Genomic DNA, 288,358 nt, shown 5'->3' with positions numbered 1-288,358 from the left:
AGTCAAAAATATCACATGTGCACAGGCAACACATATGTGCGTGTACACATACACACACATGCAACAAGAAACCGTGTAGGAGAGCCCATAGAAAAAGAGGAAAAGAAACAGACCAAAGACATAGGATATAGAGTTACTGGAACATGGAAAAAGCATATTTAATACTCGTTACACAAATAAAAGGGCTAAAAACAAATAAAGAACAAGAGACTTGAAACAACCGAGATTTGGGAGAAAAAAAGCTTCTAGAAATAAAAAAAAACAGAATATTTTAAATCAAAGGTGAATAAACAAAGTCTAACAGCAAATTGGACACACGGGTGAGAACTGATGAACTGGAAATTTCATACGAGGAAATTAGGCAGAAGACAGTCCGGACAGTCAAAGAGGATGAAAAGGTGAAGGAGAGAACAAGTATCATGACAGATAAAGAAGGTAAGGCGTTCATCTAATTAAAGTTCCAGAAGTAAAGAGAATGGAACAGAGGCAACAGGAGAACAAAAGACAGAATCACAGAGAGGCACTAAAGGAGACAGTGGCTATGAACTGATCTGTCACGATGAAGGGCATAAATGCACAGATTTGAGATGTCTAACAAATCGCAAGCACATTGAAAAAGAATATTGTATTTGTATTAGGGCTCTCCAAAGAAAGAGAACTAGGAAATTATTGACAAAATTATGCATACATAGAGATTTATTATAAGGAAATGACCAATGTGATCGTGGGTGTTGACAAATCCCAAGATCTACAGGTGAGTCAGCGAGCTGGAGACCCAGGAGAGCTGATGGCATAGGTCTCATCCAGAGGCCAGCAGGCTCGAGATCCAGGAAGAGCCAATGTTTGGGTTCCAGCAGGAAAGCAAGAAGCAGCTGACGTCCCAGTTCGAAGGCAGGCAGATGGGTGGCACTCCCCCTTCTTCGGGGGAGGATCACTCTTCGTGTTTTATGCAGGCCTTCAACTGATTGGATAAAGCCCACCCACATCAGGGAGGGCAATCTGCTTTATGCAGTCTATCGATTTCAACGTGAATCTCCTCTGAAAACATCCTCACAGAAATACCTCAAATAACGTTTGACCAAATATCTGGGCACCCCACAGCCCAGTCAAGTTGACACGCGAAGTTAACCGTCACAAATACCACGTGCAGCATTTCTTCAACACCTCTGACCGGAGGCTCCTTCTCTGAGAGATGTGCTGCTGTAAGAGACGGCACGCTGAGCTCTGAGAGCCTGGCACGCTAATCCCCTCGTGAGAGGAAGGTACTGCCCACAGTCAAGACACATCTTCACAGTGACAGAGCCGACCAGCACAGTCCCCACCCTCCGGACCACACAGACCACTGGTCTTCAAGAGCACATCCGTTCTAGCACGTGGTCAGGCCACAGCAGAGCTTCTAAAACTAGAAAGGGCACAGAAATCACCTGGAGCTCTTGTTAAGGCACAGATCATGGCTCGGTAGGTCTGGGGTGGGGCCTGAGGTTCAGCATTTCTCGTAAAGTCCCAGGAGCTGCTGGTGCTGCTGGTCCGCAGACCACACTTTTGGCAGTGAGGTGATCTCCAGGGACAGAAAAAAAAAAAAAAAAAAAAGACACACTTTTTCTCTTACTTCCCCTTCCTTTATGATTAGGGCTTCACCTACATCAGACCCCCTCCTTCCCAACTCCAGCCCCATGACTTAGCCTTAGTAACAAGATTCCGTGTGGGGCGTCTGGGCGGCTCAGTGGCTGGAGCGTCCAGCTTCAGATCAGGTCATGATCTCACAGTCTGTGAGTTCAAGCCCACTTTGCATGCTCTGTCTCCCTCTCTCTCTGCCCCCCTCTCTCCCGGTCTCTCCCCTGCCTGCACCCTCTCAAGAAGAAATAAAAATAAACATTTCTTAAAAATACCAAGATTCGGGTCAAGAAATTGGCTCACCCATAAGGATACTCAACTGGAAGGCACACTGAGATATTACAGTCCATCACGCCCAGTCAATGTTCGGGAAATGTCTGTTGTTCGTCTCACGTCCCCCTAGCCCTCAAGCGCTTAGCTCTGAACAGCTTGGATTTGTTGGCCGCTGCTGTTTATGTGGCATCTTCCAGGTTTAATGGACACATTTCCCCCCCAGTACCATCAGCCTTCAAAGACAAGGACAACAATACGACCAGCAGCGATAATAAAATAGACATACTTGGGACACCTGGGTAGCTCAGTCGGTTAAGCGTCTGACTCTTGATTTCGGCTCAGGTCATGATCTCATGGTTTGTGAGATCGAGCCCCGTGCTGTCAGCATGGAGCCTGCTTGGGATTCTCTCTCTCTCTCTCTCTCTCTCTCTCTCTCTCTTTCTCTTTCTGTCTCTCAAACCAAACTAAAGTAAAATTAAATTAAATTAAATTAAATTAAATTAAATTAAATCAAATTAAATTATACTGCAGAACGGTTTTGTAACACATAAGTGTACCTACTTTCACCCCTCCACCTGACACACATCCTTAATGGATCAGCTCAGGCTTTACCTGCTCTGAAAACTCTTCTCCAAGGTGACGAGCACAGTGTTTATCAGACTTTGATGGTTTGCTTATTTATAGATCCTATTTCCCACTATCAACTCCTAGAAGGTAGAAACTGTGTCTCAGGCACCTCCAGGTTTGTGCTGCTCGGAACATCATCTAGAATGAATGAGCGGATTGACTTACTCCATATCTCCACTTACTTTATTCAGGCCTTCAACTGATTGGATAAAGCCCACCCACATCAGGGAGGGCAATCTGCTTACGCAGTCTATCTCCATTACGCAGTCCATATCTCCATTTTGCTGATAGGAAACCAAGGCTGAGAAGACAAGCAACCTGCCCAAGGTCACACTGGTTGCTGCCGAAACTCTGACTCTCCCCACTCTGCCATATCACCCCCCCCACACACACACACCCCACCACCACCACCACCACCACCACCAACAACAACAACTGCCTGCATCTTTAGGTCTCCCAAGAAAGGTTTTGCTGAATTTTCTCCTCAAATGAAGTGGTCTGACATGTCCTGCTCTGTAAGCGGTGGCTTGGTCACACACAGACATGTCCTGATCACCTGAGCTCCCTTGAGCCAGCCACTGGCAGACAAAGAACTGAATCTGAGTCCGAGTTCCCATATACCGCCAGTATTCACCTCGCACCCCCACCCATACTGGGGACCAGATTATGCACAGGTTACGATCCTAGGCGTAATTATAGTGCTTAGTCCGCACGATGACTATCCAGGGTCAAGGGTCAATTTTAGAACCGAATTCGCCTAAAGTGACTCTTCCTAGCTTTCAAGTGGTTTAACAGGAAAACACTGGAAAAAGTGTACTGAGTGGTATTTTTCCCTTCTTTGGCATTAAGAAATGTAAAATTCACTTCTCTAAAGAAGACATCCAGATGGCCAACAGGCACATGAAAAGATGCTCAACGTCGCTCCACATCAGGGAAATACAAATCAAAACCGCACTCAGATATCACCTCACGCCAGTCAGAGTGGCTAAAATGAACAAATCAGGAGACTATAGATGCTGGAGTGGATGTGGAGACACGGGAACCCTCTTGCACTGTTGGTGGGAATGCAAACTGGTACAGTCGCTCTGGAAAACAGTGTGGAGGTTCCTCAAAAAATTAAAAATAGATCTCCCCTCTGACCCAGCAATAGCACTGCTAGGAATTTACCCAAGGGATACAGGAGGGCTGATGCCTAGGGGCACTTGTACCCCAATGTTTATAGCAGCACTCTCAACAATAGCCAAATGATGGAAAGAGCCTAAATGTCCATCAACTGATGAATGGATAAAGAAATTGTGGTTTATATATACAATGGAATACTACTCGGCAATGAGAAAGAATGAAATCTGGCCTTTTGTAGCAACGTGGATGGAACTGGAGAGTGTTATGCTAAGTGAAATAAGTCATACAGAGAAAGACAGATACCATATGTTTTCACTCTTATGTGGACCCTGAGAAACTTAACAGAAGACCATCGGGGAGGGGAAGGGGAAAAAAAGTTAGAGAGGGAGGGAGCCAAACCATAAGAGATTCTTAAAAACTGAGAATAAACTGAGGGTTGATGGGGGCGGAGAGGGTGGGTGATGGGTATTGAGGAGGACACCTATTGGGATGAGCACTGGGTGTTGTATGGAAACCAATTTGACAATAAATTTCCTATTTAAAAAAAGAAATGTAAAATTCAAGATGGAATAAATTTAAATTAACTCATCAAAATGAAAGCTGTAAGAGAAGCCAGTTATATCCAATATTTCCTGCCAAAACATCCCTTTACTCTCTCCAAAGAGGCAGAACCAGGCTGTCCATTGATATTTAGCATTCAGGTGACACTTTACAAACCCAGCAGCCATTTTTAATGAATTACTGCACATAAAAGCCCAAAAAGAGAACTTATAGGACATAGCTCTATCCAACAAAATAAAGATATATAATAAATACACGTCTAATTAATAGAAATAGGAATTGGGCTGGTAAGATATTTTATGTTCTTCTTTACTGTTTAATTTTTGCCCAAAATGTGTATTTGTTTTATAAAATTTTTAAAAATCCAAGTAGATGGAGTTCTAGACATAGATTTATGATTGTTTCCAAGCGACGTGACTCAATCCAATCATTCAAAATTATCAGACATCCAATAACTAACCCTAAGAACTATGGATCTCCTCATCCATTACCAAGCTACTAGGAGATATGTGATTCAAACAGCATGTCCGAGACCAAATTCTGCCACAAATTAGAAATATTTATTAGTGAGTAGGCATAAAAAGAGCCATTCCAGGGGCGCCTGGGTGGCGCAGTCGGTTAAGCGTCCGACTTCAGCCAGGTCACGATCTCGCGGTCCATGAGTTCGAGCCCCGCGTCAGGCTCTGGGCTGACGGCTCAGAGCCTGGAGCCTGTTTCCGATTCTGTGTCTCCCTCTCTCTCTGCCCCTCCCCCATTCATGCTCTGTCTCTCTCTGTCCCAAAAATAGATAAACGTTGAAAAAAAAAAATTAAAAAAAAAAAAAGAGCCATTCCCGTAATCTCAGTGAATTACCAAGGCTCCTACCTTTCCATGAAACGTTAACTCAAACCAGATGTAACAGTATTCTAGCAGTAGAATTCAGCTACCATGTTTAGTGGGAGTGAGCTGAGTTGCTAGAACCCTTTGTTAATACTTGGACACAGGACAAATTGGTATATCTGGCCTAGACATCACTGCAAAGTTTATAATTTGCTAGTGTTGCCGGATTCCTAAACCCTATCCATGCAAAAGCAAGTGTCTTGAAACAGTTCTAACCAACTCATGTATCACGAATAGCACTCAAGTCTCCAATGAAAAACAGCTTCCCGTATTTATTAGGCTCATTAGGGAACCCTCTAGGACTGACCAGAGATAAACATCTCTAAAGCCGTATAGTAACCCCTCAATACTCCTAAAGAATATGTCCTGTTAGGATATTTCAGATTTCTCTAACAACCCCATAGAGGATTAAAAATGAAACACACATGCACACACAATCTATGCTGAAATGTTTAAAAGTAAACCTGAAAAGTAAAATATTCAAAAGTAAATTTTGCAGACAATATAACAGCTAGATAAAACAAAAGAATACAACTATGATAGACGGGTTTCATAAAGACGCACAAGAGTAAAATGATGGGGCCTCCGAGCTCCTTCCATAAAAATAGGCACGTTATTTTTAACCTTTGTTTGGTTCTTAATGACACACAAAAATCACAGCTTAGTCTCTTCATTTTTTTAATGTTTATTTTTGAGAGAGAGAGAGAGAGAGAGAGAGAGAGAGAGAGAGAGAGAGGGAGCAGGGGAGGTGCAAAGAGAGAGGGAGAGAGAATCCCAAGCAGGCTCTGCCCTGTCAGTGCAGAGCCCAACGCGGGGTTTGATCTCATGAATCGTGAGACCACGACTTGAGCCGAAATCAAGAGTCAGACGCTTAAGTGACCACCCAAGCGCCCCTAGTCTCTTCATTTTAAATCCGACAACATAAAGCCCAGAGAAGAGACGTGACTTGCTCAAGGCTGTCCTGAAAGCCAATGGTGGAGCCAGATGTAGCACCAATCTTTAGTCTTTCCATGGCTGCCACAGAGCTTCTGGGGGAAAAAAAGTCTTTTCCAAATATAAAACTAATCCATGACTTTTTGTAGAAAGTGCGTAAGAAAAAATAAAATCATGAAGCTTGAATGAAAGGTTGGCCATGATTTCTACACTCAGATACAGCCACTATCCATGCACCGCTTTCCAGATATTAACACAATATACATCCGTGCCTTGCAGTTTTAATTTACATGCCACCTTGTGCGTGGTTTTGTGGGCTGCTTTTATTTAATTTGCTTTTACGTTGGAAACGATCCCCCATGATATGTAATAGCCTTCGAAAATGTGATTTCTGTAATGATTACATGACAATTCGTCTTATTAGGTATCCATTCCTCTAGTGGTGGGCATCAATGTTATCTCTAAGGGTTTATCATCACTCTAACACGAACACCGCGCCCCTAGAACATAAGCATCATGAAGGTATGGAGTTTTATTGATCGCAGTACCCTCGGCCCCCAAAGAGTGTCCAGCTCACTAAGAATATCTGGACGGAATGGATGGATAGACGGACGGACACAGATGGACAGGTAGGAAAGGATGGGTGGGTATCGACGGATGATCGATATGGATGCATTTGTATGCATCCCTGATAACTCCTCAAACTCTTTTTAGTCTGCGCAGTAACACAGATATTCTGGTTAAGGCCGCCACATAAAAACACAGGGCATCAATTAATTTGAAGTGATTCGCTGTCCCATATTATGAAAAACCTGCCGTTCTTCATCTGACATTTACATGAACTTATTTACTGACCTAAAATTCAAATCTGACTTGGCATACCACATTTAGATTTGCTAAGTCTGATAAACGTAACCCTCACGGTACGGGCTGCCTACAGTACCCACCCTGATCCCTCAGCAAAAACTCAGTCCAGGTGTTGGAACCCAGTGGCCTATGGTAACCAAACAGTGAGGGCTATAAGCAGCCACTACCTTTCGAGCCCCTGATCTTTGTGAGTCAAGGCAAACGAGGAAAACAGTAGGAAGGAGAACTCTCAGCAGCGGCAAAGCACTGAGCAGGATCTTTCCAAAGACAGATCCCAGCACGTGAGTGTCCTGTCTACCCCCACCTCTCCTTTTCTGCCTCTGATGTGAGTCACTGCTGTGCCTCCCCACGGCTCCTGTCACAGCCTACAAGGAACTGCATGATCTGGCCCTGCCTGGACAGGCATTCTCAACCGTCTGCCTCTCCCGCCCCTCATTCTGTGTACCACAGCCACCCTGGGCTTTTTCCGATCCTCCCGTGGGCCAGGCCCCTTCCTACCACAGGAGCGTCACACGTGCTCTTGCTTCTGCCTGGAAAGCCCTCCCTTTCTCCTCCTCCTGTTACTCCGCTCGCTCTTACCCATTCTACATCTCAGCTCCAAAGTCACCTCCTCAAGAAGCTGCCCTGAACTCATTTTGCAGACTCGGTCACGTTCCTTTGTTTTCAGCTGTCAAAAGCACCGCGTGCCCTTCCTTCCCTGCCCTTCTCATACTGGACGCTTATTTTTTGTTTTTGTGATTGTTTGTCTAATATGTGTATCCGCTACAATCCAAGTTCTAGGAGGCCTAGGACACCAGGTCTCTTCTTGTAATCGGTCTGTTCGAACACCAGCAGGGTTTCTGCCAAAATGAAAACAACTGGACACTCAAAGATTTACTGAGTGGGAACCGAAGCCTCCAAACGTGTTAACACCTTACCCTTCCCAAAGAAGACAAACAGCCACTCCTGACTCGGGAGGCTGACTCACTCCAGATGGACAAAAGGAGGGAGATCAAAATCCAACTTCTTTGACTAAACGACTACAGGACTGCATACAATCCCCATATTACATATGTGACACGATGTACGACCACAAACAATTATATTGCTTGCGTGGTACGACGTGATATCTTCAGAGGCCTAGAGAGGTATCATTTAGGAAACGTAGGCAAATAAGGAGTGAAAATGAAGATCGCTCTCCTGTCATTCAAGCTTTCCTTCAGCTGAAAACTTCCAAACTTACAGGTCCCTGGGGATTTTCTCGCCTCCATGGGCCTCCACGGCCCCATTTTATCCTATTTCTTCTGTAGCGTATCCCCTGCACTGGTCCGCCTCCTCGATCAGGTCTAGGCCTCTTTTCTCCTCAATCTAAATGATTACGGAAATGTTCAAACACATGCAAAAACAAAGGACCAGCAGCACTCATCGTCCAGCTTCCGCAAATGTCAACACACGGCCAATTTTGTTTCATTTTGTACCCCACCCCACTTTCTTTCCCAACACCACTGGATTATTTTGCAGCAAACCTCAAAGATATCATTTCGTCTGTAAAAGTTTCAGTAAGTATTGCCAAAAAATAACGACTTCTCCAAATGTCTTTTTTTTTTTAATGTTTTTATTTATTTTTGAGACACAGACAGAAAGAGTGTGAACGGGGGAAGGGCAGAGAGAGAGGGAGACACAGAATCCGAGGCAGGCTCCAGGTTCCGAGCTGTCAGCACAGAGCCCGATGCGGGGCTCGAACTCACAGACTGTGAGATATGACCTGAGCTGAAGTCAGACGCTTAATCGACTGAGCCACCCAGGTGCCCAAAGACTTCTCCAAATGTCTTATAAAGTTTTATCAACAACTGGCCTGTTCAAATTAGGATGCACATAAAGGCTACGCACTAGTTGAACTGTTGTTGTCTCTTAAATCTCTAGGTTCGCTCTCCCTATTCTCCTTGCGTTTTATTTATTGAAGTAACAGGGTCGTTTGCCCTATAAAGTTCCCAATACGCTAGATTTTGTTCATTGTATCTATATAATTTCTGTTCTATAAACTGGCAGTTAGATCTAAAAACAGAATAAATGCTTGATTTTCCCCCTTTTATTTAGCTAGCTGTCAGAATAACCACATTACAGATTTCTCCAAAAGAAACAAATGAATTTAGTTTGCTGTTTTCAAGTTCATTACGAGTTCATGGATTTATACATATTTATGTGTTTTGATCCATTGTAGTCATTATATTTCCCGATGCTCAGACTGTCCTGTCTTTGGCCATGGGAGCATCTGTGCCCTTTTGATCTGACCCCAGTAGTCTTTCATGGTTTCCGTGCTGATTAGATAAGATGTTCTTGGCCCCTCTGGTACAGTTCCTTACCCAAATTTGGATCAGCTATTTCTCCAAGAATGCCTGGTCACTTGTACATCGTAGTTCACCTATGGTTTCAACTTCCCCATTCAGTGATCTGGAACAGTCCTGTTAAGGGGTCCAGAATAAGCCACTATGACATAAAAATTATTTTTAACTGAAGGCATTTGAGTTCCTAAAATGGCTTATCTGTCTAAACACCAGACTTCCTTTTTTAAAAATTTTTTTTTATATTTAAAAATCATTTTTTTAACATTTATTTATTTTGAGAGACAGAGACAGAGTGCGAGCAGGGGAGGGACAGAGAGAGAGGGAGTCACAGAATCTGAAGCAGGCTCCAGGCTCCAAGCTGTCAGCACAGAGCCCCATGCGGGGCTCGAACCGACAAGCAGTGAGATCATGACCTGAGCCGGAGTCGGACGCTTAACTGACTGAGCCACCCAGGCACCCCTAAACACTGAGCCTCCTAAAAGAAGTCAGCTGGCATAAACCTTGAGAACAACCACAATGCTCTGGAAGACAATTCAGCACCACACTCAGACACTGTCACAAAATTGTCCTATCTCCCATCCATTTCCAAAGGGACCATTTATGTTTCCAAAAATACAGATAACCATTTTATGTTTCAATGTTTAAATTGTTTTTCTACAAGTGCCCTTCTCCCCCTCCCCTTCGCCTCGTCAGATGGTACATAAACCCAGATTCTAAGTGCCCCTTGAGTCACGTTTCTTTGTAAACTCCCATATGTACCTAATGTGATTAAAATCTGTCCTTCCTCTTGCTAGTCTGTTAGTATGAGTTTAACTTGCAGGCCTCCAATGACAGAACCTAAGAGAGTAGAGGGAAAGTTTTTCCTCTCCAACATTGTTTTGATTTTCCTCCTGTTCTGCGGATCTACATATTTAGTAGATGACTAGACATTGACATCACTGCAGCCACTAGACACATTTCAAATTCAACGGGTCAGATATGAACTCATCCTCCTTCCCTCGCACCTTCTCTATTACGGCCTCTGTAGGTACTTGGGTTTCCGGGTTTGGAGTCAGGTCGGAGCAAGACTCTGTTAGAAATGTATGGATTCCGGGGCGCCTGGGTGGCGCAGTCGGTTAAGCGTCCGACTTCAGCCAGGTCACGATCTCGCGGTCTGTGAGTTCGAGCCCCGCGTCAGGCTCTGGGCCGATGGCTCAGAGCCTGGAGCCTGCTTCCGATTCTGTGTCTCCCTCTCTCTCTGCCCCTCCCCCGCTCATGCTCTGTCTCTCTCTGTCTCAAAAATAAATAAACGTAAAAAAAAAAAATTTTTTTAAAAGAAATGTATGGATTCCGGGGCGCCTGGGTGGCTCAGACTCTCAGCCAGCCACAGCCCCTAATTTGCATGAGGCTGTGAGAAAAAAGAAAAAATAGAAAAAAAGTCTTTGAAGAAGTCGGGCTGCCTGAGCAGGCCAGCGTAGAACAGGAAGAGAACAGTCCTTACAGCACGAAGCTGTGTCTGATGTTACTGCGACACCACGCTGGGCAAAGGAGGCCAAGGTACAAGAGCCAGGTCGGCTCTCCAAAGCCCCTCTGGAGAAGCTGGTGTACAAGGGAGAAAACACTGGAAGGTACAGGCAGGGACAGCAGCACCAGACGTCAACCTAGAGGCAGGAAAGGTACCAGGCACGGGAGGAGGGCCGAAGGCATAGGCGACGCGGCAGAAAGACGGCAACAGCCCCGACTGGAGAGACAAAGCAAAGGGGAGACTGAGGCTGGGGAGACAGGGGTTCCAGGAACGGCCTGGACACTCTGCCAGGCAATCAGACGGGGCCTCAGGGCGCTCGGGCTGGGGTGAACGTGAACTTGTCCCAGTCACGGCGGAGTCCTGGAACGGACCAGGCAAGAAAGAGGCCAAGCCAAACCCCGGCCTCAGCAGCCCCGCTCCCAGACCCCTCACCCCTTCAGGGACCAGCTCCTCCGGTTCTAGCTCCCCGCCGCCCCCCCACCCCCCCCCCCCGGGAACAGAGGGGCTTCTTCAGCTGACAGTCTCCCCTGGACCACTGACTGCCTCCAGCTGCTGTCTGTCCTTCGGTCTCCCTCCCCCGCTACTGCAGGGTACCCCCAGCATACCTTCACATTCCCCCCCAAACATAAAGTGCAAAACTTTGAGCCCACCCCCAAATATATGCATATTTATGTGCAAACCAAAAACGCCCTACCGAACCACGATTAGGCACATTTTAGAACACGCACGAAAGAGAAACTAAGAGAGAATGAGAAAAGCAAAGAGGTAGATGTGACGTTTTCTTTCGTTTGGCCCCATTAACTGTCCCACAGCTTCACCTGAAAACTCCCTGCAAGGTTACAGAAGGGAGTTTGGGGTCAGATGTGCAGCTACTGTCCTATTTAGACTGGACAGGATCTATGAACCCTGAAAGTGAGTCTTCATGATCTAAAAGGTAGCTGTGCTTAGGGATGAAGGTGGCGGGAAAGGGGTGAATTAAAGAAATCCGTCCAAGATGGCTTCTTTGACGGCAGAGACAGAAGATAAATAAATAAATCCGTTTCCTGGTCTCACCTCCACTAAATTCAGTCTATTCAATATACTCTTTGCCCACAGCCTCAACTAAATCTTTCTGGCTGGGCTCTCAATTTTTTACCTGGTCCTGGAATAAAACACAGAACTGGTGATTACATAATCATCCGGTGTTGCTTAGGTGGGTGTCTGTTCAAATCAAACATGGGTAGGGGCGCCCGGGTGGCTCAGTCAGTTAAGTGTCAGACTCGGGCTCAGGTCACGATCTCACGGCTCCTGAGTTCCAGCCCCGCGTCGGGCTCTGTGCTGACAGCTCGGAGCCTGGAGCCTGCTGCAGATTCTCTCTCTCTGTCTCTCTGTCTCTCTGTCTCTCTCTGGCCCTCCCCTGCTCATGCTCTGTCTCTGTCTCAAAAAGAAATAAACACAAAAAAATAAATAAATAAATACAAAGCAAACATGGGTATTAGTAGTACAAAAGCAAAGGACAGGGGTACTTGTCCTTGTGACAGGGACCCTCCTGCCTGGCAGTGGTCTCACTGGATCACCGCTGTCAAAAGGCAAAGATGGTTCTTGCAAGATCAAAACCCAACTGAGATGACCTCAGGTCCAGCTCTAAAATAGATCTGTAGGCATCGTTTAAGACTTAGGTTTGCTTTTCCTATTTTTCCCATCAAAGCAAATTAGTCTAAGAAAAAAAAAAAAATAGCATTCCAAGTGACCAGAGGTTAGAAAAACTGTCCTGCAACTGTTCTGAATTCTTTGTCACTCCCAATTTCTTTCACAACTGAGTACGGCTCATCAGGGAGGGTAATGGCATGGGGGCTGACAGCTTCAATGTCAAAACAGGATGTGTCCCCACCAAGGCCCCTGCTTTGCTGCAATCTACTGGAATTAATTGGTCTTGGGGTTTTTTTGTTGGTGGTGACGGTGGTTTTCTTCTTTTCTTTCTTTCTTTTTTACTTAGGAGCCTCAGATGGGCAGACGTGGAAACAGCTTCTCATTTGCATAGAGCCTGGCCCCCGGCAAGGGTGAGCTGAGGACAGCAGAGTTGCCTTCTTGGCAAAGGCAGGAAGTCAGCTGCAAGGAGCTACCACTTTTCAACCCTGGGTGGCTTTTCCTTTCCTCTCTGTCATTCACTTTGGAAGAAAACATACATTTAATTTCAAACAGAGCACAAGGACTTGGAAGGGGAGGGGACAGAAGGCAGCCAAATGCTCCAGGCTGGACCGCTAATTCCTGCCCCCACATTTTCCCCTACTTAATTAGAGATGCCGAGCCATCCAATTGAAAGGGGTTAGTGGTCCTCGGCCATGCCAGGGGATGGCTGGTGACGGCCACCGCGAGCGCCCCCTTTCCCTATAGTGGGGAGTTGACATCGAGGGGCGCGGCACCCTCTCCAGCCACGTGGGCAAGTCCAAACCAGAGTTTCTTGGTCATTCTGCCCAAGAAGAGCCTCCGTTTCAAGGACCACATCTGCATGAATGGGGGAGACGCCGTAGTGGAAGGAGCCAACAACGGGCAGAAATGGCTGCATCACTTCAAAGCAAGTTGGTTCCTTCTTACCGATTGCCAGATGCGCTTCAGTTCTCCCCAATTTTTTTCTCTTGATTTGAATCTCCTTCTCAGATGACTGCTGTCTGGTACCTGAGACTCCATACAGAATGTGCCCTGCTCTGGTATGGGCTGCAGAAAAGCAAGCAGGCACACGGCAAAGGAAGCTATGTTTCTTTTTTTTTTTTTTTTTTCCTATCACATACATAGACGTTGATTAGGCAAGCAGTAGAAACCAGTAGAAACCAGTTCATACCATCCTGTCCTGTGGACCTGAGAAAGTCCTGTAGGACCTTATACCACTGCCTTGCATAGAAGGTACTTTCCAGAGATATGACATTATGCAGAGGAGAATTCTGGGCTACCCGGCATCAGGTGACCAGAAATGCTCCAACCCCGTGGCTGAACGCAGGGGCTTTCGGTCCAGCCTCAGGGCCATCACCAAGGATATGCGTCCTTAACATTTCTGGGCTTTCAACCCCTGCTCATATAGGGAAACGTCCCTAGAATGAAAGGAAACTATATTTCTGTGGGTGGAACTGGTCAAGATTCACGTCATGTCTGCCAGATAAAATAATGATTTCTTCCCCCAACAGAAGCAGCAAAAATGCCCAAGAAAGTGTATCTATATGTTGGTTTGTTACAAGGTAAAAATAGCAGGAAACTGAATGCAGTAATGAGGTACATGGTAATATTTAGACGTGCACATAAATTTCACTTTTACAAGTGTTTCACATTTTTATAACAATCGTCAATTACTCGGTCTCCCGCCCCCCCCCCCCGCCCCATCAGAGAGCGACAGACCTTGTACACATGTAAGGATATGTTCCCAGACCTTTAGAGAGCTCCAAAGTATGGGATTAAATGTTTCAACAGCTTCCTGACTTCCTGGAGTCATGTGCCCACCAAGTCACAGTTCTAGAAATCTCCTCCCACAAGCGTCTTTTCAACATGCATTAATGTTTTCCCTCATACAAAATTGCTGTATTTCTAACAAAAAAGGAATATTTCATCACCTGAAAAGCTTCACGGGGCTAGCTAGTCCCCTCACGCCCTCACAAACTGTATAATCCTAGACATGGGTTGGACGGGGCACGTACTGTATCACAAAGCATGTAAAACTACACTGCCACAGAATTAAAATAACTACATATTAGAGACCTTTGGGGTTGATTTGGAGATCAACGCCAAATACTACTTCCTCTGAAGGGCCAAGAGTACACGCTCAGCTAGGAAGTAGATCAAATATATAATTCAGATATCCCGCAAAGGACTGGCATTTAGGACAAGGGTCTGCCTGACTTTCTTCTATGTGGTTATGTCTGAGGAAGGCATGGTATGGAAGGTGGAGAAATCTGAACTGATGGAATGTCTTCATCCAGCAGGGTTCCATTTCTATGGACGATGGAGATCTGCATTTCGTTAGTCTTTGCCGCTAAAATGACTTCCTCTTATGCAACTTATCTGATGGCCTTTAACATCACACCTTTTCACTGGGATTTTTACAGAAATTTTTAGAGAGCAGGGTAAATAAGGATAGGTTGTTCACAAAATCTTATATCAAAAGCCGTCAAATAAATGTTTTTAAGAAAATCTGCCCCAGCAGGGCGCCTGGGTGGCTCAGTCAGGCATTCGACTTCAGCTCAGGTCATGATCTCACAGTCTGTGAGTTCCAGCCCCACGTCGGGCTCTGTGCTGACAGCTCGGAGCCTGGAGCCTGTTTCGGATTCTGTGTCTCCCTCTCTCTGACCCTCCCCCGTTCATGCTCTGTCTCTGTCTCAAAAATAAATAAACATTTTAAAAAAATTTTTTTAATAAATAAATAAGATCTGCCCCGGGGTCTATGCCTTGGCTGAGATGAATTCTCTGATTGATAGGTAGACATATAAACCACTCCAAGTTAACCCAGAAAAACAATTCAATGTGTAACATTTAGAACCAAATAGATACATCCAAATATGCTGCATTTTAGCACTCTGACCTCAAGCAAATTACCGAACTATTTTTAACCTCATTTCCTAATATGTAGCATGGAGATAATACTTACTTCCTGGGTTTCTTATCAGTATTGTGTCTATAAAGTGTCTAGCAGTGTGACTTGAAACACTGGATAAGTAGGTAGGTAGGTAGGTAGATGGATGGATGGATAGATAGACAGACAGACAGATGGACAAACATTCAACTATTTTGGAGGAAAAGCTGAGTTTATTTCTCAGAAACTCTTCCGGGGGGAAGGGGGGCACCTGGGTGGCTCAGTCAGTTGGGTGTCCAACTTCAGCTCAGGTCATGATCTCACAGTTTGTGAGTTCGAGCCCCACATCGGGCTCTGTGCTGACAGCTCAGAACCTGGAGCCTGCTTCAGATTCTGTATCTCCCTCTCTCTCTGACCCTCCCTGGCTCACACTCTGTCTCTTTCTCTATCAAAAATAAATAAACATTTAAAAAGGAAGGAAGGAAGGAAGGAAGGAAGGAAGGAAGGAAGCAAGGAAAAGAAAGAAAGAAACAAACAAACTAACTAACTCTTTCTGGGGGCAAACCATCCAAACTACCCAAATAATAAACCAAATGGCTCTCAATGTTCCACATTACGAAGTATCACTACTCAAAATCTCTACTTCTTTTTAGGAACTCCGCTCGTAACTTTTCTTCAGTGTTCTTTCTTGATCATATCCTATCCTGTCCACGGCTGAGCTCTGTTTGGGCAAACAACACTTGGAGGAGTCAGCAGGGGGGCCTCAAGTGTACCTCTTTGCTGGGCGATTTTACAGCAGCACCAGGTATATTTATCCAACCTCACCTAGTCACTGTCTGTGAAAAAGACATTCTTTCTCTAATTCGTTGGAGCCGTGGTGGAGATAACTGGATCATTTTTGCACAGTTATTGGTTCCTTAAAATAAAAGAATATATTCACGTTCTGGCCTGGTTATCAAGGAACCCTCATAGCACTATACTGTTTGCCCCCAGTCTCCTCCCCTCCCCCAACCCTCCCTTACTTTTGTCCTTAAACCAAACACTCCCCATGTTTGCTTTCATTGGCCTCTGGGATAAGCATGGACAGGGAGGGAATAAGCAGGTGACCGTCTCCCACACCGCTCCTTCCCCAAACGCCCTTAGGGAAGCCTAGGTGACCCGTGGTCCCCAGGGCCCCTGCATCCCTGCTCACTGCACCGCTGCCCGGTTCTTTCCTCCTCTCCCTACTTCGGAACATCTGAGCTCCCCGGAGGCAGCTCTCCAGCAAGGTTCCCTTTCCAATCTTGACTTTAGATCTGGCTAAGCTCTGCTTGACCCGAGAGAGGTATCATCTCCAGCCTCCCTAAACGCGTCTCCGCGTTCCATGGGGACAGATGCACGGAATGGGAGACAGGGAAACCGAGGCACGGAGAGGGAGAAAGGCAGTCTCTGAGCTTGCTCCCAGGCTGGCATTTCTACTGTTGAACTCTAACCAGAACAGGCTTCTGGTAGCAACTTCCTCTCCTTAGATCGACCTCACAGCACGGCATGCCCTTCCTGCCCGTTTTAGAATGAGCAGGAAAGAATAAGAGCACCCTCCTCGGAACACCACCGCCCTGGCGCGGCCACGAGATCACAGGGAGAGAGGAGACACACGGCAGCCCGGTCCAACCGGCACGTCCCCTGCCTCCCCCTCCCCCCGCTGCCCTCGTCCCCGCCAGCGCCCCGTGGAACCCACCTGATGCCGCAGGCAGAGCGAGGACACGCCAGGCCGCCGCGTGGACCGCACGTGTGAACGGTGCCCGTGCCAGTGGACGCGGCAGTCACTTGGCCCCTAGAGTGCCCTCCGCAGAGGCAGCGCCCCGGCGCGAGAAACGCCGAGGGGCACCGACCGACGCCCTCGGCTGGCTCCGGCCTCCGGAAGAACCGCGCGCCGCGCAGAGGCCGGAGCGCCAAACGCCCTGAAAGCGACAAGCACGCGCGCGCAGGCGCACGGGAGCGCACGTGCGCGAGCGCAGGCGCCCGGGCTTCGCGCTCCCGGAAGGTCCGGTGCGTCCTCGCGCTGTTCAGGTCTTCAGCGTAGGGGCCCTGCACCCCGGTCTCGGACCCACAACGCTGCCCAGCAGGAAGCGAAGGGGATGGGGCCGGCGTGGGGACAGCCAGCTTCCGCTCGGCTTCCCGCCCAGGAGGCCGCGCCCCAGTATCTGGGCCCTCCCTCCGCCGCTGACTTCTACCACCCCTGGCATGGCCGCGGAGACCTACCTGATACACAGCCCCACCACTCTTCTGCACCCACGCTGCCGGTCCTCCCCTTCCTCCTCCGGTCCCAGGACTCGGGCCCCAGGGCCTTCTCTGTCCTCCCGCCTGCACCGGCACCAACTTCCAAAGCCTGCTCTAAATCCCTGAGCTTTACAGCCTGTCTGCCCGGTCCCGGCCTCGCAAGACTCGCCCACACCTGCAGCCGAGTTCTTTCTCGATCTCCTGTACCCGCCAACATCACCCCCACCGGCAGACGCTTCCCCCTCCGTTTAGACGCCGGCGTGGATTATTCCTAGACCCTAGCCTAGTCCAAGTTTGGGAGTGGTACGTTCTGCCCAACTGAAATATCAATTTTTGGTGGCATTTGCTCTTAGGAAGTTCTTACATATTCAGAAAAATCAGGAGTGTTTCCAAACTAGGTCCTCACTGGTACCCACTCCTGGGTCAACTGGAACATGTCCAGGAAATGGGAACCAACTGTAAGCTCCAAAATAAGTCTCCTGGAAGGGGGGCGGGGCTGGGGGGGACGAATTCCCTTAAATATATGTGCATGGTAGAGTAGCTGACATTTTTATAACCATTATAATATGAGATTGGTATGACATCTCACTTAGAGATGACAATGTTTACTGTCTGGGTAGTTCATTTAAAAATATATATTTATTTTGAGAGAGAGAGAGAGAGTGAGCCAGGGAGGGGCAGAAAGAGAGAGAGAGTGAGAGAACCCCAAGAAGGCTCCACACGGCCAGCATGGAGCCCAATGTGGGGCTCAAACCTGTGAACCTTGAGATCATGACCTGAGCCAAAACCAAGAGTCAGATGCTCAACCGACTGAGCTACCCAGGAGCCCCTGGGTTAGTTCATTGTGTTGCCCGCTGATATCAAAAGTTGAAGGAAAAGTGAAGAGGAACCATTCAAACACCAATAGATGGGCATGTCTTGAGGTAGATTGTGAATTTAGTTACTCTACACCCTTCTCCTGGCCATGATGGCTGGGCTTTCTCACGTGCAGGCAGAAAGGGTCTGCTGAGGTTGGCTTATTAAGACAGGACACTCAGAGACCACGTGGGCTCATGCTCCGCCCCTTGTCCAGCCACTCAGGTAGCCCATGGTCTCCATTTTGCATCTGGGAGAATCAGGGTGACCGGCAGGCACTACCGGGCTTCGAAACCTGCCCTGTGCACTTGGTTTCCATGCATAGTTTCAATATCTAGACACTGGGAATTCTTCTTCAAGTGCTCATGTCACTGGTTTAAAGAGAAAAGCAACCTGATTCAGTGAAAGTTATTTTTTTTATTTTTTTAATGTTCATTTATTTTTGAGAGAGAGAGAGAGAGAGAGAGAGCAAGCGTGAGTGGGGGAGGGGCAGAGAAGAGAGGGAGACAGAATACAAAGCAGGCTCCAGGCTCCCAGCTTTCAGCACAGAGCCCAATGCAGGGGCTCAAACTCACAAGCCATCAGAACATGACCTGAACATGACACTTAACCGACTGAGCCACCCAGGCGCCCCTGATTCACCGGAATTTAACGTCAACCCATCAGACCTGGGCTCACTGCATTTCTTGGACTGCATTTTTACCCACTGGTGTACACTCTGTGTTTACACAATCTCACCTGATCCTGTGGTTTGTGATAGTGTCTACCTTCTGTCACCTCTCAGTTCCCACGTGGTACAGTAACTACCCTTCTGAGGTCCTGGCCTGTGTACCTGAACCCTATTTCATGGCTGCACTTGGATCCTTCACAGATATTTCAATGGCAGTGTATCCTCACCTGAACATTAATTGGAACCCAACTCCCACCTACCCTCCACCTCCAATACGTTCCTCCCCCAGTGTTTGCCATTTCAGTACATGGTTTGTTTGTTTGTTTGTTTGTTTGTTTGTTTGTTTCAAGTAGGCTTCACAGCCAGCACGGAGCCCAACTCGGGGCTTGAACTCACAACCCTGAGATCAAGACCTGAGCTGAGATCAAGAGTCAGACACTTAACCGGCTGAGCCGCCCAGGTACCCCGGTAAATGGTGTTCTTAGTCTCTCATTGCTTGTGCCAGAAACCAGGGTGACATCTGCCATCTCAGACCCCTCCCTCCCTGACACTTCCTTCCCCATCTCCCCCCACCACCCCTGCCTGGTCCATGGCCAAGCCAGTGCAGTCAACCTTGAAAATGAACTGAGACTCCCTCCACTTCTCCTCCTCTCCACCACTCCATCCTGCTCCCTTACCAGGACTATGCAAGAGCCTGAGGGTTGGTCTCTCCAGCCCCCGTGTTCCTTCCCACTCCCTTCTCCCTGTACAGCAACTGAGCAAACTTTTTTTTATTATGGTAAAATATGCATTACATAAATTTTACCATTTTAACCATTTTTAAGTGTATAATTTAGTAGCGTAAATATAATGTGTGCAACCAACCCCACCGTCCATCCCCAGAGCTTTTTCATCTTTCCCAGCTGAAACTCTGTACCTATTAAATAATTACACGCATTCTCCCCCTCCCGTCCACCACCTTGCCCCTGGTGACCACCATTCTAATTTTCTGCCTACAAATTGGACTACTCTAGGGACTTCATAAAAGTGGAATCATACAGTGTTTATCTTTCTGTATCTGGCTTAGTTTATTTAGCATAATGTTTCTGAGGTCCATCCGTGTCATAGCCTGTGTCAGAATTCCCTTCCTTTTTAAGTCTGGATAATATTATTGCATATATATGCACCACATTTTGTTTATTCTTTCATTTAGTTTTCCACCCTTTGGCTGTTGAGAATAATGTTGCCAAGAACATGAGCGTACAACTATCTGGTTGAGTCCCTGCTTTCAGTTCTTCGGGGGATGTTCCCAGGAGTAGAACGGCCAGATCAAATGGCAATTCTGTGTTTCATTTCTTGAGGAACCATAACAAACTTTTGAAAACATTAGTCAGATGATGTGTTTCCTTAGAGTCCTTTGACGGCTTCCCATTGCACCTGATGAGCAAGTCAGTAGTTTTCCGGTTTTGCCTGATCTGCCCTGGCCTTATCCGGCCTCACCAGGTCCCTCAGCCCCTCCCATGCCCTGTTCCAGCCTCGCTGATCTTCTTCCCGTCACTCAGGGGCACAAAGCCCTTTCCTCCTGCCCACCCTCACGCAGACTTTCCCCATGCCTGAAATCTCCTTTCTTCTGCTCTTCCGTCCTCCTGCAGTTTCAACGTCACGTCCTCCGGAAACTCCTCACCGAGCTGGTCCTCTGCAGCCCACCGTCTAAACCTGAGATCAGGTGTCCTGATTCCTGAGTTCCCACTCTTATCCACAGCCTGGATCACGTGACGGAATGAATGAAGATCCCTGTTACATTATGGCTTTTTGTGATCGTTGTCATTTTCCTTATTATGTCATGCCATCCGTCTGTCACAGACTGAATATTGTGGCCCCACCAAAAGCCACTTGTTTCAGCCCTAATCCTCAATGGGATGGTCTTTGGAGGTGGGCCTTTGGGAGGTGATTAGATCATGAGGGCCAGGCCCTGGTCTGATGGGATTCGTGCCCTTATAAAAAAGAGACAGACAACAGAGAGCTTGAGCTCTGTCGCTCCTTCTCCCTACCTCCCTCCCTGCACTAAGGAAAGGTCGTGTGAGGACACAGCCAGAAGACAGCCATCTGTAAGCCCGGAAGAGGGCTCTCACCAGAAACCAACCATGCTGGCCCCTGATCTCAGACTCCCAGCCTCCAGAACTGTGAGAAAATAAACGTCTGTTGTTTAAGCCACCCAGGCTACAGGATTTTTTACGGCAACCAGGGCAGACTGAAATACCATCACCTCAAACCCATGATGGTACACACCCCAGTATAACTTGAGCTCACTACTTCACCTTCCGGGCTGCTGTCTTTCCATCTCCTGAGATCATTACCTGCTCACGTGCCCATTTCTGTCATCAAACATAAACCAGCCGGGGTACGAACCACATGGGATGTTTTTCTGCGTTTTTTTGAGCTCGCCTGTTGCTAACCCAACCCAGAGCCATAGCCTCAGCGGGCATGATTTGTAAGTTTGATGGAAATGATTCGGTGGCTTAGATACACCTCCAGAACTTTTATAGTTTACGAACGTTTCCTCTTTCCAAAAACAGTTTCAAATCCACTTGGTTCTTCAAGTGTTAGATAACCGTTAAACATTTAAATTGCTATCTAGCCATATTGCAATTAGAGCAAACATATGATGCACCAGTTATGCTAGGAAGTGATTTCAGTTAGCACATTTCTCTCTGTATCCGTGGATGTGTTATCAGCATTCAGACTGTGTACATAAGTTGTTTAAATGCCTCTATGTGTACAGACATAATGCTAATAATGACTACACTTTGTTGAGTTCTTATATCCTGTAGACCCATAGTATTGGGCTCTTACTCTATGCTAAGTGCTTTCTATATATGATATAATTTCATCTTCATGTAATCCTGAAATATAGGTTATTTTAATGGCAGGTTCATGGAAAGGAAAATGGACTCTCACAAAGACTGGGTAAGTCCCTAAGCACATCCAGCAGGTGAGTGGAGGCACCGGGATTTGAGCGCAAGACTGTCTGATTCCAAATTCGATGCCTTCACGTGTTTTCTGGGAGCAATAAATGAGAGTCAGCTTTATCTTCACTGAAATCCCGGGAAAGCCCATTTCTTTGTCTGAAGCATCCTCAGTGCAATGAAACACAACCATATCCTTTGAGTCAATCGGATTTCTCAAGTGGAGAGGGCTTTCCGAGGATGGATGTTACAGTGTAGGGAAAATATCAGGTCAAATAACAGTCAGGGCAGGCTAGGTCATGCCGCAATGAGAAACGACCTCAAAATCCCAATGGCCTGCAACAACAGACAATTTATTTCCAGCTGACAGCGTGTCCACTGGAGGTCAACTAAGGCTCAGCTCCACGTCTGGAACCAAAGCTGGAGGCAGCCTCTATCTTCTGTCTTCAGACAGAAGGAAAAGGGGGACAGTGAAAACCCACAATGACTTCGTTGGCCAAAGACACATGGCCAAGCCTGATCTCTTGCGCTGGGAATTATGATCCTTGCCCAGAAAGGAGCAGTTACTACTTTAACAATTTTGCAGTCTAACATAAAATTCTGCTTCACTGTGGAAGAAACAGATTATTTCAATCTGGCAAGAACATTTTTGTTCTTTATTCTAGAAATCCACAGCACTCTGCTCTTTTTGCCAGAACACTATGGTGATGACTTTTTCACTTGAGAAGGCAACACTTCGTCTAAGAATTTAGAATCCAGGGTATACCTATTTTAAGGTGTACGAAACAGAGGCCTTTTTAAATAAACCCAAGCACGTGAGTATACTAAAATTAATCTTCCAAAATTCAAACACAGACTTCCATATGTGTGTACATTATATTTTCTGAACAGCAGTCATTGGCTCAAAAATTAGAAATATTTTCACCACTACGTTTTGATCTTGTATCTTCACTACAGTTCTCGAATCGAGCGTTTGGAGTGTTTTGTTTTGTTTTTGATCTCTCACAGCTCTGGAGGGGGGAAATTCAAGATGAAGGTGCCAGTGGACCCCGTGTCTGGTGAGGGCCACTTCCTGGCTCACAGACAGCTGTCTTTTCGATGTAACCTCACATGACACAAGTTGAAAGGGAGCTCTCTGGGGTCTCCTATATAAGGGTGCCAATCTCGTTCACGAGGACTCTGCTTTCATGACTTTATCAGCTCCCAAAGGCCCCACTGATGCCCAGTGTCATGGCATTAGATTTCAACATATGAATGGGGGGGGCACAAATATTCAGCTATATAGTACTGTATGAGATGAACATTTGAATCGACAGACTGAATGAAACAGATTGCTTGCTCTCCCCACTCGGGGTGGGCCTCCTCCAATCCACTGTGAACCTGACTGCCTTCAAGCTGGGATGTAGATCTTCTCCTCCCTTAGGACTGACTCAGACTAGAATCACACCATCAGCTCTCCTGGGTCTCTGGTTGCCACCTCAGATCTGGAGACTTCTCAGCCTCCATAACTGACATGAGTCAATTCCTTATCATTTATTTTTATATAATATTCCTCATACATATATTATTTCTTATACCTAACATATATACTCCTTATAATTTATATGTATTCACATATGTGTACATATGTATATGCATATATCCTATTGGTTTTGCTTCGCCAGGGAACCTTGACTAATACAAACAGATTAGAAAATCTTCTTTCTATACAGATGGAAAACTGGTGTAAGGAGATGGGACTTTTCTTGAGTCACACCGCAGGCAAGTTTTCTGGACTCCAGGCTCTGAATTCCCAGCTTGGACCAAGCCAGAAGCAGGGCAGAAAGACTGAAAATTGGCCAGCAGCCTCTCCAACCCCCAGGCCATGGTGGCACAGACCAACGTGGGCTTCGTTGCCTGTGATTGCCTCCATAACTGGGCGCCAGGAAATCTCCCAGAGGCCCGCCTCGCCCACACCAAGTGCAGGGGAGAGGCTCTGTCTTCCATTTAGGCTGCGGCAAGCAGGAGGCATTGAGCTTTCAGATGGTTTGGCTCCTAGCTGGGGATTTTCAAGGACAAGGTCAGAGATTAGTCTGGTTGGCGCTCTCTGTGCCAGCCAAAATATTCTTAACTACAATTAAAACCAAAATGAAAAGTGCCAAATAAAACGTGCAGGCTCCAAACTTTCCATTCCTTAAACCTGATAACCTGTTTTAAGACCAAGGAATCAGACAAGGTCAAGAAAATTATTTCGTTCAGCTGAAAGTGACCCCACACAACTTTCTGCTTCACGGAGGGTGTCTAATCTAAGCAGAAGCACAGAGTAAAGCTCCTGGATTGTCCTTACCACGGCAGTTCTGCGTGAAGCTAGCCTGTGGTTAAACAGGCTTAGCATGACATACAAATGGCCAACCGGTACATGAAAAGATACCCAGCATCACTAGCCATCAGGAAAATGCAAATCAAAATCACTACGGTTGGTCGTACTTTTCAAATGTGACCAACGTACGTGTCACATAAACATTTCGGTCCACTTCCGTTTGTTTCTGAAAGCACTGTGTATTAACATATCTGCAAACGTATATGGATTTATTTAGATAAATTTGTCATTAAAAATACATAATAAGATATCACCTCATTTGTGTTAGGATGGCTTTTGTCAAAAACACGAGAGATAACAAACATTGGTGAGGATGTGGAGAAAAGGGAACCTTTCTGCACTGTTTCTGGAAATGTAAACTGGTGCAGCCACCATGGAAAATGGTATGGAGGTTCCTCAAAAATTTTTAAATGGAGCAATCTTATGATTGAGCAACCCCACGTCTGGGTATTTATGCAAAGGAAATGAAATCAGCATCTTGATGAGATATCTGCACCCCCGTGTTCACTAAGCATTTTTCACAATGGTCAAGGCATGGAAGCAACCACAGTGCCCACTGACAGAAGAGAGGATGAAGGAAATGTGACCCACACACACACACGCACACGCACGCACACACACACACAGGAAGATTATTCGGCCATAAAAAAGAAGGAAATCCTACCATTTACAACCACATAGATAAACCTGAAGACATGTGCTAATTGAGATAAGCCAGACACAGAAACACAAACACCGCATTATCTCACTTATATGTGGAATCCAAAAGAGTGAAACTCACAGCAGCACAAACAAAGCATGATGGCGGTTGCCAGGGGCTTGGGAAAGGAGGAAAGTGTTGGTCAGAGGATACAAAATTTCAGTTATGCTGAATGAGAAATTCTCAGGATCTAACTTACAGTATAGTGACGATGGTCAATAGTACCTTATTGTATACTTGAAATTTGCTAAGAGAGTAGATCTTAACTGTCTGACCACACACACACTCAAAAAAGATCAAGATTACTATGTGAGGTGATAGACATGTTAATAAGCTGGATTTGGGTAACAATATATACAGATATCAAAACATCGCGGGGCGCCTGGGTGGCTCAGTCGGTTGAGTGGCCGACTGTGGCTCAGGTCATGATCTCACAGCTCGTGAGTTCAAACCCCGCATCAGGCTCTGTGCTGACAGCTCAGAGCCTGGAGCCTGCTTTGGATTCTGTGTCTCCCTCTCTCTCTGCCCCTAACCCACTTGCATTCTGTCTGTCTCTCTCAAAAATTAAAAAAAAAAAAAAATAGGGGCACCAGGGTTGAGCATCCGACTTCGGCTCAGGTCATGATCTTACAGTTTGTGGGTTCGAGCCCCACATCAGGCTCAGTGCTGACAGCTTGGAGCCTGGAGCTTGCTTCGGATTCTGTGTCTCCCTCTCTTTCTGCCCCTCCCCTGCTCATGCTCTGTCTCTCTCTCTCTCTCTCTCAAAAATAAATAAATCTTAAAAAAATAAAAATTAAAAATTAAAAAAACGTTAGAAAACATAGCATGGTACATGTCGAATATATGCAATGTTTATTTGTCAATTCCACCTCAATAAAGCTGGGTGGGGAAAAACAAACAAACAAGCTTAGCATGAGTTGCCTGGCTTCGTGATTTACAATTTTGAAGGAATAACTCATCACCCCTGGCCCTGGGGGTCCTTATCGGTTAAAGGAATTGTGATAACATCCAACTCATCCAGTCACCGCAAAGATTAAATGAGGACCCATGTTTCCAGGTTTCCCCACCTCGGCGTTACAGATATTTAGGTCAGATAATCCTTTGTTGTGGGCGGTCCTGTGCATTTCAGGATATTTAGCAGCAACCCTGGACTTTACCTACTGGAGTAACACTCTCAGCAGCTGGGACGACCAAAAATGTCTCTGGACAATACCAAATGTTCCCTGGTGGGGAAGTGAGGAGGGCGCCCCTGGTTCAGAACCACTTTATCTTTGTAAAAACATAAAACGGGGCGCCTGGGTGGCGCAGTCGGTTAAGCATCCGACTTCAGCCAGGTCACGATCTCGCGGTCCGTGAGTTCGAGCCCCGCGTCAGGCTCCGGGCTGATGGCTCGGAGCCTGGAGCCTGTTTCCGATTCTGTGTCTCCCTCTCTCTCTGCCCCTCCCCCGTTCATGCTCTGTCTCTCTCTGTCCCAAAAAAAATAAATAAACATTGAAAAAAAAATTAAAAAAAAAAAACATAAAGCACTGCCCAATTGTCGATTACTATTGATATGCAATGATTTTAAACTAGCCACTTCCAAATTGTGACGGGTTATATTCCTATACACAGAAAAGCAGTAGCACCAAAAATGTAAAAGCCACTGAGATTCTCCATGGGCACGATCAAGGGTTGCTGTGTGGCAAGCTGAAGTCCTGGCTGTTCAACATTTCTTTCTTTCTTTCTTTCTTCTTTCTTTCTTTCTTTCACATATATTTATTTTTTTTGAGAGATACAGCACAAGCAGGAGGGGGCAGAGAGAGGGAGACACAGAATCCGAGATAGGCTCCAGGCTCTGTCAGCATAGCGTCTGATGCGGGGCTCGAACCCACGAACCGTGAGATCAAGCCCTGAGCCGAAGTCGGATGCTTAACCCAATGAGCCACCCAGGTGGCCCACGTTTGAAGTTTCTAACAAAGCTTGAGCACACGGCAGCTGGCAGGAGAGGACGCAGGCAGGTGGTCCCCAGGCACACAAGTGTTAGGGGAAAGCCCGCGACCAAGCACACGGGGGCTCCCTTCTGTCTTTGGCTGTGTAGCCCCCAGCCTGTGCCCTCTTCAGTCCTGACACCACCTTCCTCTTCACACACTCAGCATCTGTCTTTATCCATTTGGGGTGCTATAACCAACACCACAGACTGGGTGGTTGAAACAAGAGACACTTACTTCTCTCGGCTACGGAGGCTGGGTGTCCGAGAGCAGGGTGCGGGCGGATCCAGTGTGTGGCGAGAGCCCTCGTCCTGGTCTGCAGATGACCAGCGTGGCACTTTCCCCTCACGTGGCGGAGACCAGAGCCAGCCAACTTTCTTCTGACCGGGGCACTAATCCCACCAGGGGGCTCCACACTCATGACCCCAGCACCTCCCACAGCCCCCAACTCCAAATAGCATCCCACTGGGGTTAGGATTCCAACGTGTAAATCTGGGGGGAGAGGACACAAACCTTCAGCCCGTAACGGGCGTCTGACACGGCACCAGACACATGCCTGACACAGGGGAGGTGCTTAAGGAACCATAAACTTGCCTAAATTTGCAAGGCGGTAGTTCTCCGCCTCGCTGGCATACCGGAATTACCAGGACAGCTTAAAATATAAACTATATGCCGATACACGGGCCAACCAGCCCCCAAAGACTCTGGCGTTGGGGCGCGGTCTGGATATTTTAAGTGCCGCTGTTGATTCTAATATGTGCTCAGGATGAGAACCACTGGCCCAGGAAGAACAAAATAGATGCCCTTTGCTGCACGGGCGAGCCGAACCCACAGAGGATTCCCGTCTGGGTCCCTGCTCTCCACTTGCCCAGCGTTCAAGTGGTTCATTCCAACCAGCCCTGTCTCCTCTCCCGGGGGGTTGTCTCCTGGCCACCCTTTTCTCCTCTTCTGCTTTATAGTCTCCTGAATACATTTCTGTGTCTTTGTCTCCCTCTCAAGAATCAGAGGCCACTCAGCCTCACAATATATGCACTTCCTGGAGAAGTTCCAGACGCTTCGTGTAAAGATGACCTAAGAGAGGGAAAGGGAAGACCCACATGCCGGCAATGAGGCTGAGAAAGAGGGAGGCTCGACTCAGAGGCTCAGGAAGAGGTAAATTATCAACTAACCCACAAGTGTTTCACTCACTGTTAACAACCGCGTGTGTGACTCTTCTGGAGAACACAGCGTTGGGAATTTCACTCGTATCAGCAGAAGGGAATCTGGGCCTTCGAGGATTTTCTCACCTCCTTCAAAGCAAGCCACGAATCAGTTCTCTCCTCCACCTGTGTGCAGAGCTCTCTCGAACTGTCTGGGAGGTGGTAGATGGTGTACGGACAGAAAATAGAAAATCGTAGAAGGAAAAGCAGAAGAGAAGAAGTGGTTTAATTCCTAGCTTTGGTTCCGCCGTGATACAATGGGAAAGAGCTGGAGGAGCAAACACGCGGGCAAGTTGCCCGTCCTAGACCTTTGCTTAGCCCTGCACTTCCGGCAGCTACCACTTTGAGATCACGTGGTTGAGATCACGGCACGCAGGCTGGCTGGTGATCTCGAACGTGCTGGTTTTGTTTCTTTTCCTGTTGGTTTTTCATGCCATCCGGGAGCCCAGATAAAGGCCACTATCCGCCGTGATGCCCTTGAAGGGACAGGTGAAAGCGAAATTGAAATCTTCCTAGTTTCTTACACGCTCCTTTGGAGACAGGGAACAATTCCTACTTGTGCTCGGAATTTTTTTGAAAGCTCTCAGCGCATAGAAGTTTACGTGCTTGTGTGAGATGAACCACATGTTTTCCAACTTCCGATGATTTTATCATTGTTCAACATTGGGCGATAACCTAAACAGGTGCATTTGCTTATACCTTTCACGTACGTAGATGTAGGACCTGTTTTGCACGCGTCTATCTGAACTGGTGCATTCCAGAAAAAGCCAGTGGCAAAACAGACGTGATCTAATAACATTATGTCGAAGTCATTTCTCAGTTTCCGTTGGGGAAGGATTTTTGCATCCCTTGGTTTTAGCCAAGTATAAGAAAAGCAGGCATGTGTGAATGGGTCTGTAGAAGTTTTACCCAGCATGTAGACCTTTGTTTAACCCATTGGCAAGACAGCGATCAGACACCACATTCCTGGTGAAAAGCCTCTTTCACAGAGAGAGTGCATTCAAGAAGAAAATAAAACTTGAATTGCCATTTATAAAGCGGGCTTTGAAAGACAGATGGAGGGAGCAGATTCCACGGGAAAGGAAAGAGGGAAAGAAAGGGAAGGCAGTGATTTGCCAAAGCAAAGTTGGCTGCGGCTTAGAGTTCTTTCCAAAATGCCAGGAACCTTGGGAGGCAAACACTCCTCTCCTGGGCGGAGACCCAGGGCCAAATGACAGTTCAATGACTGGAAATGTACTTCTCCGAGGCATGGCCCTACTTGGAAAGCATTGAAAGAGTTTGCTAAAGGCCTTCTCTCCTTTAGCGAATCAATTGTGGAATCAGTAAGAAGCACATAAAAGTCCCAAGTAAGAGGGGCTCTTCACGTGGGCTCTGAACCTCTGGAAGGTTCACGAACGAGCTCCGGAGGTCTGGGAAAACCCCAAAATGTAGGCTCCAGTTAAGTTCAGGCGGCGATCAGAAGAAGAGTGCTAGGCCATGTTGGTCATATTTAGAAGACATTTTCCTATTATAACCATTGTTCCGTGGGGACATGTTATTCTTCACTGAGGCACACGCAGCTGACCACAAGTACCTGGTGACATATGCACCCTTTCTTGATGTTCTAAACTTCCCGATCACAGCTTGTTCATTGGGCCGGCGGCGGAGGGACAGAAGGAAGTTCGGGGAAGGGCTTGCGATGCTGTGTTTATGTTTCCGTCTTGATGACAACCACCGCTGAGTGTGCGCGTCTCCGGGCAGGTGCTGTATGAGGACCCTGTTCAAGAACTCGATGGCGACATACCTTCTTGCGACTGTTTTAATCGGACGATCCGATCATTTCCTTAGAAGCATTATACGTACTGTGTTCTATTGCTTTATATCTCACTTTAAACTGGTCATTAAGGGAGGCTGCATTTTAATTTAATTCTCTTTTTAATGTTTATTTATTTTGAGAGCGAGAAAGAGATAGAGCTCGAGTAGGGGGGTGGCAGAGAGAGAGGAAGAGAGACAATCCCAAGCAGGCTCTGCACTGCCAGCCCAGAGCCCGATGTGGGGCTCGAACCCACAAACTGTGAGATCATGACCCAGGCAGAAATCAAGAGTCAGATGCTCAACTGACTGAGCCACCCGGGTGCCTCTTAATTTAATTCTGAAAAACTATCTTTATTCAGAGTGCCGCTGCCATTTTTGTCTTTTAAGAAGTTTTTGTTGCCGTGAAAAACAAGATTATAATTATTTTCCTGATTGAGTTGGTGTAGTGTATTTTTGGTGATCAACATATTCATGGGGGCATTTGGGTGGCTCAGTCAGTTGAGTGTCTGACTCTTGTTTTCCACTCAGGTCGTGATCTCACAGTTCATGAGATCGAGACCTGCATCAGGCTTCATGCTGACAGCACAGAGTCTGCTTAGGATTCTCTCTCCCTCTCTCTCTCTCTCTCTCTCTCTCTCTGCCCTTCCCCTGCTCACACACTCTCTCCCTCTCTCTCAAAATAAATAAATACACATTTAAAAAACCACTCGTGGCTTTTCCTGGGCTCCTACTTCTCTTTCTGGGAGGCCTGCATGCAAGGTACTGCTTCTGTTCACTGTGCTATCCTTACACGGGGCTTTCTTCCCTTCTCCGGCAAATGTCAGCACTCTTCCTGGGTTTTCTGGAAGGATCTATGAGCCCAAAGATCACAAGGTAACTGGCAAAACGTATTTAATGGTTCCAAGAAGAGTGGCCTTTCAGGTGAGTCACCCTGAGGTCCCTGGCGTCATACCCTGAAGTCCTAGAACCCTTCCAGGTGTCTCTCTCGCTCTCTCCCCCTCCCTCCCCCTCTCTCTCTCTCTGCCCTCTCTCTGTCTCTGTCTCTCCTCTCTCTCTCCTTCTCTCTCTCTTCTTCTCCCTCTCCTCTGTCTCTGTCTCTCTGTATCTCTGTCTCTCTCTCATACACACACACACTCATGACTTTGGGACTTTGGTAAACATTCATGACATATGAAAAATCATGATACATACTCAGTGATCTTAACTCCAGAACAATAGGAAGAGTAATTTAGAAGGTCAAGATCAAATGTAAAGTGCTTGTGATTATGGATGATTTCTGTGTTCTTTGCTCTTTGTGTTTTACGTTTGCAATAACGCACATATTGGGGCACCTGGGTGGCTCAGACAGTTAAGCGTCCGACTTCAGCTCAGGTCCTGATTTCATGGTTCATGAGTTCGAGCCCCGCGTCAGGCTCTGTGCTGACAACTCGGAGCCTGGAGCCTGCTTCGGATTCTGTGTCCCCCTCTGTCTCTGCCCCTCCCCTGCTCGTGCTCTCTCTCTCTCTCTCAAATAAAAATAAACATTAAAATAAATAAATAAATAAATAAATAAATAAATAAAATAATAATTCACACATTCATTTTTGAAAGTTTTAAAACAATCCTTTTTATTTTAAAAACTATACACTAAAGCTTCTATGTATATGTGTATATTTGTAAGAAGAGGATTTATGGGGTTTTTAAGTTTACTTATTTATTTTGAGAGAGAGAGAGCGCATGTAGGGGAGAGGCAGAGAGAATCCCAAGAGGCTCCACACTGTCGCACGGTAAGCACAGAGCCCGAAGTGGGGCTGGAACTCATGAACCATGAGATCATGACCTGAGCCAGAATCAAGAGTCAGACGCTCTAACAACTGAGCCACCCAGGCGCCCCTCTTTTCTTTTTTGTGGTAAAATACAACATAAAATTGGCCATATTGACCATTTTTTCTTTTTTTTTTTCAACATATGAAATTTATTGTCAAATTGATTTCCATACAACACCCAGTGCTCATCCCAATAGGTGCCCTCCTCAAGGCCCATCACCCACCCTCCCCTCCCTCCCACCCCCCATCAACCCTCAGTTTGTTCTCAGTTTTGAAGAGTCTCTCATGCTTTGGCTCTCTTCCACTATAACCTCTTTTTTTTTTCCTTCCCCTCCCCCATGGGTTTCTGTTAAGTTTCTCAAGATCCACATAAGAGTGAAACCATATGGTATCTGTCTTTCTCTGTATGGCTTATCTCACTTAGCATCACACTCTCCAGTTCCATCCACGTTGCTACAAAAGGCCATATTTCATTCTTTCTCAATGCCACGTAGTACTCCATTGTGTATATAAACCACAATTTCTTTATCCATTCATCAGTTGATGGACATTTAGGCTCTTTCCATCATTTGGCTATTGTTGAAAGCGCTGCTATAAACATTGGGGTACAAGTGCCCCTATGCATCAGTACTCCTGTATCCCTTGGGTAAATTCCTAGCAGTGCTATTGCTGGGTCATAGGGTAGGTCTATTTTTAATTTTCTGAGGAACCTCCACACTGCTTTCCAGAGCGGCTGCACCAATTTGCATTCCCACCAACAGTGCAAGAGGGTTCCCATTTCTCCACATCCTCGCCAGCATCTATAGTCTCCTGATTTGTTCATTTTGGCCACTCTGACTGGCGTGAGGTGATATCCGAGTGTGGTTTTGATTTGTATTTCCCTGATGAGGAGTGACGTTGAACATCTTTTCATGTGCCTGTTGACCATCCGGATGTCTTCTTTAGAAGTGTCTATTCATGTTTTCTGCCCATTTCTTCACTGGGTTATTTGTTTTTCGGGTGTGGAGTTTGGTGAGCTCTTTATAGATTTTGGATACTAGCCCTTTGTCCGATATGTCATTTGCAAATATCTTTTCCCATTCCGTTGGTTGCCTTTTAGTTTTGTTGGTTGTTTCCTTTGCTGTGCAGAAGCTTTTTATCTTCATAAGGTCCCAGTAATTCATTTTTGCTTTTAATTCCCTTGCCTTTGGGGATGTCATATTGACCATTTTTAAGTGTACAGTTTAAAGGCATTAAGCACACACACTGCTGTGCAACGGCCACCACCATCTATCTCCAGGACTTTTTCATCTTCCTCAACCGAAACTCTCTACCAATTAACCACTAACTCCCCACTCCACCCTGCCCCCCGGCCCCTGGCGCCTACCCGTTCTACGTCCTGCCTCTGTCCTTCTGCATCTGGCTTATTTCACTGAGTGTGAGGTCCTCCCGATTCAGCCCTGCTGTAGCAGGTGTCAGAATCCCTGCCTTTTCTAGTTGGAACAATATTCCGTTGTGTAGACAGACCACATTTTGTGTCTCCTTCCATCCGCTGATGGACATGTCCGTTGTTCCCATCTTTCAGCTTTTCTGAATGATGCTGCTGTGAAATGGGTGTTCAAGTGATCTGTTTGAGTCTCTGCATTCAGTTCTTTAGGGTATATACCCAAAAGCAGAATTTTTACATAATTCTATGTTTCATTTTTTTAAAGAACCACCAAACTCTTTCCCACAGCAGCTTCGGCATTTTCCATTCCCGCCGGCAACACACAAGGGTTCCAATTTCTCCACGTCGTCACCCACTGTGTGTTGTTTTCTGTCTACGTATGTTATGGTATATATATCATGACCATCTGATGGGTGCAAAGTGGCACCAATGCTCCTTTAATTGCTGTGCAGAGTCGTGGAGTTAGCGATCCTGGCCTCAGATCCTCACCTGTCCTCCTGTGCAACCCAGAGCAAGTTTCTGTATCTCTAGGGGAAATTGTTTCCTCATTTGTAAAATAGCAAGATTAGATTATTTATATAGCAAATACACATCGTGTGCAAAACACTGGGCTAGGTCTTGACCAATGGGAGAGAAGCAGGGAAAAGGATGTAAGGATGAATGTGATAGAAGACCCCTGTTTTCAAGGGAGTTCACAGTCTGCTGAGGAAACTAGCCTGGAGTCGAGTGGGATGAGGAGGACGAGAGAGATCAAGGATGCACTGAGGTGGGCTTGCTACCCCAATTCCAAACTGGAGACTTCGTGTCACAGTGGCATTCGGAACATCAGCATGATGGGCGTTAATAAGCTTTGTCCAGATCAGGCCAGAGAACAAATAACCCTGCCCATCGTGTCTCCCACTCAGCACTCTGCATAATCCCTTCCCTCGACCCCATGTGCTATGTACCCAGTACCACAATCTGATTTGAGTTCTAGAAGAGAACAAATATAAAGAAATTTGGCTGTGGATGTTACGACAAGGTGTCAGAAACACATTAGATGACTCCCAAAAGATGGCTTTCTGAAGTCACTACAACAGTTCGAACAGGTTCAATCACCAGAAGGATTAAAGAAGTTCTTTTAACCCTTTGGAAGAGAAAAGATTGATAGGTTTATGGCACCTATCCCATAAAAATATCAGAATAGGAGTGCCTGTGTGGCTCAGTCAGTTAAGCGTGCGACTCTTGATTTTGGCTCAGGTCATGATCTCACAGTTCGTGAGTTTGAGCCCTGCGTCAGGCTCTGTGCTGACAGTACAGAGTCTACTTGGGATTCTCTCTCTCTCTCTCTCTCTCTCTCTGCCCCTCCCCTGCTCTCTCTCTCTCTCTCTCTCTCCCTCTTTCTCTCTGTCAAAATAAATAAAAACTTAAAAAAGAAGAATATCAGAGTCGATTTGAAGAAGTCATAATATCAGCTGGTTTAATTTACCTTTCTCCTTTCTCCATTATTTCAGAAGATGTCATTAGGAGAAACCTCTGACTGATTCCAAAAAAGGTCATTTCAGTCATAGTGCCACCTGCACCTTCTGTCACTCATGGAATTAATTCCTCTCTACAGGCTCTTCCTTCCTTCCTTTCTTCCCTCCTTTCCTTTTTCCTTTCCTTCTCATTAATGACTAGACTTAGATGTATTCATAAACATTACCCTATATATCCCTCACAACAATAAAATATAAGTATTATGGTAATTACTTTTACAATTTGAGAAACCGAGCCTCAGAAACAGTAAATAACTTGCCCAGAGTCAAACCACAGAGCCAAAATTCAAAACCAGGACTGAAAGACTCCAAGGTCCATGATCAGTCCATTTTATTAGTTTGTTTCTGTGTGTTTATTTTTCAGTGCTCATCAAAATAAGTATAGTTTTTTTTTTTTTTTTTTTCAACGTTTTTTATTTATTTTTGGGACAGAGCGAGACAGAGCATGAACGGGGGAGGGGCAGAGAGAGAGGGAGACACAGAATCAGAAACAGGCTCCAGGCCCTGGGCCATCAGCCCAGAGCCCGACGCGGGGCTCGAACCCACGGACCGTGAGATCGTGACCTGGCTGAAGTCGGACGCTTAACCGACTGCGCCACCCAGGCGCCCCAATAAGTATAGTTTTAATCCTCTTCTGTTTTTTTAATTCACTGTTGAATAATCCTAAAGTTTGTATTAAACCACAAAAGACCTCAAACAGCCAAAGCAATCTTGAGAAAAAGGAGCAAAACTGAAAGTATCACAATTCCCGATTTCAAGATATACTACAAAGCTGTACCAAACAAAACAGTATGGTACTGGCATAAAAATAGAAACATACATCAATGGAATAGAATAGAGAGCCCAGAAATAAACCCATGCTTATATGATTAATTAATTTATAACAAAGGAGGCAAGAATACACAACGCAGAAAAGACAGTCTCTTCAATAAATGGTGTTGGGAAAACTGGACAGCTACACGCTAGAGAATAAAATTGAACTCCTTTCTTACACCATACACAAAAATAAACTTAAAATAGCTTAAAGACCTACGTCCGAGACTTGAAACCATAAAACTCCTAAAAGAGAACATCGGTAGAAATCTCTTGGATATCATCATTAGCAACATAGCCATGTCTCCTCGGGCCAGAGAAACAAAAACAAAAACAAAAACTATTGAGACTACGTCAAACTAAAATGCTTTTGCACAGCAAAGGAAACCATAAACAAAACAAAAACCTACCAAATAGAAGAAGATATTTGTAAATAATATATCCTATAACGGGTTAACATACAAAATATAGAGAATTCATAAAACTCAACACCCAAAAAACAAATAATCTAATTAAAAATGAGCAGAGGATCTGAAGACATTTTTTCAAGAAGACATACAGATGGCCAACAGATACATGAAAAGATGCTCAACATCACTCATCGGTGAAATGCAAATCAAAAACACATTGAGATATCACATCTTACCTGTCAGAATAGCTTAAATCAAAACCACAAGAAACAACTGTGTTAGCAAGGATGTAGAGAAAGGGGAACCCTCTTGCACTGTTGGTGGGAATGCAAATTGGTACAACCACTGTGGAAAACATTATAGAAGTTTTTCAAAAAACTAAACACAGAAATACTGTATGATCCAGTAATTCTACTACTGGGCATTTGCCCAAATAAAACAGAGACACCCATTTGAAAAAATTTGTGTGCCCCTATGTTTATTACAGCATTATTTACAATTCCCAAAATATGAGAGCAGCCAAAATATGCACTGATAAGTGAATGGATGAAGAAGTGATATATATGTACACACACACACACACACACACACACACACACACACACACACAATGAATATTACTCAGCCATGAAAAAGAATGAAATCTTGCCATTTGCAATGACGGATTCTCCTATAGGGCATTATGCTAAGTGAAATAAGTCAGGCAGGAAAGACAAATATATGATTTCACTTATATGTGGAATCTAAAAAAACAAAACAAATGAACAAACAAAAACCAGAAACAGACCCATAGATACAGAGAGCAAACTGGTGGTTGCCAGAGGGGAGAGGGCTTGGGGCATGAGCCAAACAGGTGAAGGAGAGGAGGAAGTACACACTTCCAGTCACAAAAGAAGTAAGTCACAAAGATGAAGAGTAGAGCATAGAGAAGATAGTCAGTAATATTATAATAATGTTGTATGGTGACCGATGGTAACCATACTGACTGCAATGAACATACAATACGTATGGAACTGTCGAATCACTATGTTGAACACCTGAAACTAACATAACATTGTATGCCAACTATACTTCGATAACAAACAGGTTTGGGTTTTTTTTAAGTCATTGTTAAAAAAAAAAACAGTAAAGCCTTCTGGGGATTATTAAAAGTTCATTTTAAAGCCAATGTTAAGGAAGAAAAAACTTGCAAAATGTAAGTTGAGAAGAAAGCATATTTGTATAGCCCATAGCAAAAGATAGAACAGAGGAAAACAACTGAACAAGAATTAAATGTTAGTGTCTTCGATACTCTTTTTGATGTGTTACCAAAATTGATGTGTCCTTAAAAACCATAACAGGATTATCTAGGGGGAACCGGCAGGAAAAGAAGGAGGAGTCAGCAAAAGAAAATGCAAAGGAGAAAGGTATAGACATCTCAGCCGGTAGAAAACCTGGTAGGGAAGCAAAACAGAATTTCCATGTGAAGTTGAGCTTTCACCTAAGGCTTGCAATGTATTGTGAAGCCAGTCAGTGCAGGGTATTAGTTTCTCCAACAATATTCAGTTGTTCAGTTCAAGGACAAAGGAAGTAGATCATTAGATTCAACCGGCGTTGGAATTTTGCCAGGTGAGAGCAAAGGAGAGAGAATGAACTCTTAATATGTGTTTATGACCTGAACAAGAGTACTCCCTCTACAGCGTGACTTTTTTTTTTTTCTTTCAGGGGAAAGAAAGCCAAATAAATTGAGGTAAACACAAAGAGTAGAGGATATACCAGAGAGGAAGAAAATGTGTCGAGGGAGGTAATTTATCAGGGATCATCAGAAGAGGAATTCTTGTCCGATTTGTTGACCACTGAATCCCCAGCATCCGGAACATGTAAGGGACTCAATAAATACTTGTTGAAAGGCTTCCTCTCGTGGATATTGAGCACCTACTGTCAGGCACTGTGCTGGACACCGTGGGATGTGGGGAAATGCGGATCTCAGGTTATGGACTGGAGCTGCAGCAGGGTAATGAGAAAGCACATGGATGGAGGCAGCTTTGGAAAATCTCCCTTGGCCTCCAAGTCTTTGCCAGGACTGTTCATGTTTGTACATGACACATTCCCATTTTACCACAAAGCTGGAGCTCCATGCAATGGCCTGAGGCCACAGCCCCATGGAGGGATTGCCTGCTGGGAATAATATTTTTCCCCTTTACACAGATTGTCAGTGGCCTCCCACATGACTTCCTTCAGGCCCTTGATCTGTGAGGCTCCTGGGATTTTTCCACAGTGGAGTAAGTGACATCAATCACTACAAAGCCACAGCAGACAAATCATAGTGGTCGGGTGTAAACATGGAATGAGCATCTGTTTCAAGTCAAAACAGCACAGTGATGGTTGGCAGGAATGTGGCCGGCCACAGTCTGCTGGCAGAAAACTGAAACACAGCTCCGGAGACAGACAGGAGACCTCACGTCCTTCTGAACTTTCTGTCCACGTCTGAGCTTCCAAGAGATAAAGCTGTCAGCCAATCAGACTGTCCTTGAACCTCAAGGCCATCATGACACCCCTACCCAAAAAAGAAAGCAGGTGATGTGCCCTCAGAACTCCCCACTCTGCCAGTATGGCCTCCATCAAGGAGGAGCCATTTGGGGCCACTGCAAGGCACACCTGCCCCCAGGGCCAGTCTTGAGAAGGAGCAGGTGGTCCAATGAGAACACTGTTGGGGGGTCCTCCGGACACCCTCAATGAGTCTTCCCCACTGAAGAAGCCCTATACCCCTCCCTTCCCCCCAGAATGAGAAGCACACAGAAACTCCAGAACACGCTCCTGGCAACAGTAGTTACTTCCACGGAAATGGACTTAGGATGGAGGGGCCGCAGTGCAGTAAAAAGGGACTTTCATGTTCTTACTCTACAAATGTCTATTATGTGAATTGTTATCATGAATACACATTGCTGCTGCCATATTGATTTTTTTTAAGCCCTGGTCACCCTGGGAATCGTTGAGATGCTTCTCAAAGATTCTGTACCTATCACGCCAAACATAAAGCCACTATCCCCTGAGAATACACAGTCTTTGCTCAGTTTCCCCTCTCCGCAATACCCCTCCTCCGACCCGCCCCTCCTGCACAGCCAACCCCCAAACTTCTTCATGATTTTTCAGCCATTCCCTCCCTCGGCATCCATCCTCCAAATCATAACACATCTTGCACAAGCTCTCAGAAATGCGTGTTGTCTTGTATCTGCTAGCATCATTCTTTATGGAGGAAGGTGAGACAGAAACAAATGTAAACGAGGTATTGATGAATCTAGTTTGCCAAACCCTAGACCTCAGGATTTTGAAGTGCTTGTTTTCCTGCTTCAAAATCCCCATCCAGCTCCCTTTCACTCCACAGGCTTGTCTGAGAATACAATACCAACTCTCAATAAATGCATACTCTTTATTAATAAATGTGACAATTTTCCAGACTCCCTACCATCTCCCTTGCCCTGGTTGGGTTGGCCAACCCAGGAAGAGCCTGAAAATGGACTTTTTCCTCATCCTTGAGCCTAAAGATGCCAGCTTTCCTGGATTCCGATGTCTGCTACCCTACTTCTCTAGAGCCAAATACAAAAATCCCCCTGGACACCAAAAGGTTTTGAAAGAATTTGTTACCTCCTCTTTGCAAAGGCTCACTCCTAAAATTCAGGGAGGAGGGTCATGGGGGAGGATGCGTGTCACCCACAGAGTCCTGTCACCCCACTGCCTCTCAAGGCTTTCTCACCCATGTTGCAGCCATTGCCCCCATTAGACCTGAAAGCAACATCCCTGACAGCGTACCCAGTGCAAGTGGGAGTCAAATCTCAAGGATTTTCAGGTGGATCTATGGGCTTTGAGGAATCCATGAATACCCTAAATTCAGAATTTGGGGTTTCCAGGCATAGTTGGATTTTTCTGGGAAAATGAGCCATAACTTTAATTCAATTCTCAGAATTGTCTGTGTTACATTTGAGTTCTCCAAGAAGCAGACACTAAGAGCTCAGAGTGCAAAAAGTTTACTGGGGAATAACACCTTTGAAAGAAAATTAGCCAAGGAGCTGTCATACCATGATACAGACCTGATAAACCATCTCCCCACCAAATGGGAGCTCTAGAGAAGAGGTTTCCTACACCTAGGAAGGAAAAGGCAGGAAAATATCTTGCTACCACCCTAGAATAAGACAAAGCTTGAATAAATTTTAAAATCATAACTCGTGGGGGCTCCTGGGTGGCTCAGTTGGTTAAGCGTCCAACTTCGCTTCAGGTCATGATCTCACAGTTCATGAGTTTGAGCCCCGCATCAGGCTCTCTGCTGTCAGCATGAAGCCTGCTTCAGATCCTCTGTCTCCCCCTCTCTCTCTCTGTCCCTCACCTGCTCACACTCTGTCTCTCTCTCTCTCTCAAAAATAAACATTTAAAATTTTTTTTAAATAAAAATGAATAAATAAAATCATAACTCTTCCTGAACCCACTATGTCTCACGATGGGCAGGCTCTTGTGCCACTGACTTTCTAAGTCATTGCCAGGGCAGCCACCCTGAGGAACACGTGCTCTGGGCTACCACCACCTTACTCAGTCCTTGGCTGAGGTTTCGCCAGGAGGAAGGTGGCCTCAAGAACCACTGAGCTGGATCCTGAGGGAGCTAACAGAGACTTCCAGGAAACCACAGTTCTCATAGCTGGGGGCGAGTCCTTTCCTAAAGGGAGATCAAAAGATGGACCTCCATGTCTACCACAGTCCACCTCTTGGTCCTCACAGATCTCCTTCTCCATACACATTTCAGGATCAGCCCCTAAGTTTCCAGTGGGTTGCTCTTCCTAAGGACAAATTTACCTCCTAAGAAGAAGGTAAGTGGGAAGAAATCAGTTCCCATGAGTGCGGTTAGTCTCAGCACTACACCTGGTATTCATGGTCTCCTTCCTCCACCACCTACTCAATTCATCTTGCTCTCAGCTACCCCCTCTGCAAGCCTTGGGAGCTTACCTTGCATTATGACACAAATCTTCATTCCTGAAGATTTGAGTCCTTGGTAACCATTCCTTTCTCTGGCAGGGTTGCTGCCCTTGTCCAGTCAGCCACAAGGGGTACCCAGGTAGGTCACCTAAGGCTCACACATACTCTTCCCCTCCCCCACGGTATGACAACAACCTCACACTCTCCTGGTGGTCAGGGTCAACTATCTCTGCCAAGATGGTGACTCCTCTCCTTGCCTGCAAGTCTCCAGACACTAGTAGCCCAAAGTGCCCAGTCAGCAGCCATGGACTGTAATTTAGTGGGACCCTTGCTTATCTCTTGGTGAGAGCACACTCCTTTTGCAGACCTCAGAGTCATGGGGTCAGAAAACACAAAGTTTCTTAGTGGGTCACTGGGACTAATGCTAAGTGGGGCCACTCCTGCCTCTATGCTTAGCTCCCAGATCCATGCAGTTTTCCCAGTGGGCATGGAGAACTGTACACAGGCCTCTCGTTCAGTGCAGACATTACATCTTGGAAGATGATGCACCATCCTCACAGGGCACAGCCTCTGCGCTTCAGTGGCATCTAAGCATCCATCCCAACACTCTCCCAGGCTGACAGCCTCTGGGTGGTCTGGTATGTACACAGCCAGTGAGCCCAGGTCATGGAGCCACATCCATACCTCTTCTGATGAAAGTTGGCCGCTGACACAGTGTTACGCGGGATCCCTTGGCAGTGACTCAAACACTCTGTAAGGAGGTTCCACTCCCACCTAAGATATAGAAAGCTAGAAAACAATATTGCTGTCGCCCTGACAAGAGAAAGCTGAATACAATTTAAAAATGTAACTTTTCCTAAACCCATAGACAGATAAATTGTAGGGCAAAGAAGTAGCTTCAAATCCAAGGAAAGACGGTTGCCTCCAAAAGGGGATGGGTCCAAATATGGCTCACCTGTGGCAGAGCATAGGCGGAAGAGACGCCAGGCATCATACCATCAGGTGGAAAGAATTTCAGATTTTTAATGAAATGCTAAAACAAAATGAGTATGGACTACCATGGAGATATAGAATACCAGGTGTTACAGACCCAAAGAGTTTGCACCTACCCACAGTGTCCTCTATCTATCTCTATGTGGCATTCATAAGAAAGATTGGAGGCAGGAGAGGAGACTGGAGAAATTGTCCCCTTGGATTATAGACTTAGAGGAGAAAAGTAGCCATCTCTGTGAGAAAGGCAGAGTCTCTCTGAAACCTTCCTTCCTAAATAACAAAAATTCTTAAGCCACCTGGAGAGAGACAGAAGACCCTGGTGCAGGTACATAAGGAAAGCTGAAATCTGTGGGGAGAATAAAGACATTGAGGAAAAACTTTCCAGCACCTCAGGTCTAAGCACGAGAAAATTCCAGAGATATTTGAAACTCGTGATGCATTTAAGGTAATCATTGCCAAAACAAAACCCAAATCCATCTTAACTTCTAACTATATTCTGATTCTGATACCAATTCTAATGGGTGGGGGGGGGGAGGGTGGTGGAATTCAACACCAAACAATTCTCTGACACAAGCTGGGTGTACTACAATTCAATTCAATTCTGACACTGTCTACCTAGTGATAACCTCAGATCCCACGGGTTAAGGGCTAAGTCCTACAAGACTCCCACTGCTGCACGCACCAATTACAAGTCCAGGTTGTTACCTGTGCTTCTGGCTGACCAGCTATAGATTGGAGACTCAAAACGAACTGCCCTCCTCTCCACCCTGGGTTCCATTAATTTGCTAGACTGGCTCAAGGAACTCAGAGAAATAGTTTATTTACTGGATTACTGGTTTATTATAAAATGCAATTTCCTTGTTAATGTAAAGTCAGCTGTGGTTTGAAGGGGGCTTATTTCCCAGAAATAATAAAATATAGCAGAACTATAGATGCAAGAATACTCAGAAACCCCAAGCAAGATCAAAAATAAAATGAAACGAAATGAAATGAAATGAAATGAAATGAAATAAAATAAAATAAAATAAAATAAAATAAAATAAAATAAAATTTAAAAATCTATAGATAATACAAGCCAGAAACAATGGTATGGCATTCTTAAATGCGAAAAGAAAAAAAAACTGTCAACCAAGAATTCTATAGCCAGGGAAAATATATTTCACTTACCATACAACCTGGAAATTGCATTCCTCGTCATTTATTCCAGAGAAATAAAAAATTATGTCTACACATTCCCCTGAAGTATCATGTGTGAGCCTACGACACCCTGACTTTGCTTCTCCTCCTTGATTGTGTGAATAACCCTGACATCTTCTCTTTAACCTTTAGCTGCAGTGGTTGATCCCCCTCCCAACACCCCCTTACTAGTGTGATGAGTTAACAAGTTGGTGACCTTTACAAAGTGAGACATAGCTATTTAATTTCCTGCCAGACACAACCCCTCTTGACACAATGGGGAAAAAAATGTTATGTCTACACAAAAAAGTGTACACAAATGTTCATAGGAATAGCCATATACCTTAGGACCCTCAAATAATGGGATACTTGAAGCCCTGCAGGAACAAAGGGCAAACCCATTCCCGGAAAATGTGTCTGTTTCTATTATAACAAACTCTGGCCCTTCCATAATGGAAAGGGGACCAATGTAGCAAACGGGCCACTCAGTTGGTGTCCTCAAAGTATAATCCTACTCAAGAACTCAGCATTGGTTTCTGTTGCTGACAGGTTGAATATTAGGGAATTGTAATTGCTACATCAGCCTTGGTAAAAGGGAGTCCATAATTATGAGCCCATGAATAGCCTTCATCTCTCCCACCATGCACACCCTGTTCAAGTACCACCAGCACTGAGATTGACCAATGTCAAGTGGCCAAAGCACTAATGCCTCTTCTATGGTGGATGTTCCCTGGTGGGTGTTAACATGTGAGAAAACTATCTCCACACTTCATTCTACTTCTCCCCCAAACTTCCTTATCCCTGGTCTTCCAAAATCTCTCCTTCCAGGCTTCCGTGGCTGGCTAGCTAGTCATATCATTTTCCACGTTAAGTCAACAAATATTTTAATCTCAGAATGCTTCTCCTTCAGCACAAGGTAAGCAACCAGCTTCAACACCCAAAGTTCTGCCCACTGGGAGAATTTCCCTTCAATACTGTCTTTCAAGGCCACTTCTAACCAGCTGTATAATAGCTGCAGAGGCCACCTTTGGCTTGCATCACCTACTGAGATGATACGTCCATAAACCAAGCTCAAAGATTTTCCTCCTCTATTTTGCTACTAACTGCATGGGCTTCTGTCCAATCCTGTTAATCGACCCATGAGGTTTTCAACTTCTATTCCAGAAGGCCTTGTCTCTGTCAACATCCCGACTTCATCATCAAAACTGTCAAAATCTGTGATAGATCTGAGATTTTTACCCTTGAAATCCATCAAGTCAGCTTGACACAGCACAGATGCAAAAAAAAACTCCTGGGTCAGAAACAAATGAGAGTTTGTCACTGACAGCAACCACAGCTTTTAAAATAGCAGCATTTCCACTCCTTCCCCAAACCCTAGTTCTCACGAGGCTACAAATGACTACCAGGTAATGTATGTGTACGCATGGGGTTGCATTACAGGAAAAAACTCCTGAGCTTAAGGAACCTTTTATAAAAGGCGGTAAGATCACCTGACCCTCAGACCAGAGGGAGACACTAACTTTGTCACAATGGACAGTAAACAACCTGGCCTTTGCTCCAGAAGGAGAGCTATCCATCACCCAAGCCTGCTTACTCTACAAATATCCTTGGAAAGATCATCTTAAATAAGAGCTGTGAGTGCCTCTGTTCACAAGACACGTAGAAACATAAGAGACCTACACAGAATTGTCTCCCAACATAACCTGGCAATTCCAGTTTGGGGATTTATCCTATAGATATAATTGCACATGTGTGAAAAGATATATGTGCAGGGATATTCATTAAAGCACTGCTTGTAACAGCAAAAGATTACAAACAACATAAATGGCAACCAATAGAGAACTTATCAGAATAAGTGTGGTACATCCAAACAAGGGGATGAAATACTACACAATCACTAAAAAGAAAACCAGCTCTATTTGGATGTATGTGGAACAATCCATGATATATTAAGTAAAAATGAAACAAAACAAGATATAGAGAATGATGAACAGTAAACTATGTTTATATACAAAAATGCATTTTGTAGATATTTGCATAAACATCTCTGAAAAGATACATACAAAGCTAATAATTATAGTTATATCTAGGGCAAAAAGTTGAGAGACAGGGGTTGGAGTAAGGCTTATTTTACATGATAAGCTCTTTTGTACATTTAAAAATTTTAAACATATGCCTGTGTTAATTACTCAAAATGATTAAATATTTTGAATCTTTTGATGGCTCTTCATGTTGCTATGGATGGAACATTGGAATTAATGGCTTTTTGTTTAGGGCAACACCTTGATGGGCTATTTGGATTGAAAAAAGTAAAATCCCCTGATGGTGGCCTAGAAAGAAAATATGGCTCTGCATAATAAAGCAATATGAATTTGTTATCTTCCTAGTCAGAATTTTAAAGGTTTGTGGGGAGGTTAATGGGGGAGGGTTGGTAGAGCTCTTAAACCGAGAAAAAAATAGAGTTCATGGTTGTGCAATACAATAATAATGATATCTAAGTAGAAAGATTGCCATTGAGGATATCCCTGTGGCATATATAAGCTGTTTAGTATTAAGTCTTAAGCCATATCTTTTTCTGTGTTCTGCTAAAATCCATTCTATTATTCCCAAATATTAGCATTATAGTCTATTATATATAATTGTAGAAATAGTCCATTATTTATATACATGTAAATTCTGCCATATATATCAAATTGGTGTCGATGGTCCTTTGTTGAGTGAAAGAGAAAGAAACTTCTCTGGACCCTATTCTTGGGATATCAAATTTAACAAATCTATCATTGCTAAGAGTAGGACAACTTGATATTACAAGTCACCTGCTACAACACACTATGAACACATCATCACCTATTCATGCCAAAGATGTTTTACCTAGATCCAACCAGTATAAAAATTTTTTAACATTTATTTATTATTGAGAGACAGAGAGAGACAGAGCACGAGCAGGGGAGGGGCAGAGAGAGAGACACACACAGAATCCAAAGCAGGTTCCAGGCTCCGAGCCGTCAGCACAGAGCCCGACATGGGGCTTGAACTCATGAACTGTAAGATCATGACCTGAGCCAAAGTTGGACGCTTCACCGACTGAGCCACCCAGGCGCCCCCTGAATCTAACCAGTATACAAAAAATACTGGGGATAGAGAAAAAAGTTAAGCAACACCTCAAAGAATAATCAGACAGATCTCGAATTTAGAACATTCTATAAGACAACCGGTCTGGTATTTTCCAAAGGTTACTGTCATGAGGGAAAAAATAGTGGGGAGACTATTCTGGCATAAAAGAGACTAAAGAGACACAAAAAACACAATGTAATACATGACCTTTGATTGATCCTGGTTCAATATATATAAATATATTTGGGGGGGGAATGAGTGGAGATTTGAATATGGGCTGAATCTTAGAAGACATTGAAGAATTCTTCATTGTTTTGGATGACATCATGGTTTCACAATTATGTAGGACAATGTCAATAGGAGATGTATGTAAAGTAATCAGGAGCGAAGTGTCATGTATGTAGACATTCTATACATTTGTGGACAAAGCAGGTATGAAATTTGAAAAATTTCACAATAACTAGTTGGGGATAGAGATCAGGTCTGAGCAGAGATCCAGTTGCAAGAAGCTAACCACCACCTCAGGAATCTCAGTTTCCCCAAAACTCTTGGTGAACTCTTTGCCTTTCTTTTGAATATTTGTAAGGGGTGCCCCAAGGAGGAACTTCATTCAGTTCCTACTTTATTAAGCACCCACTGCATGTCAAGAACTCTGTTTACAGTGGTAATAAGAAAGCAGACAGCGGGCACTGAAGAAGTTTCCAGTTGGAACATGTGGGCTTTCGGCACACTCCGCGATGGCATTGCATTCACTCTTGGAGGCCAGCAGCCTGTTCCCCTGCCTCCTTTGCTGGGGAACCTGATTTGATTCGGGCAGCTTCCGCCAAGCCTCTAGAGATTTGTCATACTTGAAGTAAATCAATCGGGGTGATTTACTGGCCTAGAGACAGGCAAGCGAGACAAGTCTGGCTAATGTGATGCAAGAAAAAGTCTGTTGGGAGTCCCAGGTCAGCTTTTCCTCCTTAATAACAGAGGGGACAACGTAAGGGAAAGTCCCTTGTCCTGGACCCTTAGCTTCCTGCTTGGACTCTGTCATCTGAGCGCCCAATGCTTTGAGCTGTGGCCTCTGTCATTACCTGTGACAAGGGACATTGCCAACACACAAAAAAACGATGGCGTAGAAAGAAGGGACAGCCTGATCTTTCATGACTTCACTGGGGCAGGAACTGACCTTGGAATCCCCAACCTCCAGGCCACACCTCTTATTATAGGACAGTAACAAACCCATGGAACCCTTTTCATCAGGCAGTCTATTGTCTTCAGTTTATCAACTCTTAACCTTTGATGTAGCAATTCCACTTCCAGGAATTTATCTGAAGGGTCTGAGTAAACCTTTCCTTAAGGATTCATCTATAATTATAAACAGCACAGGGTTGTTCTTAAGCAGTAAAAATAAGTTTAAAACAAACTTAAATACCCATTAATAGAATGTGGGTTAAAGAAATTATGAAATAATTGTACAGAGCAATAGTAGTCAGCTGTTAAATATAATACTGTAAAGAGTATGTAATACCATGGAAAGATGTTGATGATACATCATTATGTAGAAAAAATTAGGTCACAAAACAGAGTGTGTATTATAGATCCCTTTGTGTAAAATATACGTGCATGCCCAGAGCCACAGAGAGGAAGAGACAAATAAAAAATATAAACCAAAGTCAGAATGGCAATTATCTATGGACCGTGGGACAATGGACTTCTTTTCTTACTTTTATTCCTTTGTATTTTCTAATTTTTAGACAGTGAGCATATGCTCTTTTCCTTACATATTTTCAGAGAACCTAGGATAATTTTGGACCTCAGCAAATATCCATTCACATAACATAAAGTTAATGGAGAGGGTTGCCACGGGACAGCATTCAGCCCTCTGCCTTTCAGATTATTCCTAATGCTTTGCTCACAAACTCTTAAACTCATCCTAAGCTTCAGTTCTCAAAAGAGAGTGACCATGCCACAGCCAGAGTTTTAGGTACTCTGTAATTTCCAGAAGTCTGGATCCTACTCCTCTCTACCCTCACCCATACCTGTCCCCTGCCCACTCCACCTACCCCTCACCTTAGGGAAGGGGTGTGTGTGTGTGTGTGTGTGTGTGTGTGTGTGGCAGTGGTGAGGATGTTGAGCTGTTGAGCTCCCAGAACAGAAAAGAAGTTACATAAAGAATACAGTCCCCAAAGGGCGCCTGGGTGGCGCAGTCGGTTAAGCGTCCGACTTCAGCCAGGTCACGATCTCGCGGTCCGTGAGTTCGAGCCCCGCGTCAGGCTCTGGGCCGATGGCTCGGAGCCTGGAGCCTGTTTCCGATTCTGTGTCTCCCTCTCTCTCTGCCCCTCCCCCGTTCATGCTTTGTCTCTCTCTGTCCCCAAAATAAATAAACGTTGAAAAAAAAATTAAAAAAGAATACAGTCCCCAAGCCAAGCCCAATTTAGTAAGTACCAAGAACCACGTCATTCTCCTTTCCCTTCCTTCTTTCCTTCATTCCAAGAGTGGTTATTTGACACCCATAATATGCCAGGGATTATGCTCACAACTGAGTATACTAAGATTAGTGAACTATCATCCCTGCTCCTAATTAGCCCATCATCTGGTAGCAAAGGAATTTACAAATAAATCATTAAAATTCAGGATATTTAATGCAAGAAGGAACTGGGGTACAAAGAATAATAAAAGCAAAAAAGGAAGCAGTGACTGATCATTTGGGTGCGACCAAATCAGAAACCTTTCACAGAGAAGGTGATGTGTGAACTGGGTCTAGAGTTGCAAAACAAGAAAAATCCTTTATGCAAGGAAGAACAGAGATGTGAGAGAGCCCATGGCACTGGGGAATCATAAGAGGCAGAAGACCATCCATATTCGCTACCTGTAGCAGGACATTTACACCTCCCACCCCCACTCTATAAACTTACTTTTAGGGATAATCATGAAGTTAAATGAATAATAATAAAGGCGAGTAGAAATGCAGAGCATGACATTCTCCTTATATTGAACTTTGTGAATATAATCATCCAGTTATAAAACAATCAGTAAGGGGCGCCTGGGTGGCGCAGTCAGTTAAGCGTCTTACTACGGTTCAGGTCACAATCTCACATCTTGTGGGTTTGAGTCCCGCGTCGGGCTCTGTGCTGTCAGCTCGGAGCCTGGAGCCTGCTTCGGATTCTGTGTCTCCCTCTCTCTGCCCCTCCCCTACTTGCACTCTGTCTCTCTCTGTCATTCAAAAATAAACATTAAAAAAATTTTTTTTAATAATCAGTAAATTGTAGTAAAATCAAAACCTTTGCAAAAGGTATGATGTAGGCAACTACTGGGTCATATCACTAACATTTAATCTCTTGACTCATCCTGTAGTTTTAAAAGAAATAATGAGCACTTAAAACAAAGTTTTCATGTGAAGGATATTACCAAATTCAGGAAAATGTTTCACACCTGAGCTAAAATTTGTTCTTGCAAAGCAAAAAATAATATACTGCTCACTTCACATGGTTTCACCAATTTAAATTTTAAACACTCATGAATAATTCCAGGTAGTCGCAGACAAAAGGGAAATAACGTGAGTTCTGTTTCTCTGCCCTTCCAATCGCTGGCCATCATTGTTCATTTGAATCTGTTTAAATATAGAAATATGTAGTGCCATCGTGGCTGGAGACAGTGACTGTGTCCAAAATGTGCCAGAATGGGGCTGGACTATTCCAAACTCAGTCGTGAAACAAAGGCAGGTGGCCAAGTGCACATGTGCTGGAAGCTGACTGTACAAGTGGGAGTTCTCTGGATTAACTTTCACGTGGAAAACGACATTTACGAACAAACAAGTAATAAAAATCTGCTGACTTGAAAGTTACAGGCTCAAAACCCAGCCATAACCACAGCACCGTTTAGAACTTTTACCAACAAAAGGTTTTTTTTCCCCTGGGAGGTCTATTTTATCACTGACATTGTTTAGAATGCCAGCCCCTGGTGATAAGTAGCAGACACAATCTGGGTGCCTTTCAGTATTGTTTTAAAAAGTGTCTGCAGACGACACACCTTTATTGCTTGTGCCCAGAGCCAGGGTTGATGTGTTTCCTTACAGCTGAAGGATGGCAGGAGAGGAGCCCAGGCACACGGGCCCCTCCAGCTATCGTGTGGGATTTGATGACAGGTGGACAGATCCAGGCCAAAAATAAAAAAGGAACTCTGAAAGAATTTGTGTTTGATTTGCCAAGAGGATGTGAAACTGAATAGGGAAGCCTGCTCTAAAATGCAGTTGGGAAGCCATGAAAGGAGAGCTCTCACACTGGCAGGTACCATTGTCTCAACATCCATGGCCAGCAGGAAGAAGGAAGAGCTCCGTGTGCCTCAGTGACAACAAACTGCCACCTTTGGCTCCCAGTGACAAGCTGTGATTTCAGACTCTCATTCTCCTGCAATACACTTACACTCGAAAGGACTGACCCCAATTTCCTCCTAGAACATAAAAAAGACACAGCCACCCTTCGTCTCTCCACATTTGTCTGTGGCTCGCCATAGCTGGCTTGTCCTGAATCGCAGTTCCTCGGCTATTCCTGAATAAACTCATCTTTGTCTCATGAAATGACTGTTTGTTTGATTTAAGGTTGACAAGATCAATCATCCTGACAGATAGAAAAGAGGATCCTTCCACCTCACTCTCTGTTCACTACATACAAGTTCAGCTAATGCTTCCCAGCCACACCAAGTCTCCAAAGCCTTTCCAAGCATCACCAGGACCTCTCCGGGTTATGACAACAGACAATGAACACAAGAGATCAACGCGTAACAACCCCCAGCTCACTGCACCCAGGATCCATCCACTCAGCACTTTCCTGTAACCTGGTACTTTGGCTACTTTGTCATTTTCTTTCACCATTTGGGATTTTTTCCCCTGCCCCCTTTTATAGGTAGTCTATGCCTCTGCTTGAAGGGACATGTGATTCCAGGAGCTGTTTCCGGGAACTGCTTTACATAGAAGCCCCCACACTTTATAAGGACAGATTTCAGAGAAAGGTAACGTTCCCAGCCCGGGGACTGCCTGACTTCAATGGTTTCTGGAGACTCTGGTGATATTAATACTACACACGTTAGTATGTTTGCCCCAACAAAGTGTTCCCATGACTACGATCTGTAGTGGCTCCCTCCTGGGGCTTCCTCCACTTTCATGAGACAAAGAGGAATCAAAGGAACTAGGAACCATGCCCTGCAACAGGGAAAAGTACAAGGTCACAGGTAACAGGGGTAGAACACTGAAATGTCACCTATGACAAGAGGTAAATGTATGGCTACTTTCCACCATGGCCACGATGAGGAGACTACCGAATATGGACCACTGAAAGAAAAGTCAACTCACGCTTTCTCTGCACTGGTCTCCATATCTGGGAAGAACTGTGTGCTTCCTTTTCTACCAAGGGCAGAATAAAGAGAGGTCATGATATAGTTAGAGAGGTTCCTAAGTCACAGATACACACTCATACTCACACCATTCTTTACCAGCTGTGTAGCGTTAGGCAGAAAACTTGATTTTTTTCATCCAAATTTCAACATCTGTTTTTAAGAAGATGAAATTAAATCACATGGGAAAACCTAATGCCTGGCATTCTGAATCTGTTCAGAATATAATAGCTAACTTCTACTAAAGTGAATTAAGTCATGTAGAATAATTCATTTTATGCATCAATAGATCATGAGAATTGATCAACATTTAAAAAAATCTTTTATTAAGAAAGGTTTTAGGGGGCACCTGGGTAGCTCAGTCAGTTAAGCGTCTCTCCGTTTCAGCTCAGGTCATGATCTCACACTTTCGTGAGTTTGGGCTCTGTGCTGACAGTCCTGAGCCTGCTTTGAGATTCTTTCTCTCTCTCCCTTTCTCTCTACTGCTCCCCCACTCATGCGTCTCTGTCTCTCTCAAAACAAATAAATAAACTGAAACAAAATTTTGTTAAAGAAAAGTTTTAGGAGAGGAAGATGGAGGTGGAGAAGGAAGACCCTAGGCTTGTCTTGTACCATGAACACAACTAGATAACCATCAAATCATCCTAAACACCTTACAAATCTATGTGTCGACTGACAGAACAGATTTCACAACTAAAGAGAGACAAGAGGCCACATTGAAGAAGGTGGAAAGTGCAGACACACAGCTTAGAGGAGAAACAGATCACAGCTGCTGTTGAAGGAAGGGAGATGAGGTCACAGAGAAGGGTAAGAAAGAGGAGCACACAAAGAAACGTTTCCCCAAAGCCATTGGCTTGGAAAATAAGAGGGGCTGAATTTCGTGGGTTCTTGCAATTAGTGGGGCTTAAAGCCTGGAGTTTTTGTTTTTTTTTTTTTTTTTCAACGTTTATTTATTTTTGGGACAGAGAGAGACAGAGCATGAACGGGGGAGGGGCAGAGAGAGAGGGAGACACAGAATCGGAAACAGGCTCCAGGCTCTGAGCCATCAGCCCAGAGCCTGACGCGGGGCTCGAACTCCCGGACCGCGAGATCGTGACCTGGCTGAAGTCGGAAGGCCTGGAGTTTTAAAGGTCAGTGGGCTTAGCTGGAATAGAGACTGGAGGACACGTGTTGCTCCTGGAGAGAAGGCAGGCAAACAACTTGAGGGAAGACAGTGTGGAAACAGTGATCTGAAGAATGGCTGGAACACACAGAGGAGAGATTATTCACTCATCTCAGAGTGCTTCCCTTAGAGACAGTGTTCACAGAGACACCTCTCAGGAGACAAAGTAGCTGGCTGGTGCCATTTCCCTCCTTCATCCCTCAGCATAATCACAGAGCCACCTGAAGAAAGTGGCTCAGAGTCGACACTGACTGCCTAACTTGCTTACATCAAGCTCTAGCTCTCTGCACTCTCGCATGGCTGTCCTTCTCAGTCAAGTTTGCCTCCGTCCCAATGCAGTGGGTTCCTCCCCAAGAAGACCAGCACAAAGCTCTGCCTACACCACATCCTCTGACCAGAGAGTTCTTCAGGGCCTCAGTTCCAGTGGAGGCATTGATAGGTCTCACTTCACAAGCAGACCAGAGCACATCTAGTTAAAACTCACCACATTCAGGCAAGGGACAAAACATTGCCCACAGCAGGCAAGGAGAGCCTCTGAAGAGGACTGAGCAGCCAAAACACAACAGCAGAGTACACGCAGCACAACTAGAGACACTCCCTGAAGGATCAGGCCCAGGACACTATCTAACCTCTTCTTCAAAAGGCCATTACTTTCAGGAGCGGGAGACATAACTGGCTTTTTTTTTTTTTTTTAAATTTTTCAACGTTTATTTTTGGGACAGAGAGAGACAGAGCATGAACGAGGGAGGGGCAGAGAGAGAGGGAGACACAGAATCGGAAACAGGCTCCAGGCTCTAAGCCATCAGCCCAGAGCCTGACGCGGGGCTTGAACTCACGGACCGCGAGATCGTGACCTGGCTGAAGTCGGACGCTTAACCGACTGCGCCACCCAGGCGCCCCAAATAACTGGCTTTTCTAACACAGAAGAGAAGGCAGAGACTTAGACAAAATGCAAAGATGGAGGAATTTATCCAAAATGAAAGAAGATAAATCCATGCTCAGCGATCTAAGCAAAACAGATATAAGTAACAGGCCCGATGGAGAATTTAAAGCAATGATCATTAGGATACCCACTGGCTTGAGAAAAGAATGGAAGACATCAGTGAGACTCTTACCACAGAGATAAAATTTTAAAAAGAATCCATCAGAGAAGAAGAATGCAATAAATGATATTGGAAACAGGTTTGAAGCAATGAACAGCAGGGTGGAAGAAGCAGAGAAACAAATCAGCGACCTAGAAGACAAAGTTATGGAAAAAAACGAAGCCGAACTAAAGAGAAAAAGACGAATTATGCAACACGAGAATAGACCCAGAGAACTCAGTGATTCCATCCGGCATAAAAACATTAGCATGATAGAAGTCCCAGGAGAAGAGAGAGAAAAGAGTGCAGAAAATTTATTTGAAGAAACTATAGCTGAAAACTTCCCTAAATTGGGGAAGGAAGCAGACATCCATATCCAGGAGGCACAGAAAACTCCCATCAAGATCAGCAGAAGCAGGCCAATATCAAGACATATTGTAGTTAAATTTGCAAACGATACAGATGAAGAAAAAAATCCTAAAAGCAGCAAGACAAAAGAAGTCTTTAATTTACAAGGGAAAATCCATAAAGCTAGCTGGAGATGTCTCAACAGAAACTTGGCAAACCAGAAGGGAGTGGTATGATATATTCAAAGTGCTGAGTGGGAAAAATCTGTAGGCAAGAATACTCAATCCAGCAAGGTTTCATTAATAATAAGAGGAGAGATAAAGAGTTTCCCAGACGAACATAAACTAAAGGAGTTTGTGACCACTAAACCAGTCTTGCAAGAAACATTAAAGGGGACTCTTTGAATACAAAGGAGAGAGCAAAGTGATGAAGACAAGAACAGATCAGAGAAAATGTCCAGAAGTAAAGGCAAAACAAGGGGAAAAAATGGTACTAAATACACATCTATCAATAATTACTTTGAATGTAAATGGACTGAACACTCCAATCAAAAAGCATAGGGTGTCAGAATGGATTAAAGAAAAAAACCAAGATTCATCTATATGCTGCCTACAGAAGATTCATTTTAGACCTCAAGATATCTGCCGATTGAAAGTAAGGGGATGGAGAAGCACTTATCATGCTAATGGAGGTCAAGAGAAAGCCAGGGTAGCAACACTTATATCACACAAACCAGACTTTAAAACAAAGAAGAGACAAAGAAGGGCACTATATCATAATAAAGGGGACAATCCAACAAGAAGATATAACAATTTTCAATATTTATGTACCCCACATGCAAGCACTCAAATACATAAAACAGTTAATAACAAACAGAAAGAAACTAATTGATAATAATACAATAATAGTAGGGAACTTCAACACTCCACTCACGTCAATGGACAGATCATCTAAACAGAAATATTTATTTCCTTATTTATAGGAAACAATGGCTTCGAATGACACACCAGACCAGCTGGACTTAACAGCAATATCGAGACCAGTTCATCCTAAAACAGCAGAATACACATTCTTTTCAAGTGTACATGGGACATTCTCCAGAACAGATCACATATTAGATCACAAATCAGGCTTCAACAAATACAAAAAGGTTAAAGTCATACCATGCACCTTTTCTGACCACAACGCAATGCCACTGTTGGTGGGAATGCAAACTGGTGCAGCCACTGTGGAAAACAGTATGGAGCTTCCTCAAAAAGTTAAAAATAGGATACCCTATGACCTAGTAATTGCGCTGCTAGGTATTTCCCCAAAAAATACAAAAATACTAATTCAAAGGGATACATGCACCCCAATGTTTATAGAAGCATTATTTGCAATAGCTAAATTATGGACGCAGCCCAAGTGTCCATTGGCTGATGAATGGATAAAGATGTGGTGTGGTGTGTGTGTGTGTGTGTGTGTGTGTGTGTGTGTGTAATGGAATATTACACAACCTTAAAGAATGAAATCTTGCCATCAGCAATGACATGGATGGAGCTAGAGAGTATGATGCTTAGTGAAATAAGTCAGTCCGAGAAAGATAAATATCATTATTTCACTCATGTGTGGAATTTAAGACACAAAACAAATGAGCAAAAAAGGAAAAAAATCAGAGACAGAGAGAGAGAAACAAAACAAGAAACAGACTCTTAACTACAGAGAACACACTGCTGGTTACCAGAGGGGAGGCGGGTGGGGGGATAGAAGAAATAGGGGGTGGGGATTAAGGAGGGCACTTGTGACGAGCACCAGGTGTTGTATGGAAATGTTGAATCATGGTATTGTATACCTGAAAGTAACATGACACTGTATGTTAACTAATCGGAATTTAAATTACAACTTTAAAAAAGAAGAAAAGTTTTAAACACTCATAAAAACAAAATAGTACAACGGATCTGCCCAGGTCCATTACTCAGTGTCAACAATTATTTCATGACTTACCTTGCTTCATCTACACTCTGTTCTCTTCGCTCTTCCAGGTTACTTTTGAAGCAAATGATCACAGACATCATATTATTTAATCCAGAAATATTTCGGTATATCTCTAAAAATATAATTCTTTATAAAACAATGGTAATGCCCTTATTATATCTTCAAGATTACTGATAATTCCTTTACATCACCAAAAACCCAACAGTATTAAAATTTTTAATTGTCTCAGAAACACCATGTGTTGGAGTTGTTTTTTGTTTTTTTTTTTTACAATTTGTTTGAATCAGTGTCCAAATAAGTTTCCCACATTGTGACTGAGGATTTTCTCCTAAGTCTCTCTGTAGATTCTATACACCCATTCTCACCCACATCTTTTATTTTCACTTGCAGTATTTTGTTGGGGAAATTAGATGGTTTGTCCTGTAGAGTTTCCCACAATCTGTATTTTGCAGATACATTCTCGTATGTTTCTAACTTATTCCTCTTTTGTTTGTATGTTTTGTAAATTGGTGGTTTAATTTTGGCAGGACTACTTTGTAGGAGTGGCTGACCAGCATTTTTTAAGTGATGTTTATGGAATGATTTTTTAGTGAGTTCCAGAAACAGAAAAGATTTATACAGATCAGAAAGATATAAACACAGTCCTGGTTGGATGTACAGTGATGACTAAGTAATACAACTTACTCTCATGGGTACATGTTAACAGACGAACTGATAACAAAGTAGACAAGAAGTTTAGAACTACGTCTAACTGTAGACAGCACATTTTTTAAAAGGCAATCATACCTTTAAGAGCAATGTCTATTTCCTAAATAAATTAAAGAAGTATAAGTTTACTTGCTGATCTTAATTATACTAAGGTATATTCACAAAGTTGTTTCTTAAAAGTTTTAGGGAGATGTGTGTCAAGAAGGGTAAGAAGGCTGTATGTGAAGTCAATCGCATCCAAAACAAATAGTGATGCTATCGCCTCAGTAGCTTTTCCACTGAAAAGCTATTGCAAGAATTTTCATGATCTCTTGGGCTCTGGCACCAGACCACGAACCCTCAGATTCCCAGTCTGGATGATCAAATTTCTTCATGGCCAAGGTGGTGCAAGATGTAACTGTGGCAGAAGGAAGGAAGAAAAGAAAGCAGGGAAGGAGGGAGGGAGAGAGGGAATAATCTGAATGTTGGTATCTCCCCAAAATTCATATACTGAAACCTCACTCCTGAAGGTGATGATGTGAGAAGATGGGCTTTGGCCTGATGGTACCATGAGGCAAAGCCTTCATGAATGGATTAGCAGCCTTTAAAAGAGGCCTCAGAGAGCTTCCTTGCCCCATCTACCATGCGAAGACACAGCAGGAAGATGGTGGTCTATGAACCGGAATGGAAGTTTCACCAGACATCATATTTGTCTGCGTCTTGATTTTGGACTTCCTGATCTCCAGAACTATGAGAAATAAATTTCTCCTGTTTATAAGCCACCCAGGATATGGTATTTTGTTATAGCAGCTTGAACTGTCTAGGACTAGAAGGAAAGAGGGAAGGAAGGAAGGAAGGGAGGAGGGGAGGAGGAGTGGGGGAGGGGGGAGGGGAGGGAGAGGGAGAATGGGGGAGAAGGGAGAGGGGGAGAGGGAGGGAAGGAGGAAGGAAGGAAGGAAAGAAGGGAGGAAGAAAGGATAGAAGGAAGGAAGGAAGGAAGGAAGGAAGGCAGGCAGGCATTTTAAACTGATCTATTCTCAGGGTGTTGAAATTGCCCTTTCCCTAGGGACACCCTTGGTAGCCACCTACATCCGGGATGTATTAATCAGTGTTCTCCGGAGAATAGAACCAATAGGATGCATAAATATAAAGAGATTTATTATAAGGAATTGGCTCACATAATTATGGAGGCTGGCAGGTCCAAATCTGCAGGGTGGGCAGGACCTAGGAGAGCCAATATGCCAGTTTAAGTCCAAAGGCTGTCTGCTGTAGACACAGGAAAAGTTGATCGCACAGAGATAGTCTGCTGGAAAATTCCCTCTTGCTTGGGGAAGGTCAGTCCTTTTGTTCTATTCAAGCTTTCAATTGATTGGATGAGGCCCACCCACATCATAGAGAGAAATCTGCTTTACTCAGAGTCCACCCACTTAAATGTTAATCACTTCCGCAAACACCTCACAGATACACCCAGCATAACGTTTGACGACGTATCTGGGCACCCGGTAGCCCAGTCAAGTTGTCATAAATTTAGCCAACACTCCAAAGAGCTGAGAAAGTTGCCCTGATTACCGCTTTTATAGCCCTATAGCCTCATTATCCCACACCCTATTGGAAGAGCCCCACGGAAGAAACGTGAGCACAGACTCATCTCTGGCCAGTCCTGAGACCGCTCTGCTCTACGGGCCTGGAACAGGGCCTTCCCGGTGCAAAGCCCTGAAAAAGAATTATTCCATAAACAGAGGCTCTGTGGCAGGCCTGAAGGCATTTCCTCTTCCCTCTACTCACTCAATCTCAGTTCATCTTCCTGGGAGTTTTGCATGTTACTTCTTTGTTTTTTGGCAAAATATGTAGAGAAATTTGTTACATTTTAGAAAAGCAAGCTTGACATCAGCCACCTGTTGATCTGAGCTTATGGGCACCCCCCCACACACACACAAACACATCACTGCTCCTGGCCTGGCCCACAAACCCATAGGGAAGCTGCATGAACAGTCCATTCACAGCCCTCTGGAGGACTGAACACCCCCAAAGACGCTCCCAATGAAAATCACCAAAAGGCCAGGCTGAACATTCAACAGGCGTTTCCAAATGCACGTCTGAGAGGTCTGGCAAGATCACACTTGTGTGCCGGGTTTCTGGTGTGACAGGTGCACAGGGCTTGGGGACAGGCTCGGGACATGCTCAGGTAGAGTCTGTCACAAGAACTGGCCCCTCCCCCTCCCCAGCTCAGGGCTCTCCAACCAAGGGCAGATCGTCAGAGTAAGAGGAAGGAGAGAGGAGCACGATACGTATAAAATAAGGCAACCGAACTTGCTTATCTTGACCTTGGCACCGTGTGGAGGGGGGTGGGGGGGAGCAGAATCTGCCTTTAGAAATTGTGACCAGAAACCAGACTTCAGTCACGGTTTGCGTCGGAATCGCAAGTGACCTGCGTGACTTGAAATGGCTCATTGTGATATTTATATTTAAAGTGGTCAAGGTTGACAGCACTCCCAGACAACTGGCAGGAGCAGATAGTCTCTAGAGAAACGCACTTCAACCCAGGCCTCAAAAAACTCCCACAGCTAAAGTAACCCAGGAGAATCAGCCGCTCTCAATAAAAGGATGATGGAACACACAAAAAAAGCAAAGCGGCACGTAGAAGGAAGCAAAAACGACAAGCAGCAGAATCAGACGTGCCAGTATGTCCGAGATACGACAATTATCTGACACGGAATACTTTTTGCAATTATGTTTGCCATCCTTACATAAACCGACGGAAGCTTGAAAGGAAAATCAAGGAACAAGAGACAGTAGGGAATGGCCACGCATATTTGAGCGGACGCAGATTCCATCAATGTAAGAACGCGTAATACTGAACGCTAACATTTCTGAGCGGTGAGGGAGCACCTTAGATACCATCAGAATCTGACTGTTGCAATGTGTGAAGAGGGTGAGTGTCCCGGAACAGAGGCCTGAAGAAGTGACAGGGACTCAGCACAGAGGCGAGCTAACTATGGTAACACCTTGGCCCCAAATGCGTAATGACCCGGACTTAACACAGGTTTACCTCTGTTTGTGACACTGATCAAAGCAAGTGCTGTTTGTTCACAACTACTCCACGGGGCAATTCAGGGACCCAGGATCCTTTCGTCTTGTGTTTCTACGGGGCTCTGGACCCTCCTTCTCCCTCGAACGCGGCCAGCAGCAGAGTGAGATGCTGTGTGTCTTCCAAGGTTCACCCAGAAGTGAGCATTTCACTTCTGTCGCTGTTCCACTGGCTCGACCTCACTATAATCACTTACTTCTCATTTTCCAGGTTTTTATCTTGGAATCGAGAGTAAATAAATGCTATTTTGGTATATATTGAAGTCATGAGCTTAGTTTGTACTAGACCCACCTATGTGACATTTAAATTTATAAAACCTTTTCTATTAAAACATCAGGGCTTTCTTTTCATCGAACCCTCACTGTATGGCGGGATATTGCTATCTTATACCATTTACCTATATTTTTACTAGACTTTCCACTTCTCTGGAAGGGAAACCAGTCTCTTTTTATTTTCCTTCTTCTTCTTTGTATTAGGTTTCTTCTAGTTTTGTAAATGATTGTATTGCCTACACAATATATAACATACTTATTACTCTCATAAGATTACAGTGGCCCACAAATGCTTAAAGACATTAAGCTGGATTTTTAAAGGGCGAAGGAGTAAATAAGGTTGAAAAACAAATTATTTGTGCTTTACAAGGCCTTTCGTATGCTCGTTTCATCAGCGAGTGCCAGACCAGCTATTAGAGGACTGATCCTCGCCTCTGCCCTGTTCCACTGTCACCTGGGGCATGTCACAATGCCACATCACCAGGAGCTTCATTTTTAGCTGTACATAGGGTACTGGATAGACGTGATAGCCGAGATTTCTCCCAACAGCCCAAGGGTTTTTTTCTGAATTCCACAGATGACTTCTTCAGAAGCTAAGAAAGATCACTTTAAAACCAATATTTTTTTTCTTTTTTTTGCTTTGGCCTCCTACCTAAAAGGAAGACAGCTGTGGAAAAATCACAAATATGTTATCTTTGTGTAAGTAATGAAATCAGCACATTTCTCCGTCCCTGTCCCATGAGGACGTGGAAAAAGCAAAGTCACATTCCAGTCACTAAAAGTCTCCAGGAGGAACCTGTCAGGAATCAGCCACTAATCATTTACCAGAGCAGCTAGCAGGTGCTACCCTCCACCCAGATTTCTGCATGGAGATATTGTGGGCTCCCCTTTCCTGGAAGTTACATGACAGAAGGAGTGAAATGCAGTGTGGCCTCCCTTATCAGGATAGAGTGATGATGGTGCGTTTGAACCCCATTTCCACTGTGGCTTGAGGCCATTAGCACAATTCTTACACAAGACCTTTGAACTGAGCTGCTATTTAAGGCTAACTTGTGCCACTAAGTCGACACTCAGGTTTATATCAACCAGTGCTTTTCAAAAAAGGGGTACGGGGAGCTCTCACTAATCTGTTATCGCATCAAGTATCCGGAAATCCAAATTAGCACAACTCTATTTCAACAAGAAGTCCTGACTTTAAGAAATGACGTGCTTCCCTAGGGTGTTTAGAACAATTCAATTCCAAGAGAAAAACTTTTGATCAGCACTCCATAGTTTTTAAGGATGTATCTCAAACGATCGGAGACTAGACGTTGACCATTACCTACAGTAAGGGCGAAGGAAAGTAATCTTGGTCAAGTCCCTTAAACATCCAGGAACTGCTAGACGTCTTACATATGTGCTAGGAATAAGTCTTAGTCCTGCAATCTAGATATGCATGAATCATCACGTTACTTTATGTCCTTAAATCAAAGTCAACTCCAAGTCACCGAAAGAGTGCAGAGTCCGACTGCGGATGCTTCCTCCCATTCAACACCTTCTTCAAAGTTAAAAAGAGCAACACAGAGCAAAATATTCATTTCCTGTTCACACCTACATGGCCCACTGGGATCTGGCAGCCTGTGGCTTCCATGCCAAGTGTAGGCAGACGAATCTGCAGCAAGATGGTATATTCGGTCGTAGGGCCCAGCCTCCATGGTGCACCACATGGCCATGCCTTTCAGGGTCTTCTCACCTTTCCTGACGTTGCCAAAGAGAGAAGAACAGGATCCCCCTATTCATGGGACCCACAGATCCCTGTCCCCTTCCCAGTCTGGGCACTACCCTTCTCTTAAGGGCAATAGCTTCTCTGTACTACCTATGGCATAATCTCCCTCAAGAAGCCAAGTTTCCAGAACTTAAATCCAGGAGGAAATCACATCCCATTATACACAACTCCTGACTTCCTCTCTGCATCACAAGACTGACCTTGCTGAAGCATGGGCTTCTGGGTAGCAGTTAATGATAAAACAGCAGGAAAGCGTGCTTTGGGGTGTGATACTTAGTTTCCTTTTCATTTCAGAGCTGTTCTGGCCCCAGGAGAGTACAGGTGAGTTGCCTTCGGGAAATGACAGGTCTGACGTTTCAGGTTAGCACATGCTGATAAGCATCTGATAGGTGTTGAGAAAGAGTGCTGCCTGGCAAACCTGGGCAGGACTTGGCCGGTAAAGCTGATCTTGAAATGACCTCACCATGTCTCTAGAATCTACTACTTGGTCCGTAAGTACAAATATTCCTCGCATACCTATTACGTGCCGGGCACTATGTCAAATGATACAGGAAGTAAGGTGCATGAGACACGGTCTCACCTTTGAGGAGTTCAGTCTTGTGGACAAAGACGGAAAAATCCACCATGCAGTTTGTGCACACGAAAGGAGGCATCAAGGGATGCAAAAGAAGGATAAGAGATAGATGCTGCCCTAGAGCATCCTGCCTGAAGAGGTGAGAGAGAATGAGAGCCATTATCGCCAAACCATGAGGACTAACCCCAATTGCAACAGGAATTCTGGAAAGGGAGGACATCTTAACGGTGTTCTTACTGCAGCATTGGGAGGACTCGAATTAAATTTTACATCGCTCTCTCTTCCTAGAAAAGCTTGAGAGCCTATTGTGAACAGGCCCTGTGCTAGGCTCTGGGAATACAAGCGCGAAGATGTTAAAATCTATGCCTTAACATGCTCTGCGAAGAGTGAAGGAGGAGGCCAACGAAACGGAGTTACCAGACAATGTGATAATGTAAGCAGCAAGAGTGAGGGGCCCCCAGAAGAACACAGACAGACATAGCTTTCTTAACATAAGGAAAGTCATTTTCGGCCCCTGGCCACTGTCAGGGCAGGACAGAACCTAATAATCACCTGATTGCACACTCGAGTTATCTTCAGGGGTTCCTGGGGGGCTCAGTTGGTCGGACATTTGACTCTTGATTTCAGTTCAGGTCACGATCTCATGCCCGAAGATGAAGGATGCACTGAACAAATAGGTGGACTATGACTTCTCTGTTCTCCCTCCTTTCTCCATCCAGCTTCCATGGGGATCACCCAAGGACATTCTGTAATGGTTGCCCTGGAAGGTGCAGTGCGGGTCCCATGGAGACAAACTATAGACACATAGATCTGGGTTTGGTGAGTCCCCAGGCGGGGTGACAGCATGCGCCCCACCTTTTCTTTTGGCTTTTACTGGGGCTGATTTGCAAGATAAATAGACTGCTAGCCAAGAAGGCTCTTTCTTTTCTTCTTCTTCTTTTTGTTTTGATAAGTTCCTTAACTAAATAGAACACAGGGACTTATGGTACCAGCCCAATTATTAAGAGCCACTTCAGTTTGAAAATGCAATTTATATGTTCGTTCATCCACAGTCTTGACAGATGAATGGACTGAGGCCCCTAGAAACTTGTCAGCAGAGGGAAGAAAGCCTGGTCTTTCAGGACACCTGGGACTCAGGTGCTCAACAAAAATGAAGGTACAGGAATTAGAGTCAGAAATACCCACACACGTGAAAGAGGACCCTACACCATCATCAAGGGAGTCCCCATCCACATAACAAGCCTCCTGCTCAAATGCGAAGGCCCTGAGCAAGTCCCCATGCGCAGAAACAGGTCTGCTCGGACTCCACCCTCCACGCACCCCTCATGGTGGCATCTTGCCAGAGTTCCTACAGCAGAAAATATTTTGCTGCCTCCAATGGTCCCACCACACCCCACCCAAGGGCACCGCATCCACACGTCTTCAAACAACATGGATGACCCCTCGTTGACAACTCTATTCCTGATTCTGAGTTGTACTTTGCCACCTGGGCCCTAGAGCAGCCCTGCTCCTGTCCTTGATTCACACAAAGGCAGCCTTTATATCTTTTACCTACTCTCTTTAGGGTTCAGACATCATCCCCGTGTCCTATCTTGGGAACAAGTGGTATATACCATTTTCTCCCCAGAAATCTGCACAAAATAATGTTTCCCATGAAAGGTTCTTCCTTCATGCATGTCAACCATTGCAAACGCATAGCAGGCAGGGGGACACTGGGCCGCTATTTTAGCACTCAGCCTAACTTCTACTCTCAGTGTATGCTCTAGTGGAACACAAAAGGATGTCCTCAGACACCCCCCCCAAAAATTCCCAGTTATATCCAGGGAAGCCTGGTCAGGGAGAGGAGACCCAGGTTCCATCTCAAGATTGTCTTGCTGGTTCCCTACACCTTTGCCATGTAGATGTAAGGTCCGGTCTATCATCCCTCTGCCTCAGGTTCCTATAAACTAGGTCTGGGGAGTCTCTTTCATAAACTGAATAGTTGCCAGGGAGTTTCGGACAATACTTGCAGCCGTCAGTCTACAGTGGGTGCAAATCTCAGTCCTCAAACTAAGATGTACTGAAAAAGGCTAACTTCTTGTTTCCGGTCTAACGTGTAAAGAAGTTAGAAATCATCGCTACCTTGCTCACAACAAGAAAACAAAAGCTGAGCGAACTAAAGATCAACACGTCTTGTTAGATCCATCAGAAAATTGAGGTCACAAAGCAAACAGCTGTCCCCAGAACCGGAGGGACAGACAGGCAAATACAAAAACTCACAGCTCATGCAGAGCAGAGGCCCAAAAGCAGAAGCCTGGGGCTGCAGCCAATATTTGTAGGAACACTTTAAGCTGTAATTGACTAGTTGCTAGAGGCTCAGTGTAGACAGGCTTGAGAATCAGACACAACTCTAATGGGACCCAGTCTTAGGAGTTTGCTCACACTTTTGTGAGTTTTACCTCCAAGAGTCCTGCCAGGTTCTCACTGTAGAGTTCAGAGCAAAAATCTCCTATTGCTTCCAAAAGGAGGAAGGGAAAACATTCTATTCTCATTAATGAGGCCTGCCCTTCAAGAGCAATTATTTACCAAAGTCTTACCAGTTGAGGCTTTACCAAAGCCCAGAGGGAGAGAAACATCCAACCCAGGCTCATGGAAAGACTGAGGCCTCAACGAAGGACTACAGGATGCTTGCTATCCCTCACACCTCGCCACCACATCAGTAGGGTTCCTGTATAATAACAGGAGAGTACAGCTTAAAAAAAAAAAAAAAGCAAACTTCATGTCCTATTTAAATGTCTTTAGGAAAATCCAAGACAGCGGGGGACATTAAAACAGGAATCTTAGAGGAAATTTTAGCCTCTGACACCACAGCTATAGTAAAGAGTAAACACAGCCAACTAGACCTAAAACTCACATCAAAGGCCTACCTACCTCAGCTCCTCTCACCTGATACATCATATCTGACTTCCAGTAAAAAATTACAAGGCATGATGTAAGGCAAAAAAACACAATCTGAAGCGACCAAGCAAGTATCATAACCAGACTCAGATATGGTAGTAATTTGGGGATTATGAGACTGAGAATTTTTTTTTAATGTTTATTTATTTTTGAGACAGAGGGAGACCGAGCATGAGTTGGGGAGGGGCAGAGAGAGAGGGAGACACAGAATCTGAAACAGGCTCCAGGCTCCAAGCTGTCAGCACAGAGCCCGACGCGGGGCTCGAACTCACAGACCATGAGATCATGACCTGAGCTGAACTCGGATGCTTAACCGACTGAGCCACCCAGGCACCCCTAGGGAGACTGAGAATTTAAAAGAACTATGATTCATATGCTAAGGGCTCTAACCAGAGATCCTCAGAGAAACTCCAAGAACACCAAACAGATATACCTGGATACACTGTTATTTGAAATTGGACTTGAATTTGTTGTAAATGCAGACTGCATACTTTAGGACAACCACTAAAAAAGGTTAAAAAAAAAAAGGTATAATTGATATGTTAAGAGAAGAGAAAAAAATCGTACAAAATGTTCAATTAAAACCAGAGAAGGCATTCAAAAAGATATATGCCTCCCGGGGCACCTGAGTGACTCAGTTAGTTAAGCATCTAACTTCGGCTCAGGTCATGATCTCACGGTTCATGGGCTCAAGCCCCACGCCGGGCTCTGTGTTGACAGCTCAGAGCCTGGAGCCTGCTTCGGATTCTGTGTCTCCCTCTCTGCCCCTCCTCCGCTCATATTCTGTCTCTCTCTCAGAAAATAAATAAATATTCTTAAAAATGTTTTAAAGATATATGCATCCCTATGTTCATTGCACCATTATCTGCGAGAGCCAAGGTATGGCAGCAATCTAAGTATCTACCAATAGATGCGTGTATAAATAAAATGTGATATGCGTGATGGAATACTACTTACCCATAAAAAGGAATGAAATCTTGCCATTTGTGACAACACAGATGGATCTGGAGGATATTATGCTAAGTGAAATAAGGCAGACAGAGAAAGACAAATACCATATGATTGCACATATATGCAGAATCTAAAAAACAAAATAAATGAACAAAACAAAACAGAAACAGACCATTAATACAGAAAACAAACTGGCGCTTGCCAAAGGGGACAAGGGTAGAGGGATAGGTGAAACAGGTCAAAGGGATTAAGAGGTAAAAACTTCCAGTTATAAAAAATATGACTGGGGGATACAAAGTGCAGCATACAGAATATAGTCAATAATATTATAATAATGCTGTATGGTGACAGGTGGTAGCTATACTTGTGGTGATCAATTCATAATGTATATAAATGTTGAATCACTATTTTGTACACCTGAAATAATATTGTATCTCAACTATACTTCAATTCAAAAAATAAAAAATAAAACAGACAAAACAGAAAAAGGGCAGAAGTGGGGAAAAAAGAAAAAAGAAAGAACCAAGGGTGATGAGGCATTGAATAGAAAACAGTTAAAAACATGGTCAATACTAAAGCAACTGTAATAATAACTTTACGTGTGAATGGTCTAAATATACCAATGAAAAGCCAGAGAGTGACAGAGTGAATAAAAAAAAAAATACCCACCCAATTACATGCTGTCTACAAGAAACCCACTTGAAATACAACAATACAGATACATAAAAAGTAAACAGATGGAGAAGAAATTGGAACCCTTCTATACTTCTGGTATAAATACAAAATAACGCAGCTGCTATGGAAAACAGTTGCCAGTTCCTAAAAACTTGAGCATAAATTACCAAATGATCCAGCAATCCCACCTCAAGGTTTATACCCAAAAGAATTGAAAGCAGGGACCCAAACAGATACCTGTATATCCATGTTCATAGCAGCATTTTTCCCAAGAGCCAAAAGGTAGAAACAACCCAGATGTTCATTAATGGATATATGGATAAACAAAATGTGGCATATTCATACAATGAAATATTATTCATCCTTAAAAGTGGAATGAAATTCTGATACATTACAACATGGATAAAACTTGAAAACGTTATAAGTAAAAAAAAAAAAAAAAGTCAGACAAAAGGACAAACATTGTACAATTCCATTTACATGTGGTACTCAGAATAGGCAAATTCATATAGACAGAAAGTAGGATAGAGGGCTACCAGCAGGGGGGGAAGTTATCATTAAATGGTCAGAGTTTCTGTTCCCAGGTTCTGGACATGAATAGGAGTGAAAGTTACACAATAATGCGAATGTACTTAATGCCATTGAATTATACATATAAAAACGGTTAAAATGGCAACATTTGTGTTGTATATTTTTTACCACAGTAAAAAAAAATTAAGAAAAGGAATACAAAAAGACATATCATGCTACCACTTATCAAAAAGAAAACTGGAGTAGCTATTTTATTTTCAGAATTGAGAGCAAGAAAAATTATCAGGGATAAAGAGGAGAATTATGTAATGATAAAAGGGTCAATTCTCCAAGAAGACATAACAGTTCTTAATGTGTATGTGTATGTGCCTAACGCAAAGCATCAAAATACATGAAGCAAAAACTGATAGAACTACAAAGTGACATAGAAAAATCCACTATTATAGATGGAGACTTTGACGCTCCTCTGTCAAGAAATGTTCAGATCCAACAGGCAGAAAATCAGTAAAGATACAGTTGACTGAAAATCACCATCAATCAACTTTATGTAATTGACATTCATAGAGTAACTTCATCCAACAACAGCAGGGTATGCATTCTTCTCAAGCTCACATGGAACATTCACCAAGAGACCATATTCTGGGTGAAGAAAATGTCAAAATATGCTCTCAGACCACAGTGGAATTATGCTAGAGATCAACAAAGATAACTGGAAAAACACAAAATACGTGGAGATTAAACAACACAGTCCAGAATAACACAAGTCAAAGAAGAAGACAAAAGAAAAATTTTTTAATGTTTTGAAGAAAATGAAAATACAACCCACAAAATTTGTATGCACAGTGAGAGCAGTGCCTACAAGGAAATTTTTAGTATGAATGCATACATATATACATATATATATGTATGCATTTATATATATATAAGTGATCTAAGCTTCTACTTAAGAAAACTAGAAAAGGTAGAGCAAACCAAATCCAAAAGTAAGCAGAGGAACAGAAATAATAAAAATTAGGGGATAAATCAGTGAAATTGGGAACAGAAAAACAAGAGATAAAATCATTCAGACCAAAAGGTAGTTCTTTGAAAAGATCAATAAAATTGGTAAACTCCTAGTCATGCTAATCAAGAAAAAAAGAGAGAAGACACAAATTACTAATATAGGAAATGAAAGAAAGAGTGGATATCATCACCAAAGATCCCATGGACATTAAAAAGATAATAAAGGAATATTATACACTACCATATACCCACAAATTTGATAACTTAGATGAAATGGACCAATTCCCTAAAAGACACAGTCTACCACAACTCACACAAGAAGAAATAGACAATCTGAATAGGCTTCTATTAAAAAATGATTCAATAATTAATAATCTTCCAAAACAGAAAGCACCAGGCCCAGATAGTTTCACTGGTGAATTTTACTACACTTTCAAGGAGCAAATCATACTCACTATCTACCATCTGTTCTAGAAAATAGGAGAAGAAACACTTCCTAACTATTCTATGAGATTCACCTAACACCAAAACCAGACAAAAACATTACAAGAAAATTACAGACCATTATCTCTCAAGAACATAGATGCAAAAATCTTCAACAAAATATTAGTAAATCGAATCCAACAGTGTGTGAAAAGAATTATATACCACAACATAACCCAAGTGAAATTTATTCCAGTTATGCAAGGCTGGTTCAACATTCAAAAATCAATTAATATATTCTGTCTCATCAATAGGCTAAAGATATTATAGATAGATAGATAGATAGATATAGATATTATATATATATATATATATATATATATTATAAATAGCTTTTATGCTTAATTACATAAATATAATAAAGGACTGTCACCACAGAGGAAAAAACCAACTGATCCTGTCCAGTAGAGTCAAGGAATGCATCATAGAGGAAGTGACAGTGTAACCAGGTCTTGAGAAATGAGTAGAATTTCTCCAGGGAAAGGTGGTTTAGGGAAAAGGGGCACTTGAGCAAAGATAGCATAGCAGGAAGGTAGTCAGGTATGGCTAGTGTGTGATGTGGACAGTGTGGAAAATCTCTGGAATCCTTTGTCTCTCATACCTAGCTACTCTGCCCACCTGCAAATCCCAGATTTCTCCAAGAGGCATTTCTTAACAACCTTTCCTACTCTGCATCCTGCCAGGGTCAAGCGCAATGACAAAATAATCTTTATAAACCCGACATTGCCTTGACATGTCAAAGCCAATTGACTCTAGCTCCATTTATGTAATGGTAAATATCACTGGTCTTTATTTGTCAAATAGCTGGAAATTTCAGTCACCTCCTCCTGCCCCTGTAGCTAGTTAATGGTTAGTTTCTAATTGCTGCCTCATGTTTTCTGGCAGGAGGTTCCGTATGACTCAGGGCTTTACTGAGTATGACATTCCAAGAGGTCACTGGAGAGACACTCCCCCTGAACGTGGCCCCGGGCACACACGCTGTCAGCACAAGCAGACAAGAGGAGAGATCCTCTCCCTTCTAAGTATTCAGGCAGCAATGAAATTTCTGAAAAAGAAAAGAAGGAACCGAGACACGTGTTGCTTATATGTATGGAAAGGGAAAAATAAAATCTGTTCACCCACTTTTATATGAGCAGATGCCATTTTTGAAGGTGGCTAGAAACCCCTCCACGGCTGCACAGAGAAGAACATTCCCATCTTTACAAATGTCTAAAAATGTGCATAGGCAGTTTGGTATTTGGCCATTAATGTTCCTAAGATAATACTATATATGATACGGTTAAGCAAGAGTTGTCATTTCAAAAAGAAGACACAACAGGGGCAAATGGGTGGCTCAGTCAGTTAAGCATCTGACTGCGGCTCAGGTCATGATCTCACAGCTTGTGAGTTCAAGCCCCGCATCGGGCTCTGTGCTGACAGCTCAGAGACTGGAGCCTGCTTCGGAGTCTGTGTCTCCCTCGCTCTCTCTGCCCCTCCCCCAGTCATACTCTGTCTCTCTTTCTCTCTCTCAAAAAATAAACATTAAAAAATTAAAAAAAAGGGGCGCCTGGGTGGCGCAGTCGGTTAAGCGTCCGACATCAGCCAGGTCACGATCTCGCGGTCCGTGAGTTCGAGCCCCGCGTCGGGCTCTGGGCTGATGGCTCGGAGCCTGGAGCCTGTTTCCGATTCTGTGTCTCCCTCTCTCTCTGCCCCTCCCCCGTTCATACTCTGTCTCTCTCTGTCCCAAAAATAAATAAAAAACGTTGAAAAAAAAATTTTTTTAAAAAAAATTAAAAAAAAAGAAGATATAAGATATTTTGAATGTTCATGTATATCTACACACAGAATTTAAATTTGTGTAAATATCATGTATATCATGGCACATCTTCAGTCAAATGGAAAAGCTTTACAGAATAAAAGCAATAAAAAGATATGGCTTTTGCATTATTACGATCTTATGTAGGTCCATGACCAGCTTACGAATGATAGCAATAACAACCGAACTTGATTAAGCAATTAGTGAATAACAGACTGTGCTTAGAGCTTCATGCATTTCTTCACAACAGCCCTACAACAGCAGTCGTGCTATTATCCCATTTTACAGATGAGGAACAGAGGTCTGCATTCGATCAACCACGAGGTGATAAAGTCAGGCCCCAAATTCTAGTCTGGATTTAAATCTTTATTTTAGCCACCCCCCTACTGTCTCCTTGAAATGGCTGCTTTACATCTATTCAGTCACTAACCAAGCCTTTATCAAGTATGCATACATGAACACTGTGCTAAACACAGTGGATAAAAATGTGTCTAAAACGCCAACTGCCCTCAGCAAACTGTTGGTCTAGTAGTCAGTATAATTTTTTACCTTGAACATTACTATGCAGAAAGCAGCTTTATTCATAAGAGGAAAAAAAAACAGGAAATAAATGTCCTTCAGTGTACAAATGGATAAAATAAACCATGGTGCACCCGTATCATGGAATACCATCCAGCAATAAAAAGGATACATAACATGCAACATCATGGACGGATCTCAAAGGAATTAGGCCAAGAGAAAAAAGTCAACCAAAAGCTTAAACACTGTGCAATTCCATTTACGTAACAATATTGAAATAACAAAATTACAGAGCTGGAGAACAGGAGAGTAGTTGCCTGGGGTTAGGAATGGGGGGTGGGGGAGGAGGGGCAGCATGAGGTGGCTATGTTGATGGAACTGATGGACATCAGTAAGTTATAAGAATCCACACACGTGATAATATTGCATAGAACGATTCACACACACACGAATGCATATAAAACAGGGGGAGTCTGGATAAGCTCTGCAGACCTATGTCAACACCCTGGTGGTGATACTGTACTGTAGTCATGTAGGATGCTACCATTAGGGGAAGCTGGGTGAGGAACACCACCTCACCACCAACCCCCCCCCCCCGCCCCCGGGTATTTTGTTCTGCAACTCCCTTGAATCTACAATGATTTCAAAATTTAACTAACGTGCAAGTATTTCTCCCTTTTTGGAGACTATTTAACTCCAGCAGTAGCTGCAACATCTCTGCCCTTGCCTTGAGGCCATTGCCCTAAGAAAGCAAAGATTTTGTGGGTCCTTGGCAGAATTCAAATTGAGATCATTATAGTCAATGGTTAAATCAGCCATTAACATGCAATGAAACTGCCAGCGGGTACGTGGCAATCCCATAGACAGAGATGTTTTTTTGTTTGTTTGTTTGTTAAACAGATCCACAACCCCATTTTGGACTTTTATACATTTTCTAAAGTATGATCTAAAACACATTATGACTCATACATACAAATAAGTAACAGGTCCCTCTATTCCTCTGTCCTTCTTTTTGAAGAATTATCCTCTTTGCTATCTATATACAAAACATGCCCCCCGAATCTGATTCAAAGGACAAAAATCCCACAAAATTAAGGTAGCATTTGGCTGACTATCTACTCTGAGTGACCAAAGGCTTTTCTTGGGTGGGCAGAAGTCTTGGCCCTCTTTTTTATCAAAATCTTCTAGTTCCCTAATAGCCTGTATTTTTATGCACCCCATTTTGTCAAATACAAGATGCCAGGAATTTTAAGAGACACCCTGATTTTGGAAATATTCAAGCATAAACGAGGTGTGTCTTAGCATCAGTGGAACACTGTGAATAGTCCACCCAAAGGCCTCCAAAATTCCATCCGTAGATCTCCACATGTAACCTCTGCGTTTATTTCAAGAACAGGACCCTTCCTTATGCCATAAAGAAAATGTTTCTATTTGTGGTGATGTAATCCCTCCGTTCAAACTACAAGGTCCAAATAGAGGCTTCCTTTCTGGAAGATAAGAACCTGTAAGGGAAGGGGAGAGTGTGGTTATTTGCACGGATGAGATGAGCTCATGTGAAACTGCCCGGCGACACCAGTGCCTGGGATCAGCCGTGTGTGAGTGAAGACCAGCTGACTGGAGGCCCATGATTCATCCACCACTGACTCCATCACAAGGGCAAGGATGCAGTTCCTGAGATAGATAATCAGCTACTTCCTGCCTGTGTGGGTCCGCAGGAAGGCTCGGCTGAGTCACACAACAATGACTGGGGTAGCTCTGCTGAGTCACAGGCCAGCCATGCAGAGAAGTCTTCTGGAGTAAGCACTGTGGTGCTTACGACTGAGAGGGGACCACTTCCACGAACAACGTGGGCCCTACCACCATGACAACAGAGAGGAGGAGGGTGTGGCATGACCACCAGCCCCTGACACCCAGTCCCCAAGGCCCACCTGGATGGTTAGTGGGACCAGGCAAGAAGCCACAGACTTCAGCCTCTAAGAGGAATTAATCCAGAGTCACCCAATCACAGATCTCCAAAGGTCCCAGACATCGGCCAGTCCGGGAATATGTACACTTGGATGAAAATAAAATCCTTGCTCCGCTAACCAGCAACGGATATCTAGCATCTTAACTATGAGTGTAGGCATCATGCCACATCAGCAGCCCTGTGTCTGCCACCAATAAAAACCATAACCTGGTCACATCCCATTATGGTTGTTGCAAATAGCTTGAAATAGCATTCACCTTTCATCTCTACTTAGAATTTATGATTCTTTTAGACTTGGCGCTCTCTCTTGGTATTGAATCCATTATTAAAGTAGCACCTACGTTCCTCTTCACAAATGTTTGGTATTTTGATAACTGTATTTCAGTAAACATTCTTATAGCTTGATGTATTATTTTTTACATGTAAGCATTATTGTGAGAAGGGATCCAGGGTTAACCTTAGACCACCGAAGAGGTCTGTGGGAGGAAAAAGCATAAAGACATCATAGAAGCTTGCTGGGGTTGCTGTGGGAAAGGACCACAGACTGGTGGCTTACACAACAGAACTTTGTCCCATCACCTGGAGACTGAAAGTCCAAGATCAAGGTTTTGGCTGGGTTGGTTCCTTCTGAGGCCTCTCTTCTTGGCCTATGGACAATGCATTTGTTCACATCACCTTCCTTCTATGTGGGTCCCTATGTCCAAATTTCTCCCCTCTCTCAGGACACCAGGCATGTTGAATTAGAGCCCACCCTAATCACCTCATTTTAACCTCATCACCTCTGCAGAGACCCTGTCTCCAACTAAGGTCATATGCTGGGGTCCTGGGGGTTAGGACTCCAACATAGGGTTTTTGGGGGGACACCATTCAACCCTTAAGAGACACATACTGTCATGCAATCTCCATGCTTTCTTCGCGAGGAGCCTCAGGCCCAGATCAGTGGAGAAACTGACAAAATTGCCAGCAGAACACAGACTCCCCAATGCCTCGTTCAGGACTTACAGTGCTCTGTAAACCAGAAAGGACTGCAGTTGTAGGTTCAATGGCGATCTCTCCCTGGCAGGCACTCTCAGAAGCGTGCAAGGTCCATCCGAATGCAAAACTTTTCATCTACTAGGCAGCCACCTCTTTGGCCTCAGAGAAGGAACAGGGGCCGCTGGTGATACAATTTCATTACTTTCCTCTGGAAGCTGCTTCCAGTCTCATCTTTAATTTTTGTAGCAGTTGGATCGCCTGTATCAGGCATATACAGTGGTGGGCAACGGGGCCCAGGGGGTCCACTTGCGGTCTCCAAGAAAATGCCTACAGCCTTGACGGCACTTACTTACTGCACAGAAGACATGTGAACACTGTAGGAAAATGGGAAATTTCACCATTTCTCTCTGAGAGACTCTCTGATAAATCTTGACCTCAGACCTAGTAACCAAATCTGAAATCCCGTCCGCCCCGCCATCTGACCCTGTTCTCAAGAGAGCTGAAATGGACTCTTTCCACCTAGCTGTGGATATGCACAAATCCAAGATATGGAACCGGTCCAATGGAAACCAGTCAAAGCAGAGAGCTGCTGGGGTCCACACAGACATATTTCAATACACCAGCTAGAATCCATAAATCTGATCGTCATTCAGGGTTTACTTAAGAAACCACCAGGGGCACCTGGGTGGCTCAGTTGGTTGAGCATCTGACTTTGGCTCAGGTCATGATCTCATGGTTCATGGGTTTGAGTCCTGGGTCAGGCTGTGCGCTGGCAGCTCAGACTCTGGAGACTGCTTCAGATTCTGTGTCTCCCTCTCTCTCTGCCCCTCCCCTGCACATGCGCTCACTCACGCTCTCTCTCTCTCTGTCAAAAATAAATGACATTTTAAAAGAAAGAAAGAAAGAAAGAAAGAAAGAAAGAAAGAAGAAAGAAAGAAAGAAAAGAAGGAAGGAAGAAAGGAAGAAAGAAAGAAAGAAAGAAACCAGCACACCCATGTCTCACTGAGGCATTCAGAACGATCATCTCCACTTGGCAGCTTGAAGTCAAGGCAGGGAACAGGGGATCTTATTGCCTGCAGGTCCTAAAGTGACATCTGGGACACTAATCATCTCTGAACAATGCCCCCATCAGCCTTTTACCAAAGCGTACCAGGCTGGTTACAGCCCCCACATTGCATGAACTTGGCACTTGGCATTTCTTCATCACATACTAAATACAAACACAGCAGTAATGAAGCATATAACAGCCAAGTCCCTCCCTGTCCTCCCTGCTAGAGGCTAGGGGCCACTGTGAGTCTTTCCTACCGCCATATTCTTGGTGCTAAGCACGGATTCCCACACGTGGCCAACACCGATCAATATTTGTTCAGCAAACAAATGCCTCCCCCACTTTCACACCCACCTCTCCGATAGCCTGTGCCCTTTTGTGGCACTCTCTGCCCTTCAGGGTGACCCAAGTTCATTTAAATTCAGCTTTAAAAATATGCCCAGAGTATGGGAGCAAAAAGGCCACTACAACCTGCCTCACAGACCCACCCATTGGACGGGGCCCTGTGGCGGTGTGGGGTGACCGGATCCCGGCTGCTCTACTGAACACTCCCTGTCTGTCAAGGGTCGAATGTAGACTGCCTCATTCATTCTGCACAGTGACTTTATTTGAAGGACTCACAGGCTAAGGGTTGAACATCTTAGGTGAGGTCACACGGCTGGAGGGTATTTGTGGCATAATAGGAAATACATTTGGTCTCTGTCCCCTATTCCCAGGGCAGAACTCCTAAAACCCTTGGAATTTCCTGAGTAATAGGAACGTCCTTTGTTTCTCACAAGGAGCCCCTTTGGACCTCACCTGAGTTTATGCCAATGAGGTCACACATTAGCATAAACCCACACACAGGTGGGGCCCCTAGATGGCCTCAGGATGGGGCTTTCAGGGTGGGGAGATTCCAGCCCTACCCCTGAGCCCTCCATAGGGCGCTGGGGGCTACAGAACAACAAGACCACCTTCTGGGTTGGTGATGGCGGAGAGGTGCGGGGAGAGGGGCACCGCCAGGAAGCAGGGGAGCTCCACACCCCGTCCCATAGGCCCTGCGCATCTCCTCCCTCTGACTCCTCCTGACCTGGAGTCCTTTATGATGAGCCCGTAACAGCACCTGAGTTCTGTGAGCCACTTCAGCCAATTACCAAACCAGGGGAGGCCGACTCCCCCCACAGTATCGCCAGAGGGTCAGAAGTACAGGTAACAAGCTGGTATCCTGCGCCTGGTGTCTGAAGGAGGGCGACAGTCGTGTGGGAATAAGCCCTTACCCCATGAGGTCTGCGCTAACCCCAGGCATATAGCGTCAGAAGTTAACTGAATCAGCAGACACCTAGGGGGTGTGAGACAAGAGGTTGTTGGCCGGGACAAAAGCCCACATGTGGGGTCAGATGTGTTCCGTTCAGTCGGTATCGAACCAGCACTGGAGCTCAGATACGGCTGATTCAAACAGTGCGTTCATCGGTGAGGCGCGCACCCTACGTGGAGGTGGCTTTGTGATTTGCAAAGACCGATTGGCTTCCCAGCCCCTCTCTAAGCACCGCGACCATGCCCTTCACCCTGCCATCCCACAGCCATGTCCACATTTGACTTCTTGCCCCTTGGCTCCCAAGCTCCTAGCAGGCTGCCTTCAGAGTCCCTCGGTGACCAGAGGACTTCCCCAGACTATCACACAGGCACCAGGAAATCAACGAAAAGATGACACTTTTTTTTGCAGTCTTCAGCCCTGTCTTATCTAGGTGCCACAGACAGTGCTGACATGTCGAGCCCCAAAACCAGACGCAGCAGCAATCACGACCAGACCCCCTGTTCCCTTGGCTGATCAGCAAGTGGCCAGAGAGTTCTCCCATTTCCTGAAAATCCCCGTGCCCCCTACTGTACCCGGGTAGATCCTCACTATAAAAAGCAGCTAAAGAAGAAGAAGAAGAAAGAAGAAGAAAGAAGAAAGAAGAAAGAAGAAGAAGAAAGAAGAAGCAGAAGAAGCAGAAGAAGCAGAAGAAGGAGGAGGAGGAGGAGGAGGAGGAGAAGAAGAAGAAGAAGAAGAAGAAGAAGAAGAAGAAGAAGAAGAAGAAGAAGAGAACAAATACAGAAAAGAGATTTTTCAACCACACAGCCTCCTTGGCTACCTTAGCAATTGCATCGCACGGGTGTCTCCAGGAGAATTTGTTTAAATTCTAAACACGTGCTCCCTTCGCACTGGAAACCAGGTTCCAGACGGTGGACGTGGCTGAATACTAATTACTTGTAGCCAAGGACACTCAAAGACCAATCCTTCCCTTTTTTCCTAATTTGAATCATCTGTTCCTAATGCTTCTTGCCCAACCCACTTCTCAGAAAACAAGCTAATAAACAGGCAAAACCGACAGTTGGGATGAAATTAATGAAATTAACAAGCTTTCTCTCCTTCCTTCGTTTACGTGACAAATATTTATTGGGTGCTTCCTCTCCCCAGGCAGTGGGCTAAGAGTGATGAGCAAACACAGGCACCGTGCCTGCCCCGGGTGCTGACTTCTAGCAAGAGAGCAGACATGAAGGAAATAATCACACCAATAAATGTAGAACTGCAACTTTGGGAGCCCCATGGGAGAGAGAGGTGCGGTCTAATGAGTGCATGTCACAGGGATTTGAGCTGGTCCTCAGGCTGGGAAGATGGCCCTGAGGACATGACAGCAGATGCATCAGGAGTTGGCCAGCAGGGGGAAGAGGGACACTTACGAGGCAGATGGAAACAGCAAGTGCAAGGGAAGTTCCAAGGGAAAGGATCATGGCCAGGTCAAGGGAGCTTCAGAAAGTCAGTATGACCGGAGGAGTAAGTGGTCTAAGATGAGGCCAAGGAGGCGGCCAAGGGCCAGGCCACCTGATGAACAGTGAGCTGTGCTGAGCAAGGTTGTCACCAAGCCCAAGAGCCACAGGAACCATGGAAGGACTTTGATCACTGGGATGACACAATCAAACTGTCACTTCAAAAATGTTACTTTCGTGGTGGCATCATAAGTAATATCAGCTGTACTGTACTTTTCATATGAAATAGGAAAAAGTAGGAATTGTTATCTCCTCTGGAGATGACAGTCCTGACACACAGAGAAGGAAAGCAACTTGCCTGGTCATAGCGTATGAAGGGCTAAACCATGGGACCCTTGTCCCATGTTCCCAAATCTCTAAACATCCATTCTTTTTTAAAAGTAGGTCAGGAGCACTTGGGTGGCTCAGTTGGCTGAGCATCCTACTCTAGATTTCGGCTTAGGTCATGATTCCAGCATCATGGACTTGAGCTCCATGTTGGGCTCTGCGATGAAGGTGCAGCTGGCTTGAGATTCTCTCTCTCCTTCTGCCCCTCCCCTATTCTCTCTCTCTCTTGCTCTCAAATAAAAAATAAAATAAAGTAGATTAAAAATCTGTCAATAGTCACATTCGGTGACCCTCTCAACTTATGCATCTGACATGCTGATTTCTGAAGTTGTGTGGGTGTAAAGGACTCAGCCAGTGGCCAGAAATACAAGCCACCTGATGTCGACTTCCAAGAGTGGTTAAGCTTTACTTCCTCTTCTCTCCACACACTGGATCTATTTCTCCACTCTAAGTCACCCCCAACTTCTTAAATGCAATGCCTCGCTCCTAGCACAGGCCATGTTCACTGAACTGCCAGGATGGCCTTGTCACCACAGATAAAACAGACCCGGAGTCTTGGAAATGAAAAGGAAATGTCATGTGTTATTCCCTAAGACAAGTCTAAATCGTTCTGGACCATCGAGTAATAAACAGTGAGAGAAAGACCCAGGGGCTCCAGTGAACAAGCACGAACAGTTAAATGCTTCATATGCTCAAGGAGATAAAATACAAGACTGAACAATTCAGCAGAGAAATGGAAATTATTTCTTTTAAAAAGAACCAGCAAACGTGGCAGTTCTTTAGGGTCCACTGGGACCTCTGCCTGTGTAGAGGCCGTGTAGCCTCTACCAAATACCCTCCAAGCAGGGGAACTACTTCTCCCCGTGTGGCCCACGGACCCCTCACACCGCACTGCCTGTTCCTGGGGATTTGCCCTTCCTCCTCACCAGAGCACCACCAGGTACTGGTCTCTGGAATTTCTGACTCTGCAGTCCACTGTTTATAGAATCCTAATGGTATTGAAACCCTCTCCTTTCTCCCCATTAATGGTTTTGGGGAACAGATTTCTTGTTCAGTCCCTTGTATTTCCACTCTTTCTCTTTCTCTCCAGCTACTTTTGGGGGGAGTGCTTTGCTGCACTCTCCCCCCTTTCTCTGTCCTCTCTCCATAAAAACAGCTGCTTACCCTCCATGGCCTCTCTCTCCCCCAGTTCACCTCTTCACGCCACTTACCTGCCAAGTTCTGTGGCCCAAGTTATGCACATTGTTGTGTCAATCCTCAGATCAGTTTCCTAGGTGTGTAAGATGGTTTGGTGCTGATCTAGCTGTATTTCAGGGACGGGAAAAGCCAAGGATTTCCATGCTGCTCTGCCATCTTGGCCCCCAAATTAAAAAGATCCAATGGAAGTTCTAGAACTGAAAATATGGTATCCAAAATTAAGAGTGCTATGGACAAGTTCAAGAGAAAATTAGAAAACTAAAATATACAGGGGGAAGATAAAGCATAATAATAAGGCACCGAGCAGCAAAAACATGGAAAGCACAACAGAGCAGCTAACAGCAATAGAGTACACGCTGAGAATGTCTAGGGTATGTGCTTATGAAAGTCTAGAAGGATAGAAGAGAATGAGGGGAAAGTGATATGAAAGAAATAATGGCTGAGCAATTTCCAAAAATGGTGAAGATCAAATCGCAAAGTCAGAAAACCCTAAGAATTCCAGCAGGATAAACAAACAAACAAAAGAAACCCACCCCCAGGCACATCATAATAAAACTATTGAAAGTCAAAGACAAAAGGGATATCTTGAACACAGCAAGAGGAAAAAAGGCATATTATCTTAAAAAGACCTAAAATAAAATGTCCACAGACTTCTCAACAGAAGACAACAGAATGGTACCTTTAAAGTGCTTAGGGAAAGCACGTATATACAAAGTCAGGAATAAAAAAGCAATAGCACTGCCAATCCTACATGTATTAAAAATATACTACAAATCGCTCCTTGGCCTTTTGGCTAAGATCAAGTGTAAAATACCCTATGAAGGTATTATAAACAACCCTATGAAAGGTTAGATGGATGGTCAGATTACCAGAGAAATAAAACTTACTCAAACTGTCACAATAAAGCAGAAAATATAGTCATGTTACTATGAAAGCAATTGAATCCATAACTTAACACCCCCCCAAAAAAAAGTCCTGGTCCGGATGAATTCACTGGGCATTCCAGTAAACACTCAAAACAGAAATAATATAACTCTTACACAAACTCTTTCCAAGAAGGAAAAAAAGCAATCTAAAATTTGTGGGGTCTTATTTATTTATTTATTTATTTAGAGACAGAGACAGAGACAGCATGAATAGGGGAGGGGCAGAGAGAGAGGGAGAGAGAGAAAGAATCCCAAGCAGGCTCCACACTGTCAGCGCACAGTCCAACACGGGGCTCGAACTCACCAAACTGAGATCATGACCTTAGCCGAAACCGAGAGTCGGACGCTTAACCGACTGAGCCACCAGGTGCCCCTCAAACTTGTTTTTTTGATGATGATCCCAAACCTCTTAAGAATATTACAAGAATGGAAACTTTCAGACCATTCTTACTCATGAACACAGACATAAAAGTGTAAACAAAAGAAGGGTAAACCAAATCGAACAATATAGAGAGAAATTAATACATTATAGCCAAGTTAGGCTCATCCCAGGAATGCTGGGTGTATGTAACATTCAAAAACCAGTCAGTCAGAATCATGTGACATCTCAATAAACACAGAAAAGGCATGAAACTCAACATACATTCGTCAATTAAAAACCTAAGAACAGAAGCTAACTCTTTGTTTTTATGTTTAAAAAGCGACTACAAAAAAACAGTATTGGTTAAACAACAAAAAAAAGTACACACTTTCCTTCTGACCTGAGGAATGATGAAAATTCCCACTGTCATCACTTCTAGTCAATGCTGTACCGGAGGGCCTAACAGCAGTAAATCAAGAAAAATGGAGAAAGGATAGAATTGGAAAGAAAGAAGGAAAACGGTCATCATTCTCTGAGTACGTAATTGGTTTATGTAAAATGCCAAAACAAAACAAAATTGCAGATGAGGTATTAAGAGCTAGTAAGTGGATTTAACAAGGTCTGGAGGTACATAGATAGGTTTTTAAAAAGCAATTATTATTTCTACGTAACCACAGTAAATAATTAGAAAATCAAATTTTGAATATACCTTTAACCTTTTATGTTTGATCTTTCTGAATGTGTCACCCAGTCCAAAAATAATAATAATAATGGTTTTGATTAAACAGTCCTTTGTTGTGGAAAGAGAAAATTTTCACAATAGTATCAAACGCACACACATCCTAGTCTGTACTATAAGAGCAGCCACTTGAGTTTAAAACTCTCCATACGACCTCCCCAAAACAAGATCATCAAGGAGTGAAAATAAACCACACATGCCTTCAGCATTACCAGAATCTGGAGGAACTCCAAGTTATGCAGAGAAATATGCACTTAATGGCAACAAAGATATCACTGGAGCTCTGCTGGGGCTTCAAGACCTTGGGGGTAAAGAGTGGGGAGGGGAGTCTTAAGAAAATCCTTGAAGAATAGGAGTCCTATAAACTGTGCAGTCACCCAGGGCTCTGTGCTCAGAAGGACCTGCCCTTGGTTTAAAGCTCTGTTGTCACCATCTTGAAATTCTCACAATTTTATCTTCCAACCGATGCCATCACGCATGGGAGTTCAGGGAGGTTCAAAGCGAGTGCACAGAAAGTGTGTTATGCCTGCAGCTGGGTAAGTGAGAGAAGAGCCCCCAGGAGACCATGCTTTGTTTGACCTTGAACTACTTTGACTGCACACAGAAGGCTGTGCATCGTAGAAAAGGGCAACGACCAAGGAGCTTGAACATCATCTTTCTTCCCTCCAGTCGCCACATATGCTAAAAATAATGACATAGAAGAAAGGGGAAAGACCAACAGCCCAGAGTGTCTTTTCTTCTCAGTCCTTCTTCCCTCATCAGTAACCCAAAGGGAGCAAGTGTTGGTAGAATGTGGGCATATCAAGAAGTGAAATAGGGGTGCCTGGCTGGCTCAGTTGGTTGGGTGTGGGACTCTTGATTTCAGCTCAGGTCATGATTTCACAGAGTCCCACATCCTGCCCCATGCTGATAGCATACAGCCTGCTTGGGATTCTCTCTCTCCCTCTCTCTCTACCCCTCCCCCCCTCAAAAATATATAAACTTTATTTTTTTTAAGTTTATTTATTTTGAGAGAGAGACAGTGCAAGTGGGGGAGGGGAAGAGAGAGAGAGAGACAATGAATCCCAAGTGGGGCTCAAACTGATGAAACCATGAGATCATGACCTGAGCTGCAACCAAGAGTCAGACACTTAATCGACTGAGCCCCCCAGGTGCCCCCCAAAAGAAATAAATTAAAAAAAATTAAGTTGCCATTCTGCAATATAAAGATGGACAACAGAATTTGTGCTGATAACTTACATTTAATTTTTCTTTATTTGGAATGACAGGAAGTAGCAAATAAAAAACACCATGACAAATCAAGAGGCAGCAAAAAGAAGATGCTTCATATTTTAGTACCTTTAATGACATTTTCCCCCTTTTTGAACAAAGGGTTTAGCATCTTCGTTTCACACATGGTTCCCAAATGCTATAGAAAGTCTTGAACAAATGTGTCAATACTGCCCGTGAGCATTCTCACTATGGAAAAAGGGAGACGACACAAATATGCAATGATGAAGACAGAGCCTGCTGTGTGTGTGTGAGATGCAGGCAGTCACAGAGGGTTTGGTTCAGTGCTCTTTGCTGCTGAAATTCTGGACAAATTTTGAACCAGAGGTCCCACATTTCATCTTGCACTGGACTCCACAGATTATGGAGACAGTCCTGGGTGATTTTCCTGGTTGGAACTGAAGCTACCAGTGGGAACTTATATGTCTAATAATATAAATACATATAATTTTAATATAAATTGAATATAATATATATTAATATATTAATATAAATATATTCAGATATATTCTACTTAATGTTAATTCTACTTAGTTTTATTTACACACACACACACACACACACACACACACACGTATATTTATCCTAGCTCTGGCCACTGAAAGAGCACTGGACAGCCCTCCATCCAGATCCAGGAACGAGAGTTCAGGGGAGACATGGCTGGTTCCAGTGCTGAAACAGGGAAGGCAGGGATGAGCATGGGCTCTTGGGCCAGAAAGTAAGGACATGCTCAAAGAGGGTAGGCATGCCAAAGGACATAGGAGTCACCTCGAAGATGTTCTCACTCCCAAAATCTGGGACAATTTGAGAAGAAAAGAGAGAAAGAAAAGAAGGAAGGAAGGAAGGAAGGAAGGAAGGAAGGAAGGAAGGAAGGAAGGAAGGGAGGGACACTAATGGATTATAATCCATTGACTATAATAGGAATCCATTCGTCCATACAACAAAAAGCAGAGAAACAAAGAAAGAAATGAGGGAGAAAGGAGGGCTCTTGCTGATGTCAAGTCAAATGCTGAATGATAAATGTGGAAGAAGTGGCAAAACTGGAAAATCACCTTTTTGCAATCATCCCAGCAAAGATGGGTTTGGGCAGGAACCATCAGCAGATGCTCACAGCAAGGGAGATGTTTCACAGGGTACAGGGTATCTCCTGGGCAGGGCTTCAGTGTTTTCCCCCAGACCTGCATGTTCACCTCGAGGGGAAAGAGGATATGTGTAGAGTGGAGAAACTGAACAATGCTTTGGGTGGGTGATCACAACCGTTACCAACGAGAGGCAGGTGGGCACCTCGTGAGTCCAGATGGAACACCCTGAGAGACACGTGTTACTTCCAACATATTGCAGCCAAGGGTGCATAACCTGAATCTGACCGTGAGGCAACATGAGACAATCCAACTTGAGAAACATCCAATGAGATAACTGGCCTGTAGCCTTCCACACGGTCGGCCTCATGGAAGCCCACGAGGGCCCATGGATCTGTACCACATCAAAGTAGACAAACACAGAATGACCACGAAATGCAGTCTGTGCTCCTGAACTAGGTCCTATACTGGAAGGATGCTATGAGGGCAACTGACGAAATTGGAAGGTGAACTGCTTTAGATGGAAGAATTAAATCAAGGCTAAGTTTTCTGTTTGAGAACTTCACTGTAGTTCTATAGGAGACTCTCTTTGTTCTTAGAAAATGCACATGTTAATATTAAAGGGTAAAGGGGACTGATTATGCAATCTACTCTCAAGTGATTTAGAAAATAAAAAATAAAAATACCTACAGACAGAATGAGAAAGAAAGAATAACAAATGAATGTGGCCAAGTTTCCAATGTCGAATCTGGATAGAGGGACTAAGGGATTTATTTCTCTGCACTCTCCTTGCAGGTCTTCTATAAGTTTAATATTATTTCAAATAACAAGTTAAAAGAACAAATACCTAAAACTATATGTGATGAAATATGTATGAGAACAGAAGAGCACCAAGCATCATGCTGAGAAAATATTAGAAACCTAAATAAGAGAAGGAATAAGCCATATTCATGGATTGAAAACCCCAATACTGTAAAGATGTCAATTTTCCCAAAGTTATCTATAGAGTCAATGCAGTCTAAATAAAAATCCCAGCAAATGTTTATGGCAATTGAAAAGCTTATTCTAGAATCAGATGGAAATCCAATGGGCCAAGTCTAGCCAAGATAACCTTAAAAACAGAATGAGATGATCTACTTTATCAGATACCAAATTTTATTTTAAAGCTACATTAAGGTGATATTGATGCAGGTTTAGACAAATCGGTAGAATATAATAGAGAATCTAGAAACGGGTCCTCTGGATTTATAACAAGATGGCCCTGGAAAGCAATGAGGAAAAGACAATCTTCCAGGAAGTGGTATTGAGTCAACTAGAGGTGGCAGGTCCAGGGGGGGAATGACGCCAGACTCCTAACTCTTACCATCCACAAAAATCAATTCCAGGAGCATCGCAGGTAAATGTAAAAGGCCAAATAATAAAACTTCTAGAAGATTACTGTGCCAGTTATTAAGTTCTTGTCTCTCAGCTCCAAATCCACTCTTCTGTTCTCTGCTTTGTGATTCGGGCTGGGACTTTCTACATTTCTCCTTTGCCAGTTGGTTTCCTGCTAGATTCTGTGGTTGGGGCTGCAAGAGGGAGACTGAGAGGTGGGAGAAACTGAGAAAATCCTTCCTCCTTCTGGCTCTGTGAGCTGTCCTGTGCGCATCTCTCCAGCTACAGCCCTTCACCCCCGGCAGCACCTGGTTCCGGCCTCCGGCTCAGCCCGTCTTATCACTCCCGCCCAGGAGCCCTCAGCATCAGCAGGACAGCACCGGCACCTGCCTCCTCGGCTGTGAAGGATCTCATCTCTGAGTTCAAGGTTCTGATAACACCCACTCTTGTCTCTGTTGCCCTAGTCTTAGAAGCTCCACCTGTTTTCCGAAGTGATTATCTCTGTGTCGCTGTAAGCTCCCTTTTTTTCCTTCAGCTCCCGATCCCCATGTAACCACTTCTTATTAAATTCTCTCTGTTGTACCCGGTGTGACTTCAGTTTCCTAACTCCCGTGATGGCTGATCCAATAAGATTCTTATGACCTCAGGGTAAGCAAAGGTTTCTTAAGTAGGACCCCAAAAGTGCTAAGCATAAAGGAAATGCTTGGTGAGTTGAACTGCATGGAAAATATCAAAAGATAGCATTTAAATAATTAAAAGGCAATTATGTATGCCTCAATAAAGCTGGTAAAGGGGGCAAAGACTTCAAAACGTACTTTGCAAATGGTGACAGACAAATGTCCAAAAAAATACACAAAAAGGCTTCCGACCTAACAATACTGTTTGAGTATAGCTTGGTTAGAGGTCATTACCATACGCATGAGGATAGCGGTGACTTCTGGAAGGTAAGGAGTGGGTGATAGTTGAAAAGGGGGCACACAGAGGACTTCTGGGTTCTGGCAATGTTCTACTTTTTACCTTGTTATATATATACGACTTTGCTCTTTGACAAACTATTGAGCCATACCTTATTTGCAGTGTACCTGTCTTTATATACGTTCTATTTCACAATAAAGAGGATTAAAACGTAGACAATACATACTTCTTAGGATCACTGTAAGGATTAAATGAGATAGAGTGTATAGAGAGCTTTGCAAAGTACCTGACAGGCAATAAGCGTTCAGTACATGCTGGTTGTTATTATCTGGTGTAGTAACACTGAGAGACAAAAGTAACTATGAACCCAGGACTAGGAGAAAACAAACCCTAATAAGAAGCAGTCGGAGGGCCTGGAAATGGTTTCTAATATATGCTAAAGGCTGTAGGTAAAAGTTGGAGGTGAATTTCAAGTGTATTTGCTACAGATGAATGACAAAAGACCAGGAATAAATTGCCTGCTTCATGACACTCTCCCAGTAATTACTAGAAACATGGATGGATGGATGGATGGATGGATGGATGGATGGATGGATAGGTAGATGAGTAGGTAGACAAATGGGTGCATGAATGGGTGGGTAGATAGGTGGGTAGGTGAATGAATGGGTAGGTGAGTAGATTGGTGGGTGGGTGGGTGGATGGATGGACGGACAGACTGAAGGATGGGTGGATAAATTGAAGCAAGAGTTGGTGTGATGCAAACCTTGCAGCTCCAAAGTGAAAAGACTTTCTCCATGCATTGCTCTTTGCCCAGAGCCTAACACAACCTCATATACAAGACTTTATTTCAGCCTTTGTGATTACAGGGATGTTGGTGACCACTTCTGCAGACCTTCTCATGGTCCTTCTTGGTTGTTTACTGGCCAGAGGAAGGGATTATATCAACCTGGATCTATAATACCTACCATCAAATCTTAATTTGATTTTACCTACAAATTAAGCGTCTGGCAGGGCTACCAATTCAGGCTGAAGGCCGAGTATTAGAGTAGTTTTTCCACCCAGACAGACCCCCCACAGGGAGGAGAGGCTAAACTGATGAACATCCAATGGATAGGGACTCAAGCATGACGAGGAGGCACCGGGCTAAAAGCATGTTTTCCTAAGACAGCCTAAAATGACAAACAGGCATCCGGAATAGAGACCACCAAAGCCACAATTTCTAGTCCGGTATTGTACGTAATTGTAGACTTCAAAGTTTTGTTCACTGCAGGGAAACATCACAATATGCACCAAGCAATCACTATGTCCCTTTCACTCAGGAAGCCTGTCTGGTTCTTAGAGCTGCACACAGAGTTACAGAGGCACGTACCACGGTCACACGGCAGAGGTCTTGGACGCTGCTTTATTTTTTCCTATTATAAAGCATAATAAATACGCTTGCCCGTAAATCTGAACATCTCCCCCTACTCCACCCCCCCCCCTCAGGCCCTCACGTAGTAACACAGTTAACTGTTGGATCTGTTTCCTTCCAGGCTTTTTTCTTTACATGCACACAGACACACATTTCTCTTTATAAAAATATGACATCAAAATATATATGGAGTATAAGAAGCGATCTATTTGGGCTTTGCCCCCAGTTCCTGAAACAGAGCTCCTAAAACCCGTGGGATTTCCTGAGTAACTGGAAGGCCTTGTTATGCATAAGGTACACCTTTTGATCACACCCAAGTTTCTGCCAGTGAGGTGACACAGGTAGGGCCCCCAGATAGCTTCAGGATGGGGCTGGACCCAAGTGATTAGAGAACTGGAACTTTCAGCTCCATCCACCAACCTCGGGGAAGGGGAGAGGGGCTGGAGGTCGAGCTCTAGAAAAACTCTTGCATGAGATGTGACGAGCTTCCAGGTTGGTGAGGGCGGTGCACCTCGCCCTGGGCCTCTCTTCCATTTGCCTGCTCCTGAGCTGTATCCTTTATAATAAACCAGTAAATGTACGTACAAGTGTCTTCCTGAGCTCTGTGGGCCACTCTAACAAATTCTCAAATCTGAGGAGGGGATCCTGGGAACCCCAGTATATAGCCAGTCAGCCAGCAGTACAGGTGACAGCCTGAGACTTGTAGCTGTCATCTGCTGTGGGGGTGGTCTTGTGGGACTGACTCTCCAGGGAGTGGGTGTCAGAATTGAATTGAATCACCGGCTACCCAGCGGGGGTTGGAGAATTGTTTGGTGCTGGGAAACACCCTGGAATATGTTGCTTCTTAACTTGCCTTTTCACTCAGTGTTTATCACAAAGAACTTTCAATGGGAGGACTTCACACTGCATTCTTTTCAATAGTTGAGTAGTTAAGCAGAGTCGAGCCAAACCCTCCAATCCCTCCACCATTTCAGTGTGTGTCCATCCCCTGGCCTATGTGTGCTTCTCTTTAGCTGTGCACACCTGCTAAGGCCTGCCTTTGACCTTCCGGAGCCATCTTGCCTGTAGACACCGAGAACTGGGAGCACCTGTGGGATTATGAGAGCCAGCTCCTTGCCTCCAGTTGGCACAATTCATTCTCCAGAGATCACCCAAAGGTGCTGGGGGTGGTCTGAAGTCACTCCCTGACTTGATTTCTTCCCCTTCCCTGCTCCCACCTTCTTTCTACATTCCTACCAACACTCCTGTAATAATAAATGATAGCAAGTCACATGCAGACAAGTCCGCACTGCAGGGTGCATTCAGGGATGATTCATTACGTACAATATTCCACGGTATTGGATGTGCCTTCATCTTCCTAATTAATCTCCTGTTACTGGACTTCCATATTATTTCTGAATTTCTCTATCCCAGACCATGCTGCACACACACTTGCACCCTGCTCCTACAACAGAGTCCTCCGTGGCCCCCCACTTGGCAACTCTGACCAGGTGCTTTGGTGGTCAACTCAGCTGTCTGGCCCCCTATGGTCACTGCTTAAAAATAAGAACGTAAACACTGCTGCAAGCAACCCACTACCTTTATTAGCAACCAGGAAGATAAATGAGTCAGTGTGCTTGTTTATCCCACCCCCCCCACCGAGTTAAGATCAAAGACCTCGGCCCACGCAGCTTCTCAAACCACTCTCCTCTCAGATTCCTAAGTAATCAATGGTTATTATCACACACCCTCCCCAGAGGCTGGTGTAGACGTATTTTCAGATCAATGACTCAGAAAGAGCCCTTTGAGAAATTACGGGGTCTTACATCTCAGTGTCTAACCTTTTCCCAACTCCTTGGATGGTCCCCAGAAAAAGATGAGCCCTGGGGCACCTGGGTGGCTCAGTCGGTTAAGCATCCGACTTCAGCTGAGGTCGTGATCTCACAGTTTGTAGGTTTGAGCCCTGCATCGGGTTCTGTGCTGACAGCTCAGAGCCTGGAACCTGCTTCGGATTCTGTGTCTCCCTCGCTTTCTGCCCCTCCCCCACTCACGCTCTGTCTCCCTCTCTCTCAAAAATAAATAAACATTAAAAAATTTAAAAAAATAAAAAAGATGAGCCCTTGCTGATGGAGAGACTTCACGTAGTGACGCGACTGTGAAATTTTCTGGGAATTTCTGGAAGGAAAAGACTCCAAGTGAGTTGACTATTTCTTTTTGAAACGAACAGCTAAGACATGTGGAAATCTGCTTGGAACTCTTGTTTTAGGAAACGTTTAAAAACAAGCCAAACTGTCTTACTCTCCAGGGAATCACCAGAGTAGAAACTTCCTCCACATCCGTCTCTCTTGGCACAGAACCTAACAGGCAGCAGTAACTTGGTTCCTTCCTTTTTCTCTCCTCGTGGGTGAATGTGATCTATCAACGTCTGAAAGGCCCCACTCTTCTCTGACTACGGATTTCTACTCACTGAATCATTCCAATGGGGTTGCAGGATGACAAATCTCCATCATACTAAATATGCCTGCCCGTAGCCACCCCGCCCCCATTCTTGAAACTCTCCAGGGCGATTGAGGAAGTCAGTCCACTTACAACAACACAGCCATCATGGGGGAAAAGGAGATGTAGCAGGTGCGTCTCCCGCTTGCATGACAGCCTGGCCGAGAGATGGAACAGGAAAGAACACTGCAGACACATTCCCATCACCCAACCCTGGGACCAGCTGGGGAGACACAGCATCTCCCTGGCGTGCTAGCGTTCGCATCCCAGCAAGGACAGGATCTCTCCTTTTTTTTTTTTTTTTTCCATCGGGGATGACAGACTTAAGACAGTTTGATTTACCTGCACCTCTTAATCTCCTATGCACACATCCCTTCCTGTCCTGGAAAAAAAAAAAGTCTTCAATCCCAGGCAATCCACTTCCTGGGGTTCTCGGGACGCTGGGCCAAACCATCCGCAAAGGGGAGAGTGATGTCTTCAAAAAGTCATCTCAGTCCTGATGCTAACAGCAAAAGACAAAGCAAGGGCTGAGGTCACAGACCCTAGAAACTTCGAGGTAGAAGGGAAGCCCGCAATCCGACTGTGAAGGAGCGGGATGTGGAATACAAGTTTTCAGAGTTTAAGTGGTTTACCCCAAGCCAGGTCATTAGTGGCAAATCAGAGACTGCAGCCTGCTTTCCTAATTCCTGGCCTGCGGCTCTTTCCACTAAGATTTGTTGCTAATGTTATTGGAAGCAGAAGGAACACGAGAAAGGAGAGTGAATGTCAAGGCCCCTCGGATCACCTGCCAGCACTTTATTATTATTACTATTACTAGTGTTATTGGTACACAATGCTGTTGTCACCTTTTTTTTTCACACTTGGCTAACTTCTTCCCCATGGCTTTAGCATCAGGCTCGCCCAAACTGCCCCCCTGGGTCGAGAGCCGAGAGCATCCCCAGAGTGATGTCATTCAAAACTCGGGACCTTCCCCCTGAAATCCGCACATCCAAACTGTCTCTGGCTCAGGGCAAAGCCTGCCGTCAGAACCACCGACCTGGCCGAGTCCTGCAGACTAAAGGAAACGACAGGAAACATTCCTCTTAAGTGCTCTCCTGTTTACGCCCTCTTAAAAGAAGACACCTGTTGAAAGAATCTTATCCATAAATATCATATGATTTCACACATATGTGGAATTTAAGAAACAAAACAGGTGAGCATAGGGGGAGGGAAGGAAAAATGAGATTAAAAGGAAAGAGGGAAACAAACTGTAAGAGACCCTTAAATACAGAGAACAAACTGAGGGCTGCTGGAGGGGAGGTGGGTGGGGGATGGGCTACATGGGGGATGGGCATTCAGGAGGGCACCTGTTGGGATGAGCACTGGGTGTCCTATGTAAGGGATGAATCACTGGGTTCTACTCAGGAAACCAATACTATGCTGTATGTTAACTAACTTGGATTTATTTTATTTTATTTTTTCATGTTTATTTTTGAGAGAAAGGGAGACAGAACACTAGCGAGGGGCAGAGAGAGAGAGAGAGAGAGAGGGAGACACAGAATCCGAAGCAGCTCCAGGCTCCGAGCTGTCAGCACAGAGCCCGACGTGGGGCTAGAACTCACCAACTGTGAGATCGTGACCTGAGCCGAAGTCGGACGCTTAACCGACTGAGCCCCCCAGGTGCCCCAACTAACTTAGATTTAAATAAAAATTTTAAAATGAAAAAAAAAAATCTTACCCAGACAAAATATATCTTGCATTTTTGCATTAAACTTGATTGATTTAAAAAAAAAGAGGTTGATTTAAATTTTATTTCATTCCCATGGGGGTTAGAAAAAATAGATGTAAACCCCTCCCCATGAGGGTGTAAGTGGGGCCCAAGAGAATGAACGGCCAAAAAAAGCCAGGTTAACAGAAAACAGCCATTTTCAATTGGCCGTACCAGCAAAACACAGAAGTAAAGACCCTAAACCTATTTCACTCAAGTGACACTGATCTGAGAGTGGCAAGTGGCCACAGAACGAGGAAACCCTCTCTCTGGGGCTCATCTTGGTCTCCAGTCAATGTGGTTTCTTCCAGGGCGTCACCAGAAGCTGCTGTCAAGAGAGCCAGAGGAGTGACAAAGCCGCACGACGCCGGTCTGGGCTCCGGGCTGCTGGGGCGAGGGGCGAGGGCCAGCTGGGCCTCCTGGTGCCCGGGGCCCCTCTCCCGGTGTCAGCCAGGGGCTGGACTGGGTGAGCCAGGGTCCCTTCCAGAAACTCCATTCTTCCACTCCTGCATAGGAAGAAGCACGCTGTGGATTGAGTGGCTTGAGTGGATCATCAGAAGTGGATACAGGGGAAAGTACATGAATTAACAGACCGTCTGTTCCTGGTCCCAGATGAAGCCTGCTACTAAAGGCCGCCTAAAGACAGTGCCCTTTCCCTTGTCCTGGTGGTGCACTGCTCTCCCCTCCCCCAGCACCAGGCCACGGTGGCATCCTTTCCTTCTCTACACCAGTGGCCAAGGTAGAAGGACGTGGGACTGAAGGACGGGGTGCTCTTTCTGAGCTCACGTCTCAGAACACACCCCAGCCCTGGCTGTTGGGTGACGACACACTGTCACCCTCACGTGGAGCACCTCTGTCTGCATTAGGCGACCACATCCTGCCACCCACGGACACCCGCGTCAGCACAGCTTGTCTGCAAACCTCACCAGGTCGCCGGTTCACCTCGAAGCTATTGCCCGACTGGTTGAGTTTTATGAAACCACTTTAGATTTCTAGAAGAGGAGGTAGCTTTTTTAAAATCTTGCAGTAAGCCGGCAAGCTTCAAGAGAAAGTACAGGGGCAGAAAACGAACACTCGAGACTTTTTACGATTTTACTGTGTTTTTTTTAAATTCAAGTTACTTAACACAGAGCGTAATAACGGTGTCAGGAGTAGAATTCAGCGATTCATCACTTGCAAATGACACCCAGTGCTCACCCCAGCAAGTGCCCTCCTGAATGCCCATCCCCCAGGTAGCCCATCCCCCCACCCACCTCCCCTCATCAACCCTCAGGTTGTTCTCTGGATTTTGAGTCTCTCATGATTTTCCAGATTTTACCATTTTTAATTACATAGGTAATAGATATAATTGTTCTCCTTGTAAAAGATCCAAATGTAGAAGTTTGTAGAGTAAAACGTAAAGGTCCTGCTTTACCATCTCCACCCACTTTACCCCCAAAACCAACTTAGCTCTGTTAACAGTTTGGTACCTATCCTTCTAAACACATAGGATTTTTTTCTATGAATTAGCATATAGTATTTGTAAATAGCATAGGTATAGGACATAAATGACACCATACTACACAATAATATGTGTTAGAGATCTTTTCAAATCTGTACACGTATGTTTATCCCATTACTTTTAATTGTTGCTGCTTCCCATCGTATGACTATATTACAGTGCTTTTTAATTTTTGTATTTGCTTTTGAGAGAGAGAGAGACAGAGTGTGAGTGGGGGAAGGGCAGAGAGAGAAGGAGACACAGAATCCGAAGCCGGCTCCAGGCTCCGAGCTGTCAGCACAGAGCCCGACGCGGGGCTTGAACTCACAAACCGTGAGATCATGACCTGCACTGAAGTCAGACGCTTAACCAACTGAGCTACCCAGGCACCCCTAGATTATAGTTTTTTAACAATTCCGTATTGATGTCCATTTCAGTTGTTTCAGATATTTTTATAATCACATATACATGATTTTGCAGATATATATATCATCCCTTAATGTAAGAAATTTCAATCATTTCTAAATTTATCCTTACTATAAATAACTTTCTACACAAATCTTTGCCTGCATTTATGTCTTCGGACAGATTTCTAGAAGCTGAATCACTAAATTAGAAGAAACGAACTTTTTAAAACAGAAGCCTTCCATGCTTACGTATCCAATTACCAATCAGAAAGTCTACACTACTGTCAATGACAAACAACACCAAAAAAAGTCACAAAGGAGACTTCTATAGGGGATGTTCTAGGTACCTGCTAACAATCTTACCATGAGTTTGGGCATACGTTTTCTTTTTTTATTTTTATGTGTATTTGAATTTTAGTTAACATACAGTGCAATATTGGTTTCAGGAGTAGCATACATACAACACCCAGTGCTCATCCCAATAAGTTTGGCGTAAGTTTTCTGAACCATTTCATTCATTCTCAGATACAACAAAGTTCAATGTAGGAGTCCCAGGAGCCAAAACCGTCTTCTACAATTACAGCAGGATAACAGCTTAAGCCAAAGAGTATTATTTCCATCTTAGCCATTCAGCAGGGGCAGTAAGCTTCCTCTGGCCAATTACACAAAGGACACGGAAGAGTTCAGGCGTTGGAGTGAGACACAAATTTGAGTCTTTCCCTAGAACTTGAAGCCTATTCTCTCATAATACCCCTCTCATTCATCAACTTCCGTTCCATTCTTACAACATCCTCCCTCCTGCCCATATCCTGACTCTCCTAAATTTAACTCATCCTGCCTTTGCCCCCAGACAAATCTTCCCGCCCAGCAATTTGCATGCCTCTCTTTGCAGAGCTTCCCAGTACCTAAGAGAGATCCACTTCCAACTGGAATACAGAAGAAATGATCACACCCACCACCACAACCCTTGGAGAAGAGGAAAAAGAAAAAGGAAACCGAATAAACTAGCAAGCACATATTTGTTAAAAAAGCTACTGGGAACCATGGATTCAAAGTGGTCTACAAACTAAATTCTAGAGGGAGAGGGTCTCTCCCCCCTGTGAATGCAGGTGGCAGTTCATCCTGGAGGCAGTGATGGGGACGGGTGGGAGGATGGATGGGGCTGCCACAGACTGAGGGAAGGTGATATATAATCCCCGTGAAGATTAACTGAGATAAAATACTAATCCAGTGGTTTCCTCCCGCCCCAACCCTGCCCTCTGAACATCCTAGGTTTCCTCACATCAGTTTAGACTTATGCAATCTGAGAGCTGGAGAAGATAGTTTGGGTTACTGTAGTTCAACGGTTCTGAACCTTGGCTGCATGTTAGAATCACCTAAGAAACTTTAAAGAACAACCATGGGGGAAGGGGGCAGCGGGGTATCAGACCAATCAAAACAAGACCTCTGTGGGTAAGGTCTAGACCTCAGCACTTCATAGAGTTTACAAGGCGATTCTGGTGTGTTGCCAAAATTAAGACACACAGGCTTAGTTCAACATGCTCGTATGATCCCTTACGGTCTAGGTTAGACTTTTACGTGTCAAACTGTTTTATCTCCTTCACTCTTCTGAGTGCTCAGGCAACATAGAGAGATCATCTTTGTATCTTTCACAGCATTCCATAGAGTGCTTTACCCAAAGCCAGTAGAAGGAAGGGAATAATAAAAGAGCAGAAATAAATGAAATGGAGAGCAAAAAACCAAAACAAAACAAAAAACAAAAACAAAAACAAACAAACAAACAGAGAACAGATCAATGAGCCAGGAACTGGTTCTTTGAAAAGGAGCAACACAATTCATGAATCTTCAGCCAGACTCATTTATAAAAAAGAAGAGAGAGGACTCAAATAAATAAAGTCAGAAACGAAGGGCAAATAACTACCACAGGAACACAAGGAATTATAAGAGAATACTATGAAAAATTATATGCCAACAAATTGGACAACCTGGAAGAAATGGATAAATTCCTAGAAACATATAAACTTGCAAAGATGAATCGGAAAGAAATAGAAAAATTTGAACAGACCTATTGCTAGCAATGAAATTGGATCAGTAATCAAAAACTCCCAAAAGTCTAGGACCAGGTGGCTTCACAGGCGAATTCTACCAAATATTTAAAGAAGAGTTAATACCTGTTCTTCTCAAACTATTCTCAAAAAAACAGAGAGGAAGGAAAACTTCCAAATTTATCCCGGGAGGTTTGCATTACCCACTTATGAAAAACAGATAAAGACATTACAAAAAATAGAACTGCAGGCCAATATATCTGATGAACACAAATGCAAAATTCCTCAACAGTATATCTAACAAACCGAATCCAACAAGACATTTAAAAAAATCATTCATCAGGGTGCCTGGGTGGCTCAGTCAGTTAAGCATCCTACTTCAGCTCAGGTCATGATCTCACGGTTCATGGGTTCGAGCCCCGTGTCGGGCTCTATGCTGACAGCTCAGAGCTGGAGCCTGCTTCAGATTCTGTGTCTCATCTCTCTCTTTCTGCCCCTGCCCCACTTGTGCTCTCTCTCTCTTTCTCAAAAATAAATAAACATTAAAAAAAACTTTTTTAATCATTCACTATGATCAAGTGGATTTATTCCAGGAATGCAAGGGTTGTTCGATATTCACAAATCGATCAACAGATATATCACAAGAGAAAGGATAAAAAACCATATGATCATCTCAACAGATGCAAACAAACAAACAAAAAAAGCACTTGAGAAAGTGCAACATGCATTCATGATAAAAACTCTCAACAAAGTAGGTTTAGAAGGAACATATCTCAACATAATAAAGGCCACATATGAAAAACTCACAGGTGGGGCACCTGGGTGGCTCGGTCAGTTAAGCTTCCGACTTTGGCTCGGGTCATGATCTCACGGCTCGTGAGTTCAAGCCCCACATCTGGCTCTGTGCTGACAGCTCAGAGCCTGGAGCCTGGTTTGGATTCCGTGTCTTCCTCTCTTTGCTCTCCCCACTCTCAGAAATAAACAAACATTAAAAAAAAAATAAAAAAAATAAAAAACTCACAGGTAACATCATACCCAATCATGAAAAACTGAGTTTTTCCTCTAAAATTAACAACTAGGCAAGGATGCCCACTCTCACCACTGTTGTTCCACACAGTAATAATAAAAGTCCCAGCCACAAAAATCATATAAGAAAAAGAAAGAAAAAGCATCCAAATTGAAAAAGAAATAAAAGGTATCCAAATTGGTAAGAAGGAAGTAAAACTGTCACTATTTGTAGATGACATGATACTATGTATAGAAAACCCTAAAAACTAGGGGCGCCTGGGTGGCGCAGTCGGTTAAGCGTCCGACTTCAGCCAGGTCACGATCTCGCGGTCCGTGAGTTCGAGCCCCGCGTCGGGCTCTGGGCTGATGGCTCAGAGCCTGGAGCCTGTTTCCGATTCTGTGTCTCCCTCTCTCTCTGCCCCTCCCCCGTTCATGCTCTGTCTCTCTCTGTCCCAAAAAATAAATAAATGTTAAAAAAAAAAAAAAAAAAAAAAGAAAACCCTAAAAACTCAGGGCACCTGGGTGGCTCAGTCAGTTGAGCATCTAACTCTTGATTTTGGCTTAGGTCATGGTCCCAGGTTTATGGGATTGAGCCCCGTGTGGGGCTCCACAGTGAGCGTGGAGCCTGCTTAAGATTCTCTCTCTCCCCCTCTGCCCACTCCCTGCCCACGCTCTTTCTCAAAAAGTAAAATAAATCTTAAAAAAAAGAAAAAAAGAAAAATCCTAAAGAACCCACCAAGAAAACTACTAAAACTGACAAATAAATTCAGGAAAGTCACAGGATAGAAAATTTAATATATAAAGAAATCTGTTGCATTTCTATACACTAATAAGGAAGTAGTAGAAAGAAAAATAGAGAAAACAATCCCATTTACAATTGCACCAAAAATAATAAAATACCTAGGAATAAACTCAGCCAAGGAGGTGAAAGACTGTAAAAACTAGAAAACATTGATGAAAGAAACTGGAGGACACAAACAAATGGATAGACATCCCATGCTCATGGATTCGAAGAAACAATATTGCTAAAATGTCTATACTACCCAAACAATCTACACATTTAATGCAATCCCAATCAAAATACCAACAGCATTTTTCACAGAACTAGAACAAATAATCCTAAAATTTGTATGGCACCACAAAAAAAAACTCTGAATGGGGCCCCTGGGTGGCTCAGTTGGTTGAGCATCTGACTTCGGCTCGGGTCATGATCTCGCAGTTTGTGAGGGTCATGATCTCGCAGTTTGTGAGTTCGAGCCCCACGTCAGGCTCTGTGCTGACAGCTCAGAGCCTGGAGCCTGCTTCAGATTCTGTGTCCCCCCCCCCCTCCTCCCCACCCCTGCTTGTGCTCTGTCTCTGTCTTTCAAAAATGAATAAACATTTTTAAAAAATTAAAAAAAAAAAACCCTGAATAGCCAAAGCCATCTTGAAAAGGAAAAACAAAACTGGAGGTATCAGAATCCCAGATTTCAAGATATACAACAAAACTAATGTAATCAAAACAGTATGGTACTGGCACAGAAACAAACCCGCAGATCAATGGAACATAATAGAGAGCAAGAAATAAACCTACAGTCATATGGCCAACTGATCTATGACCAAAGAGGCAAGAATATCAAATGGTAAAAAGACAGTGTCTTCAACAAATGGTGTTGGGAAAACTGGAAAGCAACATGCAAAAGAATGAAACTGGACCATCTTCTTAGACCATCCACAAAAAAATAAACCCAAAATGGATTAAAGTCTTAAATGTGAGGGGTGCCTGGGTGGCTCAGCCGGTTAAGCGTCTGACTTCGGCTCAGGTCATGATCTCGTGGTTCGTGAGTTCAAGCCCCGCGTCGGGCTCTGTGCTGACAGCTCAGAGCCTGGAGCCTGTTTCCGATTCTGTGTCTCCCTCTCTCTCTCTGACCCTCCCCCATTCATGTCTCTGTCCCCTCTCTCTGTCTCAAAAATAAATAAAAATGTTTAAAAAAAATTAAAAAGAAAAAGACTTAAATGTGAGACCTGAAACCATAAAATTCCTAGAAGAAAACATAGGCGGTAATTTCTTTGACATTGGCCATAGAAACATTTTTCTAGATAGTTCTCCTGAGGCAAGGAGAACAGATGCAAAATTAAAATATCAGGATGACACCAAAATGAAAAGCTTCTGCACAGTGAAGGAAACTATTAAAAAAAAAAAAATCTCACGGAATGGGAGAATATATTTGCAAGTGATATATCAGATAAGGGGTTAATACTCATTTTATAAAGAGCTCATGTAACTCAACACCAAAAAAAAAAACAAACCCACAAATAATCCAATAAAAAATAGGCAGAGGATCTGAATAGACACTTTTCCAAAGAAGACATACACATGGCCAACAAACACATGAAAAGATGCTCAACATCACTTATTATCAGGGAAATGCAAATTCAAACCACAATGAAGTATCACTTTACACCCGTCAAAATGGCTAAAATCAAAAACACAAGAAAAAACAAGTATTGGCAAGGATGTGGAGAAAAAGGAACCCTTGTGCACTGTTGGTAGGAATGCCAATTGGTGCAGCCACTGTGGTTCCTCAAAAAATTAAAAATAGAATTATCATATGATCCAGTAATCCCACCGCTGGCTATTTACCCAAAGAAAATGAAAACACTAGATTGAAAAGACACATGTACCCCTATGTGTATTGCAGCATGATTTTCAATAGCCCAGATATGGAAGCAACCTAGGTGCCCATTGATAGGTGAATGGATAAAGAAGACGTGGTATGTATTATACAGTGGATTATTATTCATCCCTAAAAAAGAATGGAATCTTGCCATTTGCAATGACATGGACGAAGCTAGAAAGTATAATGCTAAGTGAAATAAGTCAGTCAGAGAAAGACACATACCATATGATTTGACTCATATGTGGAATTTCGGCAACAAACAAGCAAAGAAAAGAAGAAACAAACAAGACTGTTAACTAGAACCAACTGGTGGTTGCCAGAAGGAAGGGGGTGTGGGCGGTGGGGTGAAGTAGATACAGGGGACTAATGAGGAACACTTGAGGAGCACTGCAGAATGTATAGAACTGTTGAATCGTTATATTGTACACCTGAAACCAATAAAACACCGTGTGCTAATTATACTCAAATTTTAAAAAATCATTAAAGTGGTAAATAAATAAATAAAAGCATATTGCTTTACATGCAGTAGGGATTCAACAAATATGTTCACAAGGTGATTGATTAAATACGCTCCCATGACAGTTGGTCTTTAAGAACTCAATATCGGGAATTAAATGCATTTCTTTACACATATAACACCTCAAATAAAGGAGAGAGAATGGCATTTCCAAGCCAGAAAAAATACATACCTTACGCTACGGGCCCAGGAAAATGGAAGTGATGACATTTCCAGGGAAATCACAAAAATGAAAGAAAAGGTCCATTTTTTCCCATCTCAAACGATTTCTCCCACAGGGTTTCTCCTCTTTCTGGAAACTCACTGACTTGTCTCTCATCACGTTGAATCCAGCAGAACAACAAAGACATTGGCTTTATGGCCACCTGGTAACCATGATCACCTGGTTTGTTTCCCGCCCCTCCCCCTCCCCTGCCACCTATGGCAATCTGTGCGATCTAGGGCAAATTATTCGACCTCTCAAATTATTTAACCTTTGAGCCAGATAGTTCTCATATATGTTGTTAAAAGATAAACTGAGGCCTCTGACAATTTCTGAAAGCTCAAGGAAAAATCCATCCAAATAGAACAAACATCCAATCTAGAAGATAGAGAGGAACTGTGAGTTGCTCTACACAAGGAAAGTCTTTTATAGGCAGAGTGGAGCCAGAACTAGGTCATATTAGGCAAGAAAGCATGTTGATGATTGCAAGGTCACTTTCCTTAGGAGATGGCAGGGGTCTATGCGGCAGATGACCCAGCCAGTGTTGCTCAAGAGATACCTGATGGTCTAATTCAGGATTCCATTTCTGGGAGAACCCACACTGTAATTAAGCCTCTGTTTGGTAACGGGGGCCTTAGCATAAGTGACTCCATTTGGAACCTGTTGTCTTGTTTTTTAACAATATAAAATGGAAAAAGGACATAGAATCAGGTCATAAAGCTATGGAGGAGGTTTAGTGCAATGTTCTAAGACTAAACACCTAGCCCATAGTAGGCATTCAAACATTGCTTCTGTTTATTCTTTGGGACCATTTTTCATATATTGTCTAGTAAGAAAACCAAGTTCTTGCTTCTAGTGATTCCCAGAACCATCTGAGCACCCAAACTAACCGCTGTAGAGATACAAGATACAAAACTACGAAGGTTCAAGTAGGAAGGGTCTGGGAGAGAACACGTCACAGCAGTGGAATGGGACTTGCGAGCTGGACTGGCCAGGAGAAGAGAGATGGCTTTTTCTGTTAACGCAGGGAGAGCTGAACTCTTGAACCAACTAGATGTGTTTTCCTTTGTTTTGCCTTCCCCTGGACCAGCCCACAGCAGTGGGCGGATGGATGTCATTGCCCATTTCCTCCGGTTGTTTTTATAGACCTACATTTTGAGAGGGCTAATTGTTGAAGCCCTCTTCCTTCTTCCCCACAAAGAAGAGAGCTTTGTTCGGCAACGAAATCAGGCTGTCTGACATGCAAAGCCCTTCCATTTTAGAGCAAGGTTTGGCCCCCAAAGTAAAAGAAATACTGCCTCTTTCTTATTCAGCTGACAATGTTTTCTCCCTCAGAGACCAAGGACTGGACTCTCCTGCCCAAGAGAGGTCCCACCACGACATGTACCAGGAGGGGAGACCCCTGTGAGCCCAGCAGAGCATGAAGATAACCAGTCAGACATCTTGTTTCTGCTTCCAACGAACGAATACAAGCCAAGATTCCCTTTGGTTTGTCTACTAACAGCCTCAGGCCTCTCTCTTCCTTTCTGGGACCCGTCGGATTTCAGACCCCTCACCAGCCACATGGATTACACGCACCAGCTCCTGCCATCTCAAGAGGTCTTCTTGGGCACCCGACTTGGCGAAACTGATGTGTTTTTCTCTGATGTCCTAGAGCCCCTGAGAAAGTCTCAAGGTCACTCTAAAGTGATCGCCTGCTCTCCGATTAAAGGGTTGTGTTCTGTGGTTTTAATCTGAGGGCAAACTCCTCCGGCCTTTTCTTTGGGAAACGGTGCCCAAGTTTCGTGGTGCGAGTCACATGGCAAGTTTACCCTTTAAACAGGAGACTCGGGAGCTTGGGTCTGGCGGGGCGGACGGCCAGCGCCACAAAGCGAGCCAGGAGAACACTGGGGCCAAGGGATGCCTGCAGGAGGCTGAGGGATCCCGGGCAGCAGAGTCTTTGAGAAGGGCTGGAAGGGCCGGCTTTCAGTAGCTGTATCTGGCAGCACGGAGCTCTTCTCCTAGAGCCACGCAGAGCTCTGCCACGTCTCTCCCTCTCTTGCGGGAGGTTAACCCTCATGGAAAAGAGAGCCAGATCGGGGGTCAAGCTGGTTGAGTCCCAGCTGCCGTCATGCCTGAAATTACTGTCCCTCCGTGAGCCTCAGTTTCCTCCTCTCTTAAGTGATGGGGTCAACGAGAGCACCTCGAAGTTCCCAGCCCTAGCAATCTAAGCTTCTAGAACTAAAAAGCTCATGTTACAATGTGTTTGCGTTTCCCTTTGATAGGGACTAATGTTTTCCTCATGCATCTTCTGTAAAAGTTCTTCCCAGCACGTAGTGTTGGACCATAAGAGGAACCCCTTGAATTCTGGGTGAATGAAGGAATGAATGAATGAACGAACCTGATTTAACCCAGGTCTTCGAACTCCCGCCGTGACGAGGGCCCCACACAGTAGCACGATACGCCTTTGTCCTCAACTGCCCTTGGCGGCTTCTCGGTCCACCCTAATCCTTTGTGAGCTGTGGATTTAAAACACCAAGAACTGCTTCTCCACATATAATCTGCTTTGCCATAGCACCTACTCATTCCCGTACAAGCCCAGACTCTTGACCGGGCTAAGGTGCACTTCAGGGTCGAAACAGAGCACCTGCCGAGTGCTTTTCCTGGTACGATGCCCACACTCTCGGGCATGGTCTGAACTGAAATATAGTTCGTGTGTTTCTAAAACAGAGCGAGCAAGCAGATCGCTCCAGGGAGACCGTGGGGTCCCCAGAAATTCCCTTCCAGTTTGACCAAACCCGTTTTCCTGCGGCCTGTGGTCATCCGGCTAGCTTGGAGAGCTGAGTTTGGGGGTCACCAAATGTGCCTCACTCCTTGGATATGGTGCTTTCTTGGTCCTGGTGAGGGATCTGGTGCCTTGCTCTTCGTGTGGTGCCTGAGGCCCAGAAAGGCCCAAACATCTGAGTTGAGGTCACACTGCTCCCGGCAACCCCCCCCCCCCCCACCGTGAGCTGAGGAAACAGAGCCAACACTTTAACTCGCAGGCCCTGAAGTCATCAAATGCCGAATGGTGATTTATGTCCCCCTTCTTCCCCACTCCATGTGAGTAGACACAAAACCATTAGAAAAAGAGAAGAGGCCCCAGTAGGAAAATGTCTCAGCTTCTACGGCTCAGATGCAAAGGAGATCAGAATGACAGGGCCCAAAGGCCAGCCTGCTCACAGGGGCCGTGTCTCCGGTCCCTTTCAGAGGGAGGGGCGGGCTTCTCTGACTCGGTCACAGTGGGTGTATTTCTCCCTTCATGTTGCTCTCTCTCTGTTGGCCATTCCTCAGTAAGTGCATCCGCCGAAGCCTTCTGGGGTTGAACCACAAAGTAAAGAAGTCTTGGACCAAGTTTCCCTTGAATCTTGGGGCTGCACAAGAGATGCTAAATTCGTTGTCCTGGGGACCTTCAGTGTCTCCATTTCCAAAAGTGGTTTTTAAAGGAGTCAGTCTCTCTCTCTCTCTCTCTCTCTCTCACTCCTTTTTTCCTTAACGAGACCTTCTGAAGCTCTTGCTCTCTTCTCTACCCAGCTCCCTTGGCTGTTCTGGAACTTTAAGGACCCGAGCATCCCTAGTGAACCCATCAGACTCCTAGGTCTGAAAGGAGCGGCCAAGGCCGAAAACATTCTCCAGCTCTGATGTGCACAACGAACCCTCAGACTGCGACAGAAGAGGCATGTAACAGCCACCTGAAGCCTGCAGCGGGGTGACCCCCCCCCCTCAAGTCACACTGGAAGGCCTCACTGGAATAAGTAAAACCGAACCCCTCCAGGCTGGACAGTCACAGAAGGTGATATTGGAAAAACTGTTTTCAGCACCTTACAGGGAGGATATTTTCAACCGGCAGGCTTCGCCCAGACGGCCGAGTGAAATCTTCCCTAACAATTAAGGCCTCGGACGAAAATGTGAGCCGGGACGACGTCGACTTACAGGCCAGGCCACTGCCTCCCACGCAGTCAGGAATATTAGGTGCTTGACATTTCAGGCAGTGGAGGGCATGTCTTCATGGAAATCAAACGATCAACGTTTAAGAAATACAAACTCTGGGGCGCCTGGGTGATTCAGTCGGTTGAGCGTCCGACTTCGGCTCAGGTCATGATCTCGCAGTTCGTGAGTTCGAGCCCCATGTCGGGCTCTGTGCTGACAGCTGGGAGCCTGGAGCCTGCTTCGGATTCTGTGTCTCCCTCTCTCTCTGCCCCTCCCCTGCTCGTGCTCTGTCTCTGTCTGAAAAATAAACTAAACATTAAAAAAAATTAAGAAAAAGAAAGAAACACAGAAGCTCATCTATGAAGGAATATCCACAACTCCACAGTAATATAAATACATGGTTGGATGAGCACTTAAATGGGGAGAAGGGACACATTTTCCTCAGGGAAGAATCACACGTAATAAATGTAAAAGGAATGAGGGGAAATAGACAGTTCCCACTAGAACATCACAGCAATTGCTGCTAGGAAAATACACTCACGGGTGCTGACGTCAGGGGCTGCGGGGCGCCCGCGTGGCTCAGTCGGTTGAGCATCTGACTCGATTTTGGCTCAGGTCATGATCTCATGGTTCATGAGTTCGAGCCCTGCATCGGGCTCTGCACTGATAGTGTGCAGCCTCCTTGGGATTCTCTCTCTCCCTCTCTCTGCCCCTCCTCACTCTGCCCGCCCCATTCACATGCTCTCTCTCTCTGTCAAAAATAAATAAAACGCAAAATAAATAAACAAATAAATAAATAAAATCAGAGGCTGAAACTTTAAGAAACAGATATTTGTATGTCCTCAAAGTATCTCTCCCGATATATGTATTAATTACAGTGGTATTTTAACAAAGGTCTGCAAATTCTTGGACACACCTCCCTTCAGGAGGGGGATCTAATGGTCTTCCCCTGCATGGGAAGTGGACTCCGTGACTCATCGCCAAATAACTAAAAATGGGAAGGGAAAAATACTTAATGGTCTTCCCCTGCATGGGAAGTGGACTCCGTGACTCATCGCCAAATAACTAAAAATGGGAAGGGAAAAATACCAACTCTGCAGTGGCAAAACCCGGCAGGTGCCACCTGCCAAATGATCCGTTAACGTGACCAGTGACGTCATGTCGTTATCACAAGTCACCTCACCTCTGTGCTCTTCTTCCCCAACACGCGGAGCCTTAGTCCAACCGTGAGAAACCATGAGACAAACCCAAACTGAGGAGCGGTCTCCAAGACACCTGATGAGCACTCTTCACATCGAGGCCATGAAAGAATAGGAACGACGGATTGTCACAGATCCGAAGAGGTTAAGGGCATACAACCAAATGCGATGTTCCCTCCCGAAATGGGATCCTGGAACCGAAAATGGACGTTGGTGGAAAAACACAGGAAAATTCAAATAAAGTCTGCAGTTTTGTTAAAACAGTGTTGTACTAATGTTACAGAGCCTGATGTGAACTCACAAACCGTGAGATCATGACCTGAACCGAAACCTAGAGTCAGACGCCCAACCGACTGAGGCACTCAGGCACCCCTAAGCTCTTCATTTTAAATATAAGCAACCTATGGGGCGCCTGGGTGGCTCAGTCGGTTGAGCGTCCGACTTCGGCTCAGGTGATGATCTCGTGGTTCATGAATTCAAGCCCCGTGTCGGGCTCTGAGCTGACAGCTCAGAGCCTGGAGCCTGCTTTGGATTCTGTGTCTCCCTCTCTCTCTGCCCCTCCCCTGCTTGCATTACGTCTGTCTCCCTCTCTCAAAAATAAATAAAAACATTTTTAAAAAAATTTTAAATAAAATTAAGTATATATAAGAAATCTAGGGATGCCAGCTTGCAAGTGTTCATCATCCTAGCAGCAAACACGTGGTAAGTGTTTGATGAATGTTTCCTTCATTTCGTGGACTTTATTCTAATGACTAGGGGGTAAGCAACTGTCCCCAGAACCCAGGTGTCCTGGGCAAGTCCAAACAAACACTGACCCTATAAAGGAAGGATAATAATTTTTTAAAGTTTTGTTTTTAAAAATAAAACAGAAATAAAATAAAAACAAGAAGAAGCTTCAATGCTTTCACTGACCATCAAGTTCAGATTTTCTCTACATATAGTTCACGAAACCAAAAGGCAGGCATGCCTATAATCTAATCTGCTGGGCAGTGGGCACAGAATTTAAATTTTTGTTAATAGGAGGTAGACATCACTACACATTTAGAAGATAAACCATGAGGACTGATGGTAACCAGAGTAAGTATTTCATGATATGATTTGATAAAATAGGTTTTAATCTCGCATTAAACGGCACAGACTCTTAAAGAATTCCTGGAATTCTTTAAGAAGCAATTATTTTACACATTTTACAGATCTACACGTTTATGATTTCACCCTTTGGACTTTGTCAGAAACACCAGAGTTTTGTCTTTGCCAGTCCTTGGTAATCTACTGACTTAAAGCAAAGAAAAAAAAAAAGCCGACTCCGAATACACCTTGGGAGTTTAGTTTTAGAATAAAAACTGTTTGAATAATTAGATCTTTGCATTCCTGAAGATAAAACAAACATGCAGCCTTTTTATCCCATTTTGCTCAATAAAACTGTTCAGAATATCAAAAGTGGTAAAGACGATGTAAACTTGAACATTTTTTCATACTGACATACATTGTTTTACTTAACATTTGGGAGAGTAACTCCCTCTGACTTGAACTTGAGGAAACACTTTTTTGCTTGCAAGACTATTCTAAGAACATTGCAAAGTTGCAGGAGTGAGAAGAGAATAACAACAGACTATATACCTTTTACCTAGACCTACCTGTGGTCAACACTGTGTCCCAGTTGGTTTACTCTTTATTCCCTCTCTCTCTCTCTCTCTCTCTGTGAATTTTCACTCAACCATTTTAGAGTAAGTTGTAGGTCTGCAGACACCATGGTCTGGGAACTTCAATACTGTAAGAAATAACACAGAAGTTTTATCTGCAGGGATTTTTTTCAGTGTTTTCTGAAAATACTTTAAGTCCTAGAAAACACTCCCATCACATTTTAACAAATCTGTATGGCTAACCTATATTGCTGCTTCAACCGTTTAAAGGTATTTTTCTTTCCAGCTGGAGAATACCGACAATATTGCTCATGTTTAAATATGGTTTTAATTTTCAGCGCTCGGTATTTCTTACTGATGTTCTCTGCTTTGCTCTCAAGGCAACTCTTCATCAAGAGGGTAATGTCCTTTCATACTAGCAGACAACTGGAAGAGAACAAAACAATGAAACACAATGATTACTATTTCTACCATTTCATTCTACCATATATCATTCAGAATAATGGAACAAAGTGATTCTCCCTATAAAGAAATATACACAAGGCAGGGAAAGGCTGAAAGTCCTAGGGCTTATGCTACCTTGATTAAATAACTGAGGAGGTCTTACTTTTTTTTTTTTTTTTTTTTAAATTTTTTTTTTTCAACGTTTATTTATTTTCGGGACAGAGAGAGACAGAGCATGAACGGGGGAAGGGCAGAGAGAGAGGGAAACACAGAATCAGAAACAGGCTCCAGGCTCTGAGCCATCAGCCCAGAGCCCGACGCGGGGCTCGAACTCACGGACCGCGAGATCGTGACCTGGCTGAAGTCGGACGCTTAACCGACTGCGCCACCCAGGCGCCCCTTGAGGAGGTCTTACTTTTTGTGTTGTACCCTAGAATTTTTTTTACATGCTGGGCAATGCAGCCAGGTGAGATCTGAGATGGGTAAGAGGCACATTCTCAGACAGACTGGCTTTGCAAAAGAATACACGTGGAATTGAAGATCTGAGCTGGCCAGAAACCATTGCTGTTCCCCTTGCGTCTTAGAAAGTCTTCCCGAAAGCCCCAGGGGAAACCGTGTACCGGTTGAAAGACCACTGTGCTAAATGAGTCATGGTGGTCTGAGCAAAGAGAGGGCTCAACTGCGTAAGATCACCTGGACCCAGATTCTTGGAAAAGCAATTAGGGAGATGGCCCGCCCCCATCTGACTCATGGGATCACAGGGCAATGCAGAGTTGCATGAGTTCCATTTCGTCCATTGGTAGCCACCATAGCATCTAACAAATACTATATGATCAGAATGGCAGCCGAGAATATGATATGTGATCAATCAGGTGAAAAACAATTTGGTTGGCAAAGACAGAAAGGTATGAAGGAATCTGAACCACAGGATGAGGGCTCCCAATGGTAGCCCTTCCTTCACTCATTTGCCATCATCTCATTCACTCTGAGGTTGGTTATTGAGTACTCACCAGGTATATATAGACGTCTCACTTGTTCTGGTCCTCTGGAGAATAATCCTGACCCTTCAACATTCTGGACTCTCAGAGCACCCCATGCTTAGCTTCATGTTGTCATACGACAATGTAACGGTCTACTTATAAACCTGTACACTTTATGTGTGTACATTTAAAGAGAGAGGGGAGGCTATAAATCCCAAGATCTGCAGGATGAGTCAGCACGCTGGAGACCCAAAAGAGCTGATGACATAATTCCTACATGAAGGCCTGCAGACTTGACGCCCAGGAGAAGCCAGTGTTTCAGTCTGAGTCCAAAGGCAGAAGAGGACCAATATCCCAAAGGCTGTCGGGCAGGAGGAATTCTCTCTTACACAGGGAAGGTCAGCCTTTTGTTTTATTCAGGCCTTCAACGGATTGGGTGAAACCCACCTACATAAGGGAGGGCAGTCTGCTTTGTGAAATCTACCCATTTAGATGTGACTCTCATCCAGAAACACCCACAATAAAATGTTTGACTTAATACCTGAGCATCCTCTGGCCCAGTCAAGTTGATACACAAGCGAAGGGAGACAGACCCAAAGACTGAGCTCTAAAATTAAATCTTTTTTTATTTAAATAATTTTTTAATGTTTATTTTTTGAGAGAGAGAGACAGACAGAGCATGAGCAGGGGAGGGGCAGAGAGAGAGGGAGGCACAGAATCCAAAGCAGGTTCTAGGCTCCGAGCTGTCAGCACAGAGCCCGGCGTGGGGCTCGAACCGTGAACCGTGAGATCTTGACCTGAGCCAAAGTTGGACACTCAGCTGGCCGAGCCACCCAGGTGCCCCTAAAATTAAATCTTAAAGGACTAGTGGGACTTGGTGGAATTGGAGGGAATGATTTCTGATCCAGGCAGATAGAGGAGAAAATGAAAGGGTTCAAGAATGAAGTGCGTGGCTCAGGATGGTGGCAGCTGGGATTGTAAGGACTGGAGGTCTTTAGTGAGGGATTACGAGGGAACCTTGTTGCCATGATAACATCCTGTCCTTTTTCTGTGGGAAATGAATGGGTGGTCCCTGAAAGGATTTATGCATGGGAATTATCAGATTTCCACTTTACAAAAAAAAAAAAAAAAAAAAAGGGGTGGGGGGGTTTAACTTATAAAAACAATACAGTTTCTCAAAAACGCAGTGAGCTATCACTATGGAAAACAACTAACAGTATTTGTTGGAAATTTCAAGTTTTCAAATAAAAATTAAAACCGTAGAAAACTTATAGCTAACATTATCAGACCCATAGTTTTTCAATACTTTAAGAATCTTCTTCGGGGTGGGGACGGGCACCTGGGTGTCTCAGTCAGCTGAGTGTCCGACTTCAGCTCAGGTCACGATCTCGCAGTTCATGGATTCGAGCCCCACGTCGGGCTCTGTGCTACAGCTCAGAGCCTGGAGCCTGCTTCGGATTCTGTGTCTCCCTCTCTCTCTGCTCCTCCCCCACTCACGTGCTGTCTTTTCTAAAAATAAATAAACATTAAAAAAATAATACGAAAATGATAAAAAAGAATTTTCTGGGGTGCCTGGGTGGCTCAGTCAGCTGAGTGTCCAACTCTTGATTTTGGCTCAGGTCATGATCTCACACTTTGCGAGATCAAGCCCCATATCGGGCTCTGTGCTGACAGTGTGGAGCCTGCTTGGGATTCTCTCTTTCTCTCTCTCCCTCTTTCTCTCTGCCCCTCCCCACTCTCTCTCCCTCTTTCTCTCAAAATAATCATTTAAAAAATAAAGTAAAATAAATTATTACGTACGTGTACTTTTTAAAAAGTTTGTAGTTTTCATCTCAAGTACACTAAACATGAGTAGAAGTAACCCACGTAAACAAGGGCTCTTTGGAGCCTTTAATAATTTTTAAGAGCGAAAGGGAGTCTTGAGACCAGAAAGTTGGGAGCTGCTACAGGAAGTTAGAGCGCTTCACCTGTTCTCAATCCGAAACCTTCCAAAAGCTGTGGAGTTGCCCCTTTCACAGAGCCCGGGTAGGAAGGAAACCCCTGGTCGTGTGCCCTTTCAGGGGTTAACCGTTAAAGGAGGCTTCCCTCTGTTGGGGGCCCTGGAGGTGTCCCCACCCTGGGGCAATGCACTGTAGTCACTGCCTCTGAGGTAGGTGAGGGGTTCCCCTTTTGTTTGCAAAGCAAAGAAACACCATTGCAATTGCCGAGTAAACAAACTTCTCCGGCTGTTTTAGGAAGAGTGAATATGGAGGTTGAGGATCTGGAAACCTACTCCCCTAAAACTATGCGTGTGTACCCCTGGGAAATTCTGTGTACCCCAGGAATAGGGTACCCCAAAAGATGCTGGCTTGGAAGACGGGGGGGTGGGCAGTGGAGGGGAAAACACAGAACCTTAGACACTGGACATCTGGTCTTCAGGGCCCTGCAATCATCCTGAATCACAGCCCTTTGAAGAAAATCTATTCATTTAAATGCCCACAGACCTCTCCATAGCCCCAGGATACAAAAGCCTGCTTGCTAAAATTAACACGCGACTCAGTCCCCGTCTTGCGGTTGGTGATTCATCCAGCCGGGCCTGGCTCAGCTGTGTGGTTCTTAGGCTGCGTGATTTGGCAGTCTGACCAACGTAGGCTTACCCCAGCGGTGGCTGGGCAAAATCAAGCAGGATCGTTAAGTTCTCCTGGCCTCAGTTCCACATCTGCGAAGTGGGTATAACAATATCTACGTTGCATTTAAAGCACCCGGTGCTATTAGACGAATAGCTACCATTTCGGTACTTACTCTGTACCAGAAACTGTCAAGGTCTCTTCACTTCTAAGATTGAATCCTCACAAAAAGCCTGAAAAGTAATTGTGGTATTTCTTCACTTCTAAGGAGAATTTTTGTCTTCATTTAACACATCCAGAAGTTGAACTGTGTCTCGCATCGGATGTACGTATGGTTTGTTCTATTTTGCATGAAAACTTAACAAATCAGTGGTGAATCTTAAAAAAAAGTGGTATGAACATCCCCGCTTTATGAACAGGAAGCAAGTTAAAAAACATGACAACTTGTCCAAGGCCACGCATCTAGAACGTGGTGGGACAGTCGGACGGACCTGGGACGATCCGTCTCCAAAGCCTGGGGGTGCCCCATCAATTCGTGGCTGGCTGCCTCCCCTGGCCCCAGCCCCTGGATTCTACCACACAGCCGGGACTTGGAAATGAGCTGAGTCCCCCCCAGGCCTTAAGAGCCGCCTCTGCCCCTTTCCTCACCAGATATAGTTGCCAGAACAAACAGGTGAGATGTCTTTAGATCAGTTCAACCGACATGTCCAAAGTAGTATGTCTCTGATGCCTGCGGCTTAGTTAAGGCCTCAGGGAACCGAAAACGGACAGCTTACCTGTACCCCCCACCCACCCACCCACCCCCAGCATCGAGGATTCGTCGACAATGCCATGTTATGAAGTCTGTTTTTTTTTTAACATTCGTTTTGAGAGAGAGAGAGCAGGCGTGTGCAGGGGAGGGGCAGAGAGAGGGAGACAGAGAATCCCAAGCAGGCTCCACACTGTCAACGTGGAGTTGGGGCTCAGTCTCACAAACCGTGAGATCATGACCTGGACTGAAATTAAGAGTCAACTCTCAACAGCTGAGCCACCTAGGCACCTCCTTTTTTGGGGAGCACGTTATACATGGGGGACACTTCCCCGCTGAGCCCATCCCGTAGTACCATCCCGTATCTTCCCCAACCCAGCCCGCCCCAATCTGCACTTCACCCCGTGCATTGAATCTTACGCGGCCCACGATCCCTGCGCGTGAAAGAGATGAGGCTTCTGCCATTGGCAGCCAGGCAATTGAGTATCTCCAAAGACGTCTCCCCGGGAATGTGCAAACGATCCTCTTTAGTCCTAAGTGGCAAAAGTACCATGTTCTGAGGTGCCTCTGTGGTCTCTATGGGGGTTCTCTTTTAGTACGGTCTTAGGAGTATGTCCGAACCTGCAGGCTGAGAAACCAGTGCCTTTATAAAGATTACCTGGGCCATCGATGCATTGACTGTAAAGCCTACTCACCTGCCGAGAAAATCTTGATTTAAACCCACTCATGCTGTGTTGAAAAAATGTGAGCTCAAAATGAAGTGTTTAAAACAACCTTCATAGCGTTAACTCCACCAGACTTCAGTTGCCCTGTCTTTAGTCTAAAAGATCGCAGGGGCGCCTGGACGGCTCAGTCGGTTAAACATCTCTGACTCTTGGTATCGGCCCAGGTCACGATCTCACAGTACGTGAGTTCAAGACCTGCATTTGGGCTCTGTGCTGACCGTGCAGAGCCTGCTTGGGATTCTCTCTGTCTCTGACCCTCCCCTGCACTCTCTCTTAAAATAAATAAACATAAAAAGAAAATAAGATTGCAAAGGTGTGGGGTAAAGATTAAATAAAAGCCTTTGGGAATCTAGGAGAGTCTGCACATTTTTCTGATCACTCTGGATGGGTCTCCAATTTGTATTTTAGGATAATTAGGATAACAGATTCGTTGCAAAATTTCTTAGCGTGTTGCTTCCCTTCTGCTTACAACGGTTGTTAATGACTTTGAAGTTAAAATAGTTACATTGTGGAATCTCAGTATTTCCTTTGTGGTTTATTTTACTGCTTTTAAGCCGGACTTTTGTCCACCCAATATTTTCTTCTCCTTTTCAACAGTTTGATCCTTTTTTAACACCGAGGTCAAAATGGATAGTGCAATGCTATGATCTAATTAGCTTCTTCTCAAATAGCAGACTAATTTTCCCAGTTCTGTTTATTAAAATATCCCGTTCATAAAAAATATCCCCAACGATGCTGGCGAGAAAAATGTTAAATGAGCCAAGGGTGGAGGGAGAGGAGAGTCGGGCTGGCTGGAGGCTCCCACCCGCGGGTCTGGACTGTGGGTGGGAGCCTCCAGCATTCTTTATAGAATGCAGGTGCCAGGGCACTTGGGAGGCTCAGTCGGTTAAGATCCGACTTCGGCTCAGGTCATGATCTCACAGTTTGTGAGTTCGAGGCCCACATCAGGCTCTGTGCTGACGGCTCAGGGCCCGGAGCCTGGTTTGGATTCTGTGTCTCCCTCTCTCTCTGGCCTTCTCGGGCTTGCACTCTCTCAAATAAAACGTTAAAAAGAATTTTTTTTACAGGACGCAGGTACCGCCCTGCCTTGCTGAGAGCAAAGCCACCAGCTGCTTTCTCGCCGTGAGCCCCTCCAAACGCCCTCATGCTCGCTCCCCACCCCTCGCTGGCCGCCCACCTTTCTGGCCCAGTGCTATCTATCTGCTGCCTCTTGGAAGTGCCAGTAAAATTCTTGGAGAAACTTGTGCCAAGACAGATTTGGGGCATGACCTGGGGATTTCGGAAATCTGGGCCTGACGTGCTGCTGCTGCTGCTGCTGACTCCTCTGGAGACCATGACCACCTGAGCAGCAGCCGAGCACCGCAGGGAGCACGTAGGGAGGGCTAGCCCATCCTCCCGGCCCGACGGGCAAGCAGCTTTTAAAGCCCACCGGACGCCTCACCTGTTGCACTGCTAACTCCCGTTACCGTGGAAAGAGCCAGGCCACGCGGAGGCGACATTTTACAGCGGTTGAAGCCACAAGCTTGAGAGTCCCAGAGACCTGGGTCGGAACCACTAAAACCGGCCTGCCACGCTCAGGGCTAAGTTGCTTTCCTTCAGGGAGTCTCATATTCTTTATCTGCAAAACGGGCCTGGCAACAGCAGGTGAACTCCCAGGGCGCCCCGAAGGATCACTGAAGATCATTAACTCAGTATTTATTTAGTCTTGTAGCTGTTAGTGCTTAGCACAAGGACTGTATCTGCTACAGGGGAACTCCTGCTCTGGCTTTCAAGGTACAAAGAGCCACAGGGTGTCTGGCTCACGTTGGGGACCCAGTGAACGAATCCATTTCCTTCTGGCATCCACCGTCCTGCGGCTTCCGGCCCCTCTCCTCCCCCCCGACTCACCCACCTGGTCACCCTTTCGTCAATATTTATCCAGTAATTATAGCTCCGGCCCAAGGTCACACGCAGATGGATCTCAGAGTTTGCCCAAAAGGTCACGACACCTGCGGACTCCCATCACCCAGCAGGCCCGGGTTTTGAAAGTGTGCGCACATCCTCCTTCAGGACGGCCTTCTCATTTCCTGGGGCCATAACCTGAGAGACTGGCCCGACCTAGGGGTGAACACCCACATCTGCGAAGGCCACGTCTCCAAGCCCAAGCCCGCACAGCGAGCGCTGAAACGTGGGCTCAGGACTTGAGAGGCTGGCCTGAAGGGTGGGTCGAGCCCAGCCCGCACAGGGGTGTTCGCACCCCAGTCACTGGACAAGGCCCTTTACCCAAATGCTCTGCCCACCATGCCGGTTACAGAGAACCTCGGAAGCCGTTTCAGACGGAGGTGCCCAACTGCCGACTCCGGACACCTGGGGCGGAGAATGCGTCAGGGACGCCCAAAGACGAATTTGGGAGAAGGACTATTTCTGGAGTCTTTAACAGTGGGGCCCGTGGAGGAAAACTCGGACCCGGTGAGGGCACTGCTGGTCGCCAATCCTCTGCCTGAAGGAAATGCTCCGGGCTCTCGTTCAGCCCCCAGCCCGGTCTGCGAGCGTCCTCATCGGTAGGGATGAAGGTGCGGAAGGAGAGTAACTTGCTCAGGGTGTGGCAGACTGGTCCTAGACGTGGACCGAGTGTTTTCCCCCAGCAGAAACCAGAAAGGGGCTGGGGGGGGGGGGATGGTGGAAGGAACCCGGAACCTGGAACACAATGGCTTCCTGTGATCCGCCCAGGGCCTGTCACACTGGGCGATGCTTGTGTAAGAGACACTGCTGCCATTCAAAGGGCTGAGGGGAAAGGACACGGGGTGAAGGGGATGCGAATTGCTGGGGCGCTCTGTCTGCGGTAATGGGACATGCACACGGGTATGCATTGGCCAAAACCCGTGGAACCAGAGGGAGCCCTAGTGTTCACCACGGACTCTAGTCAACCGTAACGCATCAATGCTGGCAATCAGCACTGGCACGTCCTGTTTAAAGATGACGGCTGGCGGGTCGGTCAGGAGCCTGGCGATAGCCACCCGGTGCGTGGACCGCAAGCGTCAACTGAAGACTTCTCTTCCCGCCCCCCCCCCCCACCCTCCAGAAAGGACCAGGGGCGCACTTCATCAGCGTATTTCAATCAGGTATTTTATTGTTCTGGCAACTGCAAAATATACAAATTTCTGAAAAGCATCCCCTGTTTGAAAGCTGGCACAGCGTCATCCCAGGTCATTAATTCAGACAACTATACAGAACACAGAGAAGTCATGAGTCACACGTAAAAGGCCCCCCAAAACCAACCACCGAACTACACCCAATCTATACAGCTTTCTATTTTCAGGCTCCCTTATACATATTAAATAAATAAATAGCACATCTGCTATCAAAATAATAAAAAAATAAATTTCAAGTATTACAAACGAAAAACATCATTGGTGCGGCCGTTCCTCTGCTGCCCGCAAATGACGAGCTTCGCCCACGGTCTCCGGACAGAATGAGGAGAAGGGGAAACCCACCCACAAACAACTATGCCAAGTGAACAAAATTGGTCCCAGGTGGTTTTCAGGGGGCCGGGGGAGGGGGGCGGGGAGAGGCCATAGTCAGAGTGGCAGGAGCCCCGTGAGTGCAGGTCAAACACGTCCCCCAGCTGGCGCCTCGAGTCCGATCACGGCTTTCAGTTGGGCAGCCTTCTGCAACCTCTGAGGTCTCGCTCCTCGTCCGCTGGCACGTTCTGTCGCCTCATCTAGGCCCCGACAAACGCGTGTGCAGGATGTTCGCTTCGGTGGGTAATGACCTCGGCAGCTGGAGGCGGGCGGGGCACCCACACCCACACCCAACCCCACGAGCATCATCGGCAGGAAGGGTCAAAGCTCAGCGTGGACTCCGACAACCGGTGTGAAAAGGAGGCCAGAGAGAGGGACACGTGGAAGCCGTTTCGCGAGAGCTGGGCTGCCAGGGAGAAGACCGACCCACAAGCACACGCTTGTGCCCGTGCACACTCGCCACCCGACGAGACTCAGTTGGCAGGAAAGGGAAATAGCCCTTCTTCCGTCACACAGGAACAGAGATGTTACGTATCCTCGGGTACGGTGCCCGGCTGGGGAGGAGGTGGGGGGAGGGGGCGGGTTTTGGTGTGAAACCCACGAACTTGACCACAGGGCATCTACAGCACATCCCAGTTTCCCACTGAACCCCAACCAGAGAAACACGCATTGTCCGGTGCCCTCTCCGGATGTCCAAGCCCCCACAGCCGTGCTCCCAGAGCCTGTCCCGTAAGACAAGAGGGGGCGAGACCGTCAGGCTCGAAAGCAGAGGGCAAGCAAGGGAAGCGACCTTTGGCTCCAGCTTTGAGAGGTCCTCAAAGGGTCACTCGGACAAATCCTACGCCGGGGTCTCCAAATCCTTCTGTCTGGGCCTCAAGACGCCTCCTTTTCCCCAGGACGTGGAGGCAACGAGGAGAAACCAGGAGGCAGAAACTACAGGTATTTCGAACCACACGTCTCCCTGCCGTGAGCCACCCCAAAAAGAGGCCACAGGCGCCACGAACACCAGCGAGGACACCGTCTTCTTCGGACTTCGCAGCCACCGGGCACCCGCTGGGCGTAGGGCAGGTGCTCCACAAAAACAAGCAGGCTGAGCTCAGTCCTCAGTCCTGCCGGGAGACCACAGGCAGCCTCCTGGAGGAAGTGGCCGCAAGTGAGGTCTCGGCTGGGCCGCCGTCCCCACCTGGGAAGCACAGGGAGGTGACGAACATCCCGGAGGAAGGAGGTGACCCTCGATCATCTCTGTGCCACCATCTGGGTCAGCCTGGCAATGACCCACATGACTTGCTCTCCGGCTGGTTTCCTGGGTCCCTCCGAGCTCCCCACGGCACGGGCGCACCCGACTCCCCACGTTCTTTCCGAGCTCCAGCCCCCACGGGCACAAACCCCAAACATGTAAGTTCGTGGAGAGAAGGTACCACCTTCAGGTCCCGCCTTCTGCCGTTGAAAAAGTGCAAAAGCAAGCAGCTCCGGGGGGGCCTGGGGCCCAGGCAGGAGGGCGGAGACGGCAGAGCTCCCTGGGGGGGGGGGGTGAGGCCCCGGGACTGTTCCGGCAGAACCTTTCCTTTTGCCTGCACGGCCACACTGTGCGTGAGTCACCCTCTTCCGAGGCAGGACGCAGACCCGGCAAGCCGTGGACGCATTGCACGGTGGCTCAGAGCCTTCACCCTCCTCCTCCGGGACCGGCCCCAACCCGGCACGCGCCCGAGTCCTGCCCTCACGAGGCAACGTCCGGGGCCACGACGCACAGAAGAGCCTTGTGACAGTTTTCAACATCCCTTCTTCTTCAGCAACTAGACCCCCTTCGATTTTAGGATTCTGGGGCCCGTGTCCTCTCCCCAGGCTGGGACATAGGTCAGGGTCACAGAAACGAAACAAAACAGAAGAGCCTGGAGGCCACCGTCCCCTCCTCAGGGCCCTCTCTCACCTCTTCCACCGCTCATGGTCCTTTCCGAGCCTCGTGGGGGGTCAGCGAGGCTGGGGGCGGGGGGAGGGGCCGCTAGCGCGGGGTGCGCACACGGGAGGGGCCGCCGTCGGGGGCACGGTTCTGTCTGAGCGGCGGGCCCCTCTTCTACACCACCCACCCTGTTCGGAAGACGTCCTGGGGATGGCTGGCCTCGGGCGGGTGGAAAAGCACTAAGGAGAAGCTGCAGGAACAGAACTGGCACGGAGCCGACGGGCCTGCCTCAGTGCATCCTGGTGTCGATGCCACTCTGGGTGCTCTTCATGTTCTGTTTCCAGGAGAAGAGAGGGGCGAGGAAGGGGAATTAGCATTTCCTGCCGACTAGGCTTCTCAAGACCAAAGCCATGATGTGAGACCGCCCACCTCCCCCAGACAGAAAAACACAACCCTGGACGGGCGTCCTCACCAACTGGGCAGAAGAAAGCCCGGGGAGGCTCCGGGAATGTGGCAGGGGTTAAGCCCAGAGCTGCCCGGGAGAAGGGCCTGGCAAGGCCGGGGGAGGCCAGGCATCTGCCTCTAAATGGGGAAGGAGGGTGGGGTGGCCCTGGCGGGTCAGAGCTCTGGGGAGCACTGAGCGCCAGCACCTAAGGAAGCCTCTTCAGGGCCTGGCCCTTTCGCGCCTCGAGATCGCCTCCGCCCGCACCCAGGGCCCTCCTGCTGCCCGCGGCCGGGCAGGGGACGAGCCGGGACTCTCCTCCCAACAGGGTTCAGGTAGACCGTATGCTCCAGCCCCCAGAACCCACATTCTAGGAACATGGGCTCAGCAGCTAGAACACAGGTGCCCTGGGCTGAGTGGACGTCACAGGGGAGGACCCAGGCAGAGAAGGCAGGTGTCACTCACTAAAGCTCTCTTCCTGTTCCAACAAAAGCAATCTTGGCCACAAGTCCCACCCCTGAGAAGCTGCCAGAATCAAAAACCCCTTAAAAATGTTCTTCGGGGTGGTGGCTGACTCTTGATTTTGGCTTAGGTCACGATCTCATGGTTCCTGAGTTCGAGCCCCACGTCGGGCTCTGTGCCTGGGATTCTCTCTCTCCCTCTCTCCCTGCCCCTCCCCTGCTCACACTCTCTCTCTCTCAACGTTAAAAAAAATAGTTTTTCGGGGCGCCTGGGTGGCGCAGTCGGTTAAGCGTCCGACTTCAGCCAGGTCACGATCTCGCGGTCCGTGAGTTCGAGCCCCGCGTCGGGCTCTGGGCTGATGGCTCAGAGCCTGGAGCCTGTTTCCGATTCTGTGTCTCCCTCTCTCTCTGCCCCTCCCCCGTTCATGCTCTGTCTCTCTCTGTCCCAAAAATAAATAAACATTGAAAAAAAAATTTTTTTTAATAAAAAAAAAAATAGTTTTTCAATCGGCTGGGAACAGATGACAGCTGCCACTGCAGAGCAGCAGGCTCTCTGCCTGACTTGAATCCGCCGCAAAGAAAGGAAACACCACTTTTATAAGTGTTCTTTCCCTCCCTGTGTCCACCGAGACTGTCTTACAGGGACAGGGTGAGGGGAGCGTGGACGCTGGGCACGCACATATGCAGGATCATGGCAGCCCATTCCCCTCCAGGCAGAACCAAGGGCCCACCGTGGAGAAATCTCTAGGGACTCGCAGAACCCGCACTCAGACCTGAGCCCGCTCTCAGCCCGACTCCGCCCAGGCCACCCGACCCTCCAGTCACGAGCACATCAGACAGTGTCTGTGAGTGGGGGGGTCTCCCAGGAGGACCCTGTGGCCTTGCACCCAGTCTCCCCCGATGGGGTCAGAGCCCGGGATGCTGCCAGGTCCCGCTGCACCTGCCAGCTTCAACCCACCCTCAGACATCTCGCGCCCAAGGCTCCGAGCGCCCACGGATGATAGATGCAACAATGACACTGGGGACCACGTCACGTCACTCACTCATGGTGCCCTGGCTCAGGCCACACGGAGGGGAAGGAGGGAACGAGAGAGAGAGAGAGAGAGGACCTCGAGACAATGGTGCTGCTCTTGAAAGACACAAGTCGTCCGGCACGGGTGTATGAGTCACATACTGCACGATGGCCCGTCGTCACACAGACCAAGATGCCCTGACAGGCTGAGATGCCATGACTCGGGGAGATGCAGAGGGGACAGAGAGGGGCATGCACCGAGCCATTTACCTTTCCAAGGTTAGTAGGGAGAAAACTTTGAGAAAATGTGACAAACAGTTCGTCTTTCAAGCATAGTGGGGGGAAGGGAAGAAAACATGTTGGAAAAGAAAAACAAAACAAAACATCTTTAGTACTATCTTCTTTTCAGTGCACATTTGAAACTTAAAAATCAAGGATGGCCGGATGGTCTGGTGGCCGGGAGCACTAGTGTGGCCCCCCAGGGCGCTGCATCCATCCGGGCTGTCGTCACCGACCGTGACAGTTTCACCATGAAGCCACGATCGCTGGTGTCCTCAGGCCACGACCCGTAAGCCCCCAGGGGTGCCCCACACTCCCCAGGCTCCCGGTGCCCCTGCTACTCAGGAGAAGAAATCCTACTGGCCTGTGTGGCAGGGACGGCGGGGCGGGGGGGGGGGGGGGGCATCAAAATACAGAGCAAGTGCAAGCCCAGGGGCCTCGGGCATCCCCCCAAAGTGCAGGGCACTACCTTCCCCACGATAACGACTGTGCTCCGAAGGACCCTGAGTACGCACCGGGCACTCTGCTAAGTGCTACGTGTATACTCTCCTGATCAAAAACACCTCAACGTGTCACCGCCTCCTCCTTACGGACAAGGAAGTAGATGTGCCAGAATTGTGTCACCTCGCCCAGAATTCTAAAGAGGGAGGGTAGTAGAACCGAGATCCCAGCCCGGCTCAGTTCGATTTTAGCGGTCAGTTGTGGGGTCTGCAATCCCAGACACGGGCCCACGCTCCCAGGCTGGGCTGGATGCTGGGACCCCAGAGTGGCGTGGCGGGTCCAGGGGAGACACTTCTGCTGAACTGGAGGCATTCTAGCTGGAAGCACTATTAGCCACAGAGACGGGCAAGGTCAACCTCGGAAGGTGGGGGGATGTGCCTGAGAGGACCCTCCCAGCAGGAAGAGCTCTTTCCTGGCAACATCAGGCCACGGCCCAAAAAGAACAGAATATGCACAGAGGCAAAAGCGGAAGGCTCCAAATCCAAAGGCCCGTTTTCACCAAGGGGAACTCTTGATCTAGACGCACTCCGTGTTCTACGCCTGGCTTCGAGGAGGTACCAGACATGGGGCGGTTCGTCTTTAAGACTGAATTTAACGGACAGTTACACACCCAGCCGTGGAGGGCGGCTGCATGGGGGACCCTGCAAGGGCTAGAAAGGAAACCCAACAGCTCGGCCCGGTGCCTCACGGCTGCCCGGGACAGGGGTAGGTGAGCAGTCCCTTGACCGTTCCCAGAAACCAGCAGAGAGAAAGCAGTCAGCCTTCAGGACCAGGAGACCCGTTCAAGTCCTGGTTCTGCTACTGACCGGCTGGCCGGCCGTAGACAGGTGCCTCCCCCTCGGTCATCTGGTAAAAGGGACAGAACTGCCCTGCAGACCTTCTGGGCTTATTTTAAGGCCCAAAGGCACGGAACACACGTGAGCAAGCACTTTCGCCGTGAGCTGTCCAGTATCCCAAAATAGATTTCCCCGCAGGCGGTGCCACGGAATCAAAGTACCATGCTCCGCTACTATTTTCCAAGAACAAGCCCCGCTTTGAAGCTGACAGGCTGGACTCCTCAAGCCAGCTCAGTTTTTGCATCAAGTGGCGAAAAGAACTTAATCAGCAAAAGGGAGGACGGGCAGGTGTGACCTGAGGGGCTGGGGTGAGGCGCACTGGAACAGCGGAGACACTGAATTATCCAGCAGGCGCTCCGGCGGACCCTTAACCAGAAACTTCCTGCAGGGAGAGCTCCGGCTGAAGGAGAGGGGAAACCAAGGGTCTGACCGGAACGCTGCACCTGACCCTGAATGTGACCGTTAAGGCTAAGCACGTGCTGGTACAGGACAACCGGACCCAGAACTACGGTTTCCCAGGGTGTCAGGGTCCAGGAGCCTCTGCGAGGACAGAAGTGGGGGGGGGGGGCTTCAGGGCTGCAGCCCCCCCCACACTCCCACCAAGAGTCTGTCCTCCGTTTGTTTTGCAGATTTTGCCTTCTAACGCGCAAGGCCTCTCCAAGGGGAGGCACAGAACTTAAAAGACAATGCAAGGGGCAGAAGACCCAGCCTGGCACGGAAATCTGACTCTGAAGGAAAAGGCAGACTTCTGTCAAGCCACGGGCCACCGCGAGCACCGGTAACCGGGACCCCGAGGGGCGTGCGAGAAGCCAGCCGTGTGCGGCAAGTGCCGGCAGCCAGATGCGCTGAAGGCAGCTGGGCCGTGTGGCTTCTTGTCTCCTTTTCTAGAAGTTCATGAATCCTCCCTCCCTCCGCCCCCATGCCCATCCTTCTCTATCAGATATGACAAAACCCGTCATCACCCGCAGCATTTTCACAGGCAAAAGGCCAAACCCGCAAGCAAGGAGAAAGAGGGGCGAGTGGCAAAACGATTCAGAGAAAAATACTTACAAACAGGCTTTCCCTAGCAAAGGCTGCAGAGAGAAAAAGCGGAGAGAGAGAAGTCAGTAGAGGACAGGGTACAGGCCCCGAGTCATTCGAAACCAAGGCATCCTCTGTGGGGACACGAAGCCCTGTCCGGCCTCCCGGCCCGGCCCACCCAACGGCTTCCAGACGTCCCGGGGATTTGGCCTGGCCACCTCAAAGGACGGTCCCGTCCAAGTCGGGGGAGCCCCAGCCACGCGTCTTCCGTGACCCTCCTCCGGGTCGGCCCCACATACCATCCAACCCCGGCCCAGGCCAGTGCCCCCCCCCCCGCGTGTCTGCGACAGCAGCCGCTGAACTTCCAACTATGACCCCACGGTCTCCACCACAACTGGGCGTCACAGGCGGACCGCTTCAGTTCTCAGCCTTCACAGAAAAACGCAGCAAAATCCTACGGCTACTGCCAGTGGGGGACACCAGCGTGTCGGCCGCTCAGCACGAACTACCTCGCTGGCCCTGCCTCTTGCAGTAGGTGCCACGCCCCCACTCCACAGATGGGAAAACGGAGGCCTGAAGAGGGTCGGTGGCCTCCCCGAGGCTGCACGGCCCTCTCCCCCCCATCCCAATTCCAGACACCACACAATTCAAATGAGCTTGAGGAGAAATGCAGGGTAAGTCTGTGGGCCTCAGCACGGAGCTCGTAAGTCTGACTCAAAATTCAGCCCGTGAGTTATCTGTTAAGAGCCCAGACGTGGTGGGTGGGAGTGGAGGTGGGGGGGGAGGCCTCAAGGTGGCCCCCAAATATGTGCCCAGGAGTTTCTATGTCTCACGTGCTGGCAAAGATTCTTGGCTGCCACCGAGGAAAAGACTACTCTTGTGAAAAAAATGAATCTTAATGTCCAACAGCCAAGAACCTTCAGCTTTTAATCTCCGTAGCACATGACACAAGTAAAACCTAGCTAGGTTTTTGCTTACTGGTGTTTTTACTACCTGCTAAAGTAACCACGTGATGAAAGAAAGTGGCTGTTCCCAGGCCATCCTGCGAGTCTGGCTGTCCAGGTTCTAACCCGGCTCTGGAGGGGGACACGCTTTTCTCTAACTGGGGACCGGATGCAAGGGAGCACGTAAGGAAGGTCCTCAGCCACTGGCCTGGGACAGAAAAGACGTCCTCAGGCCACACGTGGCCAAGGGCCCAGAACTGAACGGAAACTTCTAGGGTTTTGTCTTCAATCTTGAGAAAACAAAGGGTTCGGGAATGTGAGCGGGACGCAGACTCGGCCATTTCTTCTGCTCTGCCCAGTTTTCTGCTCCTCAGGAAAGAGGTGTGCGCGCTCAGGTCGGCGAGGAAGGACCCCAGGGTGTCACGGACCTCGTGGGAGGGCGTGCCCACGTTCTCCCCGTCCACCGCCCACGCGCGCTGCCCACGGCTGCTCTCCTCCCGACCCAGACTGACTGTGAGGAAGGAGAGGGGAGAACGCACTTGTCCAGGCAGCTGCGTGGGCACCTCCGGGGGCAGGCAGTTGGGCAGGGCAGCGGAGGGAGAAGCCACATGCTCCTCAAAGCTGTTGATGCGAGGCTTTTTGGTGGGCTCGGGGCTGGCTAGTGGGGTGACACTATTGCGTCTCATGAGCGGGTTAGGTCCCTTCTTTGCATCCTAAGCGAGACAAAGACAAAAGAGAGAAGGCGACAGTTACAAGGAGTGGGGAAGTATATAAGCCAAAAAAACCCCAAACCAAACCAAAAACGTTTCTCTGCTTCTGGATTTCCCAGATACGAGACTGACCGCGGCGACTGGCCCCGGGGACCAGCAGGGGTGCCATGCCGTCCTGCGTCCCCAGTCTGCAAGAACAAGGGATGACCTCCTGAGCCCCTGTGCCGGAACATTCCAAGACACCCACTCGGACAAGCGCAACACATTCAAGGCAGGCGAAGGGAGAACACAAGACCAGCTCTGCAGACAGTCATTCAAAGGCGGCAGATGATGAGGTCGGAGAAAAGAACCCGGCCGCCAGCCTCCAAGAGAGCCAAGGAAGGGGGAGGGAGGCCTGAGTGGGAGGCTCAGGTCAACCACTGAGGGCAGGGAGGAGAAGGTGTCGGTGCCAGACTCCCTGCGCTGACCGTGAGCCAGGATCTGCACAGCAGACAAGGAACAGCGCCCGCTGCCCATCACTGCCCCCCCGGCTTGGGACGAGGAGTGCCGGCTTCAACCCCTGCCAGGGGACTAGAGGTGCAGAAACCCCAAGGTGGGCAGCAAGGCAAGCCAGGCCCAAACACGAGCCTTCCCTCCAAGTGACGACACAGTGGAGCGAGGACCTGTGTCCCCAGGCCTGTGGCTTGCAGCCTCTAGCCCAGGGGCCTGCGCAGAGCTCTGTCTCCCTCAACACTGCCCCAGTTAGGCACAGGCAAGCGTGTGCAGGGGCCATCGGAGCCCCGTTCCGGCCCAGCCCCGCCGGCGGAGTCAGGCCGGGAAGAAAGGTGGGACCCCACCACCCACGTTCAGAAGTGGGGGCCGTTACAGGGCCAAGGCTGGCCCACCCGCTTCCCCTGTGGCCACCCGGCCGGACAAGCTGGCGGAAGCTGGGATTTTAAGGCCAAGACCTTCGGACCGAGCTCCTTGGGAAACAGAGAGGTGTCCTGCTCGGACGGGAACACCACGCTCTGTGTGAGGGAAACGGTCAGCTGGCCAAACGCTGTTGTTTGACACTCGGTACAAAGTCAACCCAACATTCCTTCCCGACCGCGTCTGGGGCAGCAATCTGCTCTACCGCCGGGGCCTCCTGCAGAAAGCCTCCACCCGCCGTGCCCCGAGTCCCTCCTGCCCAAACCACCTGGTCTCTGCCCTCCCACCTCCTTTCCACGATTTCCATCTTCTTGGTAATTCTGCACCGAAGCGTACACAGACGACTGAGTGGATTTGCTAATCCCGTGTGAACCTGGAAGGCATCTCAGCTGCCCCAAAGGAAAAGACGACGGTAACTGAGCTACGCCTACTCTTGAAAGCGCAGGATGCGTCTCCCTCTTTAATACTCATGTCGTGGGTTAAGTCGAAACGGGGGGAGAAAGCATGCAAAGTGAGAAAGAGAAAATGCCAAGCAGCCACATATAAACACGAGATAGGAACACACGGTAGCTGAGGAAGAGCAGGGGAGGAGGTCACAAAGGCCGGCCAATCTCAAACCAACTACTACTCCACAGAGAACCCGCTAAAAGACACAGGTTCAACTGCAGGCAACTCAACACGGGGACCTCTCGAGTGCTCACACTCCCTGGCCCTGTCACTCGACAGGGACCCTCTAGGACGGAGGCCAGGACGGGGACGCTGGGGACCAGGACGCAGGGGGCGTTTACACTCACCTCTGACCTCTCCCGGTGTGTGCTCACAGACTCTACATTCAGGTAGATGGACTCTACGCGGCAACCTGGGTGGGGGGGGGACAGGGGTTGGCTTCCGGTTAGAGGGCACAGGCCGCGGACAGCCCCAGAGCCACCAGGAGCCAGCGTCCCAGGGGACATCTTGGCCGGGGCTGTGTCCCCATGCTCACCGTAAGCGACAGGTGTCAGTTTCAGGACGGTGTGAAGGGGGCATTTCAGGTAAGGCATCTCCTCTGAAAAGAAAAGGCCTCGCGATCAGCTAGGAGCCTTGAGGACGGATACACACAAGTCCCCAGTGAGAGCTTCTGCCTGTCGTCTGTGCCCCTGGAGTCCAGGCCGAGCAGGAGACAGGGGTGTCTCCCCGCTACACACAGGCCCCCTGCTCCAGGCAGGCAGCCTAGAAAAACCACCAGCCGAAAGACGAGGATCAAAACAAACCCCAAGCCCACCCTTGCACGGTACGCTAGAGTTAAAAGAAAAAAACCGGGGGTGCCTGGCTGGCTCAGTCGACTAAGCGTCCAACTATTGGTTTCGGCTCAGGTCATGATCTCTGTGCTGGCAGCTCGGAGCCAGCTTAGCATTCTCTATCTCCCGCTCTCTCTCTGAAAATAAATACATAAGCTTAAAAAAAAAAAATCATTCCCTGAACAATTTGGGTGTGTCAGGATTCCAGTGAGCCTTGGGTAGACATAGGCTTAAATTTTAAGAGTCTCATTAGAGTCTTCTGGGCTCTTTGTTCTTTAGAGGTGGGCTGCCCCCACCCCGCCCCTCCCCCCCCCCCCAGAGGTGAGCGGCTGGGGGCCTGCGGGAGGCTGTGCTCTGAAGGCTCCAGCAGGAGGCGCGGCCGAGGCCTTTCCTAACGCTCAGCAGCAGTGAACCACGCGGGGAGAGAGACCCCGCGTGGTCCCGTGGGGAAGGTGCTGGTCCGCGGCGTCCCCCGACTCAAAGGCTGGCTTCCCTCCGCCCTTTCTCGGAACTCCACGGGCTTCCCTGTCGCCCCCACCACCCAGAGCAGGCTTGGGGGGGGGGGGGTCGGCGGCACCTGCGCTCTTATCCAGGAAGTAGGCGAGGAGGCAACGCAGGACGGCCTGATGGCAGATGACCAGCACGTTCTCCTGCCGCTCCAGCTCCATGATCACCGGCTCCAGGCGCTGCACCAGGTCCTGGTAGGACTGCAAGACAGAGGGACGGGTCGGTGCTGCTGCAGAGGCACACGCGGGCGGGGGCGGGGCTCTGCCGCCTCAGCCACGCCCCTTCCCCCGTTAGAAACCAGAGAACACGCCATCGATCGATAATCGATCCACAGCCGGCGGTGTTTCGGGGCTGCGCCCCTCAGGGCCCCTGGGGACCCACATCGACTGGCTTCTTAGAAAAGGGAGACCGTCCCCTTGTTGGTGAGGATGTGACGCATCCCCCGCCAGAACATAAACCCGCCGTCCTCCCTCTAAGGGCTGCCTCCTAATTCTCCACGCGGGGGGATGAGGGACTGACGACCGGACACACGCTGACAACGTGGGGGACCCTGAAAACGTCCCCTGAGTGAGAGAAGTCATACACAGTGTGACCACATGTTGTATGACCCCTTTCTGTCAAACGTACACAGTAAGCAATGCCACAGAGACGGGAAGTAGACCCCTGGTTTCCAGGGCTTGGGGGAGGGGGGGGAACAGGCTAGGGTTTCCTTTGGGAATGATGGAATGTTCTAGAATTTGTGGTAATGGTTGCCCAGTACTATGAATACACCTAAAAACCACTGAATCGTATACTTTAGTGAGTTTTATATTGTGTGAATTTTCGCTCAATTAAAAAAAAAAATTGAAAAAAATGGGTGGGCATGTGACTTTTAAGGCTACAAAGGTTCCTGCTCACGCCCATCCCTCTGTGGTCTCCCTTGTTCTCTCACTAATCAGGTTCCGGGAACAAGGGCCATGGAGGAGGTGAGCGCCCTGAGCAGGAGGAAACTGAAACGTGACAGACAACCAAGACGGCCCTCAGACAGCAAGGACCCACCAGGTGTCACCAGGCTGCCTGCGGCCGACACCAGAGCATCGCCCGGAGGCTGCGTCCAGGGCTCCCTCAGCGAATCAGTGATGCGCGGGACCTGAGATGACACAGTTGCCATCGTGTCTGCAGTCAAAGGGGAACCCGCGCACAGGGTGAGCCATCACCCCTGACTGCTGTTGCCTCCCACGACACCATGGGCTCATCTGAGAGACACATCTCTCGCTGGTGCTCACAGGAAAATACACCTGTCCCTCTCCTGGAGCCGTTTATAAGGTTCAGTTTAGGAAAACTGGATTCGGAAGGGAGAGTGCCGGGAACAGGCATCAGAAGGCACAAGGGGCAGGCGTTTGCAAGAGCCCTTCCTGCCCCTTCCTCCCGGAGCACGTGGCTGCTGAGCACAGTTACCCGAATGGGGCCACCTGGGCCCCCCGCGGCCCTCTCTCAGCCCGGCCTGTCACCAGCTCCCGTGCGCACAGCACACACCGGCTGCACCGAGGGACGCGGGCGAGAGCGGGCACACGTACCTCCCCGGTGGGGTAGCGGTAGTAGTACTTGTCCTGCTCGCGCAGAGTGTACTCCTCAGGGTAGGTGTCCCTGATCTCCTCGTAGGTCATCTCCTCACAGACACCCTGGCGGGAACACCCAGACGTCACCTCGAGTCGCTCAACATGGCACGTGCGGGTCTGCGAGGGCTCTCGTTTCCCAGGGGAGAGACCTCCGTGCCCTCCCGCTCCCCACGGCCAAGGCCAGGCCCCGGCACTCACGGCGTCGATCTCGTTGAGTGCCTTCCACTGTTCGTAGGGGAGACGCAGGGCTTCCGCCGTCTGGATGGTGCTTTTCAGCTGGCTGGTCCACACCTTGAGGTCCTTCAGGTTCTGCTCCTCCACAAACTTGCTCAGGGCATTGGCAAACTGCAAGGGCGTGGGACAGAGGGACATGGCCTGACTCAGGCTCCCGCCCCTCCTGGAGAAGCAGAGCAAGACCTGTCTCATTCCGCATCGGGGGCATGACTACACTATCACACACACACATACACACACACGCGTGCATGCACGCACGCACGCACGCACGCTGCACACACGGGATGCACCCAGCCCCTCGGCAGCCCGCCTTGCCCCCGGCTCCCCCTACCTTCCTGCCCCTGCTGGACAGACCCGAGTCCCCTCCGATCTTGCCCTGGAGGTTGTGCTCGCTCTCGCCGTGCCGACACAGGTAGATGGTGCGGGGCTGCACGTGGATGTTCATCAGGTAGTACACGATGCGGCTCTGAATGTGGTCCTGAACTCTGTTCACCAAGAACCTCCGGCCCACGTCGATCACCTTGATCAAGGACAGGTCCCTGCAGGGGAAGGCGACCAGCCGATCAGAACTCCGCTGATAGCACAGCCCAGCCCAGCCAGCCCGGGTGTAAACCCCCATGGCCCCGGCCGATGACAGAGACTCAGCCCCCACAGACCCACGAGGGGAGGGCGCAGACTGAATCTGTGTTCTCGGAGACAGAACACGTGGGCACTGTCCGCAGCAGCGTGTGGTTAGAAGAGGGGAGAGGGAGGCGGGAGACCAGAGCAGAGAGAAAGGACACGCATGTCAAGGGGACAGGAGCAAGACGGGGCTCACGTACACTTCCCATGCTTCTATGGTTAGTGCCGGAAACAGTCACGTGGAATACGCAATCAAGGATTTTTTTAAAGATGTTTTAAAAGACAGTTTATAAAAGGATCCAGGAGCAAGTGCTTTGTACGGACGGCACGAAAACGCTAAAAACCAAACAAACTCTACCAAAGCAGAAGAGTCAGAGACAGTCACCTCTTCGTTATTACCTGTCACATTTATCAGGGTCGAGGGGCTGATAGCTGGCTTCGTAGCAACTAATTCTCTTCATGAAGTCGTCCATAGCTTCTGCTGAGTTGCAATCTTTGTAATCCGGGCTAGAGATTTTAACTTCCTGTAACACCACAAAGAGGCAGCTGATGAATCACGCTGGAAGGCTTTCTGCTTAGACGAAGCGGGATTTGGGGCTCGCAAACAGGGAAAGTACAGACCAGCTCAGAGTAACGATGATCCCACCCAGCGTTGAAAAGAAAAAAAGAAATACACCGGGGCTTGAGTTCTAACCCAGTGATGACACAGGCAGAGCACCCACAGTGGACAGGGGATCGCTCCCTGGAAGGACGTACACAGGAAAGCCACAGGCTTCTACTGAACACATCCGAATGGGGCCACGATTCGGGGTCAACCCGGTAGCCAGGTCATCCCCAGACCGCCAAGCCTCAATTCGAGTTCTGGATCCCCACCTGCAGCACTCCCCACACCAAGGGCCAGGCTGTCGGTCAGCGAAGGCGCGCTCCCGAGTTGCTCGTGATGCCCTGCCCTGTGCGCCAGGCAGGATTCTTCCCGCCACCACCCATGGATGGGGCACCACATGCTTGTAACTGCTCCCCAACTAGTGCTTCTCCAACGGGCCCAGTCCTTTCTAAGGTTTGCTCTTATGGGAAGAGAAAGCAGAAGAAACAGCCCTCGGACTCACCCATCCCCTGTAAGTGAACAGTAGGTCTGAGAAACCTGGCAGGGTTTTTAGCAAAATTCAGCGAAATTTTAGCGAAATTTGTTCCTGCACGTGCTCTTTTCCTCTACAACCACCACCACTGCCAGGAGACAGGCGGACACTCTTTAAACACCCGAGTTCAGGGGCGCCTGGGTGGTCAGTCGGTTAAGGGTCTGACTTTGTTCAGGTCACGATCTCACAGTTTGTGAGTTTGAGCCCTGTGTCGGGCTCTGTGCTGACAGCTCGGAGACATTCTGTCTCCCTCACTCTCTGACCCTCTCCTGCTCACATACACTCTCTCTTTCTCACAAAAATAAAGACATCAAAAATATATATATTCTTAAAAACAAAAAACCGGGTTCAGGGGCACCTAGGTGGCTGAGTCGATCAAGTGTCCAACTCTTGATTTCGGCTCAGGTCATGATCTCACGGTTCGTGAGACCGAGCCCTGCATCAGGCTCTGCACTGACTGCAGTGCCTGCTTGAGATTCTCTCTCTGCCCCTTCCCAGCTCACGTGCTCGCTCTCTCACAATAAATACATAAACATTACAAAACAAAACCTGAGTTCAGTGGGGAGTCAGCGCTTCACGGGTGCAGAGTCTCGGTCTGGGAAGATAAAAAGGTTCTGTGCATCCGTGGTGGTGACCACGGTGCAGAGACCTGAGCGTGCTGAGTGCCACGGGATTGAACACTTGCGCGGTGAAGACGCTAAATTGTATATTTTACCACGATGAAAAACAATCTAAGTTCCCAAATCCCTTTCTCCCTAGCACGCCCGCCGCCAGAGAGCATGCTGGGAAGGCCTACCCTGCAAAGCTGCTCTGGGGCTTAATCGGAGACACAAGATTCCTGAACCTGGAGGGTCGGGGCGAATGACTGGATGTGTTAACAGAGGACAAGATCGGTGGTGAGCTCCTAGCCACGCACGTGCTGACTGCTCACCGCGGAAAATGCACTCTGCGTCCGCGCTGTGCTTCGCTACCAAGACGAAGCTAGTAGAATGAAACTAAAGGAACGTAGCAAAACCCTCTGTCCAGATCACAGCAACTTCTGTTCTACCTCCCCGTCCTTTGGGCCTCTTCCTCTGGACCCGATGAAATGCATCTGGGTTTTCCACAATGTGAACAGCCCTTTCTGAGCTATGAACTCCGTTCTTAGAAATGCTTGTACACATTCCCACTGCCTTGGAGAAAAGTTCCAACATTGGAAGCCAGTGAATCCTCAGCAACCCTTTAAAGATGCGTGCTTGTAACGCAGCAAACCCCAGCATTCCCTGTAGAAGCATCAGACCTGCTTTTCACTAGAGACACGGCTTATTCTCATGTATTTAAGCTGCACAGAAAATTACCTACATGAGAAGGTGACCTGTGGTAAAGTCTTCATGGTAATGGCTTCCATTTATGGTATATTGCTTTCAAGCAGCAAAACTTAAGAATTATTCAAATTAAACTGCCAATTACCCTCAGTTTATCTGGGCAACCTCCCCTCGGCACAGGGCGAGGAGAAGGGTATGTTATGGACACGTCAGCAGGAAGATAGTTTTACTGCCCCCGTTTTTCCCACACTTGGGGATTCTGCCTTTCAGTCTGTTGTGTCCTATGAAGTTTTATCAACACACAGTCATTCTTTTCTACTGGGGACCTTCACAGCTAAAGAGAGTCCAGCCTGCTGCCTTCCTTCCCTTCTGGAAGGGTGAGCTGCCCTTTGTCCCAGGCAGCCCTGTCCCCACCCAGCTGCCAAGCTACTGCCACTCACAGAAACTGTTCCCAGGCCCCTGCTTTTTATCTCTTAGGTCCCGCAAAGGCTGCTTTCTGCCAACCGCCTGCAAGGACCCCAGATAAAGCCAGGGCAGGTCACAGAACATGCTTCTAAATTAAACACCACTCCACACCTCCCACTTTCCCGGTCCCACAACTCAGACAAAACCAACAGGCTGGGACAGCCGGCTCGTTCTCAGCGTCTAGTTACTGCTCTGGGCCCGAGCTGGTTCCCCACTTTTCTCAGACTTTCTCCCTACAGTGGGGTCCTACGTTGTCTTACCATGATGTTGGAGGCCACAACCATAGGGTCGTCGCACACAGACTCAATGAAAAACACCTGGAAGAAAGCAAAGAGGAAAGTTAGAAAACCACAAATGTGACACACACGAAGCGCGGATGCTGGTGTCACTGTGATGTCACCAACCTCATTCGAGGAGGAAGGACCCCATTTACGAACACCCAAACACATACAAAGAACTACCTGCTCAACCCTGAGTCCTTTGCCCATCCCACACCCTAGTCTGGGTAACCGTCCCCCCCCGCCCTCCCAGAGCCCCCACAGGAAAGGCCCAATGTGTCCACAGCAAAACAAGAGCAGCGGGAGGTAGAGAACCAGGCCCGGAGCAGAGACACAGGACTCAGCCCGTCCCCGAGCTGCCTTCCCTGCTCCCGCATGCTCCAGAGCAAGTGTCGCTCACCTTGAAGTCATTTTCTTTGGCAAAATGAAGGATCATGTGTCTCCTCTCTCTGGTGGTATTGGTGGCATCGAACACCTGATGGGGAGACAGTGAGGGCCGTGAAGAGAGGCCACGTTCGAGATGAACAGTAGGATACTTAGAGCCAACACACATCAGCTACACACAGGGGAGGGGGCACGTGGAAGGGACCCCTGGCTACCGCAGCGGCAGCCCCCATCCCGGGTCCACCCCTTCCCCCCCCCCCAGCACACAGGGGAGGGGTGGGCACAGAGCACAGCACCAGCCGTGCCCCAGGTCCACCCCCCGCTAACCACTCTCCTGGCCCCCCCAGCGCTGCTCTAGGCCGTCGCTCCCCTCAACTCTCAGGCCACAGGCACTCGTCCCTTTTCGAGGTGTCCCTGCGGCGGCTCTCGGCACTGCCCGGGGCAGTGCCTACACTTCTGTCTCCCCGGGGCACCGTGTGCTATGGCCTCGGACACAGAGGCTGGCACCCCGCCCCCGGACTTACTGCAATTTGGCCCCCTTCCTTCGTCAGGTAACTTTTGACGTCTCTCAGGGCAGCCAGAGCGCACTGCCTGCAACAGGCGGGAAGAGAAAGCACGCGTCACGCCGGCCCGTCCGGCGGGGGAAGGCCCAGCAACCCGCCGCTCATCCCAGCGGGCAGAGTGAGGAACCCGCCAGGCCGGCCGGGGCTGCGGGGCCCAGTCCACTCGGGCCCACAGGCTCCCAGCCCAGCCCCGCAGACAGGCGGCTGCGGCTGCCCGTGGGAAACGGGGCTCATGCCCGGGCTGCGCCCCGAGATCTCACTGGGAGCTTTCACAGAGCTGACGCCCAGGTCCGGCCCACGGATTCTCACGCTCTGTCCAGGGCACGGCCCACATCCGGATCTCCCCAGGCTCCCAGGTGACCCTACGACACTTGTCAGGGTTGAGCGCCATGGCACTTGGGTTTCACGACCACCCTGGGCTTACAAGAAAAATCCTCTCCAGATGGAAGCGGAAGGTTTCCCGCAAAAATGGCCTTGTTCACTCCCAACGAGACACTGCTGTTGATTTGTATCAACCAGCGGCCGAGTTAGACCCTCCGGGAGCAGAGGAGGCAGTGAGTTTCACGGAGGCGGCGCCTCATCCTAACACACCCGGAGGTGGGGTCACGTGTCATGGCCACAGCGGAGCCACGCCGCAGACCAGCTTCTTTCTCCGACAGAACCCGGCTTCGGGAAGCCGAGCAAACCCAAGCCCGGGCCCCCACGGCGGCTCGGGCCTTACTTGCGGACTTTCATGGCCTCCTCGTTGTCGGGGCGAAAGAAGCTGTAGGAGCTGTACTGTTTGACGGCCTCCCGGCGGTACTCCCCGACGTTGAACACTGTGGGGACAAAGGCGGGAACCCTTAGCTGACCCCCCAGGAAGAAGGAGCCACCAACATCTGGGAGCTCTCTCTAAAAAAGGAAACCGAGCCTACACAGCTACACCAACCTGAATGAGGTTCTGCTGAGACACCGAGGCGGGAGAGCGGACCTCCACGCCCAGGGCTGCGAGCCCAGAAGGCAGCCCAGCTTCCCCCAGACCCGACGCTGCTTGGGGCCGCTCTACCTTCCCAGGGACTGGCTTCCACTGCCCCGTCTGCAGGTGCAGCGTCCTAAGGCTGTGCGGAGGGGCGGCTGCCACGGGTCCCGCGGAAACAGGGGCAGTGATTCCTGTGCACGATCCCCCAGGACAGCGCAGGGTCTCACGCGTGCCGTGGGGCCCAGATCTGCCATTCACCTACTGAGCCAGCAGCCTGCGCCCCAGGGAAGCGTGGAGCATTTACGGGGCATTCACCATACGACACAAAGCGCCTGGCACCGTGGGGGACAGTGGATGCAAAACCTAGTCCCCCACCTCACCACCTTTCCGGTGTAGTCGGGAAGACCAGGCCAAGAGTCATACAAAGGTAGCCGATGGTGTGGAACTTCTGACGACAGTCAGTAGAAGAATGTCACAACTGAGTGCTAGAGTACTTAAAAGGGCACAGGGGCACCCGGGTGGCTCAGTCGGTTGAGCATCCGGCTTCAGCTCAGGTCATGACCTTGCGGTTCATGAGTTCAAGCCCCACGTCAGGCTCACTGCCGTCGGCACAGAGCCTGCATCAGATCCTCGGGTCTCCCTCCGTCTCTCTGTACCTCCCCCGCAAACACTCTCTATCAAAAATAAATTTTAGGGGGCGCCTGGGTGGCGCAGTCGGTTAAGCGTCCGACTTCAGCCAGGTCACGATCTCGCGGTCCGTGAGTTCGAGCCCCGCGTCGGGCTCTGGGCCGATGGCTCAGAGCCTGGAGCCTGTTTCCGATTCTGTGTCTCCCTCTCTCTCTGCCCCTCCCCCGTTCATGCTCTGTCTCTCTCTGTCCCAAAAATAAATAAACGTTGAAAAAAAAAAAAATTTAAAAAAAAATAAAATGAAAAAAAAAAAATAAAAAAAAAATAAATTTTATAAAAAAGGGGAGGGCCCAGATCTCCACAGACCATGCGGCCAGAGAAGGCTTTTTGAAGGTGGTGAGGGCTGAGCAGGTTGTGGGGCAGCAGGAACGACAGAGCAGGAAAAGAAAAGATCCCAACGCCAAGCGAGGATATGTATATAGTGTACCGAGTGACAAGGCCCAAAAGGGTGCCCCACGCTTGTGGGCACAGGCCAGCCCAAGACTGGCCCTGCACGGCAGGTCCCAGCAGCTGGAGGCGGAAGGGACGTGGTTTTGGTCGCAGGGGTTGGTGAGCAAGAGTGAAAGGCTCCAGGTAACGACCTTGGCCTTGGCACACGCCTCACCTTTCGTGGGGACGCCGATCCAGTTGAGGTATCGAGTCAGCTTCTTTGAGATGTACGTCTTACCCCGGGCTGGGAGCCCCACCATGACGATCACGGTGGGGGAGTTGGTCAGCTTCGGCCCACAGGCTGGGGAGAGGACAGAGCGAGGTGTCAGCCACGAAGCAGTGTGTGCCCCACGGCGAACCTTCAAGAATTCCGCAGAAATGCCTTTTTCGTTCCCACCTCAAAGCCCTGGGCGTTTTACAGTCCAGCAACGCCTCGACCCTCTACTGGCCAGAGCCCCGCCCAGCCCAGTCACAAATCTCCATCTTGCTTTCAGGTCACGCGTGGCAGGGGGACTGCCCCAACCCCAGATTCCCAACCTGATTCCTGAGGGCCCTAAACCCAGCCAGGAATCCCGCTACTAACCCCAAAGCAGAAAGCGTTATAAGGAAGGGATTCCCCAACACCAGTGGGGGTGAGGTTAACGGCAGGAGAAACGTTCCGATAATAAGACAAAACACCAGGGAGAGAGGTTTTCGCTGGATTTTAAGAAAGCAGCCCGAAGAACCCTGTTCTGGAGACTTAAGGTGCAGTGTTTCCTTGGCTGGTGTCTTATGCTTGAGACTCTAAGGAGACTCCAGCATCTGGTGACAAGAGTGGCAGGGGCTGCCCATTGAGAGCACGAGACTGGCCACCTGCTCCCTCCCGGGTCAGCAACACTGCCCGGTGCTCGCTGGGCGCCACAGGCAACCTCGCTCTCCTGGCCAGCTACGTGCCATCGCTTCCGGGCACTGGTCACCCCGATGAGGCAAAGCTCCTGGGACCACGCCACAGATCTAGGCGGATGTCAGACATAGACAGGGGCTCTGTCTCTAAGCCAGCGGGTGCCAGATGGGGATAGGAGAGCCACCAGGCCACTGCCAGGCACAGGCTTCAAAGAGGACGCCTTCCCTAAGCTGGACGCCCCAACACGGTCCCGTACTCAGCCCATGACCAAACTGAGATCGCATGCCCAAACACCCACCACGTTATTCCGGGATCTGCCCCCTGTGCCTGTGGGCTGGGGGCAGAGAGGAAGCAAACGGAACACAGAGGGGGCTGTTTCTTCATGTTCTAGACCATGCAGAGCGAGGAGGAAGAAGAAAGGCCATCAGGAGGCCAGGAGACACGTAGGAGCCACAAAAGCACTTGGCTGGGATTCTCCAGCTCCCAGTAGCTGGGAACAAACACGTTCCTAGAAGACAGGCATTTCCCTGCCCGGTGTGAGCACACAAGTGGAGCACAAAAGCGCCAGCGGACTTTCTTGAGTCCCAAGAAAAGTGATGGGCTTCTCGAAAACCGGCGGGGACAGAAGACAACGCCCTCCCGTGTGCATCGGGGCAGCCGCAGGTGACACATGAGAAGTCGTCTCACTCGGTCGCCTGGAAGCACCGACCCTACTAATCCTTCCCTCAAGCCACCGCTGGCTCCTGGTCTTATCTGATGTCCCCACCATGCCCCTGCTCCCAAGAGCGTCCAAACATGCAGGGACGGACGGACGCGCGCTCCCTCTCCCTCCCTCCCCTCAGCTGGGCACGTGCATGGAATACTTTTGATGGACTCACGCCAAGTGAGCGGAGACAGAGGATGACTGATTTATCAAATCGGGGATTAGTTCTACTATCAAGGAACCACATGCGCAAATCTCTGGCAGGAGACGCTTTGAGAGGAAAATCCCATAAAGACACGGCAGAGTAAATATCGTAAGCCAAAAATTCAGGTTGAATCTCAAACCCAAATAAGTCATCACTCTTTTATTTGGCAAAGCAGAGGCCATTCTCCCTATTCCTTTGGCTCCTTGCACAAGATTTGGAGGAGCGGCACGCGGGCTGTGGCTGTCATTCCAACCAGGCGCTCCTGGGTCTCAGACAGAGCAGGGAAACCTCCTGACTAAGCCTCCTGAACCCTAACATGTTCTTTCAAACTCACAGGCCATCTCAGGTGTCTTCATCTTATAACCGCCTGCCCCTGCTTCAGTTCCCCCCAGACCCTCAGTCTCTTCTTCTCTGCGGATCCTGTTAACCCACAGAAGAGCGCCTCCTTCCACCTCCCACACCGTCTTCCCCGGAGCTCTGCTTTTTCCTCTTCACCCCCCAACAAGCACAGGGATTAGGGAAGATAAGCGTGGAGTTTAACACAAAATCTTCCAAAAAGTTCTTGTGTGCTTCATCTCATCGTATACAAACATTTAGTATTTTAACCTATTTTGGACCTCCCCCCCCCACCCCGGCAAAGAGTTTTTATCCTCAGATGTGTTTAGACGTTTAACTTGGATGTCAACGTAAGCATGTTTAAGGGGATACACGCATGCTCACTATGTTGAAGGGCTAAAGAAGCAATTGTTTAAAGACCGTGGGGTTAACAGACTATAAACATCTTGGCTGCAGTTTGGGGTGGGGCACGGGAGGGACGGAGCTCAAGCTACAAGTGTCATCCAGAGTTAAGGCTGCCACTTGAGTAAAAGATCGCGGAAAACCACCACATTCTGGGACGCCACCCTCAACTCTGTCATTCCATTTACTCATTCACTCAACAGACACAGGTGCTAGGTGCCCCGTGAGCACAGAGCATTATGTGGACACCGCCCCTGTGCTGGGAAGCATCTGGCCTGCAGTGGGGAAGAGACAATGTACGAGCTAACAGATGCACAAAGTCATTTCGGAGCGGGACAAATGCTGTGATGAAAGCAGAGGGCTGACGCTGGGGCTAGGGGTCCACGGGGGGTCTGTTTGAATCGGGGAGCCAGAGTCTGTGTCCCTGAGCCGCACCTGAGCTAAGGCCTGATCGTCCACGGCCAGCCCCACCGGCTTACCAGTACATAACGCACACTGGCGACGTGTGTGTTACCCGTGTGTATGTGGACACAGGAAAGCAGATGATAACCAGGAGGCCGGCTGGTAAGGGGAGTGAGCCACAGCCTCCGGCGACAGGCCAGGGTCTGTCGTCCTGGACAGAGCAGGCTGCATTCTAGGGCTCCTATGCCAGCCCCACTCCCCAGACGAAATGACTCACCTCCCTGATAACGTGTAACGCGCGGACACAGGCAGGAACGCCACAGCTCGCCCACCACACTGACACCCACAACCCATGCTCAGGACATAAACTGTTAGAAGACGCTGCTGGCTCTCTCACACCTCCTGCAAGCTTTCTTCTATCCAAAGGCACTCGAAAATGACAACTTCAAAAGATGCCACGTCACTGGCATTCTTTTTCGGCAAGCAGGTGATCACGCTTCAATGCTAAGTTCCAGGGAAACAAATGAAAGGGCTGTTTAGGACAGACGGATGGCCAGCTGCAGGTGCAGACAGGGTCAGTTCCCCGATGCAAGGCAAACCCAATGCTGCACAGAAAGACCTGTTGTGACCCCGCCATCACGCCGGGCCACCTCCGAAGGGCCCTCTGGGAAACAGACTTCACGGACTTGGCCCCGGGATAACAGAATGCAGGCCCAGAAAGTTCTGTCCCATACCATGCTCGTTCACTACCTCCCATGCACACTTCAACTCCTGCCTAACTGACCTGTGTCCAACGAACAGCCCTCCTAACCTGACGCGGTCTCTGCCGGCAACAGGGAGGGGCTGGGCATTTTAGAGAAACATTTGACAGCCTTGAGAGGCAAGAGATAGCACAGATAGCCTAGCGGCTGAGAGAGCGGAGCCGGGAGTCAAATAAATAGTGTTGGAAGTGCCAGGGCCCCACCCCTTCCTCGGACCTTGGCGAAGTTACTTGATCTCTCAGCGTCTTAGTTTCCTGGCCTGTAAAACAGAGGGATGCTTCATAAAGGTTCTTGGGAGGATTCACGACCGGGCGACGCGCGTGAACTGCTTCCTAGAGCAGCCGTGACGGTTTCCATCATACCAGATGTGAGGAAGCTAAGAGCTACAAGCGAAGACAGGTCCCGCTGCACAAGTCGTGAGGCCCGGAACTGGGGCTCACCTGGGTCTCTCTCACCTGAAATTCTTCACGTGCCCTTTCCTAAACTAAACTGATGGTTCTCAACCAGCGGCGGAACCGAAAAAGCTTTTAAACGATGCAGGATCCCCGGACCCCGCCTACAGGACTTCTAACCTGGCTTGGGCTACCAGTAGGGATTTTCCTTTTCTTATTTTCCCCCCAAATCCCGCCCCCCCCCAAATGATTGTCAAGTGCAGCCAGGGCTGGGAATCACTGCTGTAAGCTGTAGTGGCCAGCCGAGGATAAGGTAGGGGTTTCTGGGGAACGTCCCCCTTACCTTAAGTTGGAATACCATCAGAGGCTTTAAGCCCCTATTGAGATAAAGTCTATCCGTAGACAGTATGTAACATATCAGACTGTAACAACAGGTTCCCGGTGGATAAGTAACTGGCCCAAATAAGTAAGGACTTCCACCCAGGGGCCCCTTTTACCGCTTTTAGTGATGGTAAACAAATAGCATAGCTAGCCAGTCAATAATCTACCTCCTTGTCGATGACTTCCCTGTCAGTAAATCCTGTTACCGGTTTGCATTTGAAGGAAACGGCAGGTTTTGTAAGAAGCATTTACCACCCTGTGCACGTTGCAACAGGGCACCCAACTGATGTGCTTTAGCGCCAGAAAGACAGTCAAACTAACCAACCCAGAGCCTTCCATTGTCGCTCTCCTGTCCTCTGTACATGAATGGTAATGTTCACCACGCCATCTTTTCATGAACAAACCTCAGAGGAACCTGCTGTCGACTCTCATCTAAGACACCACTTAGAAAGATGGTAACAGGTTCAGAAGGAAGAAAATCCACCCAAGTTTCCAAATACCATTACAGAAGGGGAGGAGGCTGATGGGGGAGGGGGAGGGTATCAGGAAAGACGCAACAAGAAGAGATACCCTCTCTTCCCCATTCTGATGAGACACAAATGTGACTATATAACCCGAGAAAGACAGCACAACTGGAAATAAGGTCATGTAATAAATACCCAGGGTGCAGGCACTCTTGTAAGGAAGAATGTGTCTGAGACTACACCCCAGAACCACACACGGGGATTCCAGCAGTGGGTGGGGACAAGGGACTAAGAGACTTAATCCATCAGCTTTAGCACCCACCCCCCCTTGCACACACCAGGGATATTAGGCAAATCTCTTATGTGCGTGTGAGACGTGCAGACTGATGGAGGCTAATGGATGGGTCTCGGGAGCCTGGAAGAAGGAGGCATCATCGCACACTCTCATCTCTGCAACTGACACGACAGATCGAACGCCAGCCAATCTCAGTGCCGTCCACACCCAACCTCAAGCCCCCACCCTGAACCTCGGGGGACAGACAAATGTGTGCACATGTGAACACCCATAACTACAAACACCCGTACTTAGGTATAGAGAACCAAACTAGATTTGTATGACCAACTACAGTTTACAAAGTGCTTCATAAATACTGGTTGTATTCAAAGTCAAAAAGGGCGGGGTCATCTCTGTGTCTTGCCGTGGCCACATCTCCCTCATGATTTACGGCACTGCATTCCCCAGCACCAACAGGGGGTCGCCGTGGTCAGCCCATGTGCAGCAAGCTGTTTAAGAGTGTATCAGAGAGGGCTGGGAGCAAGAAACAGACTGCAAAGCCCCCGCCCGGGGCCACCTTGCAAAGAAACCAGGTCTCCTTCAGGCTACTGTGGCCCCCAGAACCCTCAGGTCCGGCAGAGAGGGGGCAAGGTGGTGGAGGAGCGAGCGGCCCCCAGTGTCGGGAGCACCTTGCTTGGTCTCTGACACAGGATGACCTAGGAGCACCCCAGAGCCCGCTCTCCCCGGGTCCTGCCTGGGGGTGGGGGGAGGGTTGGTGATTCAGACCTGGGCAAAGCCTGAGGTGGCAAGCTGTCACCATGGCCTTGGTGACCATCCCCCGGAAAACGTGGCAGCAGTGAGGGCCAACAAGCGGCCTGGCACTCAGGAGCCACCGCTGCCCGGAAGCCACCTCGAGGACTTGTTCACGGGATCCCATGTTTACCAATCAGGCAACCTGACCCTGCCTGAAGCAAAATGCCCGCCACTCCACTGCCCCTGTCCACCTGGCAGGCGCCTGGCGGGGAGGGGTGGGGGGTTACGTGGAGAGTGGGTGTCACCTTCTAACCGCAGGGACCACCCTTTCACTAGGTGGCTCTCTCCGTGGCTAGGGACGGGGCCCAAGGTAGAAGGCAAACCTTTCCAAAGCATTTACGGCCCATGACAGAGCAGGAAGGTGGACTGCCAGCAAATTCCAAGCACGGTGGATTGTGTGAGCGCGAGTGTGCGCGCGGGTAGGAAACGCTGCCAAGTGTGCGGTCACTGATCCCCGGACCCTCCCCAAACCCAGGAGCGCAGGCTTGGTGCCAGGCAGCTCTCTTGTCGCCCCTGGAGCGGGAGCTGGTGGGGGGGGGGGGTGGCAGGCCGGGAGGGGTGGGGGAGGAAGGAGAGAGAAAATATACTGAAGGAAAAGGAGAGAGCGAGGAGACAGAGGGGAAAGAGGGAGCAGAGAGAAATATAAAGAGAGTGGGTATTAAAAACAGGCCGAAGACAGAAGCAGGAGATTTAAGTACAGAGAAGAAAAAGAAATACAGAAAGCGGGAGAGAGGGGCGACGGAGATCGAGGTGGAGAGGAGGGAGGAAGGCAGAGAGCAGGGGAGGGAGCGACCGGCAGAGGGGGTGGGGAGCGACCGCCGCGTCTCTCGGCCGGACTCGGCCCGGCAGACGCCCGGGAGAGCGGTTCCGGCCGCGGGACGCGCGGCCGTCCGTCGCCAAGCGTCACCGAAGCCGAGGCTTCCCGCCGTGTCCCGCGCGTCCCGCCCCCGGCGGAGGGAGCGGAGGCCGGGGCGCGCTCGGAGTTGCCGAGTTGCCTCTGCGCTCCGGGCGCCGGCCGAGCGGGGCACCGCGGGGCGGGCGGCCCGGGCCACAGCGCCCCCGACGCCGGCCGGGGGAGGCGCAGCGCCCGCGCCCCGGCCCGCGCCGTCCCCGCCCCGCGGCGAAGGCAAGGGGACCCGCCCGCCCGCGGGGAGGAGCGGGGAGCGCCCGGCCCCGGCCCGCGGGGCCCGCCGTGGAGGGCGGCGCCCGGCCCGGCACCAGCGCGCGGGAGCAGCGGAGCCGGCACCACGGCGGGCCCCGCCGGCGCCCGCCACACAATGGCCCGGCTCTCCGCGCGGCGCGCCGCTCCCCTGCAGCCCGGCCCCCGCGCGAATCTGCACTCACATCTGGGCAGCGAGGGGCGGTGGTCGACGGGGATCCAGATCTTCTGCACTCGGCTCTGAGTCAGCTCCAAGGGCATCTTCACAGCCTAGACTCGGCGGCCGTCCGCCCCCCGCCCCCGCGAAGAATTCAGACTCGGGGAGGAGAGCAGCCGGTCGACCCCCGAAACAAAGGGGAAGAGGGGGGTGCGTGCGCGGGAGCGCGGCGCGGGAGCTCTCCCGTGCGCTGCTTTTTGGAAACGTGCTTTGTGCTAAATCACGAACGATCGCTCGGGGCGTGAGGCTCCACGAGCGCGGCGAGGGAGGCAGGCGGCTAGGGCTGCACCCGCAGCCGCCGCAGGGCCGGGTTCGTCTACTCGGGAAGCCCTCGGGATGCTCGGAGCGCAGTGACAGCCGCGGTCCCCCTGCGCCAGCTCGAGTCGGACGCCCTCCCCACCCGCTCGCCTGGTCTCCAGCTCTGCTAGGATGCCTCGCGCAGCGCCGGGGCTTTTAAGTCGAGCCCACAGTGAGCCACACGTCAGCCTCGGGGCGGAGACGCATTCTCCGGGTTCCAGCCCTCTTTCACGTCGGGGGGGGGTGGGGGGAGGGCGACGCCGGGCGGGGTGGGCAAGCCCTGAGGCGGCCCGCTGCCGCCCCCTGCAGGTAGGCACCAGCAGCGCGCCCTGCTCCTACAATCCCTCTGATGACGCCCTGAACTCGGCGGCGGCTAAAAAGTCGCACTCCCTAAGCCTCCTCCTACGTCCCCTAAAAACCACGAGCACAGCTTCCCAGAATAACCACCTCAGCTGTGATGGGAGGAAAGGAGCGGCGCCGTCCAGTGTGGTCCGTGGACCCCCGTAGCCGAATCCCTTTGGATGCTGGTAAAAATGCGTTCTACTGGCCCGGCCTCTCTGGGAGTGGGACCCCAATACACTACATTCTTAACACGCACTGCAGGTTAGGCGTAGTCAAGATGATGACCCAGGCTTAGGGCCACAGGCCGGAGAGAGGTTAGGGGCGTCGGGGGTGGGGGAATCTCTGCTACCTCGGGGGGGGGGGGGGGAGGATGCCCTATGGGGCACAGGTCTCTGAGTCACGCCTTGCCAAAACTGCTCCCGGGTACCTGTGAGTCTCACCCACCTACGACCCCTGCCACCTGCGGGGAGGGGACTCCCCCTGGTCCTTCGTCCTCACCCCATCCACTTTCTTAAATCCCTTAGAAACCCTGGCTTGTGCTGAACATTGCTCCGCCAACACCCAGCCCTGGGACCTGGAACCCCGGGTGCCCCCCGCCCCCCGCCCTCCGCCCTCCGCCCTCGCTGCTGAGAGGCCCGAGGGGGCTGGGCATCAGGAAGGGACACGAAAGCCCCAGAGGACCAGACGGAGCAGGACAGAGGCACCTTGGTTTCCACCGTCACCATTTATAACATTTTCAATATACTCTAATCTCTGAGCAGAAAAGTCAAGCTAGAGCCTATTCCGACCTGAATTCATTACCTGACCATAAGCCCCGGAATAACTATCGGGAGGTGGCACTTTGTGCAAACCCCTAAAATTCACGACATTTCTCTGGTCCAGCTTGCAACTCTTCCTCGCCATTTTTTTTTTTTTTTTTGTCTATGTGTGTTTTCTGCTTCCACGGTCTTCGGAGTTTTGCATCAGCTCGTGACGTGGGACAGTCGTGTAGTCAGGCCAGTGGCCACCCTGTGAAGATCCGGGGTGCTTTAGGGGGGACTTACGCCACCCACATGGTGGCATCACATGCATGTGAGTTTAGTGCACGACACAGCAGCACAGAAGCGCTGCCTGCCTTGCAGAGTGCATACCTCACTGTGAGATCGTGCTGTGATTGGAAGGAGGAAGGCGGCGCTCCCTGAAATCCACACTGCAACAGAACAGTCTGCGCAGAGGCTGCCACACGTCGCTCACGTCCCGCATGGCTCGGCTGGACCGCGCCCGCTCCCTGGCGGCAGGCACAGCTGCTCCCGCCCCGCCCGCCAGCCCGCCCCGCCCCGCCCCTCCCGGGCCTCCACCCCTCCCTTCCCAGCACCCCAGCCCGCGCAGGGGCCGGGAGCGCCGAGCGTCGCCTACCGCGCGGGTGTCCCAGACCCCCACTCCGGGCACCCCGCCAAGCCAGGGCCTCCCACCTTCTCCGCACCCCAGCCGGTCCAGGGGCCGCGAGTGCCAGACGCAGCCCGCCGCGCGTGCACACCCCCTTCCCCCGCGTCCCGACTGTGTTGCGGGCAACACCCCCCCCACACCCCCTCCACCCCCCCCCCCCCCCACCGCCGCTGCCCCAACCCTCTCCGGAGTCCCTGCTCTCCCTCCCTCCGACAGCTTTGCTGACTGTCTGGTTTCGGCGCTTGGGCAGCTGTTCAGAAACCCGAGTGCATTGCATTGGACTTGTTTTTCTGCAGTGGGAGCAAATGCCAGAGATGACACCCTATAACGCCCCAGGGAGAGTCCCACTCCACTCCTGAAACAAGAGTGGGCTGATCCAAAGAGAAAAACAGCTGCAGGCTAGCGCCCGGGCCCTCAGGAAAGTTGCTGGCCGGGGCTCGCTGGGGTCAGGGAGGGGAGCCTGCCGTGTGTGCATGTGAGAGTGGCTTGCACACTTGCACGCCTGCCTCTCCGGGAAGAATGAGTGTCCTTGCGTGCCTGCTACTTTCCCATCGGATGTTTTGCACACACGGGCAGGGCAGGGGACAAGGTGGCATTCTGTCAACCTGTAAGCTGGCGAACAGCTGTGGGTTTCAGCTCAGGGAGAGTGGGGTCCTCGAGAGCGGAGGCACATCTCTAATGACCTGACCTAGAAAATGTGTCTGGCAGAGTCCGGTTCTGAGGGCACCAGGCAGACGAAGCTCCCTGGGGATCACTGGCCACCAGACTGCTCACTCTCCCTGCCTGTGTGTCCAGAATGCCTCGGGCTTGTGTGTCCCGTGGTGCAGACCAAAGACTTAAATTCTTCCTCATCGCCTGCTGCACCTGATGAGGGGGCAGGCAAAGGGAAGTTCACTTAACCCGGCTAGGCTTCTGACATCTAAGTGCACACAAAGTGGGAAAACCTGGGGTTCAAGGAGGAATTCACACTTGAACATAAAGCAAGGGCTAGGGTTCAGCTAGAACTGGTAAGGGCATTTGCAGCCTTGCTCAAGTGCATTAGGGTGGCATCCTTATGTGTTACCTTAATGTACTTGAGGACAAAATTGCTTCACTGCAAAACCGTTTATAAACAACCCCACTGCACCCGAATTCCAAGAAGGTACTAGTTCAGAGTTGAGACATCCTCCTAACTTTTCCCCTAGTTCTGCTAATGACTCCAGCCTCAACCAACTTCCCCTGTCACTAGTCTGGTGATCATGCACACACTCCTTCAGAAAAGGCTGTTGAGGATATAAAAATTTCTCTATGTGTTACAAACAGGACAGCTCCAGATACGAGGGGAGATACCATGGTCCTAGACACAATTAAGGCAAGACGGCACCTTCCAGACTAGTCAGCCCCTTGTTTTGAGTAAAGGGAAGTTTAGAGATTAGAGGGCTTAAGGAACTCGCTCAAAGGTCCGAACCACCAGTTGGGAACTCTTCTCCCCCTCACTTGACGCAGGCATGGGATAGTTCCCCGGAGGGCTTGTGATGGGCACTTGTGATGATTTTCTCCATGACATTCTCTTCCCTCTGTTGGCCAATGTCATCTACCCCTGACCCCCGCTCCCTGATGCTGCTAAACAGCCAGAAGCAACCCCACTTCTGGCCAGCTAGCCAGATTGAAACCTTTAAACCGTGCTATACGTATCCACCCCCTCCCCAGTGAGAGAATGAGAGAACAAGCTGTGGCAGGCTGGGAGCCATCAGAAGTTGTTAATTAGACACGAAGTGTCGTCATTTGCTCCTTTAACAATCCCATGTCTGAGAGAGTGAAGTGAGACACCAAATAAAACATTGGAATAAACCCTTACCTCACCATCCATCCAATAACAAGAGAGAGGGTGATTTTTTTTTTTTCATGTTTGTCACTCATACGTGAACATACATGAACGGGAACGGAGACACCAATGCCCACACGATGCTGCATCGGTGGGTTGAAAACCCAATTCAGGGGCGCCTGGGTGGCTCAGTTGGTTGAACGTCCGACTTCAGCTCAGGTCATGATGCCACAGTTTGTGGGTTTGAGCCCAGCGTCCGGCTCTGTGCTGAGAGCTCAGAGCCTAGAGCCTGCTTCAGATTCTGTGTCTCCCTCTCTCTCTGCCCCTCCCCCACTCATGCTCGCGTGCTCTCTCTCTCTCTCTCTCTCACTCACTCAAAAATAAAAATAAACACTGAAAAAAATTTTTAAGTCTTACTTTATGACTTCAAAATAGTTGTGCTTTTTAAAAGCCAGATATTCTGCAATCTAGTTAACAGTATTGTACCAACGTTAATTTCCTGGTTTGGGTATTTCACTAGGTCACAGAAGATGTCACCAATAAAGGAAGCTGGGTGAAAGGTTTGTGGGACTCTGTGAACTATTTTGTAATTCCTTATATTTCAAAATAAAAAGTTAAAAAAAATGTAAAATCAGTGACAGTTCAGTTCCCTCGAATTCTGAAAAAAGCAAAAAATGCCCAGATTGTGTAGCTCCAGGCATCGAGGGAGAAGAGAACTGGCAGAAAGGGAGTCAAGAACTCTGTGGCAGTTTGCACGCGGTCCTAACATCTTTGCTTCTTGCAAATGACACACATGTACACACAGAAATTTGCATGAATCCTGTACCCGTGGAAAAAATGGAATCAGGCTCAAGCTGTGTTTTAATTTAGGGGGAAATGATTCTATTTCTGGGCTTTGGAGAGATCCTTAGGAGAACATCCACGGGTCTGTAGTCTCTGTCTTTCTTAAAACAAAAGAAGGGAAGGACAGTCACGCAGAGGGCCGTTGAGGGCTCCAAGAGGTCCACCCTGACCCTGGCTTTCCCTGGGGGAAAAGCAGCACGAAGATAGGCGAGTACTTGAGAAGGTCGCTGCCCGTCTTGGGGTGCCCAGCATTTATTAGACACTCACAGCGGTGACAGTGTGCCAGGCAAGAGGAGCGGGTGGGCACACAGCTGTCACCATGCTGTTCTGTGCCCGGCGTCACAATGAGTATTGCAGAGAAAAAGCTCCCACGCCCAAGAGCTTGTAACCTAAGACCAGAGCGGGGAATATACATGTAGCAGAATAAAAGCAGGGAGCTAAGAGAGAGGTGGTAGGTGAGAGCCGGCCATGGGTAGGTCCGTCTGCGACAGTGGAAAAGTCTGCACCTAATGGGGACACGTTAACTGGCAATTTCATGTTCATCTCGGGGTTCTTCAGTTTTTCTCCGAGTTCAAGAGGACACACGAAACAAAATCGACAGCTCTCATTTCTTCCTACACGCCACAAGTATTCACGGACAGCCGCTGCCCCACGGAGTCTGAGGACAAGTAAGGTGCGGTCCTTGTCAGAACTATGATTTCACTTCTGAACGTCGCAGGGCCCCCACAGCGTGCGCACACGCACACACACGCTCACTCATTCCTACCTTTTTTTCCTTACAGCTACTGAACCTGAGGTTCAGAAGTATTAAATTACTCGCCTGTGATCACACGGCTAATGAGCCGAGGAATAAAAAAACATGATCATCGACTAGCCTGGTATTCTTTCAACTTTCTCCCAACTCAGTCACCTTCCAAGTGAGATTTCCTTCCCAGTAACGATGCCCATGGTGAAATCTTGAATCTGAGTGGCTTTGACGACGCTCTCAAAATTACTTCGTATTTGGCTATGATGTGGAAATAAGACGAAGAATCATCAAACAATACCAGCCCCCCCCAACCCTGGCCAAGAGTCACACACCTTTGTATTTCCGCAGGCACCCCACCTTTCCATGTAGGATAGGCTCGTGGCCGCCAGCACAGGAGAGTACATTCAGAAAGAAATGACAGTTTTGTGAAATAAAACTGGATCGGCCTTAAAAAAAATAAAAAAGAGGCAGAGGAGACCTTGGGGTGCTTGTGTACTTCTCCAAGGTTTTAAGAGGTCCTAATTTAGTAAAGGGAAAGAAGAAATACTCTTACATCTACATTATTCAAATTATTAGAGAAATCCCAAATTTCTATTGTTAATAATACATTTTTTTAACGTTTATTTATTTTTGAGAGAGGGAGAGAGACAGAGTGTGAGTGGGGGAGGGACAGAGAGAGAGGGAGACACAGAATCTGAAGCAGGTTCCAGGCTCCGAGCTGTCAGCGCAGAGCCCGACATGGGGCTCGAACCCACAGACCATGAGATCATGACCTGAACCGAAGTTGGACGCTTAACCGACAGAGCCACGCAGGCGCCCCAATAATACATTTTTTAAATGTTTATTTATTTTTGAGAGAGAGAGAGAGAGAGAGAGAGAGAGAGAGAGACAGCACAAGCAGACAAGCAGAGGAGGGGCAGAGAGAGAGGGAGAGAGAGAATCCCAAGCAGGCTCCGCATTGTCAGCGCAGAGCCGGATGCGGGGCTCGAACTCACGAACCGTGAGATCATGACCTGAGCCGAAGTCAGACACTCAGCCAACTGAGCCCCCCCAGGCACCCCATTAATAGCATATTTTTACAGAATGGCTGCTTCATCCAGGTTGTCAATAGCATGACATCTCTATGAGGGCAGCACTCCCCTAGGGCCTACAATCGTAGCTTACGACTTTCTAGCGGTAAAAAGCAACAGGTGAAACTACTATCAGTTATATGTTTTAGTTAACTAAAATCATGGATCCCAAACATTGTCATTTCATCATGTTGTAACAAATTGAGGTGTTTTACATTCCGTGTTTTAGCCTACATCTGCGACCACCCTTCCAGATACCTAGAGTAAGAACCATCCCAGGAAAGAGGAAAGAGGAACAAAGGCTCTAGGAATAGGGAGCTTGATCTGGGGTAGGGCCGGGGCGAGTGGGGTGGAGGTGGGGGGTGGGCCCAGAACCAGGCGGCAGGATATGACCCGCTAGGGCAGGGAGGCCATATCCATGAACACATTCGTGTTCACGGATGTAGCCATCCTGGGTGTCTGGACCAGAGACACGTCCACGGCGAGCTCTCAGCAAACACGGGTTGACCGAATGGAAATGTGTTTGAAGAGTGGCCTCTGGTTGCTGTGCTAAGAACAGGTTATAGCAGGCAGGCAATGATCTTGGGATCATTGGAATAATCATAAGTTTCAAAATCCCTGGTCCGGATTTATAAGGAAGAGGGGGTGAATGAGAGCTTAAGAGGCAGGCCCCTGCATGGAGATATGTTTCAAACAACTTGGCTCACAATTCCTCTTCCCTCCCTCCCCCGGATAGTGTTTATCCTTGCAAAACTGAAAGAGGAGGGCAGACCAGAAAGCTTTATTCTGGAAAATTCCTCTCAAAGGCTTGAAAACAAGAGGCGGGGGGCAGAAAAAGAGCTGGATGTTGGAACCCGTAACCGAGCTATATGAAGCGGGAAAGGGCCCTCATATCACGAAGAAAGCTATCGTCTGCAGTGAGAATAACTTCATGGATAATTCACTGAGGAACTGATGTCCCGGGATGTTGAGGCTCTATAAGTGGCCATACCAGTCACCCCCACTTTCTCCTTCCTCTGTTCCACCGTGCACACTAGCCTTCTAATTATCACTCGCCTTCTCTCGCAGAGAGAACCACCACTTACCTTCTCTCACAGAGCATTTCCTGGCGAGCTGCCTTGAACGTTCTACCCCAAGCAGCAGTTGTCATCTAATCCTCTTGGAAACGTACCAAGCGGGCAATCTATATTTATATACCACTGTCTTGCCAGCTCGGTTTGTGACTCGGTCTCCCAAAGCTGGACTCTCTCTGGATGCGCTGCTAAAACCCAATTCTACAGAGAAGCATATGAGGACCCGACCCTCAGCCACACAGGCCCATGCGGGCAGAGCCAGCCACCCGAGAGGGCACGGCTGAGGGGCCGGCCCGTTCTCGCCCTCACACCTCCATCTGGCTTCTTTTCATTATAAGCATGGACATATGCCCTAGGACACTCGTGGCTTTGTTCCTTGCCAGAATAGTTTCCCAATGACAGCATTTTATAGACACAAAACAAAGAGAGGTTGAAGAAAACATCCAGGAGGGTAGTGAGACCCGGATAAACTGATGCGACATCTCTGGGTAGACCCATTGTGGGGCAGGGAGAAACCATGGCTGCTATGAACCCCTGATGTCTCCTGTCTAAGGGTCTTCTACGACCCTCATGACACTTTCTCCCACGTCGCAGGTGAAAACTCCCCTCTGCTAAGAAAAAGACCAGGTGACTTCCCGAAGGTGAGAGATGTTGACAGTGTATCGCTGGATAAACGAACACAGGTCTGTTGGAGGAGGACATGTTACACATCTCCTGGCGCTGAGGTTGTTTTTGACAGTTCAGGCTGTTTCTTCATCGGTGAGAAAACCATTACTCAGCCATCAGTCACGGTGGGTAAAGAGGGCAGGGATGCCAAGAATAGCGTGCAACCAGCTGGACGGTGACAAAGCCTGCGAAGGAGGCCCTCGGCCTGGCAGCTTTCACCGGCCCGTGGCAAGCTCACGACAACACGGCTGTTCGCCAGATGCCCGTGCGCTTTACAGCTTCCAGGGGCACAGCGGTGCCAGCAACCCCCTGATACAGAAGGCTGGACGTGCACCCAGCCGCCCGTCACCCGTGTCTGGGACAGTATACACGGCCTACCTGGCCCCCGTCTCCCGTCCATCCCCCAATGCCAGTCACCTCTTTATGTAAAAAGACAGCGGGCGTACCGGCAGTATTCGCAATAGCCAGAAGTCCAAGTGTCTGTCTGCAGACGACTGGATAAACAAAGCGCGGTCTATCCACAGGGTGGAGTATTACTCGGCCATGAAAAGGAGCAGAGTGCTGAAGCACGCTGCGACACGGATGGGCCCCGAAACATCACCGTCACGGATCGGAACTGTGTTCTCCCAAAAGTCGTATGCTGAGCCCCAAGCCCCCAGTACCTCACCACGTGACTGGATTTGGACACAGGATCTTCAAAGAAGTTAAATGAGGTTAGGGTGGGCCCCAAGCCGACCTGACTAAGTCCTCTGTGAGAAGAGGCAGTTTGGACACGCACAGGGACTCCAGAGAAAAGACCATACGGGGACACAGCAAGGCAGCGGCCATCGACAAGCCAAGGAGAGAGGCCTCAGGAAAAACCAAACCTCAGCCTGGACTTCCAGCTTCCAGAACCGTGGGAAAATTAATTTCTGCCGGTTAGGAGTATTTTGTTACGGCCACCAGGGCAAACTAACACAATTACGCTAAAGGGAAGGAAACCAGACACAAAAAGTCATGTACCGTATGACTCCACTGACATACAATCTCCCGAATTGGCAAATCCATAGGCACAGAAGGCAGATTTGTGACTGTCGGGGCAGGGTGGAGGGGAGAAGGGGGAGGGACTGCTTAATGGGGACGGGGCTTCCTTGAGGAGTGATGAAAACATCCTGGAGCCAGACACAGGCGATGGTTGCACCACACTGCGAATGTGCTAAATGCCACTCAACCATGAGCCGTAAAACGGTTGGTTCTGTATTATGTGACTTTAACTGCTGCCAACCCCACCTATACCGGGCTGCAGGACCTCCCTCTCTGGACCTCAGTGCCTTCATCCGATGGGCCATCTACATGGTCGCTCAGTCTCTCATTCTCCAATGATCCCAATTGTTCTCGATGAAATAGAAACTTGATAGTAATTACTGGACTAGAAACAGCTCAAAGCAGGGACAGTGGTTCATCCCTGTATCAGCGGAACCTACCAAAGCATCGGGCACGTACGAGGTGTTCGATATCTGTGTGTTTGTTGAAGAGTGGTCTGACTACAACGACCCAGTGTGGCTCACATCGTGGACTGGAAGGGGTCCACTCCAGGAACCACGGGGCCCGGACGTGGGCGACGGCCACACGATGTGGCAATCCGTTGCTTCATCTGTAAAATGAGGGTAACACCTGCCTGTCTACCTTGAGAGGTGCTAATGAGGATCGAATCAGATATGAATAAAAACGCTCTTGGAAAGACCGCAGTCCTCCACAGCCATCCAAAGACCAGAATTTCTGAGTTGTCCTGGCCCACCCCAAGGTGGATGATTAAGATGTCTGAATAGACTTCCTCTAATCTTGACTGCTCTGGAATCTGGTCTCCATCCCTCAGTTTCCCCAGCAGACAGACTACATCTCTCCCGCCCCCAACGCAGCACCCACACAAAATGGGGGCAAGGGCCCTAGTTGGAACAACTGAGGCTCCTGACCCAGGACTCTGGTGAGAACGGAAACGGACATGCAGACCATCTTCTGCTCAGTATGGAAGCTCGTCATGGTGATGCACGGAGGGAGCCTGGGAGGAGAAAGTCGGGGAATGGGTCCTATGTTGCAAGGCGAGCTCACGTGGCACGGCACGTGCAACTCTGGGATTGCCACATCAGGGCTGGCATCCTGGCCTTTCTCTGTTCCCCTTACACTTCTTCCTTCTCCCAGTGGAAAACATTCTAAAAATAGAGCTAAATCAAGGCCAACAATTTTTAATGCAGCTTTTGGAAAATAATGCCGGCTAAGTGTTGGAAACCCCCCACAGCTGGGCTATACTCGGGCACCGTGTTCAAATGAGAGCACAGGACGGTCTGTCGTCGCCGGTGGTAAGAACACACGTCCAGTTCTCGGTGATGCTTTCTCAAAGCATCCGAGCATGTACAGCAGGCGCAGCGGTTAGGGTACAAGATGAGTGTACTCCCGACATTCAGCTGGCTTCTCATAGATGGAACATCTCTGGCCACTGGGATGGGTTTGGTCATCACACAGCTTTAAATGGATTTAACTTCAATTATTTAGTATTTAACTTATACCCATAACTGATCACCGGGAGCACAGGAAACGCTAATGTTGAAATAATGAGTTAATGAGAACATGATAAGCCTCCGTGCAAAAAGACGTAAGAACCTACTTTAAGGGGTGTTCTACTGGCCAAATGTGGAACAATCTGAGCAGCGAAATGAGTGATAACAGTAATAGATTATAATCCCGAGAAAAATGAGAACGCCCGAATCCATTCAACTATTTATGGAAGGAAGGAAGGAAGGAAGGAAGGAAGGAACGAGGGAATTCAGGAGATGAGATCCCTTTTCCTTTTGGCAGAATGCCAACTAACCAAGAGAGAAGGGAAGACAGAATTTGTGACTCATCGCTTGGGAATCACCACAGTAATTATCATTCCAGACAAGAATCACCAAGTGACTGAAAATCTGAGAAGAAACAGGATATATGCAGAGTCTCAAAATCTCTCTCCACGAAACACGCATCTGTTACAAAGAAGGAATAGTAACGTGCAGCAGACAAGCCTGGCAGACGTCATCCTATGCAAGGATATCAAGGTTAGTATCACCAGAAACGGGACAGGGCAGTATCGTGTGTCTCTCGATTCGGTAAGCCGAAGACACCACAACTTCTCAGGTAAAATACAGAACCTGGATCTAATCATAAAGAAGCAACAAGCCCACCCTGAGCGATCTTCTGAAAAACATAAAGGGCCTGGATCCTGAGGAGATACAGCAGGCCCGTGTTCATAATGGTGTTAACCACAGTAGCCAAGAGGTGGAGACAACGCAAATGTCCATCCACAGATGAATGGGTAAACAAGACGGGGTCTACGCGTGCAAGGGAGTATTAATATTATTCAGCCTTAATAAGGAAGGAAATCCTGCCATGTGCTGAAGCATGGACGAACCTGGAGGGCGTGACGCTGAGTGAAATGTGCCAGTCACAGTAGGACAAATACGGTCCGATTCTACTTCTCTGAGGTACTTAGGGCAGGTGGGTGGGTGGGTTGGACTGATAGAGAGATGGACAGATGGACAGATGGGTGGGTGGATGGGTTAGATCGATAGAGAGATGGACAGACGGACAGGTGGGTGGGCGGATGGATGGATGGATGGGCAGAGAAGAAACGAGGGAAAGAGGGAAGGAAAAAGAGAGAGACAAAGGATCAAGCAAATAGGGTAAAATGTTAAGAATTGCAAAATCTGGGTGAAGCCTATCCCGGAATGCTTTGCACTATTTTTGCAGATTTCCTGCAAGTCTGAAATTATTTCAAAACGAAAACTTACAACCCAAAAGATGTTTAAGTTCACGAGGTGCACAAAACGGTAACGATTCTTCCGGACGTTCACTTCCCAAGGATCTTCCCCAGATTCAGAAGCTGTATACGTGGGATCCACGTTCTTCTACAACAAACCAAGACATCGCTGATATTTCAAAACCTCATGTTGAAAGGTAACGTAGGGAAGGGCAGTCTTTTAGCGGGACTGACTGCCCAGGGCGCTGCCACTCAGGAAGAGGAGGGGACGGGCGCTAGGGAAACGCTAGCAGTCTCTACCACAGTATCCTGTTCTGAGGACACCATTTTCCAACACACATCTGTCAAGAGATATACAGTCATGTGTTATACGTTATTATATATTAACCAAGTGAGAAAGATATTACACTTTGCACTGGGTCAAGATCAGTGACGTTTCTGTACATTCACTCCCCAACCCTAACACGGACAAGGCCATTCTGGAATCTATCTGTTGAAAATTCACGTTGCCCTTGACCTACTGAAGCAAATCGAATAGCGTGCGTTAACTGTAAAATATAGGAAGCTAAAGCTTTAGTTCAATTTGCATAGAGACACCGCTCATTATGTGCCTACAGCCACCCCCCCTCCCCCCCCCCCACTTCTTCCCGGCTGACTGACCCTTGATTTGGCAGATTGGGCGGGGGGGGGGGGGGAGATAGAGATCCTTGATTTCACAGAAAGCTGCTTTCCATGCTGACTTCTCCACGGGGATAAGCCATGATGGGGCTCATCCGCTCCCCCTCGCAGATGACAGTGTGGATGGGACCGTATGACCAGCTCTTTATAACAGACAATACCTGACATCCCTCTGGCGAAGCCGCTCTCGGTCAGGCTTTCTGTTAGCTGCAGCCGAAAGCATTCCGAACCGGCGAACACATTGCGGGTGTCATCAAAATTTTACTAATGCGAACTTTGTAGTGAAAATGTTAATCATATGATCGAGAGTAGTGTTACCTAAAATCACTTCTGTACTGCACATCACCAAAAGCTTTGGATGTCGGCCTCACGGCATCCCTGAACGCAAAGTAGGCCGGCAACAGCCTTACTGGGGCCACCCCAGAACATGCAGCCGGAGGTCCTGCTCTTGAAGGATAGTCCGCAAGACGACGTCACCGTGAAAGGGGTTCCGGAGGGAGAAGCTGTCGCTGCGGGGCATCCAGGCGAGGTCTGGCCCCACGGAGTGGCTTGGCTGGGCCCTCAGACTGCGTACGAGTCCAGCCACACCAGAGGGAAGACACATGAGCCCAGAAGGGACAGCGTGGAGGCTCCAGTCTTCCTCCGAGGCCCTCCTCACCCCTTCAGTGGCCGGTTTGTACGGGCTGCCCTCTCCACCCTTAACAAACTTGCTTTCAGAAGAGAATCTGCACCCCCTCCCCGTCCAATTGTCTCTGACTGCTAAATGGCTCAGAGCATACCCTCTGCTGTGGTGCCCCACCTTTAGTTTTTATCCAGGCCTTACGCACAAGGAGGAGGTAGAAGGAAGAAAGAGCATGCCAGGCACCACTGTACGAGGCGGTGGGCACTTGCCTCTGGGTGGACTTGGGAATGGCCTCTCATGGCTTAGGTCTGTTTCAAGGGACTGGTCTCTTCCGGAGGGATCCGGGAGCCCCTCCACCGCCTGCCTTCTGGAGGGGTTCCCCCTTCCCTGCGGACTTGAGGGAAGTGGGCGGTGTCGCTCAGCGTCCTGGCCCAGGGATGCCCCAGATCACTGCCTGAGGAGATGGAAAGACACCCCAAAGACGGCAGAGGGCACAAGGCCGGGCTGGCAATGGCAAAGACGTGTGGGGAAAGCCGCGCTCACGCCAAGCAAGAGGGAACTCTCCGGGCATGGAGAGGCAGAGCCCTTCGCAAGGGCGTCCTTCGCTCTGCAGAAACCAAGCCCCCTCACAGAGAGAGAGAGAGGACCCTTTCGGTGACACGCTGCCACAGCGAGTCGTCAGAAACTCGTCACCGGGGAGGAAGAAACAGAAAGATAAAAGCCAGAGCACGTGGATGTCAGAGGACACGGGCGGTGTCACTGTCAATGTAAGTGAGTTCTTTGAGAACCGCAACGCACCATATGTAAGATGCGCTCCTAACAGCCAAATGTGGTGACAAGGAAATTATACACAAAAGTAGTGCTAACGGGATCTTAATTTTCTAAAACTTATTAGGTATTTCTACACATCAGAAATGATACATCTTGGTGGTTGGATAATAGGTAATTTTCCTTTTTTCAATGTTTGTTTATTTTGAGAGACAGAAAGTGAGAGAGAGAGAGAGAGAATGCACACAAACAGAGGAGGGGCAGAGAGAGAGAGAGAGGGAGAAGGAGGGGCAGAGAGAGAGAGAGGGAGAGAGAGAGAGAATCCCAAGCAGGCTCCATGCTGTCAGCACAGAGCCCGACTCGGGGCTTGATCTCACACCCGTGATGAGATCATGACCGGAGCCGGTATCAAGAGTCAGATGCTAGGGGCACCTGGGTGGCTCAGTGGGTTAAACCTCCAACTCTAGATTTCAGCTCAGGTCATGATCTCATGGTTCATGAGTTCGAGCTCCACATCAGGCTCTGCACTGTCAGTGCGGAGTCTGCTTGGGATTCTCTCTTTCCCTCTCTCTCAAAATAAATACATAAACTTAAAAAAAAAAAAAAAAGAAGGGAAGAAAAGAGCTGGACACCTAACCAACTGAGCCCCTCAGGCACCCCGAATTTTAATTTTCAGTTTCGCTTTGTGTGTGTGCCTTCCTGTATTTCAAAATATTTTATAGTAACTATAATATAATATTCTAGTAACTACTTTATAATCATAATAGCAATCAATCATCATTAAAACAGCTACCATTTATTGAGCACTTATTCTGGGCCAGACCCTGTGCCCAAGTTTTGCAAATGTTTTCCCAACAACTCACTGGAAAGTAATAGTGTCACTACTTTCAGAGAAGGAAATCCAGGATTAGAGAGGTAACACTCTTATACCAGGGTCACACAACAGGGATTCCAATACAGATTAGATCTGTGCCCTGCTGGCCTCCAGAAACGAAGTCTTTTTTTTTTTTTTTTTTAAAGAATATACATATAAATCTGGCAAAGGAGACAAGAAAGGAAGAAGGGCACAGGTCTGCGATGGAGAAGGTCTGCCGGAAACCTCAGGCAGGAAGGGCCACCGGGAGCCCCATGTCACTCCAGAGGAGGCGCTGCCTGGGAGCACCCCCCCCCTCAACTAACCGAATAGCAGCTGACATGTATAAATGAGGGTTCCTTCCACCAGGTCCCACAACTGAGAGATCTCTGCGTGTCTCTCTGAGACGCTGCGTGCACTCGTTTGAAGAGCCCGTGGGCCAGCTCAGCCCTTTCCATATGAAACAGAAGAGTGGACCGCTTGGTCCCAGGTCACGTTGTGACCTCTGGGACGCTGGAGACATTGTACAACTTGGATGGCTCTGCCTGAAACGATGAGCCTCTCAAGTGATTCATAGTTCAAACTGGGTATCACCCAGGTCTTATGCAGGAAAGAGGGGCCAGAGGCTCCCGACAGTGACTGCACCCCCGGAAACGGAGCCAAGGTCAGAGACGTCAGCTCTGGACGCTGTGGCATCCGCGTAAAGTGGATGAGTTGAGCCCATCCTGGGATGCTTCGTAAATGGATTAAGGACGACACCAGCGGGCTGTTTCTGCAATCCTCCCCAAAGCAATGAGAACATCAAATGAGGAAGTACAGAAGGAGCTGGAAGGCCTTACAGGCAGACAGGAAGTGTGACGCTTCACAGGGAAGCCCTCTGGGGCCCTCTGGTCACCGAAGTATTCCTTCCACTAGAGTCCACAGGAAAGCCAGACTTGGCCTCCTGGCTCTTTACATCAGCTTGTCTATCTCGGGTTTCAGGAAACTGAGATGCCAGGCTGCTATGCCGGGTAACCTGGGGGGGCTGGGGGAGTGAACAACGCAAAGCCGATCGTTTAGTCTGAACCACAATATCGATTGCTGGCTTTCCACATCTGTGCTGTGTAAGAATCCTCCACGGAGATTTTTAAAAATACCGAGTCTGTGAGGCACCTGGGTGGCTCAGTCGGTTAAGCGACCGACTCTTGGCTTCGGCTCAGGTCGCGATCTCACGGTTCGTGGGGTGGAGTCCCACCTCGGGTTCTGAGCGGCCGACTGGAAGCCTGCTTGGGATCCTCCCTTTCTCTGCCCCTCCCCCCCTCAAAAAAATACTAATAAATAAATACCTAGTCTGTAAACCCACGCTAGACCTATTGGATCAGAACTGGTGGGTGGGTTTCGGGCTCTGCAATTTGATAAAAGCTTCTCGAGTGAGTCCTGAGGCTAGCCAACGATTCCCATTCCCCTTGTCACCACACCTAGCCACGGCCCCAGCCACGCGCTGAGCTTCAGGCTGGCAGTACAGGAACAGGGAAGCCACACAGGACACCTGACCGCAAATACCTGCTACCTTGTTGAGGGACAGATGCATGGGAAGAACTTCCCGAACAAAAGCAGAGCGGGGTCTGGAGGTATCCCGGGGAGATTTCGGAGCAAAAACTCGAGGGTCTAGAACAAGTGAACCCTTTGGAGTTGATGCTCCTGCTCCGTCTGCCGCGGATTTTTCCGTGGCCTAGGACAAGCCATTTAGCTACCTTGAAACCTTTTTGTTTGTTTTGTTTCTGAGCATGGAGAACCGGGTTGGCCTTCTCAAAGAAGGCTGGATAAACTCTTAGGATTCTAAACTACTAGGTAGTTTCCAGAGAAAATTCCTTCCCGCCTGCTATCACGGGGATAAAAAAGTCCCCTGAGAGGTCACTTATCCCACCCAGGACTTCACCCAACAGACAGAGAGAACACTGGAAGTCCCCGGTGGGCGCGGCAGGTGTGGCCGGAAAGGGCTGAGTCCACTGGGATGGGAAGGGGTGTGTGTGCCCGTGTGGGCACACATCCGCACTCAGCCGGCTCCACCTCCTGGGCCTCAGGTGAACGGGACGGGTTCGTGGGGACAGACAACCACTCTGGCTGACCCCGCTGTGCAGCAAGCAGGGCCCCAGGGGCACCGGTGAGGTATTGCACCCTCTGGCAGAGACCCAGCCCTCTGCCCTCCTGGCCCTGGACCCAGACCGGACGTCGAACCTCACCCACATCTGGGCACAGTCCAGGGGTCTCCCCTCCCTCTCCCTCCTCCGCTGGCTGCACGGTCAAGGCTCCCTATTCCCAGCCTGCTACGGCAGAGGCCAAGCAGAGGACCAAGGCCTGGGGGTGCCGAGCAGGGGGCGGCTTCTGCCCTGCCATTTCCAGCTTACCGGACAGAAGCCTCCTGCCCTGCCAATTCCGCTGCACCCTCGAGGGAGGTACAGGGTGCCGGTGTGGAGAGCTGGCCCGGGGGGAAGGTGGGGAAGGGGCCGCACCTGTGATTCAGGAGCCCCTGCTTGTCTCGGAAGTGGCATCGGGATTCAAAGCTGCCCCCTCGCACGCCGCACTCCTGCACAGTTACTTCTCCTTCCTCCTCCCCTCCTCTTGTTCCTGACACATGCATGCACTACCCAGTCTCCCTCTCACCAATCACACTCTGTTCCTGCATCAGAAACTTCCATGAATTCCAACTTATTGAACTCTATTATGTGTAGGAGGGGAAAAAACATCTGATCAGGGAAATTCATACTAAGAAGTGAATGGCTGCACTTCAGTCGCCAAGTAGCTTCTGAATTTCTCCATCCTCTGGGAGGAAAACCAAACGAGTCCATCAACCCTGTCAGAGTTTACCGAAGAGCTAGGAAATCGGTCACAAGGGGAGCCATCACAGAACAACGGAGGGTTGAAGTACCTCCGTGTAGGCTGACTACCAGAGCCCCCGAGTCGCCTCCCAAGTGCAGGAAACACAGCCCCTCGAGAGCATGCGGTCCGGGCGCTCCCGCCCGCCTCCTGGAGCCCTAGCCAGACGGGAGCCACAGCTCCTGGGCCGCCTTCATTCCCGACCTCATCCCAACCCGTGCGATCTGCTTCCTATGTTTAGATTCCAGGTTCTGCAGCTCTGATAGATTTGCAAACCACGATCTGCTTCAAGCCACCGATTTTAAGGAAAGTGGATCCGGACTGAGGTTATTTGCTGGACATACTCACAGGTAGTGGAACTAGGACCAGAACCCAGGCTTCCTGTCACCCAAGTCATCTGTTAAACAGAAGTGTTACATGTAAACATGCACAGTTTGGGGGGCGCCTGGGTGGCTCAGTCGGTTAAGCATCCGACTTCGGCTCAGGTCATGATCTCGCGGTTTGTGGGTTCGAGCCCCGCATCCGGCTCTGTGCTGACAGCTCGGAGCCTGAGGCTGCTTCAGATTCTGAGCCTCCCTCTCTGTCTGCCCCTCCCCTGCTCATGCTCTGTCTCTCTCTGTCTCTCAAAAATAAACAAATGTAAAAAAAAAAATACAGAGGATGGATGATATATTTTTTAAAAAATACAGTCACGGGCCGCCTGGGTGGCTCAGTTGGTTCAGCGTCCAACTTCGGCTCAGATCATGATCTCATGGCTCATGGGTTTGAGCCCTGAGTCGGGCTCTGTGTTGACAGCTCAGAGCCTGGAGCCTGCTTCAGATTCTGTGTCTCCCTCTCTCTCTGCCCCTCCCCCTGTGCTTGCTCTCTCTCAAAAATAAACATTTAAAAAATGTAATAAAAAAAGGCAGTTTGATAAATGCTCAAAACAAACACACCTCAGCAACCATTGCTCAGCTCGAGAACTAGGTCATTTACCAGAACCTCAGAAGCCTCCCATGCCCCTTGCCAGTGCACACCCCCAGGGTAACCAGAATCTTAACTTCTAACAACACGGATTAATTTGTATGGTTTGGACTTTGTATCGGTGGAACAGCACATTATGCGTTCTGTTGGGTCTGGGTTTATTCACTCAATATTTTGCCCAGAAGGATCTTCCATGTTGTCTCGCGCAGCTCAGATTCCTTCATTACCGTCGATCTACACTGCTGCATTGCAGAAATACACTACAGCTTATTTATGCACGTTGATGGTACCTTGACTTGTTTCTATTCGGGTTGCTCTGTTAAGTAATGCTGCTGGGAACATTCTCGTACATGTCTTAGTGCACACGTGAAGGTACTTTTGTAGGGTTTCTACCAATAAGTGAAGTTGCTAGACCACAGTACGTGCATCCATTCCGTAAATACTGCCAAATGCTTTTCCAAAGTGATTATATCAATTTTCACTCCACATGAGAGTTCTTTTTCCTCTGTTCTGGTATGGAGTAGTGTAAAACAGGTTTAGAGTAAGATCTGACTATTGCTTTGATTCGTATTCCTAGATGATTACGGAGGTCGAGTGGCTTTTCATTGCTTCCTGGCTACTGGAGTATCTTCTTTTATGAACATCATAAAATATGTTAACTGTGGGGCGCCTGGGTGGCTCAGTCGGTTAAGCGGCCGACTTCGGCTCAGGTCATGATCTCGCGGTCCGTGAGTTCGAGCCCCGCGTCGGGCTCTGTGCTGACAGCTCAGAGCCTGGAGCCTGTTTCAGATTCTGTGTCTCCCTCTCTCTGACCCTCCCCTGTTCATGCTCTGTCTCTCCCTGTCTCAAAAATAAATAAAACATCAAAAAACATTTTTAAAAAAATGTTAACTGTTTCCATGATAGGCTGTTTTTGGTCTGCTTGGTTTGTTTTTCCTTTCTCCCCAGTGACTTTTGTGGATCTATACATGTGGGAACAAAACCCTTTCCTGAGTAAGGGCTCTGTAGCCAGACTACCTGGGTCACTTTCCAGCTCTAGCGGTAACTGGCTGTCATTCTGGGCTGGCTGAGTCCTCTCCGGACCCCCACGGTGCCGTCTGTAAGGTCGGATGAGGGGAACAGGACCTCAGAATGCGTCAGTGAATGAATGCATGCCAGCACCCGGGACAATCTGGGCACATCAGAAGTGCTCAACACGTTGGGATTTTTACCGCTACACCTAGCATTCTGTCCCCAAAAGTGCCCAAAACCGCCAAGAAAGAGGAGGGCACGTCCCAAGACTGAGACGAAATTTCACAATTTGTCAGTCACGTATCACCACCTGAATAGCGGCTTCATACTTCTCCCTGCTAAAAAGAGACCTTTGCCTCGTGTGTGGAAACCAAAGAAGAGGTGGCTCTGGTGTTGGGTACGGAGGCTGGGGCCAATTCATCCCCACTGAAAAGAAACAAAACGGAAGCGGTCCGCGAGGACACAAGGACCACGCGCCCGCGCACCACCCGCAAAGGCTGCGGAAGAGGAATGCCGTGTCCACGCAGCCGAGGACACCCCCTGGCTCCCCCAGGCCCGCCCCCACCCCCGCCAGCCCTCTGGCCTCAGGGGACACTCACAGCCCGGGGGCCCTGAAACAAAGGGAAAGTGCTCGGTGGCTCACCCAGGCCTGCCCGGGCCTCAGTCCTTGCACTGTGGTCCGGTGTCAGCAAAGCCTGGCTCCAGGGACCAAACCGACCTGACGACTGGGCCTAAGACCTCAGGCCAGATGGCCGCCCCAGGCACTGCGGCCGTCCCCAGGGCCCCTTCGCCATACTGACACAGTAGGCTGTACGGCCAGACAGGAAGAGGTCAGGGAAGTCTCAGCTTTTCTGGGAAACAGGCCTGGGTCAGCGAGATGTGCTCTGAGACCAGGTCTACCGCGAGACCGGAATGAGTCACAGGGACCGAATCCTCTTATCTTGCACACAGGGAGACTGAGGCTCCGGGAGGTCTGCAGGCAAAGGACGGGCTTCGGGGTAAAGGCCCACCTGGTACCACCGATTCCTCCTTTCGTTCGACCTACGGGTTCAAGCACTGCCAGTCACCACGGCCAAGAAGCCCCCGATCCCATCTTCCGCGTGGTGCTCCCACTGGTCATCAGCGTTTGTGCCGCTGCCTTCTCCACCCGGATGAAACCACAGGGCCTCGCCCAGACCACAGGCCGCGCCCTTCCCACCCCTAGCCAGCGCCCACACCTGGGACACCCTGGGTTCCTGCAACAATGCTTCGTCTGTGCTTCCCCCGCTCAGAAACCAACACCGGCTCCTGGCTTCCTCCAGGGCTCCCCCCCGGGAGGGGGGAGGAGTTCCTGAGCAACCTCTCTCCCCTCACCCCTACCTCCACTCTGCTCTGTTCACCTGACCTGCTTCTTCCCGCAAAATCCCTCCTCCCGTACGTTTCTGCCGTTCTCGAGCATTCCTCCAGAAACCCCTTCTCCTCCTAATTCCTACTCGTCCCACGCGTCCCTTAGCATCCCTCCCGGCCGCGGCCACCAGCTGCCATCTCCACGCCGCGGCAAACGCTGGCGTCTTGTTGGCTCCTGGGGCGCGCACGCATCTGCCGTGTGTGTTCTCACCCGCAAGCTTGAACACCCTTCCCCGTGTCCAGCCGTCTGCAGTTCGGGTGGAAAAACACACACAGCCAGCAACACTGGCGGCCTTCTCAGCGAGCTCTCCGTCCACCCGGCCCGGCCCCCGAGGACGGCAAGACCGCCACCTCTGCCTCTCCAGGGCCGCCGGCCCGCGGGGACACGGACCCAAGCGAGGACAGCGATGGCACGGCTTCTGTTCTCAGGTGCGGCAGGGCCGGGTGGACGGGCCCAGACAAGGCTCGATCCTGCCACAAGACGGGGGAGGGGTTCGTGAGCTCTGAAGCGGGCGAGGGGAGGGCTGCGGTGGGGGATCGGGGGCGAGAGAGAAGGGGGCGTCCGGGGGCGGGGGGGAACCCGGGAGCGTCCAGGCCGTGAGTGAGGGGCTCTGGGAAGACCCGAATGGCGGTGGCACGTGACGGCCGACGGATAGCAGCCCGAACGAGGCTTACCAGGTGAAGACACAAAACCGTGGGAGAGACCCTGTGTCAGGAGGCACAGGGCACAGGGGCCCCCGCATGCCAGGCAGAGGTGCAGGCCCTACTTCTGCTCCTCCTCCTCTGTCGAGTTGTCTGGCCTCGGGCCAACCTGCACATGGCTCTAGTCCTCAGGGCCTCGATGGACATGTCTATCCTTTTCCCCACGTCCACCAGGGTGACCCTGAAGACTCTGACCGTGCCCTTGGAAAACCACCCCTAGCGAGGGGACCCATCACCCTCCCAGTGTCCCTGGTCCACAGACCCCCGGTCGTGAGCTCCAACTAAAGGTGCTGGAAATCACACCTCTTGTGGCTCCCTCCTAACCCGGAAGAAGTCTGTGCCCACTGACCACTGGGTCTCTTTAGAGACCTGAGAACTTAGTGTCTGGACTGCAAGATGACTGAGCCCTGACAGGGTGCATCCACGGGGCGCCTGGATGTTTACCTGGAGGATGACCTTTCCTTTGCATGGTGTAGACACGGAGGCGGAGGTCCTTTCCCACACCCAGGGCCAATCCCTTTTGCTCCAGGACGTGTCACATCGCCCTGGCTGTCACATTGTAGGCTTGAGGTAAGGAGTCAGAAAACCTGTTTTCAAAGGGACTCTCCCCGGGCCGTGTCTGGGCTGCGCGCCACAGCCCAGAGCACCGTCAGATTTACCCGGAGTTCGTGTGCCCTACATAAGTAACCCCCTTTTGCAAACCGATCAGCTCTTCGCCATCGTAAGATGTCGTCATGAGGCCATTGAGCTTTTTCAGGCCAGAAGGGGATTCGAGGGGAAAAGCTGGATGCTTTCCAAGGCAGGATGTGGGCATGAGGGCAGGGAGCGTGGTTTCTAAACTGGCTGCATCTACCGGCCCCTCCTTTCTCAAACTAGCGCCCCCAAACCTGAGCTCTCACACCCAGAAGGCCGCTGACTCTGGGGTCTCCCACTGGAGAAACCTTCAGAGCAAGCAGGCCAAACCCACATCCAGCCTCTGGCTCAGAACAGGCTGGGAGAACCACCCTTCTCACCTCCCATCTGCTTCCTTTTGGCTCTTGGCTCAGAGGGTAAATGGTCTAAACGCTAATGCAAAGCCACAATCATGTTGGGTGAAAAGAAAAGGCAAGCCCAACTCTAAGAAATCCACTTGAAACATAAAGATGTAGCCAGTTAACAGTAAAACCCACCACACAAACACTGATCAACCGAAAAGGGAGTAAGCAAAGTCAATTTCAAAAGAAACAATTTTTGTGGGGTTCAAGAGGGACACTTGACCGTGATGACACCAGCTGGTCTGGCAAGAAGACATGGCAACTAATGAGCACGTCGCGAGGATTATCTTTATTGAGTCTCAAACGTATTAATTACCATCATCTCTATTTGGGTCGGATCTAGGAAAACTTCCTGCTGTCGGCTTACTGATTTCCCTGCTGGCAGCTTCCTCCCCGTCTTTCTCTTGCTACTCTTGGTCACCCCTCAGAGACCCTTCGGCCAGTCAACCTTCCCTGCCGCCCCTTCCGTGGGCCAGCAGACCCTCCCACGGCGCAGTGACCTGACCCCGGTATGGCACTCAGCAGTCTGGTACATGCATCTTTGCTTCTCCATCCCCCTCCTTCAGGCCACCGACTGTTTTGTTCATCTCCGAATCCTGAACGCTGAGTACCAGACACATGGCCTTGCGCGATGAATGTGCGAATGAGAACTTAGGTCCTCAAACACCCAGGCCTCTGGACTCTCACTGGCTCCCAGGACATGGGCAGATTTGGTTCAAGCAGAGAGAACACTGGGCACGCAGTCGGAGGAGTGTGCCCTGTCCTACTACTTACAAGCCCTGTGATCTCAGATACGTGACTCGGCCACTCAGGGCCTCCGTTTCCTCACCTGCAAGCTGGTGACAGAAGAGTGGCCCCGCAGAACGGCCACATTAAAGCAGCAGTGTTGAAATGCACTGGGCAGATGTTGGCTAACATCAGAAGCAGCAGGTGCCGTATTACCCGTGTCACCAGTGCCACGAATGAGGGCAAGGAAAGCCAAGGAAGACACTGACGTCCGCCAGGTACGGAACAGCGAGAGGCAACAGCCGCCTGTGTGGTGAGCGCACCTGTTCTCCACACTTCACAGACATCAGCTTTTCTCTGCTGCACCCAGCACCTTCCCTTTCTGTGAAGTGGGGTCCAGGTGGTGTCTGGAAGAAGCAAACTGACACCACGTGACAGGTGACAATGACACGTCCCTCATGGGAACGGATGTGGGCAAGTTGCACCGCGGTGCACGGGACTTCCTCGCAGCGTCAAGAGCAAGGCCCTGGCGTTCCAGGAAAGGAAAAGCCAGAGCATCTGCCCCCGACCCCCTGGGGGCCTCCGGGTTTCCCTGCGCGTCTAAGACGCCAAGTGCGAAACTGCGGCAAAAAGAGGAAAGAAAAGATGGATCTCATGCCTCCTGGGTCAGTTCCAACCGCAGAATGCAGGGCTCCAGCCCAGAACCAGGGAATCCAAGTGTGCATGTTAGCAACATCGTCAACCATCCTGCGCGTCCTCGTTTGAGAAGCACAGGCTGTTTCCCCGCCCGGTTTTCTTTGACCACAAACTATTAGCTCTCAAAAAGGCAGTTTTTAGTTGTAAATTATATACACATGCTGCTGTGCTGTTATACTGTATAGATCATAAAACTGAAGCCAGAATTATATGTGTAAAAGGATGCGCTAAAATAAACACAAAAGGGAGCTGTAAAAGTACTCTTTTGGGGGCCACAGAAGGACATGGGGTATGCCCCGTCTGTCCCGACTCCTGGATTAATGGAACTGGTACCAGTAACCTCTTTTCAGAAAGTTCTTACTCCTCTGTCCCCGCACCCACCCAGCTTCAAGGCCACCACCTCCTTACGCTCCTTCTATCTCGCGATGCCCCCCACACCCCACTTTTGTTCTAATCTTCCCATGTGGCATCATCAACAGTCCCAGGAGTCTTTGTGGCTGTGAGTTTCTAGTCCCATTTAAATGGAGATCTCCTGCACTTCACTTGCGGAAAGACTAAGAAAGAAAACATAAAGGAGGGGCCGAGGGGAGCAGGGCAGAATCTGGGAGATTCTGGGGTTTCTTTTTTTATGTTAAAATACTTAGTGTTCTTTCTCATTTCTAGATCACCAAACGACCAAGAAGTCGCTCAAGATAAAGTGATAGTCAAGAGCTACAGTGGTTTTTAAATTGCTTCTAGGCATGCCACCACCACTGTCCTGGGATAAGCATCTATTTCTGGAGCTCTGGTAAATGTGACTCTTCTGCTTGAAACCAAAACCATGGCCTCCTCATTAGAGAACCAGAGGATGGGCCCCCAGGGCACACAAACCCCAACCCCACCCTTCAAAACCACCACAAGTCCAGGAAAATCGACGCAAAAAAAAATTCCCCAGATGTGACTAATTTAAGCTTCCTACAAATAGAGAATAGGAGAAGTCTTTCCAGAGAGCAAGCCACACATACTACCGATCGATAGTTCAACGTCCTTTCCCCAAGACGCTGGGAGAGGCTTGAGGAAATGCACATCCATTAAATAACTATAACCAACCCTCCCCTGAACCTCCCTGAGCCTTGTGGCCAATTTCGTACGCAAGAGCTCAGCAGCTGAGATATCACCCCGCAGCGTAACACGCAGAGGGTACCAAATTGTTCCCGAGTATTTTCAAAGGCCCTGCACACTAGCAAGCTTTTGTCTGGACTACAGCAAACTATCCCGTTTCTCCCGGCCCCTCGGGCGTCCCCACGCCAGCAGACAGCAGGGGCAAGTTCACCTCCAAGGCAGCCTAAGGCACAGATACGAAGGCCCAAGAGCGACAACATCAAAAGCCGCAGGGGAAGACGGAAGACGGTACTGCTCAGGGTCTGCTGACGCCTCGCCTCCTACCCCTTCTAACCAACCGCACTGACTCCGCCCACCTTGGAGCCGCCTTCTTCCTCCATTCTCTAAAATTGAGACCCAGCTCTGCTCCTCGCCACCAGAGACCCCATCATAATCCCACGGGTAGAAGAATGAGAAAGAATGGAAAAAGTTCTGCTCCCCAGGCACGTGGCCACCCAACCAGCTACCTCGTGGCAAAAGTATGAGAGGGCGACCAGCCTGGTAGAGAAGTGTGGGGGCAGGAAGGAGAGGTGTCCCGCTAAGGACCACTTTGGGAGGGGCTGTCCTGGGTGGGAGTCAAGGCCATGCAGACTGCCTGGTTTGAGGACCAGTTAGCACATGGGGCAGGGGCACCTGCTGTGCCGACCACCCATCCTGGAGTCCTCCAGCCCTTTTAAGCTCAACGGAAGCGGTGCTGAACAGCAACCACAGAGCGGTCACTGTGAGACTGAGGGCTCCTTCCGGTCAGGAACAAACAGCCGCGGAGCCTGGAGCACCAAGCATATGCCAGCATTAGGCATGGTTGGGGCCTAATCCTCACAACCACCCCGCGCCGTTGACAAGTGAGGACACTGAGGCACAGAGAGGTGAAGGAACTTCTCCAAGGTCACACAGCTCCTACCTGGCTGGCGTCTGAGCCCAGGAAGTCTGACTTGCAGAGCCCAGAGACAACTTCTCATTCTTGCTATCCCTCCCTGCTGCAGCAAGAGCCTGAGGGGTTCCATGTCTGCCCCTTATTCATTAATACAAAGATGGCGGGGTCAGGGTGGTGGTGACCAGGGAGCTGTGCTGGGGGGGGGGGGATGTTGGGGTGGGGACAGCGAAAGGCCAGGGAAAGAACAATGCATCTGAACTTTTGCTCCTACCCTCTCCCTAAGTTTAAGCCTTAAAGCCCACCATTAGGATGCCATCCCTTGAGTTAAAGATCTTTGAGATCAGTTAAAACGAAAACTGAGCTACGATCCCTTAAAGAATCATCGTTAAGGAAGGATCTGAGAGAGGAGAGAGAACGCAGGAGAGTACTTGCAGGCAGACAGAAATATTTCACCTTCTCTGCATCACTGCTTAGATCTTAATCTTATATGTAGGCACTGCTTAGCTGGGCTGGACTGGCTACCTGGGAGATCTCCGCGCCCTTAATACCCCGGAAGCAGAGGACACACGTTAAGACCCAGGGGATTAGGAAGGAATAACCAGAGACTTACTGAAAGGAAGGTACACACCTTCTAGATCTCTGAAAATTATGTCCAGGGCAGAGAGGAGACCACTCTGCTTCCAGCAAATTCCTCCAGGAGAAGAAGGCTCAGTTTGGTATTTTCTGGCTGGGTTTTGATAAGAAACTGTAACCTGGTCTGCTGGAGAGCCAAGAAAAACCAGATATTGCCTCTTTATACCCATTCCATACTCCTACCTTCCTTCCAGGGATGCTATTATGGGTTTTGTTTTGGACAATTCAATACATGCACATGAGACAAAAGGAGATTCCTAAAGACCTCTTGTGAAGCTATTAATTCACAAAATGACTCCCGAACTTCAGAGAAAGTTCCCTCCTGGATGCATCTGCCCTACAGGCTCGAGGTCAGCAGTATCAGACCCCGAGGGCCACAGCTCGAATCCGAGCAGCCCAGGTCCTTCCCTCCTGACCTTTCCAGACACCACACCTGGCACTGCCTAGAGGGCCGAAATGAGCCCAGGTTACTCACGCATCTACTCATCTACTCCTCCTCATCTACTCCTCCGCACTTACTGCACTGGTCCCACTTTTAGTCTGGCCTAGGCAGAAGGGCTGGATAAGGAAAAGGGGTATCAGATTTGAAAAAAGGAAGGGCTAGGAGGCAGCAAGCACGTTGGATGACAGCTGGATACTGTGATCACATTTGTTAAACTCAAAGTCAAGATTATTGCTTTAACCAGGCGGAGAGCACTCACAGGCACAATGGGTAAGAGATGTACCCTGCTGGAAATTTTCACTTGCTGGGAGATAGGTGTCCTCCTCCCTCTGGCATCCTCGTCTGGCCCGGGGCAACCTCCCTCTTCAACCCAAGTAGAGAATCAGTGACACGGCTAAACACAGCTGAACGAATCCTCCAGTCCAATGGGTTCCAGCGATGCAGAAACTCTTTGGCACTACGCCCAAAGTAACCCATTCCATTAAAACAAATGCATCACGAAAGGCAGAGAGCAGCTTTGCATTCCTAGCAGATCGAAATTCCAATCGTGGCTCTGCTATTTTCTTACTGATACATGCAAACACCTAGCTGTACCTGGTTCCCGGGGAGAACCCAACATTCGTTCCTGCCCCGTCTCTGTAATTGACCTGAAATTCACCTCCTGTAAACAGCTCTGTTCTGTCCCCTAGGGCAGCACGAGACCAGTCAAATCTGATCACATGAGTCTTTCAAATACTTGCAGACAGGCTCACAGGCCCTCGGGGCCCGTCTGGTCTAAGCTAAACATCCCCAGTTCTTCAAGCACCTCTCCTAGGACTTGGTTTCCTGACCCTTCACCAGCTGAGTCACTCTGCAAGTTAACTCCAAGCCCTCCTAAGGAAGAGTCCGTTACAGCCAAGGTCCCAATTCATTCTAGGCCATGGGGCCGGGACCAGTGGGGAGGGGAGCGTGCCCCCAGCTTGTGGTCAGAGCCTGGGCCCCAAACCAGGGGCTGAGACAGCTTGCACCCAGGAGGTGGCTGCTGTGTCCCGGGACCACTGTGGCCCTCAGTAAGGCGTCATCGCGCAGCACCTGTGCCGGCTGTTTACTGAGGTTGCACAGAACATCACGTCCACGATGCTGAGAGCGGGGAAAAGCAGCGTCGGGCACTTAGAACTATGTACTCCCCAAAGAGAAAAACACTGCGTGCTCTTTAGCAACCTCCCGCGTTCTGACTTTCTTTTAACGTGTCCCCGTGTGCCCTTCCCCCTCCGCTGCGTGCACCAGCGTCCCAGCCCCGCCCGACCGGATCGGTCAGCCACCTGCCGACCTATTTCCTCTGGCGCGCTGGCAGCGCGCCGCCGCTCCCAGACCTAATGGGGGGGGGGGAATCCCGGCCAGCAGAACGAAAACAGGCCACCGGGCGGTGAGGGGGGGGAAGGGGACAGAGCGTCCACGAGGCGCGCAGCTGCGCCGGGTGCACGCCGCGCCCACGTGCCGGAGCGAGCGGCGCCGGGCAGGCTGGGGCGGCGCCACGTGAACGGGGCGTGCGGCGCGGGGGAGCGGGGCGGGGCGCGCGCTGACCGGCCCGTGCGCCGCGCCTGCAGCCAATCGGCGCGCGCGCGCGCGCCCGCTAGCCCCGCCCCGCCCCGCCCCGCCCCGCGCCGGGTGTCCCGGGCTGACCTCGCCCCCGCCAGCCGGGCTCCGCTGACCTCAGCGCCGGGCACCGGCGGTGGCAAGGGATCGGGCGTGTCGCCCGGCTCTGTGGCGCCCCCGGTCTGCCAGGCGGCTCCTGCCCCACAGAGCCGTCCCGACCGGAGACCCGAGAAACGGCACGGGTGGGGGCATCGCCCTAGAAACCGAGCTGCCAGGGGCAGGAGCGTGCAGAGCCCGGGGCTCCTCCTCGACCTTCCTGCTGGAGAAGAGGCCCCCGGAGCGCTGCCCTCTGCCTGCCATCCTCTTATCACTCGGTACTTGACCATCTCTGTGCCCACGGTGTCTGGCTCTATGGCAGGGGACCAGAACATGCCACCCCAAGTATGCCTCTGGCATAAGGATTTTTGTGCTGACTGTTTTTGAGAAACTGCAGACACAGGAGGAGCCTGCAAACAGCATAAGTGACCCTTTTATCGGGGGGAATTTACATAGAAAGGGGGGTTATGCCAGGAATGCGGCTATGCCCACACATCACTTCACCTGACTCCTGTGCATGGCAGGGCAGCCTTGTTTACCATGAATTTCTCTTCTGACCTTCCTGTGAGTATTCTTCCTTGCCTTTGAAACCCCTGACCCTAATCCCTTTCCTTAGCTCAGAATGGTCCATGAGCCTCAACTGCCTGGCGGTCTTTTGAGTCTCTTATCTTTGTGGGGCTCGTGAATGGATGCACATACATAATTAAAAATTGGTGGCGGGGGTTCCTCCTGTTTATTTTTTATGGGGGCGGGGAGAGTCTCAGCCAAGAATCTAAACGGGTAAAGGGAAAATGATCTTTCCTTTCCTACAATATGTAGGACCAAAGTATTGACATCCAGCCTATCTAGGTTTCTTTTGCCTTAAAATACTCCTATTTTGTTATTTTAAGAGTAGCATACATTCATTGTGAAATGACTAGAAAATATGGAAAAAACATAACACATTCGTGCTTGTGTTTCCCTCCAGACTCTCCTATCTGTGCAGATATTTTTTAGAGCCCCAGGAGATGGGGCACGAGCCTTCACCTCTGCCCTGAATTTATGATCTACTGAATGTCCTCACTTACGGGGAAACAGACATCAATCACGAGGAATTTTATTTTCATAATAAGACCAGGAGTAAAGGAGATTCAAGCCTTTTTTTAAATTCCTAGGGAAAATATAAAAAGTGAATGAAAGAAGCAAAACCCAGAATGGGGAGAAGAGAGGGAGAACTTTCTGGTATTGGACTGGGATAAGAGCAATATGAATTTGTGATCTTGAAAAACCTGTTTCCTAGCTCTGTCCATGGGAAAGGCCCTAGAAACGATGACACCCTGTAACAAGGAACACAGCAGAGCCCAGACCTTGGTTACCAACTCTCATTCTCCCCTAAACGTAACCAGGGCTCCTTGGCTGAGCTTGGGACCTCTGGTTGTGCCAGAATATAAGGAAGAACTCAGATGGTGTCGAAAGGACACAGCAACCAGCTTGAGAGGGCTCTCATCCCAATTTGGGATAATCCGAGCATCAAAATGAGTAAGTCAGGGATGGATTGCTTATAATACATGTGATGGTAATTTTTAAAATCCCTGAATCTATACCGATACCATTACTATTATTAATAATAATGAAATGAAAACTATTTTAAAGGGAAGGGTAGGCAGGAAAGCTCTTCTTTATAATAGAATGCCAACCAATAAATGTTGAAAGGATGGCAGAAATGTACGTTGCCATTTTTTAGCCACCATAAGTGTTCCAGTCAAGAATCATCAATCCATGCTAAAACCACCGCATTAAAGATTACTGGGGACAAGAGTACTTTTATTCACATTTTGTGAATGATCCCAAAGGATCCGCACAGATACATTTTTTAAATGTTTAATTTTTTTGAGGGAGGGAGGGGCAGAGAGGGGGAGAGAGAGAATCTCAAGCAGGCTCAACCCTATGAACAAGGAGCTCGACTCGGGGCTTGATCCCACGCACCGTGAGACCGTGACCTAAGCCAAAATCAAAAGTTAGACACTTAACCAACTGGTCCACCCAAGGGGCCCCCACACAGATACATTTTTAATTGGAAAGGGGAAAAGTTATCTTTGTAAGTGAACCAAATGACCGAAGTTACTTAACATCACTGCTAAAGGGACAAGCGGATATCTTAGTCTGTTGATGTAACACCAGTAAGAAGGATGTATATCACGCATGCTGTGTTCTCGCCAAAAATGTTAAACTTCAATCTAAGAAGGAAACAATCAGGCAATTCCAGATAGAGGGGCTCCTGCAAAAGATGTGGCCAGGGTCTTCACAAATATCAGTATCACTAAAATAACTATAAATAAGATGCAGAACTCTTCTAGATAAAAAGAGACTTCTAGATAAATGTGTGACACGTGATGGGATCCTAGCTACAAAAAGAAAAAATGAATCTATAAGAGACACTACCGAGATGATCCAAATACGGACCAGCCGCTAGTAACAGTCTGGTGTCCGTGTTCAGTTTCCAACTAGGCTGATAAGTATATCGTGATAATTTAAGAGAATGTTCTCGTTCTTGGGAAGAACATGCTGACGCATTTGGGGATGGTGTCATGATGTCTGCAGCTGGTTATTTGACATCAACAAAATCAACTGAGGAACTAACAGGGTAAAATGCAACAGCGGGTGAATCTCGGTGATACAGGTCGTTCTCTATGCCATTCTTGAAACTTTTCGGAAGGCTGGACATTTTTTAGAGCAGAAAGAGACAGAAATGAAAATTTCCCCAGGCCAGCAGTCCCTTGCCTTCACACGCCTTGACTTTCCTAACACGCAATCAAGGCTCGGCGGGCCAGGAAACTGTATTTCTGAGTCATCAAACACCTACAAGTCGAAGTTGGTGTGTTTGTGTAGAAACACAAATACAATACGTATGAAATTAACGGGACAAGTCTCTGGCAAGTGAGTCACTAAGTCCCAGGTGTTTTATCCAGTGTTTGACACAGAGGGATCCTTCCCATCTGCTTATGAGCCATCTCTCCCGAGCAGGGCGGCCCTTCCCTCTTCCGGAGGCCAATGTACAAACACACACCGAGTGTTGGGGAGAGTCAAGTGACTCAGGAAGGGGGGCGGATTCTGCAATTTCTGTTTCAAAACAAAGAACACCACGGACATGGGTTATTAGGAGGCCAAGTGGGTCAGAGAGGTCTCCTGACATCTCGGCCTCCTTTTGGCCAGTTCTGCCCTGATGCCTCTCTGGCTGTCGCTTAAGCAGCCAGCGTCTCCTCTGTTACGGGAGGCCGGCAAAGCCTGTGTGGTCCGTTCGTTCAACAGACGTCTGCAGCGGTCCTCACGCCTTCTAGGGGGAGACCCGCTACCGCTCATCTTTGTCGCCTTGCATAGCGCAGGGCCACCCTCTCCCGAGGCTCCATTCCCTTTTTAATGTCCACCTGACGCTCTAGGTCATTGGGACGGAGGAGGGTATTCCCAGCTAGGATAACAGGACACGATCGAAGCAACGTACAGCAAGCAGCGTGGAACCCAACGTGGTCTCCCTCTGAAAAATAAGTATGTGGCTTGTTGGGGGCGGGCCTGGGGGGTGAGGGGATGAGGGAAAGGTGCGACGGAGAAGACGATGAAGTGAAACACCCCAAAATAAGTCACCTGAACGATTTTACAGGTTCAACTACACATAAAGACGTAAAGGCTGGGAGTTCCATGAACCAGTCAGCCGCAAAGGACTTCGGGAAAGCTGCAGGCCTTCCAGGCTTCTATTCCTTCTATTCCTCCCTCACTCAGCACATCAGCCTCCCCTGACCACCCCCTTCACGTGATCCTTGTAAGGAAGCACAACAAGATTCTGATGCACTTTGAAATTTTAATCATGAATGGAGAATTAAAGAATCTCGAGTCAGAGAATGCCATTCTTTGAGGAATCTTACGGGCACCGGAGTATTAACGTTCCCATAAATGAATTCCCCCAACACACAGTTTTTGATCATCTGCCAGGCCCTCGGCTGGACAGGAGGAGCACTGCCCAGGGAGTTTACAGTCAAGTTGGGGAGACGGAATGAGCACAAATTATAGCACAAGAACCATGATTACCTCCAGCTGTGAGACTGTGAGACTGTAAGGCAGACGGTGGCTTGAAGAGTGAGGCCTTGCAAATGGGGAGCAAACACACCAAAGGAGGGAGCTATTGAGAGAAGGCAGAGCTGGGAGAGAGAGGGGTGTGCCCAAGGAAAGGCAGGCCATGAGGCTGTTAATGCAAAGAACTGGAGGAGCGCCTGGATGGCCCAGTCGGTTAAGCATCCGAGTCTTGGTTTTGGCTGAGGTCATGATCTCACGGTCTGTGGGTTCGAGCTCACAGCACAGACCCTGCTTGGGATTCTCTCTCTCTCTCCCTCTGCCCCTCCCTCCTGCTCATTCACTCCCTCTCTTTCTCTCTCTCTCTCTCTTAAAATAAATAAATAAACATTAAAGAAAGAATGGGAAAACAATGTTTTCAGGGGCAAAGACACAGTAAGGAAGATGTAAGGGGAATAAAATCTTGAGAAGGTAAACTTTTCCTGAGGAAGATAGTACCTTTCCTCCAGATCATATAGATAACCCAGTCTCGAATTTACAGAGGAGAAAATCATCCGGACCAAGGGATTTAGGAGCTAAACTTACACCTCCACTCTGACCCAGCAAGACCACCAAGTGGATGCTTTTATCAACGAAAAGACAGGTACAACAGAGTGTTCATGGTGGCTCCGAACATAACGACCCCAAACCAGAAACGACCCAAAGGTCCGACAACAACAACAGAAGGGACACGATGAGTCATGTATGAATTTGTTGAATCACTATCTCATACAGCTGAAAATAATATAAAGCCGTATGTTAACTATACTGGAATTAAAATTTTTTTAATAAAAAAAAACGGGGGGTGCTGGGTGGCTCAGTCGGTTAAACATCTGACTTTGGCTCGAGTCATGATCTGAAGTTTGTGGGTTCGAGCCCCACGGTGGGCTCTGTGCTGACAGCTGGAGCCTGGAGCCTGCTTCAGGTTCTGTGTCCCCCTTTCTCTCTGCTTCTTCCCCACTCACACTCTGTTCCTGTCTCTCTCAAAAATAAACATTAAGAGAAATTTTTTAATTAAATACAAATGAATGAATGAATACAATGGAAGGGGCAAACCGTAGTCTATAAAATACTATATAGCAATGAAGATGAACTAAGGATTTCTACACACAACAACACAGAAAAATCCAGTTAGGATGTTGGGGGAAAAAAACCACATTCAAAAGATATATAAGGTAGAATTCCTTCTATGTGAATTTCAAGAACAAGCAAACATACATAATGAGAGAAGTCAAAAGAACAGTCAGTGGTTTCTGCTGAGAAGCTTTCTCAATGGCAAGGGTGGGAAGGAGCCTTCTGGGGGTTACTGGAAATGTTCTACGGCTTGATCAGGTGTTGGTTGCACGGATGCACACGTATGCACATTTGCACACTTACCGTATATATGTTATACCTCAGCTTTAAAGAGAGGTAAAATGTAAGCCAATAGCAACAACAAAAAAGTGACGTAGGGCATGCTGTGAACCATTTTTCTGGACTTGCTAAGGACAAAAGATTTACTGACCCCACAGTATGACAGGGATATGCCATTTTATGGCAGGGGACTGGCTCGTCCTGATGTGTTCAAGGTGGCTATGTATGTTCTTCCAGAGTCCAGTCTGACACACGTTTTGTGCAGGGGATGAAGAAGGGCTACTAATTAAACTTCATTTTTTAAGACTTTCCTGATACACATTGAGATTATTAAAATATGACATGCGTCACAAGTTAAATACCATTACTATACCCATCTTGGGGCTAAAAACCAAATGTAGGTTGTAAAAACCAATAATTACACTATGACAGATGAAAGAGAATCTCCAGAATCGTAGCATATAAGAGCCGGAAGAGATAATCCGGGTAACCCTTTGACTTTATAGACGCGAGAAGGAAGGTCCAGAGGGGTGAGGTGGCCAATCAGAAGCCACATGACAAATAGAGGCATCACAGGACAAGAAAACAGGTCTCTGCTCAGTACCTCTCTATGTTCTCTGAGGTCTCCGTGCTGCTATAGGGCAGAGCTCAGGTCAGGAACCACTGTCCTCACTGCCCCAAGGCTAGGCCCCCCGGGAAGAACAAGGACATGATGGTTCCAGGCAGAAGATGAGGGAGCCTGGAACCCAGGACCCAGCCTCAGCCACTCCTCCTGGTCCTCCATTCACCTTGACAAAGTTTGTAAAATCTTGGTACCTTTCTGCTTACCCAGAAATGGGGATAAGAGTTGCTTCTCGAAGGGTGAGAAACCAGCTTCCGTGGAGGATGATGAAATCTGTTTGTTGGTTTGTTTTTTGGAACAGCTTTACTGAGATAGAAGTTGCCCATTTAAAACTGTGCAATCCATGGGCACGTGGGTGGCTCAGTTGGTTGAGCGTCCGACTTCAGCTCAGGTCATGATCTCACAGTTTGTGAGTTTGAGCCCCACGTCAGGCTCTGTGCTGACAGCTCAGAGCCTGGAGCCTGGTTTGTATCTTCGGATTCTGTGTCTCCCTGTCTCTCTCTGCCCGCTCCCCAACTCACACTCTCAATCTCTCTCAAAAATAAATATTAAAAATAAATTAAAAATAAATAAATAAAGCTACACAATCCAGTGCATTTTCTATATTCACAAACTTGTGTGAACATCGCGATTTTGGAACCGTTCTATTACCCCGAAAGAACCCGTGAGCTGTCACACCCCCATTTTCTCCTCCTTTAACCTGCAGGCAGCCATGAGCCACTTTTTATGTCTACAGATGGGCCTTTTTGGACATTAAATATGAATGAAATCACACTATCTTCTGTGAATAGCTTTTTCACTTAGCATGTTTTTCAAGACCCCTCTGCTCTGTAGATACGCAATTCCTTTTTAGTGCTGGGTTGCAGTGTATGGGTAGGTATACCTCATGTGTTCATCAATCAGTTGGTGGATACTGGGTTGCTGGTACTTCGGGGGTATCATGACTGACTCTGCTCTGACAGTTCACATATACCTTTCTGTGGGCAACTGTTTTCATTTCTCTTGGGTTTACACCTAGGAACGGGATTGCTGAGTAATACAGTCGGTGAATCTGTATAAAAAGTGCCCTTGCCTGTACCCTCAGAAATGGGGGGATGAGAAAAGCCAAGAAATGAGTGATGGGAAGGGCGGGGGGCTCTTAGAGGGGTGGTCAGGGAAGGCCTCCATGAGGAGGCGAGAATCAGTTGATGCTTTGCAGGGTTCACGCCAAGCTCTGAGGGAGGAATATTCCAGGCAGGGTGAACATAGCCCCAGGCCACACTGAAGGACGGAAGGATGGGGCAAAAGGAACGGGATTAGGCAATGTGGCTGGAGAAGTGACCGAGCATTTCTCATTCCTGTTTTAACTTCTCCTTTTGACATAATTTCAGCCTTACAGAAAAATGTCAAGTAGCACAGAGAATTTCCACGCATCCTTCACCCAGACTCACCAATTGTTAATACTTTGCCACATCTACTTTATCTCCCTCTATGTAATTACATTTTTTAAATATATATTTTATATAGACAAAATAGCACATACGCAATATTTTTTAAATTAAAAAAATTCATGCATATTTCTTTCTGAACCATGAAGACAAAACGTGCCCCATTTCTTCTTAATACTTCAGAGTGTATTACCTAAAGGCAGAGATGCTTTCCTACACGCATAACTACAATATAACCATTAAAAGCAGGAGATTAACTCGAATACAATAAGGACTCCAAACGCATCTGGCCAAATGCCATGGCGATGCCCAGTCCCTAGTCCAGGCTCATGTACTGTATTTATTGTATCATTCTCTTTCTCTCCCTCTCCCTCTCTCTCTCTCACACACACACACACACATACACATATCTGGGTCCGTATCTTTAAGGACCTAATACTTACAAGTACCTACTACTCGAAATGGACTCTAAATAATTCCGTTTCCCTGTTAAAACTTAAACATAGGGGCACCTGGATGCCTCAGTGGGTAAAGCGTCTGACTCTTGGTTTTGGCTCAGGTCATCTCATGGCTTCATGGGTTTGAGCCCCATGTCAGGCTCTGCATTGACAGTGCAGAGCCTGCTTGGAATTCTCTCTCTCTCTCTCTCTCTCTCTCTCTGCCCCTCCTCCACTTTCTCTATCTCTGTCTCTCCCAAAATAAACAAATAGACTTTAAAAAAAACTTAAATATAATTGGTAGTAATAGAAACGAGCAATTAAAATTTAAAAATACAATTTTATGTCCTATTTTGATGAAGTACCACACTCAGTGTTTAGATTTACCACACTCTTCTTTTTTAATTTTTTTTAATGTTTATTTATTTTTGAGAGAGACAGAGAGTGTGAGCAGGGGAAGGGCTGAGAGAGGGGAGACACAGAATCCGAAGCAGGCTGCAGGCCCTGAGCTGTCAGCACAGAGCCCGACGCGGGGCTTGAACTCACGGACCAAGAGATCATGACCCGAGCCGAAGTTGGACGCTCAACCGACTGAGCCACCCAGGCGCCCCATCGATTTACCACACTCTTCTTACACACTCTTCTTTCTTGTCCATTTGCCTAGAAAACAATCATGACTGTAGACACAAAGGGCACTCAACTTGCCTGACAATTATTTCATGAACCATGAAAACACAGCTTTGGAAACTGCTGATCTCCTTAACAAGTAGGAGGAAAAATTCTTCATTCTTTCTTGATTTGGGGGCCCCAGGCACAGAGGTTTGGGTTCATAATCCTTGGTTCATCTCATACACTCCTCATTGATCTTTGAACAGCCCCCTTTTATACTGTTGAAGTGACATAACAGACCAGCAGAAACCCATCAGCCAATTGATAGCTGAGCTTTTCACTCTCTATACATGTTCCCCCATCCCTGCTCCTGTCTCCCTCCAGACGGAAGTAGCCATTATACTGAATTTTACAAAAGAAATATTGTTTTGGGGGCACCTGGGTGGCTCAGTTGGTTAAGCGTCTGACTTCAGCTCAGGTCATGATCTCGCGGTTCATGAGTTCGAGCCCCGCATCGGGCTCTGTGCTGACAGCTCGGAGCCTGGAGCCTGCTTCGGATTCTGTCTCCCTCTCTCTCTCTGCCCCTCCCCTGCTTGCGCACTCTCTGTCTCAATAAATAAACATTAAAAAAAATAACAATAATAAAAAGAAATATTGTTTTGTTATGTAAGTATTGCTTAAAAGCAATATTGTTTAGTTTCAGGTGTTTTATAAAAAAATATTTTACAGGGCCCCTGGGTGGCTCAGTTGGTTAAGACTCTTGACTTCAGCTCAGGTCCCGATCTCACGGTTCGTGGGATAGAGCCCTGCGTTGGGTTCTCTCTCCCTCTCTCTCTGCCCCTTCTTCCCAGCTTGCGCTAGCTCTCTCTCAAAAATTAAACGTTAAAAAAAAATTTTTTTAAGTATTTCACTGCACCTAACGTTTTGCAATTTTTTAAACAGTCATGACAATATCGAATACAGCCGTCTATCAGAGCGCATGGCTCACCCAGACCACAGTGTAAAACTGCATGGCGCGACTACCCCGAAAGGTCATTTATTCGTCTCCTGTACGTGCGCATCTAGCCGCTGAAAGCTGTTCCTTTTGGACTGAACATCACCGGTGCAGAAGCTTCTCTCCGTGACATGCCCACGAACGACACACCTGGTGACGGACAGGTGTTACGAACCGTTGGGTTCTTTCTCACCGAAGCCAGGGGAAGGAACGTAGCCACAGAGGAAAAAGGCCCGTCTCACTGCTCGGTAGCACGGATCGTGATTCTACCGTCATGCCGTTTGTTACTTACTGGCGTGCATTACAAAATGAATCTTTTGAAGTCTTATACGCTTAAGAAATAATAAATTTCCTTAAAGCAGCAGCAGTGACAACAGGACCTTTTGCTTCATTCAAATGACTTCAAATGAAAAGCTTTTACATAATCCAGGATTTGCCCAAAACATGATTTGGCTTGAGGTGGGCTCCACTTTTTGTTCTCCACGTATATCTGGGAAATGATGTCTCTGCAGCAGACATGATTCACGGTGAAGGGGATGCCAACCGACTCACTTTATCATAAAAGCGTGACATTCCAGTTGCAGACTTTTCACACAGACACCAGCCAATCTGCAGATTCGGATTCCTTTACTGTGAGCAGGAGACAGCGAGTGGCTGACAATTCTTGCTTTGATTTCCTTCCACGCCCCTTGGCAGAACCGCAAGGAAACACATCTTCCTGAGTCTTCAAGTCTGTGGGGACCCTGACGTTAGCTTGGATTCTTTCCTTTTGTTATTCAAACATTAATGAGGTTTTAAAACCTATTCCTCTAAATGAGGCCATCAAGCCCGGGGGCCAGGGCTGGCTGGAGGCAAGTGGGGTGACCCAGCGTCCTGGTGTGCCCGGCACTCAGGAGGTGGCCTTGTCTCCTGGTTTCCCCGCACTAAGGAGGGGGACATCCCGGGCAATCCTGGTCGAGCCGGTCACCCTGTCTGGAGGCCAACATGGTCAGCTGGTGGCCGGGCTGAGTTTGTTCGGGACGGCTCTCTGGCCCGGAGCTCTCCCCTCTCCGACAATGGAGGCCTTCGTGGTCTAAGGAAACTGAAGGATGGTCAGAAATTGTCTGGCAATCGGGTACTACCGACACAGAAACACTGGCAACGTGAAAACCCCAGCGCACGCTTCTCTCCCGGCTGGGAAACTACTCATGCTCGGCCATGTGTCCATTATGTAAAACACACCCGAACTTTAAGAATCCCTCATGTGTGGCAATAATAATCAATCCTGGTTTTGAAAGCCAGGTCTTTCTTAAAGGAGGTGTCTGTGACACGCGGCTCAGAGCATAATCGGTCTTTCTGGAAGGCTCCTTGCTGAGTCCCAACCCTCCCGAACCACGGATACAAGCCGAACCGCTGCTTGGGGAGGTCCGCTCCTCTTGGAGGTCAACAGCACAGTTACAGAGCGCCAATGAACTCCCCGGGATTGGTGGCGCCTCGGCTGGTGGCGCGGCCGCGACCATAACCACCAGGGCCCTCGGCATCCCTCCCACAAGGCAGCTAGGGAGTCACCTGTGGCTCACCCTTCCTCGTCCCCTACATCCAATCCCTCACAAACCCTGCAGTCTGCGAATCCTAAATATATTCAGAATCCAACCACTGTGGACCACCTGCCCCTCCCCCAGCCTGACCTAAGCCAATGTCACCGCTCACCAACAGGCTCCCACCTGGTCTCCCTGATTCACCCTCGTCACCCTACAGCCTGTTCTCAGGAAGGCAGCCACATCCTGCATTCATGGCTTATAATAGCCAAGTTCATTTCTGCCACGCCTCGGCTGAAACCCTCCAAGGATCCCACTCGGAGTCAAGGGGCCCAGGCCCTAGAGTAGCCTTGATCTATAGCATCTGCCCTGCTACCTTTCTAAAGGTGGCCTCACTGGCTTGCATATTTCCTCCCAAACTCAGCCCACTGTGGCCACAGGACCTTTGCACCTGCACTTCCCCCTGTGAGAACACTCTCCTAACTTACTGCACCGTCCACCCCTCACTCCCTTCAGTCTCTACCCAAATGTCACCCTGGGGTGACCATCCTACTTAAAACAGAGGCCTGCCCCCCATCCCCACTCTCCTTCCTCCTCTCCATAGCCATTAGGCCCATTGGGCACACTCTATATTCACCTATCTGTTTATTGCCTGTCTACCCCCATTAGAAAGTCAGTCCCATGAAGGCAGGCAGTTTTGCCTACACTGGTCACTGCTGTACCCTCAGCTCTTTACCCCGCAGGTAAAGCAGGTGCTGTGGGGTTTGTTTGGAGCCGAACAGATAGATCTTTGCCAGATGATTGAAGAGCGTATGGAAATGACTGAAGTAACAGCACAGGGAGGTACTGTGGGCAGAGGCAGCCAGCTGGCATCCAGTTGTGTTTCTTGCTTTTTTTTTTTTTTTTAGGTTTATTTATTTATTTTAAGGGAGAGAGAGAGAGAGAGAGTCCAAGTGGGAGCAGGAGCAGGGGGAGGGGCAGAGAGAAAGAGAGAGAGAATCTTAAGCAGGCTCCACACTCAGTGCAGAGGCTGACACGGGGCTCGATCCCACAAACCGTGAGATCATGACTTGAGCCGACACCAAGAGTCGAACCCTTAACCGACTGAGCCACCCAGGCGCCCCTCTTGCCCGTTCTATGTCAATGTCCTCAACTATTGAGTGAGTCTACAACCCTCCCTTTCTCAGTGTTCCCCAACTGGTTATTTTGTGCATGTCCCCAGAGAAATGGGGCCTTTGCGGATGGCTGACTGAACGGGGGGGACTCTAACCTTTTATCCACGTTCCCTGCCTCTTGCCGAGGCCGCCTGGTTCAGAAAGCCCCCCGCTGAGAGGCTGGACGCCTCCACAGCTGTACCTGCCAGAATCCTGAAGCAGGACCACTCGGACCTTGATGAAAACCCTAAGTCACGCTCGGCACCCCAGCTGCGGGGGAGAGCCGGGAAATGCGGTTTTCAGGCCCCAGCCTCTGCAGCACGAGCTATCACGCTAGAACAATGTTTTCAAGATTGTGGGCTCCTCCCCACTAGTGGCCTTGAAATCGATTTGCTGGAAGCACACCAGCATCCTTTTCAATGAGACAGAAGAGACTACAAAATATCACAGCGTGCCATACACTCTGGGATCAGTACCGGCTCACGAAACTTTCTGCCCGAGCATGGGCCCAAAACTATCCCATCAGAATTTCTGGTGCATCAGACTTTTTTAAAAGCTCCCCGGTTAATCCAAATGTGTGGCCAGGAATAAGGCCCACAGGGTCTGGACAGTTCCCTACAGAAGGGGACTTTCTGCACCCACTCTTCCCAGGCAGCATCTGGCCACACGAACAGTCATGCGGCCATGGTGCTGGGGGCCAGGCTTTCCAGGGTCTGTCTGCATCAAAACGCATCTCTCTCCTGACAGGTTCGTTCTCTTTCTTTCTTCCTGCCCCGAAGCCCACGCTTCTCTGGGGTACCTCTCTGAGCTCCTGTTTGCCCCCACTGACCGATGAAACTTTGCTCTGCCTGTGACTGGACCGAGCCAGGTCCCCAAGCCTCGTGATGACTTCCACAGCCTCGAGGGGAGGGCTTGCTGAACCCAATCCATTGCTGGAGTTCAATACGTCAAGGAGAAGGTAAAAACACCAAAGCAGTTTGGCCCTAAGGAAGAACACAGTAGTTTCCTCAAAAAGCATCAGCACAGCTCAGCTCCCTGCACATCAAGAGAGGAAAGCCAGGTGAAGGGCCCACACTTCTGGAACACCCGCTTGTTTTCATCGGGCCAAGGACACGGGGAAGAGGGAGGCTCTCCTTCTGACAAATTGACTGTCAGCATGGTGTGGGCACAGTCACTCTTACCTATAAAGTTCCACCCGGGGGGGCCTGCTACTTATCATTACTTTAGACTCTGGGAAGATGAGCAAAACGTTCTCAGCCCTGGAGCTACCTGATGGAACTGCCAGACCCATGAATGTGATGGCCCGACATCAGACACACAGACTTCCAGACTCCATAGGACAGGAAGGTATGACGCACATTCAGGAGACTGGACTCTGAGGGGCGTGTGGGTGGCTCAGCTGGTGACGCGTCCAGCTTCGGCTCAGGTCACGACCTCACGGTTCGTGGGTTCGAGCCCCGCGTCGGGCTCTGTGCTGACAGCTCGGAGCCTGGAGCCGGCTTCGGATTCGGTGTCTCCCTCCCTCTCTCTGCCCCTCCCCCGCTTGTGCTCGCTCTCCTCAAAAATAAATAAATAAACATTAAAAAGAAAGAAAGAAAGAAATTGGACTCCGATACCAACTTCCTTGGCCATAAATTTCAGTCCTGAGGTCAAAGCTGAAGGATCACGGAGACCAGAGAACGCAGGGCCATGACTTTGTCATGTGCCACTTGCCTGAAACTTAGTTTCTCTCCTGAAGACACCGGGAGACAGCAGGCTAGCATGCCCAGGACAGTCTTTGGGGACAAAGGCACAGAGACGATCCCTTCTACCTCCTGCAGACAGCTTGCCCAAGACGCGTGGGAGACTCCGTGTGTGTGAGACAAATGATTAGAGGGCACGGAGTCAGATCTGGAGGGAATCTTAGCTCACGCTCCTTTCCCAGGCTGGTAAACTGAGGCCAAGTGCTCTTAAGTGACTTGAGATAATCCAGCCAGTAACTGACCCCAGTCGCCCTGTCACTACCTGGTCTCTGAGCTCCCCGGCCAGACTCTTCCCCCCGACACCAGGACCTGTCCGTACACAACACCGCTGGGTCTCCTTCCTTGGGGAGCACGCCGCAAGCACATCTGGGATACGGCTCTGAAACGGCCAGGGAGCCCCGGCCTCATCCCGGAAGCTGCTAGGCCCTGGGGGAGGAGAGCGCACCCCAGAACATAGCCCACCATCACAGACACCCAGAGCGCAAGGAGGCGCCCGGGACAGGAAGGAAGGAGAGCCCAGCCCCTCCTGGAGAAGGTCTTTTCAGGATCTGATCTTCGCACTTCCCCTGGGGAGAGAAAGGAAGGACAGGTCCTGGGTTTACGGTCCCAAAATGCTGACCCCAGTCAGCAAAATCGAAACAAATGTAACTGATTTCCTGTTGCAAGTGGCTGAGTTGCAGGAATTCCAAATGTGTCGCATCCCTTGTGATGGTATTTGTTTTTCCCTTAGTTCCCTCAGCATCCCCGGAAACCCTGTGCCCAGCAGGCACGGGTCAGCTCCCCAAGCAGCTGCGGCCTGTCATCAGCTCCGCGACACGGGATCGGCACTTATGACGGCAGTGTCCTGGGGCCACCGGAAGAGAGGCAGAAGGCCGGTATTGTCCTGTGCGGGCCCACCCGCATCCGCCTGCATCCGTCTCTCAAAGACCCAGACGCGTCAGGCAACCCCGTCTGTCCCTCTGCTCCTTTCTGATGTGAAAGAAATTGCTGGTTCACACGGCAGACTTCTCATACTGTACGGTTTCTCTGCCTGATGGCGATCATATCCTACGTCACCTCCTAACCTGTGCCATCGCCGGCCGTGCCGGAAAGGCAGAATGCAGAGGCCTAAGTCCCAGCCCTACGGAGCACACAACTTGGCGAGGGAATTTAGACAAGCTGCATTGTCCCTGTAAGCCGCGTGTCCTTTATCTTTACAGGGAAATGACGCCACTCACATCAGCAGGTGGGGAGAACCGGTGAGCACACAGAAGGCACTTGGAGAAGGCCTGTGGAGGATGCTCTGTGATGCCAGTTGGGTTTCTTACTGTCATTCACTGTTCCCCTTGTCCCCCCGAAGGTGGGGCTGTGCCAGAATCCTTGCGACCCCGTTCCCTAAGACAGTTTTACTTCTCAACCAGAAGGGGACCTCAAGAAGGTAGTGGAGACCCCAGGCTCGGACAGAGCCGCACCTAAATCTCAGGAACAGTCACCCCGTCTCCTATCTGTAAAGCCCTCTGAGAAGAGCCACCCCCTCCCTTCACAGCGGGGCTCCAGCCTTCACCCCCCACCACGGCCTCCCCCGCCCACCACCGCCTTCTCCTGGTGTTGGCCCAAGCTCTTCCTGCCCGCTTCGGAGAGTGCTGCCTCCTCCTGACCCAGACCAATCTCGAAGCCTACTCCTTCCAGCCACATGGCAGAGGACCCAGCTCTGTTCCCCACTGTGGCCACCGTCATCCCCACCTGCCCGTGGGGAAGGTCGCTGGCAGCTGCTGCCCGGGCCGATCTCGGCCAGCTTCGTTCATCCATCCGCGCTCGGTGGTTTCTGCCTGGCCGTACGGGAGCGCCGTGGACCGGACTGGAGGTGTCAGTCCAGGGAGGGAGCTGCCAAACCTCACTGGGCCAGCACGGTGCGTGACCCTGGTACATAGCACGCACTCGATCCAGAGAATGAATGAATGAATGAATGAACGAACGAATGAACAAAACAAAGAATGACGTAGCGTGCAGCCACTGAACTCTGCCTTCGGGAGACATCAGCTTGTTCATCCCACACTCAAGGCACAGGACCTAAGATCCTGGGCAGGTCACCTGTTTGTCTCACCAGATCCGCCCTCCACCAAAGGTGAGCCCACCCAGCTCTGCGTCCCAGCGGGCCAGCCTGCGTGGAATCGAGGGGCTCCGGCCGGCAGGCTGCCCAGGCCTTGAGGTCCGAGGGAGGGAGGAGCGTGACCTTGCTGCTGACGCTCCCAGTCTGCTCTCCGCTCTCCTTGGGACTACGAGCTGCCCGGATCATAAGCTGGCTCAGCTCGGATCAGGCTCCTCAGCCCTTTGGGCCTCGGGCGGTAATGCCCGAGGTTCTGCACTCTCTTTTGCGCTTTTCGTACACCCCACCCAAATGTTCTAACAGTCCCCTTATTAAACTTTGCTCAGCTTGCCCCCTATGAGCGAGCACACCTTGTGTTCTCACTGGGCCTCTGACCGAGCTGATCCCAAAGTCCTACCTGTCAAGCCCCAGAAACACAGCATGGGAAGGGAATTAGTAGTCAAGTAACTTTCAAGAGGTTAGCTAGGAGGAAGTCCTTCTCCATCGGGCTTCTTTTCATCGTGGGGGCAAGGGGGGTGGAGAGAGCAGGAAAGGCTTTTCATTTCCTAATTTTTTTTTTGTTTTTTTTTTGTTTTTTTTTTTAATTTTTTTTTTTTTAATGTTTATTTATTTTGGGGACAGAGAGAGACAGAGCATGAATGGGGGAGGGGCAGAGAGAGAGGGAGACACAGAATCAGAGGCAGGCTCCAGGCTCTGAGCCATCAGCCCAGAGCCTGACGCGGGGCTCGAACTCACGGACCGCGAGATCGTGACCTGGCTGAAGTCGGACGCTTAACCGACTGCGCCACCCAGGCGCCCCTCATTTCCTAATTTTTTAATTATTTTTTTGAATTGTTCAAAATTCAAATGGCTCAAAATCCAAAAAAAAAAAAAAAAAGGAAAACATATGCACTTAAGTGTCCACCATCTGGACAGTTCCAGGGACACGGTGCTGAGCCCCACCCCACAGCCGACCTTTCCAACTTGTGCAGCCCCAAATGACATCCTGTCACGATACTGAACAAACCAGGTCTCCCTGCAATTTCCACTTGGGCTTACTTCTAGGTAGGAGATCACGACTCAATCAAGTGGGGGAGTTCTGGCTCGGGCTCCAAGCCCTCCAGAGTCCCAGCCCTGGTTGGCCTACCACCAAAGCTTCGAAAACCCAGCAACTACTGTTCCTCCCATCCTAGGACCTTCACGAATTAGCATCCACAGAACAGGGAACGGTATTGTCCCCTTCGTGCAGCAACGACAAAGCCTTAACCTTCAGCAGTTTGCAAATGTTTTGTCCTGTGTGAGCTATTAATACCGTCATCAAGGGAAATCGTCACACGTGCAAGATCATTTAGCTGCGCAGGTATTTAATCCTTGATGTGGATGCTCGCCACCCCCTCCCCGGTCCCCACCAACAAGTGCTGGGACAGGCCTTCTGGGAGCTCCCCCGCAGAGACCACAAGGAAATGAGCGAGCGGAGAAGTGGTAAAGTCAGCAGACATGCGACTGTTCACGCTGCAGTTAAATGAGGTCAGGTGAGAGCCTGAGGGACCGTCTAGGCAAGGCCGCCATGTTATGAGTGGAGTAATGATGGAGACACTAAGGACAGTGACCGAGGGGCGGGACGTCGTGAGCTGACAGAGGACCGAAGACAGCTTTCTCCCTGCTCCTAGAAGCAGAGGCCTTCCTTCTCACCACCCCCCACACAGCCCGCCTGCTCCTAGAAGCAGCCGCCTTCCTTCTCACCAGTCCCGTTCGCAACCAGGAGCTCTATCCGGCAACCTTTGTAAAAAGGACAAAGGCCAACAGGGCTTCAAGTGCAACCAGAGCATTGGCCTAGAATCTGAGTTATGAGGAAAGGAAGAGCCGGCAAGAAGACAGGCAGAGGGCCACCCAGCTCAGTCCCAGCTGCCCCCCCCCGGGGGGCAGGGTGGAGGCTTCCTCTTAGTTACTCCTCACCCGGCCAGGGTACCCAGGTAGGGGTGGGTCACCAGAGCCCGAACCCCTCCCCACACGAAGAGAAAAGGGGAAGGAGTCAGACAGCTCGGACGGGGAAGTAAAACTGAATCTCCCTCTCTACCCTGGGCTCCGAGCTGACCGGCAGCCGCCAGGATCCGAGAGGAGCTCTGCAGTGACACGGCCTTCATCACCCGGCTAGCCAACTGAGGCCAAATACAGTGGGTCCCCCTTCCGGGACAGGGGGCCACAGGAGAATCTGAGGCTCGCGGACAGGGCTTGTGCACCCTCCCACACACACCCGCTGCAGAGGGGGAGGGCCCAGTGAACAGGCTTAAACGCCAGGCCTGCAGGTGGGCCAGGTGGGTGTCTCCGTGCCAGGCGCAGGGCGGGGGGGGGGGGGGGGGGGGGGGAGGTCTTGCCCGAGGGCACCTTCCTAGGCCAGGCCGACCTCACCTCCGGTCGTTATCCGCCTTTCGGTGCATTGTCCCACCGGTCCCACACAGCCGTCCCCAGTCCCCCATTTTGCCGAAGAACTGAGGTTCCGGGTGGTTTACATGACGTCCCAGGAGTCGGAGGGTAGAGAAGGGCGGCGGCAGCACTCGCACACAGACCTGCCTCTCCCACCCGCGTGTCCCGGCGGTCCCTCCCCCCGGACTCAGCCTGCCACCGAGTGCGCAGCGGGGAATCCCACGCGGCCAAGCCCCCGCCACCGAGGGCCCCCAGCCCGCCGGTCGCGCGCGACCTCCAACTTAATGAGGCGCGACCGGGGGTTCGTTCAAAGTCGCGCGAGTGGCGCAGGCGCTGGGCAGCCCGCTCGGCGCACCGGCCGGGACACGTGCGGCGGTGGCGGGGGCGGACGGGGCAGCGCGCGGTCCGAGGGCGGTGCGGGACCGGGGGCGGGCAGGGCCGAGGGCAGAGCCGGCGCGGGGGGCGGTGCGGAGGGCCGGGCAGTGCCCGGCAGCGCGGGGGGTGGCGGGCGGCGCGGGGCCCGGGGTGGGTGGGGGTGGCGGGCACGGCAGGGCCGGGCGGGGGGGTCGCGCGGGGAGCGGCGCGCGCCCGGGGGGGGGAGGGGGAGACCACGCGGGCTGGGCTCTCGGGGCTGCGTCCCCGGCGGCCGCGCGCGGGGTTGGGCGCCTACCTTTCCTGAAGGGCATCGCGGAGGGGTGCGCCCCGCGGGCCCGGCCCGGGGTACCGAAGCCGGGCGACGTCCGAGTGCCAGCCTCGCGGCTCGGGGGCGCCTGCGGGCGCCGGGCGAGGGAGGGGGGAAAGGGACATATTTGGACAGAGCGGGGCGCGTCACCGCCGGAGGGTGGGACCGCGGCGAGGCGGGCGGCGCGGCCTCCGGGGCGGGCCGGGCGGAAAGCGCTTAACCCCTGCGCGCCCGGCGCCGCTGCGCGCCCCTCCCCACGCCGCGGGTACACCTTCCGGGCGGGGCCTCGGGGGACCGCCTCCCGCGCTGATTCTGCCCTCGGGCGCTCGGCACCGGCACGGGGGGTGGGGGGGTGGGGGGGTGGGGGGGGTGGGGGGGTGGGGGGGGTGGGGGGGCGGCGCCAACGGCTGGCCGGCGTGGACGGAAATTAAACGAAGGCCGGAGGGAGTAATCCCCGCAAAGCGCATCTCTGGCCGCCCTCGTGGAAAATCCTTCCAGCTCCTGGGCTCCCGCCCCGCGCTCTTCCACCCCCCACCCCGACCCCACCCCGGCAGTGATCGCCTCCGGCAAACTGTGCGTCTCTCCCTTGCGCATCGCTGTTTCCCCGGGGACCTAGAACAGCACCTCACATCCTGATCAATACATATGTCAAAAATAATTTTAAAATGATAATAATAATGGGACTTCCAGGAACCGTAACCTCGAGAAATGGAGAAGGGAGACCATTCCTCACATCACTAAACATTTTGTGTGAAGGCCAGCACCCGAAAAATGCTTAACTACTTGGTGGGATCAAATTTCTCAAAGGCAGAGGCCATCTGTCCGTCCAGGTGAGAGTTAGTTCCTGTGAAAAAGTGCCATTTTATGTTACAGTTTGAAGAAATGGTGTTGGGAACAGTTTCCAGATCTAATATTTAAGGTACCTATGCAATTCCCCACTTTCTATGTAGTGGAAAAAAAAAAAAATCCAGGTGAACTGAAAAGTCAGAGCCCGTGGGGTGTTCGTGGGTTTTTAATCATTTCGTGATGGGGGGGGGCGGGTGCAGTTCCTTGGGCTGCTACCCTTTATGGGTGGTGGTCCAGACTCCACCCCCACATTCGAAGGGAGCCCACGTCTGGGAGAAGGAAGCCAGCGTTGGTTCAGACAAGGTATTGTCATTTGGGTTCCTGAGCTCTCCGACTTCAGCTCCTGAGTGTGAGTGTCAGTCTGTGTAAGAGGAACAGGAAGTGGGGGGGGGGCAGATCTGACACTGAGAGAGATCGCCAACGCCCTCTGCCCTTTCCCCTGCCACAACCTTAACACCCAGCGGACCTGCACTTTACTCCATGGACTCACTTGCAGGAAGGCAAATTTTATCTAAGGCCAGATAAATGCAAGCCTGCACATCTCGGATTTGTGCGGCTGCGAGTCACAGTGAAGCCAGAGGACATGCACGCTGGGGGGGGCGGGGGGGGGCGGGGGGGGGCGGGGACCTCTTCCTTGTAGCTGGTGCCTTTACTGCCTTGTGGACTCAGGCGGCTGATTGTGATACAGTAAGACATGCGTATTTGGTCTTTGTTCCCAGTTCCTGGCACCTGGCGCTTAAAAACCTCGGAATCTCCAGAGTGAAAAGAGGGTTTTTGCATGTTCATGAAATGACTGGTGGCTGGGACACTTAGGTAGCTTCAGGATAAGGGCTGGTGGCCAGAAAGACCACATCATGCTTAGAGGGTTGGAACTCTCAGCTCTATCCCCCCACCCCCACCCAGGGAGGGGAGAGGGGCTGGCAATTGGGTCGGATCACCAGTGGTCAGTCATGCGCATGTAATGAAGCCTGGATAAAAGCCCCTAAATGACGGGTTCGGAGAGTTTCCAGGCTGAAGGTTGCAGGTTCCGATAGGACGGGGAGGCTCCACGCACCTCTACCCGCTCACCTCGTCCTACGCTCCTCTCCCATTTGGCTGTTCCTGAGTTGTATAAACTGATACATGCAATAAACTGATAAGAACAAGTAAAGCACTTCTCTGGGTTCCGTGAGCAGCGCTAGCAAATTATCAAACCTGAAAGCGAAAGTCGCGGAGACCCCAGACTTTGTGGCCACGTCAGACAGAAGAGCGGGTACCTGGGCACCCAGTAGTTGCACTGGCATCTGAAGTGGGGGGCAGTGTTGTGGGGCTGAGCCCCTTGTTGCCCTGTGGGGTCCATGCCAAGCGCAGGGAGTTAGTGTGGGAACTGGATGCAATTGCAGGACACTTGGGAGAAGCGCTCATAGGTGTGGAAATTCCCCCCCATGCAGAATCAGAAGTGATGCAGGAAAACCGGTTCCCCACGAAGGAACCGGAGCCCCATCTCTCCACTCTTGAGCATAATCTCCTATAGGAACAACAGGGGACTCGTGGCTGTCTTATTCCCATCATTTCCGAGAGCAGCCCTCTCTGATGTCGGGTCTTGTTGTTCATAATCCCCGGGGATGTCTGTTCTTTCACATCCAATCAGAACCTGCCAACAAGGGTTGCCGTGGACATTTCATAACCGCAAGAGTGTCTCTGCTTGTCCTTTGCACAAGGGAGGCAACAGCCTAGGCAAGTTCACACAGGAGAGAAACGAGGGGCCTGAAACATTGGATCTGCTCAAGAACTACTAACTCACTGTGGCCAGTAGCCAGTATGGGCTGGGGTAGTGGTTCACAGCCCTCTGGTTTTCGGCGCGGAGGCAGGATTTGAAGAGATCTTAAGTGGAGAGTATATTCCGAGGCACTTTCCACAATATAGTGTGAGTCGCAGAGTGAAGGAATCGCATCATTATTCCCCAAACTCCCCGTTGTGTCCGCTGACGTTTCTGTTCTGGGTCTGATGACCTATGGACGGGACAGTACTCTTCTGAGGAGCTCTGAGCACAGCACACTGCCGTCTAGAGTCGAGCCTAGTGGCTGGAACCTTGCGGAAACTGCAAGAGTTGTCAGGCGGGTTCCGGTCTTCCTCCAGGGCCCCAGCTGTCATCGTGCTAGAATGGCCACCATCACTAGCACCAGCCGGTCATGGGGGGCCTGAGGACAGAGCTGCTCCAGCCCAAGGGCAGGGAGCAAGCTGCAGGACTAGATTTGTGACAGCTGGCTGGGCCCCAGGGGCGGGGCCTGAAGCTTCCCAGGTGATAAGGGTGCAGCCGGCCCTCCTTGTGTAGGGCTGCGCTCAGACACCCAAGCGGGGGAGTGGGACCGGGCTGGGAGGGGTCCTGCAGGATCTGGAACAGAATCAGGGCTCCTCCCACCCAGGGCACCAGCCTCCCTTCTCCTCTGGTCCTGGTGCTCCACGGGGCGCCTCCCGGCCCAGGCTCCTGGGGCAGAAAGTGCCAGAGCCGTGGCCTCTGGTTTTCTTACTGCAGGAAGAAAAGGGCCCCCCTTCCCAGATTTCTTTTCCAGTTTGTAGGCCAAACTGAAGGCTTTCATGCTGTCTCCAAAGTGAGGGTAACACTCAGAGATCTAACACGTTCCACCCCGGAAATTCATCTCTACCCACAAGCCTTTCCTCTCTAGCTGTAGGATGTGTGGTTTGGTCTCCAGTGAAGGAACTGAGGTCATAGGAAGAGGGAACATTTGATCGGGGTCAGGGAACACTGGTAAAGAAGAGTGTGTTAGGAAGGAAGGAAGGAGGGAAGGAAGGAAGGAAGGAAGGAAGGAAGGAAGGAAGGAAGGAAGGAAGGGGCATGCCTGGGGACAGGGACCAGCAGGGCCCATAAAGTACTTGAGGGCCCATAAAGTACTTGAGGGCCCCACCCCCACCTCCACCAGACTCCCCAGAGTGGAGAGTCCAGCGGCTGTCCCCACTGCAGGCCACCCCCCATTGATACGGTCCGGGTGGTTTAAAGCTGCTGCCGCCTCAAGCTTCTGGGCCCCTGGGTCCTGCCAAAAGGCAGACCTCCGGCCAGCCAGCCCTGGCGTGGGTGCGTGCAAGACGCAAGCAAGGGGTGAGGAGAAGACACTGGCTGAGAATCTCTGCCATGGCTTCCCAAGGCTGTATGATAGACCCTCTTCGAGCTTCAGTATTTTGCCTATAAAATGGGCATAATGCATTCTTTACAGGTTGCTGTAAGGATCGCGTGAAATCGTATTTGCCTGGAGCACACATGCTCAGTGAAAGGCAGCTGTCATGAGTAACAGCAGTAGTAGAGCTGGAAGCAGGGGCCCTGGGGTAGTGAGAGGGAAGGGTCCTCACATGGGGGAGGGGAGGGCGTGGGGCAGGAGCACGTGGGCTGGCCCAGGAATGTCGGGGCTGAGCTTCCTTGGGGTCGAGGGGGCCGAGGGAAATCCAGCTGCTGGGGGATGAACAACTATCCATTACCAAAATGTGTGTGTGTGTGCATGTGCGTGTGCATGGGCGTGCACGCATGCACGTGTTCACCTGCGCACACCTAATTATGGAACTATGAAAGAATCAATGATTCACAGTATCGGAGAAAACTATAAATACTAAGGGTAGCTATAAGGACACATCTAACTCACGGCTGTTGGTTCCTAAACACCAGTCTCCGACTGAAGGAGCCAAGAGCCCCCGGAGGGTTTGAGTGGCTAAGCACAGGATGAGCCTGAAACATCTTGTTGTGCCAGAAAATAAGTAATCATTTTGCAGACCTGCCGACAAACGACGGGGACGCGTCCAAAACACACAGGGTCCAACGTGAAAGGGCTCCTCCAAAACGGTCATGGCAGCAATGGATTGTGACCCAGAGAACAAAGTGAGAAGCCATGAGTCCACACTGGCATAAATAAATAGGAAAGTGAATAGATACATAGGGGAGGAGGGAGAGCTCTTGCTCACAAATCCTAGACCTCACAGAAATGACTAGAATCCTAGCTCATAGATGGAGAAGGAATCATGGCGCTAGAAAAGTCACCATTTGGCAAATAGCACAGATATAATTGTTTCACAGAAGAACCCTCCGGGGAGGCTAAAATTAGCAAGCAGCAATAATGCAGTGAGACACAGGATATTAACAGTCTCAAAGTACCTCCTACAAGGTAAGCATTAGTTGCAAAGGGGAAGGTGGTGGCTTTGCGGTAGAAAAAACTGGAAGCCACCTCCACCACCTAATCAAAGTCAACGTCACCAGTAATGGACCAAATCAGCATCAGGTGCCTCTTGATACAATGCACTGAGAAGGACACATCACATGGGCAGTATTCTTGCGCAAAAATGCATAACCTGAATTTGATCACGAGGAGACATGAGACACCTAAAATAAAGGACATTACAAAAATAACTAGCAAACAGTTCTTCAAAAATGTCAAAATCGTGAAAGACAAAGATAGACTGAGGAAGTGTTCTTGCTTTACAGGCAGCTGACGAGCCATGAAGACCAAATGGAACATGGGATCCTGGATGGCTTCCTGAACCACAGAAGGGACATTAGTAGGACAGCTGGTGAAACAGGAATAGTACTGTACCAATATTAATTTCCGGATTTGGGTAACCGTACTGTGTTTATGCAACATCTGGAGAATTGGGGGAGGGGTGTTTGAGATTTCTTTAGACTGTTTGCAGAATGTTTGTAAGTTTAAAAATTCAGAATAAAAAGTTAAAAAAAATTAAAGAGTAATCATAGAGACTGCAGAACTCGCTAAATGAGACAACTCCCAAACTGATCTGGCTGTGTAATCAGCTACTAATTACCATTAATGATGGGAACTGCCTAATTTCCAGGCAGCACAGTGAGGAGGAGCTTTTACCACAAACTTAGTGGCTTAAAATACCACCCACGTATTCTCTCCCGATTCTGTAGGTCAGAAGTCACACTGGCAAGACTGGGGTCTGTGCTCAGGGCCTCAGGAGGCCGAAATCACTGTGAGCGGGGGAGTTCCCAACCGGAGACTGGAGAAAAACCGCCTGGCAAGCTCATTCCCAGGGCAGAATTCAGTTCCTGTAGTTCAGGAGTAAAGTCCTCACTTCCTGCCGGCGCCAGCCGCCAGCCGCCAGCACTCTGTTCCCAGGGGCTGCCCGCATCCTTGCCGCGTGGCCGCCTCCTGTCTTCAGGTCAGCGGAGGCAGGTGGATGGCTTCTCGGGCTTTGAACTCTGACCCCTTCCTCTGGGACCAGCGGAGGAAACTCCCTGCCTTAAGGAAGGACACAGGCCCTTGCAGATAGTTTCCGTATCGTAAGCCCAGCTGATTTGGGATCCTACTTTTGTCTGCAAATTCACGGCAATACTGGGTTAGCGTTTGAGTAACTGGGGAAGGTTTGTGTACACGAGGGCCAGGAATCCTGGGGCCACGTGGGAGTCCTGCCTGCCGCAGGGTAGTTTCTTAAACCAAATAAACGGATATAAACGGGCAACAGGTTTGTGGACGGTGGGGGGCACGGCCTACCTGCTCTGAGGACGTGGGCTCCCCGGTGCCCACCAGATCAGTCTGACCTGGCTCAGAGAGAGTCTCCTTCTTTCCTACTAATCCTCCCGTTTAAACCGGTTCCTAAGTACAGCCCTGACCGTGTTGGAATGAAATTATCATCTCTTCTCTTTCCGGTCGCGGAGTTTCAGAAATCAGGATTCAGTCTCTAGGGGACAGACGCTATCCACATCCTCGCTGTCCCGGATGGAAGGAGAGGAGCATTGTGTTTAGTGCTCAGCAGCAGCTCCGGAGGCACCAGCAGCTGGGAGTGCACGCCCTGGGGCTGCCCGGTTCCCTGCCAGTCGGGGACAGTTGTCCCTTTCTTCACAAGGGAAGAGTGGCTGCAGCGAACGGGGTTTAAGTTGGGCCTTTGAAGCCCACCGAGCCCAGGGCCGGGCTTGCATTGAGGATGGAATCACTGAAAACATCAGAGCCCTAAAGGACTCCAGAATGTCACCAAGCTGCTCTTGTGAAGCTCGCTCCTGTGCCAGCAGATGACCAGGCTTTTTGTCGTTGTCGCAACGAGCGTGTCCTTTTTTCTCAGCACTCTGACAAACTCCTGCTTCAAGCAGGGGCGAGCATTCACCCCCACTCGCTACTGACAAAGCTGCAGCTAAGGGAAGTGGCCTGCCCTGGGCGCCTGGCCACAAAGACGGAGCAGAGACCTCCAGCTGGGCCTCTCGACAGATGCCACTGTCCTCACCGTGCCACACCCTCTCTCCAGGGAGCTGTGTTCTCTCCGGTCAGTCGTTGTCCTCCGGGCGGGGCATCACAGTCCTCAGAGGGCTTGGCTGAGCTGGGAACCCAGGCCCATCCGACCTCAGTGTTTTTAGTCTTAATAACCTATTTACGGCTGAGAAGCCAGACTGCCTCTTTCCCAGAAGTCAGGCACAACTGCTCTGGCCAAGCGGTGGCTTTCCACTCCCATTATGGTCCTAGAAGATGATGCTGCCCTTCTGAAGAGGAAAATGAAGAGTCTTTGTGATTCAAATGAGTCACATTGTCACTTCCAGAGAAAAAGCAAGTCTTCGAAGTGGGCTCTCAACCCGTGATCAGAACAACTTGGAGGCAAACTGGACGGCATCGTGGAGGCTACGTGGTGGAAGACGTGTGACCAGCTCCAGAACTGGCCCTCCCTTCCATGCCCCGGGCCATTTCTTCCCTCCTCTGCCTCTGTGTCCCCATCTGTAAAATGCAGAGAATATTAGTTGTTGGCCCGATGTGAGGACCGAATGACTGCTTAAAAGAGAAGCAGGATTTCTTTTTTTTTTTTAATGTTTATTTTTGAGAGAGAGAGAGAGAGAGAGACACTGCAAGCAGGGGAGGGGCAGAGAGAGAGGGAGAGAGACACTGCAAGCAGGGGAGGGGCAGAGAGAGAGGGAGACAGAGGATCCAAAGTGGGCTCTACGCTGACATCAAAGAAGTGGGTGCAGGGCTCGAACCCACAAACTGCGAGATCGTGACCAGGGCCTAAGTCAGAAGATTGACTGAGCCACCCAGGCGCCCCGAAAACGCAGAATTTCTAATGTTGGAGGAACATATATTTTTACTGCACTTTAGATTTTCCTTAAGTTCTTAGACTTAAAGCTGCATTATTCTACTTATAACCTTATCATATAAAATATAGTACAACTTAACAGTCATTGTTCAGGGGAATTTGATGACCGGTCCCATGTAGAAACCCAGCTATTTAAACTGCCTTATCAATTAAAAACTGCATTTATGAAATACTTTATACTTCAGAACAGTTTGGTTTGCTCACAAGCCTTGCCAAATAACCAACTAAATATGGTGAATCTTTAGTTCTTTTATTAAATGTTCCCATACTGCTGACAATCTTAATAAAATTGCATCGCACCTTTTCGCTTAAAGCTCAGGTCATGACCTCAGAGTCGTGAGATTGAGCCCCGAGTTGGGCTCTGTGCTGAGTCTGGAACCTGCTTAAGATTGTCTCTCTGTCCCTCCTTGGCTCACACGTGTGCTCGCTCGTGCTCTCTCTCTCTCTCAAAAAAAAAAAAAAAAAAAAATCTTTTTTTAAACTGGGATCACAAGGCCTGTCCATTGGATACTCAAATTTGCCACTCCTCTTAAAATTACAAGTTCTCAAGATGCCCAAGAGATACTGGTCACCTAAACTTAACCCCAAAATATCAAAAGTTTGGGTTTAATTTGCTTCATATTCCTCTGCTTAAATAGAAACTTTTCCCCAGTTAAAAGAAAAGGACCCTGAAGAAACAGTTATGTCATATCAGCACGTCAGGGCTCCTGTCCCAAGGCACTAAGGTTACTTATCGACCAGAAAGACCCTGATTGGGACAGCAAAAAATATCCAACGTAATAAAGATTTTCCAGACCTTCTGAACTGTGGGTTATTTTTGCAATAACATGTTTACAACTAAAAAGAAAGCTAAATTGTACATCTGCCGCTGGGGAGTTTCTAGATGGGACCTGAGAAGAGCTTTTCGGCTCTCAGAAGGCCTTTGCTGCTTCCAGAATTAGGGAATGAGTTTCTAATGGTGTCCTGGTCTGGGGTGCAGAGCGTCCTCAGGCCCAGGGCACTTAGCGACTACAGAGGAGGACAGCATATGGACGGTCACAGGCAGGAGTGGAAAGCACAGTCCCGTGGAGTGAGGGAGCTTCACCAGTAGCTGTGGGGGTCACCAGAACGCTTGGTTCGAAAGCACAGACGTCACACTCAATGGAGCTTAGGCCAAAGCGTGTCATCTGGAAGCGTGCTGACATCACTCAGAACGAAAGGCGGGACCCCCAAGCCCTAGGGGCGGGTGGCCTCCTGAGGGGGAGCCGCAGGACCCCGCCTGGCTCTCATCTCTTCCTTCCACTGGTCATCTGGCCGTGTCGTGGCCGAATGGCCTCCACCACGGGGGTTCCGGTGATGGGGGTGGGGTGCCAGGGGCCCCCCACCCCATCTCGCCTCCCCCACCCCCGCTGGAACCGAGGGCTCTGAGCCGGCGAGAGTGGCTCCCAAGGGAGGGAGTGTTACTCGGGAAGCGAGTGGATCAGCCCGGGTCACAGGAGCAGCTCAGGCCACGGGGCTTCCCCAAGGCAGAGCTCAGGGGGGTTTTACCAGAAGCGGCAGGGGGTCTCTGGACATCAGGACCACGTGATTCAAGGTTGACCGGTGTGGTGGGGTGCGGGAAAGGAGCACCATTACATCTTTCCCTTTTACCAGTGAAGCAAAAGCTTGCCCTCAAAGACCCAGATATTTCTGCAGCCATCTCATTAGGCAGAATTAGAACTTGGGTGCTGGGAAGCAGCAAGGGTACGAAAAGAAGGGGTAGGGCGTGCCGGTTCCCACGGAGCTCCTGTGTGGACAGGGGGGGATATGAAGGCCTTTCGGTCTTGCTCAGAATGACCCAGTGATGATTGGGTGACGGGTTCTCCATGGGAGATGCGTTCTCTCTGTTTACACCCCAGTCCTTAAAACTGACAGCAAATGTTCTAGACAAGCACCAATCTTGGACTAAGGACTTTTAAAACGTTTTACTAAAATGAACGGTTTCAGATTTCCAAGATTAATCCGAAATTCACGACATGCTGTCTAGTAGGGGTGTCAGGCGTCTCAACTCGGTCATCTGTCGGAGGGTGCTTAGGGCCCCTCTCTGGCTGGCTGGACTGACAACTGGAAACTGATGGGGGCTTGGAACCACAGGTCTCACCCACCCCTGGCCGAGAAGAGGAGTCGAGGAAGACTGCACGAGCCAGGTGAACGTCTGAGGGTTTGGGTGGTTGGGGGTGCTCAGTGGCTTCCGGAAGGGGTTCACGCTTTGGAAGTTTTTGTTTTAATACGGCTCTAAAAGCCAGCAAACGGGGGAAATAATCTTTCCTCTAAAGCTCACAATGTGTTTTTCCGGCGAATTATACCTTCATCTGTTTGCTAGCACTATTGTTTACATATCTTAGAACCATATTTATACCCGTATTTTCAACATGATTTTAAGGCATCTGGTACACTATTAATCATATGACCTAACAGAATTTTAATAAGTACTTTTAATTTAATAAATACCTCATCAACAGGTAACTGGTATAAAAATATATAATTTCCCTGAATATTTTTTCCAACCTGCTCTAGTAGGCAAATTACAGTTGGGCTTAAACGGTTATTCTGTGCAGATAAACAGAGGGCATTTTCTAACACCGAAAAAAGCAAGCTGTACCCCATTCCCTCCTCACCTACTATTTCCAAAACGACTTCTTCATAAAGAAGTTCAACGTCTTACTTCAGCTGCTTCTTCCCCTTTACATCCCGGGAAGAGGAAATATTTCAACCCAGGAAAGCTCACTCAGGGCCATCAAACAGCACAGGGGGTCTGATGGCACCACCCAGGTGGCAACGTCTTCAGTCTTTGGAAACAACTTCTGGGTTTGCCCCAAAGTAGGAGGGGACCTGGTATTCAGAATGTGGGCTTGTGTGGGTGACCTGCTGGGAAACCTAAGAGCACATGTAGGAGAAAAGTTTATTTATGTCAGAAAATATGCATCTATCTGATCGCTTGGAGGGAAAGCATGGCCTTTATTCCTGTGTGGTTATTGTTACAAAAATACTACGGTTGGTGGGGGGTGCCTGGGCGGTTCAGTCAGTTAAGCATCTGACTCTTGATTTAGGCTCAGGTTGTGATCTCATGGTTTCGGATAAGCCCCGCGTCAGGCTCTGCCCTGACAGCGTGGAGCCTGCTTGGGATTCTCTCTCCCTCTCTCTCTGCCCCTCCCCTGCTCTCGCTCAAAACAAGTGAACACTAAAAAAAAATAATAACAGTTGGTGAGACGTCACCAAGTGTGGAAATCATACACCGCCCTTACTGCCGAGGCAGATGCCTGATGAGTTTTGTCAGCGACTGTCCATCATGAAGTCTGCAGAGGATGTGAGAAAATGATTCGCTTTCATTTCCTCAAGAAAAAGGGTGGCTTTGGTTTGAAGCTCTCAAGCAAAGCCCGTGCCTTGCCATTCAGAATGTGCTCGGTCCAAGACAAGGAATATATGAAACAGAGAGATGAACACAAGTAAGCTCGGGCAGAGGAAGGGGACACTGGCGGGCACCCTACTCCCCTCTTGCTGCGTCTCCAGGCACCTGTCTGCCCCCAAGTCCCGGACTTGAGCTGAGAAACCCTGCCCTTCCTTCCCGGAAGTCCCCCTGACAAGGTGCGCATGAATCTTTAATGGGGTGGGGGGCACTGACAACTGCTCGCACTACTGAGGCCCAGGGGAAGACGGGAGCATGGCGAGAACCTGGAGAAGAACGCGGTCTCGGTCGATGGCGGGGGGGGGGGGGGTGCTCACCTCAGCCGGATCACATCCAACAAGCGGGCAAATATGCCAAGCGGTTTGGAGACCAGGAGTCGAGGGAAGAGGATGCGTGGTGGGTGGGAGGTGAGAAAATCCTCCCGGCCTCTTGAAGACCTCCTAGGGGCCAGAGGTTTTATTGTTAGCAAATGCCGTGTCTTCCCCAGAAAAGGTCTCCCCTTTTGTTTTCTCCGATAACGTCCAGACCTGGGTCGTTGCAGAAACCCTGCTTCCGTACCTTTGGAGGCTTCGCGAACCTGCACAGGAAGGGCAGGAAAGGGACTGCATTTGGATGACACGCTTGGAAGACACAAGAAGACTCTGTGGCCTGGGTGCAGGAAGGTAAGGGGGGCTGACTGCTGCGGACTGGGGGGGATCTTGGGCAGGATATGGGGGGCCGGGACTGTTTTCGCCTCGCAAAAGGGTAGACACGAAGCATCAAAATTTCCCTTGAACTTCTAAAGTAATGCAGCAGCTCTGCATTCCATTAAAAAAAAAAAAAAGTCGGGTGAGGAGTTCTTCACCCGTCTCTGAGTCCCACATACATAGGTCACTTTTTAAGGGAACATACTATCAAGACATTGTGAGAGCCACTGAACAAGCACGGTAACTTCTGGAGATTCCTTTAAGAGGCCATTCCCTGTACACATTGAGGGGAAGCCAAGCCGGCCTGGCTGCCCGCCTCCCCTCCATTCACCCTCTTGTCCTTGGAGAGAGAACGTGCCAGTGTCAGCGGGACGCGAGGCAGTCGGAAGAGAGGGCTACTGCCCAGCCTCGTCTGCAGCTGCTGGGCCTTTGTCAGAGTTCCGTCTGCCGCCGTGGAAGTCAAAGTACTGCACCGCGGTGTGCAGGGCCGCGGGCACGTGCCTCGTGGACCCCTCTTGTCCCCCACCCCCTTCTCGCAGGTGGAAGGCAGACACGATGGATGGAACTTAAGTGGCCTTCGCAGACCACGAAGAGGAGGGCACAAGCTGAGGATGACAGAGCCATCAGCCTCGGGGGTCCCTGGATGCAAAGCATGCTGTTATTTAAGCTACTGTACTGTGTTGAACAGTGCCCACCCCACCCCCCCACCCCCAAAATTTATGTCCTGGCACCTCAGAACGTGACCCTATTTGGAAAGTGTCTTTGCAGATGCCATTAGTCAAGATGAGGTCATACGAGAGTAAGGTGAGTCTTAAGTCCCATATGACTGGAGACGGCATGCTATGTGATGACATTTGGAATTAAGTCTCTAAGTCAGAAAATGCCAGGGGTGGCCAGCAACCACCAGAAGCTCGGAAGAGGCAAGGAAGGATCCTCCCTTAGGGCCTCCGGAGAGAGCACCACCCTACTGACACCTTGATTTCAGAATTGTAGCTTCCAGGACTGAGAAAGAAAGAAGTTGTTTGAAGCCACCCGGTTGCGGTATTTGCTATGGCAGCCCCAGGAATCGGACACAGCTACTGTTCGATTTTGTTGTCTTTGCCAGCGAGGCCTAACCATGCAGAACACACTGCTTTTCCATTTGGCTCTAATGTCACTGGCCACTGAGGAACTGCGAATTTTGCTGGCAAATGGCTGAGGATTCCCACTGATTTATAGGAAACGAAGGCAGTTTTATGACCAGCTCCACTCTCTGTCCAGAACCTTCCTTTCCACACCTCCCACTGAGCCTCAGCAGTGCTCTCTGTGACCGCTTTTCCCCACAACTTGATACAAAAATGCCAGATGAGGAAGAGTAGGAAAGCTGACTGGTCAACCAGGTTGCTCTGAGCTTACTTTCTAATACAGAAGTTCTCCTTCCGCCTTTTTCTATATTCCCCCTGCACCCTTCTCCCCTGTCTGTCCACCCCCTGACCCAACCGTTCTGTGCAAGGAACCTTTGGGCCATCCCAGAAACAGTCTCAGAATGCTCCCGGGGGTGGGAGGGAGGTTGGGGGTGTATTTTCAACGTGCCTAAATAGCTACGGGAAGGAGAACATCTACTCCCAGATTTCAGCTCTGTAACCGCATTAACTCGGAAAAGAAGACAATAGCCAGAGTTGTAGTCGGATAATTGCCGTGTCAAGCTAACTAGGCAGGATCCTTGCCCTCTGCTTCTCCTCGTGATGTAAAGGCCGGTGCCAACCTCAAGGGTACACGCAGCCTCTGCTGACAGCCTGATCTATCACTGCCTCCCTGTCGCAGCAACAATGAGCTGATGAGAACGTACGGGTCAACTTTCTCCCTTTCCGATACTGTCTGTGACTCCACTCATCTCTCAATTTTCAATTACATTAATGCCTGGCAGGGATGTATTCTGTTAAAGCAAGAATGTAGAAGATAGAAGACTCTAAAAATTAGGGCGAGACATGAGACACAGCCAAGGGAAGTCTCGAGATGGCAATGTCCAGCAGGCCTAGGAAGGGACCAGTCCAAATTGGGGCAAAGGCCAGAGAACTCTGGGGGAGAAGCCTCCAGGAAAAATACGAATCTGACAGACTGATACGCCTGACCCGGGGGGAAAAGTATTAAATGGCAGATAAACACCAATGGAGAAATGAGAAAAATCTTAAAATAGGTACATCCACTAAACAATTTTTTAAAACTAGGCAGTTATTATTAACTCCAGAAAACACAAAGGTCATATTAAAAAATAACCATAATATACCACCTGGATAGTGCTTGAATCATATTTATGCACTAATTAGTTTGCAGTGACTGTTGCTTTAACACAGAATTTTAACGTAAATATTTAACAAGAGCTGGAGGGAGAAATGAGCTTTAAGACAGCTCTTAAACCCAATGAGTTGGGTTAAAAAAGCTAAATCCTCCTCTCTCATAATAGGAAATCACTAGAAAAATGTCTACAAATGATAAATCAAGAAATAGCTTATGAGCAAATGAGTTTGAGATAGATAAATGCCATAAAATGTCAGTTATAAGAGTTGAATGCATTTTCCTTTGGGTAACAAGACTGATGTGGCATAGGGCTGTTCTAATTGGTTGAGCCTCTGAGCACTTAGTGCATTTTATAATTACGTGTATACATTATTTTGAAAAATTAAAATAAAAACTGAGACCAGGAACTTGCTTCTCAACCCAAATTTTGGGAAGAATTATGCAAAATTCAGGTCAGAATGACTCAGTACAGCTGGCCCCTCACGAAGTGCCCATATCCATACTCGCCTGTTTGCTTCCAAATGATAGTGTCCACGTGATTTTCTTAGTTCTCGACCTCAGCCCTAAGAACAGTGTTCCAAGTAACTGCAAAGTGTCTTTGCTAGTCGAAGACTGTTTGCCAAATTATCAGACTTTGGTTCTGTTTGTTCCTTCTGTTCTTCGAAGACAAATCCGTAATAAAATTCTCTTAGCAACCCCATTCCCGTTGACCTATTTCCTTCCCTCACGTAGGCTCTGGCTTCAGCAAGCCACAGATCCGCCCACAGGCTCTGTCATAAACCCATCCACGGGGACAGTGGCTTCACTTACCAGAAACTTGAAAACCTCGTATGTTCACTGCATAGATGGGACACTTGAGCAATGGGAGAAAAGCACCACAGGAGGAAGATAATACAAGGGCTTTAATAAGAGGTATTTTTAATATCGCCTGATAGTGCAGAGGAGGGAAAAAGGGTGGTTGCTAAAGAAAAAGACCCAGCTGTTTCCAAATTTAAAAGCCACTGGTACATTTAAAAATAATCTGCAAACCATAGAACTTTTAAAGGGACAATCATGTAATGACACTTTCTCTGTTATCACAGTTGTATGAACCCATGACATTTTACATGCAAAATATTTCCCTAATCTTTCCCTTTCTCACACTTTTTAAAAAACAGTTTTAGGTTATCTTTAAAAACTGAAATCTATTTTGTGAATGTCTAGCAGGTAAGTGAAAAAGGAAACTTACTAAATCACATTTCGCAGAATAAGGTCTATGTGTTTCTCTTGATTTAGCAAATAAAATCTCTATTTAAAAAATTTTTTTTAATGTTTTTATTTATTTTTGAGACAGAGACAGAGCATGAGCAGGGAGGGGCAGAGGGAGAGAGGGAGACACAGAATCCAAAGCAGGCTCCAGGCTCTAAGCTGTCAGCACAGAGCCCAACGCGGGGCTGGAACTCACACAGTGTGAGATCATGACCTGAGCTGAAGTCGGACGCTTCACTGACCGAGCCACCCAGGCGCCCCAAATAAAATCTGTATCGTAACAACCGAGTACTAAGAGGAATATACTTCTAGAAGAAAACTGCTAACTGTCCCACATTGTCGGTATATGTGCACTTATATAAAATGCCATTATTAAATTCATTCCTCTTCAAAAGTTGTAAATAGCTTTGTGATGTACGGCTTTAAAAAATAAACAACACATGCAGCTCCATAATTCAGATACACCCAAACTCTTAAGGTTCTGGCCCAGGCCTCAACCACTTCTGTATCTTATTGCCTTAGAGGAGAGGTCAGCAAATAAGTGAGAAAAGACAGAAAGACAAATTGTGGAACAAGCTAATAAAAGCTGCAGAAGAGATACAATGAAGGAAGATGTCATGATGGAAGGGGAGGAAGTTATCAAATATTAGGTGAAAAATTTCCAGAATAGGAATTCAAAGGACATGAATTTCCAGATTGAACAAGTCCATCCCAAACGCCCAGCGTAATGAATGAAGACACATTCACAAAACCCTCCAAAGAGACCCAGCTCATAAAGGATGACATTCATTTTCTCAATTGCACTGAAGAAAGAGGACAATGTAGTGAGTGATACCTGCACATTTTTGAGGGAAAATGGGTTTTATGCAGGAATTCTGTATTTAGTCAAATTATCAAGTACAATGACAGAATCAAGATATTTTCAGATTCTGGGGCGCCTGGGCGGCCGACTTCGGCTCAGGTCATGATCTCATGGTCCGTGAGTTCGAGCCCCGCGTTGGGCTCTGTGCTGACAGCTCAGAGCCTGGAGCCTGTTTCAGATTCTGTGTCTCCCTCTCTCTGACCCTCCCCTGTTCATGCTCTGTCTCTCTCTGTCTCAAAAATAAATAAACGTTAAAAAAAAAAATTAAAAAAAAAAAAAGATATTTTCAGATTCAAGGCCTCAAAAAAACGTTATCTCCTAGGTCTGTCTTCTCAGGGAACCACAGAGGATAAGCTCTACCAGAGAAAGAGAGAAAATCCAGAAAACGAAGACAAAGAATCCAACATAGGAGAGACAAGAGATTTTAACAAGCCCTTTGACTTCCTAGAAAACAGAAGAGTTAGCTTTTGAACACCCCTTCCCACCCGTTCCCCATTTGTCCTTTCAAGTGAGTCAGAAAGCAACATTAATAAACTAATCAGAAACGAGTATTTGTGTTGTTACAATATCTTGTACATCGCTCTCAGCTGAGCCAGCGGTACACCATGATTAGCGTTATTATACAACTTTTCCTGGAATTGGTGGAGCCCAGTTTCCCCTGGAACTGAGTCAACACAGTCCACTTCCCCCTGGAGACGTCCTTCTGAGCGCCCTCATCTTCCCACCTCCCACATCCCGGAGTCTCCGGGCCTTCTGCGCACCTCCTGGACCAAGACTCCCTCTCTCCTGTGCCATGTCTCCTGTTTCCCTGAGTCAGTGTCATCTTTTTCTGGATTTACTCCTTAAGGTGCAGTGGGTGGAAAAGTGAAATTAAGAAGGTGGAGACTGAGTTCTATTCTTAGACACGTGCTTAGGACGAGAAAGGCCGACAATGGCAGCAGCGGAGGGCGGCTGGTGGAAGTAGCCTCACGAGGACGTATTTAGGAATAAGGAGGCAGAGACCACAAGCGACCCAGCTAAAACAGATAGAAGCAGTTACTGCAGGGGAGATGTGGAGCAGAGGCTGTTGTTTTCTGCTGTAAGGCTCGTGCTGACAGTAAGCCCTGCGTGAGCAGCAGTTCCCTAGGTGCCAGCTAATTGTTGGAGGAATACAGGCAAAGGGTCAATTCTCCAGGCACAGGCAAGAACGTGAGCCAAAAAAATCTTGCCAACCTTTCTACCTGCGGGACTATCCGCTGAAGGTGTGCTGGGGTGACAACGAGCACGAGGGTTGGGGAGAACTCCCCAGTTTACCAGTTTACAGAGCCGAAGCTTGGCTAGACCAAAATACTCTTGGATACGGGAAGTAAACCTGAACAGCAAAGGCATTATTACTCTGGCAGATTAGAAGAGTCAAGGTCAGATCAAGGAGACCACCATCTACTCCAGGCAAGAGATATGAGGCTCTGAAATCAAGGCCCTCCCCCTGGGTTAACACGAAAGATGGAAAAGAAACAGACTCCCCAGGTCTCAATTACAGACGGGTTCGGGCTCTAAGGGAGAAGGAGCAATCAAGATTCCTAGGTTTCTGACTTAGGTGATGTTCTCCCCCCACCAAATTAGAGAGCTCGGCAGGAGGTTTGGAAGGGGGAAAGTGAGTGACGCTCGAACATGTCTGAGGCGGGAGGGGGATGTCTAATAGGCAGCTGGATGCAGGTCTGAAGTTTTGTAATGACTGGCTGAGATAAAGACGTGTGTTAGTCACAGCAGAAACCAAAGGCCAGGAGAGCAGATAAAATCTCCCAGGGACAGGGGTGAAGGGTGAGCGATAAGCAAACACCCACAGGAAGAGCGGTCACAGCCCTCAAGAAGGGAGTGGTTAACAGTGTCAAATGCCATAAAAGGACAAGAAAGAGAACCGAATAGACCCCCATTAGAGGCGGCTCACGGGGATCTTTAACGGAGGGCTGGTGGCAGCAGAGGTGTGATCTGTAGTCCATTACAATCCCTGCTCCTTAAGTGTCAAAAGTCAGCAGGTGGCCACAGAGGGCTGGCGATTCTTTGGGAAGCCGGAACGTGAAAGAGGCAGGGCACTGGGGAGGAGAGTGAGTTAAAATTCAAGGGTTTAACTTTTTTCCCCTAAAGAAGGGAGAAATTTGAGAATGTTGCTCTGCATCAGAAGAGTAGCCAGTCCAGGGAGAGTTTGAAAATATGGAAGAGTCTTAGGCATACGGTCTTACCACACGATCCAGCAATCACACTTCTAGATAGTTACCCAACTAACATCCACACTTATGTCCACAAAGAACCTGCACACAAACGTCTACAGCACCGGATTCACAAATGCCAAAACCTGGAAGTGACCAAGATGTCCTGCAGTAGGGGAATGGATAAACATCAAGACCTTAAGTCACCGATGAAAACCGAGTTATTAAGCCACAAAAAGAGAGCAATCAATGCTTGAATCTCAAACGCACAACGTTAAGGGAAGGACGCCAGTCCGAAAAGGCTACATATACACTGTACGACTCCAATTCTGTGACATTCTGGAAAGGCAATAAAAGACAGTAAAGAGTGTAGTTGCCAGGCATGGGAAAGGAGAGAGATTTGAGCAGGTGCAGGGGTGCCTGGGTGGCTCAGACTCTTGATTTCGGCTCAGGTCATCATCTCAGTTTGTCAGTTTAAGCCCTGAGTCGGGCTCTGTGCTGACAGTGCCCACTGTGCTTGGGATTCTCTCTCTGCTGCTCTGTCCCCCCATCCCCCCACTCGTGCCCTCTTTCAAAATAAATAAGCATTAAAAAAAAAAAAAAGGTGCAGCACAGGGATGTTTTTTAGGACAATGAAATCATTTTGTATGACAGTAATGGTGAACTTAAGACTGTAAAGCAGTTGTCAAAACCTGTTAAAACTTTAGAGCCCAAGTATATCTTAATGTATATAACATTTTTAAAAACTCGCTTGGAAGACTGGGAGATCCCAGGGCGAAATGCGTATTGTGACAGATAAATCTAAACATGTTACAAACCTAAAAACCACCATACTGAAGGTTAGGGTGGGGGGATAAAGTGTTGACCCAAGTAACCGGAAACGAGTGAAGTCTTTAAGACTGAAAGTGAGATAAACTGTACATAAGCATGGTACTCTAGTTGATAAAGTCGTTTCCCACGAGGCTTTGCATTAAAAATTCTATAAGTTCTATAAATGTATACTGGAATTGAAACAATTAAGTTTAAGTGGATGGCAGAAGGCAGGAGTCATGCTTCTCACTGTTGGGAGGAGGAGATTACACATAAGCAAGGGGAGGAGGCTAGAATGATCCATGGGGCAAGGGATCAGAGTTGGGAGGCATCAGTATAAATTCATGTGTACCTTAATGTACACACAGATGGCTACATGTACACGGGTAATTCCATAACATATATTTCCTTGCTCTGTTAGCTGAGGGGGCCTAGAAGCAATGACACCCCAACAGCCATGAGCACACCTATGCCCAGATCTTGGTTCCTAATACCATCCTCCAGTAAAAGGAACCAGAGCTCCTTGGAGAAGGGGCCAGTTCTAGGACTCAGGCAGAAAATGGGCGAGCTGAAGCTGGGGCACCTTGCCGTCCCAGAAAGTAAAGGAAGTGTTATAAACACACAATAAAACACCCCGCAGTGATGGGGATATCAAAGGCCAAAGGGATACAGGTGACCACTGAGAAAGCTTCCAACAGCCAAAGCTGGAAGAATTTGAGTCAAAAAATGAATACTGGTTTAAAACCCCAAGTACAAAATAAATATCTGTAAGTTCATATTGACATAAATGGTAAAATAAGTATACAAATGGTGGAAAAGCAGCCAAACTTCCATGCAGAATTCCAAATATTTATGTAGCTACTCCACCCTAAGGAAGTGGAACACGCCTCCCATTCCTTAAGAGCGGGTCGTGGGGTGACTTCCTGACTTCCAGAGTAGGGTGCGGGCGAGGGAGCAAAGAGTAGTTTCGGGTGGGAAACCTGACAGTAACCCGGTCAAGGTGACTGAGATACACATCAGTAGTGGTAAGTCGTGTTCATAGTATGTACCTTGATATGCAATGCCAAAGGCATTAACACTCTGTGGTCTTCCTCACCACCCCCAATGACCCCAGTCTCACCAGAGAAAAACATCAGACAAACCTCAACTGATGACAGTTTTACAAAATACTTGACCGGTGGTCAATTGTCACAGTCATCAAAAACAAGGGAAGTCTGAGTAACTACCACAGCCAAGGGAAGCCTAAGAGGATAAGAGTAGGATCCTGAATGGGACCCTAACACAGAAAAAGGATTGTAGGCGGAAACTAAAGAAATCTATTTTTTTTTAAATGTTTATTTTTGAGAGAGAGAGAGAGAGAGAGAGAGAGACAGAGCGTGAGCAGGGGAGGGGCAGAGAGAGAGGGAGACCCAGAATCCGAAGCAGGTTCCAGGCTCCGAGCTGTCAGCACGGAGCCGACGCGGGGCTCGAACTCACAGACCATGAGATCATGACCTGAGCAGAAGTCAGATGCTCAACCGACTGAGCCACCCAGGCGCCCTGGAAACTAAAGAAATCTGAATAAACTATGTAATATATTAGTAACATATAATAACGTATATCCTATGAAGAATATAATAACGACCTGTCAATATGGGTTCGTTAATTGTGACAATGTCCCATACTAAAGATAGGTAATAGGAGAGATTAGGAGTGTAAAGGGAACTCTGTACTACAGTCACAATAATTCTGTAGATCTAAAGTAAGAAGTCTGTCGAAAAACAAACAAAAAAGGGAGAGGACTAGCTAATAGAGCTGGGGATCAAATCATTACCAGCCCAAGGGGCAGAAGGCTGCAAGGCAGCCATGACAGGCAGGCGGGGGCGGTGCCACGACCTCCTTGTCCCTCCCTTGCAGCTCCATCTGGGAAGCCCTCCTCTGAACCTCGTTTCCAGCTGGCAAATCCCTACTCTTCCTTCAAGACCAACAGCACAAATCAGACGTTACCACTCCTAACACACCTGCTCAGTCATCTGTGATCTGTGACTTCAGAGTCAGCAAATTTACTGCCAATTTATTGTTTACCAGATACGTGCTAGATGCTGGGACTAGAGAGAACATCATGAGCCCCGAAGAATTCAGTCGAGTGACAGATCTGATCTCGGCACGGTTCACCTTGCCCTGTGTTCGCTTTTGTGTGTGTGCGTCTCTCCCTGAAATAAACTACGAGCTCTGTGAAAGCAAGGACCGCTGCCTTACTCAGTTCTTCATTCCCAGGGCTAAGTACGATACCTGCACACGGCGATGGACAGAATGCTTGCTGAAAGAAAACGAAGAACTAAATTCTCCTTCGGTTTAGGTGGGGCTTGCTTCTAGGAAAAGCAAACTGAGAAGTCTGCAAGGCTTTACACTGGTAGGTGATTTTAATGACCTGCCAAAAAATCCACACCGCCCCCTCCCCCCGCCCCAGCTTTTAAACAAATCACACTCATTGTGAGAACAGAATGTACCGGCAAGAGACGACTTCACCTTCAAGCAGAAGAGAAAACCATACGGCAGCTCCGTTCTTCCCATGCAGAAAAGCTGGAAAGCTGCCTATCACTGATGTGACCGGGCCTTTCCTCGCTCCCTGGCCTGGCGTGTGGGCTCATCACCTGGACTAGATGGCTAGCAGAAGGCATTCCCGAAACTACCTAAATGTGCACGACATCCCCATTTACAGCTCACTGGCCAGAAAGGTCCCATGGCCGTCCCTAGCTCCACATAAGAATTTAATTCATTCTTCCAGCCTCTGAAGAGACACAGAAGAAAGAAAGGAGTTCGGGAATCGATGTTGGCATATGCCGTGTCTGCCGGCTGACCTCCCCGGCTCCCCCCAGAACATCCATTGTTCTTCCCCTAGGTTCACCCTTGACCTAGAGACGAGTCCAGGTATCTTCCAGTTATTGATTCCAGCCCAGAATCTTGGGGGTGAAAGGTGTCCCTACTTGGCACACGTCTACAGCTGAAAGGCCGGGTCCCCTGCCCTGAGCATGGGATTGGGCGTACAGAGGCAGGACAGGACCAGGACGGCTGAGCGTGCCAAGGCCGAGTGAACACGACGGCCTCACCTAAAGGGTCTTTCAGCTGAGCACTGTCTCGTGGCAGCTGGTGTCCAGGGTTCCAGCCAGTCGCCTCCCCCGTACTGAAGAAGTGTAAGGCTGTGGTCTCGGGCAGTTCAAAACCATCCTTTCCAGTGGGAAAGCCGCCCAGTAACTCCACTGGTGGAGTCTACAATCTCCGATCTGAATTCCGGCTAAGGCTGTGGGGGCCCTTGGCTGAGCTTCAGCGATGGCGGGTCCCTCACACCAGCGGGCTCGGACTCAGACTCCCCATCAACCGAGACGGAGGCCGCAGCACAGGCGGCTTCCCTTAGCGGGGCCGGGTCCTCTCCTGAGCTCGCCTTTCAAAGCGGAGCCCCTCGGTCAGGCTTTCTCGTTCTTCTGCAGGACTTTGCAGCCTGCATGTACTCAACACTCCCGGGATCTGTTTTTCCCACGTATGATTTACTTCATCTTCCTAACAATCTGAAGTAGGTACGGTGATCATTTCCATTTTCAGCCAAGGCACCTGGTCACACAGCAGTTAAGCAGTACCAGGGTTTGAACCCACGCAGTCTGGCACCAAAGCCACAGCTGTCTAAAAAATGACCAGGACATGGGAACACTCTGTGGTTTCCCTCTCACTTCCCTTAAGACCAGTCTGGCCTCTAGGCCAAAGCACAGTAACAGTCGGGCAAAATGTTTTGCCACCAAATAACTAGGTTCACCAATTTTTCACCAACTAACTGAGCATAGTGAGCCCTCCTCAATCCTGTCCCATCTTGTCCATCTTTTAAGATCTGTCATTTGCGATTCCAGATACCGACTTATCGGTCAGGTGTTCTTAGTTGCGAATGGCTTAAGAAAAGGAATTCACACAAAAACACAACCGGGCAGCAAACGACAATCTCCAGACTGGCCCTGCCCTAGTCACACTTGGGAGGTTCAAACAGAGCAGAGCACTGACAGACCACACCTCAACACTGCTCCGAAGCTTGCCGGCCACACAACTGGCCCCACAACACACGCCACTACAACATGACGTCTCTGCCCCCGCTGACCCACAGGCTGGCCAGCACCGTGCCTGCCCTCGCCAGTGCGAGCATGGCCTCCGAGTTGGCACCGGTCATGGGAAGACCAGGGCTGGGCCCCTGCCTTAGCTGCAAGACAGGCCAGGAAAGCAAGCGTCTTCACCTTAGGGAGGGAGTTGGGTGGGCCAGGAGTGACAAGCGTCTATTACACTGAACCCTCCTAGTTACACTGTGGCTTCACGGATATAATTTATGTCAACATTTTTACGCTGAAGTTAATATTGGACATTAATTTAAATTTCTCAAGCCCTATCTTGCAGAATTAGATCAGAAATTCATTTCCAATAACGTACTAAACGATTAATGCAGTCATGGATAATTTAACAAGTAATAATCGGAGAGAAGTACTTACTAAGATGTGCCCGTGCTAATAAAAATCAAAGTAGTGTAAGGCACCTGCATTTCTCGCATCGTTGATCATGAGAACATTGGAAAAAGCCACCTCGATGCAAACAAACCATTCTGTTATAAAGCAGAACAATAGTGCAGGTATTAGAGGCATTCTGGAACTTCTACTTTAAGAACATCCAGAGATTATACAAATTTAGCTGTCATAATAAATACCGACAGTCTCAACTTAAAATTTTTTGACTTTGTAATAGTGCAAAAGTGATACACATTCAGCTGAAATTGTACTTGGAATTTTGAATGTGAACGTGGGTCTTGTCCCAGGTTAGTGACGTGCGGTCGGACGCCCTCTGGGATGCTGGGCAGTGAGCCACCGCCCCCAGGCAGCCAGTGTTCACGAGGGCAGACGGATCCACCGACAACCATTGTGCCCATCAATTTCAGGTCAGTCCTCAGTGCATGGCAGGAGACAGTCAACACCTTGTTATCAGATAGGCTTTGTGCGAGATCGTTTTGCCCGCCTGGAGGCTGACGGGAGTGTCGTGGGCACGTTTAGTAGGCCTGGCTAGGCTATGTAAATTCGGTATTAAATGGATCTTCAACTTATGGCGGGTTTATTGGCATATAACCCATTACAAGCACATTTAGGTACCTATAGGCCCATAGTTAGTATCCGGTCCAGGTGTTCAGGTCCACAGGTTCAAGTCTCAGGGCTGCTGTTGATTTTTATTTCTACAAAATATTCAATTATATAATTCCTTTATATTCTTTGACCCAACTTTATAGAATACGTATGCTTTTATCACAGAAACCAAGTCTCAATTCAGTTTTACTCAGTAAAATGATACCACAAAAGAGAAGATGTTATTTTTTTATTTATGTTAAATAAAAACATGAGAAAATCCTTTTTTAAAAAGGGTTAGAATATTCCTTATGTCTCCAAACCATGGATGCAAAGAACCGTTGAGTGCTTTCTTCCCCCGAGAAGGGTCACAACACACTTCCACGTGGTAATCACCTGGAGACAGCACAGGTACACGCCCCCGCCAACTGCCGCTGCAGAAAGGTCACATGCAGTATTTGGGCAAGCAAAGAACAGAACACAGGCACAGTATATTCTGGAAACACTTCCTGCTCTGGCAATGAACCTCAGTGCCAAGTATCATTAGCTGCTTTCTTTTTTGTGGTCCCGCTACATCTTTAACCCACTTAATACCACCACACTCCGATGGCACAACTTTTCACAATTCTAGAACTCCATCCATTGGCAGTACAGTTTAAGTGGCCTATGAGACTGCATTTTATAAATATAAAAATTACGTGAGAACTAATACTATTGCGAATTTTGCCAGTAGAAACGTGGCCCCAAAGGAGCCACCGTTTCCAAAATATAACTGGACACACATTTACAGTGCACCTGTGAATTCTGGAATCAACATGTCGAGTCTGACCTGCACGGAGACTAGACAAGAGTCTCTGAAGACCACTGCTGGATCCACGGTTTCTGCGCCCACCTACCCCCACACTCGCCGCAGATCCCACAGTATGACTTCACCGGAAACGGTTTGTCCAACGGTCACGGCAGCCTGGCAATGCTTCCACCTTGGCTCCCGTCACAGAGTTCTCCATGACTGGAGTCAGTAAGAACTTCTCTGTTAGAGAAAGCAAACGTTTCCACCTTTGGCAGACTGCCAAGATGACACTTTATTATAGAATTTATGAAGCTACAGTTTAGGAACTTGCAGGTTTTATTAAAATGAATCAAAAAAGAAAGAAAAGGGTAACAATACAACCCCATATCCCAAAACGTTCTAGATATTTTTAGTGCAAGAAATGCTGTCTCACTGAAGCACTTGAGAATTATCATGAAATCCTAGCAAAAAAATGTAATCACCTTAGAAGTGGTAAAAAGAGAAACAACCAGAGAGGCACACAGATTGTGTTTTTTTTTTAAAGGATTTTTATACTATATTTAAAAAACCACAAAATAAAAAAGGGATCAATCAACATATATCTCAGAAGTCCTTCCAAGAGTCTCTGTACCCAGCAGCCACACAGGCTGGCTGTCTGTCGCCCGTTTCTTCTCCGCTCAGCCGGCAGCTCATGTAAGGGCCATCGAAGATAACTCGTGCTGTAGTTCTTAAAATCAAACTTGTTCCGCCAAATCCAAGACCCTGAACTTATCCAAATTGTAGAAACATGCTTTTACCACCCGTCCACCAAAATACCTCCCATTCAGATCAACAACAGCTAAAAGACAAACAGAAAGACAGTCCGTTAATACAGGTATCCTGAGACACCACAAGAACATGTTTTCATTTGAAGGATTAAGATCACAAATTCGTTTTTCTTCTTTACAGCGGGCTATACAACTTACCTTTAATTGCTGATTCAACCCTCTCAAATTCTAAAAATATTCGTACTGCTTCATCATCAGGGGCACCAGGAATCTGGAAAAGAAATGAAAGTATGATAAGTAAAGTTATCAAGAGATACAGTTGTACGTAAGTTTTCTTCCTTAACTGATCTTTGTCAGAGTAAGTGTTGCAATTACCATCTTAAATGGAGAAGTCAAGTACCAAGGAAATAAGTATGATTTGTTCATCACCAAAATCCGTCCAATGTCTCCTTATGAGAGGCACCTCGGCAAGTGCAGAAAACACACAGCTAACTAAGCCGGGCAGTTGTTGACCCTGAAGAGGTCCTATGCCGGCTGACGCCTACACAAATCATCAAGCAGTCAACAAACACAACGCGACCCAGAAGACCCAACGCGACCCAGCAGTGAGAGCAGAAACAGATGAACAGATCCCTACTCTAAGTGCCTCTCACGTCGGCTAAATTCCTGTCGGACTCTCCGAGCCCCGCATAACATGGCCCCGCTCCACCTGGGGAAGCAGCACCACCCCCCCCCCCCCCCCCCCGTTAATTCCCAGCACCGCCAACCAGCCGGTCCACGCTGGAACCTTCTCAAGCTCAGCCCACACTGATGTCGTTCATAAAGCTTGCTCTTATGTTTTGTGATCGAATCCCTTTCTTGACTCCTGTGTTCACAGTGACTACTCCAGAGTCCAGCAACTGAATGTTCTCGATTTTTACACGGGCTTGTTTTGTTGTTTCTTCAACTGAACATATCACTGAGTGGGGAACAGGTTTCCTGTCTCCCAAATGTATGTGGGAGGCACTAAATACACACTTGCCAAATGAATGAAACCAAAGGCATGTCCAACTAACTGAACTATGGAGCACACAGCAATCTATAATCACCAAACTAAACCTCAATCATAAAATGAAACATTTTATTTCTTCACCAAATAAAATTTGAAGCCCTTCTTATCTTTATGGTTAAAATGGCTATAACCAAGTAAAAGAAGTGCACCTAACCAACATCTGTCACCTTCGGGAGTAACAACACGGTATGTTTCTCACTGCACATCTGATCTCTATTTAGAGGCAGAAAATATTTGATGATCGATCAGTTGTAACTTGCGTTATAAACATCAAAAAACCCTCTTACTTCAAATATCACACATTTCCCAACTTTGCCATATTTTTCACACTCTTCCTTGGTTTCAGCTTCCAAGTCTTCATCTACCTCTCCCGCACCAACCATGTTCTATAAACAAAAACAAACAAATCCAGGCATCAAGTATAATTTACAAATATATAAATGAGATGAACAAGTAAGTTTCTTTCATGATGGCAAATGTTCTCAACCCCAAATGACACAATGAAAATGTTCACCCTTGTAGTACCCAAAGTTGGTACTTCTTACAAAAATAAAAACATGTATTTATGGTTTTTTTAAACACATTGAATGAAAGCAAATTACGAGCTCATGGCACTTAACAGAGTACAGATGTACACTCTTACTCTGTTTACTCATTTAACTGAAAAATAGTTCTTGGAGCTTATGTCCTACTTTGACTGTTAAGTTGAAAAAGAGTGCCCTACTTGGACAGATGCCCAAGTTAAACATGGCTTACCCACCAATGAGGCAAAAAGAAGTTTTTCAGGTGTGAATAATGAGCATAAGTACATGAATACATTCATGTTGTAAGAATAACAGGAGAAATAAATACAGCTTTTGAGAAATACGAAATGGAAACACATACTCCCACACACATTAAGCTTCAGTCACAAGAGCACCTATACAAGCAGAATACATACATTAAGCTGAACTTCTAACAATTTCAAATATTTTAGAGCAATTGCTCACTGCAGTCTTAAACACTGTACCTAGCAATAAATAAATAAATAATCATGAAAAAGGAATTTAAAACCTCAGTTTTAGATGGAGTCTATCCAGAAGGATCATTTGCAAAAAAATTATTTTTTGCACTCTATCAGTAGGGTTGAAGGTGTGCAAAGATAGATCAGGGTGGATGACACACAAAAATCAAGGTAGGAAAACAGGTTTCTTCAATGCTGCTTCTTACCCGTAGGAGGACCACTTTGGTAGGACACTTAAGTATTTCAGTTAATGGATTGGAATCCGACTTCTTGGATGCGTCTGTAGCAAAACATTTAAGATGTAAGCGTGTTAAAGCACTGAGTCCGAGTTACGATGACTAATTTCAAGAGTACTTCTCGCTATTCATGTCCTCGGAGTCATCTAGGAGCATTTATGCAATCAGTGTCTGAGCAAAAATGCAGCCTTATCTGTGATGAGAATCTCTGTTTCGCTTTGGTCTAAGCTTTTACTGCAATTCCTCCAAGTTTTTGGCTTCCTTATTTACCTGCAACTTTTGTTAGCTCACCTCCTCAGTTCAGGCAGCTGCACAGAGCACTCGGACCACAGCCCTCACAGGTGAGAGGACTGGCCAGGGCAGTGTGGCCAAAGGTCAGTGGCCCGATGGAACAAGCAGTCTGTCAGCCGGCTGACGAGTGCCACACACCCCACCGGTCAGGGCGACTGCGGGGTTGGGCACGGGCCCGTTAGGCCGACTGGCTGCCGGAAAAGGCATCCTCTTTCTTTAGGAAAGGGAGCTAAACTAAGATACTCAAAATGAACTCGATTCTGCTTAAAATGCAAAAATGTTTGCTTCATTCCAATGTGCCCTCAGCACAGAACAGACTGTAATAATCAAATGGAGATAAGACACCGACTAGACATCATCTACCAACAGACTGAAATGACATTAGATCTCACAGAGCAATCAATCTGTAAGAAAATTAGAAATCGCACTTACAACGAAAGAGCAGGAAAAAGAAAAAAAACAGAGAACTCTTTCAGGATGGAAATCACCGATATAATCATTGACATACTGTGTATGACTCAGTCTTTCATGCTCTAAAAACCTAACTATGATTTTAACCAATTTAACAAGGTCTTTGCCTGCTAGAAATAGGCATGAAACCATTTCTTTGAGTATAGTTTATTTTCTGCCAGAATCTCTCTCACCTTTTCTCCCACGGACCTTCCTACCGCTAGTTTTGTTCTGAACAAATAAAGATGAGCCCCCAGGGTCTCCGTCTACACAACACCAAACTGGGATGCAGCACAATCAGAAAGTCTCCTTTCCGGCGAGGACCAGCCCTGTCACACAGGACCACACGCCCGCCGCTCCCACCCTGGAGGCCCCTCTCGTGGAGGACACCCACCTTTCTCTGTGGCGTCGCCCACAATGATCTTGCCTCCTCGCTTGCTGGTCTTCTCCACCGACAGTGCGGTGCTCAGCCCTTGCTCGTGCTTGCCGAGACCCTGGCCTTCCCGGAAGCCGTACTTCTGCATGATTTTATGTGCTACCGTGCCACTGGGAGGAAGGAAAAGACAAGGATCTCTTGGACTGAGTCACCTGCTATAGCACAAACCGATTTTATATCACAGCCGTCGCCTCCTAAAAAGAGAAAAGTGTACATCCCACAGGGCTTCGACGTGGCCACCTGTAACTACCGACAGGCCATTCAGTGGAAGCTGTGAGATGTTCAGGCTGAAAGACACGGAAAAACTAGTGCTGAAATCCTGGACATCCCGAGATTATCTATGAGGTAAGGGAAACACCGGTTTCCTGCGATATTCTCCCAGCATCCCTATTAGAAAACACTAGATGTCTCATGTGCTTCAGACTCTGCATTGCTACAGTTTACGGCCATGGTTTAGTTAAAAGTGTGCCTGTCAAAAAACAAGGATAAATTTCCCACGACGACGACGACCACATTTTTCTAAATAGTACAACGGAGTTTCCAATGACAGTCCATAAACGAAAGACCTCTTAGAGATCATCCACTCAGCAGATGAGAACATAAAGACTCTGAGGCTCATACTGGCCGACCAGCTTAAGGCTGATGAGGAGCAAAGCAAGACACTGAGTCCAGAAATTCTCTCGTCGGTGTTAATGGTGAAGTCAAACTGGAACCTACAGTTCTCGAGTCCCGGGCCGGAGCTCGCTCTCTCTAGTACTCTGCTTTCACACTGCGCTTGGAGGTACCTCGGGGGGTCTCGAGGAGGTCCCCCCAGCGCCCTCTGCTATTCGGGGCTTGCATCACGACACCGTGTGCCAAGTAAGGGCGCACCTACATCGCCCCCCACAAATCCCATCTGAGTGAGCTGCTCGGAGCCGGAGGGAGGAAGGCTGCCGAGCCGTGCCACGCTCTCCCTCCCCTGGGCACAAGGTGAACACCTCATCCGCGCTCAAGGGGGAATTCAGCGAAAAGTCCACTTCTCTCACTAGCAGAATAAATCCCAGTTTCACGCGTGTCCCCCTCCAGCACACGCTCTGGGGCAGCCCGACAGAGCCTCCCACACGAGTGGAGACATGAACCATCTACACTGCCCTGTGCTGAGCCCCGGAGAGGAGACCCCCGTGACCAAAGAGCTGCACTGTAAACTGTATCTGTCTCCAATTTCATAGCCATCGATTAGACCACAGAACATAGCACCAGTCAAGGAGATGGATCCCTCAGTCAGAAACTGAAAAGTCTCACACGGGGCATGAACCGCGGCCTCTCCGCCACCTGCCAGTCAGCTCTCCACAGGCTCAGAATCAAAGCGCACGCGCGCAGGTGAGGTCATACGGGGGGGGGATGACCACCGTCACAGCTGCCGTCCCTTCCAAAACACACGACAAGGCCTTAGTGGAGGGCTGCCTCACGTGACCGTTCCTCACAGGAGACACCGGGCGAACAACATGCCTGCCAAGCCCAGGGTGGGTTAAAAAACAAATCCAGGGGCACCTGGGTGGCTTAGTCAGTTAAGCCTCTGACTTCGACTCAGGTCATGATCTCACAGTTCGTGGGTTTGACTCCTGCGTCGGGCTCTGTGCTGACAGCTGGGACCCTGGAGCCTGCTACGGATTCTGTGTCTCCCTCTCTCTCTGCCCCTCCCCCGCTCAGTCTCTCTCTCAGAAATAAACATTAAAAAAAAAAAAAAAATCCACGCCCTCCTGAAAGTCAACCTTAAAACTGAATTTTATATGTCAGTAGACAAATTTCTAATTATAGTTAGAATAAATGCTTTAAGCCAAAAGTATAGAACCACAACCTTCAAGCAAATGGTCGTTTTAGCAAGAAAAAATTGCAATTCACCCTGTGGACACAGCAGAAGTCAACTCTAACGCACAGGAGCTATTCCGTTTGCAAATGTTCTGAAAACCAATGCAAATAACTATCAGAAGTGTCCCCACCTAGAGAATATGGCGTCCAGTATGGCAATCATCCAAAACCCACATGAAAGGGATTCGTGTGTGGTGTGAGACCCAACGGTGTCATGCTGGGACGCCCTCCACAGGACTCCAGCACGGACTCTGAAGAAGGACGCTATGTGACGTCTTCCCCAAACACCCGAGAGCCCTCGTCTTCCACCAAGAGCTGCACCTACTGAAAGCGTGGACGCACTTCACCCTGAGTCTTGTCCTTCCCACACCTGCTGGGACAAGAGCACTTGGAACCGTTACCCCATGTTGGCAAGGAAGGAATTGCCAGGTCCAGTCGGAGATCTGGGTCTGTCTTGTTCCTCGTATACCGGGGGAGGGATAGCAGCTTTGGAAGACTGGGAGCGAGGTCTTGAGTCCTCTTCGTAAGGGAAATCTCGGGGTACTATTGAATAAAAATAAAGCAGGTTTACCAAAATGACACCAAAAAATTCTGAAGTGCACTTACATAGATCAGTTACCTATAAGAAGTAAGAAAAGCCAAATCACTCTCTAGTCGCTACATGACTCTTCAAAATCAAGAGGCAGGAAACTATTTTCTCGATTCCAGCTTTGCTCCTTTTGTTTCTACCTCCTCAAATGTCTTTTTTACATCCTACTGAAACATTATTCAGCCTTTAACGTGCTCTTAAATGACAATTTGTGTCTGAAACTTTAAGATTTTCTGTGTGTTCCAGGTAGACCCACTTGAGCTTTCTCTAATTCCCATAGTGTTTTGTGTACCTGTCTTAAGGCTCTAATCAGTATTACTACCTCGTTAACCTAGCAAATAATAAATGTCTTTGCGACTTGAGCCTATACATCAGACCAGTGATTTCTTGATCCTAGTTACACGTAAGAACCAACAAGGAAGCTTTGAAAAGATCTAGATGCTTGGGCCCCACTCCCGGAGACTAGTTTCAAGTAGGGCTTATGGTCTGTCAGGTATTTTCACATAAAAGATGTTCAACAATATTTTCTGAATTCTCTTCTTTAAAAAAATAACATAGTGTATTAAAAAGCACTAGGATGACTATATTTTCTTGGGGTGGTTTAGGTCCGGTCCAACCCAGTGGGCAGGAACGTGATCTAGATGCCGTATCAAAGTCCAATTCCAACCCAAATATTCTAGAACAGAGCACCAGGAGCAAAAATAGTGAGTGGGCATGTTTTGGCAATCTAAGTAAATATGCATAACATGTGTAAGGAAACAGAAAATAATTGCAGAAAAATCTAATTAAGGAAGGCACTGCCATCTTGTGGAAGGTCACGCATTTACTGGCCTCTAGACCACAGAGTATGGAAACTATAGACTGAGCCACATGTATTTTAACCTAACCCCAACAATGAAACGTGAAGAGAAAACATAACAAATTACTTAAAAGGAGAGCAAAGCATCTCGCTGCACAGAACGCAAGCCTTGGCCCGGCATGAAAGCCCGAGGCAGGAGCAGAAGGGCGGGCGGAGGAGCCAGAGGACGGGTTTTCAGGCCACTTCCCCTGACACTCCGAATACCCGGCCGACTCAAGCTAAGACTCCCCCTGATGGGGCCCGAGGCCAGGATCGGAATAAGAGGGCAAGAAACGGATACGTACACTCTTTGTCCTTCTCTACAAGAGAAGTGGGTGGTGCAATGGCCGCTCCGCCCATACCTGCAAGACACGAACCCACTGGTTAAACGAGGGGAGCACCGCAGACGCCCGGCTTGCGACATGCCACGCGCTGTCCTGCGCTCCTTCTACAGGGGAGGGAAGAAGGACATCTAGGACCAAAAAATCACCTGGGCGAAACCCAGACAGACAAAATCATCTTTTTCACAGCAGGCAATCGAGAACCCTAAAATGCAGTTAACAAATGAATTTTAAGGTGAAGGACACGGCCCAGGGAACTAGCAGTTACTTACAAAACAGAAACACAGCTCTACCGAGAGTCTGGTGCCACGAGGCATTTTCACACGTTACCTCATTTAGGTTCAACCGACCGCGGAAGGAGGAATCACTGCTTCCACTTGGCAGATGAGAAAAGGGTCAGAGGAGTTAATGGGCAGAGACAGAACACCCAGCTCCCGTGGCGCCGACACTCCCCCACAACGCGGCCCCGTGCCCTCCAGGGTGCCAACCACTGGGGCCAGACACCTACTTGGAAATGTGGGCACTTGGCCATTCCCGCTCCTGTGTCCCGGACAATGACGGACACGACGAACCAAAAACAGACTCCATATGCTCTCCAGCAACCAGAGAGAGAACACGAACGGAAGACATAAGGAATTTTCATTCGCCATAAGCCCTAATAGACGTGTTACAATTTAATTGCCAATGAAATGATCAAAACAGTAAAACGAGAATTAAAAACTGATTACAAAACACGTTGCACCAGCATGTAATGTTTCACAAAAGAAATTCCTCTATGGCTACTGTACATGCATCACAATTAACGTGTCTGGGCTACACAAAATACTCCTGGAGAAACACGAACCTGAATAAAACTTTGTCGTTTCTTCTGAAACACCCATTATCTTTTTTTTTTTTTTTTAATCTCATCACCAAGACCTAAGTGATTACTGAGTGATTCTGAAAAAACCAGCTGTGAGTTCAGTATGAAAAATTCAGGGTGATTACTGGAAATCTGTTACTAATCTGGTTAAAACATGAACGTCAATCTGTTAACAGCAGTGTGAAGAGTGGATATGACGCCAGCATTTTCCTAATACTAGATTGTATAGCTCTCGTTAATGTTCAAAAAATAGTGTCCTTAACACAGAAGTACAGAACCTTATCTGACGGGCAGCCAACGTGTAAGCTGGAAAGATGAGACCGATAAATATTCAACCTATACGCTGATTCTAAACAAGTTTAACGAAAACCAAATATTCGTTACTGAGTCAGGTCATGGATACGGAATGTTTACCACAACTCCTGACGTATAGGGCATACACAGATGTTAACTCTACCCCCACTAGAAAAACAACGCAGTGCCTGACAGTGTTGGGCACGCAGTTACTTGTTTTAAACTGAGGTGTAACTGACACGGGACATCATGGGACTGCCTCGGCACCTGGGCGCTCTGTGAAGTGACCGCCACAGTGAGTCTACTCCACATCCATCACACGGTTACACGTGCTTTCTCGTAAGGAGGACTTCAGATCTACTCTCTCAGCAACTCTAAAATATGCAATATAACTTTACTAACTGCAGCTATGTGGCGCATGGCAGCCCCAGGACTTCTTTATAACTGGAAGTCCGTATCTTTTGACCCTTTCATCCATTTCGCTCCCCCCCCAACCACCCATCTGCTCTCTATGAACTTGGATTTTCGTTGTTGCCTAGTAAGCATCCTATAAATACATTTAATTCATATCTGCATTGAAAGATTAAGAATTCTAAATTATTACAGACTTGTTCCTTTCCAACTCCATTAGTGTTTTAAAGTTTGAATTAAACCCTAAAGTAACCTCAGCTGTACACTGGGGAAGACCACGCTTGCCAAACTTCTGGTCATAAAACTGAGTTCATGCACAGGGAAAAATACTGCGGCTTTGTGATAACAGTATTCTCAGGTCTCATGTCAAAGATGACCGTATCATAATGGAGGTTTCGGGCAAATGAAGATCTTGGATACGGTGAACAGTGGACCTGTTATATAAGGACTCATTCCCTCCGTGCCTCAGATTCCTCACCTTTAAAATGGGGATAATCGAGCTGCGTGATGTAAAGCAGATAACCTATGAAAAGTGCTTACAAGAGTACCTAGTGTCTGGCAGACAAGTAGAAGATTTAAATTTCTCGCTTAAAAAAAAAAAAATCTCAACTTGTCAACCAAACTAATCAACCAAACCAAGGAAATGCCAGCAATCACAACATGACAAAGCACCCTATTCTCTCAAGAATGAACACTACTCATCGAGCGATCACTCAGAATGCAGCGGTAACACAAGTGCAAATCTGCTTGTGAAACCTGAGCCACGGAAGGGGCCTCACAAAGTACCTGGTTCGAATTCTCGTCTCCCTGCTCTCCGTATGACACTGAAAGAAACCCATGTCCAGGGAAGCTACGGGACTTCCTCAAATTCATGCATGTTAGTTGCAAACGTTCTGGAAACCAGCGCCTGGACTCTGTCTGGTGCTTCGCAGACGTGCTGCAGGTGAGGACGCCGTGTGTATACTGGAGGTGTGGCCCAAGCACCCCATCAACAAATGTCGGGAGGCAACCGAGAAGCTCACAGGAGAACATATGTGAAAACAGGATGCAGGTTAAAACTGTTATGCAAACACGGTTGCTCGGATTCCAGAGAGAAACTTACCCAAATCAACGTCAATTCAACTATCAAACTGAACACGAAAAGCAAACAGAATTTCACCAAGTTTGAAACGGAACATTTCATGACTCACTTCTTTTCCTCCTCTCTCGCTCATAATCTTCGTCTTCATCAGAATCTGGATCTGGTCGCCTCGAAAACCCACTAGCTTCATGTCTGTCCTTACGCCTCCTGTGACAACAAAGGAACCAAATATTCATCACAGATAAACCAATGTATTTTTCAGTTTTTAAAAATATACTTGTCTATTTTGAGAGGGCGCATGTGCATGCACAAGCGGGGTAGGGGCGGGAAGAGAGGGAGAGAGAATCCCAAGCAGCGTCCACGCTGTCAGCACAAAGCCCAGTGTGGGGCCCCATCTCATGAACTGTGAGAACACGACCTGAGCTGAAGTCAAGAAAGGATCTGAGCCACCCAGGCGCCCCCAGACAAACCAGTTTAGAGATATGGAGCCCAAGGATGTCACCTTGACTTGCTGTTGTCTAGAAAATATTCAAATCCTCTCTTCCCCACTGAACTATTAGTTTGGGGGAGGGGAGCACATGTACAAATAACTGCTTCAAGACTAAAGTAGCAAAAGTGAAGTGAGAAAAATCAAAAGATAAATTGAACAAATTTAACAGGCACACGGATACAATAAGCAGGAAGGAAAAAGTTTCCTTGATGTTTACCTCTTTCACTTTTAAAGCATTATCAACATAGATAATACTTTAAGAATTTGGATTCTCTAGAACATACTTTCACTTCATGAAATGATTCAATAAATACTGAGAAAAAGTATATTAATCATATATGACTATTGAACAATCAACATTGAGTATTTTCAAAACAAGAAATACAAAGAGGGGTGCCTGGGTGGCTCAGTCGGTGAAGCATCCAACTTCAGCTCAGGTCACGATCTCACAGTTCATGAGTTCGAGCCCCACGTTGTCGTCTGTGCTCACAGCTCAGAGCCTGGAGCCTGCTTTGGATTCTGTGTCTCCCTCTCTCTGCCTCTCCCCTACTTGCGTGCACACACGTGCGTGCGCTCTCTCTCTCTCTCTCTCTCTCTCAAATATAAACATTTAAAAAAAAAAAAGAAACACAAATAAATCTTTTACCCATACCTTTACAAAATATAAATAAAAGATGTCATAATTCCATCTGGCTCAAAATTAGTTAAAATTAAGAGTAGTAACGTTTTAAGTATTTTATTTTTTAAAGCAAGCTCTACTACCAAAGGTGGGGCTTGAACTCATGACCCCGAGATCAAGAGTCGCAAAATCTACTTACCAAGCCCAGTCACATGCCCCAAACGTTTCAAGTATTTTAAATGGTTAAGATCCTAGAACCGTCTTAGCACAGGAAAAAAACTCTATTATTCAACATCAGGCTTTTAAGTTACTTTTCTAACAACTCACACAAAATGTAGACTTCAAGTTTTCTGCATCTAGACAGGAAATTTTCTCCAGCGTTTGTTCACAACAACTACAGGCATACCTCGCAGATACTGTGGGTTTGGTTCCAGACCACCGCAATAAAGCAAATATTGCAACAAAGGGAACCAAACGATGTGTTTGGTTTCCCGGTGCATAGAAAAAGTGACGTTCACGCTACATTGTGGCTATTAAGCATACAACAGCATTATGCCTAAAAAGAAAATGTACGTATCTTAATTAAAAATACCTTATTGTAAAAAATGCTAACCATCCTCTGAGCTTCCAGTGAGTCATAGTCACTGATCACAGATATAATAATGAAGAAGCCTGGAAGCCTGGGAGAATTACCAAGAACACAGAGACATGAGAGCAGATGCTGCGACAAAAATGGTGTGATGGACTCGCTCGACACAGAGCTGCCACAAAAACCTCTAATCTGTAAAAAAAAAAAAAAAAACAAAACACACTGCATCTGCCACCGTATGCCTGGACAAATTCTGACAAACAAATGGATTCCTTCTGATGACTGCTCAGACCAACCATGAAAACTAGCACCAGGGTTCATTCATTCGAATCCCAATGAATATTTCAAACGTAAAACATCCTCGAATCCAAACAAAGCCTTACTTTTCTCTCTCTTCTATTTCTTTTTGTCTTTCCAGCTCCCGCTGTCTCTGCCGTTCTTCTCTTTGGCGCTTTACCACTTTCTCGTAATCATTAGGAAACATAGGGTCATATTCATCAGCTAAAGGAATCAAAACTTCTCCTGCAGAAAATCCACTGGGAACAGGATCCTGAGGAAGTAAAAATGCCAAACTATGCATCATCCTCTTGTCTTAGAATTTCACACGCAGAATTAAGGTCAAAAAACATGAGCATCAGAGGGGCTTTGCCGACCACCCATCTGCCTCGTTTGTTTTAGTGACGAGGAAACAGGCGCCCAAGGAGGGTTAGTGAGTTGGTGCAGCCGCAGGCCCAGCTGTGTAGCAGCAGAGAAGAGGCTCACCTCTCAGTTTACTACCAACTCCAGAACGACCTATGGTGTTTTCCCGGAATTCCTAGACAAGCTGCGCCGCCTACAATTTCAAGCAATAGATTTGACTATAATACACAATGAATACTCCTGTTTTAAAACGTCTCTACGAAAACCTGAAAAAAACGATCCGTGGATAACAATCATTCTTGTGGTCAATTAATAAACTTTAGATTCTGTACCATGGAAACATGCTATACTGAGACTTCACAAAAAAGGCAGAAAGCATCCTCTTGGACTTTCTGAAGCCCCCTGGAATATGCAACCCTTCCCAGGTAGGCAGCGCGCCAGGAACCGGGTCTGGCACAGGTGGATGGCACGACCCACCACATCATTAGTTCTTTTAAGGTCCGCTAAGACCAGGGTCTGATGGTTAACACTTTGCATTTCTCTTCTGTACATTTAGAAACTGGGGCTACCCTTTGAGAGAAAAGAGGCAGCCTTAAAGAAATCCGAGAAACAAAAGGCGGCCAGCACACAGCTGACCTGGAGACACGTGAGGACAAACAGGGCTTCACCAGAGGCTGGCGGTCCTGATGTTCTGAGCGCTCTAGCCTCCCTAAGCACCGCACTGTCCTGTTAGCTGAGCTTAACTCTTCCTTAGTATCTGTAACAATCAGATGCCTTCACTGGTCTCCAGAGACCCCGAGCAAGCACAGGTGTCTCTGAGGCCCACTCCGCACCTCCTTCAGGAAGTACACTGCCCCACACTAGCAAAGGCAGGACGCTTGTTTGTGAAACATTATTTTGTATCCGAACACAAAACTGATGTGATACAGAGACTGTGTGTTCACTATCAATGGATCTGAATCTGACAATTCCTGTATTACACCATTCAGTCTGATGTTCTGCGTCATAAAACAAACATTTCAGTGCTTCCCTACAACTAAGAATCAGGAAACGTTATGATCCATTGGATATAAGAAGTCAGAAAAACAGGTATAATCAGCTCCCAGGCCTGATCACTGGAAAGTTTACACAAATCTATTTAAGGCAAGGTTCACAAAGGGTAGTTATGACTTGTATTCATATAAAAGACAGTTTAAAAACACAAAGGCATGTGCACAAGACTTCGTCTCAGTTATTATTGAGACCTGAGAGAAACCAACAATCAGCTACTCAACTTATAGAACATTATAACCACAAAGTTTTGGACAGAACAAATTGTCAACAACAAGGTTAATTCTTCGTCATTTCAAAATCTGAAAGCAAACTTTTCCTGTATAAATCCTGCTAAGTTGAACAAGGAGCCATCATTCTCTAAACGCTGTAAGAATAAAGCAGTCTGTTCCATTTTTAAAAATTAAAATGTTAATACCTTAATGCAGGTGAGGGTGGGAAAAACTAAAACACTCACATACTGTAGGTGACGCTGCAGACTCAATACACAGTAACAGAAGATAATGAACGACTTTATTAGATGTAGCGAGGAAAAATTAGGTGGATAATTTGTGAGCAAAAAATGTTAAATGACTAAGAATCTCCAGAAACACCTCCATGGGGGATACTTTTCCTCCTTGACAGACTATCAGCCCGCAGGACCAACATCCGTTCTTCTGGCCAAGAAATCTCAGAACAAAAGCAAATTAGGGGAGATACCAACCCAAGACAGTTTTGACTGAAACTAAGAGAGGGGATGGGCAGTTGGGACTGTGTCGGCTTGATTTGGGTTCTAACAGGTGTGGGTGTGGGAGGTGGGCAGGAGCCTTGCTACGAAATAGCAATAATCACGTATTCTGTTTATTAACCTCTTTTGGTCATTCTTCCTCAAACAATTTGTGTGCATGGTGCTGTTTAAACTACTGCAGTCATACTACTGGACTGCCATCTGTAGGATAAATGTTAAAGAGCAGTTGTAATTTCTTTTTAAGTTTATTTATTGAGAGCGAGCGAGCGAGAGACAGCAAGCAAACAGGGGAGGAGCAGAAAGGGAGGGAGACAGAGTCCTGAGCAGGCTCCACGCTTAGCATGGGGCTCAATCCTGTGACCATGAGATCATGACCTGAGCTGAAATCAAGAGACAGACACTCAACTGACTGAGCCACCCAGGCTCCCCAAGAGTGGGTGGAATTTTGACTATAGTTTACGCTGAATTCGTTTACCTTTCGTTTTGTACAATTTGAACTATGACTCTGAATGATCCCTTTTCAGATCTTCCTCATCCTCACTAACCCATTCACAGAGGTGACCATATCTGGTTTTTTTTTTGTTTCTAAGATTATATGAAATCACTGTGATAATCAAAGGGTGGTACATTTAGTCCTTTTCTCTATTTTAATCCACAGTAAGACAGTAAGCACTAACATTCCTCATGACAGCAGAAGTTAGAAACAACGCACGCATCCAGCATTACATAAGCTAAATAAACTACAGGACGCCCATCTGAGGAAACACGGGGAAGCCACAGAAATGATCATGTACTCCTACGCTTTCTAACACAGATGGACAGTCACAATATATAACATGAGAAAAGCACGTCAGGAGGCAGAGAATGGAAAGCTATTCTAAAACATAAAGTTTTTAACTTCTGGAGGCTAGGACTGAAGTCACTTGGTTTTTTTCCTGCCTACCTCCGGTTTCTGGTTCTTCTATAATGTACTACCTTTATTTCAGATCATGTTCACAGTTCAGTTGAAAACGACGCGGGCGAGCCTGTAAGGACCCCCAGAGGAGCCTGGGCTCTGAGGATGCGGACAGCAGGGGTCAGGGGGGCGGCTCACCTTCAGGCCAGCCGCCACGTGCGGGGGGGTGTCCACGATCTGCCGGTCGTCTGAAGAGCCACCACGCTTTAGGTCGATCACCGGGGCGAGGACAGTACTCTGTTTTGTTCTCTGGCTCTAAAATCATCGAAAAACAAAAGAAGCGCACGGAAGCTTCAAATGAAAATTCATACTATTTATAACAAAGCTTTTCGGTCTCTGGAACAAACCTTTCAGATAGGAGAAAAACGATCTTAAAACAACAGCCTTTTAATTCAATTATCACTATTACCATATACTTTCTGCAGTCTTTTTTTTAAAAAACACAAATTCCATTTTCATAAAAGGTTTACGGTAAACTTGGTCTCTTAATCTAAATCTGCACGTGAATTAATAGATGCAAAAAGCTCCACTGACCACAGGAGGGCAAATGTGTAACAGCATATCACACTCATGCCTCGTGTGACTCTCTCACAAGGAAAAGGTATGCTTTTATAGCCTGAGCAAAAGGAACTGTGGATTAGGGGTTTTTCCCTCCCAGTAGAACCTAAATCCTGCCTCTTTTATTATAAACCCATAGAAAAAAATTAAAAATTTTTTTAATGTTTATTTATTTTCAGTAGACAGAACACAAGCAGGAGAGGAGAAGAGAGAGAGGGAGACACAGAATCCGAGGCAGGCACCAGGCTCTGAGCTGTCAGCACAGAGCCCAATGCGGAGCTTGATCCCACAGGCCATGAGATCATGAGCTGAGCCGAAGTCGGACGCTCAACCAACTGAGTCTTGCTCAACCGAGTCACGCAGGCGCCCGGACAGAAAAAAAATTTTTAAAAGAGAACAATACTCACTCATGTATCATCAACCACTGTTACTATGTTACCATATTTTCTTTACTGTACACCTGTCTTTTGTGCTCAACCATCTGAAAGGAAGTTGGAGCTCCGCGACATTTCCCCTTAATCTCCTAAAATTATGGACATTCTCTTACACAAGCACAGTACTAACACCACACCGAAAAAAATCAACAATCCCCCCGTATCATTGCCTATCCAATTCACATCCAGATTTTCCAAGCTGTCCCCTAAAATAACTTTTAAATAGGTGATTTTAGGAGTGCGTGGGTGGCTTAGTCAATTGAGCATCGAACTCATTTTTTTTTAACGTTTATTTATTTTTGAGAGAGAGAGGGAGCGGGAGAGGGGCACAGAGGATCTGAAGCAGGCTCCGTGCCGACAGGAGAGAGCCTGAAGTGGGGCTCAAACTAACAAACAGGGAGATCATGACCTGAGCCAAAGTCGGACAACTTAACCAACTGAACCACCCAGGCGCCCCAAGCATCCGAGTCTTGATTTCAATTCAGGTCATGATCCCAAGGTTGTGGTATCGAGCCCCGAGTAGGGCTCTCAGCTGAGCATGGAGCCTGCTTGAGATTCTCTCTCCCCCACTCACATGCTCTCTCGCCCTCCTCCTCTGTCCCTCTCCCCTGCTCGCTCGCTTGCTCTCTAATAAATAAAGGGCTGATTTTATCCTGAATCAGGATCAGACCTGGTTCAGAATAAATTTTTAATCTCTCAATTTAGAACAGACTCCGTTCCCTGCTGTCGTCATCGTCACAAGCAGCAGTGTCTTCGTCTCCTCCTCTTTTTCCCGACACTCTGGTAAAATGCTGCACATTCTGGATGCGTCTGAGAACTTCCTGGTGCTCTACACTTCTCTCTGCCCTGTAGCTCCTGACAGCGGAACACTTCACAGGTGAGGGGATGTGCCTCCCTGGCACCCGCCCTGCAGGCTGTCAGTGGTGATAACATCACATGGCCATGGCGGTGACCATCTGGTCCTGTGGTCACAAAGGTTTAATGCCCCCTTGGCAACTGAAAAGTGTTCTATGTTTTCAGTGTTATTACCACAAAAGGCTCAAAAGAAACCACCATCTCTCTTGAATTTAACGGTGCTTATCATCTTAAGCAAACAAATCTGATCGAATCATTAAATACACAATGCACTACGTGAATACCAAAGTTCAAAGGGCAACGGGGGAGATGACCAGAATCCTCTCTTTCCATTATTGTTTCCATTCAATGTGTGTTTTTCAAGTGGATTTATTTCATCTGTGGAGACACAGATGAAACCCCAGCCCCATCTTTCAGTTGTAGGTAACACCCTTAAAGATTTGGTTAGGCCAACCTAGTGCTGAGGAATTAATTAGTGAATTAAACCTAAGAGAAGTGAGTGAAGTGGTATCTTCACTTTCCTTCAAGAGCAACATACTACTAACTGTACACAGCAATCTCAAAAGATACTAGAAAGTTAGCAGAAACGATTCCACAGGCTACCGTTTATTTTGACCTCTCTTTTGAAAATCTTTCTGAAATCTCAGATTTCCTAGTACCTGAAAAAACTGTATTGGAGAAGTAAAAACCTGATAAGCAGAAATTAAACAGACTGAGGCAGACAAGAGGATTTCCAAGAGTCTAGACTTCATCTCACTCTTTACTTTTAATGTGAGTAAAGTAAGGGTACAGAAAAATCAGTATGTGATGAATAAATTTCCTAATATATTTATTTTTTAATTTTTTAAATGTTTTTTTATTTATTTTTGAGAGAGAGACAGAATGTGAGTGGGGGAAGGGCAGAGAGAGGGAGACACAGACTCTGAAGCAGGCTCCAGGCTCCGAGCTGTCAGCACAGAGCCCGATGTGGGGCTTGAACTCACAAACCATGAGATCACGACCTGAGCTGAAATCGGACACCCAACCGACTGAGCCACCCAAGCGCCCCCCCACCCCCCTTTTTAATGTTTGTTTTTTTTTTAATTTATTTTTGAGACAGAGAGAGACAGAGCATGAGCAGGGGAGGGGCCGAGAGACAGGGAGACACAGAATCCAGGCTTCGAGCTGATGGCACAGAGCCCGATGTGGGGCTCAAACTCATGAACTGTGAGATCATGACCTGAGCTGAAGTCAGTCGCTGAACTGACTGAGCCACCCGGGCGCCCCTATATATTTATTTTTTTAAAGGATCTATTTTCTCAATAGTATTTTATATAAGCCAAATTTTAACCTGTAGTGTATAAATATGCACTGACTGGAAACAGAAAGTGACCCTGAAGTTACCCAGGGCAGGAAGAAACAAATTAGCTAGGATTTTTAAAATTTGGCTAAAAGTAATCCACAAAGCTGACACTATTACACTGGTAATTAAAGAATTAGCCCAGTTTTTAATCTGTATATTTTGACTTCTGCTCTTCTATTTTGTTACCTCTCACTGCCTAGGATTGTCCGCTAATTATGTCCATTTGAAGTCTAATTGAATTTATGTTTTGAAGTATGAGACCGCTCCTTAGAGCCAGAGCCATTGTACAAAAGGGACTATGAGGCCCTCAAGAATAATGCGTGAAACAGTTGTAGCACTGGAAAATAAAATCTTATTTCTAGATCTTATGTGCAAAGCAAAAGTCGTATGAAACTCAGAGAGATTTAAAAACTTAACCAATTTAAAAAAATTTAAAGGAAAAACAAGACTTGTTTTGCTAATCTTCCTTTCTTGTGGGATGAAAGCTTGTTTTAAAAAACAAAATTCTGTCTCTCTAAAAATACTGGTATAAAGGGGCACCTGGGTGGCTGACTCAGTTAAGCGTCCGACTTCGGCTCAGGTCATGATCTCATGGTTCATGAGTTCAAGCCCCACGCTGGGCTCTGTGCTGACTGCTCAGAGCCTGGAGCCTGCTTCGGATTCTCTGTCTCCCTCTTTCTGCCCCTCATCCACTCTTGCTCTGTCTCTCTCTCAAAACTAAATAAACATTAAAGAAAATATATTGGCATAAAAATTTTAATCTGGTTATGATGAATCTAAAAAAGACAAAAACCCTGATCGATAGAACTGACAAAACAAATTAAGATTTTCAGACCATATTGCTTTACCTGTGGGTATCCTAATCCTAAACACCTTTTTACAATGCTGAGCAATCAAATGTAAGCACTTCCAATATAACTACCTATTGAATAGGCAGTAAAAGAAAAATAATTCCAACTTTAAAATACAATTTATTATGTAAAATTTCAAACACAAAATGAAAGAAAACAAACAGGAACGAGTCCCTAAATGTCTAGGACAAGTTTCAACGGCTATGAGCTCGTGGGCAATTGTTTCGTGTGTGTCCATACCTCCCCTTCCCCATAATGGATTATTTTAAAGCAAATTCCTTAAACTCAAACATTTTATTGGTAAATATTTCAATAGATCTCTAAGGCAGGTTTTCTTAACTTCTTCTGTCATTACTGCTTCCCCCTCAAGGCACCTTTTAATACATTTTTTCCTGCCCATACAATTTTCACCCCACAGGTATACTGGGTTTCTGTACTTTATGTGCATCTGTGCTCTGCACATAAAAAGAGCAAACTTTTTGTGCATTACGGCCATATTCGCCCATTTGGGGGACAGAACTTTCACTGGGTGATACACTACAATGCAAGGCCCCTTAGAACAATAAGCAAACCATTATACCATTCTAATTGCTAAACAACATTTTAGATCAAATATTCATTCAGTGGACAAGTATGGTCTTAATGTCTTATGTGGTGTTCAATTTCAAAGATGTCGCCAGTGCCCAACATGCACACGATGTGAACAAAACCAAGTGCCCCAAGACCACACATGCCTGACACATTCAGAACCAATGTGAGCCCTCAGGGGCGCCTGGGTGGCTCAGTCAGTTGAGCGTCTGACTTCGGCTCAGGTCTTGATCTCACGGTTCGTGGGTTCGAGCCCCGAGTCGGGCTCAGTGCCGACAGCTCAAAGCCTGGAGCCTGCTTCGGATTCTGTGTCTCCCTCTCTCTCTGCCCCTCCCCCACTTGTGCTCTGTCTCTGTCTCTCAAAAATGAATAAACATTAAAAAAATTTTAACTAAATCAACGTGAGCCCTCACTAACGCACACAAATTATTAGTTCCTGCAGAGCCTCGTCCTCTAAGTGCTGCTTCCAAACCACCTACCACAAACAGCAGGAGAGCCACCTAAAAATGCAGACTCCCGGGCCCCTGCTCAGGAAGTCTGAAAAACCAGTGTCGTTGCTGGAAAGGGAGGCTCCTGCTTTTCTTCACTCCAATTTCCCGAGAGTCCGGGGAAGCACAATGACTCTGAACTCCTCTCTCTCTGCACCCAGGGCCTCTCCCCCTACAAACCTGATAAGAAGGTAGAAGAACAAACTAAAACCAAATTGTGTCAATCCTAAGGAGCCCCTGCTTTGCACACTTCTGCGCTCACACGGGGCTTATCTCACCTTGGCTTGTGTGAGGGCCGCCTTCTTCACCTGAAGCTGGGACTGCAGAAGTTTGAAGTTTTTGGACCAGCCTTCTGTTTTTGAATCACTGGTCTCTACTCCCAGGTCATCATACAGGGACATCTTTCCAGTTTAATGCTGAAAGGCAAGGGGTATGGGGTTGAAAGAATGCAAACTCCAGTAAAGATCTCACATCTTTTCATGTTAAAATAACTCAGTATCACAGAAGTTTAGAAGTAAAAGGTACTCGAGGAGATGGTCTAGTCCAGGAACCCTGAGCAAAAGAAGCCACGATGACCGATACCACCAATCAGCGTCCTGATACGCAAAAGGATAGCCACGTATTATTTTACAAATAAATTTGCAGAATTAATTTTCCCACTTACAAGATCATGTGGTCAAGTAATTCTTGAGTGAAATCATTCTGTTCTATTGTACTTAGTGATTATTAGTAATTACATATTGTCAACTATATGTATCCGATTTTTAAAAATTCTTTGTCTCAACAACAAAAAGTACAAACTTTACAACAGTGCATTACCAGGTTGATTTAGCACTATTAGCTACCTTTGATGGAGAAGAAATCTAAACATATGCCTAGAAATAAGGAAAAAAAAGAACAGAAATGATCTCACAGAAGCTGTATTTTCACAAACTATGACTGAATGTTGAAGAGTCGAGTTAGTTTAAATTTGTAATCTCTAATAACACTGATCGCAAAGAGAAAATCAATAATCCACATGTAAATGGTCAATACCTAATATCCTTGCAGAATGGAGGCATACAAAATAACAACAAAAACAAGCAGCATTTCACACATATTAAGTCTTACCAAGCCAGGGTGGTATTAAATGCAGTTATCTGCTGTTCAAGCCTAACCTGGTACAGACCTGGGACTTTGGGAGATAAATCCGCCCAAGGTCAAGGTGAGAAGACCCACTCCAAACCTAGTCATGTGAACACAGCCCTTGCCACTAAATCCCTACGGCCACCTTTAAATTTAAATACAACCTCAACGTTCTGGGTGAAACCACAACACAGCCCACTTCTCAAAATAAGAAATCAATCTCTTTCTCACAAAGGGAAAGAGAAAAAAAAATTGACTGAAATCCCCAAACTGCAAATAAATAGCACAGGTATTTTCTGATTTATGGGCACGTTCCAAAAATCTGTCAGTTCCCAGGTCCAGACAGCATTTTGCCACAGAAACCGTGTTAAACAAATCCCTGTTTCGCCTGTGTCTGTCTCTCAGGAAGGGAAGGCAATACAGACGAGAAGGAAAACATTTAATTTTCCCCCCGGTTATGTCTGACTCAGGGCAAAACCTCTCTGGTCTACGCTTACGTCTCCTCGCTTCTACGGCTGGGACTCCAAGACCCTGCCACCGCAAGCTGCTGGCTGTCCTCGGTTCCACTCTGCATGCGGTGGGGACCGACGGGATCCCCCCGAGGAGCTGCTCTCAGCCTGGAAGTCGGTGCCCACTCAACTGATGCTGCTGTTCAGTCTCTTCCAGTCCTTAATATTCGAGCCCTCAGCTCCCATAAAAGCTCTCAGGTTTGATTTCCGAATGAAAGGCCCCCAAGGTAGTACAGAAGCAGGCAGAATAAAAGCAGAGCCCAGGGTACCGGTGCCTGACTTGCTCTAATGAATCACCCAAAAATGGAGGAATGCTAGCACCTTCTCCTGGGTAAGGCTTCTGTGACAACTCACCAGCTCGGCTGATAGTGCGAACAAAGAGTTTCCTAGACAGCATATCCAGCAGGGAAACGAATGCGCACTGCCTGCAGTGCCAGACAAAGTGAACGTTTTATTCAGGAACTTGGCAACCCATTGTCACGTTGAGCTTGAGTCACTGAGGCGATAAAGGAGAAGTAAGGAACCCACCCCGCCGCCCCCGGCGTCCACTTCAATCCACACTATCGGGAAACGCCGTGAAAACCCAGACCCGGCCTGCCCAGCTCACCGCGCTAGCCGCAGACTAAGCTCCCGCCTGACCCACAGCTGAACAGAAGTCAGGCCAACAGCACAGTGAGTACCGTTTGCAAACCGCACCCAAGCCACCCTTTCTGAAATCTCTGGCCAATGACGACGGCCCCAGAAGGAACACTGAGGCACCCAGATCAGAGGCTTTTGTGCACTTCCCTCACAGCCTAGTGGTATTCAAAACAATCCTTCTTATCTAAATACATAAACTTTACAGCTAACCCGAAAAACTCAGAGCAACAGCAAAGAGAAACAACGCCGCATGTCCAGCTTAGTCCCGTGGTTCTCAAACTACTTCCAAACGACCAGGCATCTTTCATCGCGCCTGGCTGACCTGTCTGGCTCTCTTCATTCAACCAGACACCAGACGGAAGCCTCGTTAAACCAGGGTTCGTTTGTTTTACCTTTCTTTATTCTCATAAAGGCAAGGGAAGACTAACACATTCTGGGAAACAAACAGACACAATGAAGCTTTCTAGGAAATTGTAAACAAAGATCAACAAAATTTGCTTGCAACCCAAACTCCACTTCTCCCAGTAACTCCTCCTAAGAAACTTAACAACCTCATCAAAAATAGTATTTACGTGAGGGACCTGGGTGGCTCAGTTGATTAAGCATCCGACTTCGGCTCAGGCCATGATCTCGCGGTTTGTCAGTTCGAGCCCCACGTCGGGCTCTGTGCTGACAGCTCAGAGCCTGGAGCTGCTTCGGATGCCGTGTCTCCCTCTCTCTCTGCCCCTCCCCGCTTGCACTCTGTCTCTCTCTCTCTCTCAAAAATAAATAAAGATTAGAAAGAAGATAGTATTTACGAATATATTTGTGCCAATGGAAACAGGTTAACCAGATGCCCACTGAACTACAAGGGAAACGATCAGCTTATCCATTTTTGCATCTCCAATTTCTGGCACAGGGTAGGAATTTAACAAATAAACACTTGCTGAGATATTCCTAATTAAAGAAAGTCTGCTTAGCCACATGCATCAACACTGAAACTGCACAATGCCACAGGTTCCACCAGGAAGCGAAAGGCAGGCAAAAGGTTCTGGAGACAGACACTCGTGACGGTTGTACGCGTGTGTACCTACCAACACGGTACTGCGCCCTTAAAAACGGTCACAACCCTAAGCTCTGTGTTACGTACACTCACCACAATTAAAAGCAAACAGAAGTCTAGGTAACAGGGCGGGAGGGAGCAGCCCTGGGAAAGTGAGGATGAGGTACCAGGCTGCCGTCTAATTAACTCTAGGACATCTCCCTACCAGGAAGAGTAAACTCTAACAGAAGTATTTCCCCAAATTTGGGGGTTAAAAAAAGTCAAACAGTATAGAAGATCTCTTCTTCCAACCGAGTGCTTCCATCCAAGAATCCAGTATTTAACAAAGATTTCGGGGCTGAATTAATGAGGTCCTGTGGGACCATGCTTCCTCTGATCCCTTTCCAAATTGAAGATGGCCTGCGGACCACTCCATCTGATGTGCCTCACTCTGTAAGCTTCAAAAATGACATTTAAACTTCCTCGTATCTGTTCTCAAAACCTTCGCAAACACACTTTAAAGACGAGAAGCTGACGTCATCTTGGCAGCACCTGCTAGTTTTCTGTAACACACAGCGTACGGATCGCACCCAGAAGAGCTCCTTTGCTTTTCTCACTGGGACGGAACTTCAACTTCACAGAACTGGATTCATCGCAGCAACGACACACTCATTACCCATCCACACACCACACACGTATGGCCCGCTTGTCGTTACTGTAACACTACAAGCACCAGCGAATTTACCCCGTAGAACGAGAGTCAGAATCTGGACGAGAAACCACATTCGACCCGGAAGGTCCCCCCATCCCATCCAAGTGATGTCCCCAGCCCAGGGGCGGGCAGGACCCTGAACCCCATTCCCATCAATCCCTCACCACCTCCTTTTATGCAACACGATTTGCGTAAGTTTACGGCACTTACTCCTTAAAAGGTGTGCACATCGTCATTTCAGCCGTTGTAAGCACTCCTACCGTAACATACCACAGCTGATTCCTTCACCCTCTGAAGAGGTATCCGGCATTGACTGGACTCCGCCAGGACCTGAACTTAACCTAACACGGCTGAGATGTTCCTCGGACGACAGAACACATTTACCGTATGAAGCCTCCTGCCACGTAGTAAAAACTAGTGCTTTCTAACATCTGGGTACGCTTTAAGCCAGGGTCAAATACAGGCACAAACACATCACTTTTAGAACTTCTTTAAAATACCTGCTATCTCTTTTTTACCGCAACACCACACTCTGATCGCCACGCTTTCCTACACGCTCCGTTTTTCTTCCTTGAGAACAAACACGGTAAACGTGGTTCTGCCATAAGAACGGTGACTTTTTAAAATCCTACCCAAGCTGGCAAAGTATTTTTTACATGTACCACTAGTACAGAAAGAACGTGGAAGGAGGCTGCTCAGTAGCAGCCCGCCTAACTCCTCTCTCCAGTGCATCTCTGAAGCCTTTAGTGACAGCTGCCCCCACACAAAACCACCCACCCCCAATTTGTTTCCCCGAACACACTCACGTCGGAGCAACTTGTACATGTTACGCTGCCTCCTGGCTGACAGTCCTGTCTCCTCCTCTTTTACACGCCCCTTAAAGGCGGAAGGTCTGTTTTCGTCTTCATCTTTGTATCTCCAGCTGAGCACCACGCTTTGAACGCTGTAAGCACTTCACAAATACCCTCTAAATGTCTTAAGCATGAAGCGAACGGGTGGAAAACGGCAGTGCCCCTACTTGAATCACATGGTGAGACAAGATCTGCAGACCTGCCTTTTAAGGCCACGTCTTACAGTAAGTGGTGCTGGACAGAACTAAGGTGAATTTTAAATCGTCGCCATCGCAACGGGAGGAACACTACCACCACCACACAACTAACCACAAGGCAAGGTCTGAGTTCTGAGCCCCTAAAGCAGCAGCATGGCAAGAGGCTTTCTTCTTTTCAATCATTAGATACTCAGCTATCACACAGCAAAGCTGAAGCCTGAACAAGACAGGAAGTACATACAGGCAGAAGGAAAAAGAGGGGAACAGAGGAGGGGCCGGGCACGTTGACGTCCACCAAAATGACCAGAAATAAGTACTAAGAGGCATCTGCCTCGTATAAAATTAACAGAGCCTTTTTGAAGAATTAAAACACTTTTTTCAGACCCCCCCCCCCCCTCCCCGTCACATCCAGTCTTAGGCTGGGGTGGACTGCAACAGAGTCCCCGAGCGTCATCTACAATTTGCGTGTCTGGCCCAACAGCCTTCACTGTTTACTATTACAAAAGACTTGAGGGATCACTAGCCCCTGGATCATCTGTTCCCTGAGGGTAGTTTTAAACCAGGTAAAAAGAAACCGCTTTATACGGTTACATTTGGGAACACAGTGACAGTTCTCCCCAAACTCTTATTTCCCATGGAGGTGGCCCTTAGTCATCACAGAACTCCACAACCAGCATGGCTTTTCACCGATGACACTTCTATTACGCCTCGTTCTTTCTCGTCCACCTCACAACCCACTTGCTCTAAGCCGCGCGGTATGCAGCACGTTTCTTAGCAAAATTCTAAAACACACCCTCTGCTGAAGTTACTAATTCACTACTCCCTATGCCCTAAATATCCCCAATACAGTCAAAACAGCTGTGGTCTTTATGACCTAGAAATGGGGAAACTGAGCTGCACTCTACAAACTCCACCTGTTGCCAGGAGACACAGTCCTCATCCGAGTACACGCAGAGCTTTGCCCTTATCCAGAACACTCTATTTTCGATCCATATGCTTGCCTCTACAAGAAGTACCTTCCACGCCTCTCCGTTACCGACTTCTCAGAGAACGTTCTCCATCTTGCCTGACTACCCACTCCTCCAAACTCTACCTTACCTGCAATTTCCAGAACGCACTATGCGGCTTCACCTGTGCTACCTGGTACACTTACTTCCTCTGCAGGAACCTTTCCCCGACCTTGCGCATCTAACACAACACCCCCAAGGCTCCGTTATAAGCCTCGTTCCCTCTCGTCCCCACTCCAGTCCCCTGGATCAACCCAGGCTTGGGTTTTGAGGCTCGTTCCCCTGGAGACCAAACTCCCTGCGAGGAGGGGCCGACTCTCATCTATCTTGCACCTGCTGTTCAGGACGCATGGTCTGGGCACGGAGAAACGCTCAAAGACAACGCTTGGTGACCGCACATCGGAGCTGAAATCCCGCTTCTCAAGCACGAGGACCGAGGGGATGCCGGAGCCAGGTCTTCCATCGGTGGCTAGGTGCACCGCGGCCTTTGAGAAGCGTCAGCATCCGGAGCTGCCCGTTCTGCGGCCGGGGAAGGAAGCGGCTTCCCTCCTCTCCGCTGCCCGAGGCCCTGGAGGGGCCAAGGGTGCTGGGCCACAGGTGACACAAGCCTGGCCACTAGGGTCTAGGGACCGAGCAACTTTTTCAAAACGCGGAAAAAACCCACAACGTCCGCGGGTCCCAGGGACGGAAGGGCACGGACGGGAAAGGGGAGAACTGGAAGACAGGAGGAGCTCGAGGGCCCGGTGCCCCGAGGCAAATAAAGGAAAGCGGCGGCGGGCGCGAGGGCAAACTCGGCGGGTCGCCCGCCGCCGGGGCCGGGGGCCCGCCGGACGCCGGCCGCTCGGAGGGCCGCTCTGGGACCTCTCGTCCCCTCGCGGCGCGGCCTACAGCCGCGGCCTCGCGTGCAGCGCCGCCCGGGGAGGCGCTCCGGCCCCGGCTCCCCGCCAGGCCGCGCGCCCCGACGCCGCCTCGGGCGCCACTTACCCGGCCTGCCCGGCCGACTCTCCCCATGGGCCGCGGCGGCGCACGGGGGCCGGGGCGCCGCGGAGAGGGCGGGCAGGGCGCACTCGGCGTAAGCCCGCGACGGCCGGACCCGAACCGGCGCCAACCCCTACGCCGAGTCCGCAGGGCGCGCGGCGGCGCGGGGTCAAGGAGCGCGTGCGGCCGGGAGAGGGGCACGCCGGCGCCTGCGCCTAGGGCCGCCTCGCCGTGGCTCCCTCTTCCGGCGGGAGGACCGCACTGCACCTCCCCTCCGCCGGCGTCCTTCTCCAGCGCCGAGAGGAGTCGCAGCAGCCCGACTTTGAGACATTTCAGACTCTCGGGAGAGACTGGCAGTGCCCCCAGATGGTGAGGAGCAGAAATGGTCCGAGGCTGCAAAGATCTGTCCTTGGGAGTCAATTGCGTTCCAATAGGACAGAGGCGCAGAATTCCCCCAAGCCCTTCGTTGTCATTCATTCAAAACCATCCATGTCCAAGCACAAAGCTGAAAATAGGTCACCACAGGCGAGGTGAATGCGAAGGCTGTTCCAAAACGAATACATTGAATTAAGTGTCCGACTAAGGAGACAATAAATAAAGGAGTTTAGGGTTACGCAAGAGAACGTAAATGCTGCAAAGCCTCACAATTTTAAAAGGATATAACAAAAGGTGGGAGGAAAGGGAAAGTGGGATTTGGTGTAAAAATGATTTCCACCTCCATAATGACGGGGAAAAATATTTCGAGCTGGTAAATTATAGAGATTGAAAATATGCATCTTCGTACAAAGGAACATAGTAACAAAAAAATATGATCAACTAAAATCTGGTGATTAGGAAAAGGGAAAAAAGAAAGAAATACCGTAGGGAGTCAACAGACAATCTAAAGAGATAGACGATTAAAGACATCAAGTAACATTGTAATTATAATCACAGTAACAAACATGCAAACCTTTCAACTGATTAAAACATATGCACACAACTAGAAACAAAATCACAGAGTGAATTGTCTGGAAAGTTACAAAACAGAAAGCACAACAAAATAATATACTAGAACTGAGACGGAACATCTTATGTGAATAAAAGTTAAATGTACTCAACGTGCTTATCTAAGAAACACAACTTCATATTCAAGCCCTAACCATAACACAGCTTTATGTTACATATAAGAAAATGCATAAAATAGTCATTCAGAAAGCTTGAAAACACAAGAATGGAAAAGATATAACAGGAATACGCGAACATAAGGGTATTGGGGATCACAAACTTACTGATTTCAGGGCAAAAAGCATTAAATGAGATTAAGAAGAACATTCTAAAATGATAAGAGTTACAAGTCACAATGAAGAAAAAATAGGAGTATCTGCACACTGAATAACATAATCTCATTGTGAATAGCAAACACTATAGGAGATATAAAAAGAATGAATAGTTAGAAATAATTGATGCAGTTCTTGCCAGACTAAGGGCACAAGAGGTAAGAGAGGACAGAGAAGATCTAAAAATAGAAATGATATGGTAGATCTAATATATCGAAGTCTCTGTCCTGATCCTGAAACAGAGATTACATCTTTTCAAGTGTCCTTAGAACACTCACAATTGGCCATATGTCAGGCCACAGGCAAAATCTTAAAATACCCCAGTAAGTAGAACCACATGGATGACATTATATGATCACAATTCTATAAAACCAGAAATTAATGACAAAACAGAAAATAAAACATTCCTATTACTTGAAAATGTTAAATGCTTAGATAACATTCGGCTCAAAAAGGAAAACAAAAATGAAATAGAAAATGCCTGAAAAAGTATGAAAGTGAAAATGACATATCAGAACCATGGGATTTAGCTAAATATTACGCAGAGGAACACTCATGATTTTAAATGATCATATTAATTAAAGAGTTAGGATACACTAAATGAATTAAGCACCCATGAAAGTAATTAGAACTAGAACAAAATATACCTTTGAGAAGAAGGATGTAATGGATAAAGATAAGAGCCTAAAATCGCGGGATATAAAACAGAAAAATATAGAATTAAAAACTAAATCCAGGAGCTGATTGTTTGAAAGTAAATAGGTAAGCCATTAGCTAAACAAGAAAAAAAGAAGAAAGTACAAATGTACAAAATATGGAATAAAAGCAATTAGCTCCAGACAGAGGAAAGTAAAGTTATATTAAGAGAAGACTTTGTTTGGTTTTATCAAATAAGTCAGAAAATCTGGATCAAGGAGTTAATTTGTAGGACAATATGGTTTCTTAAAATGGGCCTTAGACAAGTTATAAAATTTAAATAGACCAGGATGAGCCAGCACAGTAGCAATACCTAACAAACACACCCCAAAGAAAGCTATGGTCATTTTTGCTAGGACTGTTAAAGTAAAAATCCTAAATAAAATATGGTATGGTATTAGGACAGAAATCCTCAGTCCTAGGGCGAGGCCCTGCCCAGTGCTGTGGGATCAGCCCTTGGCGAGAAGAGGAACATTCTGGCAGGAAGATAAACACGCTCAGGGCTGGAGTGCTCACTGAATTAGAGTCCAAGCTTTGGAGGGTTTGTTTCCAGGGTTGGCTTGGGCACCTAGGTCTGTGGGGGTCAGCTCCATTTCAGAGGTGAGGATTTCCAAAGCTAGAGAGTCATTCCTACTCCAGATTGCTGGCTCAAATGGAATCAGGCTTAGATTCAAGGTCATACGTATGCACACAGCTGTGGAATCCCAAGGCTTCTCAAAGGGCCCTGTCGCTTCTAGGAGCCTGTGGCCAACCAGGTAGTATTTCAGCCTAGCAGAAGGAAAAGGGGCAGGAAAAAAGGACTAGACATACTGAAGAATTTGCTACAGGCAGGTAACATAACTAGGAAGAAGCAATGGTCACGGCATGAACCGAGGATGCGCACAACTCTAAGGAACATGCCCTTCACGTGGGCAGGAGGGTGTGCAGTGATTGGGAAGCGGCGAGACGGAATTCTCAGTGGAAGGAACTTTCTTCCAGACATGCAGGCAATGGCTCAACCCAGCAGGAGATTAAGATCTCATTGGAGAGAGACAAGGTGGACCCGGGGCTTTCTCTCCATCCAGTCTGTGGCAGGAAGTGAGTAGACCAGACCGCAGGAGATAGCACTCATCCCTGAGGTTCACAGACGTGGTGAACAGACGAAATAGACGTGAACAAATGTATTGATCCAGGGCCTGGGTGAATTTTTGAGAAGAAACCCCAAGCAGGGCCCATGATGGTCTGTGCACCTATTAATGCAGCCCACCAGCCAGCTAGCCATTCTCCCTGCATTTCTTTTCTTCTTCTTCTTCTTTTCTTACTTGCCAGTCTGTTATTTACTTGAATGCAACTACAGGACCATGCAGGTTCCAGCTGACCGCACTGCCTCACGTATTAATCTTTCACCATGTCAGAAGAGGCAAGAGCGTTCTCCGGGGCCTCTTGTAAGACCGCCAATCCCATTCACGGGGGCTCCAACTTTCAAGGCCTAGCCACATCCCAAAGACTCCACCTCCTAATACCATCACTGGGGATTAGGATTCAATGTATGAACTTGGGGAGGACACAAACATGCGGTCTGTAGCACCTGGTATTTTGCAGACTATGTTAGAAGCAACAAGGCCTGTAGAAATCATTTGGTATCATTGAAATAACTTTGAGGGCTCAGAGTGAAAACCAAGCCAGACCATTAGCAGAGAATGGGAGTGACCAGCAGCTCAGAGCCTGGAAATAAGAAGGCAAATCTTCCCATTCTGCATCTTACAAAACTGGCTCCAAGCAAGGATCCACATAACCCAAGAGAGGTCCCAAGAGAGGTAGATTTCTACAAGGAAACAGATCGTTCTCTTGGCTGCTATGGTTAGCCAACTCTTTCGATTTTTTGGCAAGTACTAAATATGTACGTGATCCAGAATCCTCCTTGTGTAGGACTTATTATTTACTTAAACAACTGGCACTCTACTTACATTACTGCACCTTAATCCTCAGGTGACATGGTGCAGAATTACATTCATCAGATATTCCCCATAAAGATTGTTTGAGAAAAAAGCAATGAGAGTGTCTTAGTCAGCTCAGGTTGCTATCACAAAATATCACAGACGTGGTGGCTTAAACAACAGACATTGATTTTTTTTTTTTGGTCATGATTCTGGAGGCTGGAAGTCTAAAATCAAGATGCTGGCAGATTCGGTTCTTGGTGAGAAGGCCCACTTCCTGGCTTGTAGGTGGCCGCCATCTTGCTGTATGATGGAGAGAGCGAGCCTTGGTTTCTTTCTCTTCATATAAGGATAATAATTCCTAAAACCAAAGCAAGAGATGTCACAATTCCAGATTTTAAGCTGCATTACAAAGCTGTAATCATCAAGACAGTATGGTCCTGGCACAAAAACAGACACATAGATCAATGGAACAGAAGAGAGAACCCAGAAATGGATGCATAAATGTATGGCCAACTAATCTTTGACAAAGCAGGAAAGACAATCCAATATAAAAAAGACAGTCCCTTCAGCAAATGGTATTGGGACAACTGGACAACGACAGGCAGAAGAATGAACCTGGACCACTTTCTTACACCATACACAAAAATAAATTCAAAATGGATGAAAGACCTAAATGTAAGACAAGAAACTATAAAAATCCTAGAGGAGAAAGACATATCTCTGGAGGCAAGGAAAACAAAAGCAAATATAAACTGTTGGGACTTCATCAGGATAAAAAACTTCTCCACAGCAAAGGAAACAATCAACAAAAATGAAAGGCAACCAGCAGAATGGGAGAAGATATTTGCAAATAACATATCGGATAAAAGGTTAGTATCCAAAATCTATAAAGAACTTACCAAACTCAGCACCCGAAAAACAAATAATCCAGTGAAGACATGGGCAGAAGACATGAATAGACACTTTTCCAAAGAATACATTCAGATGGCTAACAGACCCATGAAAAAATGCTCAACATCACTCATCATCAGGGAAATACAAATCAAAACCACAATGAGATACCACCTTATTCCAGTCAGAATGGCTAAGATTAACAACTCATGTTGGCGAGGATGCAGAAAAAGGGGAACGCTTTGGCACTGTTGGTGGGAATGCAAACTGGTGTAGCCACTCTGGAAAACAGTATGGAGGTTCCTCAAAAAGTTAAAAATACAGGGGCGCCTGGGTGGCTTGATCGGTTAAGTATCCAACTTCGGCTCAGGTCATGATCTCACGGTCCGTGAGTTCGAGCCCCGCGTCGGGCTCTGTGCTGACCGCTCAGAGCCTGGAGCCTGCTTCCGATTCTGTGTCTCCCTCTCTCTCTGCCCTCCCCTGTTCATGCTCTGTCTCTCTGTCTCAAAAATAAATAAACGTTAAAAAAATTTAAAAAAAAAGTTAAAAATAGAACTACCCTAAGACCCAGAAATTGCACTACTAAGTATTTATGCAAAGGATACAAAAATGCTGATTCGAAGGGGTACATTGACCCCAATGTTTATAGCAGTGCCATCAACAATAGCCAAATTATGGAAAGAGTCCAAATGTCCATCGACTGATGAATGGATTAAGAAGATGTGGTATATAGGGGCACCTCAGTGGCTCAGTAGGTTGAGCATCTGACTTCAGCTCAGGTCATGATCTCATGGCTCATGAGTTTGAGCCCCACGTCAGGCTCTGTGCTGACAGTTCAGAGCCTGGCACCTACTTCAGAATCTGTGTCCCCATCTCTCTCTGCCCCTCCTCTGCTCATGCTCTGTTTCTTTCTCTCAAAAATAAGTAAACATTAAAAATTTTTTAAAGAAGGTGATATATATATATATATATCTCAAGCCTAATTGCCTCCCAAAGACCCCACCTCCTGATACCATCCCATTGGGGGTTTGGGCTTCAACATGTGACTTTGGAGACACACACACATGTAGTCATTAACAGAGTGTAAAAGAAGAACCACACTTCTCGGGGGCTCTGAAAACTTCTGGATGCTGCCTTGTGAGGGGGTGAGGGAGAAGTAGGAAGCATGGGCTAGCTGGGCTGCCGTCTCTGTCCTGGAGTCTAGCGTGGGCCGGGTGTGGGGGTTGAGGTCCCGTGGAGTTTTCCTGTAGGGAACAGGGCCACGAGCGGCATGATATTGAGAGAAGATCGGAGCCCGTTGTCTCTCGGGAAACACTGAGTGGGAAGGAGTGGCATCCATAGTGGAGCATGAGGAACTTTCCACCTGTAAAATGCTGTCTGATGCCCTTAAAAGGAAGATGTGCCAGTGATCTACTTTTTGTTGTTGCTGTTCAAAGTGTCTAGAATAGGGTCCACTGGCTTTTCGTTACCTCACGCATACAACTGGGTAGGGGAGGGGAAGGACTGGCTTTTTTGGAGGTGACACTTTTGACAATTCTGTGTGTTTGTAGCGCAGTGGACCCTGAACAATTTGAGGGGTAGGCGAGCCAACCGCACCCTCACCCTGCACACTTGGGAATCTGCATACAACTTTGGACTCCCAGAAAACCTAACTACCAAGAGCCTCCAGTTGACTGGAAGCCTGACTGGTAACATAAACAATCGAGGAACACGTACTTTGTGCGTTCCGTGTATTATATACTGTATTCTTACAGTAAAGTAAACTAGAGAAAGCAAAATGTTATGCAGAAAATCATAAAGGGGGTGCCTGGCTGGCTCAGTCGGTAGAGCACGCGGCTCTTGGTCTCAGGGTCGTGAGTTCGAGCCCCACGCAAGGCGTAGAGATTACTTTTTAAAAAATTAAAGAAATAAACGAGGAAGAGAAAAGACATTCTCAGTGCCGTACTTATCTTTTAAAAATCCACGCAAGTGGACCCACGTAGTTCAAACCTATGTTGCAAGACCAGGTGTGTTATTCCTTTTCCACCTGACCCTCCACGAGGTGAACTTACTCTCCCGAGGGCGTGGGTAGCAAGCGCAGTGAGGAGATGCACACACACACACACCTGATCGCATAGCCAGTGCTCTGTCTCAGCAGTGCCAAGGGAAAAAGGGGGCTCTGGCCAAGCTCTCAGGCCAAATTAAAACGCGGTTCATGAAAAAGGAGACGGGAAGTCATCGATGAACTAGGATAGGTTCACTGAACATTTAAGAAAGAAAGCAGCCTCACTGAGTGCCTCTGATAGTTTCTGGCTCCCTACCAAGCTCTGAGGGAAAGGGGCCCTGAGAACAAAGGCAGAGTCTAGACTGTGTCTCCCCACCCCCTGATCAAAGCACAGGTAGGTGTGCAAAAGCCCTGAGTCTGAAGTGCACAGCCCTCAGGACCCACCGAGTGCAACTGGCTGTGTACCAAGCCTCCCTGCTTGGCAGGAAGGGTCTGCTCAGCTGGTTATTTGCGACCACCCCCTCCTTTCTCCTGGTTGGACTTCTGTGCATTTCCAAATCATAACATCCCATGTTTATGGACAACTTTTTGGCTTACAGACTGCAGATGTAATCACCTTCATTGTTTGCGAATCTTCTAGTTTAATTCTCAGGAGGACATCTTTTTTCCCCCCTCATTGCCATGCATATTAGGAATGTCATTCTAAGGGTGCCTGTGTGGCTCAGTCTTAAGCATGCGACTTCGGCTCAGGTCATGATCTCATGGTTTGTGACTTCGAGCCCTGTGTCGGGCTCTGTGCTGTGTTGACAGCTCAGAGCCTGAATCGTGCTTCAAATTCTGTGTCTCCCTCTCTCTCTGCCTCTCCCCTGCTTGTGCTTTGTCTCTCTCTCTCCCTCTCTCTCTCTTTGTCTCTCTCAAAACTGCATAAACATTTAAAAAAATTTTTTTAAAAAGAAACATCATTCTAGGGGTGCACGGGTGGCTTAGCCGGTTGAGCGTTCAACTCCAGCTCTGGTCATAATCTCACAATGGGTTCGAGCCCCACGATGGGCTCTGTGCTGACAGCTCAGAGCCTAGAGCCTGTTTCGAATTCTGTGTCTCCTTTTCTCTCTCTCTGCCCTTCCCTGCTTGTACGTGCTCTCTCTCTCTCTCTCTCTCTCAAAAATAATTAATAAACATTAAAAAAAAAGAAACATCATTTTGTCTTCCACTTCCTGTCAAAGGTAACTAATACTACCTTTATTTTACAAACTGAGAATCGGAGGCTTAACACGATGGAGGAGTATAGCCCAGGCCATGCAATTAGCAGGCAAGATAAACAAATTGTGGAGATTCTGAAGAGGGATGAGACAAGAGGCTTGTCTTGGGGTTGGGGTGGAAAGGGGGGGGGGAGGACAGTCCAGGCTGAAGGCAAACATACCTAGTGACACCTAGCAAAACAAGCTGGGTGGTTTTTCTCCAGCAGTGCTCAGCAGCCTGGAGCAAGGAGGGCAGAAAGTGGATGGCAGGATTAATGGAACACTGGAAAAGAGCAGGTCAGGTGTCCTAGAGACACAGGACGTGAGGGAGACGCTTGGGCCGGCAGGAAATGAAGCAGCACGTAGGACAACAGAGCTGGGGGGGGGGGTCCAGAGGTGAGGAAGCAGAGGCTGGGTGCACTGAAAGGAAACAAGCTGATAAAATGACAGTTTGATCAAAATTCTAATTTGATCAAGAAGAGTCATTGCCAGGGACTGTGCACGTGTGTGTAGTAATACTTTTGGTCTATCACGGACGAGGATTTCTTTTTACGTTTATAGATCTCTAAGTAGTTTTCTCCATTTCATAGAAACATGTTTTGGTTTTCTCCTCACATTTTTTTCTCAAGTCGATCTCTACAGTTGTTTCTGCTCTGTGATGTTCATAATAGCAGAAGTCTAGAAACAAATGGCATAGTCAATAATAAAGACTCAGTAAAATTTGGGGCACCTGGGTGGCTCAGTCACCCAGTTAAGCATCTGACTTAAGTCAGTTGAGTGGCTTAAGTCACTTAAGCATCTGACTTCAGCCCAGGTCATGATCTCACAGTCTGTGAGTTCGAGCCCCGCAGCGGGCTCTGTGCTGACAGCGCGGAGCCTGGAGCCTGCTTCAGATTCTGTGTCTCCCTCTCTCTCTGCCTCTCCCCAACTCATGCCCTCTTTCTCTCAAAAATAAATAAAACTTGAAAAAAAAAAAGACTCCGTAAAATTCAATTACGTATAAATGACAATTTATATGGAAGGATCCCATCTTTGTTTCAAAAATAAGTAAATATATACAGGGAAAGTATCTAAGTATTATTTGCCAATATAGGTTTCTCCAGACAGGTGGGATTACAGCAGCACTTTATTTATGTTTTTTGCTTATTCGTATATTCTCCCAGTAAAGTATTTTTCAAGTTTGCAGAATTTTCTGAATTAGAAAACAATTTTTGATTCATCTTCTACCAACCGATGTCTTGTTTGACCAGATTTTCCATGAGTTTTTAATTATTTTGATATATTGAAAATTACTCTTCTCAATAAGAAATTTACTTTTTTAAAAAAATGTTTATTTTTGAGAATGAGACAGAGCGCAAGCAGGGGAGGGGCAGAGAGAGAGGGAGACACAGAATCTGAAACAGGCTCCAGGCTCTGAGCTGTCGGCACAGAGCCCGATGCGGGATCAAACCCACGAACCACGAGATCATGAACTGAGCCAAAGTCGAACGCTTAACCAACTGAACCACCCAGGCACCCCAGAAATTTACCTTTTAAGGGGTGCCTGGGTGGCTCAGTCAATTAAGTGTCCAATTCTGGGTTTCGGCCCAGGTCTTGATCTTGCGGTTTTATGGGTTTAAGCCCACTGGTTGGGCTCTGAACTGGCAGCGAGGAGCCTGCTTTGGATTCTCTCTCTCCCTCTGTCTGCTCCTCCCCTATTCACGCTGCCTCTATCTCTCTCAAAATAAATAAATAAACTTTTAAAAATTAAAAAAAGAAATTTATTTATTTATTTTTTTCAACATTTATTTATTTTTGGGACAGAGAGAGACAGAGCATGAACGGGGGAGGGGCAGAGAGAGAGGGAGACACAGAATCAGAAACAGGCTCCAGGCTCTGAGCCATCAGCCCAGAGCCTGACGCGGGGCTCGAACTCACGGACCGCGAGATCGTGACCTGGCTGAAGTCGGACGCTTAACCGACTGCGCCACCCAGGCGCCCCAAGAAATTTATTTTTTAAAAACCATAATTTCTGTGCACATTTTATGACTTTCATGTGGATATTTTTTTAGATGCTGAATTTACATATGCATTCACCTAAAGTAGTCAATAAAACTATGAACTGTCTTTATCAATTTCCATCACTGACTTTCCCGCTCTTCAAGCAACCAGACCCAGAGCTTGATCTGTGAGCAAATGACTCCATGGAGGTCTGTTATCTTTTCCATCATGTCGTTTGGTGCCATCCCCAGAGTGCTTGGGCAGAAGCAAGCCTTGCTCCACAGCTTTGATCATGAGTACAGCTTTGAGTGACAACATTAATGTGGTCTTCGATGTGTGATCAGGTCTTCAAAACCAGATCAGTGGCTTACGTGGCAGGATCGGGAAATGAGTTTATCTGTGATCAGAGGGTTTCGAGGGATTAGTAACCCTTTCAAGTTATACTCTTCCTCCGTGGAGAGAAGCATTGCAGAGAGTAGTGGTGACAACCCAGCATGGAGGTAAGACATCCACAGAACCATAGACAGCCAGTGCTGACCTATGCTAGGGATTTTAACATAAATCACCTCTCTTTTATCTTGAAATACTCATTGAGACGGATGTTGTTACAAACAGGAAACTGAGGCTCAAGTAATGTGCTGAAGTTACACAGTTAGAAAGTAGCTGAACTGTGATGAAGGCCCAGGTCTGGTTTACTGTCTTTAAAGTCTGTATGCTTTTTTTTTGTAAGTTTATCTATTCATTTTTTGGGGGGAGATGGCAGAGAAAGAGAGGGAGAGAGAGACTCCCAAGCAGACTCTACAGTGTCAGTGCAGAGCCTGATGTGGGGCTTGAACCCACAAACTGTGAAATCATGACCTGAGCTGAAACCAAGAGTCTGGTGCTTAACCGACTGAGCCACCCAGGCACCCCAACATGCTTTTTATTATAATAAGCTGCCTCCTGACCAGAAGGTAATTTACCTAAGGGCAATGCTACACCAGATAAGCCTCTGGTGCTCTGTTACTCTGCAGTTTAGTCTCCACACTCCATTGGAGGCCTCCTGTTCTTCCCACTCTGACAGATGATGCCATTTTTCAAGTACTTTCTATATAGCAGGCTCTGAGCTGAGTGATTTGCATATATTATCTAATTTATCCTTCATAAGAGCCCTAGAAGGTAGCTATCATCAGCCCCACTTATGATGAAGAAATGGCAGCTGAGAGAATTTGCCCAAGGTTTTAAATATATGAACCCAGAGCTCCTTGATTCCAAAACCTGTTCTCTTAAACTCTATGCTTTACTCTACTAATCAAAGATGCACAGAGACCAGGCTCACTGTGACATCCATGTCTGTGTGGTGAAAAATACTTTTAAGTCTGACATACCACTTTATTTCTAACGTTGCGGTAGGACTTAAAATTCTTGGATGGCTCCTTTGACTTTACTGAGTTCTATCTTGGAATTTCTGAGCCCAGTTTCTTAGAAACTTATCCAAGATCAGTATGATGGTTCAGATATATACATATATTATATATATATATAATATTATATATATATATAATATATAACAATATATAATTTGTTGTCAAATTGGTTTCCATACAACACCCAGTGCTCATCCCAACCAGTGCCCTCCTCAATGCCCATCACCCACTTTCCCCTCTCCCCCACCCCCCATCAACCCTCAGTTTATTCTCGGTATTCCTCCTTCCCTTTCTGTCATTTTTTTTCTCCCTTCCCCTCCCCGCTGGTCTTCTGTTAAGTTTCTCAGGATCCACACAAGAGTGAAAACATATGGTATCTGTTTTTCTCTGCCTGACTTATTTCACTTAGCATAACACTCTCCAGTTCCATCCATGTTGCTACAAATGGCCATATTTCATTCTTACTCATTGCCAAGTAGTATTCCATTGTATATATAAACCACATATTCTTTATCCATTTGTCAGTTGATGGACATTTAGGCTCTTTCCATAATTTGGCTATTGTTGAAAGTGCTGCTATATGGGGCGCCTGGGTGGCTTGGTCGGTTAAGCGTCCGACTTCAGCTCGGGTCATGATCTCATGGCCCATGAGTTTGAGCCCCGCTTCAGGCTCTGTGCTGACAGCTCAGAGCCTGGAGCCTGTTTCGGATTCTGTGTCTCCCTTTCTCTCTGCTCCTCCCCTGTTCATGCTCTGTCTTTCTCTGTTTCAAAAATAAATAAACGTTAAAAAAAATTAAAAAGAAAGTGCTGCTATAAACATTGGGGTACAAGTGCCCCTGTGCATCAGCATTCCTGTATCCCTTGGGTAAATTCCTAGCAGTGCTATTGCTGGGTCATAGGGTAGATCTATTTTTAATTTTTTGAGGAACCTCCACAATGTTTCCCAGAGCAGCTGCACCAGTTTGCATTCCCACCAACAGTGCAAGAGGGTTCCCACCAGAAACTAAGAATTTTATTTAACTTTGAGTATCAAAGCCTAGGCTGAACGAGCCCTCCAGTTTTAAAAGGGCAAAGTAGAGTTGGCACTGATATTTATCTTCCCAGATGTTTACCTGAAGCTGCAGACAGGATCAGAAATGGAAGTGCAAACTCCATCTCTAAGTGGAATGCACCCTCCAGCTCTGGACACTGGGGAAGTGTTGTCAGAAGGCTGCAGGGAAAGAAAAACAGCACAGGATAAACCTCCCGGCACTCAACATCTCAGATGCCCCAAGAACACAGCTCTGTAGAGTAAGAGGCTGACCTTGATGAGCAACACCAACATTCCTTTCTTTGAACCAGTAGAAATGAAACTTAGCAGAAGCAGAGGAGGTGGGGTGGCTGAGGAAAAGCACTTTTGCAGGAAGCTGTGAGGCAGAAACTCTGAGGCAGAGTAGAGGGAAGAAACACCTTGCAGCTTCCAATAGAGAGAAATAAAGTTTAAAGAAAAGAACACAAGGAAGAAGTTAAACTTTCACTCTTCGCAGACAACATGAGACTCTATGTGGATAACCTGAAAGACTCCACCGAAAAACTGCAAGAACTGATACACAAATTCAGCAAAGCTGCAGGATATAAAATCAAAGTACAGAAATCTGTGGCATTTCTGTACACCAATAATGAAGCAGCAGAAGGAGAAACCAAGGAATGAATCTCATATACAATTGCACCAAAACCCATAAAATACCTAGGAATAAACCTAACCAAAGAAATAAAAGATCTGTACTCTGAAAAGTATAGAAAGTTTATGAAAGATATTGAAGAAGACACAAAGAAATGGAAAAACATTTCATGTTCATGGATCGGAAGAACAAATATTGTCAAAATGTCGATACTACCCAAAGCAATCTACACATTCAGGGCAATCGCTATCAAAATAACACCAGCATTCTTCACAAAGCTAGAGCAAACAATCCTGAAATTTGTATGGAACCAGAAAAGGCCCCAAATAGCCAAAGTAATGTTGAAAAAGAAAACCAAATCTGGAAGCATCACAATTCCAGACTTCTGCACAGTGAAGGAAACAATCAACAAAACTAAAAGGCAACCAACAGAATGGGAGAAGATATTTGCAAATGACAAATCAGATAAAGGGTTAGTATCCAAAATAAATAACTTATCAAACTCAGCACCCAAAAAACAAATAATCCAGTGAAGAAATGGGCAGAAGACACAAATAGACACTTTTCCAAAGAAGACATCCAGATGGCCAACAGAGACATGAAAAGATGTTCAACATCACTCATCATCAGGGAAATACAAATCAAAACCACAATGAGATAGCACCTCACAACTGTCAGAATGGCTAAAATGAACAATTCAGGAATCAACAGATGCTGGTGGGGATGTGGAGAAAGGGGAACACTTCTGCATTGTTGGTGGGAATGCAAACTGGTGCAGCTGCTCTGGAAAACAGTATAGAGGTTCCTCAAAAAATTAAAAATAGAGCTACCCTATGACCCAGCAATGCACTACTAGGTATTTATCCAAAGGATACAAAAATGCTGATTCGAAGGTACATATGCACCCCAATGTTTTTAGCAGTGTATCAACAATAGCCAAATTATGGAAAGAGCCCTGAATGTCCATCAACTGACGAATGGATAAAGAAGATGTGATACACACGCATGTGCACACACACACACACACACATACACACAATGGAATATTACTAGGTGATCAAAAAGAACAAAATCTTGGGGCACATGGGTAGCTCAGTCAGTTAAATATCCAACTTCAGCTCAGGTCATGATCTCTCGGTTCATAAGTTTGAGCCCCACATTGGGCTCTGTGTTGACAGCTCAGAGCCTGGAGCTGCTTCAGATTCTGTGTCTCCCTCTCTCTCTGCCCCTCCCCCGCTCAGGTTCTGTCTCTCGAAAATAAATAAACATTAAAAAAACAAATTAAAAAAAGAATGAAATCTTACCATTTGCAACAATGGAACTAGAGGGTATTGTGCTAAGTGAAATAAGTCAGTCATAGAAGGACAAATTTATGATTTCACTCATACGTGGAATTTAAGAAACACAACAGATGAACATAGGGGAAGGGAAGGAAAAATAAGATAAAAACAGAGGGGGAGGCAAACCATAAGAGACCCTTAACTACAGAGAACAAACTGAGGGTTGCCAAAGGTGTGTTGGGTCGGGGGACAGGCTAAATGGGGGATGAGCATTAAGAAGGGCCCGTGTTGGGGTGAGCTCTGGGTGTTATATGTAAGTGATGAATCACTAAATTCTACTCCTGACACCATTATTACACTATATGTTAACTAATTTAGATTTAAATAAAATTAAAAAAGAATTAAAAAAAGAAAAGAACAGACTCCAACCCATGCCTAAGAATTTCTGCTCTTCTGGCCCCTGGCCCCAGGATATTCCTGACCCAAGCCCCCTGTGAATGTCTTGCTTAAAAAAGACTTGACTCATTGAAGTTGTTACAAAAACAGAAAATGTTCCTAACACAGAACAATACAAAGTTATACCAAAAAAAAGGAAGAAAGTAAAATTAACTGAGAAATATATTGTGCTATATAACTGATGAGTCTGGACCTAATGTATTGCCATGAATTTTTAAAATGTGATAAAATATTGGCCTCTGTAAATAAGAACCCAAAGCATAGATTTAAAGGAAGATATGATAGGGGGAAAAGACATGAAACCTAGGCAGCTTTTGCTCAGGAAATTAGCACAAAGGTTTCAGTGGAAATGGCATGTCTGATAACAGACAAGCTGAAAACACAAAGACTGAGAAAAGTTAGCAAAACTAAATGGATGGGAACGGTTATAATTTTGGAGCACTGTCTCGGTGGGTTGCAATGGTATGCCAGGGGAAGGGAATGTACCAGCTGCCATGAGGTGGAAGGTATTTGAGAAGTTCAAGGAAGGGCGCCTTGGGTGGGTCATCAGTTGAGAGTCCGACTGTTGATTTCGGCTCAGGTCATGATCTCCCAGTTCATGGGTTCAGGCCCCACATCCAGCTCTGTGCTTGTAACATGGAACCTGCTTGGGATTCTCTCTCTCTTTCTCTCTCTGCCCCTCCCCAGCTCTCTTTCTCTCTCACTCTCTTTCTCCCTCCCTCAAAAATAAATAAACGTTTAAAAAATTTCGGGGAAATAGGTTCTATAAGGACAATGAGATTAGATGTGTCTAAGTCCATTTGAGCTAGTATAACAAAATACCATAGACTGTGGCCACCTTATAAAGAACAGAAATTTGTTTCTCATAGTTCTGGAGGTTTGTGAGTCCGAGATCAAGGTGCTGGTGATTCTGTGTCTGGTGAGGGCCAACTCCTTGGTTCATAGATGGCCATCTTCTTGCTGAGTCCTCAGATGGCAGAAGGTGTTAGGAGACTCTCTGGAGTCTTCTTTATAAGGACACTAATCCCATTCATGAGGGCTCTACCCTCATGACCCAATCACCTCCCTCTGCTAATATCATCACCTTTGGGGTTATGGAGCATACAAACATTCAGACCATAGCAAATGGCTATTGCTAGATTTCATCAGTATTTTTACAAGGAACAAATAACAGCATGTGGGCATTTAACAAGCAACTGAAAGACATGTTTGAAAGCCAGAGAAATTTCCCAGTAGCTTACAAAGGGGCTCTCATCTCCTAAGTGGAAGGGTGGAGAACACCAGAAACTATGCCCAGCCAGCATTCCCCCTTGTTTTAAGACAATGCAAAGACCTTTTCTCCACACAACAGAATCATCTCCCTGTGTCCCCCTAGCCCTTAGACTCTATCTAGGGTTGAGGAGCAGCATAAACCAGTCGGGGATTTTGCCCCCCCCCCCCCCCGGAATGCCATATTCCAACAGCCATCTCCATAACTCTGCAGCTCAGGCTTGCATGGCTGCCTGTCCACCCCACCCCATCTACTCATTGTGATAACTGCACCTCCTCATCCCAGACTCCCCTGACCCCTTGTCTTCTGGTGCTTAAGAGCTGGCACCTGACTTCTATTACAGGGGTCCCCATGGCTGTAAGTGAGCCTAGCTGGGCAGCCAGCACAGGTACTACTCAGTTTGTACCATCAGAAGAAACAAAGGATGGTTGACCAGCTGTCTGAGGGAAGACATCCTCATAAAAATTCATCATGCTTTGCCCAATCTCCAGATCTGAGCCAGGTATCAGACCCCAGAACCCATTAACAGAGGAGGCTCATTCCCCAGGAAGAAGAGCACACCATCACCAGCACACAGAGTAATAATGCCCCAGCCCTCCACCCAAGGAAACTGTGGCCCCTTACTTAGGCAGCTGTGCTAGGGAAAGAGAACAAAAAATGTTGAGGATTATTGTTGACATTGACACCTGGAGACTTGAAGGGTTATCATGGGTCCCTTGTGTAAGTTGGGGTATAAGAGAACATCACATGGAGTCCTGACCAAGGTCCACCTACATGGACCCACTCAGTGGTCCATTTTCCCAGTTTCTGAATGTGTGATTTACACTAATGTACATGAGGGCTGGCAAGCTCCCCACTTTGGTTCCTTGGCCTGAGTTGAGGGCTAGTATAGTGGGAAAGGTTGAAAGATGATTCTGAAGCTCCCTCTTCCCAGGCCAAGATAGAAAGCAATACTGTACCCCAGGGAATAGGAAGGGTGGTAAAGGTCAGTGCCATGCATAAGGATCTAAAGCAGGAGTTGGGAAACATTTTAGGATTTACAGGTCATTCAGTTTCTGGTACAAGCATTTGTCTTTGCTATAATGGCAAAAAGCAGCTATGGAAAATATGTGAATGAAATAACGTTTCTGAGTTTGAATAAAATCGTACTTACAAGCACTGAAATTTGAGCTTCGTGTAACTTCTGTGTGTCACAAAACATTTTTTTATTAAAAACAAATTTTTAATGTGTATTTATTTTTGAGAGAGTGAGACAGAGCATGATTGGGGGAGGGCCAGAGAGAGGGAGACAAAATCGGAAGCAGGTTCCAGGCTCTGAGCTGTCAGCACAGAGCCTGATGCAGGGCTCGAACCACAAACTGTGAGAACATGACCTGAGCTGAAGCCGGACGCCCAACAGACTGAGCCACCCAGGGGCCCCAAAATATTATTCTTCTTTTGATTTTTTTTCTCAGCCGTTTAAAATAGTAAAAACCATTCTTAGCTTGCAGGTTGTACAAAACAGGCAGTAGGTCAGATTTGGCCCACGGGCCATAGTTTGTGAACCCCTGATCTAAATGATGCAAGGTGGTAGTCTCATATTTCTATTAAATTCGCCAGTCTGACCTCAGAAAACATCATGGTAGATGTCAGCCACGTAGAAGCCCCAGTTTCAGCTACCATAATAAATACGTAATAAATACAATATTTTTTCCAGAGCAGATTAAGGCAGCCTCAGGTACACAGTATGTGGCATTATGATTTGGCCAACGAGTTCTTTTCCCTTCAATCAGAACTAGTTACGATCTAGATTTCAGTTTTGCCCCACAGTCATGTTAAATCTCCTGCCCTCTGTCATAATTTATGAAGAGATCTGGACAGTTGAGAGATCTACAGAATATCTCATAGATATTTTGCTTATCAGGCCAGATGAGCAAGAAACGGCTAGCCTGTTAGGAGCCGTTGTAAGACTCATGAACTGCCGAGAATGGGAGATAAACCCCGAAAATATTCTGGAGAATTCTGTGGATTCGCACAAATGTGTAAGGACATGGGTCTACAACTATAGTGTCATACAGAGTAGTTTCGCTGCTCTAGAAGTCCTCCTTGCTCTGCCTGTTGGTTCCCCACCCCCAACCCCTGGCAACCACTGATGTTTCTATTGTCTCAGTTCTGCCTTTTCCAGAATGTCATACAGCTGGAATCATACAGTATGGAGCCTTTTCAGATTGGCTTCTTACACTTAGCAGTACGCATTGAAAGGTTCTTCTATGTCTTTTCATGGCTCGATAGCTCATGTCTTCTCAGTGCTGAATAACATTCCATTGTCTGGATGGACCACAGTTTGTTTATCCCTCTACTTACTGGAGAACGTCATGGTTGCTTCTAAGTTTTGGTAATTATGAATAAAGCTGCTATAAATATATGTGTGCAGGTTTTTGTGTGGGCATAGCTTTTCTACCCTTGTGGGTAAATATCGAAGAGTGTGATTGCTGTTTTTTTATGGCAAGAGTGTATTTACTTTTGGAAGTGTGAGTTTTGGCAGGATATGTCTTTCAAGGATGTGGTCCATTTTTAGTCTATAAAATTTGTGCGCATAGAGTTGTTCAGAGGATTCCTTCATTATCCTTTTAATGTTCCTGTTGGTTATGATGTCCCCTTTCATTTCTAATATTAATATTAAAAAATTTAACATTAATTCATTTTTGAGAGACATTGAGAGAGAGACAGAGACAGAGACAGAGTGCGATTGGGGGAAGGACAGAGAGAGAGGGAGACACAGAATCTGAAGCAGGCTCCAGGCTCTGAGCTGTCAGCACAGAGCCCGACGTGGGGCCCGAACTCACTGACCTCGAGACCATGATGTGAGCTGAAGTGGGATGTTCAACCAACTGAGCCACCCAGGTGCCCCTCTGATATTAATACTTTTTGTCTTCCCTCTTTTTTTCTTAGCCTGGTTAGAGGCTCATTGATTTTATTGATCTTTTCAAAGAACCAGCTTTTGGTTTCATTGATTTCCTGTTTTCAACTTCATTGATATCTCCTCTAATTCTTATCATTTTTTTCCCTTCTGTTTCCATTAGCCTTAAGTTGCTCTCCGTTCTCTAGGTTTCTAAGGCAGAAACTTAACACAATTGATTTTAGACCTTTCTTCTTTTCTAATATATGCACTCAATGCTATCAATTTCCCTCAAAGCACTCCTTTCTTTGCATCCCACAAATTTGGTAAGTTGTGTTTTAATTTTAACTTGGTTCAAAATATTTTAAAATTTCTCTTGAGATTTCTTCTTGCAACTACGTGCTACTTAGGTATATGTGTGGTTTAATCTCCACATATTTGGGGGGGGGAGGATTTCCAGTTATCTTTCTGTTACTGATTTCTAACTTAATTCCATTGTATGGTTTCTACTTTTTAAAAAATTTGTTAACATGTGTTTTATGGCCCAGAACGTGTATTTGATGTGACCTTGAGAAAAAGGTGTATTTCGCTGTTGTTGAATGAAGTGGTCTTCAAATCCTTACATCCAGTTGATGGAAGGTATTGTTAAGTTCAGCTAGGTCCTTACTGATTTTCTGCTTGCTGAATCCATTTCTGAGAGAGGAAATCTCTCTATCCATAACTGTGATAGGGGTTTCATCTATAAGCCTTGTGATTCTATCAGCTTTTGACTCACATAGTTTAATGCTGCTGTTAGGTGCAAACACGTTAAGAACTGTTACATCTTCTTGGAGAATTGACCCCTTTATCATTATGTAATGCCCTCCTTTATTCTGACAACTTTCCTTGCTTTGGAGTCTACTCTGTCTGTAATTAATACAGCTACTCCTGATTTCTTGGATTAGTGTTAGCAGGGCGTATTTTTCTCCATCCATTTACTTCTAATCTATATGTATCTTTATATTTAAAGTGGGTTTCTTACAGACAATATAAAGTTGGAAGACTTTTGATCTAGTTTCGAAAACTTCGAAGACAGAGGTGTTGAAAATATTTAGCTGTTGGAAGTATTTAGGAAGTAACAGAGTTGAGGACTCTCATTTTGAGTGCTCCTGGTGAACAGGCAGGGAGTCTTTGAACTGCATCTGGTGTTATTAAAATGGCCCGTGCTATGGCTCTTTCATGATAATGTGCACAAATTTCCACTACCCAGGATTTCATCATCACTGTGTGCCACTGTATATGTGATTCGCCTCTGGTTTGAATACAGAGAGGGAACTTGCAAGTGGGTCTGATGGACACAACGGGGACGATGGGACGGAGACAGCCTGGGTGCATCCCATGGGTCACTGAAGTGGCTATGTACCAACACACATGCAATACGCCAAAATATCCCCCAGACAGATTCCCGGAATGGGTACCAGCCCAAATTCCATTTGCTTTTCTTTCAAAAGGATAGCTGTACAGAGGTTAGTCAAAGTGAAGTTCTAAGGATGACTGTAATCTCGTTTGCGAAACTGGTGAATGCTAGGATCTTTGTAACAGATTACTTGCCACATTCCTTCACTTGGGGAGATGCCCATCAGTGTGTCAGGACACCACCAGTTCAGATCACCAACTAGGTAACCTTAATACCTCTTCTACTTCTGAGGATCTACTTCTCATTTCCTTTTAAGGGGCAGGAAATGAGAGAAGGGTCTAGGAGAGAGACATGTGGAACCTAAGAGGATAAAGGCAAGGCTGACCAGTGGCCAAATTGCCTCCAGATGACTCCTACAGTAGCGTCTGCATCCATCCTCAAAGGAAGCACAGGTGTTGGGTGCCTAAAACACCCTCCCTTTGGAAAACAAAGTCTTGTCCCAGGGGGCTCCCTTTAGGGAGCTCTGGAGACAGTCTTCCTTTTGTTAGCACATTCTTTCAACAGGCAACAAAAAAAATTATCACATTTAAGTTTTGTTTTTTTTTTAAATTACATTCATGTTCCAGCTCTGATTACTTCTTACACACACATTATCTTCATTGGATGTGTGTTCCCGGATTTTCCCAGAGATTCATGGCAATAACTGCTGATTTTATTTCTAGGGGGGGCCTGCATTCCTTTCTTAATTTCCATTTCAAAAGGGATTTGTGTACTGGTCACAGGCATACTATTCAGTATCTTATATAAAAATGTCTTTTGCTGAGGTGCCTGGGTGTCTCATTTTGTTAAGTGTCCAGCTTTGGCTCAGGTCATGATATCTCAGTTCGTTGAGTTTGAGCCCCATGTGGGGCTCTGTGCTGACAGCTCAGAGCCTGGAGCCTGCTTTGGATTCTGTCTCTCTCTCTCTCTCTCTCTCTCTCTCTCTCTCCCCTGTTTGTGCTCTGTCTCTCTCTCTCTCAAAAATAAATAAACATCAAAAAAAATTATTTAAAAAGTCTTTTGCCATAAAGATTTCAAGAAATTATCTCCTAGCATTTCTTACATATTTAACTACAAACTCAATGATAGGTTATTGATTTTTTTCCCCAGTGGTTCATCTATGATCCTATTTGAATACAGGATGCATTTCAAGTTCTTTTTCTAGTCTGATAACTCCTAATAGTGATTCCCCACTGTACATTCTCATATTCTAAAACACACATTCTTAAACCAGAGGATTGTTTCCTACATACACATACATGTGTGGTTACAAAAATGATGAAGATTGGCCTTCGGAGAAAATGAAAAACCTCTTCTGTTTCCCCAGCCTCCTACCTTCTACTCCAATTCAAGGTAAGGTGTTGGCTCTGACTAATCAGTGCCAACTGTATCTCCCCATCGTGTGAAAAGACCAGAAGCATTAAAAAGGATGTCTTTATCAAAATATCTGCAGTTGTGACCTTCAGAGAAACAGAACAAGAAGTGCTAGTGAATTTCTTGGTTTTTTTTTTCATCGGTATCCCTCCTCCCTTCCTTTCATTTCCTTTATAGCTAAGACTTCTTCCTGAAGTAAAAACATAGTTTCTATTACAAAAAAAAAAAAGTTGAAAAACAACATTTAATTCATGTCCATCCTCTGGTTTCCCTCTTCTGTGATAGTTGGTTTTCCCTGCTCTAAGAAGAGCCATTTTGCTTACTGGACCTGAATACCATCCTAGGGGGAAAAAAAAAAAAAAGCAAATCCGAAACATGTTTTCAAACCCGATTTGGGCCATCCTCCTGCCGAAGGCCCTAAAGCGACTCTCCTGCACACCTCCATGCTTCCTTGTGCGAGAGAAGGGGATAGAATTGAGCAGTCACTAAGAGTCATACAATCTTAGGGTTGAAATGAAAGATAAGCCCCATCACTGTATTCAATGCTTAATCTTTTCTATTGTGCCCCCAATGTTGAGATTTCAGGCTGTCAATTAATTTAATCTCTTTGCCCTCTGAGCTCTGAACCTGTAGAGAAATAAAAGGAGTGTGATTTTGTGACTTAGCATAAGAAATACATATTTAGTTTTCATCCTTGTTTCTGGCTTTAGAACTCTTAAAACCCTTGGAATTTCCTCTGTGATGAGAGTGATCTGTGTATTTTGTTATGTTAATGAGGTGACTTTTGGCAAGCCCCGAAGGATGGAGACTGGTAACCTGGGGAACCAGCCAAGTAACTTGAGGTTTGGAACCTTCGGTCCTACCTTTCCCCCTGACCTCTGGAGAGAGGAGAGGGGCTGAAGCTGGAACTCAATCTCCAAAGGCCACTGATTTAATCAACCATGCCTATGTTGTGAAACCTTCATAAAACCCCAGAAGGATGGGGTTAAGAGAGCTGCCAGGTTGTGAACAGGTGAAAGAGTCAGGGGTGATGAGGGAGCATGAGGCTCTTTTACTGAGGTAAAGCTAGGTTGCAGAGGGTGGTCGGCCCAGACCTAGGCCTTGTGGTGTACATGGGTAGGGGTTGGTGTGTCAGACAGACACTTGCCCAGCCCTCTGTGGAAGAGGTTGAAGACAATCCTTGATATGCTACCTATACCGAAACATAGACCATAAACAACATCTACTAACTTTAGACATTTCGCCAGTCAGGTAACCATGCTTCTCTCTTGGGCAAAAGGCAGTGACATCGGGGAAGGAAGATAGCAATTTCCACTTATTACTTCCAGTAGCCAAAAACTGTCCATATCTGGACAGGAGTGACTTCTAGAAAAATCTTATGTGGAACTAAAATCCATATTGCTGCAGCTTCTGCCCTACAGCACCTATTTGATTTGGGGAACTTTTTAGAATAAGACTAATTCCTCTTCCACATAATGGCCCTCAAGAACCTTGGAGACATACTTTTAGACAGTAATGTAGCTCATCACCTCTTCAGTTTAGTAGGTGTTCAAATGAACAACTTTTGGTCAACTCATCATCTGGTCTGCGCATTAGATAACTTTATGGTAGCTATGTTTAAAAATCACGTTCATTTATGACAGACAAAAAATATACCAAATGGGAAAAAAACAACTATGTAAAGAAAACTAAAAAATGTAGTTATTGACATTAAATGATGAAATACACTCTCTCACCGAAATTTAGGAATTGGAAAGGCATGCCCACTCTTATCACTGTTGTGAAGTATTGTTTTGGAAAACACTAAGCCGTAAGGTGAGAAAATAGAATAAATGGCCTAAATTTATAGACCCATTTATAAATGGGACACAATCCTTTTGATCTACAGATGACATCATTCTATTGCTAGAGAAACGGCGAAGACTTATTAAAGATTTGTGATACTGTTTTGAAATTTTATTTATTAGTTCTTGCTGGAATCCAGGAAATTTTACCCCGTTAAGAGATGTTAGGTGCTATCTAATGATCTCTTCCTCTTAAAAATACAAAAACCTATTTTCGTGGACGAAAACAACAACAATAAAATGAAAGCAAGAAGGGAATTAGGCTCATTGTAGTCTCTGTACTATTAACTGTTAATTGCAAAGCTGTTTTGGCTACATTTTTCTTTCAGACTTCAGCTCCATTTGGGTTTTAGCTTTACTACACTATTTTACGGATCTATGGCTCGTCTTAGAACCACCCTTGGTTTACTTTTTCTATCATGCGCTTTGGAAAGCCTAGTTTTTCAGAATTCCATTTAGTCATTCAATTTCCTCTCTTCTTGGCCTCATAATTTGCAACTACACTATCAGAAATGAAATGATCTGGCTTTCCAACTTTCTCAGGCCATCTTTCCTCTCCAAGTTTCATGCCACCCAATCTTGCCTGCCTTTTTATGAACTCCTGCAACATTCCTTTCTAAAGGAATGTGTCTGATGGCCTCCAGGCTTTTCCTTGATGGTTAGTTATCACAAATTCTAGGAGCATAGATAGAAATATGGCTATGTCCCCCCACTATTACTACTGTTACCATTATTCATTTTTTCCCTTCTCTACAAGAATAATATAAAGATTCTCTTAGGGTAGGTCCGAGGCCAATGCAAATTCTCCAATCCAAAAAATGCCACACTTAGAGAACTAGGGTCTCTGGGGATGGGGCCATCAGTCTGTGCTATAACAAGCCTTCCAGGTGATTCTGATGCATTCTAAAGTTTGCGAACTGCTGGTCTAGACAAACTTGATCTCATTGAACATTTTTTTGAGTTTGAAAGCTTGAAAAGATATTTCTTTATCAGAATGTATCAAACCTCTATGTTCTGCAATTTATGTTAGGAATGTGGTTTTCTCAAGTCTTCTTTTGAATATTTCCTGGCTGCTTCTGTTTTCAGGGTGATAAATGTTCATGCAGATATCTATCTTCCTGACATGCTGTAACAGTCCTTCTTGTCTCCTAAGAAGCCTGCTTTTTGATTTGGGCATGTTCTTTCGATATGATATTCTCATCTGAAGCACGTATCAGTTGATCTTCAACAGCTGCTTCTTCAGGCTTCATCAAGCTTCATCATGCTTCACCAACCACGCTAGATTTTCAAACAGTCCTACTGGGCCCAGGGTTCTGTTGTGGAATCTTGGGCCCAATGTGGGGCAGCTAAGGAAAAGTCCAGCGGGAGCCCTTGGGTTTCTCTACCCCTACTTCAACTGGACTGACTCTGCTTCCGTCAGTTTTAACATTGGATTTACACATTTAATAAATCTGTTTTAAAAAGAGAAGAAAGTTGGGCTCCTGGATGTCTCAGTGGGTGAAACGACCGACTTCGGCTTAGGTCATGATCTCACCATTGTGGGTTCAAGCCCTGTGTCAGGCTCCATGCTGACAGCTCAGAGCCTGGACGCTTGCTTGGGATGCTGTGTCTCCCTCTCTCTTAGCCCCTCCCCTGCTCATGCTCTCTCTCCCTCTCTCTCTCTCTCTCTCTCTCTCTCAAAATAATAAAAAAAACATTAAAAAGAGAAGAAAGTTTTCACGCTTTAAAAAATGGTTGACTGTCACTGGGTTGAGTAACTTTTGTCTGTCTAGAAAGGTGTAGGCAGGGCCCAAAGATGGGACAGATACCAAATGTCTGAAGCAACACCTGTCTAGTCATTACATCATTATCAATCAGAAGGCACTCTCATTGCTATTCTTGACCTATGGCCACACATAGATAACTACAGAGCAAATGTTAGCCTCATTCTTGGCTCTCTACTCCCTACTCATCAGTCCAAGGAGTTAATTATCCAATAAACATTTATTCCAATAAGCATTTACTGAACAGTGACCCCCTTCCCCCAAGTTAATCCAGTCCCTGCAACTGGAGAAAGTGGCTGCAGACTTGACTTTGCCTTCCATAACATGGATACAGTAGTGTCCATTCTCTTCTTTTGAATTTCCCTGTGTGACAGTGTCAGAGCTCTGAGGCAGGTTGCATGTATGGTTGCCTCGTTTATTCAGCACAAGTATAAGGTCTTATATTTCATACTGATGGGCTGGAGTGAGGAAGAAGTGTGCATAAACGAACAGAGGAACAAGTACTACAAAACAGGAAACAACCAAATCATCACAGTGGGTTTTTGATGTACGTATAAATACATTATTTTGCAGCAGTTTGAATTCTCATCTATGTTTTTATCATGCTTATTCAGTTAAAGTTTTCTCAGCTCAAAACAATCGCCTGCAGGGGAGACAGTCTTAGAGAAGTATGCCTTCAGACAGAAGGAAAACCAAGGTGAGATTGTAAAAACACGGTAAAAATTCATCAAATGGAGACTCAAGACTTGTTGATACTACCAGTTAGAAATATTCTAACTATTTCATTCTTTCCATCCAAATTCTTCCTTTTATATATCTGGGTTGTCCTTTATTCTCTTTTGCATGCCTACTCAGTCCAGACTCATTGTCTTTGAGAACTGTGCCCCCAATAGACACACACACACACACACACACACACACACACACAGAACGGGTTCCTGTAGCCATAACCGTAAAATGTGATCATGGCCCTTTGGCACAGTTGCTTGGACTAGGAATGGACCTCTGCCTTCAGGAGCCAATTCATTGGCTGTGTGTGGCTAGTCAGATGCTCTCTTGAGGATATGAATTGCTGGACAAGAAGACTGAGTGGACAGTTATCTAGCGCTGGTCCATTAGACTGACAGCCCATACTTTCCTACGAAGCCACCAAAGCTACCTTGGCCAATGAGTTCCTGGGGCTTAGTTCAGCTTTCCTTGGATTCTGTGATATACCCCATATCCTTCCATAAATAGCCACTCTCCTTTGTTCTCTCTCTCTCCTCTTTCTGTTTACTTTGAGTGGATTTCTGTTTAATGCAACTAAATATTCCTTAAGACACTCTATCTTTGGAAAGGTTTATTTATTAGCCCCTACTGTTACTCTAAAACATCAAATCAGATGCCTCTCCTACTCCCAAACTCTTAATCTCAAATCTTAGCAACCATTTAAACCATGCTTCTCAATGCAGGAGGCTACAATGGAAAATTACTTGGAAATTTTATAAAACCTGCCAGTGCCCTAGCCACATCCCACACTGATTGAGTCTGAAACTCCAGGTGCAAGGTCTTGATGTTAAAAATGATTATAAGGTTCCCCAGATAATTCTAAGAACCAGCCAAAACTGCAAACCACTGGAATATGACAATAACCACCCATCCTGCCAATGTATCTAGCCTGTGGCCAAGTTCATACTCACCATAAACTTTGTCTGGCCATGATGTCTACTTTAAGAAAATCAGACATAAAAACATCATTAAAAAAAAAACAGATGAATTCTTCTCTTTAAAAAGATACTTATTTATCTTTCCAAAATGATATTTTTTTGCTGTTTTCTTAAATAACCATTCCCTGCTGATTAAAAATATGTTTCAATTTATTCAGCAACCATTAAGAAAGTGAAAAGTCAAGTCTCAGACTGGGAAAAATATTTGCAATATATGTATCTGACAAAGGATTCATTAATATATAAAGGGTGCAGAAAATATGAAGAATTCCTAATAATGTTTTTTTTCAAAAAAGACAAAACACCCAACTTTAAAAAATGGGTGAAAGATGACTTTAACAGGCACCTGACAAAAGATGATATCCAAATAGCCAATAAATATATGAAAATATCCTCAATACTATTATTTCATTAGGAAAATGCACATGAAAGTCCCAATGACATATAAAGTATAAAATGATATAGGAAAGAATGAAATAATTAGAATATGTGTTATTATCAAAAATTATTAAATGCGAATTAAATCCAGCAGAATATCTACAAAGAAAAAGACAGACAGTAGTGGGTGTTGGTGAGGCTGTGGTACAGGTGCAACTAGAATCTACACATTCAGTGCTGGTAGGAGTACAACATAGGACCCTGCTTTGGAAAAGTGTTCGGCAGCATCGTGTAAAGGAACACACACCTACCACGTGACTCACTTATTCTACTCGAACACACATACCCAAGAGAGTTTGTGTGTGTGTCCACAAAAAGCCATGGACCAAGAATTTCTTAGGAGTTTTATTCATCCTTCCTCGCAATGATGAATTCTTCGGCAGTTTCATACCGTCAACATATATCAAACAATGACCCAGGAATTCCCTCCTACGTATGCCTCGGAGAATTGAGTGTCTGTGTCTACAGAAGAAACAAACAAACTGTACGAAAGTGTTCATAGGAAATTTACACATAATAATCAAGAACTGGAAATAACCTAAATGTCCATCAATAGAAGAGTGCGTAAACATTTTGGCATATTTATATGATGGAGTGCTACGCAGTAATAGAAGGAAGAACGAGTTGATATCTAGGATGACATGAATGAATTTCAAAACCATTATGCTGAGTGAAAGAAGCCAGATCTCCTCCCTGATAAAATAAATACACACCGTATGGTTCCACTTACATGAAGGGAAATAACAAGTGAATCTGGTCTATGGTGAAAGAAACCAGAAAAGTGGTTATCTCTGGAAGAAAGGAGATACTGATTGGGAAGAATCATAGGACACTTTCTAGAGGGACAGAAATGTTCTAGAACTTGTTTGGGACAGTGGTTACAAGCGGGTGGTGTGTGCTGAAATTCATCAGGCTGCACATTTAAGATTTGTGTCTTTTCGCATTACATACACTAAAATGACACTCCAGTAAAAATGCATTTAGTAAATATTTGTCAAGTTTCTGTTGTGTGCCTGGACCTGTGTGAGGTATTGAGAATTCAAAGATGAACGATATATGAAGGAAACGTCTGCCCAGAAGGGATTTTGGAGTTTTAGGCAACCTATAGATTCCTGGGTTCACAATTAATTGAAAGAAAGAAAGAAAGAAAGAAAGAAAGAAAGAAAGAAAGAAAAGCACAGGGACCTCCAGGTATCAAGATGTCAGCATCATTATTGACATAAAGATTGGAGAAAATGGCTTTATCACCAGGTAAAATGGATTTATCACCCAGATCTAGACAAGATTTGACAGTCCTTGAACTCCCAAGTATCCACCCAAGGAGAGCTGCAGGTCTGCAGATCAGATTTACTTCCCAAGATGACCGGCTTCACATCCTGATATTCATGACAACATGGATGGACCTTGAGGGCATTATGCTAAGGGAAGTAAGTCAGACAGAGAAAGACAAATACTGTATGATCTCGCTTATGTGTGGAATCTAAGAAAACTGAACTCATAGAAACAGAGAGCAGAGAAGTGGTTACCGGGGGCTTGGGAACAGGGGAAAGGGGGAGTTTGTGGTCAAGGGTACAAACTTCCAGTCATAAGATGAGTACATTCTGGGGATCCAATGAACAGCATGGTGATTATAGTTAATAACACTGCTTATATACTTGAAAGTTGCTAAGTGAGTACATCTTAAATGTTCTCACCACACAAAAGAGAGAGAGAGAGAGAGAGAGAGAGAGAGAGAGAGAGTAATTGTGTGACATGATGAAGGTGTTAGCTAACCCTGTAGTGATAATCATTTTGCAATAGATAAGGGTATCAAATTAACACTTTGCACACCTTAAACTTACACAGCGTATATGTCAATTACATCTCAATAAAGCTGGGGGTAAAAAAAAAAAGATTCTTGGCTTTTCAAGATTGCTGCAGAGTAGACCCTCTTCCCAAGATTTCTGGCTCTGAGAATGGTAATAGAACAGGAGCAACTCTTGAGTGTTTTTGAACTTTCAGTAGATGAGCTCCACCCAGTTGAGAACGAGAGGCCAGTGGATGCCACCCAGCAGCCTGTAGGTCAGTCCTCCTCCACGGAGAGGAGTAAGTCAGAAGTAGGAAGAGTGGCTGACTGCATGCTCCAGCAGAAGACCCCCCAAGTGAAAACATGAGGCCAGAAAAGGATGGGACCATCCAACAACCCCCAAACAGGGAGGCAGATGTATAAACAAACAAGTGCAAAACATTTTGTAGATGATAACAACAAATTTACAACAGGCGCAGAAGAGAATTGTCTACTCTATCGGGAGTGAAAGTCCTAAAAACTTCAAAAAGGAGAAGGGTGAGCTGACTTTGAAAGATGAGGAGCGGAGGGACTTCCCAGGCAGAGTTTTCCCAGAGCATAAGAAAAGCCATGAGGATATGAAGTGGCCTCACACACTTAAAGAACTGAACGACTGAGGGAAAAGATAGTGAGTTCAGTCTGGGAAATGTTGAGTTTGAGAGATTTAGGGGACCTGGGCAAATCTCTCAGAGGCAGCCTGATGTATCACTCTGTAGCTAAGGGTGAACATTGGGGCCGAATGTATAGATTTATAAGTGATCCAAATAATTAAATCTCTGGTAGACAGAGTGAAAATAGAAAAGCACTCCACTTTCTTGGTGGAGGATTCTGTATTTCTACCTGCCCTCTTTCTTATGAATGGCAATGCCTTCTGTGGGGAGGGTTTGCCTTTCCATCCCTCTGGTGTCATGGTGGGCCATGGGACTGGCTTTAGCCAATGGAATCGGGAGGATCCTGCACTGAAAGAGCTCTAAGAACTATTTTATGTTTCTGTAAGCTCTCTTGTTTGATTCCTTGCGTCACAAGACTGGCACATGCCAAACGGGCTGATTTTCTAATTGAGATCTACAAATGAAGAAGACCAAGACTGAGAAGAGTTTTAGTCTACTCACTGTCTGGAGCAGAGCCACAGCCCATGGTAGAACTTTAGGTGACTCTCGGCTGACATGCAGCATGGGTGAGAATTAAACTTTTTTTTTGTTGTAAGTCACTGACACTTTGGGTCATTCATTTCTGCAGTGAAACTAATACCCATTCTCACTTTTCACACCTTCTCAAATCTACTGGAATGTAAATTCCATGAAAACACAGACATGATTTTGTTCACTGTTGTTTCCTTGGGCCCCAATATGGTGACTGGCACATAGAAATTGCTCAATAAAACTTGAGTGAGCCATCTCCTCTAACACATCTTGGCTTCTCCATTTTCTTAGGTGACAACCTTGCTTCTCTCATTTCACTGAGGAAATAAAGCGATCAGAATACTTATCTTGCCTCTCACCACCCCATTCATCAGCAGACCTACCTCTGACCCATTATTTACTATCTTCCACCTGTTATAATCAAAGGACTGTCTATGCTGGTATCTCAGGCTGATTCTTTTGTTTACACATCAAATTCTCTGACCTTTCTCTTACTCAGAAATTTTGTGCCTGCAATTCTCTCTCTTTCCCTTCCAAGCATTTTCATCAGCATACCACTATCCTATAATAATTCCCTTCTTAGAAAACACACAAAATAATTTTTTAAAACTCACTAATTGCCAGGGACTAGGTGGGGAGGAAGGAAGGAGTAGGTAGAGCACAGAGGATTTTTAGGGCAGTGACACTATTTTGCATGATATTCTAATGGTAAATACATATCACTATATTTTTGTCCAAATCCACAGAATTCACAACGCTAACAGTGAACCCTAATGTCAACTACGGACTCTGGGTGATGATGATATGTCGATGTAAGTTCATCAGTTGTAACAAATGTACCACTCTGGTGGGGGATACTGATAGTGGAGCAGGCTATGGGAGGCCCAGGGGGCAAGGGGCAAATGAGAAATCTCTGTACCTACCACTCAAGTTTTCTGTGAACCTAAAACCACTGTAAGAAATAAAGTCCATAAAAAACCAACTCACTAGCCCCCGAAATGCCTTCCAGCTACTGCTTTATATTCTTTGTTTTCCTCTAGAACGTAATTTTTCAAATGAGTTATCACTTCATCTTTGACAAAGGAGGCCAGAATGTACAATGGGGAAAAGATAGTCTTTTCAATAGATAACTGTTGGGAAAACTGGACAGTTACATGCAAAAGAATGAAACTGGACCACTTTCTTACGCCATACACAAAAATAAACTTAAAATGAATTAAAGACCTAAAAGTAAGACATGAAACCTTAAATCTCCTGAAAGAAAACATTTGGTCATCAGCCTTTGCAATATTTTTTCTGGATCTGTCTCCTCAGACAAGGAAACAAAAGCAAAACTAAAACAAGTGGGACTTCATTAACTAAAAGTTTTTGCATCACAAAGAAGACCATCCATAAAACAAAAAGGCAACCTACTGAGAACATGTTTGGAAATGATCTATTCAATACGGGGTTGATGTCCAAAATATATAAAGGACTCATACATCTCAACACCAAAACAAAACAAAGAACAAATAATCTGATTTAAAAATGGAAAAAAGACCTCAAGGGACAGTTTTCCAGGAAGACATCCAGATGGCCAACAGACACATGAAAAGATGCTCAACATCACTGATCATCAGGGAAATGTAAATCAAAACCACAATGAGATATTACCTCACACCAGTCAGAATGGCTAGTATCAAAAGGACAAGCAATAACAAGTGTTGGTGAGGATGTGAAGAAAGGGAAATCCTTGTGCATTGTTGGCGGGAATGTAAATTGGTGCAGCCACTTTGGAAAACAGGACTGAGATCCCTGAGAAAATTAAAAATAGAAATACCATACAATCCAGTAATTCTACTTCTGGAGAGTTACTCAAAGAAAACCAAAACACGAATTCAAAAAGATACAGGAACCTTTATGTTTATTGCAGTACTATTTGCAAAAGGAAGATATGGAAACAACCTAAGTGTCCATCAACAGATGAATGGGTAAAGAAAATGTATATATAAAAACAGAGCTACTCTATGACCTAGCAATTGCACTATGGTATTTATCCAAGGGATACAGGTATGCTGTTTCGAAGGGACACAAGCACCCCCATGTTTATAGCAGCACTATCCACAATAGCCAAAGTATGGAAAGAGCCCAAATGTCCATTGATGGATGAATTGATAAAGAAGATGTGGTATATATATACAATGGAGTATTGCTCGGCAATCAAAAAGAATGAAATCTTGCCATTTGTAACTACATGGTTGGAACTGGAGGGTATTATGCTAAATGAAATTAGTCAGTCAGAGAAAGACAAATATCACATGACTTCACTCATATGAAGACTTTAACATACAAAACAGATGAACATAAGGGAAGGGAAGCAAAAAATAATATAAAAACAGGGAGGGGGACAAAACAGAAGAGACTCTTAAATATAGAGAACAAACAGAGGGTTGCTGGAGGGTTTGGGGGGAAGGGGCTAAATGGGTAAGGGGCATTAAGGAATCTACTCCTGAAATCATTGTTGCACTACGTGTTAACTAACTTGGATGTAAATTATAAAAAATAAATAAGTTATAGAAAAATTTAAAAAATTAAAAAATAAAAAGAAAGAAAGAAAATGTGATATATATACATATCTATGTGTCTCTCTATATACGTATATCTGTATATGTATGTATATGCAATGGAATACTACTCAGCCATTAAAAAGAATGATGTCTTGCCATTCACAATAATATAGATGGACCTAGAAGGTATTAAGTGAAATAAGTCATACTGGAAAGACAAGAACCATATGATATCACTTATATGTAGAATATAAAAAACAAAACAAGCGAACAAACAAACAATTAGGGAACAAAACCCAGAAACAGACTCACAAATATAGAGAACAAACTGGTGGTTGACCAAGGTGGGGCGGTGGCTAGGTGAAATCGGTGATGGGGATTAAGAGGTACAAACTTCCAGTTACCAAATAAATAAGTCACGGGGATGAAAACTACACCACAGGGAATACAGTCAGTAATATTGTACTAACATTGTATGGTGACTACACTTAGAGTAGTGAGCATTTTGTAATGTATAAAATTGTCAGATCACTATGTTGTACACCTCAAACTAATATAGTATTGTACGTCAACTACAGTTAAAATTTTCTTTTAAAAGTTGTTTATCGCCCGCCTCCACAGTATTCACTTAGATGCCAATGACCATGGCCAGAAGAGAACTCTTGGTTCCACCTGTCCCTTATAACCCAGAGCCACCTTCCACCCATCTTCTGTTTCAGGACATGGTAACACCTTTCCTGAGTACTGAAGCCAAAGATCTGAGCCATACTTGATTCTTCTATTTTCCTTACGCCCCTCATCCAATCTATCAAGCAAATTCTTGGGCTCTACTTTGCAAATAGATCCCCCAAATGGACACTTCTCACCAGCTTCACTGCTAGCATGGCAGACCAAGCCACCATTGTCTATTGTCTATCTCACTTGGACAACTGCAATAACCTGATGACTTTACTCCTCTCGGCTTCCATCAACTTGGAATACTATCCCAAACTCCTGACCTGGTCTACAAACCTTTCCATGATTCAGCCCCTCCCCACTTTTCCAACCTGCATCTCTTACCTCTGTCCTCTGGCTTGCTCACTTGCATCAGCCTGATTGCTGACCCCAGGACATTGAGCTCATTGCTCTTCCAAATAGCTACATGGCTGTTCCTTCACTTTATCCAGGACCTCCTCGAACAGTTTTTCTTGACTTCTCCACCTAAAATAGCATCCTCTCCACAGCACCCACCCCCCCCCCCCCGCCATCCTGGCACTTTTTACTTGCATGCATTATTTTTGTTTGTAACACTTATCACCACGGAACATTACACTATCTACTTACGTTTGTTTGCTTATTGTCTGTGTGCCTCACCAGAACTCAAGCACCACAATAATGGCAAGGATTGTGTCTGTTTTGTTCTCGCTATAATGCCAGTGCAATGTGGCTGGCACATAGTAGGTACTGAACAAATAGTAGTGGTAACAGAGCACCAAAAATGAGCTCAGCAGAAGATAAAGAATTCCCTTCTTTGTATAAAACAGGCAGACAAGTCAACAATGTGGGGAAGTATGGGTAATAACAGGACAGACATGCAGTTGTTTTGTTTAGTTTTGTTTTGTTTTCAGAAAAAGACAGAGAAGTGAGAAAATTAGAACTAAGTCCTTGTCTCCAGCATGGATGAAATCAACCTAATCTCAACAGATCTTGATCTCTTCCTTTATCAAATGAGAAACAGAATATTTCATAATAGATTGGGGAGGGAAAAAAGGAGGAAACCCAAACAAAAAGTTCTGAGCTTTTCAGAAAGAATAAATTTCATCAATTCGAGGTATTGTTAATATCCCATCCTGTCTTGACTGATGGAACCGATATTTGGATTTCATACATTTAACAACTAGCTAATATCACTTTGATGTTCTCCTTTTGTTCTGTTTTAATCCTCCAGGCTCATGTAAAAAACAAAATTTGCCTAGTATGAAACAATCCTCTTGCTCCATGACCCAAAAGGTTCCTGTTTTGTTTCTGCCTATTATTTTTATTTATTTTTGTTTTGTTTCATTTCCTTTTCCCAAGCTCTGAAACTAGAAGTTGCTGGAAAGAATTGCGAGGAAAGCTGTGAGCTTTCACGAAAGGCAAAGTTTCTCAGAACCTAAGTAAGCAAAATATTACACTCCTCCATTCTTACCCTCCCTCAGGCCCAGCTCAGTTCCTGGAGACCCATCGGCTCTTAAGGAGAGGCAAGTCTAAAGCCAAAAAAAAACCACACTCTTCTCTTAAATAAGGAAACTTACATCAACTGGCTAATTGCCTCCAATTCTCTGAATTCATGATTGAGAACGTTGACCATCCTTCTTATTAAAACTGAAGATGTGAGTACAATCAAACCCTTTGTAACCTATTACATAATTGTGGACTCAGAGATAACACAATTGAATGATTTCTCCTCAAATCCAAATCCATAAAGTAAAACCCCTAATGAAAACTGGTTTAGGCTAATACCGTATTGATCTTGTCTCCCAAAAGCAGAGCTTTAAAAGGGCTCTCCAAGCCCAAATCTCCATCGACTGATGAATGGATAAAAAAGATGTGGTATAGTGGCACCTGGGTGGCTCAATCAGTTGAATATCCAACTCTTGATTTTGGCTCAGGTCATGATCCCAGGGTTGTGGGATTGAGCCCTGCACTGGGCTTTGCACTGAGTGTGGAGCCTGCTTAAGATTCTCTCTCTCTCCCTCTGCATCTCCCCCTAGCTAGCGCACTCTCTCTCTCAAATTAAAAAAAAATTTAAATATGTGGTGTATATACATACAATGGAGTATTACCCAGCCATCAAAAAGAATGAAATCCTGCCATTTGCAATGGCATGGATGGAGCTAGAATGTATTATGTTAAGCAAAATAAGTCAATCAGAGAAAGATAATTATTATATGATTTCACTCATGTGGAATTCAAGAAACAAAGCAGATAACATATGGGAAGGGAGAAAAAAAGAGGAGAAAGAGAAACTAACCACAAGGGACTCTTAATGATAGAGAACAAACTGAGGGTTGATGGAGGGAGGTGGGGGGAAGAGGGACTAGATGGGTGATAGGTATTAAGGAGGGCACTTATTGTGATGAGCACTGGGTGTTATGTGTAAGTGATGAATCACTGAATTCTACTACTGAACCAATATTGCACTGTATGTTAGCTAACTAAAATTTAAATAAAAATTAAAATAAAAAAAAAGTCTCTCCATCTAACCATGCATTCAACGGATACTTACACTGAGTATCTATTGTGTGCAAGGTATTGCACTAGGCACTAGAAATAAAAGGTGACTTAGAGGCATTTCGTGCCCTTAAAAATACATAATCTGGTTGGAATGATCAGTTATATCTCCAGATACCTGTAACACAATTATAAATTTGAGAATGCCCCGAGAGTAATGGAATAGTGTCCTTGTTTAAGCAGTAGATAGACCGAGGTATCTAGACACGACATCAACCCTAATAAATTGTTGTGAGTGTGGGAGTTTCACAACCACAATGAGACTCAATGTCTTCATGTATAAAATGGAAATCGTGATGGTGCACTGGCCTCATCCAGTTGCTGTGAGAAGGCAATGAGGTCAAACATATGAAATGCTTAGCACAGTGTTTGCCATGTAGTGTGTGCTTAATTAATGCTGGTGTTTGTTGTTGTCACTGAGATGCAGAGGAGAGACAGCATCTCCAGACAGAGGGACAAAGTGAGATTTCCATTAGGCGGTAGCATTTGAGCTGGACCTTAAAGAGTCCATTAGATCTGGACTTAGTCATTTAGCAGAGAGAACCAGGAAAAGAGGAGGTCATGTTGGGGGATTAGTGAGCAGTTGATTTTTGTTTTGCTTTATTGTTTGTTTGTAGGAAAACCAGCATGAAGGAGAAGAGTGGAGAATTCCTGTTGAAGAGCTAGGCTGGACAGATTATGAAGGATCTCGAATGCCAGGCTGATGAATCTGACATTATGGACATTCCTAAGACTCTAGGTTTGGGATAGGGAAGGAAAATCTTCAAGAAGATTAAACTGGAAGCAATGGAGAAGAAAGATGGAGAGGCCGACATGACCCCTCCAAATAAATTCCTACAGCCCCCTGAGTCTGATGGAGCCCCAGGACCTGCTCCAAGCAGCCATTAGTAATTAGTGTTGGTGTGAAAGACGAGATGTATTATTCTGCATCCCTGAACTAGACCCACGATGGAAGCAGCGAGGGGGTTTTTGCTGATACCCATCTAGCGAACACATCTTGCTCTCAAATGGAAAGGGAGAAAAGAAATCTAACTTTCTGACCATCTCTGTGAGATCCAACACAAATGGTCATCATAAGCTGCAAAATGATGGCAGGGTCAATTTTCAAGTGTCAGAGATGGAGGGCTTAGATTTTGATTCATACGAACCAAATATTCTCTCCCCGCATCCTACAGGCAGGGCGATTCACAATCGGCCAAATCGCTCCTTGGGAAAGAGCCACGTGAAGAGGGGATTTGCTTGATTCACAGTGGATTAGGTATTCCACAGTAGCCCCGTGCCCCATCTAGAAAAATCTGGTGGAAATTACAAACTGTAGACGTTCGGCTCTGTGTCACAATAACAGGATGCACCTGTAGATTTCATAGAATTAGTAGCAGTATTCTCTCAACGTCAGCTTGAGAGAAATAAGTCTGTTTGTACAGCACCAACTGGGGCAAAACCTGAGATGGTATGACATACCTCTCAACAATGAGAGGTGTCACTCACAGCAGACGCCAACGACCCCTCCACCACCCACTTAACAAGCATGTGCTGAAGACCTCCACACCCCAGCTTCTCTTGTATTGGTGCATTTGTTATTTGGGGGCCTGCCAATCTAACAGATGTATCTGCAGTTAGTTGGGGAGCTTTTCTGCTCCCAATCCCCATAATTACACTGTGGGCTCTTTGAGAGCAGGAACCCTATTTTTCTTTGTTTTTGAGTCTTCCAGACCTCGGACTGAATGCCTTGTGCCTGGGTTCCCAATCTGTATTCCTTGAATTGAATTATACTAAAGGGTGCACCCCAAGAGCACATGGGCTGTAGGACAAACAGTAAATGGTGGGACCTTCAGTGGAGATTTCGGACCCATATCTAGGAGATAAAGGTCAGAAAGGCCTGGAACACCAAACAACCTCTTACTGAACTGAACAAGAACATCAACTATGCAAACAAGAGGCTCCCAGCAGTATTCTGGTCATTCTATGCCAGGAGCCCTCTCCTGTTTGGATTCTGACTCTGAACCACAGTTCAGCACAGCACTCTGCTAGCAAATGGAGTGTGAGATGAGAGGGCAAGGCTGCTTTCATGTGGTGCAGCTGGGAAAGGCAGGGCACGTCTGCGCGTGTAAAGGATCCCTGCAGAACCCACCAGTCATTTCCCTTGTCAACAGCCCATTTCTTTTTCTCTTTGAGTGGGCTGTGAGCATCCTCACAGTGGGTCTGAATTTCTTAGATCTGTCCCAGACCCTAGCACAGTGCTTTAATTGTAGGGATGCAGTCAACATTTGTTGAGGGATGACTTCACGAAGTGAAATTCTTTTATCCAGGTTTCACCTTCTCCCTTCTTGGGGCTCCCCCGTTGAAGACATTAGTACACATGACATGACAAAGAAGATAGCAGGAAAGAAGAGGGAGACCTTGTGGGCTTCCTGAGTTCTCTAGCCTTCCTTCTTGCCTCTATGTCACAGAGAAAGCTGTGTTCAGCATTTTAACACACCCTCAAAGTGAATTCAACTCCAAAAGGCATGAGTGAGAAATGGATTTTTTTTTAAGTTTACTTATTATTTTGTGAGGGCGGGGGCAGGGAGGGAATAGCGTGAGTGGAAAAGGAGCAGAGAGAGAGAGGGTGAGAGAGAATCCCAAGTGGGCTCCTCAGTGTCAGGACAGAGCCTGATGTGGGGCTCCAACACATGGACCATGAGATCATGACCTGAGCCAAAATCAAGAGTCTGACTCTTAACCCACCAGCCATCTGGGCACCAAAATGGGATTTATTCTCAATCCCATTTGTGGAAACTTTGAGGAAAGGGGCTAGCATTGCAAAGCAAATTGCAAACTATTATTTGCCAATGACTTTTATAATCTCTTTAAACAGCAGATGCCAACTACCCCTATTATTTCCCCAAAGTTTATTTTTTACTTTCTCCTAACCCCTTCTCTGCCACCTTCTGTCATCTCTACTTCTTTGTTGGTCCACCATTTCTTTTTTTTTCTGTAAGGCAATTTTTCTCACCCTTGGCATCTCTGATGTGCATATCATGCCTACCCTATCAACTATGCCTTGGAGAACTGATGACCCCATCCTCAATGTTTAGGAGCCGACAAGCTATCACGCTTCACCACCAATGGGACTCACCATCCCTCACTGCAATCACTTCTTTCTCATCTCTTTCTTTCTCATCCCATCCTTTCTCCTTACTTTTAATTTCTGCTTTCAGTCATTCATGACCCATCTCTCTTATCTTCCTTTCCAAGGAGAATCTGTATCACTTAGGACTGGGCGCATTGTTGAAACGCCCATCAAAATGACAATCCATAACGATAAATGAGGGGGAAGTGAAAGAGGGTGGTAGATTTCTGACCACATCTTCTCCTTTCTCCTGCTCCTCCCTTACCCCCCTTCTCCCCTCTCTAGACTCTTAGAAATAGTTTCCGCTGCAGGCCAACGATTCATTAGTGGGGTGAGGGAAGAGATTGGGAAACCAAGGTATAGGATAATCTGGATAATAAATGCCCCAAACAGAGCTCCTGTCTTCAAGGACCTTCCAGTATAGAGAGAATGAGAGCACAACCAAAAGAGAACAATGAACTCTTGTCCATTAATGGTGCCACCTTCCTGCCCCCACCTAACCTCAGCCTCCAGCACCTGATTTAACCTTCTGTTGTCTCTGTCCATCTCCCCTTGCTGACCTATTTGTTTACAAGCATCTTCGAGGAAAGGAAAAGATGAGACTCACATCAGTGAATTTCTCTTCTGCCAAAGTTCATAACTTCCATTCTCTACCCCTCACCTTCAGATATGGGGTAATAAGATTGTATTTTTCCTTTGCAAGATATGCTGACATCACTCCTCCTTGCCATGTCAATTCGTATCACTTCATTCAGGTCTTCATTATGTCATGCCTGGGGAATATCTTAGTATCTCTGTGAGTCCAATCTCCCTTGCATCTTTACTCTCTCCTGTCCACCTTCAGCCCCTCTGCCAGCTCAGCCATCACTTGGATTCTGTCCCACCCCTGCTTAGGCATTTTCAGTGGCTAAAGTCCAAACATCCTATTCTGTCCATCACGGTCCACCTCAGTCTGAATCCAACTGACACTTCTACCCATAGCTTCCACTGCCCGTCTGCATGGCTCTATTTTTGGTCAACTGCAGACCACGCCCTGTTAGAACTCAGTGTTTACTTACCAAGCCAGCACTTACCTCTCAAGTACAATTCTTAGGCCTTTCTCGACCCTATCAACCCACTAAATTTTTCCTTCCTGACTTTCTGATGTTCTTGTAATCATGATCATTTGTATTTGTCCCTTTTTACTATTAGAAAATTGTCTCTCAAACCTAAAATAAGGCAGTCTGGGTCAGAAATTTGCTGTCTGATGTGAGGAACAGTTTCTTCTGGGAAGTACCAAGATTTTCTGGTAACAGGGCTGAGCAATTTCCTGGTAAACTGAGATTCAACTTGCACAGTTGACCGTCTGTCCTGTGAGGAACTCGGTTACTTTTAACCAAATGTTCCTCCCTTGAGCCTAATCTATCAATGTTATCTAGCTACTCTTTCCAAAAAAAAAAAAAAAAAAAAAAAGTTTACTAGAAAAGAGGTCTTTGAACTGGACTAATTGGAAATCACCTCCTTGCAACAGGCTTGAAAAAAACTTTGACATGTGCTCACAAAGCCTTTGTCTGTAATTGCTTTATCATGTGCTAGTTATATTTTTGTGTATATGTGTCCTCACAAATAGCGGTATAATAGCGTTTAAATAGTGGATGATGGTATAGCATGGTAAGTGCTATGACAGTGGGAAGATAGAATTAGAAAAGGCCTCCTGGGGGCGCCTGGGTGGCTCAGTCGGTTGGGCTTCCGGCACTTGGTTTCAGCTCAGGTCATGATCTCACCGTTTGTGGGTTTGGGTCCCACGTCAGGCTCTGTGCTGTGTCCATGTGGAACCTGCTTGGAATTCTCTCTCCCTGTCTCTCTGCTCCTACCCCACTTGTGCTCTCTTTCTCTCAAAATAAATGAAGAAAAACCTTAAAAAATTAAAAAAAAAAAAGACCTCCTGGAGGAAGTGATACTCATGAGTCTTTCCACGAGTCTTTCCGCCTCGATTGTAAATTCATTGAGCACAGCAGCTATGGTATATAGAGCCTCAGCGTAAGATTGTATATAATTCATGACAACATGGTTCCACCATCTTCTCCTCTCCCTAGGTCTTCTGTCTCTGCACAGCACAGTGTGCCATCAACGAGAAAGCGAGAGAGAAAGAGAGAGGGAGACACAGAATCTGAAGCAGGCTCCAGGCTCCAAGCTGTCAGCACAGAGCCCGACGCAGGGCTTGAACTCACGAACCATGAGATCATGACCTGAGCCAACGTCAGATCCTCAACTGACTGAGCCACCCCGGTGCCCCTATAATTGTCACTTTCTATCAAAAAAATTAATTCCCAAGACCTTCTAGAGTTTAAGAAAAACGTGAAACACACTAAACATCTTGGAGGTAATCATGGTTTTATTTGCTTCTTCATTACATCTGTGGTCGTTCTCTGAGCTTGTCTGGTTTCCACGTTTTGGCCTTATTTTCTTTCTTACTTTACTCTTGATGGTAGCCACTAGTCTTCCTTTTCAATCCTTCTTCTTTGAACAATTCATTCCTAAACCTTTCAGGCAGGGCAAAGCAAGGGAGACAATGTGGTTTCTAGTGGAAGATGACACAGTGACCCAGCAGAATGGTGGGGTCCTGGCCCAAAGGTAGTGAGGAAGGTGTCTCTATGCGGAGACTGTCTGGTATGAGGAGTCAGGGTCCACGCAGAGTGCAGCAGGGGTCCCCAACAGGGAGCAGCCCAGTGGGGGAAGTCAGAACCTGATCAGAGTGAGAGGAGTCCACAAAGACAGGCAGACTGACAAGGGCTATCTGAGCCCAATAGGAATGGAAAGGAGGTTCACACATGGGGCTGGTATCAAAACTCAAGCAAGGGGAGGAGGTCATCCCCAAAAGGAATGGCCCAGCATAGGACTGTAGCACCCAAACAGGGTTAGAAGGACATCCATGGGGACTTGGGGGGCTAGCTTGGTAAGGGGCATCAGAGCTTGATCAGGGGGAGGTCATTCCTTCAGTGTTTGGGGGTTGTATCAGAAGAGGCATTCAGAGCCTGAGCAGGGAAAGGAGGAGATCCATGTGGGGCAGGGGATGGTGGGAGAGATGAGAGATGGATAACATACAGGGGGACTGATCGAAAAGTAAAGAGACTAGAGATAATGGAAACCAAATTTCCGCCATCAGGGAAGGGAGTTACAAATATAGGAAAGGAAAAAAATCAGACTTCAGCCCTATGGTAGTAGATTGGAATTGTGATGTTGGGATGTATCGGTGTGAACTCATGATTTTCAGTATGTGTAGATGGATATAGAAATACATATAGATGTAAAGATGAGTGAGCCAATGTGTATGTGTGTGTGTGTGTGTGTGTATGTATGTGTGTACATGCAGATATTTTACATGCATATATCCCCTAGCTTAGTCCTTTGGGAGAGCCTGGGAGTAGCTGTACCCCAATAGCAATGAGCACATCTTGGCTTCTCAAGACTATTGTCCTCTAAAGGACCCAGAGCTTTCTGGATAAATGGCAGATTCCAGGGCTGGGACAGAGAAAGTCAAAGACCAGCCCAGAAGATCTTTTTATGCCCCCAAAGCAAGGAGGTACTTGAGGAATGATGGGACACGTCAAAAGGTCACAGAAGCCAGCTTGAATGGGCTCCCAATTGACAAACAGGAGACAATTTGAGCATTGAAATGACAATAATAGATTATACCCCACTGAATAAAATGAAAAACCATGAGTCCACATAGGTACAACTAAGTAAGTGAATAAATAATGGATATTTATATCATATCACACAATATTTATTACAAAGAGGAAAACAGTGACTTTGAAACGGGGGGCACCCAGATAACACCACTTTATTCAATCAAAGGACCAAAGTAAACGGCATCAGTAATGGGATCGAAGGGTGTGATGGTAAGAACACAGCACCACTTCTGTGTTATTCTTGCCAAAGATGCAAAACCTGATCTAATAGTGAGGAAATGGTAAATAAATCCAAACTGAGGGATAATCTACAAAATAACTCATTTGTAATCCTCAAATACGTCAGGTCATGAAAGCCAAGACAAAGGACCTGCTAAAGACACATGGCAACTAGATGCAACAGATGATTCTGAACTGGATCCTTTGATGTGAGGGACATTACTGAGACAACTAGAGAAACTTGGGTCTAAGGATTGCCTGGTAGTAATGCATCAATATGGTTTCCTGATTGATGGTTGTAGTGATGTTGGAGAATTTCCTTGTTCGTAGGGAATACACACTCAACTACTCGGGGGCAATAGAACATCGCACTGACAACTACTCTTAGTTTATTGGAGGGAGATGTTCATATTATATTTTTTCTGTAAGTTTGTTTAAAAACTATACAATGATAACTATGGCTAGCAAAAACCTCCAGTTCAGTCACTGGGACAGACTCCAGGGATAACAGAATTGCTGCATTCATCCACACAGTTGAAAATGTTTCTAGCCATGAGGTGAAGCCTGCTCTGGAATCTTAAAAAAATAATCTTGTCATGCTTTGATAAGTATCCCACTCCCAGAAAGAGATCAGTTGACGAGTTTTCTCTGCAAACTCTGGTACTTAGTTAGGAAACTACTCTTAGTTCATTTGCAGAATTCCAAGGTTCTTTTCAGAGGTAGTTGCTTTTCTGAGAGAATGTCAGGGGTAGAGATAATACATATTGGAACCATGAATTGCTTTGGTTGAAAAGATGGTCTTCCTTTTGTCAATATATTTACTTGCTTTCAAATATTTTAAAAATTGTATTTTAGTGTGCCTGGG

General features: G+C 47.3%; 2 protein-coding genes and 3 long non-coding RNA genes across 8 annotated transcripts; 2 read left to right on the top strand and 3 right to left on the bottom strand.

Moving 5' to 3' along the window:
• Positions 1-104,997: 104,997 nt before the first annotated feature.
• On the bottom strand, positions 104,998-107,524 carry LOC124502678 (uncharacterized). The gene is made up of 3 exons (XR_006959978.1): positions 107,348-107,524; positions 107,099-107,232; positions 104,998-105,652 (listed from the first exon to the last, which is right to left on the bottom strand). It is a non-coding gene; the product is annotated as an uncharacterized LOC124502678 (long non-coding RNA).
• Positions 107,525-115,695: 8,171 nt separating this feature from the next.
• On the bottom strand, positions 115,696-191,239 carry PFKFB3 (6-phosphofructo-2-kinase/fructose-2,6-biphosphatase 3). Of its 3 annotated transcripts, XM_047065574.1 has the most exons (16): positions 142,920-144,147; positions 135,735-135,860; positions 134,207-134,303; positions 133,447-133,513; positions 132,939-133,013; positions 132,521-132,577; positions 129,755-129,879; positions 129,066-129,273; positions 128,699-128,845; positions 128,459-128,563; positions 126,973-127,102; positions 126,101-126,163; positions 125,913-125,977; positions 124,039-124,212; positions 122,586-122,608; positions 115,696-118,338 (listed from the first exon to the last, which is right to left on the bottom strand). In XM_047065574.1, the coding sequence occupies exons 1-16, from the start codon at positions 142,993-142,995 to the stop codon at positions 118,332-118,334; spliced, it is 1,545 nt and encodes a 514-aa protein (XP_046921530.1). In that variant the 5' UTR covers positions 142,996-144,147; the 3' UTR covers positions 115,696-118,331. The 3 variants fall into 3 exon arrangements, with proteins under 3 accessions (XP_046921530.1, XP_046921531.1, XP_046921529.1); XM_047065575.1 differs by lacking the exons at positions 122,586-122,608; positions 142,920-144,147 and adding an exon at positions 191,138-191,239; XM_047065573.1 differs by lacking the exon at positions 122,586-122,608 and having other exon boundaries at positions 142,920-144,142.
• LOC124501408 (uncharacterized) lies at positions 189,943-198,830 on the top strand. Of its 2 annotated transcripts, none has more exons than XR_006959744.1 (3): positions 189,943-190,358; positions 191,840-191,979; positions 196,461-196,898. It is a non-coding gene; the product is annotated as an uncharacterized LOC124501408 (long non-coding RNA). The 2 variants fall into 2 exon arrangements; XR_006959745.1 differs by lacking the exon at positions 191,840-191,979 and adding an exon at positions 196,905-198,830 and having other exon boundaries at positions 189,945-190,358; positions 196,461-196,560.
• Positions 198,831-202,229: 3,399 nt separating this feature from the next.
• Positions 202,230-208,285, top strand: LOC124502585 (uncharacterized). The gene is made up of 3 exons (XR_006959937.1): positions 202,230-202,669; positions 203,032-203,152; positions 207,886-208,285. It is a non-coding gene; the product is annotated as an uncharacterized LOC124502585 (long non-coding RNA).
• An 8,502-nt stretch (positions 208,286-216,787) lies between these two features.
• On the bottom strand, positions 216,788-244,320 carry RBM17 (RNA binding motif protein 17). Its single transcript, XM_047065954.1, has 12 exons — positions 244,198-244,320; positions 237,431-237,568; positions 232,175-232,291; positions 229,049-229,215; positions 227,077-227,174; positions 224,284-224,340; positions 222,953-223,094; positions 220,662-220,813; positions 219,497-219,570; positions 218,575-218,673; positions 217,435-217,507; positions 216,788-217,307 (listed from the first exon to the last, which is right to left on the bottom strand). The coding sequence occupies exons 2-12, from the start codon at positions 237,551-237,553 to the stop codon at positions 217,204-217,206; spliced, it is 1,206 nt and encodes a 401-aa protein (XP_046921910.1). The 5' UTR covers positions 237,554-237,568; positions 244,198-244,320; the 3' UTR covers positions 216,788-217,203.
• Positions 244,321-288,358: the final 44,038 nt, after the last annotated feature.

Source organism: Lynx rufus, unplaced genomic scaffold (assembly GCF_022079265.1).
Source record: "Lynx rufus isolate CCGP_SWC_20201006 ecotype Redwood Valley unplaced genomic scaffold, mLynRuf1.p SCAF_7, whole genome shotgun sequence".
Taxonomy (NCBI): Eukaryota; Metazoa; Chordata; class Mammalia; order Carnivora; family Felidae; genus Lynx; species Lynx rufus.
This window is presented reverse-complemented; position numbering and strand designations above follow the sequence as displayed.

Coding starts and splice junctions, on each gene's coding strand:
- RBM17 (XM_047065954.1), bottom strand. CDS start 237,553: ATGTCCCTGTATGATGACCTGGGAGTAGAGACCAGTGATTCAAAAACA. Junction 232,292..237,430: donor CGGCCCTCACACAAGCCAAG/GTGAGATAAGCC, acceptor CGATGATTTTAG/AGCCAGAGAACAAAACAGAG. Junction 218,674..219,496: donor CCAAAGTGGTCCTCCTACGG/GTAAGAAGCAGC, acceptor TTTTGTTTATAG/AACATGGTTGGTGCGGGAGA.
- PFKFB3 (XM_047065573.1), bottom strand. CDS start 142,995: ATGCCCTTGGAGCTGACTCAGAGCCGAGTGCAGAAGATCTGGATCCCC. Junction 135,861..142,919: donor CCGCCCCTCGCTGCCCAGAT/GTGAGTGCAGAT, acceptor TCCTCTCCCCAG/CCTGTGGGCCGAAGCTGACC. Junction 133,014..133,446: donor AGGAAGGGGGCCAAATTGCA/GTAAGTCCGGGG, acceptor TCTCCCCATCAG/GTGTTCGATGCCACCAATAC.